The sequence below is a fragment of the Nyctereutes procyonoides genome, unplaced genomic scaffold (assembly GCF_905146905.1).
Source record: "Nyctereutes procyonoides isolate TBG_1078 unplaced genomic scaffold, NYPRO_anot_genome, whole genome shotgun sequence".
Taxonomy (NCBI): Eukaryota; Metazoa; Chordata; class Mammalia; order Carnivora; family Canidae; genus Nyctereutes; species Nyctereutes procyonoides.
The window spans coordinates 2,941,335-3,189,442 of NW_026575121.1; the positions used below are offsets into that span (position 1 = coordinate 2,941,335).

The 248,108-nt window shown below is 39.0% G+C and overlaps 4 protein-coding genes across 15 annotated transcripts; 3 read left to right on the forward strand and 1 right to left on the reverse strand.

The window, feature by feature from the left end:
- Positions 1-17,172: 17,172 nt before the first annotated feature.
- Positions 17,173-26,756, forward strand: LOC129516325 (collagen alpha-1(I) chain-like). Its single transcript, XM_055335653.1, has 6 exons — positions 17,173-17,354; positions 17,581-17,812; positions 20,739-20,963; positions 23,455-25,264; positions 25,451-25,741; positions 26,038-26,756. The coding sequence occupies exons 1-6, from the start codon at positions 17,173-17,175 to the stop codon at positions 26,754-26,756; spliced, it is 3,459 nt and encodes a 1,152-aa protein (XP_055191628.1).
- RCBTB2 (RCC1 and BTB domain containing protein 2) lies at positions 17,917-65,957 on the forward strand. Of its 11 annotated transcripts, XM_055335803.1 has the most exons (15): positions 26,494-27,389; positions 37,306-37,404; positions 40,011-40,108; positions 40,454-40,518; positions 46,211-46,366; positions 46,599-46,749; positions 48,970-49,136; positions 49,694-49,852; positions 49,992-50,099; positions 51,377-51,519; positions 57,336-57,526; positions 58,061-58,187; positions 58,851-58,990; positions 61,590-61,720; positions 63,141-65,957. In XM_055335803.1, the coding sequence occupies exons 4-15, from the start codon at positions 40,477-40,479 to the stop codon at positions 63,279-63,281; spliced, it is 1,656 nt and encodes a 551-aa protein (XP_055191778.1). In that variant the 5' UTR covers positions 26,494-27,389; positions 37,306-37,404; positions 40,011-40,108; positions 40,454-40,476; the 3' UTR covers positions 63,282-65,957. The 11 variants fall into 11 exon arrangements, with proteins under 11 accessions (XP_055191775.1, XP_055191783.1, XP_055191774.1 ...); XM_055335800.1 differs by lacking the exons at positions 26,494-27,389; positions 40,011-40,108 and adding an exon at positions 17,917-17,937; XM_055335799.1 differs by lacking the exons at positions 26,494-27,389; positions 40,011-40,108 and adding an exon at positions 25,446-25,578.
- A 2,510-nt stretch (positions 65,958-68,467) lies between these two features.
- RB1 (RB transcriptional corepressor 1) lies at positions 68,468-208,713 on the reverse strand. 2 transcript variants are annotated; one of them, XM_055335859.1, is made up of 27 exons: positions 208,562-208,713; positions 205,717-205,843; positions 178,691-178,806; positions 175,133-175,252; positions 170,173-170,211; positions 169,137-169,204; positions 164,209-164,319; positions 161,674-161,816; positions 159,427-159,504; positions 156,880-156,989; positions 155,883-155,960; positions 152,715-152,802; positions 148,188-148,304; positions 146,905-146,961; positions 146,783-146,814; positions 146,624-146,700; positions 145,317-145,513; positions 93,055-93,173; positions 88,877-89,022; positions 86,941-87,086; positions 81,341-81,445; positions 80,755-80,868; positions 80,492-80,655; positions 76,032-76,062; positions 73,395-73,537; positions 72,312-72,361; positions 68,468-70,367 (listed from the first exon to the last, which is right to left on the reverse strand). In XM_055335859.1, exons 1-27 carry the CDS (start codon positions 208,711-208,713, stop codon positions 70,294-70,296), a joined length of 2,802 nt encoding a protein of 933 aa, XP_055191834.1. In that variant the 3' UTR covers positions 68,468-70,293. The 2 variants fall into 2 exon arrangements, with proteins under 2 accessions (XP_055191834.1, XP_055191835.1); XM_055335860.1 differs by lacking the exons at positions 161,674-161,816; positions 169,137-169,204; positions 170,173-170,211; ... (2 more) ...; positions 205,717-205,843; positions 208,562-208,713 and having other exon boundaries at positions 164,209-164,285.
- On the forward strand, positions 116,804-118,760 carry LPAR6 (lysophosphatidic acid receptor 6). Its single transcript, XM_055335861.1, has 2 exons — positions 116,804-116,968; positions 117,134-118,760. The coding sequence occupies exon 2, from the start codon at positions 117,433-117,435 to the stop codon at positions 118,468-118,470; it is 1,038 nt and encodes a 345-aa protein (XP_055191836.1). The 5' UTR covers positions 116,804-116,968; positions 117,134-117,432; the 3' UTR covers positions 118,471-118,760.
- Positions 208,714-248,108: the final 39,395 nt, after the last annotated feature.

The following is a 248,108-nucleotide window of genomic DNA, read 5'->3' on the forward strand; positions in this document are numbered from 1 at the left end:
AAAAAGGCAATACCGACATGGCCCTGGGTTGTTCCATTAAACCATTGATTTAAATTATTTTGGGACATTTGGACAAGACAAAATACATCTGTTAACTACGTTGCATCCTTATTAAGGTTGTGGTGCTAAGTATCACACACGATCTCCTAGAAGGAAGTTTGCAGGACAGAGCTACGAGCAAAGAGCATATGTGTCCAGGGCTTAAACGATGATTTCTGAGAACACATTTAGCCGTTCGGTGCACGACAGTTCGGTGAGGGACTCAGAAGAAGAGAACCAAGCTTAACGTTTTCTGATTTCATTGAAGAACAGATAGCAGTTTGGCCAACAGAGAATGCAATCAAGTATTGCTGGGAATACAATCTTTTCTGCCCGTTGCTCTTGGTTTCGGCAATCCTAGTTTTTTTTTTTTTTTGAGATGTATGTTTATATGTAATTAATGTATAAACATGCATTATATGTAATGTATGTTTATATATAAGATTGTACTAGTCCAAGGCGTGCAACGTGATTTGATGTATATGTATCTTGCAAAATTATAACCACCCTAGGTTCAGTGAACATCAGCCACCTCACATAGTTATAAATACTCTTTCCTATGATGAGAACTTTTAAGATCTACTCTCGCAGCAACTCTCAAATATGCACAGTACAGAGTTGTTAACTATGTAGTCCCCACACATGACATTCCCAGGATTCATCTTAGAACCCAAAGTTTATACCTTTTTACCATCTTTACCCAATTTCCCACCTGTATCCCCAGCTTCTGGTAACCACCAGTCTGGTCTCTGTATCTTTGAATTTGGTGTCACTAGAATCCACCTATTAGTGAGCTCATACGGTATTTATCTTTCTCTGACTTATTTCACTTAGCGTAATGCCCTCAAGATCTATCTGTGTTGTTGTAAATAGCAGAATTTCCTCCTTTTATGGCTGGATGAGAGTCTATTTGTGTGTGTGTGTGTGTGTGTGTGTGTGTGTGTACACACCATATTTTATCTCTTCATCTGTCGATGGATTAAGGTTGTTTCCATGTCTCAGCTATTGTAAATAATGCTGCAAGGAGCAAGGGGTGCACCAGGTATCTTTCCAAGGTACTAATTTCATTTCCTTTAGATAAATGCCCAGAAGTGGAATTGCTGGATCATATGTTAGTTATGATTTTTTGAGGAACCTCCGTACTTTTCTGTAGTGGCTGCATCAGCCTACATTCCCATCAACAGGGCACAAGGGTTCCATTTTCTCCACATTCTTGCCAATACTTGGTATTTCTTGTCTTTTGGGTAATCGCCATTCTAACAGCTGTGAAAATGATTTTTCATTATAGTTTTGACTTGCATTTCCATCATTAGTGATGCTCAGCACCTTTTAATGGACCTATTGGCCATTTGGATGTCTTTGGAAAAATATATATTCAGCTTCTCTGCCCATTTTTCAATTGAATTGCTTGGGTTTTTGTTGTTGTTGTTGTTTTTTGTTTTGCTATTAAATTGGATTAGCTGGTTTCAGCAATCCTGAGTTGAGATACCACTGAGTAGGAGGTTTAATGGGAAGAATTTAAGGCAAAGAGACCATTGTGTTTAACAGGCCTGTCATTCTAGATAGAAATGGAAAGTGGCACTTCCTAATATCAAAGCTACACTAGAGGATAGAAATAGTGGTCAAGGGCCCTCATCTGCATCTTCCATTAAGCTAATTATCATTAAGTTCCTTTTCCCATTACTCTAGGTAACAAACCATTTAAAAATTTGTTCTCCCATACTTTTTCCAAGTTTGGCACATAGTAAAACCTTAATTTGTCATGCTCTAAGTTTGGCACGAATTACCTAGTTGGAGAAATTGTCTCAAGTCTGAGTCTGCAGCTTGGGGCCACGAGGTTGACTACACGATGGAACAGAAACCCACACGCAGAACCTCCCAGGTTGTCCAAATGTGAAGCCACGCTCCTTGTGAACAACTGCTTCTGTGGCTCAGATCTCATCCTCACTGCCTCATACTGAATCTGCCTTGTGTGCATTTTCTCTTTCTCTTCCTCTGAGGTCAGTGGTACTTCCTGTAGATAAGGTACTAAATATCTCAAGTCTGAGTACATCACTTTTTCTCTTAAGCAACATTAGGGAGGAAGACACTGGTCGACATAAATTCTATTTGCTTTAGATTTGTTGTCTGATTTATCAGCAGCACCAGGATTACAGATTTGCTTTCAACAGCAGATTTGTGTGTACAAATTTATGTGTATAGACCTGCTGGAAAATCCATTTCAATGAGCACTCACTAAACACCTTCCTTAAGCTCACTATTCTGACAAGCACTGCAGAAAATATGGTCTTTTCAAGTCGTGTGATTGTAATTTAGATGTGTTTTCTGTAAGTTTCTCAGGTTGTTTTGTGTCTCTCAGTCACTTACTTCCTTTTTCCAAAACATTGCAGCAATAAACGATGCAATCACTGCTTAATTTTTTTATGCACTTCAGTCTTTGGCTTAAGAGCTTGTAAATTTACCAATTCAGATGCCAATCTGTTATGGATCTGTGTTATATAATAAAAATAAACCAGAAAATAGGGATATCAATAATTACCAATATTTAATTGACAAGTGCCAACCTTGTCCTGACTTTATATATTTTAAGAACTAAGTATCACTGTAAACAGTGGAGTCATAAAAATTCCTGAGCATTTTGGGTTGGAAGTCTTAAAGGAAGGAAGCAGCCTGGGTTATCAGCACTAATCTTCCAAAAAATCAAGGTGCTCAGAGAAGAGCCAAAATTGTAATGAGCTTGAAGCAAATTATCAAATTAATCCTGGTTGATGCAACTGTCCTAACTTTTGAAGCCACCTGTCTCCATTTGAAGATGTCAACATCAAAAGTGGAACAGCATTTACTGAGTGCCCACAATGCCGCAGGCGGTGAAGAGAACACCAAAATGAAAGAGCCTCATTCCAGTGATCTTATAATTATAGGAGAAGTAATGGGTAGGGTATTTTAAGGCATAAATAAATAGAAATAACGAGATAATCTTGAGCAAGAAGAAATTTTAGGATGAGCTCAGGAAAATAACTCCTATCAAATTTCTCAGTATAATCACTAGAGCCATTACACTATATCACGTTGTTGGGGCTATTAGTATTAATAATAGTCATCATCATTTATTATGAGTGTAGCATAGAGAACAATTCTGCAGTGGTAGGAAGATGGAACAGATAGACTTGAAGAGATTGGTCTTTTTAGTTGTGGGATGCCATGCATAATGTGAACTCTAAGAACAGGAGGTCTTACGCACTTCATTATCAAATAAAGTACTGCCGGACCACATCCAAGGCAAGTGTCTTCTTTACAGCTCTGCTCCTTTAATTAAAGAAGATGATGCTTAATATGACTGACTCAGTTGCAAAAACACTAGAACCAAGAATGATCTGTTGACTGTTTGTTTGTTGGGAATATGTTTATTCATCCTCCTATTTTCTGTCCTCTTGCTCTTCTTGTCCTCTTCCTCTAGTTCTCTTGAAGAACTACTCTACAAAATACAGTTTATCTTATAATTGTGTCCAATAAATAAGGCAAAGAATAAGGAATGAAAGGAACTCTAGTAGAAAAGTCAAAGACATTTAGATTATCTAGTCAGGAACTTTTTAATGGAGTTTTTTTTTTTACACCTACTTCTACCCAGTTCCTCCAAGGGTAACACTTTGTATCCATCTTACTCATATTTCCCCAGCTTTTGTACATATTTGTGAGTATTTAGATCTACGCAATTTTACCACATACATAGGTTCACATACCCATCAGCACCGTCAGCATATAGAATGTTCCACTACCACAGGATCTCTCTTGTTGCCCTTTTAAAACAACATTCCTTCCCCCCCCATTCTTAACTCTGGGCAACAATTACTCTGTTTTCCATTTCTAAAGTTTTGTCATTTGAAAAATATTTCATAGATAAAGGTGTCATACAGCATGTAACCTTTTAAAATTGGCTCCTGTCTCCTAGCATAATTCCCAGCATATTCATCAACATTATTATGTATGTCAATAATTGATCCTTTTTCGTTGCTAAGGAGTATTCCATGGTCTATATGAGTCACGGTTTACTTAATCATTTACCTGATGAAGGGCATTTAGGCTATTTCCAGCTTTTAACTATTACAGAACACTGCTATGAACATTTTGCAGGTTTTCACTTCATTTTCTCAAGAGTGTGATGATAATTGTGCTAGGTACCCTTCTAAGAAAATGTCACTGCTTTCAAAGCAGCTGTACCATTTTACAGACCCACCAACAATGTAGGAGTGATTCAAATTCTCTTCATCCTTGCCAGTGCCTGGTTTTGTCCTCATTTTTTATTTTAGTCATTCTGATTGGTGTTCAGTGATATCTCATCATGGTCTTTACTTAAATTTCCCAAATGGCAAATGATGATGAACATCTTCTCCTATACTTACTTGCCAACTGCATGACCTCTTCAGTAATATGTTTCTTCACAACTTTTGTCCATTTTTGTTTGTCTGTTTTTTAGTCTTGAGAATTCTATGATATAACTTGTAGTTTTTTAGAGATGCTCTTTACCAAGCTGGGGTTATTCCCCTTTATTCCTAATTTGCTGAGAGCCAGGTTTTTTGTTGCTATTGTTGTTTTATTTTGTTTATAATTGGTGTTGGATTTTCTCAAATGATTTTTCTGTAATGAATTGATTTCACACATTTTTTTTTCTTTAACCTATTGATATGTCACCGATAGATATGTTCAACATTTTGAACCAAACTGTGTTTCCTGGAATAAGTCCCAGTTGGTCATGATGTATAATTCCTTTATGCACTATTGGATTTCAGTTTGCTTACATTTTGTTAAGGATTTTCATGTTTGGGTTTATGAGCAATGTTGGCCTATAATTTTTTTTTCTTTCTTTCTTTTTAAATTACTGTCTTGATCAAGCCTTATTGTCAGGTAATACTGGTCTCATAAAATGAATTGGAGAGTATTTCCACTAATGTTTTCTGGAAGGAACTATATGAAATTGGAGTCAGTTCTTCTTTAGATGTTTTGTTGGAATTCTCCTGTAAAAACATCTGGGCCATGTGGCTTTTTCACATGGTCTTTCCATGTGGCTTTCCAACAGGATAGCCAGACTCTTTACAAGTAAACTTCAGGGCTCCTGAGAGTATAAAAGTAGAAGCTATCAGACCTTTTTAAAATCTTAGATTGTCATCTAACATAGCATCGTCTCTGCCATATTCGGTTGGTTAAAGATAAGCCCAGACTCAAGGGATGGGTACTGCAAAAGAGCATAAATATCAAGAAGTATAGTTCAATCAAACAGATTATCACAATTAACTTCAGAGTTTATTAGGTCAATTATGTGTGCTAAAAATTTAAGGTGATCAATGGAAGAATTAGAATTAAATGTCGAAGGACCCAGAAACCTCAGTAAATCCAATATTAGAGAAAAGTGATAGTAATAAGGGAGTACAAAAGCAAAGCAAGGAATACAAAAAAAAATTAGCAGAAATACAACCAAATATGTCAGTACTTACAATACATGCAAATGATTTAAACTAGTTTATTTTTTTAATATTTATTTATTTATTTATTTAATTTATTTTTATGAGATGGGGGGAGCCCATGAGCAGTGGGAGAGGGAGAGAGAGGGTCTCCTCAAACAGACTCCCCACTAAGCATAGAGCCCAGTGCAGGCTCAGTCCCAGGATCCTGAGATCATGACCTGAGGCAAAATCAAGAGTCAGATGCTCAATGGACTAAGCCACCCAGGTACCCGTGAACTAGCTTCAGACAAGAGCTTCACTGAGAAGATGTTTAAAATCCAGTTCTATGTTTTTGTCAAATCATAAGGACACAGAAAGGTGGAAAGTAAGAGGAATGACAGACACACCAAGCAAATACTAAGCAAAGCAAAGGAGAGGTAGCTACAGCAACATTGGACAAAAGAGACCTTGAGTCAAACTTTAGTTTTTTGGTTTTTTTTTTAAAGGTGGTGAGTAAAGGGTTTCCTTTTTTTTTTTTTTAATTTTATTTATTTAGTCATGAGAGACACACAGAGAGAGGCAGAGACACAGGCAGAGGGAGAAGCAGGCTCCCTATGGGAGCCCGATGCAGGACTCGATCCTGGGACCCAAGGTCACAGCCTGAGCTGCAGGTAGACGTTCAACTGCTGAGCCACCCAGGTGTCCCCAAACTTTAGTTTTAATGACAAAGAGGATTGGTACTTAATGATAGAAAGAAATAATTTATCATAAGAGATTACAATCTTGACTCTGTACACAATGAACAAGATAGCCTTAAACGCATATCTTTTTAGAAGGAAAATTTAATAAAATATCAGAATAGGTGAACGAGAAGACAAAAGAAAAAATTAGAAAATGTGAACAATAATATTGAAAGGCTTAATATAAGTGTATATGAGAAACTTCCCCCAACAATTACAGTTTGGAACACAGAGAATTTAGAAAAACCAAACACTCAGGCCACAGAGGAAGTCTTAAAAAGTACAAATGCTCAATAGCTTATAGACCCATGTTGACCACAAAGCAATAAAATTAGAAACCAAAACTTAAAGGTAGCCTGAAAAGACTCATAATTAAATTTAAGATGTATTTAGACCTGAATGATGTTATTGCATTTTAAAACCTGTGAGATATAACTAATGATACTTAAGGAAAAATAATAGTCTTAAATGTCTACATTTTTTAAAAAGATTGAAAATAAATGAGCTAAGTGTTAAATCAAAAGTTAGAAAAACAACAACAGAGTAAACCCCTCTAAGTTAGAACTATGTAAAGACTAGTAAGGTCTAAACAAACCTCTGGCAAAATTGATCAAGAAAAAAAGAAGGCACAAAGAAACTGTATTAAAAATGAAAGAACTACTGCAAAGATTTTTAAAACTTAATCATATTTTAAAAAATTTAGATCAAATAGAGAGTTTTTTGGTTAAATGTAAGCCATCTAAATTGACCCAAGAAGAAATAAAAAAGTGGAGTAGGGCAGCCTGGGTGGCCCAGCGGTTTAGTGCTGCCTTCAGCCCAGGGCATGATCCTGGAGACCCAGGGTCGAGTCCCTCGTCAGGCTCCCTGCATGGAGCCTGCTTCTCCCTCTGCCTGCGTCTCTGCCTCTTTCTCTCTGTGTCTCTAATAAACAAATAAAATCTTAAAAAAAAAAGTGGAGTAGATCTATACTCAGAAATAATATTTTTAAATATTCAACAATTTGATATAGGACATGCAACAGTAAAACCAAAGGACAACTAATAAGTCCAAACAGACAATTGCTGAAAATAACTGATACAGACTTACCGTGAATACTAAATTACTATCAATCCCATTCATATCTGTTGAAGAAATTAAATCAATAAATCAAAAATTTATATGCCAAGAAAGTCTCATGTCCAGAAGATCTTACAAACAAGTTTTACCAGCACTTTAAGAAGCAAGTAACTCTTTTCTAATACAAAATGTTTCAGATAATAGAAGAATCATTTCCCAAATCAGAAATAGGCAAGAAGGTATTAAAAGGAAGATTTTGTGTAAGCTTAGTTATGAATATGAATGCAAATATCCCAAGTAAAATATTAGCAAACTGAATTCAGCAATGTGTATAAAAAAATTATCATGACTAGGGGCTATCCCAGGAATATAAGAATGGTTTAAGTCACGAAATCCTACTAATGTAATTTGCCACATTAATACATTTTTTAAATATATATTTTTTAATTTTTATTTATTTATGATAGTCACACAGAGAGAGAGAGAGAGGCAGAGACACAGGCAGAGGGAGAAGCAGGCTCCACGCACCGGGAGCCCGACGTGGGACTCGATCCCGGGTCTCCAGGATCGCGCCCTGGGCCAAAGGCAGGCGCTAAACCGCTGCACCACCCAGGGATCCCTAATACATTTTTTAAAAGATGTGATAATCGCATTATATGCTCCCTAGAATTAAATAAAATTCAACATTTATTAACAATTTTTAACTAATCCAAAGAACACTTTAGAAATTAGGATGAGGGGAAAAAAAGAAATTAGGATGAGAAGGGAACTTTCTTCAATGATAAAAGGTACAACTGATAAAATGTACTACAAATATCATACCTGATGGTGAAATATTAGAGCATTTTGTTTCAAGTCAGAAACAAGACAGGATGTTACCATTACTATTTCCATTCAATTTAGTTCTAGAGGCCTGAGCCAGAGATAGAAATGAGAAAGATAAATGAAATGCAAGGGAAAAAATAATTTCCAGAGATTTGGGTTGTCTACACAGAATATCCAAGAGAATCTACAAAGAGTTTAGAAAGGAAATGTGTTACCTGAGCAATATTAAAAGTTCAATGGTGTCCTCGTACACTAGCAACAGCCAATTAGAATGTAATTAGAAACCAATATTCTATTTACAAAAGCAACCTAAGAATACAACTAACAAGAAATATATGAAAGATATTTATGAAAACATTATAAAGTATTAAATAGTAACACTTAAGAAGGCCTAACTAAATGGGGAACTAAATGGGGATTCTCATGGTTGGGAAGATTCACGATGACACAGATGTCAGTTCTACCCCAAATAATCTACAAATTCAATAGAAATCCAAACAAATTTTCAAGAGACTATGACTTGGGATTTGACAAGCTGAGCCTAAAGTTCAAGTACATAGGCAAGGGCCAAGAATAGCTAAGAAAATTTTGAAAGAAAAAAATATAGGAAAGGAAAAAAATACATAAAAAGATACCTTTCCAGATAGCAATACTTATTATAAAACTAAATAAAGTAAAACAATGTGACATTGGCAAAGGGACAGAAAAACAGACCAACTAACCAGGAAGAAAAGGTCCAGAAAAAGAGCTTAAAAGTGTGGAAATCTGGTACATCACAGAAGTGGCATTACAACTCAGTGTAATAAGATGTCTATTCAATAAACAATGTAGGGATGTTATGTTACCATATGGAGGGAAAAGTTTAGACCTTCATCTTGTACCATATGCAAGCTCAACTCCAGTGGATTAAAGGCTCAAATGTGAAGAGCAAAACTTCAAGACTTGAAGGAGATAATGTAGAAGAATGTCTTCATGACCCCGAGGTAGAATGAATTCCTATATGTGATTCAAAAAGCACAAATCACAAAGGAAATGTAATTAGTGTTTTCAAATTTAAAATCTCTGTTAAACAAAAGATCTTGAAAGATAGGCCAGAGATTTGGAGAACATACATGATGGATTTGGATTATTTGAAGAATTTCTAGAAATCAAGATAAAAAAGTCAAATAACTGGGAGTGATATAAAGAGTAAATTCAAAGAAATAAAGACCTCACTGGCCACTTAATATAAATATAATATATATATATATATATATATATATATATATATATATATAATATAACTACAAACTGGTTGGTAATCAAGGAAATATCTTTTCGGGTCCATCAGACTGGCAAGATTGGTGATGATGCCAAATGGTCAGAATGAGGAAATTCTCATACAATGCTGGTAAGAGAAAATTGATGCAAATACTTTGAGAAGTAATTTTGCATTATCTGATAAAACAGAAGTTGGGCATACTCTAAGACCTAGCAATTCTACTTTTCTGTAGATAGCCTAGAGAAGCTTTTGCACTTGTATTTGAGGAGATATATAATTGGATTTTCATTATATCATTGCTTGCAGTAATGAAATATTAAAAATAATTTAAATGTTCATTAATTGGGAAATAGATAATTGTGGTATTTGGTTGAACCATATGAAATTGCTGCTATTCAACCATTTCAATATGGGTCAATCTAATAAATGCATAGAAGTGAATATTATATAGGAGCTAAAATGAATGAACTAGATCAAAATGTCTCACCATGGATAGATCTCAAAAAATATTGAGGGAAAAATCCATGCTGTAATATATATGGTATGATCACAAGCACACTCAGGCAAAAATCAACATCTTTAACATAGAGTATCTACAAATAATAGCAACTAGAAGGGTTTTAAAAATTAAGAAGTTTTTGATGATGACAGAAGAACTTGTTGAGGACTATATGCTTTTATACTTATATTGAAAGTGAAAGCCCCTCTACAGAAAACCACAGTGATATTAGAAACAGAGAATGAGCCCTGGCTAGCCAAAAATTACAAATGTCCATTGTACTATTTTAGTCCTCTACTTTTATTTCTTACTTACTGGTGATCTGTCACTGATTATTAATCCAAAGAGAAGAGAGTAAATACTTGTATGCAGAAGACCAGTAAATCTCCAGAGCTAGGGAAAAGAAAAATAGATTAACTGAAATTTTTATTCCAACATTCTCCATTTTTTAGCAATTTCTATGCATATCATATCAATACTAAACTTGTTTTAAGTGAAGATTAAGATTGGCAAATTCATCTCTATTATTCCCTTTCTTTGTTCATGTGGTTAAGGATCTATACATGAAATTTTAAAAGTTGTGCTCTAGTTCTTAGTGATGTGAAGGGAAAATGCAAGAGTGCCATAAATGTGAATGAATTTTTCTTCGTATCTAAAATCCATTATTTGTTCCTCATGATTTATATGTAATTTATATATATTTATACACCTATCTATCTATCTATATATCAAAGATCTAAATTTTGTACCACAGAGTTCAAGGCCTTCTTGATATCATCTCAATAAAGTTGGCGATTTCTCTTTTAGTATCAGCTAAAATAGGTTCAGCTACCATGTGCAGAGGATTCATAAGACAGAGGCTGGTATGGCAACTCTACAATTATCAGAGACCCAGGCTCTTTCTAACTTGTTGCTCTGCCATCTTCAACATGTGACTTCAACCTGTGGCCCAATTACTCCAGATCTTGTGATCACATCTGCATGCTGGCTAACAAGAAGGAGGAAAAGTTGAGGAGAAGGCATATACCCCATCTCTAAGGACACTGTCAGGACACCTATCACCTTATGCTTACATCTCATTGTCTAGCACTTAGCTATATGCCACACATAGCTCCAAGGAAAGCTGGTAAATATAGTTTTATTCTAGGTGGCTAGAACCCATCTAAATTTGAGGGCTTTTATTACTGAGGGAAAAAAGCTGATTTTATAGGGGCAATCAGTAGCTTTTGCCATACCATCTTCATCCTTTCTTCTTCTCCTCTAATTGAGGTAATACTAATTTGATTCCAGAAATAATCCTGGGTCATGATTACTCTTGGGCAGAACCACTGTGTAATAAAAGACTTCATGCATCGATGCACTGATGTAATAACCCTTTCTTGGATGATCTACTCCATTTCTTCCTTGTATATAGCTGAGTTGGTAAACTGATCAAAGCTTGGCTTAAGGAATGACCCAAACATCTGGTGTCTTTCTCTTCATTTCCAAATGTTGGAGCACTTTCAGTTTTCATGGCAGCAACTGGCTGTGGCTTGCTTTGGGCATACATGGAGTGTGAATCCTGCCTTAAGAATTATAGGAAGTCATGCCTTAAGAAATACAGTTTGAGACCAGCTAATATGGAAAATAAAACTGACAAATGGTTTTAGTATTAAAGAAAAAAGTACTTGGAATAGAAATCAGAACTCCAAGAAAATACTGAAGTGATAAAAGATGGTAGCTAGATTGTTCTACGTAACAGAAGGAACCCAGAAGAGCTGGACATTGTGAGGTAAAGAATTAGAAGGGAATGACCTCGATTAGGATTGGAGAGACAAAAAATCCCTATGGCTGTTTGCTGGCTGTGTGCTGTGGGTATATCTTGTCAGCCTCCTCTTTTTTTCTCTTCTATGAAATATTTAGAAAACCACATTGTTCACAAGGGTTTGTATGGGCGGATTCATGATGGGCCTCAAGGATGAGACAATGATAGGTGGCAGTTTGGATTCACTTCCAAGTCCAGAAATCCAAGACAAGCTAAATCAAGGAAGAGAGAGAGAGGCAGAAAGACTGAAGGAGAAAGTAAGTAACTAGGAAGTCCAGGGATGAATTTGGGTTTAGGCACAATAAGTACTTATTTCTCATTTCCTTCTCTTCACTGCCCCCTCATCTCTATCTCTTTTTTTATTTACATGTCTGCCTCTGCTTTCTTCTGTCTGTTGGTCTCTTTTCCTTTCTGCTAAAGACAGGCTTCCTCCATGCACCTAGGGAAGACATTTATGGACAGCACCAGATTCACATTTTCCTAGCACAGCAACCCCCAGCAGAAAAGCAATCGGCTCTTCACATTTGAGTATCAATCGAAAGGAAAACTATTTTTCTGCTGAATTGTGTGTCCATTCGTATATCAACCAGTATACCAAGCATATAATGGACCATGAGTGGGTCACATGACAACACAGCCACAGAGTAATGGGCAGTGTGTGATAGTGGGATAGTCACATCCAGACCACGTGGAATTGGGAAAGCATTCCCCAAGAGAAATGGAGTGCTGTGACCAAACGTGTTGTGCAGGCAAAAATGAAAAAAAAAAAAAAAAAAAGAAAGAAAGAAAAGAAAAGCTCCAATCTGCTATACTATATCAGGTTTTCTATCTTTAAGATTTCTAGTTGCATATTAATTGAAACCACCACTGCAGGACCAAACAATTCACACACTCCAATCACTGCCAAAGTGTTGAATGCATGGCCTGGAGAGATAGAAATTAACTAGCAAGAAGGTCTAAGAATATCACTTCTGAGTCAGAAGAAAATTATGGCAAGAACTGAGTGTAGCCTGATAGCTTTTATGCCAGTTCATAACAGAATAGGTTTCTAGATTTCTAGAAATAAGATTAATATGTCAACATTTGTTCATATTTAATGAACTATCAAAATTCAGTCTGCAATACAAAAAAGAGGTTCCAATGTGTGATCCCATCAACAATACATAAAAGTGCCTGTTCCCCCCATCTCAGTATTGGTTATTAGGGGATTGCAAATTAACCACAATGAGCTACTAGCACATATCTATTAGAATGTCTAAAACTTAAAAGAGTGACCATATTGAGTTTTGGAGAGGATGTGGGTAAAATAACATTCTCGTATATTGCTCTTGGGAATGTTAAATGGTTCAGCTATTCTGGAAAAGATTTTAACAATTCTTATTCCTACCATGTGATCCAGCCATTCCATGCCTAGGAATTTACTTAAGGGAAGAAGAAAACTATATCTATACTAAAACTTATACATACATGTTCACAGCAGTTTTATTTGTAAGAGCCCCAAACTAGAAACAATCCATTAACAGGTACATAGATAAACAATTTATGTTGTATCTATGCAACAGAATACTAATGAGCAATAAAAAGGAATGAACTATTGATACATGCAGTAAAATGGATGAATCTCAAAATCATTATGCTAAATGAAAGAAGCCAGATTTATTTTTTTTTAATTTTTTTTATTTATTTATGATAGGCACACAGTGAGAGAGAGAGAGAGAGAGAGAGAGAGAGAGAGGCAGAGACACAGGCAGAGGGAGAAGCAGGCTCCATGCACCGGGAGCCCGACGTGGGATTCGATCCCGGGTCCCCAGGATCGCGCCCTGGGCCAAAGGCAGGCGCCAAACCGCTGCGCCACCCAGGGATCCCAAGAAGCCAGATTTAAAAAAAAAAAAAAAAAGAGTACATGCTATATAATATCACTTAAATTAACACCTAGAAGATAAAAATAAACAGGAAGTAGGAAGTTTTTTGGAGAAAGTAGGAAGTAGGTAGTTTTTTGGAGAAAGGTTAAAGTGAGAGATAGGGGTGGTGAGATTGTGGATAGGCATGAGGAAACCTTTGGGGGTAACACATGTTCATTATCTTGATCATGGTGAAAGTTGCCAGAGTTTATAAATATGTCAACATTTAGCAAATTGTACACTTTAAATATGTGCAGTTTATTGTTTGTCAAGTATACCTCTGTAAAGCTGTACATATACATATAAACACATGTATACCTACATATCATACATACATATGTATAATATTATACCTCAATAAAGCTGTAAATACAGCAATTGGTAGATTGATAGATTGAATGTTTATCATGTGCTAGGCACTGTTCTGGATGTTGAAAATTCAGTAATGTCAATAGAAGACCCTGCCTTCATGGAGCCTTCCTTCTAGCAGAAAGACATTACCCACCTGCCCCCCCCCCAAAAAAAGTAAATAACTATATAAATAATAAAGAAATGGGCCACCTATTATTTTCCTTTATGGCCTTTCTCATCCAATGAAGAACAACATAAATGAAAATGGCAAAATTCAGTGTAGCAATAAGATATTCACATTTTTCATATCAGAAACACACTGCTATTTTAATTGTTAAGGTACTCAAGGAAAAACTATAACCAAAGGTTAAGTACTCCTTCCCTCAAAAAAAATCTAGTTGTCTAAACTTACTTCTAAATTCCTTCTGGGCTAAAGAGGACATGAGAATTGAAAGCCTACACTTCAGAAATGATGAAAATGAGAACATCCTGTGGGTTGTAGTCAAAATAACACTCAGAAGAGAACTCTTAGCCTTAAGCACACATGGTTAGGAGACAAATGATCTAAGCATTGACCCAAGAAGCTAGAACAACACAGATTCAAGGAAAGCTGAAGGAGCAGATCAATAAGAATAAAAGCGGAAAATAATAAAACAGGAAGAAAAGCAGAATTAGTCATCAGTACCAAAAGTTGATTATTTGAAAAGAGCAATAAAACAGACAAACCTATGAGAAGTCTAATAAAAAGTTGAGAGAGAAACAGGGAGAGAGAAAACTTGGTAGATCTTGGATTCAGACACGCCTCGACTTGAAACCCTGCTCATCTTGAGCAAGTTACTTGACCTCTTTAAGCTTAAGTTTCTCATTCACAAAATGAGGACAGTGACACGGTGCTTATTTCATGGGGTTGCTGTGAAAAGTAAATTAGGTCATCTCTAAGGGCTTAGCCCAGTGCCTTGCACATGATGTGCATACGGTAAATACTATGATTATGATGAATTGTGCCTGGTGCCTGCACATTGCCAGTGCTCAATAAACGCTCATTTCTTTTCTCCTTGTTGCCATAGTTCCACATGTCAAATCATTTTCTGTTGTTCATGTCTTACCACTAACATTTCTTTTTTTTTTTAAGATTATTTATTATTCATGAGACACGAGAGAGAGGCAGACACAGGCAGAGGGAGAAGCAGGCTCCCTGCGGGGAGCACAATGTGAGACTCCATCCCAGGACCCCGGGATCATGATCTGAGCCAAAGGCAGACGCTCAACCCCTGAGCCCCCCGGGCGTCCCTCACTAACTTATTTCTAAAGTCAAATCAGCTCAGGGCAAATGAGATGTGCTAAGACAGTAGCTTGGGGGACAATGCTGAAAACATCAATGTTTGTCTGAAAATAATTTGGATGCAAGGTTCCACACTCTTTGTGTGAACAGTAGAGAAATTCACAGCTCAGAGGTGTTGGCTTTCTGGCATTGTTGCCAAAACACAATTCCCCATTCCGGGATGTATGCAGTCAGGGATCCCCTGTATCCTCCAAGGAGGGCTGGGAAGCGCGTCCCTCGTGTCAGAATAATCAATCATCAAGTCCCAAGCCCTAAAGACAAAAAAGGGAATCGGTGAGCTTCCTGAGGATTGTCTCTTTGGGGGAGGGATCTCTCTGAGCTTTTAGGGAGATGAGGGAGACACACGTGAACCATGAGCTAGTTTGAGTGGCCCCAGATGGAAAGGGAGTTGAGGCCGTGGGAACCAGGAAGACTGGTTAAACTAGGCCCGGGACATTCTGATGCATGAAATAGGAGGTCGTCCTTAGTCACAGATGGAGATCACGAGAGGTAGAAGGGTTGGAAACAGGGTTTGTGGAGAGACAAAAAGGACACTGAATCACAGAGCTGAGCCAGAGAAGAGCTGCTGTCGAATCCTAACCATAGAGAAGTCCCAAAGAAAGCCCTGTCAAATCCTGTGGAAAGAGATTGCAAAAAGAAGTGAAGTGAGGTAAGGGACGAGTATAAGAGAACACAGAAGACAGCCACAGTCAGGCAGCACCTTGTCCCATCTTCTGGCTTCCTGATGGTGTCCGTCCTGCCTATCTTGCAGCCCTGTTATAAACCATTGACTAATAATTGATTCCTAATTTGCCGAAAGTCCCATTCTTTAGTTTTCCTTCTATACGCTGCTTGGGAAGTCCTCTGGGAGTGGGACTGATAGCCACTTGGGTGGTGATGTTGGGACAGGGGTTCCACACACAGTCCATACGCCAGGCTAGGTGGTTCTAGGGAAGACGGTCAGAACTATTCTACAGCCCTTTCTCCTAATTTTAATTTTAGGAACCCTGAAAGGTAGCCGTACCTCAACTTACTACACAGGAAATTATTTCAATGTACAGAAAGAGTTAGAAATTTCATTTTGGGGCAGCCCTGGTGGCTCAGCAGTTCAGTGCCGCCTTCGGCCCTGGGCCTGATCCTGGAGACCCGGGATCGAGTGCCACATCGGGCTCCCTGCATGGAGCCTGCTTCTCTCTCTGCCTGTGTCTCTGCCTCTCTCTGTGTGTCTCTCATGAATAAATAAATAAAATCTTTAAAAAAAAATTCATTTTGTTCCTCATTTCACTGTGATATGCATGACATCGTCAGCTCAGACTACACTACTGAGTTTTAGAAACATTATACCAAGCCTTGCAAAATGAGACTGTGAATTGGTTTCCAAGTCTTCTCTGGTGACTTGGGGCTGAGACACGAAACCCTGGCTAGCAACTAGCACACGGATAGGAATCTCGGAGGGGGGCAGGGTTAAATAGACACCAGTTCTAAATAGCAGAATCTCAACAAAATTTCTCTTATACTTTCTCACTGACCCATGCTTTGTATTTTCACTGGTGGGCACAGCATTCTTGACCCAGAGCAGATCTATGATCCTGATTCTTGAACGGCTTGGCAGGGAGACAGGCCCAGCCTTTCCCTCAAGGTTGCAGATATGCTACAATATTTTCTCAGACCAACATTGGTTCAGGTTGGAGGGGCAACACGAGTTTTGAGTTCCTGTTGTTGCCGAAACGTCAGAGGCACGTTTGTCTGACCTTTGACCAGGCTTCAAGACCGTCTGTCCCCTCCAAGGCAACTTGAGTGAAGAGCCGTTACCCAAGAAGGCTGCAAACGACCAGGTCCACTGCAGAAGTTATAATACTCCCAGCTGAGGGTGTGAGGACTATCACCTCACTGAAGACTCTGAGGTCAGAATAGGGAGAAAATATCAAGGCTATGATATGGCTTTGGGATTGACAGCCAACTCTATCTACACTGGGGTCAAGGCCACATCCCCACCTGTAGTGGGAGCTAAGTGCTACTGTCAATCATCAGGAGATGATGGATCTATCAGAGCACACAACAAACCCGCAGATGACTTGGCACAGAGTTTCACCATTTCCATGCTGGCTGCCAGGAAGGAGTAAGCTCTTCCTCCTTCAGAGCTCTGAGCCCAGGGTGGGTAGAAGAAACCTTGCTCTCAGTTTCCCATATCCTAGCTGAGATACAGTGAACCTTGCTGAAGACTCCACTGATGTTAAGAGAGGACGAGAGGCTACTTACAGTACTTGCTTGCTCCCTCCTTTCTTCCCTCCTCTCCATCCCAAAATCACTGCTCAAATTCAAGCTTGCATTTTCTCTCCTCTCAGCTCCTGCAGCCACTTCTCCATTTGTTTCCCTACATCCTTCTGTCCCCCTCATGCCATCCTGGTGACTGTGACTGTTCTCTTTAAAATTCATCAATGTCCTCAAGGAATGGCCTTTCTAGACTCATCTCCAACCTTATCTCGTGGCATGTCTTCAGGGCATTTCCGCACGGTAGATGATGAGGTCCAGGAGAGCAAGATTATCTCCTTTGTTGAAGTTGCTCTGGCAACCAGGGTAACACGGGGTGTGCAGCATGTGAGCCTAGAGAGCTGTTGGTTCTATTTCCTTTAATTGCTGTTGTGGTTGGCATAGCTCTGGCTTCCTGTGCTGATGCGCTGACGGAGCCAGCCACATAAAAGGTAAGTAACAATAGGAAAAAAGGCCCTTTTCCACTTTTACTCTGGAGGCCTAGATTTTTTAAAAAATATCTTTTTGGTTTTAAGAATATGCAGTTTCTTGGGAGAATTAAATGTACCAAAGAAATTGGAACTTCTTAAGTGTAGGCTAAAGGGAGACTCATTATTATTTACACTACTAAGTGAAAATTGTGCCAATGGTATTTTCTTGGTGACTGGAAAAGGTCTCTAATAAGACTTGTGCTTTTCTGAAAGTTTTTTCTTCAACAGGATGATTATGTCCCACTGGGCTAGACAGTATTGTTAATTATAACAATAAGATCCACGAAGGAAAAAAATTGCAAAAATGTTCAGATCAGGAAATGCTTAAAATGTTTCCAAAAAATGTTTATCAGGAAATGTTATTCCAGAATCAAAACATTTCCTGCCTTACAATTACACTATGGAGAAAAATCATGTGATGTGATGCCAGTTATTCTTATAAAAAAGAATTTTTGTGATGGGGTATATTTTTTTTACAAGAATTCACTGTAAGTAACATGAATGAAGTGAGAATTGCCCAGAATCATACTTTCCAAAAAGTTTATTATTTACATAAAAATGTATGAGCCTTATACCTTATAGAAAAATACAACAAAAAAAGTGGAAATTCACCAGTCTCTCATCAGTCAGAGATGAACACTCTTAATACTTCAATGAACTTAATTCCAGGCAGGTCTTGGTGTAAATACATGCATTTGTGTTCAATCGTATGTGAATAATTTTAATGATATGTATATCAGCAATATAGAATAGATACCGTTCTCTATCAGTAAGTCTAGATCTGAAATATTAATATTCATAATCGTGCCTATGTATCTCATGTATCCACTGAGACGTTCCAAGCTTGAGTAGCAGCTCTCCAAACATCAAGTCCTCCTGTGGTATATGAAAAAGCTGGGGCCAGAGGGATGGGAGAGAAAAAGGGGGGTACTTGAGTAGGTAGAGGGATCTGTCTTGGAAGTTATTTTCCTCATATGTGTCTACAGTCAGGACCAGTTATAAGCCCACCCTAGACACTGCCAAATGAGAACGAATTGATAAGATAGGGTCAGTCACGCTGGGATTTCTTCTCTGTGACTGATTGCACTACTTCCTAAACAAAAACAGGGTTCTGTGAGCAAGACAAAGGAGATGAAACACAAGAAGCAAGTTTAAATCCATGAATTCACAATGATACCAACATTTGGTTACTGTTGGAGCAGGCTGGTGAAACAACTCATTATTTTGAAAACTGGCAAGTTAAAAGAGAGTCATGTTTGTCCTGTATCACTGGGAAATCAAGTCATTGAGGAAAGTATTGCTCCTCTATAGACGTACGTATTCCAGCTAATAAATGAAGAAGATATGATAAGAGTTAGGATTTCACCATTACTGAATGGTGAACATGGACTGAATTACATTAGTATCTACTTCAGCAGCCCAAACTCAGTACGGTGTGGATATGGGCATTGAGTTTCAACAAATACTGACACCGCAGAAACAATCTAACATTCCATCCCTCCTGATGGAAGGATACAACACCATCTAAGAAGTCATCTTGCCAAAAAAGTAAAAAATAAAACCCGAATATAATCAAGGTTCTCAATTACTAATTTATGGGAAATATATGGGAACTGCCTTCTGGAAATTCCAGATTTTGGAAGATCTAGAGGACAAAGAACCTGGTGTCTCCAAAGGAAACAAAAGGTGCTGGAGAGTTAAAAGAAACTTGAAAGACACATCAACCAATTGCAATGTGTATACTTTGAATTCCAAGTCACTCAAACTGATAAACAAACCAACCCATAAATGGTACTTGCAAGGTAATTAAAAAGCTGAACTCTGAAAAGGATCCTTCGTGATCAAGGACTTAGTGCTGGTTTTTCAAAGTATCGTAATAGTATTTTGGGTGTTTTTTAAAAAGAGGCTCCTTATCTTTAGGAAACATCCACTGAAATATTTACAGATGAAATGATAAGATGCTCCAAAATAATATGGTGGTGGAGAGAAGTACTGATAAGACAAATATGGCTGTGAATTGCTAATAGATGAAGCTGAATCACTGTTTTTGTATATGTTTGAAATTTTCCCTAAATAAAAAAAGTACAAAGATAAAGGAAAAGAGGAAGAAAGAGAAAGAAAGAGAGGGTAGCCTTTAGGTGGACTATCAACAGTATTTGCCATCCTTTAACCAGTTGGTTATAGTATATATAAGTTTGCTTTCTGTTTTTCCCAATTATAAAAATGCTATACACCTTTCTGCGTTTATCTTTTCATATGAATAAATTCCTAAAGCTGGGATTATTGAGTCAAAGGACAAATTTAAAACCTCTCACTAGTTGTGTGACCCTAGGCAAGTTAGTTAAGTCTCTACTATTTCATCTGTAAAACAGGGCCGAAGTTAAGTCGCAGTTTATCGTAGGGACTAACTTAAGATAATGTGCTACGAAGAGGACAACTCAAGAAAGCACTCAAGGAATTATTGCGAGTTTCCTCCTCTGCCATCACTGTCCCCTCCACATATCCTTTGTGCTGCTTGTTGAGCAGCTCACAATCCTCAAGCACATCATATTCTTTCCAATGCTTCCTTTCCCTAGCATCCCCACTCCTAATGTCTGTTCTCTTAGCTAACTCGTGCACATCCTTAAAACTTAATGCCAAAGTCTTTTTCCTTTGGGAAGCCTTTCTCGTCCTCCTCCTGGGAGTCTGTTGTTCTCTCATTATTGCCACAATAACATGTACATGTATCTTATCATCTTCATTGCTTTATATCCTGGTACCAGGCTGGGATACAGCTTGCCATATGCCACGGTGAAGAGGAAGTGTCTGGAAACCACAATATGAACGATCTGTCTCTAAAGCACGCAGAGCTGGGCAGTGCTGCTGCTGTGCCTTCTGCACCAGAGCGGCCTGGGCACACTCGCTCCCATACAACTGGGAGTAGCCAGGACCCCAAGGAGGGTCTCCTGTCCCCACTGAGGAGAGGCAAAGAAGGAGGATGCCACATGGTATCTACGGCATTACAGTATAACACTCCATCTTCCCCGCCCCCATGGGCTTCAAAGAGGGGCTAATACTCCTACAAGGTTGCCCTTAGACGGAGTCAGAAAGTCTTTTTTTTTTTTTTTTTTTTTTATAGTAACCTTGCTGTATTTCTCAGCTATGGACCTGCAGGAATCTAGGTTCTGATAGTAAGGACATTATCTGGAATATTTTTTTTGGAATATTTTAAAAGAAATGATAAATGATGAAATAATAGACCAAAAGAAACACACACACACACACACACACACACACAAATATCTGTCTGGTATAGAGGCTATCACTTCTGTCCCCACCAAGGAATGTGTTGTGTTTAATGGTCTCCTTCCCCCTCTCCCTTCCTCTCCCCCTTTTCTCTGGAACAGCTCCCCTCATTCAGACTCCTGGCCCCCAAACAGTCTTTTTCAACCTTCAGCCTCTGGCCCGTTAGTTTTCCCACAGTTTGGTCAGCTGATTCAATCCAAGGCTTTGCTTTATCTTAGTGTTTGCAGCACATTATTATCTTAAACACAGTGAGGGAAGGTGGGGGCAGGTGCATCGGACCTCCCTATACTATTTTTGTGACTTCATGTGAATCTATAATTATTGTAAAGTAAAAGGTTAAAAAAGAATTTCTTCCTCTTAGAAATTCTATGAGAAATGCTTGCACCTTCTCATCTTGTGCAAGGCGTTGTTGTTACCATTCATTTGATGGATAATGAGATCTTGGTGTTTGTCCTATGAGTGAGATGATGCATTGGAAAAAGCACTGAAACTATGAATCCGAAGATTTGAGACAAATTACTTCATGATCTGGGCATCTATAAAATGAGGATTTACATTTAATCCCGCAGCTTTAGAATAATACAAAGAAACATTATAGAAGTCACCAACTCTGTTCTGGTCATTCTTGCTATAATCACATCTTAAGTTCTCCATTAGCAACATGTTTCATGGTAGAACCAGGAGAAAGTCTATGCTATAAAATGTCTTATTATTTCTTATCATTTAGGAATAATCTTAGGACCTTTAAAAAGTCCTAAGAACTTCAGGACTTTTAAAAATTATTTTATTTTTAAAGCCACTGCAATCTTAGAATACTAAGTTGTAAAGGAGCATCATACCTGCAGGGGAAGAATTATTGTACAGGTTGATTTGTAAATTATGCATTACATTCTGTATGAACGTTGTTTTCTATAATTTTGCTCTCTAAACAATGACTCAAAGTTCTTAAAATGCCTTACGTACAAGATAGTCGGGATAAAGGAAAGAGGTGACAGGAGAACTTGAGTGTTTGAATTAGAAAATTCCTGTTTAATGAACCAGCTCCAAACTTGTTTAATGATGAGTTTTAGCTTTGGTGGTGATCAAAGGAAAAAACCTTTTCCTAAACAGAAAGATAACTCAGTGGATTTTTTTTTTTTTTTTTAAATTAAGTGCAGACTCCGCGTTCTGCAGCTTTGCCACAAGGAGAGGAAGCCTGAGAGAGCTAACAGGGTATAAGAAAAGGTGACTTAGAGCCTTTTGGGATTAGGTTTCAAGGACTCTTAAGGGGTCGACTTACCCACGCAGTCAAGCCCAGGAGAACCCGCACCAACAACCCAAAATGAGAGTAAACCTTGGAGTAAGGCTCATGTTTAGGTCTCAGTGAAGTATGGAAGCAAATTTGAGGAACTTAAGGGCATGTCGTCAATGTAATTTGATTCTACAAACATTTATAGGGATTTTATGGCACACAGAAATCAGGCATGATCTGTGCTCTCAAGAGTCTCACAATCTAGTGAGATCTAGAAATCACCAATAGTAAAAGGAAGGTAGGTTTCGTGATCACTCCACGGGTTCTTACTGCTTTCCTTAGTCCCTCCACCTTCTCCCTGAGATACACACTGTGAAAGGAGTTCCTCGGAATCAGCCTTTTCAAATAAAAAACGCAAGCTGTTCTTTCAATTACGGTCACGTTGTTACCTTTTATACTAAGAGGCCAAAAGCGTAACTGATGGTTTCAGGGGAAAAGCTGGTTTTAGGCAATGCCATGCACGTAAGATTCCTGCCCTGCTGGTGACTTATAGACTCAAGTAAATGCAAGCCTCCTCCTGGGTTTTAACCGACTATCCTGTGGCCACAGATGTGCCCGCCGACTACAGTAGCTGCAATAAAAACAGCGAGACACTCTGGAAGGATGTTTCCCCAGTGAATGACAAAGGCCAGACCAAATACAACCGAAGCGCTCACTGTGGGGTGACATCTCAGTCTATCCGTCTGTGCTTTCTGGTCAATCATTTAAACCCTTGAACCTGTGTCCTCCTTTAAAAAAAAAAAAAAAAAAAAACCAACGTAAAAGCATTCAGCTAACCGCACAGGACGTTAGCAGCAGTAGCTGTGGAGCATTTTACCCAAACCCAACTCAGGTGAACGAGAGTGTAGTAAAGGGGGAGAAATTTCCACATATTTTAAGGCTCTGGTGCATTCTGCTAAAAGCTTCGGAGGCCAGCAGCAGCGCAGGGTAACACAGGCACTGCCGAGTTAGTACAGGGTAGTGTGGTCGGCCCAGAAGCCCTTGCCCCAGGGCAACTCCGGGCACCCCTCCAGACAGGTCACGCGTCCTGTCATCATGTCAACATTCCGCAGTTATCAGAAGGGGCCAGGGCTGGGGCCCCACAGCAGGGGGTGAGGAGCAGGGGAGAAAACAGGGAGGATCCCCAGGGACAGAGCGGGGAGGACTCCCGGGACGGAGCAGGGAGGACCCCTAGGGAGGGAGCGGGGAGGCCCCCGGGGATGGAGAAGGGAGGATCTCCAGACACGGAGCCGGGAGGACCTCCAGGGACACAGCGGGGAGGACCTCGGAGGACGGAGCGGGGAGGACCCCGGGGATGGAGTGGGGAGGATCTCGGGGACGGAGCGGGGAGGACCTCGGGGGACGGAGCGGGGAGGACCCCAGGGACGGAGCGGGGAGGACCCCAGGGACGGAGCGGGGAGGACCTCGGGGGACGGAGCGGGGAGGACCCCGGGGACGGAGCGGGGAGGACCTCGGGGGACGGAGCGGGGAGGACCCCGGAGGACGAAGCGGGGAGGACCTTGGAGAACGAAGCGGGGAGGACCCCGGAGGACGAAGCGGGGAGGACCCCGGAGGACGAAGCGGGGAGGACCCCGGGGGACGGAGCGGGGAGGACCCCAGGGACGGAGCGGGGAGGATCTCGGGGACGGAGTGGGGAGGATCCTGGGGGACGGAGCGGGGAGGATCTCGGGGACGGAGCGGGGAGGACCTCGGGGACGGAGCGGGGAGGACCTCGAGGACGGAGCGGGGAGGACCTCGGAGGACGGAGCAGGGAGGATCCTGGGGGACGGAGCAGGGAGGATCCTGGGGGACGGAGCGGGGAGGACCTCGGAGGACGGAGCAGGGAGGATCCCGGGGGACGGAGCAGGGAGGATCCTGGGGGACGGAGCGGGGAGGACCTCGGGGACGGAGCGGGGAGGACTCGGAGGACGAAGCGGGGAGGACCTCGGGGACGGAGCGGGGAGGACCCCGGGGGACGGAGCGGGGAGGACTCGGAGGACGAAGCGGGGAGGACCACGGAGGACGAAGCGGGGAGGACCTCGGGGGACGGAGCGGGGAGGACCTCGGGGGACGGAGTGGGGAGGATCCTGGGGGATGGAGCGGGGAGGACCTCGGGGACGGAGCGGGGAGGACCCCGGGGGACGGAGTGGGGAGGATCCTGGGGAACGGAGCGGGGAGGACCTCGGGGACGGAGCGGGGAGGACTCGGAGGACGAAGCGGGGAGGACCACGGAGGACGAAGCGGGGAGGACCTCGGGGGACGGAGCGGGGAGGACCTCGAGGACGGAGCGGGGAGGACCCCGGGGGACGGAGTGGGGAGGATCCTGGGGGACGGAGCGGGGAGGACCTCGAGGACGGAGCGGGGAGGACCACGGAGGACGAAGCGGGGAGGACCTCGGGGGACGGAGCGGGGAGGACTCGGAGGACGAAGCGGGGAGGACCTCGGGGACGAAGCGGGGAGGACTCGGAGGACGGAGCGGGGAGGACCCCGGGGGACGGAGCGGGGAGGACTCGGAGGACGGAGCGGGGAGGACCTCGAGGACGGAGCGGGGAGGACCACGGAGGACGAAGCGGGGAGGACCCCGGGGGACGGAGCGGGGAGGACCTCGGGGACGGAGCGGGGAGGACCTCGGGGACGGAGCGGGGACCGGGCCGCAGGACAGGATGCCCACGCGCGCCTCAACCTCCCGGGCCGGGCACCTCCAAAGCGCCAAGCCCGCGGGGCCGCCGCGCGGTGGGAGCGGGGCCCAGGGCGGGGGCGGCCGGGGCGGGCGGGGAGCTGCGCGGGAGGCGGCTGCGAGCAGGGCGGGGGCGGGGGCGGGGGCGGGGGCGGCGAGGGGGAGGGGCGAGGCGCCGTGCCGCCCCCTCCCCGGCGCGCCCGCCGCCCCTGCCCGCCCCTGCCCGCCCCTGCCCGCCCCAGCCCCGCACCGGAGCGCGAGCCGCCGAGACCGGGCCCTCGGGGGAGGCGCAGGCGGTGGCCGCGCGGGCCCCGGCGGAGCAGGAAGGGCGGCGGAGCAGGCGGGCGGCCGCGGCTCGGGCTGCGCGGAGGTAGGCGACCCGGCGGCGGCGGCGGTCCGCAGGGGGCGCGGCGCTGGGAGCGGGCGGGCCCCGGTGCCCCCTCCCCCGGCCCGGGGCGCGGCGCCCGCGGACGAGCCGCCCCCGCCCTGCGCCCCCGCCCGGGCCCGGGGCCGAGGCCGAGGCGTCGCCGCGCGTGCGCAGAGCCGCGGGCGGGGGCGGGGAGGGGCGGGGAGGGGCGGGGGCGGGAAGCGGCGGGGGGCGGGGCGCGGGCGCTGAGCCCCTCCCCCGGCCGCGGGCCCGGCGGCGCTGCGCGTGCGCGGAAGGTGCGCGGGCCTCGGGGGTCGCCCGCCCCGCCCCCGGCCTGCGCCCGCGTGGGGCGCCTCCCGCGTTGGTCTCTGCCCCCGCGGCGTGGGGGCCCGGAAAGCGTTTCCCGCAGCCCCGGGTCCGACCCCCCGACCCCCGACCCCCGACCCCGACCGGGGTCCGCAGAGGAGGGACGGCCCCGCTCGCCGGGCCGGGCGGGGCGGGGCGGGGCGGAGCTGCCGCGCGGGTGCGAGGAGGCGCCCCGAGCCGCGCCCGAAGCCGGAAGGTCCTGCCCTGCTCGGCCCCGGGAAGCGGAGGCCTCCGGACGCTGCAAACTTTGCAAGCGCGCCGCGCGGCCGCGGCTGGAAGGCGAGTTCGCCGCGGACTTGTTGTTTCCGTGCTCGGGGGAGTCGCACCCCGGGGCGGAGCGGAGCGCGGCCGGGACAGTCCCGGGGCCGCCGGGGCCGCTCGGCGCGCGGTGCAGGCGGCAGGGGTCGCGCGCGGCCGGGGGGCGACGCGCCTCGCGGGCGCCCATCCCACCGCCCCTGTGCACGGCTCTCGGTGCTCCCGCCTTTGCACCTCCCCGGACCCGGCCCGGTTCTAGGAGCCTCCCGCCTTTGCATCTACCCAGACCCGACCCGGTTCTAGGAGCCTCTGGGCTTTGCACCTCCCAGGACGCGGCCCGGTTCTGGGAGCCTCCGGGCTTTGCACCTCCCAGGACCCGGCCCGGTTCTAGGAGCCTCTCGGCTTTGCACCTCCCAGGACCTGGCCCGGTTCTAGGAGCCTCCCGCCTTTGCATCTACCCAGACCCGGCCCGGTTCTCGGTGCTCCCGGCTTTGCACTTCCCCGGCCCGGTCCTAGGAGCCTCTGGGCTTTGCACCTCCCAGGACCCGGCCCGGTCCTAGGAGCCTCTGGGCTTTGCACCTCCCAGGACCCGGCCCGGTCCTAGGAGCCTCTGGGCTTTGCACCTCCCCGGACCCGGCCCGGTTCTAGGAGCCTCTGGGCTTTGCACCTCCCCGGACCCGGCCCGGTCCTAGGAGCCTCTGGGCTTTGCACCTCCCCGGACCCGGCCCGGTTCTAGGAGCCTCTGGGCTTTGCACCTCCCCGGACCCGGCCCGGTCCTAGTTGCCTCTGGGCTTTGCACCTTCCCGGACCCGGCCCGGTTCTAGGAGTCTCTGCGCTTTGCATCTACCCAGACCCGGCCCGGTTCTAGGAGTCTCTGCGCTTTGCATCTACCCAGACCCGGCCCGGTTCTAGGAGTCTCTGCGCTTTGCATCTACCCAGACCCGGCCCGGTTCTAGGAGTCTCTGCGCTTTGCATCTACCCAGACCCGGCCCGGTTCTAGGAGCCTCCGGGCTTTGCACCTCCCCGGACCTGGCCCCGGCCCTAGCCTGGCCTCGCCCCCTCCTGCTCCTTGGGCCTCCTGAGGCTGCTTGGAGCGGTTTTTGACCACGTCACTACCGTGCCTGGTCCTCTTACACGATGTGCTGATGCAGGCATTTGGGGGCTGGAGTACGGGAGGAGCCCGAGTACTCCAGGTAAGAGGTAATCTATTGCCCGGGGCATTAGGCCGTGTGCGTGGATACGTCAGTGGATCCATACCTACAGGTTACTCAGTAGCAGGTAAAGGCAAATGTGTATCCTACATTCTTGCGTACCCCAGTTCCACCAGGCCGGCCTCATTGGGCTTACTGGGCTTATTACCACGTGGGCCTCCACCCTAGGGCGAGGCAATTGTTCTGAGCCTTGCTATTGTTTTTTTCCACGCTCAAAGCCCATTTTCCCCCTCCACCCAAATATGTATGGCACCTGTCTTAATTCAAGGCCCAGAACAATTGCCATCACTGCAGAGAGGTGACTCAGTCATTTAAAACAGCCACTGCTCTCCTTCCGACCTCTTCCCCAGTTTGTTCCCTTTGGCTTGATAGCACTTGTCACTGTCCCATGGTATGTATTCGTGCGGTAGGCTCTGTCTCCCCCATACTCAGAGCACAGGAGACATTTGTTAACTGCATAAATGAAGCTGAAATCTGCCCGCAGATACAGTTTGTACTGAATTCTCAATGTGGATCCGTTTATTCATTCAACCGATACTGAGTGACTGCTTTGCATCAGGTCCTGCCCAGGTATTTAAGATCTGTCAGTGAGGGCAGCCCGGGTGGCTCAGTGGTTTAGTGCTGCCTTCAGCCCAGGGCCTGATCCTGGAGACCAGGGATCAAGTCCCATGTCAGGCTCCCTGCATGGGGCCTGCTTCTTTCTCTCTCTGCCTCTCTCTCCCTCTCTCTGTGTTTCTCTCATGAATAAATAAAATCTTTAAAAATAAAAGAAAGATATGTCAGTGACAAGAGAAACAAAGATCCCTCCCTCTGGAGCTTACATTCTAGAAAAGAATGATTGACAGTAAACGTGTGTGGTTACTTATTTAGAAAATTATAAGTGCTATGAAAAATGAAAAAGATGAGCAAAAAAAAAAAAAGGCCTGAGGGTACAGGTGTGGGTTGCAATTTTATACAGCATGGTTATGGTGGATGTGAAGGATAAACTGAAGGCGATGGTCAAGACAGAGAACTAGTTTTTCGAAGTATCTTTCTGGGATAAAATGCTCCTTGCCGTCCTTCACTATAAATTGGATGGGGGCCCGCAGCATGACCCTTGTGACAAATAAAACCCAGTTTTATAGTATGTAAGTAAAAGATGTTTTTTTTCCAAAGTGAGTTCAAATCATTCAGAATTGTCCAGTTTAACTGAGCACAGCATATGAAGAGACTGGGCTCTTGCGTGGAGGAGTCTAGCCAAACGGACACTGCAGATGTGCTGAGAAAAAGTGTATGATTTTCTGCACTTTGCAATTGCCCTTAATGTCTCTCTGTGATTGACTAGAGAAGTTGTTTTCTAAGTGTGGGCAGTTGCCTTTCTTTTTTTTTTTTTTTTTAATTTTTGTTTATTTATGATAGTCACAGAGAGAGAGAGAGAGGCAGAGACACAGGCAGAGGGAGAAGCAGGCTCCATGCACCGGGAGCCCGACGTGGGACTCTATCCCGGATCTCCAGGATCGCGCCCTGGGCCAAAGGCAGGCGCCAAACCGCTGTGCCACCCAGGGATCCCAGCAGTTGCCTTTCTTGATTTGAAATTATGTTAAGGTTCACCTGGTATGATGTCATGTGATAAGGTATTAAATTATTGCCCTTAGAGATTTTCGAGTGAACCAGACAAGACTTCCAGAAAGCGGCTGGATAGTGAGGACCAGTTTTAGAAAGTAAAGTATGTTTTCTTTTGGGCCCTTTACTTAAGTAGATTACAAACAATATGTTTAAATATCAAAAATGATTAATCTGGAACTATACATGTGGGGTACCTGTGGGGTTTGTCTAAGCCTTTAGGAGTTTGTCTGTATTTAATGTTGGCTTTATCACTTGTTAAAGTGAAATTAAAATGTCCCTAAGATACCACTACTTTTGAAGTTTACTGGAATTGAATTAGTATGAATCTAAATTTGGCCAGACAAGAGAGGTTTGAGACCAGGGGTGGATTTATCAGGGTTGCAGAATGACATCAAAGACTCCTGTTTTGGGCTGAAAATAGAGGACTTCATGAGGATATTTACTTCAAAGGAGCAGCTAGTTCGCCTCTGTGAAAGGGATATTTATAGTGTTCTTCAGTGGAAGGCAGATACCCTTCTCACTTTCATTGTCTAGAAGGAATACGTCTCTAGTTCCCATGGTGATCCCATCTTAGTGTGAGAATCTTTCGGAAATTTAAGGCTTAATAGTTTTTTTCAGCATTTATCTGACACTAGAGTGTGTGCCTTAAGTGTCTTGCTAATCTGACCTTAGCTAACATCTATTGTGTAGATTCTCCGTGGAAGACATTTTGAGCTAACAAGTAGCAGTGGGTGACAGATAATAAGTAAATCATAAATAACGATATTATAGTATATCCTGTATTGCCTTGAATGTATATGACACTGAACAAAACAAATCCCGAATGCAAACAAGCCAAGTCTAAGAAAGCCTACGATGCTGAAGGAATGTTTATGTTGTGGGTTAAAGATCTTTCAGCTAGGATTCTATTTCATAGGCATGTTAGGATTTTTTTTTTTAATTGTACTAGATCTATAAGGACCTAAATTTCAAATGGATTTACAAGTGTCTCCAGTACTAACTCATTTTAGCTAGTTGAACAACATAGAAACATTCATATTGTTTATGTTTTAAATATTGTTCGTATTTGCAAAAAGGCACTTTTGCTGTATGTGGTTGAAAAGGCTCTGATGAGCTCAGTAATCTTTTCAGACTACATACAGTTTTGCTTAGAACTGAAGATCTGCCTCATTTCTAGGTGAAATTTGGAAACCTTTTTAAAAACATAATTAAAATAGCAGTGTTGTTTCTGTGTCCTAAGTCAGTTTGATTCTTATCATGAGCCTGACAATACCTTTTCTTTTGAGGTTGTACCTTAGTTTTAGTTGTGCGTTTCAGTTTTTCAGTTTTGACCATCCTGTTTATAATTGTCCCACATTGGTTAGCAGCTGTGTAGGGATTTTAATGGTATTTGTGGTAGGCTTATGACCTCTCATTCAAAGTAGAGGTAAATTATAGCTGTCATCCTTTTTTTGCAGGTGATAATTGGGATCATGTTTTCTTCTATTTTTCTCATTCATAACTTACAGAGGACATACCATTCTGTGGTTCAGTTAGCATATGATTGGGAACCATCATTACTGCATTGACATTTACTTGGTCTGGAGCTCATTAATACACGGGTGCTGTAAACTGTGTGCTGGCATCCTAAAAGACGTTAGTTTTCTTTAATGTCCTATTTCTTTGTTAATAAAAACATCACCAACTGTGTGGCCCAGATGGGAGAATTTGTTTAAAGCATTGTGTTCTATATTGCAAGAAAACTTTTTTTTGTATATTATATTTTTCAAGCATAGCTTTAGCGTTGATCTCATATTATTAAGTGGGATTAAAAATATATATATGTATACAGCATTGGGTTTTCGTTGCAGAAATTACTATTTTTTTTTCACTTTTTCTTCAGGGATTACTTCTAAAGAATGGATATTAGCATTTAGAAGCTCCTAGTTACTTGCCAAATATCAGTTTCCATGGAAAATGCTTTGCTCTCATAGATACAATGTGTCTAGTTTATTAGTTTTTAGTAAAAACTAACAAGTGCTGTTGTGTTGGGGTAATGTTGACGCAAGCACCTGGGAGGTGGATATCCTTTTGCTCCGTGTTATTTTGTTTTTTCTTTTATGCAAATTTGCTTTCAGCTTAGTACCTACTGCAGGCACCAAATTAACATTTGTTGAATAAATTAGGCAAATGAAGGTATGTCCTCTAATCAGCTTAACTCTTTATTTGGGTCAGACGTATTACCAAGTAATATGACACATTGTCCTACTAGCAAACATGGTGATTAACATTGATTACCAACACTAATATGTAGAGGCCGCTTACTATATACTTTGTGTAGGGAACTGAATTATTTGACCTGTTCTTTGGGAGGATTAAGAATTGCTGTGTTTTTCATGTTCACTTATCAAAAGACTGTCTTCTTATCCACCACTCTCCAGCTGCGTAGCTATTAAGAATGTAGGGAAAACTCTCAAAATATAATCTGTAAGAATAAGGAGTTCTCTGTTCCAAACAGGGATAACTTGGAAATAAGTTGTTGAACTGTACAAGTTTAAGAAAACAGATATAATAGGAAATGTTGGGGGGGGGGTGGTCCAAGGTGTTGGTGTAGGAAGATCCTGAACTCCTCTCCTTCCACAGACATACCAAATCTACAGCTGCATATGGAAAAACTCCTTCTGAAAAAGACCTGAGAACTAGCTGAATAGCTGCTTCACACAAAACAGTAAAAGGGCCGCTATGGGCGGTCTCACCGAAAACCCCACTGCCAGAGTAACAACCCACAGCTGGGAAAAATCTCACAAATCTGGAGCTTCCTTAATGAATGAAGGGTTTGTACCCCACATCAAGCACCCCTGGGACCTGCAGTGAAGGATGAGCTCCCCAAACAACTAGCTTAGAAAACCAATGGCTCTCACATCCAGGAGACTGAAAATGAAAAGGCTGTAGAGAACAGATATTTCTCTTAAAGGGTTTGCATGTAAACTCACTTGCCCTGGGAACCGGCACAAAAGCAGCAGTTTGAAGAGCACCTAGACTATGTGTGAAGATTTATTTTCTAACCTTAAAGCATCTGCTGGATGCCACAGGCAGGGGACTGTTGGGACTGTCTCTGTGGACAGGGGTGCTGGTGGGTGCCATTTTTGCATTGTTCCTCTACCTTGATACGATGGGTAGGCATGCTTGTGTTGCTGAGTTCCACAGGACTGTAATGAGTGGAGAGACAGTTCTTGGTAGGCTGTCACCCCCAGGGCACTGTACAGACAACGGGCTGGAACACACCCCCAGTCTACTTGTGAAATAAGTCTATTCACTTGTCCTGGCGCTTCAGCCCAAGGGGCAGACTTCAAGTCTACCACACATCTAGAGGCTACAGAGGTGCTCTCGGGGGACATAGGCTGGAGGATACCATCTTTTTGTCTTCCCTCAGCCTCACTACAGTTTGCCAGGACCCCCCAGAAAGGAGCTTACACACTGGTCTGAAGCCCCAGTTTTTGCAGCTGTCACCAGGGAACACTGCCGATTGCCTGGTCTGAAGGTCAACACGGTGTATGCTTGTGGTCTCAAAGTAATGGTCAATAAGATGTTCACCAATCTTGAGAGAAGGACGAATGAATACAGTGAGAGTTGCAACAAAGAGAATATGTAAGAAAGTACCAACTGAAGTTACAGAGTTGAAAAATATAATAACTGAACTGAAAAATATACTAGGGGGGGTTTAACAACAGACTAGATGAAGCAGAAGAAATGACTAGTGGCCAAGAAGACAGGGCAGTAGAACTTACTCAAACACAGCAAGAATCTCTCAACAAAGTAGGTATGGAGGGAGTGTATATCAACATAATAAAGGCCATATATGACAAGCCCGCAGCTTATGTTGTACTAAATGGTGAAAAGTGAAAGCTTTTTCTTTAAGATTAGGTACAAGGATGCCCATTTTTATTCAACATAGTGTTAGAAGTCCTAGAACAATTAGGCAAGAAAAAGAAGCAAAAAGCATCCAAATTGGAAAGGAAGATGTAAGCCTTTCATTATTTGTGACATGGTTTTATATATAGAAAACCCTAAAGACACCACCAAAAAACTTTTTTTTAGAACTGTTTTTTTTTTAATTCAGTAAAGAATAAATAAATTAATTCAGTGAAGTTGCAGGGTATAAAATCAACCTACAGGGGTCCCTGGGTGGCGCAGCAGTTTGGTGCCTGGCTTTGGCCCAGGGCGTGATCCTGGAGACCCGGGATAGAATCCCACGTCGGGCTCCCGGTGCATGGAGCCTGCTTCTCCCTCTGCCTATGTCTCTGCCTCTCTCTCTCTCTCTCTCTCTCTCTCTCTGACTATCATAAATAAATAAAAATTAAAAAAAATAAAAATCAGCCTACAAAATCTGTTGCATTTCTATACACTAACAACAAACTATGAGAAAGAGAAATTAAAAAGATCTCACTTAAAATTGCATCAAAAATAATAAAATACTTAGGAATAAATTTAAGCAAGGAGGTGAAAGACTTATATGCTGAAAACTCTAAGATTGATGGAAGAAATCAAAGAAGATGCAAGTAAATGCAAAGATATCCCATGTTCATGGACTGAAAGAATTAATATTGCTAAAAAGTTCCTCTTACCCAAAGCCATGTATAGATTCAGTGCAATTCCCATCAAAGTCCCAATGTCATTTTTCACAGAAGTAGACAAAATAATCCTAAAATTTGTATGGAACCACAAAAGACTCTGGATAGCCAAAGCCATCTTGAGAAAGAAGGACAAAGCTGGAAGTATGATGCGTCCTGATTTCGGACTATATTATGAAGCCGCAGTAATCAAAACAGTATGATATTGGTATGAGAACAGGCACCTAGATCAATGGAAGAGACTAGAGAGCCCAGAAATAAACCTATGCATATATGTTCAATGAATTTACAACACAGGATGCAAGAGTATACAATGGGGGTGAGGACAGCCTCTTCAATAAATGGTGCTGGGAAAACTGGACAGCTACATGCAAAAGAATGAAACTAGATTACTTATCTTACACAACACAAAAATGAACTCAAAATGGATTAAAAACTGGAATGTAAGGCTTGAAACCGTAAAACTAGATGGAAACATAGGCTGTAAGCCTCTTGACATTAGTCTTGGCACTGCTTTTCGGATCTGATTTCTAAAAGCAAAAATAAACACGTGTGGCTACATCCAAAGAAAAAGCTTATGCACCGCAAAGGAAACCATCACCAAAATGAAAAGGCAGTCTACAGAATGGGAGAAAATATTTGCAAATCCTGTATCTCATGAGTTAGCATTCAAAAAATACAAAGAACTCCCTCAACTCAATAACATAATCCAATTAAAAATAGGCAGAGGATCTGAATAGATATTTTTCCAAGTACAGATGGCCAACAGGCACAGGAAGAGATGCTCAGCATCACAAATCAGGGAAATGCAAGTCAAAACCACAGTGAAATGCCCCATCACACCTGTTTGAATGGCTATTATCAGTATGCCAAGAAATAACAGGTGTTGGCAAAGTTGTGAAGAAAAGGGAACCCTTATGCATTATTGGTGGGAATGTCAACTGGTGCAGCCACTATGGACAACAAAGGTTTCTAAAAAAATTAAAATCACATATGCTCCAGTAATTCCATCTCTGGGTATTTACTGAAAGGAAATAAAAACAGTAATTTGAAAAGATATATTCACCCCCATGCTCGTTGCAGCATTATTTACAATAGCCATCATATAGAAACAACCAAAGTGTCCGCAGACGGATGAATGGATAAAGAAGGTGTACACACACACACACACACACACACACACACACACACACACAATGGGATATTACTCAGCCATAAAAAAGAATGTGATCTTTCCATTTGTGACAGCATGGATGGACTATAATAAGGGAAATAAACCAGAGAGGCAACTACTGTACAATTTCACTTATATGTGGAATCTAAGAAACAAAATGAAAGTCATGGGTATGGAGAACAGAGTGGAGGTTGCCAAGGGTAAGGGCGGTGGGGGAAGGATGAAATGGGTAAAGGGGCATGGGAGGTACAGACTTCAAGGTATGAAACGAATAGGTCAAGGAGACGTGGTGTGCTGCATGCTGACTATAGTCCATAATATTGTAGGTGCCGTATTCGAATGTTGGCAGCAGAGTAGATCTTGAACGTTCTGATCATAAGACAGAAAGAAAAAATTTCTTGTAACTTTTTATGGTGATAGGTGGTGACTAGATTTATTGTGTAGATCATTTCACAGTGTATACAGATTTGGAATCATTACATTGTACACCTGAAACTAATGTTGCGTGTGAGTTATATTTCAATAAGGGTAAAAAGAAAATAACAGAAATATTACCAGCATAGAACCAGTGTGACTCTGAAAACCAAATCAGATTTTGTCGCTTTTCAAAACCTCACCTCAGAACATTACACCACATAGACCTAGATAGATTTTGTTCTAGGTGTACTCAGCTCACTTCATTTTCTTCAAGTCTTTCCTTGAAGATCATATACCTAGGGAGGCTCTCTGGCCACCCTGTTTAAAATCGAAAACCTTTAACATCAACCTTCAGGACTCTTACTCCTCCTTATCCGGCTCCATTTTCATTTTTGTGTCACCATCACTTTCCAATATGCTATATAATGTATCTATTATATAATACGATTGTTGGCTTCCCACATTGGAATGAAAGTTGCACAAAAAGCAAAAAGAGAAAAACAAATGTCATACAAAAAAATCACCTTGGTTGTATATTTGCTTTTGAAAATTCCTCTTGCAAAAACTTGAAACATTGGCCCCGTGAGTATACAATTTAGATTCACTAAAGGCAGTCTTAAGACACTTTTTGATAAGAATTATTGGTTATGTGCCTGAGCCAAATTGTAAGTCTGAAAACACATGTGAGGGGGAAAAAAAACCAAGTAAATTAACACATAGTAAGTATTGAATGGAATGATCTTAAGCTGAGACACCATCACTGTGAAGATCTCCATACAGACGCCAGCCTCTGCTCTGGGTCTATAAGAAATATTGCCCTCCTGTCTTGACGGGATGAGCACTGGGTGATATACTATATGTTGCAAGTTGAACTCCAATTTAAAAAAATAAAAATAAATAAAATTTTTTAAAAAAATATTGCCCTCCTGTGCAGAAAAGGAGGAAATCTATAAGCAGTTTTATTTTTAAAATTTCTGCCTTTTTCAAGTTTCTAGTTAAATTCTAGTTAGTTATTATACATGGTAATATTAGTTTCAGGTGTAGAATTTAGGGATTCAGCACTTACACAGAACACCCAGTGCTCATCACAGTGCCTTCCTTAATACCCATCCCCTAATTCGCCCCATCCCACCGCCCACCTCCCCTCCAGCAGCCCTCAGTCTGGTCTCTATAGTTAAGAGTCTGTTTTCTGGTTTGCCTCTCCCTCCCCCCGCCCCCGCCGCCCTTATGTTCATCTGCTTCGTTTCTTCAAATCCATTGTGAGTGAATCATATGGTATTTGTTTTTCTCTGACTGATTTTGCTTAGCATAATACTCTAGCTCCATCCATATGGTTGCAAATGGCAAGATTTCATCCTTTTTATGGCTAAGTAATATTCCGTTGCATATATATACCTCCTCTTCTTTATCCATTCATCAGTCGATGGACATCTGGGCTCTCTACATAGTTGGGCTATTGATGACAATGCTGCCATAATCATTGGGGTGCACGTTTCCCTTCGAATCAGTATTTTTATATCCTTCGGGTAAATACCTAGTAGTTATATATGTTGAAAATACCTACTCCCATTCCGTGGCAGGTTTTCCTTTGTTCATCTTTCAGTATGTGTATTTTTGAAGTTTTGTGTAGTAAATTTCTCTAGGCTTTTCTTTGCAGTTTATGCTACTGTGTCTTATTTAAGCAATCGTTCCCTGCCCTGAGGTCACAAAGATGTTTTTTGTGCTTTCTTCCAAAAGTTTGAAAGTTTTGCTTTTTTCACATTCCAGATGGCTTCCCTTGCGTTTTCTGTGTTGACACGAATTAAAGTGTTCTTAGTAGTATGTGGGGGTTTTTTTTTTCATGTGTTTCAGCGTCCAAATTGTTGAAGTATGGTCTCCAAACTTACAAAGTATAATATCTAAAGGTTATATTTTACATTAACTTTTTAATAATGGAGCATCCCTACTGCTGACTTTTTAATTTATAAAACTAATACAATTTTTGAACCATATACTTCTCAGATAAATAATGGCTTGTTAAAATTGCAAGATGGTATATTCTTTTCCTTCTCTCTTATTCTCTTAATAGAATTTATGTGTTTATGTTTTTCAGTCACATTGACTTTATCCTAGAAGACAACTTTACAAGGATCTAGAAGGAACAGAATTAAAGATGACTGAATACGGGGCTCCAGAAATTTAAGACAATCAGGTATAAAAATTTTTGGATGGAACATTCCCAACCAGTCAGTATAAAATAAAACTGGAACGTTCACAGGAGAACTTAAATACAGGGGAGGGTCTAGAAGAGAAGTTTTGAAATCAAATACTGTGGCTCTAACCTTGACTGGTTGGTGACGGTTGGTCGTTTTTGAAACGTGGCAATGTTTGTATCTGTTTCTTTTGGCCACTGTAAAGTTTAATGAGATAATATAAGGCACTTAATCGGTGGTACAGAGTAGCTGTTTATATTAACTGTTACTGTTGCTATTGTTATTTAAAATTCATGGATGTGGTATTCTGTATGTATATTGTGGATTTTTAGGAAATATATATTGATATACCACTATAACATTGATATTAATAATAGCCTGGTCAGGGGCGCCTGGGTGGCTCAGTCACTTAAGTATATAACTCCTGATTTTGGCTCTGGTCATGATCTCAGGGCTGTGAGATCATGAAAAAAAAAAAAAAGCAAATTACCAAAAGAGAATATATAAAATATGCTATTTTTGTATAAGGAGGAATTGGGAAATAAAATTACAGACATGTATCTGCTTATTTTTGCAAAAAGAAATAGGAAGAATAAACCAGAAACCAATAGAATTGGTTACCTACAATGGTAGAGGAATGGGGTGGGAAACAACAAGCCAGGATTACTGTTCCAGGATCGTAGTGTATTAGCAGGATTTCTCTTCTCCTGGCAACAAAAGTGGCCTATGGTACAATAAAGGGCAGCCACATCTCTTCTTTGGTCCCCTTTCCTCCAGTTTCCTTTTTTTTCTTGCCTTTGACTTCCCTTCCTCTACTTTTTTTCCTTTTTCCTTGTCCCCTCTTTTTTATTTTTTTTTTAATTTTTTTTTTTTATTTATTTATGACAGTCACAGAGAGAGAGAGAGGCAGAGACACAGGCAGAGGGAGAAGCAGGCTCCATGCACTGGGAGCCTGATGTGGGATTCGATCCCGGGTCTCCAGGATCGCGCCCTGGGCCAAAGACCGGCGCTAAACCACTGCGCCACCCAGGAATCCCCCCCTCTTTTTATTTTTTATTCTAGTAAATGTGGGATAGATATGGGCAATGTCATTCCAGTTAGGATGAAATTTAAAAAAAAAAAAAAAAGGAATCCTCAATGCCAGCAGTCTCCAATATGCAAAAAGCTGTATTCAAAAAGTGCTTTCAGCCAAATACATAATATTGTGTTCTTCTCTGAGCCATGTCCTACGGTGGTTATAACCACGAACGAGCCATGGTTGCCTCTCTTAAAGAGCTTGCAAATTAACGGAGAAGACCAATCATGTAGGAATAACCGTCACATGAAATTATCTTTCCATATTGGCAACTAGATCAAGTTTTATAAATTGATAAGTGAGGAAAGCCTAAGTGCTTCTTTTAAAAACAAGTATATCTTTTGCAAATATTAGAAGTAATGATTCGTGGGGCGCCCGGGTGGCTCAGTCAGTTAATTATCCGACTCTTGATTTTGGCTCAGGTCATGATCTCATGGTGGTGAGATAGAGCCCTAGGTTGCTCTCTGCGCTCTGTGTGGAGTCTGCTCTGAGATCCTATCCCTTTCCCTATACCCCTCCCCCTGCTCACACTCAAAAAATAAATAAATAAATAAATAAATAATAAATAAATAAATAAATAAATAAATAGATTTTTAAAAATGATTATCAATCGCCATAGCTTGAGCTATAATTATTCTGAATATGTGACTATTCCTTATATTCTGAGACACCTTTTTATAGCCAAGGAAACAAAATTTTACTAATATTCTCAAGGGCATATAAAGCATGGATCAGGAACACTGTTAAGACTTGATTTTATTTTGATTATTGTTTTTATCTGTCTTTTATAAGGTTCTAATTGCTTGTAGATAATATCAGATAAAAATGTCCTGACGTTAGCCCTTGAAATGTAGTGTATTTGAGTAAATAGAACCCAAACTAATAAATCAGAAATACCAACATTTTTTTTATTGTTTCACCTTTCTTTTTGTATTTTTTAAAATTAATTAATTAATTGTTACTTTTTTAAATTTATTTTTTATTGGTGTTCAATTTGCCAACATATAGAATAACACCCAGTGCTCATCCCATCAAGTGCCCCCCTCAGTGCCCGTGACCCAGTCACCCCCACCTCCCCTTCCACCCTCCTAGTTCGTTTCCCAGAGTTAGGAGTCTCTCATGTTCTTTCTCCCTAAATACCAACATTATTAAATAGAATTTTGTTCAATTGCTTTTGGGGGAGAGAAAGAATATTTATTTATATTTATTTTTGGTGATGAGATGGTTCACTGTGTAATGATTGAACCACAGTCCAGACCTGCCCTGCAAGAAATATTAAAGGGGATCCTTTGAGCAAAAAGAGAGCCCATGTTGCATGTCTTTTGAAAGAGCTGCTTCTACTGTTACTTCTATGTGGTAGAAAGTAGTCATTGTGGAAATGGTTAATTAAGGCAAGAACATTGAATACTGTTGCTTCATACTTGATGGCTACTGTTGCAGATTTTTTATTACAGTTTATGATAAACAAAGCCATAGTCATTCTTCATCCTTTCATTTTTTCATTCATTCCTCCTTCCCCTGTTCCCCCAGCTTAGCAAATCATATACTCTTCAGTGGAGCTGAGAACTGATAAGTCTGCTCTGCACGGTGATTTGGAGCTTTCCAATCCCAGGGAAAACTTGACTAAGGTCTAAAATTTATTTTTTCTTATCTATAGTAGGTCAACTGTAAAATGAAAATTTTCTACTTATTTCCTTATAGATTTAAGAATCTTCATTTATCCTGGGATTACTTTTCCAGACCTCTGCAGGAGGTTTCCCATAAGAGACCATAGGATAGTCCCAGAACAGTTAAAAACACCTTTCGGGTTTTATAGCTATTAACTCTCATGCCTAAACCTTAATTCCCTATCTTCCCTTCACCATATTGGAGTTTAGCTTATTTTCTCTGTTAATTGGAAGTAAAATAATTTTAATCTGCCTAGTATCATTTGACCTATGGGATCCTGATTTTACCACATACTTTTTCCTTAGGGACTGCACAGGACTGAGTCCATATGGAAGAAGAGCTTCCCCTTTCCTACAGAGAAAGTGGCAAGGTTAGAAAAAAAAGATCATGTCTTTGGAACATGTATTTTCTGTTGCATGAAGCATGTATCAAGCATCTACTGGTCACGCAATAGGAAGATCAGCGAGATAGTATCTATCTTTGAGGGGCTCACAGTGTAGTGACCCACATGCAAACAGATAATTATTGTGGGTGTGTAGAATGCTAAAGGGGCCTGCAGAAAACCGTATTATCTGAGGGGTAGAGCAGGGTTCCCACAGATGGCGAGGTTGGCGCTGGACGAGGGGAGTACAGACCATCCCTACTGTCACAGATAACACTGTCCTGCTAGAGGTCTGAGCTGAACATCTACTTCATTCCCAGAGAATGAACAAAATTATAAAATACCTAGTCTCAGATGACATGTTCTTAATTCATCATAAAATATTCTTTATTCCTTTTCCATCACAGCTCAACATGACAGTCAACCAGCTTAAGTCCAATGTGTCCAAGTGATGTCAAAAGCTTCGCATCTTTCAGCATGCACATGGATTTCCAACTTGTGTTAATTTTATTAAATTGATACCATATCTGTTCTTCACTATTAACAGCTTAATATTAACTGCCACTCTTAATTTTCATTTTTCTGTTTTCTGCTGTTCTTAAAATATGGTTAAAACACTGTAAAAGATGTAAATAATTATATAATCAAAATACCACAAAATATGTAAATAATTATACAAAGCCAGCAGAGTGCATAAAGATGGCAAAACTTCTGAAACCAAACCATAGTGTTACCATGTGCTGACCCCTGACGTGTTCATTTGTGAAAATACAAAATACAAAAATAGCTTACTTTTGTAAGACTATATGGAACTTGAGAATCTTACAAAATGTTCATAGAAAAATTCCAGATTTTTCCCAGGAATAACAGACTGTGTAAAATAAAAAAAAATAGATTAACAGAATTAGGAATGAAGTGACTGTTACATATAAAGTGCTGCATAGCCAAGAAGTCCTGAAAGGCAAGCTGTTGGTTGTTTGTTTTTTTTTAAATAGTTTTTTTTGGTAAGCCATGCCCAACAGGTAATTTTGGTTTTGTTTCTATATGGTGTATTTTAAGTTTAATTGTGACAACATAGTTGTCTAGAGTTAAGTGAAGTATCTGCACAATCTGTCCGATTGTGCTTCTGGCTGGAGAAGCAGAGTTATATAGGTAGCACGTACTCCAAGGAGTAATAAAATGTATCTTGGTCTCTAATTTTATGGAGCTGTGTTTCCTTAACTATATTTTCCTTGAGCTAATATTAAAATATCACCACTTTGCATTTCCCGAACAGGGGCCAGTGAAAGATGAGGCTGTGGGGCTGGATGCAGAGCAAAAGTAAAGGAAAGCTGGCCAGGGAATAGTTATTGCCGGTAGTAGTATTATGTGCAGGGCTACCTGGGCCAAATTAAGGTTGAATTCTAGGGACATGATCTTGATGACTCATCGTGTATACGGTCAAGCTCTCATTCCCTGGAAGTGCTTTTTCCCCATACAGATTTTTCTGTTGCCTGACCTTGGCTCCTGCTAAGCCAGTCCCTTACTTAACAGTTGGGCACGAAGTTGATTGGGCGCCTTCTGCAGAGGTGGCTGCTGTCATGCAGGGTGACTGCGTCTCTTGCAGGGTGCTGTATGTGAATCCTGCTTCCTACAGTCTTATTATGTATACGGAGGATACATACACGTTCCATACAGGCAGGTTTACGGTGTGCACAGCGTGTACAGCTATATACACCTATGAGGGTGTTGTAGAGAGCAATGTATTTTTCTTCTGAGAACAAAGATGCTACAATTCCTTGAGACTAATATTAAATACCTCAGAAAAGCATAAATGTGTGCCTTTCATAAATTAAGTCATAAGTTCCCCCCCATGAAATAACTCCCCCACAAGACTTTGGAAAATGCATTTTTGATAACTGACCTCCAGGAGCCAGCCTTCTGACAGATGTTTAAAAGCAGTGTATTCACACCCCCATTGTACTCCGGTTATATTGTTAGGTATTTGTTTTCTATTAAATTGTGAGCTCCTTGAAGGAGTGATGATCTTTCATTTTTATATCTTTTTTTTTTTTAAGATTTTATTTATTTATTCATGAGAGACGGAGAGAGAGGCAGAGACACAGGCAGAGGAAGAAGCAGGCTCTCTGCAGGAGCCTGATGTGGGACTTGATCCCCAACCCTGGGATCAGGCCCTGAGTCAAAGGCAGATGCTTAACCACTAAGCCACCCAGGCGTCCCGATTTTTATATCTTTAATATCTGGCACTCGGGACATGTTCAGTGATACTGTCACACCTGATGTTCTGTGGACCTGTGGCATCCTTTAACAAATGTATGACTGCAGGCGATGCTACAACACAGACACACACACACCACACACACACACACACTCTAGAAGCCCGGCGGTTATAGAGTCACGGGGTGGGTACTAGAGGTTTTGTACAAGTGAGCCAGGAAGAAAGTTCAGAACCAATAATTTGTAGCCAGGTGTTTATTAGGAGCTTGTTGGATTTACAACCAGATTCTAGGCATCAAAGAAACCACTTGAGTTTTGTAGCAGGGCAGGTTGAAATCCCAAAAAACCTGCCTGACAGGAAAAAATGAGGTAGGGATGCGTATTTTCTCTTTGTATATTGCCGTCTGCTCTGTTCGTGGAAGGTAACCCACAGTGGGTCTTGGTGCCTGTTCATTAAGGACTGCGTGCCAACAGCCAAAGCCCTGCAGCTGTAGGCCCGATCTGCCAGCGATAGAACTTTTTATGTGAGCTTTTTTCTCTGCAGCATGTGGTGTGTGGAAAGCAGTCTTTGGAAGCAGGTGATCTTGGAGGATTGCTTAGTCTTTCTGTGCCTCAGTTTCCCTATATTTAAAATGAGGCTAGCAGTCTCTGTGCCCTATAGTGTGAAGTTTAGAAATAATATATGAGTGCTTTTAATTAGCACACTAGCTCATCTATAAATATTTGATGCCACATCCCAAACATTGTTCTTTTTGAAATTTATAGACTATATATTCTTTTTGAAATATATAGACTATATATAGACTATATATCTATATCTATATAGAATATATAGAATAGGAAAAAATAATTAAAATGAAGACCCTCAGAGAAAATAAGATGCCTTCATGATGTAAGGAGGTACGTAATTTACCTAAATATTAGCCTAAAAGCTAAAAACAAGAGTCTGTCCTTAGCTCTGCAGTGGCCTTGGGTGCGGCCCAAAGATAACGGACGACTTCCCTCCCCAGACAGGGTCCTAGAACTTGAGTGGCACGGTGAGGGACGGTGGCTGGCTCTGGCGTCGGGGCCGTCATCCTGGTTCAGGCGCTGCCGTGGCCTCAGGATGATGCTGTTAGCCCTTACAGGCTGCTTACCCTCTGTGTTCGTTTCCTGGGACCGCCTTGATGAAGTACCGCAAACTGGGTGGCTTAACGCAATAGAAATGGATTCTTTGGCAGTTCTGGAGACTAGAGGTCTGAAACTAAGGTGTCAGCAGGGCCATACTCTCTGAAGGCTCTAGGGAAGAAGCCGTCCTTTCCTCTTCCCAGCTTCTGGTGGCTTCTGTCTGTCATTGGTGTTCCTGGACCTGCAGGCGGATTGCTTCAGCCTCTGCCTCCATGATCACATGGGCTTCTTCGCATGGTGTGGTATTAATTTTATGTGTCACCTTGAGTAGGCCACTGGTGCCCAGATGAGACATTGCTCCTGGGTGTGTCTGTGAGGGTGTCACCAGACGAGAAGAGCCTTTGAATTGGTGAACTCCGTAAACGGTTTGCCCTCCACAGGGTGGGTGGGCATCATCGAAGCTCTTAACAAAAGGTGGTGGAAGGAGGAATTCATCCCTTTTTTCCTATTTCACTGGTTGATCTGGGTTTTCGCTTCATCTTTTCCTGCCCTCAGGCTGGGATGTGCATCACTGTCTCCCCTGGTTCTCAGGCCTTTGGACTCATTACACTGTGCTTCCAGCTCTCCTGGGTCTCCAGCTTGCAGATGCAGATCATGGGACTTCTGAGTCTCCGTAATCTTATGAGCCAAGTCATCATAATACACACACACACACACACACACACGTATACTCAGCTGACTCCTAAGTCCCTTCCAGGCCTGCAGAGAGTGAGTCGCTAGTCCCGTCAGCTTTGTACCAGAACTCTTCCCTGGTAAGGTTGACTTAATAGCGGTTGGGAAGGACAGGCCTCCCGAGATCCCCTGCTCCTTGAAATGAAGCAGAAGCATGGCGATTAGGAGAGAGGGCCAGACGTGCCACTTGAAAACCTGTTGGCTGCTTCTGCATCTTCCTGTTATCCCCAAATTTCTGAAAGCTAGAGAGCACACACCTAACAATGTGTGCTGCCAGGGGAGCAAATAAATGAAAGCTCTTCTTCCGAATAGCTTTATGGTGTCCACATTGCGTGCTCTAACGAGAACTCGGGTGCTGTGATCTTAACGTTTGCTGCTGTGGGTTTAATTGTGTTTCCCCCCAACCCCAATTGATATGTTGAGATCCTAAACCCCCAAAGGTGGTGGGGTTAGAAGGTGGGGACTTTGGGAAGTGATGAAGTCACGGGAACCCTCGAGAGTGGGATTAGTGCTTTATAAAAGGGCCTCCGGAGAGATCGCTAGCCCCTCCTGCCCCGTGAGGACACAGAAGACAAGGGCTGTGAAGCAGGAAGGGGCCCCTCATCAGAACATGAGCATTTCGGTGCTTTGCTCTTGGACTTCGAGTCTACGGAAGTGCGAGAAGCCAATTCTTGCTGTTTATAAGCCTCCCGGGCCGTGCCGTGACAGCAGCGCAAATACACGAGGACACCCCGGTACCTCAGACGGTGACCTTATTTGGAAATGGGGTCACTGCAGATGTGGGGGGTTAGGATGGGGTTATTCCGGCGAGCCCTAATCCAGGATGACTCGCGTCCTTCTGGAGAGGGGCGGCCTGGACCCAGAGGCGGACTTGCCTAGAGCGGAGCCGATGTGAAGACACAGGGAGGAGGTGGCCTCACAAGGCAGGGAGAGGGGCCTGGATCCTTCCCTCACAGCCCTCAGGAAGAACCAGACTAGCGTAGACCTTGATCTTGAGCTTCTAGCCTCCAGAACTGTGAGAAAATAGATGGCTTTGGTGTAAACCGCCCAGCCTGTGGCCCTTCGCGGTGGCGGCCCTCGGCGACAAATACGCACTTTCTGAGCCCGAGTGAGGGGGATGCGGCCAAGCCACCAGCCGCCCAACCGGTGGTCAGAATGGGCTCCGGGACCGGTGTCTTGGCGTCACCGTCAGCGTCGTTCTTTTCCAAGGACGCATTTCGTCAGGCCCCGGGCCGCTGCTGAAGTCACAGTGCGCCCCCCCCCCCCCCCCCCCCCCGCCCTCAGGTTTTCCGGCCTTTCCAGCCAGCCCAGCGTCCAGAGCTACGCTTAAGACCAGCCAGGCCGGAAGGGTCAGGGGTCAGCCGTGGGTGACTCCCGAGGCCCCGAGAAGATTGGCTCTGGCTCTGGCTCCGGCTCGCTGTGAGAGCAGGACAGGCGTGGCTTGCGGAGGCCGTTCCGAGCTCGGGGGCCCCTCACGAGTTCCCTCCTTGAACCGGCGCTGGCCTCCACGGAAGTACAAGGGGAAGAAAAAAGAAAGTATTGTTTAATTAATAGTCTTAACGTGTGTGTGTGTGTGTGTGTTTCGACTTTTATTTGTGTCTATATTTATTTATTTCCTTTTCAGCCAGTACAGGCTACTCTGTCGTCTTTGAAGATGTTAGATGTGGGAAAGTGGCCAATTTTCTCCCTTTGTTCCGAGGAGGAGCTGCAGTTAATTCGTCAGGCCTGTGTCTTCGGCAGCGCCGGCAACGAAGTCTTATATACCACAGTCAGCGATGAGGTAGAGGTCCACGGAGACGTTCAGCCCCTCACAGGAATGGATTTGCCAAGTTGAAGGTCTTGGGTGGGGCGGGGGTGGGAGGAACGAAGGAATTACGGTTGTAAGAAAAAACGCATGGAGAGTAGATTCTTATTATATCTTGTTAAACAGTGAAGCAGTAATCATGGGCTCTTCAGAAATACAAGTGCTCGAACTAACAGTGGTTTTTGTTTTTGTTTTTGTTTCCCCATAGATTTTTGTGCTTGGCACAAACTGCTGTGGCTGTTTGGGATTAGGTGACGTCCAGAGTACCATTGAACCTCGGAGACTGGATGCTTTAAGTGGCAAGAAAATAGCCTGCCTCAGCTATGGGAGTGGCCCCCATATTGTCCTTGCGACCACAGGTAACCTAGGAGCACATGTAGAATTGGAGCCACTGCCTTGTTAGAAGCAGGATTTAGGATCACCCCTTAAACCGAGAACGTACTTTTTGATTGGGCAGGAGTTTCCGGCTCTGCCCTGTGAACTTGACTCTTGTCCGTGCTTTAAACACCATGAAATATGAACATATTTGAATATGAGAGTAAGATAATATAGCAGATGGAATCCAGCAAGCATTGGCACTTTGGATGTGAGAATGACAGTGCTGTAAGCCCAGTGAACCCCTTTTGTTTATGCTTTTAGAAAGTTTAATTATTTTGCATTAAAATGCTGAACTCACTCTGGACTTTTTGAGCTTGGGATCCCTGATCTATGAACTAATGAAGTCCAAGATGCCCTCTAACTCCTAGCACTGGGATTCTTGTCATGAACGTGACTGATGGCTATATTTGATATTAGTAGGATAGAGAATTAAATACTCTCATGGCTATTTTATGAATTCACACTAATAAGACATTTTAATTAAATCATACCGTAGAGGTTTTTTTTTTTTAAGCTGGGTATTCATTTTATTAGTATTCTTTGAACTGAAAATAAAGTTTATAAACATTCTTTTGATTACTTATTTCACATAAATTTTAGGGAATTTTGGTTGCCAGGAATAGGCTGGATTTTTTTGGACCATTTTCTTTGGCGGAAATTGTACATAAAGTATTTAAATTTTTTTTTTCATAGAGGCATCAAAGCGCAGACAAGGCAGAGGCAAATTATTGGATCATATTTACGAGAAAGTGTGAAGTAAGGTTAAAGGGAACTTAAAGCTACTTTTGCCTTCAGGGCATCTGCCTCTCCACTTAAATGGGGTTGTGGTTTGATATACTCCTGAGGTAGAAGGGATCGTGCATCAGAAATTTAACATGTTATGCTAGGTCCACGAAGGGCTATAATGTAGGGCAAGGATGGGCCGGCTCCTCCATCTCGAAGGCACTGAACAGAAAAATCCTTGGCTGTGAGTTAAGCAGGAAGGAAAAGAGAAAGAAAAGGAAGAGAACCTGTCCCTGAAGGGTTGTACTCATGCATTTGTATCCCAGTTCACATCAGACTGGGTGGGCCAAGAAATCCCAAGCATTGGATCTATCAAAGAAGTACCTTTAAGGGCCTTCATGGCATGACAGAGGTTAATGCGGATGTTTTTTCGAAGAAGGCATCTTCACTTCATCGTAGGCCTGAGGAAATACATTGCCATTGAAAAATGAGTTTTCAGTGGCAGTTAGTAGCATATAGTCAAAGATAACCAGGGACACAGGGAAACAAGGCACCATGAATGGAGAACCAAGCAGAAAAGGACAGCAAAAACTGACTACGAAGTATCAGATATTAGAACGATCAGATACCAGTTATAAGAGAGCTGTATTTATTGTGTTTGAAAAAATACCAGATGATGAGCTTGAAGCTATATCCTGCAGAAATGAGAAGATTTGAAAAAAAAAAAAAATAAACAATATAATCATCAAAATGAAAAGCTCAGTGGGCAAGTTTTATAGCAGTTTGGACACATCAAAAGAAAATAAACTAGAAGATTAGAAGAAATTAGCTATCTGGAATGTAGCACAAAGAGATAATATAGTAGAAAACACAGACAAAAGGAGTATATACTATATGATTCCATTTATTGAAAGTTCAAGAATAGGAAAAACTGAATTCTCTTATTCAGGATTATATATGGTGAGCTTTTTGAGTGATCATCCAGTTATATTTCTTGATCTGAGTGGTAGTACATGAGTGTGTGCTTTGTCGTTATTTCTAGAACAGCATATATTCTATGAACTTTTCTGTATGTGTATTATACTACATAATAATAACAAAGATTTAAAAAATTAACTTGATGATCACTTTATAGATAAGAAACTAGCTCCAGAGAAGGTAAATGATCTTACAGTCTTTGGACTTTCAATCTGATATTTCTTCCTGTTACTCTTGGTAACATTTCTCAGCTGTTTATTAAAAACTTATCTCCCAGTTATCATAATTTCATCCATTTCAATTCACCTTGTTGCTTTGAGACAGAATATAGTTTGTATTTCCAAATGTGTTCTTTTATGGAATGAGTTTGGTGGAATAGGGAAGTGGATTAGTTTTTGCACATACATTTTTAGTTTTCATTCATGAAGGTGTGCAAATATATATGTTCATATAATAAAGTAGAAGTTTTGAAAGCTGGTTGTATTTCTTTTTATTTTCAGAAGGAGAAGTCTTTACCTGGGGTCATAATGCTTATAGCCAGCTGGGCAATGGGACAACTAATCATGGTTTAGTGCCCTGTCATATTTCTACTAATTTGTCAAACAAACAAGTCACTGAAGTTGCCTGTGGGTCTTACCATTCTTTGGTGCTAACATCTGATGGAGAGGTGAGAATAGTTAGCATAAATCTCATTGATTTTTTTTTCAATAAGGTTACATAGATTCTTATAGCAGTCTTAGAAATATGATCATTTGATTTAAATAACCATTTTCCTCAAGTTCAATCTTATTCTTGTTGGCAATTCATAGTCATGGTGGTTATATCATGAAGTGTACCTTTATGTAGTAGGGATTTCTATTAAATTCCTAGCAAAATTTAAAAGGCTGTATTTTCCTTCTATATGGCTGTACTCGAGGGTTTTATTTGCTAAAAGAAAAAAATTCAAAATGCTGGAAAATATGGCTAAGGTATCTATAAGTAGATATTTTAATAATATGTGATATTTGAGAATAATTATTGCTATTTGTGTAGATAATACCAATAACCTAATTTTATAACATACTGCATTTTGTAAGAATGAATTTCATAAAAACTTCTCTGCCTGTGGTGTGAGAATTGATGGATATCAGGCACTTTGAGAGCAAAGATGAGGCACTATGAGTACATATTTGCGTCCACCTGAGACACTTTATAAACGAGTGTGTTTCATTTTTCGATTCCCAGGTATTTGCTTGGGGCTATAATAACTCCGGACAGGTAGGATCTGGATCAACAGCCAATCAGCCGATCCCTCGAAGAGTCACAGGCTGCTTACAAAATAAAGTTGTTGTGAACATAGCATGTGGGCAGATGTGTTCAATGGCAGTGGTGAATACTGGGGAGGTAAGAAAGTTGTGTGCTATGTTGTTTTAAAAAACCCATTTGCCTTGCTGGTGTCCTACTGACGCGGCACGTTTCTCTCCAGCAGAGAGCTTGCTTGCTTATGTTTTCCTTGGACATTGAGTCTCTGGTTTTCTCTCAGGTCTATGTCTGGGGTTACAATGGAAATGGGCAGCTTGGACTCGGCAGTAGCGGCAACCAGCCAACTCCCTGTAGAATAGCAGCTCTGCAAGGCATTCGCATCCAGCGGGTATGTCCACAATTGGTTTCCGTGTGCCTGCTTTTAAGTCTTTAGGGGCAAAGATACACAGTTTTCTTGGCAGATGAATGGTTTAGCTGCTTGATGTTTTCTTCATTGAAGTGAAGGCTAAAGCTCTGTTTCCCATGAATTAATTTGTAGATGTTCATCAGGAATTTATGTTTCTAGGCCATTCTCATATGTAGCTGTTGGAATGTAAATTGTCACAATCTTTTCCAAGGAAACTTTGGTAGTGTATATATCAAGAGCCTCAAAAATACTCATAACCTTTGTTCTGTAATTTTATTCCTAGGTATTAGCCTAAGGAACCAAAATGAAAGACACTTACAGAATTAGTGGAGAAGATATAGCAAAAAAGAAAGAAAGAGAGAGAGAGAGAGAGAGAGAGAGAGAGAGAAAGAAAGAAAGAAAGAAAGAAAGAAAGAAAGAAGAAAGAAAAAAGTTAACTTCAATAAATAAATCATAGATGTAGGATAATTTAATCAAATAATGTTAATGATTAAATAAATTATACTAAATCTGTATGAATGGAAATGATGTTTACAAAGGGTTTTGAAGGATATGGAAATAGTGCTATGTGATGTCAAGTAAAAATAAAGATACAGACAGTGCAGACATGGTACATATCCATGTATCTATATATGAGTAGAAAAATAATCCAGATCTTGAGATTAGTTTCATATTTATACTTTTCTACATTTTTTCCACATTGAACATGTTTTAGTTTTACAGAAAAGGAAACAAATTCTTAAAAAGTAAATGAATCCCTGGGTGGCTCAGCGGTTTGGCAACTGCCTTGGCCTAGGGTATGATCCTGGAGACCCAGGATCGAGTCCCACATCAGGCTTCCTGCATGGAGCCTGCTTCTCCTCTGTGTCTCTGTCTCTGTCTCTGTCTCTGTCTCTCTCTCTCTCTCTCTCTCTCTGTGTGTGTGTGTGTCTCATGAATAAATAAATATATTTTTTTTTAAAAAAGTAAAAGCGTATTTCATATTCAGTCCACACCCTTGGTCTCTGTGAACATAATGAATGCCATATTTAAAGCTGAACAAACCAGATGCATGTCACTAAAGGACTCGTGTTGATCTTACTGCAGTTTTGGCCACACACAGGCTAAACCAGTTCTAGACAAAACTGGTTACCTTGATGTTTTGCCTCTCTGAGCGGGCTGCCACTGTTTGGGGTTTTTTTTTTTGCATCTTTGGTTCTTAAACTACCTTGTGAAAGCATATTTGCGGGCCTAAGTGGATTTGGGTTTTCTTTTTCTAGGTTGCCTGTGGCTATGCACACACATTAGTTTTAACAGATGAAGGCCAAGTGTATGCTTGGGGTGCAAATTCTTATGGTCAGTTGGGCACTGGCAATAAAAGTAACCAGTCCTATCCTGCGCCTGTCGTCGTGGAAAAGGACAGGTAATTTGTGCATTTTCAAAATAACTTGCATGTTCTTTAGTTTATTAAAACCACGTAGACATGATACAGAATTGTGGGCAACTTACTGCTAATGTTAGAATATTCTTTCATGAGTGCATTCATCCCTTTTTAAAATTGGCTTTTGGGCGCACCTGAGTGGCTCGGTTGGCTGAGCAGCTGACTCATGTTTTCTGTTCAGGTCATGATCTCAGGGTTGTGGGTTCAGGCCCCTCATTGGGCTTTGTGCTCAGTGGGGAGTCTGCATGGGGATTGTCTCTTCTTCTGCGCCTCCCCCCACTCATGCTCTCTCTTTCTCTCTCTAAATAAATCTTTTAAAAATAAATTAAATAAAATCGGCTTTTGAGCTGTTGGGGAGTTTGTATGTTACATATTCCCCTTTCACTTACCCATATTTCAGCTACTCTGCACTAACGGCAAGGACGAAACCTCCAGCGGCTATCCTACTGTGTTCTCCTCCATCACAAATTACCTTCTCCTCCTTCTCATCGTTTTCTGTTTTATATTCTTAAGAGAAAGTTGTTAACGCTTGAGGTCAATCTTCTCTGCTTAGGAAAACGAAAGCACCTCAAATGAGGTATAAAGCTGTTCACTCAGCTACTTATAAAATGTAGTTGAAAGGATAGGACACTCTCATTATTTTAGTTCCCAAGCTATGAGGAAATGTGAAATGGTTAGAAAATTAAGACTTCCGCTTTGCCTACTTGTCTGCAAGGTTGTGTTAAGTAATTAGCATATGCAGAATTTCCCCCCAGAGTATCCCACAATTTTTTTAAAAGCCTTTTGAGTGTCTCAGACATGGCATTATCACTGCCTTTTCATTCTACGTGTTTTGACACAGTGCTATTGAACAAAAGCATTTCATTAGTGTTTCTGTTAAACTAGGGTTGTAATCACTGTGGGAATTAATACGGCTATTTTCATTTTTATTGTGCATATTAATTTTTGTTACATCTGATTTTTAAAGTAAATATATGGACACGTAGATTATCTTACATTTGTATGCAGTTCTTTTACATTTTCCTGTTGGAGTATTTAACAATGAAAGTGAAGAACCAGATTGTCATTCTCAACCCCCTTGATTTTCATTGGAGCATTATAAGCAGGCTAATTTTAACATATGTCAAATAGGTTTAAAAAAAGACCTGTTTCTGGTTTATTTCCCCCAAAATCTTAGGATAAGACCCTGGACCTCTCAAGGATTGGGAAGGAGGAGAGGGACTGGAGGTCAGGAGCCGGTGAGTGTGTGCTGGAGGCACACAGCCGTGCTCTTTGTATTTCCCTTAGACATAGTCCCAATTCCGAGCTACTCAGTGAAAAGAGAAGGGACAGTCTTGAGACTTTGAACAATCCCACAGATGCCTCAGTTGAGCAAAGCCAGTCGGCAGGGACATTTAGTATTTAGATACACGACAAAGAAGAGTTAAAGGATCAAATAAAGGTGCCGTGGAAATAAAAACAATATATTTATGTGGCACTTAACCGTTTTTATGGTGCTGCCATACTTCACGTACTTTTTAACTCATTTGCCAAGTCCACCGCGCTCCGTTCACCAGCAGCCTGCCCCACGTTTGCACCCTGGTCCCCGAGCGTCCCAGAGCGAGTCACGCAGAGCCAGGGGGCAGCATGGTGGAAGAGGCAGGAGAGGCAGAGAAGCTGGCATGGGAGTTACGTGAGTGCCAGCGCCTTACCTGGTACTTGAGAGTATTGCTTTTTTTGTCTATTGTAAAAACTCCATTTAAAAAAAAAAGCGTTTTAACTATTTTGAAATTTTGAATTATAACTGTAAAAAAAAGTGGAAATAGCCACACACTTGCCTGCTCACTGTTGTCCACATAGTCACCATTTTGGCTACGACTATTGTGGATGAATGTTTTGAACGAGATCCTCCTGCTTTTCTGTTTTCCGTGCCTGAATTTGCTGTGGTAATCCCTGTTTGCAGGCCCCGCATCACACGAGCATTGCAAGGGAGGAATTTGTAAGTCTGCTGGGACTTGTTTTGCACGTACCCACCCCTTCTCAGCAACTGAAACGTGCAGATATGTTAGGACTTATGTCTCAAGAACTCCCTTCTGAGTCTTGGGGCCCATTTCGGGGAAGTTGAACTACTTAGAAACAAAAGGATTGGATTTAGGGTGGGGTGGATCGTCAGGTCCTGGTTACCTGGTCACAGAACTGGAAGGTGAAAATCTGTCTACACTGGATCCTTTGCTTAAATGACAACCCAGAGGAAACCTTTTAAGATTTTTCCCACAGAGGTCCGCTTCTGATGAAGACTGCTAATAACATTTGTTAGCAATTTATGTTCACATAAAAGTAATTTTAATGACTAAAGCGATTCTCTTCTCTCTAATCCAGTCGTTCCCAATCTTTCTGAAGTCTCAATACTTTGATTTACCAGCATTTGTCTTTGTTCCTGAAGTTTCATAAAAGCATATTTTGAAGTTAAATTGAGTTAAAACTCACTTTGCCTTGCGTTTCCGTGAATTTTGTGACACCTTGTGATAATTGCAATGACGTTGGCCTCTTACAAAGCCAGGCTTGGGAATGACTGCTCTGGACCTTTTATGATCATCCTTTGTCCCTCACTCTTCTTCTCGCTCACAAATCACCTTTTTTCTCTCCTCCTCGTTTTCTGTTTTACATTGTTCCTCAGTCTCTGCGTTTTCATTTCTAGTACCACGGCCATTAAGCTGTGGTCCTTGGGGATCATTCCGTGGAGGGGACACAAAATTCCTTCATCATGAACGTGTAGTACCTTCTCTTCATTACGCATGGCTGCAAAATAAAATGTGAGATATGCCAGACACCCTGACAAGTGGAGGTGAGCTCAGTCCACAGTCACCGTCTGTTATATATTAGACTGGAGAGTCTGAGCTTCCGAATTGGCTTCTTGGTACGAATCTGATTTAAGAACAGATGACCTTAGGCAACCACGGGATGCCTTGGCAGTTGGTTGGGTCCCACGCTCAGCCTGAAGGCTCCCTCTAAACTGTCTCCACTCTTGTTCCTGTAGCGGCTGCTGCCGTCAGCCCAGCCCGTGCCCCACCCTTGACTTCCCTCCCGTGCAGCTGCTGGGTGTTCAGGTAAACGTCCCCTGGCTCAGGGAGGCCACGCTCCAGCGCCTTCCACACCGGAGCCCTTTGCCACGTCTGTTCCACCCTTTCTCCACGAAGCAGCATTCCTGCCTCCTGTAAGGGCAGAGGCTATGCTCCCTTTTCCGTGGAGGCTGGTAAAGATATCCCAGAAGCCAATGTCGGAATTAAAGCATTTTGGTTTTCTGATGTTGGGTGGAAGGACGCTGTTTCGTTCCCACCCGTTACATTTTTCATAGAACATTATCAGGGAAAAGAGGTGATTTTAAGCGGTCTCCCAGAGCTCCTGCCACCGCTGGTAAACACTTGAGTCTCCGGAGGAAGCTGGCTGTGAATGTGCGCTGTGCTGGGGAGCTGGTTTCGTTGACCCTTCACCACAAGGCCGTGAAACGATTGCTATCTTGTCTTCTCTTCCCTCGCCTTTTTTTTTTTTTTTTTTTTAAGAATAAAATGGATGATAAGAGTTTAGGTAACTCGGCCCCCACAGGCTGCCCTCTGACCCCCAGCCCGTGCCCTGGCCACTGCAGCAAGGTGTACAAAATGAGATAGGTGGCTGCTCTCACATTTGATGTAACGTGTGAGGGTAGATGGTAAGAGTAGATGCCCTTTCTTTGAATGAATATATTTATTCTATTTCCTTCCCCTTTTTTCTTTATTTGTTGAAAAGAGAAGCCAAATAGGATTGGCCATCTTCCTGGTGTGGGCATGGAAGGTTCATTTGTAAAGTCCACGGCTGAGGTTCGGGGCCAGTCGTGGACTTAACTGTGCAGCCAGGAAAGGTCTCAGTGTCCGAATCGATCATTGGAAATGTCCAGGCTCTGTATGAGGGAGGCTTTGCTGCCGAGAACACTTAGCAGGAATCCTGTCAAGAAAGCTCTGCTCCTGGCTGCTATTTGTACACCAGACACCGTGCGTGGTGTATTTGATCACTTCTCAGGTCCTTGCCTTGCATGTGATGAAAATGAGGCTTTGAGAGGCTCAGGGACATTCCCACGGTCACCTGGCCTCATGGTAGAGCTCGGACGCGCCCCTGGGCCCGCTGGACTCCAGCGTCTAGGCTCTTCACCCTGGCACGCTGTGGCCTCTTTTCTAGTTAGTTCTCCTGTTGTCCAGAAAGCAGCCCTTGAATAAATCAGTGAAATTACTTGGGCCACTTGTAAAATCCGTGCGCTGCGCTGCAGCCTTCTGACGCAAGCCACCAGAGCGGTCTCCAGCCTGTGTGATGCCCGTTTTCCCTCCTTGGCTGGGAGGCATCCGGTTAGACATCCAGGGACGTCTCCATCCTCCCACGGCTAGCCGGTCACGGGGTCTTACCCACCCCTCAGTTGCTCTGGGTTGTTGAGTGTTTCCCAGCTAGTCCATAAAATGACCTTTTAGTTGCTTAGTCAGACACCATGTTGGGGAGAGAAACACACTTGGGGAGGAATAAGCCAGTGATTCGGGCTGCCAGGAACCTGCAGCCCCGCTGGGTAGGTACGACCCAGGCCGTGCTTCCGGGGCTCAGGTGAACCAGAGGCCTCCTACTTCGGGGCTGTTTGAGCTGGGCCTTGAAAGATGGGCAGGATTTCTAAGGCAGAAAGGAAAGAGCATTCTCGAACAAGCTGCCTGAACTGTGAGTAAGAATATTGAGGGGCAGCGAGTACCTCTGTGTGTTGGCGCCCGGAGGACGGAGGCGAGTGTGGTTCGAAAGGGGGCTGGATACAGACAGAGGCGAGTTGTGTTAGGGCCTCGTGCCACGTGCCTCAATCCTATCTTGTGGGAAGCCACTGCTGGCCCGAAGGCACCGATGGGGAGCCTGGGGTCTTCAGCCCTTGTGCAGCCGATTCAGAGGAGAGAGAGAGTCTGAGGCAGGGACACCGAGCAGGCTGTCCCTTGGTGCACGTACGTGGTGTGACTGACCTGGGGTGGAGGCGGATGGCAGGAGTCCGAGCAGCTGTCACCTGTCAGTGGCTATTCTGAGCAGGAAGCGGGAGGAAGTCCCAGCAGAGTCGGAAGCTCTGCACCTCCGGCCCGAGGGTGCGGGCACCCTGGGCACTGGGGCAAAGGCAGGATGCTGACCTGCCTCGGGGGAAAGCAGTTTACCCTCTTCTCTGAATCTGCGTGGCGGCGTAGGCTCGGAGCAGAGTAACTAGTTCCAAATCACCAAAACCAGAGTTTTCCATTAGGAAGGAAGCCGAGAACTAGGTCCCTGGCAAAATCAGGGGGCTCGAACGTGTGTCAGTTTTGGGAACCTGCGCCCCTAGGCCCCGGAAGGTAGGAGGGGGGCCCACGGCGAGTTCTGGCTGACGCTAAAATTGGTGAAATTTTGATGAAAATATTTCTTGATACTGGGTCAAGACCTGGGTTAAGTAAGTAGCCTGAGTCCTTTTTTTAAATCTATTTAAGTCCTTTTTTAAGAAAAAAAAAATTAGACCACCGTTGGGTTAATCTGTTTGTTTGGGTCTCCATTCCCTTGGGAGGGTTCTTGCATCTTGCCATGGAGGCTACAGAAGCAGCCAGAAGTGCCCCCAAGCCCGTCTTCCTGAGCTGCACCGCCGAGGGACAGCTGGCCTGGAAACAAGTGTTCGGTGCCTGGAAATGGAGGCCACTAAGCCTCCTCCTGTTCTGTTTTGTTTTGAAAGCAGATAAAGCTAAGGGACGGAGGAGTCAGCTTGTCTCTTCTCCCGTTTGCCGTGTTCACCTGCTGTTTGTCTGTGGACTTAGGATCGTGGAGATCGCGGCCTGCCACTCGGCGCACACGTCGGCGGCCAAGACCCAGGGCGGGCACGTGTACATGTGGGGCCAGTGCCGGGGCCAGTCGGTGGTCCTGCCTCACCTCACCCACTTCTCCTGCACCGACGACGTGTTCGCCTGCTTCGCCACGCCTGCCGTCTCGTGGCGCCTCCTGTCCGTGGGTGAGCGGTGCTTCATCCCCTCGGGGGACTGCCCGGAACTGGGGAGATGACTCTGGTGCTTTTAGGGTGCTAGTAACGACTTTTTCGGGCGCAGCGTCGCACTCAGTTCTCTCTCGTGGGCTCCTGTGGAAGGAAACTACTTTGATGGATTAATTTTTCTTGGAAGTATCAGAAACCAACATCACGTACTAAATTCAAGGCAGTTTTAGTTGACTGCTTTTAATTTCCCTGGGAAAGTGTACCTTTGTCCGTAGCCGGCTTACTTACTGAAACATGCAAACATTTCACGGAGTGGAGCAGTTTGGGACTTTTTAGTTGTTTTGCCAGATTTACAAGCAGATGTGGGTGAGGCTCTTATCCTTCATTGATGGTAGAGCGGTGAAAATCCGTATTTTGGGGTGGGGGTGGGGAGCGTTGCCCTGTTGGTCACTTATCTTGGGTACTTTCGAGAGTGTCACCAGAGCAGTGTGAGAGGCTGCCTGCAGTTTTGCTCCATCCACCTTGACCCTAGAAACTTTGCTGTTCCTCCCGTAGAACCCGACGACCACCTTACAGTGGCCGAGTCTCTCAAGAGGGAATTTGACAACCCCAACACGGCGGACCTGAAATTCCTGGTGGATGGGAAGTACATTTACGCGCATAAAGTGCTGCTCAAAATTAGGTAAGGAATCCTTTCTTTTGAGAATTGAAGTAAGTACCTTTATTAGGTCCCAGGCGGCCTAGGCCCGTCAGTAGTTAGGGAAGAAGGGAGGCGGGTTTCGCCCTAGGAGCGGACAGCCCAGCCTGGGGATCAGGTGTCCGTGCGGGGAGCACCCGGGAGGGCTGGCGGGGTTGTGTCCTTGTGTTTGGACGTGAATACCTGCAGGCAACACTGTCTCAAAGGTCTCTGTGTGCTCTGGTGAATTCCATGAATTGTGCATCCCATAAATTCTAATTAATATTCCTTATAGTTATTCAACCGCATTGTTTTTTTTTTTTTTTTAAGATTATATTTATTTATTCCTGAGAGACACAGAGAGGGAGGCAGAGACCACGGCCGAGGGAGAGGCCCGAGGCGGGACCCGATCCCGGGACCCGGGGCCACGCCCTGGGCCGCGGGCAGACGCTCAGCCGCTGAGCCCCGCAGACAAGCGCCCCGTTTTCACGAGGTCACGGTCACGCCCCGTGCCCGGGCTGCCCCACCCCACCGTTACCCCGTAAAGACCCTTGCTCCAAGGACCGGGTGTCCTGAGGTCGGGGCGGCCAACCCCTGGCAGGAGGGGTGGGGGGGCAGGGCCGCAGGTGGGGGGCCCCGGGCGAGGCCTCGCGCTTCTGTGCCCTGCAGGTGTGAGCACTTCCGCTCCTCCCTGGAGGACCACGAGGACGACACGGTGGAGATGAGCGAGTTCTCGTACCCGGTCTACCGCGCCTTCCTCGAGTTCCTGTACACCGTCCGCGTCAGCCTGCCCCCTGAGGAGGCCGTAGGTGGGGGCCGGGGCTCCGCGGGGCTCCTGCGCCCCAGCAGCGGGGGGAGGGGGGAGGGGGAGAGGGCGGGAGCGGGGGGCCTCGGGAGCAGGGGTGCCGGGTGCCGAGCGCTGGAGAGGGCTGGGAGCAGAGGTGCCGGGTGCTGAGCATGGGGGGGTCGGGAGCAAGGGGGGCCCGTGGGAGCGGGGGGGGGGGGGCGGGTGCCGAGTGGGGGGCCCCGGGAGCGGAGGTCCGGGTGCCAAGCGGGGTGCCGGGTGCCGAGCGGGGGTGCCCCGGAAGCGGGTGCCAGGTGCTGAGTGGGGGGGGGCCAGGAGCGGGGGCACCCCGGGAGCAGGGGGCGGCCCGAGAGCGGGGGTCTGGCTGCCCCTGGGGCGTGTGCGGTGCGCAGGGAGTCCACGCCCGTGGCATGACCCGCGGGGCCTCCCGGCTCAGGTCCGGGAAGAGGCGCGAGCGGACGTCGCTCTCGGGTGCCACCAGGGTCACGTGGTGGGGGGGGGACCAAAGGCGGAGCTCTGCCCTCGAGTTTGGAAGTGACCCCAGGGCGCCTCGTGGGCGGAGCAGCCTTCAGTTTGCGTGGGGGCCGCGTGAGGCCGCGTCCTGCCGCCGCCGAGCCCTCCTTCCCGCAGTCGTGGGCCGTCGGGCACGTGCGCCCCGGAGCCGGGTGAGCTGGGTCCTTGGGGCGAGGAGCCCGCAGCGCGATGCTGGGGCGCAGGCAGCGGTTGCCTGTTGGGGAGCGCCCGCGGCTCCAGGGAGGCCGCACCAGCCGCGCCCACAGCGCGGCCCCCCGGCCCCCCTTCCCCTCCGCAGTGCCGTGTCCTGGGTTACCTGGAGCCACTCTGACCAGAGCTGGGGCCCCACTGCGGGGCAGCTCGTGTGTCTGTCAGACCCGCCGGGATGGTCCAGGTGCAAGGTGGCTGTGCCCTGGGTCAGGGCCGTGTAGCTGGAGCTGTCGCCGTCGCTCCCGACAGCTGGTAACCAGAGAGCTGCGGGGATTTGCTCCGGGGGGCACACGTGTGAGCCAGAGAGGGAAGGCTCCCGGCTTTCGGGTGCTCGCCCCAGGAGCTGGGTTAATGGAGGGATCATTCGTTAAGCTGAGGACGACGACGGGAAGGGACAGGGTTTGCCCTAGAGTTTGAGTCCGTCTTAGACTCCGTGTGGCAATTTTTCTGTAGCCCCCCCCCCCCGGAGTATTTGCAGGGCCCTGGGTGAGAATCCAAATAAAGGCCCTTGTACATTTGTCTAAAAATGCAAAGTTCTATGTTAAGCTAACAGATTGCAGATAAAATAGGTTCAATCCTCACTTTGAAAAATAGACCTTCGTTGAGAACTGCACCGCCAGGCTTGAGTTTTAGTTGCAGTTTAGAATTTTAGGGCTGTCCAGAGCTGCTTTCCGGAGCGCACAGAGGGACAGACCCCAGGCGTCCAGCTGTGGCCTGCACTGGGGGGTGTACAAGCCCCCCCATCCTGGGCCGCACCTGCGGCTGGGCATCTGTGCGTTGGCGGCCTGGTCTGGAGGGGAGGGAACGTCCACCTGAGGGGCCTCCGGGCCAGTTAGGGGATTCCAGAGCCCCGGGTGCCCCAAGTGTGGTCTAGGAGCGGGTGCGTGGCTCCTGGGCCGCTGTGGTGAGGACTGCACCTGGAGGGGTGCAGGTCCGGGCTGTGTTGAGCAGGGGCTCAGGGCCGGGGCTTCCCTGAGGGCGGCACCTGTGGGTGTGCACTGATGTGATCGAGAAGCTGGGGGGCGGGGGGGGGGCGGTATGGATAGGAATTTGGGAGTTTCCAAGAACTGGCCAGAAACAACGGAGCCGTCACAGCTCCCAGATTAAGAAAGATTGCGGTTCCTCCGTTGGGCCGCGGGCCGGTCTTCTCTGATTTTAACGGTATTGGTCCCGTTCCCGTGGACACCGGTTTCCCGCCCAGACCCCCCTCCCCCCCTTAGTAGCAGAGAGACGGGGAAAACAGTTGCCGTTGTACGACGGGTGAAGTCGCGGCTCCCGGTGCTTCGCGTGGACCCGTGACCTGAGGTCGGCGCAGCCGGGCGGGGGGGGGGGTGGACCTAGCGAGTGTCGGTCCCCGCGTCCAGGCTCTCTGGCGCTAGGCCTCATCAGCCAGCCCTTGCGTCTGGGCCGCGGTGGCCGCGGGGTGCGGGAGGGGTGAGGGGTGCGGGAGGGGCGGGGGGGGGGTGCGGGAGGGGCGGGGGGGTGCGGAGCGTGCTCCCAGGGCTGCAGGGAGGGTGCGGAGCGTGCTCCTGGGGCCTCAGGGGGGTGCGGAGCGTGCTCCCAGGACTGCAGGGGGGTGTGCGGAGCGTCCTCCCAGGGCTGCGGGGAGGGTGCGGAGCGTGCTCCTGGGGCCTCAGGGGGGTGCGGAGCGTGCTCCCAGGGCTGCAGGGGGGGGGTGCGGAGCGTGCTCCCAGGGCTGCAGGGAGGGTGCGGAGCGTGCTCCTGGGGCCTCAGGGGGGTGCGGAGCGTGCTCCCAGGACTGCAGGGGGGGTGCGGAGCGTGCTCCCAGGGCTGCGGGGGCCTGGCAGGCCTCCCCTCGCCTTCCGGCCGAGCCCCTGCCTCCCGGCGCCCCCGGCCTGAGCGGCGCCGTCCTCCCGCAGGCCTGCTGGACCTGGCGACCTTCTACCGCGAGAGCCGCCTGAAGAGGCTGTGCCAGCAGACGATCAAGCAGGGCATCTGCGAGGAGAACGCCATCGCCCTGCTGTCGGCCGCCGTGAAGTACGACGCCCAGGTCCGCAGCCCGCGGGGGGGGGGGGGGCGGGGGTCGGGGTCCGGGGAGGGGGTAGGCGCGACGGGGGCTCCAGGGCGCCGGCCAGGGGACGGGACTGGCGGACGCGCTTCCAGGGAGGGGAATGCACGTGCGTCCGCCCAGGGCCGCGCCCGACGATCGGGAAGGGAACGCGGGAAGGTGGAGGCGGGAAGCGGCTGCCCCGGCGCCCCCCGGCGTCCCCCGGCGTCCCCCGGCGCCACGCGGGGCCCCGAGGGAGCAGAACGGAGCGCGAGCAGCCGGACGGAAAGGCCCGGACCGAAGGACAAACGGGTCATGGAGAAGAGCCACTCGTCGTGAGCCCGGTAGCCGCCCGCTGCGCGTAGCACGCGCCTACGTCTAAGAGTGAGAAGCTGAACGTAAAGAGACTCGAGTCCGCGACCTACACGTTGGAGGAAAGGCCGTCCCGGCCGCCCGCCCGTGCGGGGTCGCGGTGGTGTCGGCGCGTGCGAGAGGAGGCGCGCGCCGGCGGGGAGCAGGCCTGGGGGCGGGGACTTCCTTGCAGGGACGCCCCCTCCTGCGGTCGGAAACAGGGACCTGGTGGTGGCGGGAACAGGCTTCTGACTCTTGAAGAGAACTTGGGGAGCTCGGAGTATGAGGAAGGAGGAGACTCGCCCGCCAGAGAACGCGGGCGCTTCCGCCCCCACCGCGCCTTCTGCTTCCCCTGCGTCGCGGGAGGCAGGTCGGCCGCACCCTCGGGTCTTTTCGCCGCTGACGCCTGGAGGAAGCGAAGCCGCCCTGGGATCCGGACGGCGGACGGCGGACGGCGAGCGGCGCGCCGGGCCTCGGCCGCCGCCCTGCGGGCACCTCCACGTGCGGCCGCTCCCTGCCGCGGCGCCTGCCGGGAGCCGTGAGGGGCCGGGGCCTCGGGCCGGCGTGGCGGGCGGCGGGCGGCGGGCGGCGGGCGGGCTGCTTCTCGGCCCCCACTATGGATTCCGTGTCGGGTTGCCGGGCCCTCGCTGTTCTAGAAGCAGCTGCCCGCCGACGCGCGCACGTGGGTGGGCGCGGAGCCCCACGCGGAGCGCCCAGGGCAGTGCCTCACCCCCACAGCCCCACACGGGTCACCCGCGGGCAGTGCCTCACACGCACACACACGCACACACACGCACACACGCACGCACGCACACACACACACGCACACACACGCACACACGCACACACGCACGCACGCACACACACACACGCACACACACGCACACACGCACGCACGCACACACGCACACACACGCACGCACACGCACGCACACACACGCACGCACACGCGCCTGCCCCCCCCCCCAGGCCGCGGGTCGGGGGCTGCGCGGGCGCTCACGCGCCGTCTCCCCGCGTGTCAGGCGGGTGCGGGCGCCGCGGTCACACGTGGTCCGTGTCGTTGTCGTCCTAGGACCTAGAGGAGTTCTGCTTCCGCTTCTGCATAAACCACCTGACCGTGGTGACGCAGACGCCGGGCTTCGCGGAGATGGACCACGACCTTCTCAAGAACTTCATCAGCAGAGCCAGCCGGGTGGGCGCCTTCAAGAACTGAGCCGCGGGCGCCGCCGCGACCGCGTCCTCCCCCGAGACGCCCGAGACGCCCGAGACGCCGGAGCCGGACGCCGCGCTGCCCCCCCCCCCGCCCCCGGCCCCCCAGCTGGCTCCAGGCGGGGACGGCCGAGCCCCAAGGACCCACCTTACCGTCGCCCTTACGTTGTCGCCGGGGCGGCGGGATCGCGCAGCGGCGCTGACCCCGCGGCCCCCCGGCCCCCCGGCCCCGCCGGCCCTCACGGCGGCCTCCCCAGGCCTCCCCTGGCCGAGGCGGGGCAGCGTGGGGCGCGGCAGGTCGGCGACAGCGGGCGGCCCGGCCGTCCGGCGCGCTGCTGCGGGTCCTCCACGGGCCGTGTGCGGGCGGCCTTGGGGCCGGAAACCCGGGCCTGACGCTCCACTATCCCACAGTAAAGCGCTTGTTTGCGGACCGCAGGACGGACGCGAGCCGCCTCAGAAATCCCTGAGCAGCCGCAAAGGTCCATGGACCTCAGCGGCTCGTCCGTCCCGTCGATGCACCTGACGGCGGCCGTCTGGGAGGCAGCGCCCCGACCCGCAGGGCGCACCCTGGGCCCCGCCGTCTAGCCGAGTCGCGGTCCGTGTCCTTGCCCGCGGCTGCTCCTGACCGCGAGGCCCCGCGCGGCCCGGACCCCCCCCCCCCGCCCCCGCGGGATCCTAGCGGGCCTCCTGCGCCACCCGCCACTGCCCTCGGGCCCGCGGCCCACTCGGGACTGGACGGCGGCGCCCGCGGGCGGGGGTCCGGACAGGGGCTGGCGCGGCTGGTTCCGCCCTCCTCCCCCTCCTCCTCCCTCCTCCTCCCCTGCACTGCTGGCTCCGCCCTCTCCCCCCTCCTCCTCCTTCTTCCCTGCGCAGCTGGCTCCGCCCTCCTCCTCCTCCTCCCCTGTGCTGCTGGCTCCTCCCTCCCCTCCTCCTCCTCCCCCTCCCTCCTCCTACCCCCTCCTCCTCCTCCTTCATCCCTGCGCATTTGGCTCCGCCCTCCTCCTCCTCCCCTGCGCACTCCACCTCCTCCTCCTCCCCTGTGCTGCTGGCTCCTCCCTCCTCCTCCTCCTCCTCCTCCTCCTCCCCTGCGCTGCAGGCTCCATTCTCCTCCTCCTCCCCTGCACTGCTGGCTCCATCCTCCTCCTCCCCTGCATGGCTGGCTCCGCCCTCCTCCTCCTCCCCTGCGTGGCTGGCTCCATCCTCCCCCTCCTCCTCCTCCCCTGTGCTGCTGGCTCCTCCCTCCTCCTCCAACTCCTCCTCCTCCCCTGCGCTGCAGGCTCCATCCTCCCCCTCCTCCTCCTCCCCTGCGCTGCTGGCTCCGCCCTCCTCCCCTCCCTCCTCCTCCCCTGCACTGCTGCTCCGCCCTCCTCCCCTCCCCTCCTCCCTGCACTGCTGGCTCCTCCCTCCTCCCCAGGCTGCCTGGCGCTCACCGGCGCCTTCACCACCTCGTGACGTCTCCCCCAACCACCTCTTCCTTTCCTGCCCGTTTCTGCCCGGCTCTTGAGAAGCTTCTAGGTGCCTCTTTGTTCCGCGACATCCTCTCCTGTCGGAACACTGGAAGGAACCGGGGGAAACGGCCTGCCCGTCGCTGAACTGCGCCCGGGGCGGGGGGGGGGGGAGCCCCGCTGCCAGAGGACGGGTGTTAGGGGTTGGGTGGATTGTTTTCCATTTCCTCAGCTCCGCTAGTGCGGTTTGCGCTGCTGCGGCTCGCTCGGTGCATCTGGCCCGCAGCAGCACCTGTGCAACTCCCGCCGGATCCAGGACGTTTAAAAAGCTCCCCAGGGAACTGCGCCGTTTGGCCGAGTAGGGGAGTCGCGCCGTGACCCTCAAGGCCTGGGCGTCCCGGGGTGGGGGTGGGGGCGCCCCTGAAGAGAACCGCTCGCACCCTCCTGGGGAGGGGTCACAGCCCTAGCAGCGTTTGTAGAGTCCCAGCACCCAAACCGTGCAGTTTGTCACGGTTCCCGCTTCCTTAGCCCGGGCCGGGGACCCGCCTCTGAGTAACGCCCTGGCAGGGCCTTGAAGGCCGAGCCGAGGACACGGGGTCACCTTCCCCAAGTGCCCCCCCTCACAAGCCTGTCCGCAGCCGGCGTGGCTGTGCCGCCCTGACGCCGCCCTGGGGGGGGGGAGGGGGCCGCGCCCCTGGCCGGCCTGGGGACGAGCGTCCCCGCTGACCTGGAGGGAGAGAAGGCCTCGGTCCGCTGCAGGGTCGCGATGCTAGAGCACCGGCCCCCACGTCCCTAACTTGGAGCTGCGAGGATGAGACCCCGCACCTGTTAGTTCTGAGTCTTCGCCACGACGCAAAGACAGGAGCCACACCCGTTCTGTCTCCCTAATTCCGGTGAAATCACGTACTTTCTGCTGAGGAAATAAGCGATGTTGGTCTGTGGGATCAACTGACCTTTCACGCTCACCACCTCACCGGTCCATGCCCGTGCGGAGACTCTCCTAAAATAACGCGGAAAAAGGTTTCCAAGAGTATCCAGACTCATGTTAAAAGAGGTTTTCAGGGATCCCTGGGTGGCTCAGTGGTTGAGCATCTCTTTGGCTCGGGTCGTGACCCCGGGGTCCCGGGATCGAGCCCTCCATCGGGCTCCTCGCAGGGAGCCTGCTTCTCCTCGGCCTGTGTCTCTGCCTCTCTCTTTATCATGAATAAATAAATAAAATCTTTTTTAAAAATGCACCCAAAAATATAAAGGTTGTTTTCACTGCGCTGGGACATGACACAGCATAACCAGGTTACATTTCTAGGTAAGGCGCTCACTGGTGCTGGAAACTTGGTATTCCTACAGGCAGGGCTTCCTGCTGTCCTGCAGAATACACGTGTCCAAAGGAACATTCTCCCGGATGAAGCCTTACTGACGCCGTGCACACTAGCCCACAAGTGAGGGACGACAATCTGCTTTGACGGGCAGGTCTCCCTGAAGTCACCCAGATAGTGGCAGAGCCAGTCCGTGGGGTCTCCCTCCCCACCACGCGCACCTGAGAACTGTAAGGAGAAGAACGCGAATAAAGGAACCTGAACAGTCCTTCTGACTGTAAGAGCTTTGGCCACCGGAATACGGAGTCTCTGGAAGTGGCCACTGTCACGCAGACTGACCTCCTCCAGCGTCCCCAGGGCTGCTCGGTTCTGCCCCAAGGTCCCCATCCCACATGCACGCCGACCGCTGACGTCTGCCTTCCGCTTGTCCTGCTCCCAGCCCTTTGCCTTGCCTCCTTTAGGGACGAATACGCTGCTGTCTGGGGGGACGATCTCACTTTCCACCCTGTTGCTGGGCGGCCGTTACTACCGAAGTTCAAGGTAATCCCTTACCTGAAACCCTCGGTGCCAGATGCACCTCACACTTTTTCTGGGGTTTAGCACACACGGCAGGCACGTATACCACAGGGTACGTAATACCTGAGTGGGGCCTCGGTTCGATCCCCAAAACCAACGTATTAATATTTTTGTAGGGAAACAATATTCCTACTAAATGGGATACAGGCTGTAAATAGCGCTACGTCAGTTTAGATCCACTCTTGATGCCACGTGACCTTTGTCACCAAACACACAGACCACTTGGGGTTTTGAGCCTTTGGGATTTCAGAATCGCAGGTAAGAGACTGTGGACCTGTGAGATACGTGTATGTGTATCTCCCGTATTTCTGTATGCACACGTACAGGATGCTTGGGAGGAAAAGCCTTTATTTTATTTGAGGAAAAACCTTTATTTTTTTATTGTTATTTTTTTGAGGAAAAGCCTTTAACACAGACTCTGCATTAGATGAAGGGAGGCTCTTGCTTCTCACGCTCCGGACGCCCTGTGGCTCCCGCGGCCCCCGCGGCCCCCGGCCCGTCGGGCTCTTCTGCTCTGCCCGCCGCCCCCCTCCATGGCTTGCCCTGCTTCCTTGCCTCCTTCCAGGCTTGGCTCCGAGACCCCCGGGAGCCCCTCCTGACCCCGGCGCACCTCCCGGGTCCTCGCCGCGTCCCCTCGCCGGACGCCCTGTGGGCTCCTGGTTTCCTCCTGGCTCTCCTCCCTACGCAGCAAGCTCCGCAGAGATGGGGACCTTGGCCTCATCCAACCCCTGCTGCACCCCGACTTAGAACCGCGCCCGGGAGTGGGAGGCGCTCAGTACAGGGCAAATGAAAAGAGGAAGAGAATATGATTTTTGTCTCCATATACTTGGGAAAACACGCAAAGTCCACTCTGGTTTTGAAAACCGCCTCCTCCAGGCGCCAGAGCCGTGAGAGCAGCCAACTGAGCGCCCACCCGGGGAGGGAGGCTGGCAGAGGCCCGCCCTCCGCTCCTGAAGGAGAGCAGCGCCCGGGAAGGCCGTCGGCGGGCGGTCAAGGCAGGCCTCTGAGCGGATGGGCCCCGGGTCGGGAAGGAACCAGCCAGGCAAAATTCCAGAAGAGCTCTCCAGACAGAAGGCGAAAGAGCAAGAGTGAGAGCGGAGGGGGGCCAGGCTGGCAGGAGGGAGAGAGGGCAGTGGGCTGAGGCCCAGGGGGCAGGGGCAAGGAGCTGGCAGGGAAGGCGAGGCGCCCCACACCCACACCCACACTCCAGGAGCAGTGGGGATCGATTTCTGTTTTGAAGGAATCACTGTTGCTTTTATGTTGAAAGGCGGGGAGGAAAGGGAGGGATCACGGAGGCCAGTGAGGAGTCTAAACAGTGCTCTCAAGAAAAGCGGATAAATGGCTCTGAGGAGTTTGGCTCGACCAGTAAGTGTTTAGTAAAATGGGGAAAGACTGGGGTAGAAACAAGGTGCTTGGCCTGACTTTGGTTTCTATTTTGTGAATTCAGGGAGTGGGGGAAGGGAGTGAGAGTCAAGAGTTCTACTGGCTCTGAGGGCTTGGACCTCCATGAGGGAGGTCAGGATGGGGAAATCAATTTGGGGATCATCAGCATATGAAGCCAATTAAAGGCTATTAAGAATGGATGAGACGGGCCCCTGGGTGGCTCTTGGTTAGATGTCTGCCTTCGGCTCAGGTCGGGATCCCGGGGTCCTGGGATGGAGCCCCCACATCGGGCTCCCCGCTCAGTGGGGAGCCTGCATCTCCCTCTCCCTCTGCCTACAGCTCCCTCTGCTTGTGTGCTCTCTGTGTCAAATAAATAAAATCTTCAAAATAATAACAACGGATGAGACACCAGGAGAGAACTTGGATACAGAAGAGAACATTAGTACACTTGATACAAAGAATACATCAGACCATTAAGACTCTTAACAACTAATTTATTTTAAAATAGACAAACTATTAATTGTAGAAAATAGTAACATAGCAATTTTAAATGTACAGTTTTAACCAATACAAAAAGCAATAAAGCATTATCTGAAGATAATGATTTAAGAAATCTTAATACACAATCTCTGAAGTTCCTAAAATTCTGGCACTAACTCTAATGTGAACTCTTATTAGCAAAAGATCCAGAAATATGGTAGCCCTTGACCTAAAAGCTAACTGATTTGTATGATATTCATGCAGAAATTAATGAGGAAATGGGAGAAAGCTTCCTAGTGCCTTTGTTATCAAGATAACTGCCAAAAATAAGTTTGAAACTTAACTGAGCACAAAATAAAATTTCATTTTCTAACAAATAAGACCAGATTTCTTTTTAAAAAGAACTCTGAGTTTAGACAAAGTGATTTTCCTAAAAGCTAGCGGATGCTACCTTAAATATCACCTATTTTAAATTATACCATCTCTAAATAAGTTAATCACACAAGATAGTTTAAATACACCTTTAGGTGTGGGGGGGGGGAAGCGCCTCTTTTTCTAAAACAGCTGTTTTCACTTGAGGCTTTTGCAAAAAATCAGAAACATGAGTGCCTAACCCAAAGACCTTTGACTACTTGCAATTTTGGAATAGAAACGATGTGGCTTTGAATATGCCAGTGTTAGACCATACTGACTTTAAAAAAAAAAAAAAAAAAAAGAAGACAATTGCCAGTTCCAGAGATACATGGAAGACATGTACAATTCCAGAGAAAACACATCCCTTCCCAAATTTAGGAGAGCAGAATAATTGCTGAGATGCAATTACACAAACCTCGAAGAGCAAAATTAAGGCTCCGGTAGTTAACAGTCTGTTTGTGGAGTAAAGTTATTTTATATCTTGATTCTTCAGGACCCAGAAATATTAGAAAGTGCACTTGGAATATACTGTCTGAGGGTCCTCTACAGCGCAGCTCTAACTGAACACCTGATTTTCCAGGTACTAGATGGGTACTTCATGGATTCAGTGATCTGAATGGCATAAAAGCCAAGAGTACTATTTTAAAGCATGAGTTGGATGGAGAAAAGGATCAATAAATTCCTACAAGTCCTGAGGTATGAAATCTGTATCAGTAGTATGACAACATCATTTGTTTACACTTTTTCTGCTTGTGTTTAAAAACTAAAATTTATAAAACAAGCAACACAGTACATCAGATTCCGTTAGTAAACTAAAATCTAATGTGTAAAAATTAGTGATTTTTTTTTTCTAGTTTCTAATATCTGTTTTAGCAGAGAAGTTCAGGATCATTTGGGCGAAGGGGGAGTAGTCAGCCAAATTGCATTTGGAAGGCAGGACACATATTCTAAGGGCGTTCATGTTAAATTAAAAAATATATAAATATAAATTAATAAAAATAATAGCAAACATCACATATATGCCACAAGAAAAGACAAAGTACTCAAATAGGCCTGGGTTGTTCGGACTGCCATCCCGGGGCGTCCTCCCCGTGTGTAGAGCAGAGCAATTATACTTTGGAAATGGAAACATTCACTACAACTTTTTAAATGGCGGTATTTACACAAGATTCTCAATCTTGTGCAATAACAACGTGTATTCTACTTACTACAACATGGCAAGTGGCTTAGGAATCCCCTGCACGCACACCACACGCAAGCCCCTGGGCACACTTGACATCCGTCAGAAGAGCCGAAGACAGGTACTCAGCGTGGCCGTAAACAGAGCTGGGAGAGTCGCACGGTGTGATCTGTGCGAGACCATGAGGCCAGAGGCGGACGCGGTGCCCACACAGGTCCGGGACCCTCACTTCTCTTCCCTGTTTGAGGTATCCATGCTATCATTCAGTTTTTGCTTCTGCATTCGCGTTCGGGTGGATGCTGGAAAGAGGATGAAGAGAGGTTAGTAGCACTGATGGCGCTAGGTGCGGTGCGTAAGGGCTGCCATACACGTTACGCTCGTGCCAAGTCCATGGAGCTCAGGGCCTGCCAAAGCAGTGGCTTCCAGATTTTTTAGCGTGCGATTTTTTTCCCCAAGCATGTACCACCTAATTATGCATGTATAAAGTATACCAGGTATGCTTGTGTAGAAATAATGAAACATGGTCAGCCCAAACAAAAGACGGCCTCGGACCCTCCGAGGTGTGCCCAGCTCTGCAGAGCGGGCTGCGGACATCAGGAGGCTGGGTCTGGCTCGGTGGCCGAGCAGAAGGCTGGGCTGGCCCAGAACGACCCACTGGCCTGGATCCGCTCTTCACAAAGCAAGCAATCTTCCCTGGTGCTTGGGGACGCAGCTCATTTCATTTCAACACGAACGTTTTAAAAGCACGGTGTTAATCACAACACAGACAAACCCAGAGAACTTCCTTAAACTTATTTAAAGATCCTTAACTCCGTTTTAGTGGTGGGCAGAAGCTCTTCATTTCAAAGAAGCACCAAGTCACACTTGGAAGAGAAGGAAAATACTAAGTGTGCACCCCCCCGGCCCACCCCCGCCCCGCGCCAGCTCGCCCGTGTGATGGTCTTTTCGGTGTGACGGTCTTTTTGGATTGCTAAGAATTCTCTGAGGAAACCTGAAGAGCTCCTAGCCTGGCATCGGGAACTCACCAGCACGCTGAGCGTGCCACTGCAGAGTATGGGATGACGCAACTGAACTCTTCTCTAAGAAAATAGACATATTTTTTACAGCTTTCTGCTCCTTTGGAAATGCTTATTTGTGAGCTTCAAGTGCTTCCAAATGTCTTCAGGGCATCATTTTGGTCATAAGCTTTGTGTCTATTTTCACGTACTGAGTGGAAATGCCAGAACTAATTTAAAATAAAGGGAGTCTATCAGCCAAGGTAAAATCCGAAACAGAGATTCGTTTATAACCAAGGAATTTAAGCTCTTGGTATATTGAGTTTTAACTGTTCTCTTCAAAAGAACATACCTAGAAAGATAGAGTTTTTTAAAAAATCAAAGCATTCTTTTAAAGACTTTATATTTATATTTACAGGCACATGTTAGAGAAGCCCCCTTTTAAAAGTCACATGTCAACTGATATGTCGTCCTAGGCCCTAGAAATCATAGTTTTAATACTTATTATCTCCGAAACATCGGTCTTCTTTCCCAGTCCCAGCCATTCTTCCCGTCAGTGGGTCGGGAAGTGTCGCCCGCACTACCACAGCTCCTTCCTTAGGGAAAACCCGGCCAGAACGTGTCTTCTTCATGTACTTTCCATCTATTAGACTTGGGTCGACCTTGTACGGTCTCGGAGGAGCTTAACATCTGCCTTAACATTCCAAACTTATGTCACTCTGCATAACGTGGAAAATGACCTGGTGCTCTTTGTCAAAATTCTGATTTCCAGTAATGGAAAACTTTTGTTTGCCACGGTTTTAGAAACCGCAAATTAGAGAAGTTCAATAATGGAATAGAAATTATTCTTCAGATAAGGGTGACGATGTTCCTATATGCTAATTTTGTAAGACGTTTCCCAATCTCCAAGGAGTTCCTCTTGCAGAGCTCTTACGGGTTCCTCATTACAGTTTTGCTCTCCTGAGGTATTTCTAACCACAGCCGTTCACGCTGAAGATGTGGTTTCACTTCTTGGTATTCCTGCACTAAAGATTTTAGAAAGGGCAAACATCTTTATTTCGCATCATACATTTAACCCACAAAGGTCTATGGGTAAACAGTACATTCTTGATTGGATTACATTTTAAGTGCATAAGCAAGAGTGCTAATTTAGGGAATTACATGTACTTATTCCTTTAAAACATGAAAAGGCTTTTTGCAATATAAACAATGGTTTCATTTCCATAGGGTGAAATGATAAGTACTTACTCATTTCTGCCAGTTTCTGTTGAAATTTAGACTCCCCTGGGAGATGTTTACTGCAGATTTAAGAAAGGGAAAATATTTCGTATGTATATGTATAAATGGAAAACTCAAATTTTCAGTAACTGGTGGTTTTAACGACTTATACTCTTAGTTTAGTGAGTAACTTTTTACTTTCAAAAGTTTATAGACCATCTAAAATATAAACCATCACAAATTTATAATCTTTTGTATTTTGTCAGTGATTCTAACAAAGTTAATATTTTTCAAGAGTAAGCATTTGAAAATCTTAGGTTAATCATAACAAAATTTTATCAATGGCTTTGTGAAAAAGATTATTGAAAGATCAGATTGTTAATATCTGATATATTCAATGAACTTCAGTAGATAATATATAATTTATATGTTTTTAACTTTGGGATTCATTCTATTTTTTGAGCAATCTTCACAATTTCCAAGTAAAATTGGTATAAAAGGGTGAGCGAAGCTGGCACTCTGGGTTCGCCACATGACTGGCTCAGCTAATGAAAAATGATGGGGGAACAGAGGACAAAGCGCAAGCCCGGGGCGGCACACTGACAAGTCCCTGAACCAGGCAGAGGGACCTTCCTCTACGGACTCAACCGCCTCCATGTTCACACTTTGCTCAGGGCAGAAGGCAATCTTAGCCCGACCCCCAGGATCCCGCTGAGTCTAATGGATAAAAACTCCTCTAGAAATTTCCTTTATCTCTAAACCCTCAAAATATGTGTTGGCGATCATCGCCAAGACCAAGGCCCATGATACACATCTGAAGGGTCTCGTGCCTCGGGTTTTATTAGGTGGTTGGTAATCAGCGACATTTTCCCAACAAGAGCCCCTCCCAACTCCCAGGTATATAATCAGCCTCCCCTCCCAGGCCTGGGGCAGCCGCACTTCCTGCCCATGGGTCCTGCCCACGGGTCCTGTCCCCAGGCTTTAATGAAACCACCATTTTGCACCAAAGATGTCTCAAGAATTCTTCCTTGGTCATCGGCTCCGGACCTCACCCCACCAAACCTCACCTAGGTTCCAAAACTACGTCAAAAAATATTCTACAGCTGTTCCTACCTTCCATCTGCTTCATCTGATCCTTCGATATCAAAGCGTAGTTTCTTCAATGGTTTAGGAGGGTTGCTGCCTTCAGCACTTCTTTTGAGCACACGGTCGCTGTTACACACCATCTGATTTATTTTCTGGAACTTCTCAGAAGTCTACAAATTACAGAATTCTTTATTTGAAATCACTGAATGCCAGCAACCTTTTAATTTTAGTTAGCAACCTTTTAAAATTATTAGTTTGAGGGGTATCAAAAATCAGGCAGAGGTATTATCTGCATTTTAATTGCTTTATTAAGCAAATGAGATGAAAAAATCTTAGAATCAGTGTAACTACACCTAACTCTGCCCCAATTAAATATTCCCCAGACTCTCCCTATGAGGCTCCTCCACTTCCTCCAACAACTCTAATACTCTGAAAACCCTGGTTTCTTGTTTTTGGAACTCACCTACACACAAAACCAGGGCTGCTTCTCAGAAGCATGTAAAGTTGGATTGGCTTTCTGGAACATTGTAGGTTTTGTTTTTTTTTTGTGGGCATAATCAGAGAGATTATCACAAGAATCTAATAGGAAGTGAAATGTCTAGGCAGTAATAATTTTGTTCTCACTTTGGATATTATGTTGACAAGTCATATGGTTTATACATATACATATATACATATATATATAAAGATTATTTATTTATTTATTCATGAGAGACAGAGGGAAAGAGAGAGAGAGAGGCCAAGACACAGGCGGAGGGAGAAGTAGGCTTCACGCAGGGAGCCCGACGTGGGACTTGATCCCGGGTCTCTAGGATCATGCCTCGGACTGAAGGCGGCACTAAACCGCTGAGCCACATGGGCTGCCCTAGTTTATATATTTTAAACCATTACTGATATAGTATTCATTTAAATGCTAATTCAAAGTTTTTTAAATAAAAAATCAAATATCAAAAGACTTCGAGTCCATTCACACTATTAATAGAGATGACCTGAGATCTGTACCTCTTGAGGGAGAACCTCGTCACAGCAGAGTAAAGAAAGCTCTCATAATAAACACCAAAGAGGACATAATACCTTATTTTATCTAAGGGACAAACACATGGAAAAATGCTATTTCTTACTTGTCTACTTTAGAACTAGAGTGAGGGGATAACTTCAGGGATGTGTATGAACATGTTCATCTGAACTAAAAAATGAAGCCAGATTGTCAGTAGAAATTAAGCCTGGGGATCCCTGGGTGGCGCAGCGGTTTGGCGCCTGCCTTTGGCCCAGGGCGCGATCCTGGAGACCCGGGATCGAGTCCCACGTCGGGCTCCTGGTGCATGGAGCCTGCTTCTCCCTCTGCCTGTGTCTCTGCCTCTCTCTCTCTCATTCTATGTGACTATCATAAATAAATAAAAATTAAAAAAAAAAAAAGAAATTAAGCCTGATTTGACTGACTGATTAAGCAGGGATATTTAGCTTTGCTAATTAAGCTTTTTCTAAAATTAAATGATGTAATAATCATCTTTTTAAAAAAATACTTTATTTATTTATTTATTTATTTTAGAGAGAGAATGTGTGTGCTCGTGAGCAGAGGGAGGGGCCAAGAAGAGGGAAAGAGAAAAATCTCAAGCAGACTCCACGCTGAGTGCGGAGCCTGATGGAGGGCTTGATCTCAAAACCCTGCGATCAGGACCTGAGCGGAAATCCAGGGTCAAACGCTCAACTGACTGAGCTACCCACGTGCCCCTAAATGACATAACTTTCTAAAAATTAAATAACAGGTTTTGATAAAAAATACATTTAGAGCACATAAATAATATGAAATTAAATCCTGTGTAGGTAGTAAGTTTATAAAATTTTTCATTATCAGCTTTAAAATATGTAAGTTCATATGATATTTTCTCAATTCTTTTAGAGGTTATAGCAAGCAGAAAAGTTTGAGGACCACTACTCTATAGGTTTCCCAGATCCAACCCTACTTACATGGTCCCACATCTCCTTTGTGAAGCCTGATTCCTGCAGCCTATCTTGAGCTAAATGTCACAGGATTTACTATTTGTACATACATTTCAACACTCAGTCTTCAGTGTACAAACTATTATCCCTCTCTGGCTATATTGGGGCAGTGAGGTAGGCAGACTCTAGAATGGCTCTCGCTAATCCTCACCTCCTAGGTTTTACACTCGTATAATCTTCCCTTCCCTGAATGTGTGGGCTGGATCTAGTGTCACCTTGCTTCTGACAAAAATATGATAAAAGTGATGGAATATCACTTCCAATATTAGTTATAAAAAAGACGGTGACTTCTCTTTTGCTCTATACCTCTCTCTTCCCCTATTTCTCTTCTTGCTCTGAGGGAAGCAAGAGGCCATGTTGTGAATAATGAGTGTCCCCATGTAGAGGCTCTCAAGTGACAAGGAACTGATGGCTTGGGGAAAAAAAATGTAATGTATTATATAATCTCAAAGGATGTTTAGAAAACCACCTTGAAATTCACCAATTATAATTTGAAATCAAATCTGATTTGAAAATAAGTCTTCTCTGTCTTCTAAATTTTATGCAACACGCCTTGCTGAGATGTTTGAATAATAGCATTTGTCAATTCAAATTACAGAAATCTGCAATTTCTTTTATAGTTACGGTGCATGTCCTTGTATTTCATAAAATAAAAATACTCACCCCAAATGATTCACCAATTGATACTAAGATCCTGTCAAAATAAAACACAAATTAGTAATGAAGATCATATATAACTGTGCAGAGATGAACATACATCATTCTGAGGTACTGGAAATACCAAGTCAAAGGTCTGCTCTACCCTAGTGCCAATCAAATCATACACTGAGCTGGTCTCTTAAGAGTTTTAAAGAACTACACGTCTGAGAGAACATACATTGCCACTGTCCACATTTAAGGAAGCTAAAGGAAAATTTTAACTTTACTCATACTTAATTCTTCATAAATCAATGGGTAAATTATCAGTTAAAATTTCACATTTCCTCATTAAAAATTCACATAACAATTGGCAAAAACTTACAGTATTAATAATCAGAACTCTAAATTAAGATCTCTATTGATATATGGTATAAGTAAAGTCTACTTAGCATATATCCTAGAAGTGGAAATGTATTAGTCTGCTTGTACTTGTTTGATCCATATAATTTATATTCTTTTGTTTTTATCTGAGTGCAGCTGACACACAGTATTACCTTAGTTTCAGGTGTACAACATAGTGATTCGACAAGCTTATACGTTACGCTGTGCTCGCCACGTACGCAGCTACCACCTGCTACCGTACATCCCTAGTACAGCATCGCTATTATCACTGCTATCACTACCCATTATGCTGTACCTTTTATTGCCATGACTTATTCGTTCTATAACGGGAAGCCTCTATTTCCGGCTCCCCTTCACCATAGTGTCCATCCTCCCCCCCCCCCCCCCCGCCCGGCAACCATCAGTTCGTTCTTTGCATTTATAGGTCTGATTCTGATTTATTTGATTTGATTTTATTTATTTTAGATTTCACTTATGAGTGACATCCTATGTTATTTTTCTCTAACTTATTTCACTCAGCATTACATCCTCCAGGTCTATCCATATTGTCTCAAATGGCATGATCTCATACTTTTTAATGCCTGCATAATATTTCCTTGTGCGTATGTCCCTTGCACCTCTGGAATAAATCCCACCTGCTTGCAGTGAATGATATTTTTGATATATTGTTGAATGCAGTTTGCTAATATCTTGTCGAGGATCACGTTCATCAGGGATACTGGCCTGTAGTTTTTTCTTTTTTTCTTTTTTTTTTTTTTTTTTTGTGGGGTCTTTGGTTTTGGTATCAGGGTAATGCTGGCCTTATAAATGCATTTGGAAGCTTTCCTTCCTCTTCTGTTTTTTGGGATACTTTAAGGACAATAGATATTAATTCTTTAAACGTCTGGTAGAATTCAGCTGCAAATGCATCTGGTCTGGACGTTTAGTTTTTGGTAGTCATTTGCATGCTGATTCAATTTCACTACTAGAAATCGAAATTGATCTATTCAGATTTTCTATTTCTTTCTGATTCAGTTTTGGAAAATTCTGTTTCTAGGAATTTATCCATTTCTTCTAGGTTGTCCAATTTGTCAGTACACAATTTTTTTGTAGTAGTTTCATATTTTTTTTCAAGATTTTATTTACTTATTCATGAGAGACACACAGAGAGGCAGAAACAGTCAGTTGTTACTTCTCTTCCCTTTCTGATTTTTATTTATTTGGGTTCTTTCTTTTCTTGACAAGATAGCTAAGGGATAATCAATTTTGTTTATCTTTTCAAAGAACGAGTTCTTGGTTTCATTAAATTTTTTTTCTTTCTTTTTTTTTAGTCTCTATGTTATTTATTTCTGCTCTGATTTTTAATTTTAATTTCCTTTCTTCTACTCAACTTGGGCTTTGTCTATTTTTCTTTTTCTGGTTCCTATCTATAGGTGTAAGGTTATATTGTTTATTTGGGCTTTTTCTTGTTTCTTGAGATGGGCCTGTATTGGTATATATTTCACTCTTAGAAAGGCTTTCACTGCATCCCAAAGGTTTTGGACCATTTTGTTTTCATTTCTCTCCATGAATTTTTTGTTTCTGATTGCTCTGCTGGCCCATTGGTTGTTTAGTATCAGGTTATTTAATCTCCACATGCTTGTATTTTTTTTACAGGTTTTTTTTTAAAAGATTTTGTTTATTCATGAGAGAGAGAGAGAGAGAGAGACAGAGAGACAGAGAGACAGAGAGACAGACAGGCAGAGGGAGAAGCAGGCTCTGTGCAGGAAGCCTGACCTGGGACTCGATTCTGGGTCTCCAGGATCATGCCCTGGCTGAAGGTGGTGCTAAACCACTGAGCCACCCGGGCCGCCCCTTTTCTACAGTTTTTTTTCTTGTGATTTATTTCTAGTTTCGTACTGCTGTGATAAAAAAAAAAATGCATGGTATGATTTCAATCTTAAATTTACTGAAACTTGTTTTGTGGTCTCATGATCCTTTCTGGAGAATGTCCCATGTGCACTTGAGAATACTGTGTATACTGTTGTTTTTGGAGTGAATGTGCTAATATATCTGTTATATTCATCTGTTCCAAAGTGTCATTCAAAGACACTGTTTCCTTATTGATTTCCCGCCCGAATGATCTATCATTGATATAAGTAGGGTGTTAGAGTCCCTGACTATTATTATATTGCTACCAGTCTCTTTATGTCCATTAATAATGTGCCTTATGTATTCAGGTGCTCTAGATATTCACAAGTGTTAAGTCCTCTTGTTGGATTGCTCCTTTTATCATTATGTAATGCCCTTCTTTGTCTCTAGTTACAGTCCTTTTAAGTCTATTTTGTCTGATATAATAAGTGTTGCTACCCCGGCTTTTTTTTCTTTTCTTCCACTTGCATGGTAAGTGTTTTTCCATCCTTTACTTTCAGTCTGTGTCTTTACATCTAAGGTGAGTCTCCTGTAGGCAGCATATAGAAAGGTTTTGTATTTTTATCCATTTCACCACCACCCTCTATCTTTTGACTGGAGCATTTAGGCCATTTACATTTAAAATTATTATTGATAGGTACTTAATCCCATTTTATTCCTTGTTTTCAGGTTGTTTTTGTAGTTCTTCTCTGCTCCTTTCCTCTTTTCTCTTTTTTTTTTTTTTTTTTTGTGATTGATGAGTTTCTGTAGAGCTATGTTCGGCTTTCTCTATTTTTTGTGTATATATCGTAAGTTTTGAGTTTGTGGTTGCCATGAGTGAACCATATAATTTGTTTTTAATAATAAAGTTGAAAAACAGCAGTAGCCTGACATAACAAAGATATGTTCACATGCACATGGAACTAGTAGATGTTTTATTGTACTCCAATTCCTTGGTACGTGGCCATCATTCTATATACATATTTAATTAAGCAGAATAACCTAAATATGCTGGATAGAGTGTTAAGATGCTCTCTTAATGCCTGACCAATGATTTGTCAAGATTTTGAGAATGTGGCTTTTTCGCTGAAGAATCTCAACCCAGAAGTGATTTCACTAAGTTCAGCAAATAGCCATCATCATAAGCATAGTATGGATCAATTATCATTACCTAAGTACACATTTTCATGTGGACTGTGTAAATATGCCTTGTATAGCATCTTAACCAACTTACAATGTAAGCTGTAGATACCATGCACAGATACTATAAGAATACCAAATAAAGGATGGAATGGGGATGCACAAGAGGATTTATATCACTTGCCAATTATTTTCTACTTTGTCTCTTCCTGTGGTTTCAAATTTTTATCATGAGTGTGCATTACCTATATAATTAAACACGCCACACAAATGTTTTCTAAAAGGCTAATATATCTCCTTCTCCTTGTTTTTCTTGCCCATTAAGTACAACTCTATGAGCTGACAATTTGGGGAAATGAGACTACATTAACTGTGCTAGCTAATTTGCCTATCACTGTACAAATAAAGTCAGTTTCAAACAGTGTATGATACCATATAATAAGTCAATGGAAGCACTTCAAAGCCACAAATTGCTTGTGGTTGGATGTGGAAGATAATATAATGATTTGTAGTTGCACAAAACCTTTCATCTATGAGTTTAAAACAGTTTCACACTCATCATCTCCCTAATCCACAGCACCCTTCCGAAGTAGACAGGACACCTGCCCCAGGTAATCTAAGGAAGCAGCAGGCAAAATTAAGGATGGACTCCTAAAGACTTAATTTACAGTCATCTACATTTAATCAGTCATCTACATTTTTATAGCAAAGCAAGATGAACAGGTTCAGAGAGTTTACAGGACATTCAGTAAAACTACAGAATAAAAATTCTTAACCAAAACTAATCTACTTTGCTTAGCAGACTGGCTACTTAGAAAAATATGAAAGTGACTTTACACTTATTACAAAAGTTGTTCTTTGTTCACAGAACAAGAAACCCAAGCAACCAGGAAAGTTGAGGACTAAATCTGCAAGCCCATTTAAATAAAAAGATTGTCTTTCTTTCCTTGCCAAATTCCTTTCATGTCATTTAATGTTAAATAAGCAAATATTTTAAGTGAAGAAAGCTTTATATTTTTGTGCTTGGATCAAAATAATCCCCCCTTGATCTTCCCTAAAGAGAAAACACAAACCTTGATCTTGGAGTCATTTTTGTTGGTGTTGGCACACCTTCTGAAATTTTATATGGATTCTTCAGGGGTGATATGTAGATGTTCCCTCCAGGAATCCGCAAAGGTGAACTAGAAAACTTGTAAGGGCTTCGAGGAATGTGAGGTATTGGTGACAAGGTAGGGGGCTGAGGCAAAAATAAAAAGTAGATTTTAAAAAAATATTTTAGTAAGATCCATTACTTTATAATTAGATTTTTCCCAATCAAAGGATACTTCCAACGTACCCTGGTAGAAGCGTACTGTAAAATATTTGTTTTCAGTCTCTGCATGAAGACCGAATTATAGAATACTATAATGGAATCATACTCCTCTTCTCTGATCAAAACACGTTTGAATGTCTGAGGAAGAAGAATAAAAATACCTGTTAAGTGAATTGGGAAATTTATCTCTTTAGATTTTCTTTTTCAATAGTTCATAATATTTTTTAGCAGTAGGAATCACATACTGTACAGGAAAAAATAATCTGAAAAAGCCTTCTCAGGTTTGGAATATAGCTGTTTTACCAGAAGAGAAATGTCACAGATTTTTTTAATGTAATATTATTACATGTAAAAGTTTATTACAAATATCCTGTCTGTTGCAGGGATATAGTATTCCTTATTAACTTTATAATATGAATGTGGATACTAAAGTGCCTTAACTTTCCAATTCTATTTTAGTTACAAATAATTAACCAGTAACATAAAGGTAAAAAATTGATATGTGAATTTATATAACAAGGTCAGAATGTATATCTAATTAATGACTTACGTTATCCATATTACAGATATGGATATAACCAAAAAAATCTTACCATGAAAGGTTACCTACCTCCTGAACAGCATGAGGAAGATCCTTATATGCTGTTACAATGATTTTGAATTTAAGGTCTATATTCTTCACTTTGCATATGCCATACATGGAACACATCATAATCTAGTAAATCAATATAGTACACAAATATCAGAATTTTGTTACCTAGTTGTGCTCTAAAAAGTACTGTTCTCTTTCTTTTAGTTTCAAAAAATGGACATTTAGGTTCCTACAGGATTATCTTTTCCTATCCTGAGCTGAGTCTGAAACTTGATGTGAAATGTTTAGCCTAAATTATGCTTAAAGAACAAAATGCAAATAATCAAATCTTGATTATTAGAACTGATCAGGGTTTGTAAATAACCCTAATTTTGACTCCTGTTCTTTAGATTTTTTTCCCAGAAAAAGCTTTCAACTTTCCCAGAAAAGTTGAAAATGGAATCTGTTAACCATGTAACTAGCACTTAAAAAAAAAAAAAAAAGAAAGAAAAGCCAGTTGTTATCAAAGGTTCAAACTATCAGATAAAATACTGATGGTGGTAAGGAGTTTGGAAGGGGGCAGGAGAGAGTCTTCGTATTGTAGGTAATATTCTTGATTTGGATGCAGGTTATACAGATGAACTCAGCTGAATTTGCATTAAGATATATTCTTACGACATGGATGTTTCTATATGCATTACATTTCAATAGAAAGGATATTTTTAATGTAAAAATAAGATTTGAAAGAATTCCTTACAAATTAAAAAAAACTTCCATTTTTATGAATTTTATTGTCAAATTTAAGTACTCCTATCTCTGCAAATTCTTGCTCATATCTACTATTACCAAGAATACCTACACATCATCCCTTGTTCAGTATCCCACTAATCCCAATTCTACTATTCTTCCTATTCAGAATGCCATCCAATCCTTCTTTGCTACATCACATTTTTCTCCTACTTCGATTCTTTTCCTAAGTTACCTCTCAGCAAAAAATCTTGATTTCAGATACTAATCTCTTTAGAAATCCTTAGCACTACTGTCTTACTATATTGTAGAAAAGTACAAAGCAATTGAGTGCCTACTTTAAAAAATCCAACATACTAGAATTTATACAATCAAATATACTCTTGTAAAATACACTATATTCTTGTAAAATATACAAATACACTCATATAAAATATACATATACCCTAATATACTAATCCACCATTTGCTGAAAATATCATTCTTATTGGGAATATTATTACTGACCTTACAGAAATAAAGGGATTATAAGGGAAGATTATGAACAATTACATACCAACAAAATAGATATTTAAGATGGAATGGAAAAATTTAAGAAAAGACACAAATCACTAAAACTTACTAAAGAAGAAACTGAAAATATTGAACTGAGCTTGAATTAATAATCAAAAACTATCTGCAAACAAAAGCCCCACCCAAGATGGCTTCACTGGTGAATTCTATCAAACATTTAGAAAAGAACCAATACCAATTCTTCATAAACTCTTCTGAAATTAGAAGAGGAGAGAACACTTCTCAACTAATTCTGTGAGGACAGTAGTACTCTAATATCAGAACCAGACATCAAAGGAAAATTACCATTATCTCTTATGATTATAGAGGTAAACCTCTTTAATAAAAACAAGCTGAATACAGTAGCACATCAAATGTATTATATACTGTGGCCAAGTGGGATTTATTCCAGAAATGCAAGGTTGGTTTAACATCTGAAAATCAATTAATGTAATATACCATGTATCAATACAATAAAAGGGGAAAAACCCCAACAATTATCTCAATAGATACAGAAAAAGCATTTGACAAAATGCAATACACTTTTGCAATAAAAACAACTAGAAATAGATGGGAACTTCCTCTACTTAATAAAGGGCATATAAAAAAAATAAAGGGCATATAATAAAAACTCCACAGCCAACAATACATTTAATGGTGAAAGATGGAATGCACTTCCCCTAACATCAGGCACAAGATAAAGCTGCCCTCCTCTCACTACTTTCATTCAACATTGTATTGGAGGTTCTATGTCAGAACAATTTGACAAGTAAATGAAGTAACAGTCAAGGAAGAAATAAAGCTATCTCTATTTGAAGATAATATGAGCTTATATATTAAAAATCTTAGGAATCCACTAAAAACTATTAGAACTGATCAAAACTAGGCAAAACTGCAGGGTAACAAGATTAATATATGAAAATTAATTGTATTTCTATACACTTGTAATGAATAATGCAAACAGGAAGTTAAAGAAATAATTCCATTTACAATAGTGTTAAAAGGAATAAATGAGGCATATGAATTTAATATAACAAGTTCAAAACTGTACTCTGAAAATCTCAAAACATAACTGAAAAAAATTAAAGAACACCTAAATAAAGGGAAAGACATCATATCACATGTTCATGGACTGGAATACTTAATACTGTTAAGATGACAGAGCTCCTCAAATTGATCTATGATTCAGTACAATCTCTATCAAAATCCCAGTTGGTGGGCAGCCCAGGTGGCTCAGCGGTTTAGCACCACCTTCAGTCCAGGCTGTGATCCTGGAGACCGGGGATCAAGTCCCACGTGGGGCTCCCTGCATGGAGCCTGCTTCTCCCTCTGCCTGTGTCTCTGCCTCTCTCTCTGTGTGTGTCTCTCATGAATAAAAATAACAAAATCTTAAAAAAAAAAAGAAGCTTTAAAAAAAAAAATCCCAGTTGGCTTCTTGGCTGAAAATTAACAAGTTGATCCTAAAATTCATATGGAAATGCAAACTTCAGAAGAGTACAACAAATCTTGAAAAAGAAGAGAAAATTCGTCCCTATTTCTTTTTTTAAAAAAAAATAGATCGATTTATTTGTTATTTTAGGGAGAGAGAGAGAGCACACATGCATGTGCACAAGAGCCTGTGTGCAGGGCGGGGGACAGAGACTCTCAAGCAGACTCCTACTGAGCGTGGAGCCCCACACGGGGCTCTATCTCATGACCCTGAGATCATGACCTGTGCTGAAATCAAGAGTCAGATGCCTAACTAACTGAATCACCCAGGCACCCCCACATTTACCTATTTCAAAACTATTACTAAGCTACAGTAATCAAGACAGTATTGTACGGGCATAAGAGGAGACATAAAGATCAAGGGAGTACAATTAAGAGAACAGAAATGAACTTTTACACATATACAGTTAGTTGATTTTTGACAACTGTCAATAGAGAAAGAAAAGACTGTTTTTAAGAAATGGTGCTGGAACAAGTAGTACTCACATACAAAAGAGTGAAGTTAGACCCCTATCTCAAACCATTCATAAAAATTAACTCAAGATGAATCAAAATGTAAATATAAGAGCTAAAAGTATAAAACCCTTGGAGGAAAACAAAGCTAAATCTGCATGATCTCTGACTTAGCAATGGTTTCTTAGATATGATATCAAAAGTACGAGCAACAAAAGAAAAAATAAACATGATCAAAATTAAAAACTTTTGTGCCTCAAAGGACACCACCAAGAAAGTGAAAAGACAACTCAGAGAACTGGAGAAAATATCTGCAAATCATATGAAATAAGGGATCTTTATATGGACTACATAAAGAACTCTCATAATTCAATAATAGGCAACTCAATTAAAAAATATTACAAATGATCTGAGTACATATTTCTCAGAAAAAGATATACGAATGGCCAAAAGGACATGAAAATCATCCTCAACATCATTAACCATCAGGGAAATGCAAATCAAAACCATAAAGAGATACCACTCTATACGTACTAGGATCATTATAATCAAAAAAGCATGGGGATCCCGGGGTGGCTCAGCAGTTGAGCATCTGCCTTTGGCTCAGGGCATGATCCTGGGGTCCTGGGATCGAGTCCCGCATCAGGCTCCCTGCGTGGAGCCTGCTCCCTCTCTGCTTATGTCTCTGCCTCTCCCTGTTTCTCTCATGAAAAAATAAAATCTTAAAAAAAAAAAAAAAGCAAATAAAGGGTTGATGAGGATGTGGAAAAACTGGAAACTCATACACTGCTGTTAGGAATATAGAATGAGGGACGCCTGGGTGGCTCAGCAGTTGAGCGTCTGCCTTCAGTTCAGGGAATGATCCCAGGATCCGGGATCGAGTTCTGGACCAGGCTCCCTGAGAGGAGCCTGCTTCTCCCTCTGCCTGTGTCTCTGCCTCTTTCTCTCTGTTTCTCTCATGAATAAATAAATAAATCTTTAAAAAAAAAAGGGCGGGGGGGGGCAGCCCGGGTGGCTCAGCGGTTTAGTACCACCTTTGGCCCAGGGCATGATCCTGGAGACCCGAGATCGAGTCCCACGTCAGGCTCCCTGCATGGAACCTGCTTCTCCCTCTGCCTGTGTCTCTCAGGAATAAATAAATAAAATCTTTTTTTTTTTTTTTTTTAAAAGGACTATAGAATAGTGTGGATATATTGGAAAAAATCTGGCCAGTCCCTCCAAGGTTAAACACAGAATTATTACATGACCTGGCAATTCTACTTCTAGGTATATATCCAAGAGATTTAGAAACATATATTGACACAAATATTCATAGCAAGATTATTTACAATAGTCAGAAAGTAAAAGACACCAAATGATGAACAGATAATTATGATGTGGTGTATTCACACAATGGAATGTGATTTGGCAATAATAAGAATGAAGTACTGATACAAGCTAGAAGACAGAAGAACAATGAAAACATTACACTGAGTAAAAGAAACCAGATGCAAAAGACAACAGATTATAGGATTCCATTTATATTAACATGTCTCAAATAGGCAAATCTATAAACATAGAAAGATCCGTGTTGCCTGGGTCTGGAGGGAGTGGGGGAACATGAAGTGAGTGCTGAAAGGTATGGCATTGCTTCTTGGCACAATAAAAATGTTTTAAAAATGATTTTGGTGGGACCCCTGGGTGGCGCAGCGGTTTGGCGCCTGCCTTTGGCCCAGGGCGCGATCCTGGAGACCCGGGATCGAATCCCATATCGGGCGCCCGGTGCATGGAGCCTGCTTCTCCCTCTGCCTGTGTCTCTGCCTCTCTCTCTCTCTCTGTGACTATCATAAAATAAAAAAAAATAAAATAAAATAAAATAAATAAAAAAAATGATTTTGGTGATGGCTGCACACCTCTATGGATATACCAAAAATCACTCGACTGTACACTTTATATGGGTAATTTGTATGGTATATGAATTTTATCTCAATAAGCTGCTATAAAAAAACATTATTCTGCCTACAGAGAAGAAAAAGGAAGATATGAGAGATCATTCTCTGTAAATTAAGACATTCATCTGTCAGTTCATTCATTCATTCATTCATTAGGCACTGTTTTAGATTAACTTGTTAAGTCTCATGCTTTTTCCATACTAACATGAAATTTAGTTTACCCCAAGACAGAAAAATCCTCACCAGTTTCTTCAATGATTTCTGTAAAGATCTTTTATGACATTAAAAAGTTATTGAAATACTCCCAAGCTCTAGAGCTCTAAGGATTATAACAAAATTATTAAAGGTAGCCAACAAATGGATATATATTAAGTCTGCTAAATTGATCTAGCTTATTTGAATCTAATCTTTTAAGAAATCAGTACACAGTTAACAAACAAGTAGAAGAGAAGTGCATTATTTTCTTACCTGATCCAAATGCCTGTCTCTCATGAGTTCATACTCATTTTGCAGTGTGTGCTGAAAAAGGGTCCAGATGATGTGTTCTAGTTCTGGGTGGTCAGATAGAAGGCGTGCACACAGCGTATTTAGTCGAAGATAAGCTAGTCGGTACACTGCAGAGATAAGGGGAATGAGTCATGTTTATTATTCATTTTGAATTTCAAGGGTATTTTTCAAAACATTAAATTGCTGTAAGCACAATGCTGTTAAACAGCATTTTCCCCCCAAGTTTATTTAAAGCCCAGTTAGTAAACATACAGTGTAGTGTGGGTTTCAGGTGTAGAATTAATGATTCATCACTTCTATGTAACACCCAGTGCTCATCCCAAGTGCCCTCCTTAATCCCCATCACCTATTTCACACCTATTTCACCCATTCTCCCATCCATCTCCCCTCTGGTACCCAGAGGGGTAGTTTGTTCTCTACAGGTAAGAATCTGTTTCTCAGTTTTCCCTTTTTTCTTGCCCTATGTTCATCTGTTTTATTTCTTCAATTCCATATATGAGTGAGATCATATGGTATTTGACTCTGACTGACTTATTTCACTTGGCATTATACGCTCTAGCTCCAACCACATCATTGCAAATGGCAAGATTTCATTCACTTTTATGGTTGAGTAATATTCCATTGCGTATATATGCCACATCTTTCTTACCCATTTATCAGTCTGTTTCCAGAGTTTGGCTTTTGTAAATAATGCTGCTATAAACACTGGGGTGCGAGTATCTCTTCGAATTACTATTTTTGTATCCGTGGGGTAAATACATAGTAGTGCAAATGCTGGATTGTAGGGTGGTTTTATTATTAACTTTTTGAGGAACCTCCATATTCTCCAGAGTGACTGCACTAGTTTGCATTCCCACCAGTAATAAACAGCATTTTAACAGGAACCTCACTTCTACCACTATTTTTTTTTCTACCACTATTTTCCTAATGTATAAATAATTCCTACTCTTAGGACAGAGCTAGGTATGTAGAAGGCAAAATAATACTTGAATACTAACGTAAGATTTATTTAGAAAGTCTATAAAAAATACTACTGGAATATAGGTTTGGATAAAAGGAATCCACAAAATTTAATTTTCCCCCCAACTACTTTAAATATAATGACTCTTGTTTTAAATGTACCTTTCAAAGATGTGCATAAAGTAATCAGGATTTTTTAGTTAATTGTCTCGGTGGTTCTCACTTCAGTGTGCATCAGACTAGTCTTGGAAGGCTTGTTAAAATAAAAAAATTTTTTTTTTCATTTCATCCTAGAGCTTCTGATTGAGTAGCTTGAAGATGGGGCCTAAACAAAGATTTTTCTTCCTACAACTTTCCAAGTAGAAAGTGGATTCTGCAGGATGGGGACCACACTCCAGAAACACTGCTCATAAAACTCTGTATATTTCTGACTCAAATAAAATCAGAAAAAAGATTTATCACAGAGGAATCTGGCCTTTCATGTTCCTTCAGAGAGCTTCAGTGGGTGTGCACATCCATATACAGCAGACTATTAAATAACATGGGTTTTTTCTGATAAATACAGGTTAGTACTAGTACTTTCCTTATGATTTTTAAAAAATTTTTTATTTATTTATCCGAGAGAGAATGAGAGAGAGAGAGTGTTACAAAAGCAGCAACAGCAACAATAACAACATCTAACACTTTGAGTGCTATGTGCCAGGTACTGTTTGAAGCATTTTATGTATTAATTTATTTAAACTCAAAAACCTTATGAGGGAGATTATTACAAAACATATTATTATTATCATTTCCACTTTACAGATGAAAAAATTGAGGCAGGGAGGTATTAAGTGACTTTGCCAAGGTCACACCTAGTAAGCAGAAGAGTCATGATTTGAATTTAGTCACAGCCGGGTTCCAGAGTCCTTCTTTTTGAAAGAAATCATCTACTAACCTTTTTTGTAAAAAAGTGAAAGGGAGGTAGATTTCAATGGCTTCTGAGTCTGGAAGGCTGAGGTTGCTTGTGCCTCTGTGTTTACAGTAGAATTTACACGTATAGTTGATCCTTTTTTCTTTGGGGATCTTACAGGAGAAAGATACCTAGACATATTCAAAGGAAAAGTCTTCATTTAACATTCTCGAAGAGTCTCTCTGTCCCTATCTGCGTCTCTGTTTCTCTCTCACACTCACACACACAGAACTGTACACATACATCTGAACATATCTATTTAATCTTATTCTGTACCAAATTCCTTCTTTCAGCAAGCTATTTTTTTAAACTCTTGTTTAAATTCTAGTTAGTTAACATACAGTGCAGTATTGATTTCAGGAGTAGAATTCTTTTATTTTTTATTTTTAATTTTTTTTAAATTTTTTATTGGAGTTCAATTTGCCAACATATAGCATAACACCCAGTGCTCATCCCGCCAAGTGCCTCCCTCAGTGCCCGTCACCTCGTCACCCCAACCCCCCACCCACCTCCCTTTCCACCACCCCTTGTTCGTTTCTGAGTTAGGTGTCTCTCATGTTCTGTCTCCCTTTGATATTTCCCACTCATTTTCTCCCCTATCCCTTTTATTCCCTTTCACTAATTTTTATATTCCCCAAATGAATGAGACCATATTATGTTTGTCCTTCTCCGATTGACTTATTTCACTCAGCATCAAACCCTCCAGTTTCAGAAGTAGAATCCAATGATTTATCACACACAACCCCTAGTGCTCATCATATCAAGAGCCCTCCTTAATACCCACCACACATCTAAGTCCATCCCCCACCCATCTCCCTCTGTCAACCCTCAGCCCTCAGTTTGTTCTCTATCTTTAAGAGTCTCTTATAGTGTTTCCCTCTTTTTTTTTCCCCTTCCCCCATGTTTACCTGTTTTGTTTCTTAATTCCACATATGAGAGAAATCATATGGTACTTGTTTTTCTGACTTATTTCGCTTAGCATAATATACTTTAGCTCCATTCACCTTGTTGCAAATGACAAAATGTTTTTCTTTTCAATGGCTAAGTAATATTCCATTATACACATGCACACGCACACACACACACACACGCACCACATTTTCTTTATACATTCATCAGTTGACGCATTTGGACTCTCTCCATAATTTGGCTGTTGTTGATAATGCTGTTATAAAAATCAGGGTCATGTGCCCCTTCAAAGCTGTATTTTTGTATCCTTTGGGTAAATACCTAGTAGTGTAATTGCTAGATCCTAGGGTAGTTCTATTTTTTACTTTCTGAGGAACCTCCATATCTTTTAATAGAGTATCTGTACCAGTTCCAGCAAGCTATTTAAACACAGGCTGGAAAAGATACAGCCTAATAGGAAAGCTAAGCTTGTCATTATCATTTCTACCTATTTTAATAAATAGCTTTTTCTGAGAGTTACTGCTTTATTGAAAAAAAGCTGCATATGCATATATATTCAATTTTAATAATTATAGTGAGTTTGAGATCATAACTCCAGGTCAAAAGAATAAGTTATTGATTCCAAAATGGTGTTGTCATGTTTCTGATTCTCCTCTTTAAAAAAATGTTTCATTTTGGTTCATATAGATGATAAAACCTAAGTTACACAAACACCACCTAAATTACCTACTACAGAATTGTTTACGATACTTCAGATAACATTACCAAGGAAGATTTACACCTGTATACTAAATACGTTAGGCATAAATCAATCTAGAGATATTAGTAAGTATTCTCTCAATTTCTGACATTATACCACTCTTATATTGCCTTTTATAGGATAATCAAGATCTATATTCTAATTTTGTCTTAGTGGCTAAGAAATAATTCTGAGCAAGAAAGAGGATTTGTACTTTAGATAGATGTTTCTACTATGTGTAGTGTGTCACCTAGTACATTAGGAAAAGGGAATCACCATCCTAATCTTAGTCTACTTCCAATCTTGGATTTCCCTTCAATTCATTAATTCACAATATTGTAGACAAACTTAACTTGGATAGGAGTTGGTCGCCCTGGAGTTCTAGATGCAAATATTCAACTACCTATAGAACATCACTACTTGAATCTCAAATTTAAGAAAGCCAAAGGGGAGCTCCTTGATTTCTTCCCTGTTTTTCCCATCTCAATAAATGGCTCCATATTACATCTAGTTTCTTAAATCTAAAACCTAGGAGTTATTTTTAATTTCTCCCTTTTCTCAATTCCTTAAACCCAATGCAAAACCAAGTCTTATTAAATCTTCCTCTAAAATACATCCTAGGGACGCCTGGGGGGCTCAGTGGTTGAGTGTCTGCCTTTGGCTCAGGTCATGCATGACCCCAGAGTCCAGGGATTGAGTCCCACATCGGGCTCCCTGCAGGGAGCCTGCTTCTCTCTCTCTCCGCTTATGTCTTTGCCTCTCTCTGTCTCTCATGGATAAATAAATAAAATCTTAAAAAATAATAATAAAACACATCTTAGATCTTTCCATTTCTTTCTATCTCTCTGACATATCTTAGACCAAGTCTCACTTAGTCCACTGAAACTGTCTCCAAACTGGTCTTCCTACTTCTTCCCTGTCCTTCTCCAAACCTACCTGGACTTCAAATAACAGTCAGAAAATGGCCCTTTTAAAAATACAAATTATACCAAGCTGCACCCCTAATACTTTCCTATTACCCTTCTAAAATTCAACCCCTTCTTATGGCCCATGGGAACCTACAAGGTCTGGCCTCAGTTTGCCTCTTGTCTTATACCTCCAACCTCCTCTTGTTCATTTTACTCCAGCCACACTGGGATTTCTTTCTGTTCACTGGAGAAGCTAAATTTGATCTGTCTTAGGGCCACTGCACTTGCTGTTTGCTGTACCTGGAATGTACATGATGCAGATTTGTGCTTAGCCAGCATCCACTTGTCCTTGAGATCTCAGGTCAAATACCACTTTTCATAAAAAGCTTCCTTAAATGTTCCTACACTCTCAGTTTCTCTCACACCACTTTATTTCCATTATAGTACTTAGTATACTCAATTTTTTAAAAGTAATCACCACTCCCAACATGGGGCTTGAACTCATAACCCCAAGATCAAGAGCAGCATGCTCTACTCACTGAGCCAGCCAGGTGCCCCAAATTTAGTATACTCTAAAAACACATCATGTATTAGTTTATTTCCCCTATAATGTAAGTACTATGAGTGGAAGAACCTAGTCCATCTTATTTACCTTTTATTCCCCATGCCTATAAAATGTCCTGGCACTTAGACAACTGCTTAAATTAAAGAAAAAGATAAGGCTTGACTTATTTATATTTGTATGTAATCTAGTAAACAAATGTTATGGGAAGGCAGAGGCACCATATGTTAGAAATACCTTGGATACAAGTTAGCATGGAAAGGACATCTTTGGAAAATAGTCCCTGAACTAATCACAGAACACTATACTGTCAATTCCTAGACAGAACTAAATAGAAACAGTATTAGGCACATTTCTGTGAAAGGCAGAGTAGATAGACTGTTTAAGAGCATAAGCTTTGGGGCAGATTGCTTGGGTTTGATTTCTACTGACTTTTATTTCTCTAATTCCTATTTTACAGATAACTGAGGCTGATAGCAGTATCTACTACCTTATGGAGCTGTTATGAAGATTAAACGGGGAAAAGAAAATCTCGAGTACTTAGGCAGCTGTCCAGCACATAGTGAACCCTCAGTAAATATTAGCTATTTGCTTTCTTCTTCCATCATCATCATGATCATCATCATGTATTCATCAACTGATTTAGTCTCATATCTCACCCTAATCCCTATCCTATACCTCACCCCTGAAAGTGTTTCCTGCTTTCCTGGTGTTACACTTTGGGATTTATGCCATTTCTGACTCTTGGAACACACTTTGTGTCTCCTTCCTTCTCTCCAGAAATTCTATTTTCTAATTTTTAGGCCTAACTAAATTGCCATCTCTACCATGAAAACTATTCTCATTACATCAACCCTGAGTGATCTCAGTAGCACTCTGTACCACTATATATGATCTTTGAGTCATGTATCTTACATTCCTGCTTCTTCAAAGCAAGAACGTCTTATTCAAAATTCTATACCCTACAGTTTCAATATAGTATCTTGCATTATACCATGCTCAAAACCTATTTGCAGACTGACTGAATAGCATATGTTCTACTTACATATCTGCTGCAGTGTGATTACTCTGGAGAGGAAGGTTGAGAGTACAAGCAGATTCAAGGTGATCAGCTGGTCCTTCTCGGTCTTTTGCTTGTTTAATCAGATCAAATAAAGGTGAATCCTATATAAACAAGATGACATTAAAACCACATTGGTAGGTATGATTTCCCCATGTACTCATTAAAATCATATTGTCTGACATGGTGAGCACTACCAATTTAGTCACAATTGACAGCAGGGATTTAGAATCAGAGATCTTTCTTTCTACTTTGAAAAAACGGATTGCCAATTTTTGTTTTATATACATGAAATCGAAGAGATGTGCTTTGCATGCAATATTTAAGGAGGTATTCACTTGTACGTGCATTGACCCTCCTATGAAATCTGCCCTTTGGATACTGAACACCAAATTGATAATGAAAGTCAGTTAACTTAAGATACACAGGCAAAACAGAATGATATGTCACTTTGATGGTTTGCTTAGACCCGAGAAGTAAAGCACTTTCACAGTTTACAAAGGTAATTCAAATGTATTATCTCATGTAATCCTCAAAATAAGTCTGTGGATTAAGTATTATCATTATTCATTTTATGGATCAGAAAACTTGGCTATTTTAGTAAATTGTGACTGAATACTATATTATGCAGTAAAATTATTTTCAGAGTGTAAGATAATAATAATAATGTGAGGTTTATAAATATAGAAATCAAAACTCTTTTAAGCTTTTAAAAAAATAATGAATAGAATAGCTTCCTACAAGTATTAGAATATGACATATTAAAAACATTTTATTAATTTAGCTATTATTTTTCATCTTATCCAAAGGATTTACTGAAAAAGAAATCTATATTAACATCTGTTATTAACAATAATAATTACCAATTAGTAAATGCTTACTGCATGTACACATTTACCCTATGCTGTCGGTATACTATTCCCACTTGAGAGAGAGAGAAAATGAGGCTAACAAAAGGATTTGAACTTAGGCAGCCGGGCTCCAGAGTCTGAGCTCTTATAAAAAGAGAGCAGCAATAAAACAAGTGCATGAATTAACTTTACCGAGGCTAATCCTGTATTACACACTATTTAATAAAGTGAAGAGTTCCTGATAATCATTCTTCAAGCAGAAAACAACACAGTCATACTTACTTAATCAGAGAGGACTATCTACCACTACTACAATATTTGCTTAACCTAATTACACAATTTACCAAACAGTGAGAGCTTATATAAATTATTAGTTTCCTTTCCAGAGTAACTGTTTGATATAATAAATACCAAAACAATACAATGATGAACAATGAATCAAATTTTGACAATGCTGAACAATTTATATTATAACCAGTTTGAACAATGGTAGTTAGCATTGTTTTTGAAAAACACGCTTGTTAAATATTAGAAATTATGCAAAAGAGGCCCAAAATTTGAACTAGATTTTCATTAAAAGTGATCATTTACAGCAATTTTTTAAAAGTCTCTTAAAACAGCAATCCCTTTGTTACACTGTAGACTAAAAGCAAATATTTTAAGAACTTGAAAACCTTAAATGTTATATCAGTTATATACAACTTTACATATACAAATATTTCAAACAACTGTGTACCCTAAAATGTATTTTTTAAAGTGTTTTCTAAATTGATATCTTCATCAACTTTTTAAAAAACAATGAGAAGTATATATATCAACTTGGGTAGATCCTATTTTCTTTAATTCAAAATAAGCTATTTTGTGGTATTGGGTATTATTTAAAGTCTTTCTTAAGTCATATTAAAAATGTCATATTTTGTATTTGTCGCATTAATTTTAAAATATTGTTTTAAGAAAGTAACTCCTAACTCAAAATTAGCCAAGAATTCTAAACCTGGGTCAGGGTTTACCTGAAGATGTTTGACATATCTGCTCTGGATAGGCAGCTCTAAGTGCAAAGGCAAAATTTATGCAATTAAACTAAGAGAGCTGATTTTCTAAATTAAATATTACAGGAGTCAAAAGTCCTCTCCCATCAGTACTAGCTTCAATGGCCACAGCAAGTATATCCAATGTGAGCTTCCTCTGTTTTAACAATCATGATAAAATCATGTGGAAGAGTCATTATTTGTATCATTTACCCTAAAGGCTGTAGGAGTTACTGTTCCTAATCCAAAGAAGAGATCTTATTCTAACTGAAAGCATAAGAAAACCTATAATGAATATTTGCAAAATGAATAAAAATTCATACAGCAGAGTTCATATTATAAAGGGAACTAATAAAGTATGAGAAATGGACATTCAAAGAGGAATAGGGCATGAAAGCTTGTAAAAGGAAACCAGCATGTCTGAACATGATGAAAATCAAGAGTATTTTGTCACACTTGGAAGGAGTAGAGGATTATGACAGAAAAGGAAAGGACAAGATGGGTGGATAAGAGTTCAAAGGTGAAGAATAAACATGCTTGCCATGCTGAAGTGAGGAATCACCAAATTACCGATGATAATGCTGATGAGAATTTGTAAAAAAAAAGTGAAAGAATGAAAACATATATCCTATGATTAAATAATCACAATAAAAGTCACCTTTCTCAAATAATTCCTGTTTTAACCAGGGCCTCTCTACCAGAGAATCAAAACCACCAGATTTTTACCTTTGAGATTCTAACTAGTATCCTTTACTTACCTACATACATTATTCCATGACAGCAAATACTGCAGCAGGTTTAACCTATTCATAGCACCCAGGTTTTGTGTCAAAAATTATTTCATGACTAGACATTGAATTGTTTTCAAGAAGATGAAACAAACTTAGAAACTTAAGCTTACATCAGTGAGGGATTTCACTGGCCTGGGCTTTGCTGCTTCTACCTTTAGGTGGACATACTCCTGTGGTTCTCCAAATTTCATAATTCTTCAAGTTTCCAATCTGAAGCTGAACTAGTTCTGAGTCAGCAGGAAAAGGTTAATTGGCTTGGGCTTAGGCTCCTTGCAATCAGTGTTTGTTGATATGCACATTTACTATTTCTGTACCTGTTCTGGCTTTGGAAACCCCTTGGCCATTCTTGTCCTAGGGCCTTAAAATAAGGGTTAGCCAAATATGGGCACAACAATAACTTGACATGTAAATGTAAAGGTAATATGAGGTTCTACTGGCACAGCTTAGTTTCAGCACATCAGTATAGCCATGCCAACTTAATGTTTGTACTTAATTAAATCTACAAAGTAACTATGAGATAGTAGAACTGTTAAATTATTACACTAAAATCTGTGCATTCAAATAAGCACTGTTAAATTGTGTGGTATTTTTTAAGTATAATAAGAGTTCATAATCTCTAATGATTAATTTCAGGTCTATACCATCAGTAGCCTAGGTCATCCCTAGAATGACTCTATACTTTATAAGGTTCATTCCTACTTTTTTGATATAGCTTCCAACTTGCTGGAAAGCAGCCTATGTCAGAGTCTCCAAGGGAGCTTTATTAAACACAGAGATTTCTCCTCAACCCCTAAAATTCTGATAATGCCAAGAAGGAGGAACATCTACATTTTAGGAAAGTTCCTCAGCAGAGTCTAATTCTAATGCAATCCCACCATTCTAGCTTCCTCCCACCGGATCCCTGCCATGTCTCCTTTATATTTATCTCTCCTCTGCCCATCCCCTCAAGAACTAACTTTAGTTTTCTAATCTTGATATAAATTTCTAAAAACTCTAAAATAGCATACAACTCAATTTCTTGCCTTCTTAGGTTTCAAAAGACATCCTTTCCACCATTCCCTAAATTCTATCTCCTAGAATACTAATAACCCAGGTAAATTTGAGAACAGATATAAAAGTACAGTCTCTGTTGTGAAACTCAGAAATTCCTTAAATCCTAGTATAGTCCAATCACTGACAAAAACTTCTGGTTCTCATTTTACCAACATGTGGGCTAAAGTGATGACAGGGTAAGACGGAATATTAGAAACATTACATTAACTTTAGGAGAACTAATTTTTAATGCCAGACCCACAGCAAATATTTGGTGTTGTCTAGTGAGGATACCACACTGTCAGGTATATTAACAACTGTGATCTTTCTTTCTACTATGTCTTACCTTGATAACTATAATTAATGATTCAAAGCCATTACCACATACTTCATAATAATATTTTACTTCCTTCACTACCAAAATTCTGTCTTCTTGATTCTCTCAATTTAAGAATACTCATTGAGCATCTACTACCGTATGCCAAGTTCTATGCGAAATATTTTACAAACATTTTAATCTCATATAATCCTCATAGTACATCTATAAAATACATACTGTTATTATCCCCAATTTATAGATAACCTGAAACATGGATATTAAGAAATCTGCCCCATGTCATATGGCTAATGAATGGTGGAACAGGGAACTAAACTCAAGTCTGTTTTAAGAGCATGTGCTGTTAGCTCCTATACTATGATGTAAATCATGTTCGTTTATTCACTTTCTCTTCATTCTTTGTGCCTACTCTCATGCTTCTAGCTGTGTTGCCATGGTGGTGTTTCCCCCTACGATTAGCTCTATTCCCCACAATTCCATCTACCATTGATTTGCTCATCCTACAAATACTCACATTCCATGACAGGCACTACAGCGACTAAGAAGAATGTAATATTAATGGTGGTATCTAACCCAAAGGGTTGTTGTGAAAATTAAATAAACTACATAAAGGGTTTGATACAGTACATGGCACAAAATAAACACTCAGTAATTCTGCACTCCAAGAGTTTATAGATTTGCTGAATGCCAGGCATAGCACCAAGCACTTTATTTATATTATTTATTCCCCCAACAAACTCTAGGAAGAAGGCACTATTTTTTTTATGTCATTTTACAACTGAAGAAAAGTAGGCTAAGATTAAGTTGCCCAAAGGCACAATTAGTAAGTAGTGGATCCAGGATTTGGCCCCAAGCTTTTTCATTCCAATGCCCTTGTTTTTAATCCTTATGCTACAGTCTCTAATGAAGGAAATAAATAAGTAAATAAAAAACAGTAATGTAGACCAGTAAGTCCCATAATCAAAGGATACACATGGTATATGCTGGAAATCAAGAGAAGAACATCAAATCTAGATTAGGTACATTAGGGGGAAACATCTGGAAGAAGGTTAAGCCTGACTTGTGTTCTAAAGGTAAAAGTTATTTCAAGTAGAAAGCAGAATAGATGGTTCAGAAACAAGAGAAAATATGGCTCTAGAGAAACTTCCTGTAGCTCCCATAGAGTGAGGAAAATAATACTCCCTCACAGGGTTTGGTTGTTATAACAATTAAATGAGATAATAAGTATAAAGTACTCAGAATGGCACCAGAGACATAAATGCTTAAGACCGAGATGATTCACTCCAAAAAGCTAAAACACAGATTTTATAGCAAGGAAACAGCAGGGGATTAAACTAATTAAAGAATTTTAAGCAGGTGACTAACAGGGTCCAGATGGGACTTTTAGACAGTTCTAAAATAAAATCCCAGTGCCGAGCACATAATGGATACTCAAATATTTCTGGGTGAAATTAAAATACAGCAAATCACCAAGAAGAAATGCTTTCTAATTGACATTAAATATCAGCTCTGGCATGCCGCTAGCAAGATCACCCCAATAATCCTTACCACTGGGTTATTTATACCCTTGTGAAGACCCCTCCTACACTGTACCAGGTTAGTCTGTCTGGTCAATGGCATATGGCACAAGTGATGGCATGTCACTTCTGAGTTAGCTTATAAAAAACCTACAGTTTTAGGCTCCTGGAAGTCCCATGGAAAGAGGTCCACACGGCAACAAAGGGAGCCTCTGGCTAACAACCAGTGAAGAAGTAATGAAGCCTGCCAACAACCATGTGAGTGAACTTGGAAGCAGATTCTGCAAGCCTTAACCTGACTGCATCCTTAGTTGACAACCTGAGGGTCTCTCCTGAGAGAATAGGAGCCAAAACCACACAGCTGAGCCACTCCCAGATTTCTGACCTTCAGAAACTGTGAGATAACAAACTTTAGTTATTTTAAGTTGCCACATCTTGGAGTAATTTCTTACACAGCAAACAGATAACTGATACAGCAACTGATTGTTTTAAAAGACTATAAAGAAAACAGTTAGTGAAATACTTAACTTATGAAAATTAGGTGCTTATATGGGTAGCACTGTATCCATGACTCAGAGAGCAGTTTTTCTCCTGGACTCAGGCAAGCTGTCTCATGTCATTATTTATCTACTTAAATGAACTGTCAGTTAATACTTCACTCTGCTTTGCCACTTAATCTTGGGAAAGAAACCAGACTCTACCAGCAAGATTAGTATAAATCCCAGTGAATAAATAATACACGTAGAAAAAATAGAAGCTACAAGTCTACTCTACATGATATTTCATAATTAACATACATTTTCTAAGCAAGCATGAACTTCTCCTGAGAGTCAAAGACTTAATGGCTATCAAGTCAAGGTGTTCCTAAAAGAGATTATGATTATCCAAGTAAGCACAAGGTCTCTCGTTCTTGTAAAAAAATTAATAATAGGAGTGAAAGACGGGAATTGCTATTGTTTTCTGAGTATTTTAAGGAATATTATTGGAGCCACATTACAGGAAATGTTTTTGTACTATCCTAAGCCAAATCATTGTAAGATCATTTTACCCTGCAAAAGGAAACTCAAATATAAAATGGATAATCTAGGGAAGGCCTTGACTTTTCTAACAGATCTTTCCCATTTTACTTTACTTTTTTTTTTAATATTGATATTCCTCAGGATATTCTTGCTAATACATATACTCATTGAGCCACTATCATGGCTTTAATTATAGCTAAATTACTCCCAAATCTACATTTCTAACTAAAGGTACTTGTTCAAGTTCCAGATCAAGTATTTACAACTAGATATCTCAGACCTCTACATGGATATGTGGCAAAAATGCCAAATACTCACATGTTCAAACATTAACATGAACTCATTACTCTCATCACCAATCAGCTATGACTCCTTCAATAAATATCCTCTTTGGTTAACTGTGTTATCAACTACCTAACCACTGACAGTACAAATCTTGGCATTATCCTCAGTTTTACCCAGGATTCTAATCCTTAGAGATTCATGCTTTTACCGTTAATATATTTTTATATTTGAAACCAGTGTCTTGAATAGCACAGAGCTGGGTCTTTCCTTTTTACCTACTTTGATAATCTTTGCCCTTTAATTGGGGTGCTGAGACCATTTATATTTAATGCAATTACTGATAATGGTTAAATACTACATTTATTTGTTCCATCATCATCTTTGTTCCCTTCTTGATAAAGGTGCAAGAGCAAATCAATCGAAAAAGGATAGATTTTACAACAAATATTGCTAGAAAAACTGAATATCCATAAGCCAAAATAAAAAAACCCTGACTTAAATCTCAAAACTTGTACAAACAAAACTAAAAACGGGGCTTCTGGCTAGCTCAGTTGGTGGAGCATGTGACTCTTGATCTCAGGGTTTTAAGTTCAAGTCCGATGTTGGGTATAGAGATCACTTAAAAAATAAAATATTTTAAAAAGATTTTTAAAAATTTAACTAAAATGGATCATGCGCTTAAATATAAAATGTAAAGCTATACAACTTAAAAAAGGCATAGGGGAAAAAAATCTTTGGGATCCTAGACCTGGACCCCACAAGCATGATCCATAAAAGAAAAACTGATAAACTGGATTTCATCACAATTTAACGCTTTGGCTATGAGAAAGACCATTAGAAGAGGTGCAAAAAGAAGCTACAGAGTAAAGAAAAAAAAAAGCAGCTACAGAGTAGGAGAAATTATTTGCAAGCCATATCTCCCATAAAGGACTAGTATCAAACATATAAAGAACTTGTAAAACTCAATGGTAGTAAAACAAACAATCCAATTAGAAAATGGGCAAAGATATGAGGAAACATTTCACCAAAGAGGAAATACAGATCACAAATAAACACAGAAAAAGATATTCAATATCATGAGCCATCATCCTAATGGGAAATGTAAACTATAATCTCAATGAGCTAATCCCTACACTGTCAGGTGGCTATAATAAAAAAATAGTGACAAAATCAAATGATGACAAGGACATAAAGAAACTGGAACCCCCCATATATTGCTGGTGGGAACTCAAAATGGTACAACTACTCTAGAAAATACTAATTAAACAAAACACACAATACCCAAACAATTCTGCAACTGTACTCTTTGGGTATTTATCCCAAAGTAATGAAAACTCAAGTTCATATAAAACCTGTGCACAAAGTTCACAGCAGCTTTACTTGTGATACTTAGAAACTGAAATGAGATATTCTTTTATTTTTCTTCAAGATTTTATTTATTCATTTGAGAGAAGGAGTGAGGGGCTGAATGAGAGAGAAAGCACAAGCTAGGGGAAGAGCAGAGGGAAAGGGAGAAGCAGATTCCCCACTAAACAGGGAGCCCTACTTGGGGATCGATCCCAGGCCCTGGGATCATGACCTGATGACCTGAGCCAAAGGCAAACACTTAACCAACTGAGCCACCCAGGTGACCTGGAATCAGATATTTTATAATACAAGTACAGTTAAAGAAATTGTAGTACATTCATAGTATGAAATACTAGTCAGCAATAAAAAGGTATGAACTAGTGATACATGCAATATCTTAAAAGTATCTCTAGAAAATTAGGCTAAGTGAAAAAAAGATAATCCTAAAAAGATAATCCTATTTGACTCCATTTATGTTATATTTCAAAGTAACAAAATTTTAGAAACAGAAGGCAGATTAATAGTGACCAGGTGTCAAGGACAGGCATGAGAGACTGGAGTGATGTGGGTTTAGTTCCTTGTATGATACAACTGTTCAGTGTCTTAACTGTAGTGGGGGATATATGAACCTACACACATTGTCCCCAGGTCAGGGTGCCAGGTGTCTCTTAGTTGGGGCTGGGAGGATGGAAGGTGGAATCTCTTTACTGGTGTCCTGCTACAGTCCAGCTGCTCTAAAGCAAGGAAGGAAAGTCTTAGCACAGGTGCCTATTGCGGCTGTGTCCTTTCTGCTGATTCTATTTGCTGCTCTAAGACTCCTGGTGGGGAAAGGGAATCTTAGGAGACTTGAGCTTATGGTAACAACAGCACCTGAAGCAAAAGGGTTAATACTATTTCAGACAGTGCTAACAGAGTAATAATAATAATGCAATAAAAGTATAATAATCTATTTTTTAAAATCTCCCTTTTTATTATTAAGATTGAATTCTAAAACAGATTCACTAGAGAACTAAACCTTTAAAGCTTCAATTTATAGTATGACCAAATGCAAAGTATTATTATTAAAAAGATTATTCTTCTAATTGTCAATATTTTAAAAACATATTTTCAGGTCATCTTTAAATAAATACGGAGGTAACAGATAAAAGTTTTAAGATATGCTCCTTCTCAAGAAGAAACTAATTCAAAGGTGATGAATGAAACAAATCTGAATAAACCAAACTATCCACTTCTCTAGTTAAGCTGAAAACTTTCTCAAAGCTATCAGTGTTTTGTAATGCAGAGAATAGCTACTATAAGGAAAAAACTGCATTTTCATTAATAGTAAAACAGTTTTATCAGATAAGAATTAAGCATTGTGTCTCTGACTCATAATTTTAAATGGTTTACTTTACATAAAGTCTGTCTTTGGTAGCATACTTATTTAAGGCTCATTTGGTGGCAGAAATCCTCAGACCAAAAATTTTTGCCAGATTCATCTGCAGCAGATACATTACTTTGAGGAAGCCCCTGAAAAGCCTTCACTGTATTAGAGAGCAAGGAAGCAGAATCTCAACTCTCTCCTCCGGACAGTATATACCTTAGATAAGAATTTTATTGCTTCTGACCAACAACTGTTTTTAAATTTACAAAGCAGTAAATATAAAATGACTTTACATATTTTAAAACATCGAAGTTTTAAAACTTAAGGTTTTCTTATTTGTGAATTAACCTACTAAGTGTACTTTTATATACTTATTCACGAGAGACACAGAGAGAGAGAGAGGCAGAGACACAGGCAGAGGGAGAAGCAGGCTCCCTGCGGGGAGCCCGATGTGGGACTCAATCCCAGGACTCCAGGATCACGCCCCGGGCTGAAGGCAGGCACTAAACCACTGAGCCACCCAGCGTTATAAACAGAAAAGCACACATACATTTTTTTAAAAGATCAAAGTCTAAAAAGTCACATTTCAGATATGTCATAGTGGAAGATACCAAGGCTTTAGTAGTCTACATGCATGTTCATGTCAGAAATTAGTTTATTTTTCATATTGTTTAAAATGGATGGTGGCTAAAGTCATTTTTGAGAACTTTATGGTAAAACATATTTTAAAAGATACAGTAGAAACTATTCTTTTTTTTTAATTTTTTATTTATTTATGATAGTCATGAGAGAGAGAGAGAGAGAGAGAGAGAGAGGCAGAGACACAGGCAGAGGGAGAAGCAGGCTCCATGCACCAGGAGCCCGACGTGGGATTTGATCCTGGGTCTCCAGGATCGCGCCCTGGGCCAAAGGCAGGCGCTAAACCACTGCGCCACCCAGGGATCCCGAAACTATTCTTATCAAGTAGAAAATGTTGTTACCTAATAGGACAGAAGAAGCAAAAGCAGTGTTCCCTTCTACATCTTAAAGATACGGTTCCCTGATTACAGCTATGGAAGTATAACAGCAAAGACTTAAGTTAAACCTACATCTTGGAGCACCTGGCTGGCTCAGTCAGTGGAGCATGCGACTCTTGATCTCAGGGTTAGCAGTTCAAGTCCCACTTCAGGTGTAGAGATTACTTTAAAAATAAAATCTTTAAAAAAGCCAAATAAACCTAGAGCCTAAGGTTCACTGATGGAATGGATGAAGAGAATGGGCTGTATGCAGAATATTATTCAGATATAAAAAAAGAAGAAAATCTTGCCATTTGGAACAGTATGGATAGACCTTAGGGCATTATGCTATGTGAAGTAAGTCAGAGAAAATGAATACAGTACAATCTCACTCACATGTGGAATTTAAAAGAATCTAAACACTGAGCTCATAGATACAAAGAACAGACATGAATGCCAGAGAGGCGGGGCGCTGGGAAAAATGGGTAAAGGGGCCAAGGTATAAAATTCTATTATAAAATAAATAAATCATGGGCAAGTAATGTACATGGTGGCTACAGTTAATCATATTGTATTGTATATTTGAAAGTTGCTAAGATAGTAAATCTTAAAACTTCTCATCACAAGAAAAATTTTGTAATTATGTACGGTGATGAATGTTAACTATACTTCTATGGTAATCATTTCACAATATATACAAATATTGAATCATTATGTTGTCCACCTAAAACTAATATAATGTTATATGTCAATTATATCTACTCCCTTTATCCCGTTATGGAATTTCAAATTCTTTCCACAAGCTTCACTGCTAATTCTTTTGGTTCTTCATCTCCACAAAGAACTTAAAGATAGAAGCTAGACACAAAAGGTCACATATTGTGACCCTGTAATGATTTGCAATGATTCCCATACAAGAGACAGATATAAAATCTACACAACATGGGTGCATTTCAAAAACATGCTCCATGAAAGAAAAAAGACACAAAAGCGCCCATGTGGTGGAATGGAGTGGAAAGAGGTACTCAGCAAACCTGCTGGGATGAGGACGTTTCATGTCGTACTCAGGATGGCAGTAACCTGGATGTATAAATTCATCCAAAGACACTGAACTGTAATATTTTTTTAAATATTTTTTTATTTATCCATTAATGAGAGAGAGAGAGAAAGAGAGAGAGAGAGAGAGAGAGTGAGAGAGAGAGAGAGGCAGGGACACAGGCAGAGGGAGAAGCAGGCTCCACACCAGGAGCCTGATGTGCGACTCGATCCCGGGTCTCCAGGATCACGCCCTGGGCCAAAGGCAGCACTAAACCGCTGAGCCACCAGGGCTGCCCTGAACTGTAATATTATATCACCTACACCACACACACACTAAAACAATCGTGTGACAGGATGGAGGTGTCAGCTAATGCCATGGCAGTAATCATTTCATAATATATAGATGTATCAAATCAATACACTGCATACCTTACACTTGCACAATGTTGTGTGACAACTATAATCTCATTAAAGGTGGAGAAAAAAAATTTTAAATTATATCTGAGTAAAAATATACATATAATGGGAAAAAAAGAGAATGAAATCTTGCCACTTGCAATGACATAGATGGAGCTAGAGAGTATTACGCTAAAGTGAAATAAGTCAGAGAAAGACAAATCCATCTGATTTCATTCATATGAGGAATTTAAGAGAAAAAAAAGGAGCATAAGAGAAAATAGAGTGAGAGAGACAAGCCAAGAAACAGACTCTTATGACAGACATGACAGTTACAAGAGGGGAGGTGGGTGAGGGGTGAGTTAGATAGGTAATGTTAAGGAGGACACATGTAATAAGCACTAAGTAATGTATGGAAGTGTTGAATCACTATGCCGTACACCTGAAAGTAATATCACACTGTATGTTAACTAACGAATTTAAATAAAACAGTATTTTTTTAAAACCTAGAAAATGATGGGCAGCTGATTTATTATGGTAGTAGAGTTATGATACCTTTTTTCCTAATTTTTTTTCTACTTCTCTTATTATTATTAAGAACCTTAATAATATCTCTCCTACATTATAAACAATAAACTTTTTCTTAGGAAAAATTATTGAAAAACCAACCTCATGGAATGATGTCATATGTGCCCAGAAAGTGGTGGAGTTATGTCAGAGAAAAGTGAAATTACAGTTCCAAAAATGAAAAGGGCTAGGTAATAGTACTGTCAGAACACAAGAAAAAGGAAAGAGTTGGCTGCTTGAAGGACTGACACAGTGACAAGTATTTAAGGGTAGATCCAAAATTAGGATACCATGCGATGATGGAGAAAAGACAATTGTAACATATAAGTACCTTTAAAATCCCAGATGCTCATTCAAGCACATGTAGGACAGACAAGGAAGTCAACTGATGTAGGCTGTCAGATGTCACTGCTACTGGGGAAACTGAGCCCAGGAAAAAAATTCAGTCCCGAGTAAATAGGTAAATAGGGTGCTAGCCAAAGCGTCAAAGAGTAAAAGACGAACGTGATAACTGCACAGGGAGGCAGAAGTTAGGATGGGATTTGACTTGAAATGGAATTATTGACCTGGGGCTCCTTTTAATGAAAGACAGGTATTTTTCTAGAAGTATTTAGTTTCAAAAACACTGTTGAGTAGCCAAAACCAAACCAACACAAAAAAAATTCCAGTTTATAAGGTGTCATGCAAAACAAAAATTGTAAATAGACACAGGGAATTTTATCAAATTGAAATGCTGTTTGGAAATTACCAATTGCCATGAAAATTTTGGGTACATGAATCTGATGAGTAAAGTTATGGAAGATGAGGTTGGAAACACAAATCGGGGGAGGGTGTTTTTAAAGATTTTCAGTTAAAGGTTAGTCCCTGGGACATACATGATTGATTCCTTCACTTCTGTTCAGATGTTCCCATATCAGCAAGCCCTACCTAGAACACTTTCCCTCTCCTCCTAAAAGTATTTGTCATCAGAGACCTTACCACCATATGACCGATTATGTAACTACTTATTGATTGCCCGTCTTCCCCAAATAAAATATAAGTTCAGGAATTTTTTTCCCTGCTATACATCCCCAGCAACTGGAAGAGGCCCTGGCACACAGCTGGCGCTCAGGAAATATTTTCTATTGAATAAACAAATATCAGCAGATCCAAGATCAAAGATAACATAAGAAGGAAAAAATTTTAAATGTGTCTATCCTATTTCCCTATCTATAGGGAAATAACCAGGCCAATAACCCAACAACTGTTTTTGGTCTGGCTGAAGTGATCTACTTTCAACTAAAAACAACAACAAAAAGCTGGGCTTTAAAAGGGGCCCTTTCTACATCAGTTCTTCCGGTCTTTTGTTTCTAATGTTTCTGAGGCAGCACTGGTGACATCTGGTATTGATAGGAAACCCTCAAGTTTTCCAAGAATGTGAAATCAGTTGATTAAAATAATCACACCAGCAAACCAATAAAAGAAGTGATCATGGAAATTTTGCTCTGGGAATGGGTTACCAGTGGTTTAGAATCTTGCTGATTAATTCTTCTATATACCTTGAGTAACAGTATCTGTTAAAAGAGCCTGTCTCTTTGAGTTCTAGTTAAGAGCAAAACATCTGCATGAAGGCTTAAATAAGTTTTTGCCATTAAGTGTATTTGCAGTAGTGTTCACAGAACTAATCTTAAAAAATTGTCATTTGTAAAGGAAAAAGAAAGAAGGAATCTAACTTATGTATACTCATTTTTATTTTGAAGGCCAAAACTTTAAAAAATTAAAGATATTAATTTGGGTATCAAAAACTGCAAATCACTTTTAAGTTAAGTGAAAAAATATTTGTTTTTAGATCCTTTTCACATCTTTAAAAATGATTGATTTTCATTAGTTTTATTCCTTTTTTTTTATCATTAAGTAAACTCTATGCCCAACATGGAGTGTGAACTCACCACCCTAAGACAGAGTCAGAGAATGCTCTACAGAATGACCCAGATGCATTAGCTTTATTCTTATATGAAGTGCAATATGATAAACTGATATCTTCTTTCTACTCCACGTATTCTAGCAACAAAATTAAATTATTAGGTCAAATGTATCTTTTTCTTTAAAACTGTAGACTTCATATAAAACTTAGTCTTTACTACTCTGCTATTTTTAAGTACACTCAATTTTCCCCCGAAATTTTAAGTAGTAGTTTTTTTAAATGGAGTCATTTTTTACATTTAAATTCTTGATCTAGTTGGCATTTATTTTGGTATAAAAAGTAAAGGTCCAGGGGAGCCTGGGTGACTCAGCTGATTAAGCATCTGACTTCAAGCTCAGGTCATGACCTCAGGGTCCTGGGACAGAGTGGAGCACCCTGATGAGTGAGGAGTCTGCTGCTTCTGCTCTCTCTGCCTCTCTCCCTACTTGTGCTCTCTCTCAAATAAATAAAACCAAAAAAAAAAAAAAAAGTTCAAGTCCACTTCTTTCTCTTTAAAAAAAAAAAAGACCCATTAAGCATTTGCTGAACCACCCATATTTTTCTCTACTGATTTGAACAGCTAATATTGTATTTCCCCAGGTTCATAGTCTATTTATGGGCTCAAATCCACTCATAACTAAAGAAATACAAATTAAATGAAATATAACTTTTCGCCTATTAATTTGGGAAAGGTTTTAAAGGCTCATAATAAACTGGTTTAGAGGAGGGAATGAGAAAATAGGTATTACTGATAGGGATATGAATGGGAAAGAAAGACAAAATTTTTGGAAGTAAAATCACTAGGTTACACTATACATGTATATTACACTATATGTAATACAGAGTATATACACACCACATATATATAATATATAATATTACAGCATAATATACACACACCATTTTGTTCAGGACATTCACTGAAAATCTACTGGGACTTTTAGTGGAATAGTAATAAACTTACAGATTTGTCCCAGTAAAACTGCATGTCAGATATTCAGGTATTCTTCTATAGCTTTCATTAAAGCTTTGGGTCTTTTGTTTTCATCTAGATCCTATTCTTTCCATATTACATTTATTCTTAAGTTTTTCATACTATTTTCTGTTCTAAGTGGAATCTTTTTTCCACTATGTTTTCCAGTTGATTACTGATGATGCAGAAATTGTCTTATTTAAGGAGAGATACCAGTTAATCAAAACAACAAAAAACAAGGAATCATTTTTAAATGATATGTAATTTAAAATATTTTACTTGAATTTTCAAAAATATAGAATGTATATTCATGTAAAAATTCTCTTTAGGTAGGGTCAAGGTTCTTTTTTTTTTTTTTTAAGGTTCTTTTTTAAGTAGAGTGCCAAGTTGTTTTTCTCCTATGAACCACATCAACAACGTGTGTCTATGATTTTCACTATGTATAGAGTAAGAACATAAAGTCTCTTGCAAAGCAATCTGAGAATTAGAGAATCAATCTTTCTAGTTTCTTATGGCATCCCCTATGAACCTTTACATATATACACGTGTGACTCAATGATGTATTTTCAGCAACTTGCCTCAGAGTCACTCCAAAGCACCAAACTTGGTTTCCCTAAAGCACAATTTCATTATTGGGAATAAAAGAACTCAGATGTATCAAAGAGCAGCTTTCTGGCCACAAGCAGTTAGTTTTTCAGGAGCATCCTAAAAGAGCAATCTTTCCCTATCGCCACACTCCAGTAATGGATAAAGTCAACAAATGCTTATTGAAATAAACTGAAGAGTACCTGGATTTCTGATAATAAACACTGCTGGAAAATGTTAAATTTACTATTCATAGGAAACCCTTCTTCTAATTATTTGAAAGAAATAAATATTTCCTATTTATATAAAATTTGGTACATACCTTTATCCAATTCCAACCTGTTTTTAAAAAAATCAATATAAAGCTAAAAGTGAAAGATGGTTGCACTATGATCTTAATATACTCTAAAAGGTTAAGCTAAATTTGTCATAATTTTAGACTATACTGTTTCCCAAAAAAGTCTACATAGCTTACACATATAAAAACAAAGTTCGGGCAGCCCGGGTGGCTCAACGGTTTAGCGCCACCTTCAGCCCAGGGCATGACCCCAGAGACCCGGGATTGAGTCCTACGTCGGGCTCCCTGCATGGGGCCTGCTTCTTCCTCTGCCTGTGTCTCTGCCTCTCTCTCTCTCTGTGTGTCTCTTATGAATAAATAAATAAAAATCTTTAAAAAAAAAAAAAGTTCTTCTCTGTTTAACATTCACCTCAACTATGAACCAAGGTTCCTATTTTGTGTAAGAAAAAATAAGGTTGGAATCCATCTGTTACAGCAGGAAAACATGACTAAACATCAAGGAACTAGACTACTAGTTCCAGTTCCTCATACACTCACTGAATTACATTCTGTAACTTAACAAAATACAAGGAACTGGGTTGGGTACTTATTGGTGAGGACCTGGTTTCTTGTTATGGTTCATCATTTTCCGTCATTTAATCACTTATATAAATTCTAGACAAACTACAACTTCACTGAATTTCAGTGTCTTGGAGACAGTAATATATGTTCTTTGTATCATTCAAAATTAGTATGAAGATTAAATTAGAAATGTAAGGTCTGAAAAAGATTCTAAAGATCTACTTCAATATTCTGCTTTTACAAATATATAATAGAGAAGTTAAATTATTTGCTTAATGTCACATTATTTTTTAGTATCTGGGATTACAAATCTAGGTCTCTTAACACCTACATTGGTTTTTTTACACTATATCTTCCTGCTTCTAAAGTAGTAAAAGACTTTTTGAAAACCACAACCAACCTATAACCTTCCTTGACTGGATTTTATGACCAAATTAAGCCCTTATGCCCCAAAGCATATAGTGCATGTGATGAATTAACTTCTTTTCTAGAAATTTAGAGTGGAACTAATTATGTAGCATTCTTGAGAAAACTGAGAAAATTGTCTTTCAAATCATTTTATGTGTTTTTGGTTGCAAAAGACAACATGATTATACTAATGGTACTATACTAAGACATTATTAACTGGCATGGCTCCAGCCTTCAAGACTTAAAATATGAAACTCTTATTCAACTTTAAAAGCTTGCCTTCTTTAAACATTACCTTCTCTGAAAGCCCTTTAACTGACTTTGTTGACTTTCATCTCCATTCTGTATAATCATCTATTGTTACATTCTGTATTGCAATTATTTGTCATTTAATCTTAACCGAATTGCATGAATATGACTTAAAAGGAAGACAGACTAAGTACTACGGAGGTATAGAAAAAAACTGATGAAATTGAGAGGTCTCCATAAAAAATGTGATAAATTTTAAAAGGCAAAGATGAAGGAGTAGGGAGTAGGCAGGGATAGGAAAAAAGGAAGAAAGGACAACTTATGTGTTGGCAGTGATAAATATATTTACTCAAGTTTTAAGTCTTAAACCACAACATTCCTAGTCCTCTTAATTTCCTTTACCCTCTTTGCTTAAACCTGCTTCAACCACCATTCCCTTTTACTTTGCTATAAATAATCATTCATCACCCTTTAAATCTTTCTTCTTCCACCCAACACTACAAGCTGGTTCAACCCTTTCAACTTGGGTAGGTGACTCATACTCTAGTAAAGAGTAACAAAAAGTGCCAAGTGTTTGCAATACTGATGGAAAGGTAAACCACTTTCAAATTATATCAACAAAAGTTAAATATGAAACTTATTTAATCAAAAATCTTTTTATATAAAATATAGTCTGGGGACACCTGGGTGGCACAGCGGCTGGGCATCTGCCTCTGGCTTGGGGCATGATCCTGGAATCCCAGGATTGAGTCCCACATTGGGGTCCCTGAATGGAGCCTACTTCTCCCTCTGCCTGTGTCTCTGCCTCTCTCTCTCTTCTCTCATGAATAAATAAATTAAATAAAAATAAAATTCATTTAAAAAATGTAGTCTATTGGCATAAATTACAAATGATCATTTCTCAAATTGAAAGTTTTGTTCATGTCTGAATTTAAATAAAAAATGTATCCTAATAGGCTTCAGAAGAATCTTTAGAAGATTCTAAAATGAAAAAACTGACTTTTTTAGTAAGTATAAATTTGAGATGGAAGAGAACATTCAAGAGTCACATCTCATTACAACAAATATTTGCTGCATTCAAAACAAGCTGAGTATTTTTCTTAACATTTAAAATTTTACTGTTCCACACTTTATTTTTTTTCCATACTTTTTCAAAAATTTAAACAACTTTATTTCAGTTTAAGTTTCACACTTTCCCACTCAATTGTTTTACAAATCTCATATTCCTGATGTTACTTTAGGTACAACTCCAATTATGGCCATCAAAATCTTTAATGAGAAATTACTTCAGAGTTTTAATTTTATAGTATAAACAAGGCATCCTATTTGTGCTTTGGAAAAAAAATCTTTTACTTATTTATTTTAAAATATTTATTTATTTTAGAGAGAGAGTGAGCAAGTGCAGAGACAGAGGGAGAGAGAGAGAATCTCAAGCCGACTACCCACTGAAAGTGGAGCCTGAGGCAGAGCCCAATCTCAGGACTCTGAGATCATGACCTGAGCTGAAATCAAGCGTCGGAGGCTCTAGTGACTAAGCCACTACACGCCCCAGAAAAATCTTTTGAAGAAGAATGCTACAGAAATACAAAGTATGTCTGTCTCTCATGAATAAATAAAATCTTAAAAAAAAAAAACATGAAGTAAAGTCTTTTTTCAATGTTAGATCTTTATAGTATAACAAACTGTTAATAAAATTCTCCTTATGAGACTCTTGGCTTAAGCCAAGACTATTTCTTGTATATATTTCTTATATAATCTGTTTTCAAAATTAGGAATCCTTAAACATAAAAAATGAAAAGTGATTTCTACTTTGTTATACCTGAGAACGAAAGAAAAAAAATCTAGCAGCTTAAACTAGATTCAAAATATTAAAATATTAAAAGAATCAAAGTATTAAAAGAATCAGAATCAGATATCGAAGCTGGAAGGGACCTCTTAGCAGTCCAACCCCTCAATGAGAACCAAGGAGCCAGAATTTTAGGAAGGTCAAATGACTGCATAACATGCTTCTCTTAATTCTTTGCCTGTGCTCTTTACACAACACTTCCACGCTTCCTTGTATCAAAATGAAAACTACAGACTTACATTTTATTGCCTACATACACAATTGTGTACATCATTCATAAGGAACCTGCACTAGCAACTAATAGTCTTTTTCCGTCTAGTCTATCCACAGAGAAAAACTTTCAAAGTATTTTAGAGATTTCCAGATATTTCAGAGAAGTAGACTACAAGACTTGCTAATCCCTCACTTCTTCAGATCCATGGTCTCTTACCCGTTTTTAGTCACAGAATCTCATCAAAACCATGGACCCTGTCCTCAGAGGAATGAATAAAACAGGAGCTTCAGAGATGTCAAGGTCTTCAGGCAGAGATCCTTTGCACAGACTATCAAACTTGCCTCAACAATAACAAAATCGCCACATTTATTTGGACTATATTAATAATCTACCAATCTACGTTTCTCAGGACCATCATCTGACCTTGGGTACTCAACTGACGGCCACCGAGAAGTGGCATATGTTCCGCCACTAGAAAACAACTTCCTGTGGTCACTTAATGGTTCAAGTGTAAAGATTCACAATGTATTGCTGAGATAAAGAAAAGTTTCTCCCTTGATACTCTGGAATGTTTTCTTTCATTAAATGAAAGCAACAACCCATCAGGTTTTCCTTTTCTGCCTTGTATCAAATGCAGCAGCTTCCCTTAGTCCGGATTTTTCTAACATCATTATTTCACATATTGCTCCCCTTCCCACCCTTCTCTCTTCCCTCTAGCACTTGGCTTTTATTCTTTTACTAATGTGTTATGAATTTGTGTTTTAAGATTTCTTTTGCCTTTTGCAAACTTTTACTGTGTTCAAAATGAATAATTTTTAGAATAATGAAAATGATTAATGTATAGAATTTCTCTCACATTTCTTACATTTAAACTTTTTAACTGTTCTATACTTTTTAAACTTCTAAATTTAGGTATCATTTACATAAAATAAAATGCTAATATCTTAAATGCTTAACTCCATCAGTTATGACAATTTTTTTTAAAACATTTCATCTATTCATTTGAGAGAGAGAGCACAAACGAGCAGAAGTGGGTGATGGAGGGAGGGGCAGAGGGAGAGGGAGAAGCAGATTCCCCACTGAGCAGGAAGTCCAACATGGGGCTGGATCCCAGAACCCTGGGATCATGACATGAGCTGAAGACAAACGCTTAACCGACTAAGCCACCCAGGTGCCCCAGTTACGACAGTTTTAAAATTATTGTCTGCTTTATATTCTTTTTGGAAGCATGAAGGCTATAAATGAACAAAATAGTTGATTCATTCTTGAGTCGATCTGTGACAGGTTGGCAGGGGTAAAATGGAAAAGGGTGGGATTAGAAATAAGAAGACAAGATAAGGCATTATAACAATCATACAGGTAAGAGTGACAGGGTTAGTCCAGAAAGGTAGCAGTGAGAATTAAAAGGGGGCAAGATAAAAATGATATTGCTATCAAGGCTGGAAAATACTATGAAAATGAAGAGAAAATGAAGACTGAGGAGCACACTTTATACATTAAGGATTTATTTATTCATTCAACAAACTACTATTTTGAATCAGGCATAAAAAAGTCAGATTTCTTGCCTCAATATCATAGCTGCAGCTATGTAGAAATTTAGTCAAGAACTCAGAATCCTTAACCTTCTAATAGTTAACAGAATATTCTCAATATGATAAAAAATGAATTACATAACTAAATACTATTATTGTAGTGAATAAAGGATCCAGTTTACAGGCTGGCTGGCTATTTACCTGGTTTCTTGATAAAATTAAAATTTGAAAAGTGACGACTTGCATAATGAGATTTACTAAATTTCAAATCGGTGGTACATGTTATTTCACACACACACCCTCTCCCCGGAAAACCCCATTCAAGAAAAAAGTTGATTCACAAACTTAACTTTCAGATCGCGTATTAGAGTAATAGTTTGGTCTGAGGCTATCAAATACAAAGCACCTATTAAATATACTCTAATCCCTATACTTATTTAACTCTCTTTGTAAACAGTTACTATATATTTCTCAAATCTTAACCTAGGAATTTTCAAGGTATCTAATTTCACTTTGGTTTCTTCATTACAAGTCAAATTAAATACCTTGAAAAATCTAGCATTAAACGATCTTCTTTGAAGCAGATGGCCCCTCTACTATTGTTCTTTCCCTCAGCAGAAACCCCTTTCAACAAAAGTAGTTTAATGTTATGATTCATTCATTAGCAAACATGAGAGTATCTACTAAGGGTCAAACACTGTGTAAGAATTAGAAATATAAACACATACTAATTAATATACTACTACTAACAAAAAGCTTAATTCAACAGTGATCTATAAGCACCAATAACTCAAACATGAAAATCTAGAAATGAACAGTTAAGTGAATGAATAACAACATCAATATGCCGAAGAATAGTCCGACGTAGGATATGCTCTTAACACTTGGTTTGAGACAATGCCATATTCAAAATGAAAGCAGAAGTAAACAAGGTCAGGACATATGACTGCTTATTTTATTATTTAATGATGACTAAACAGACTGATGTAATAGATTACTAAGAAACTATACTAAAAATTTTTTCTCCAATAAGAATACAAGCTTATTAACTACTCCTTATTTCATTACTCTTCACCTGCCTTCTAATACAAACACACATTCTACCTCTTTTCCATACCAGTGCAATACACAAAGAATTCAGCCCTTTAATGTTTAAGTTTATTGATTATAAATAATACTCATTTTTGGTGTCATTTGATTATAAATTTCTCAGTCAAAACAATAAAAAAAGAATACAATTCAGGCATTCATCAATGAATAACAAAAGTTGTTAAACTTAATTCTATAATTAAAAAGGTATAAAATCAGCATAAAACATATTACTCTTAAGTTAGTTATGTAGGAAGGAAAAACAAATCACTCTTAAATGCTCTAAACTTTCCTAATTGATACTTCAAAAGACAGAGTTTTGGCCCAAACTGAAGCAAACTAGCAACCGTAAACCATAACTGGGTCTAGCCTTTTCTGAAAAATGGTAATTCAGAACAAGAAAAACATGTATGTGTCCAGAGGTTGTGGTATCTTCAATCTCAAGAAAGTAACACCCATATTCAATTACCCCCATCCTGCACATATTTTATTCTCCCAAGTTCTTTGGACTTAAAAAAAAAAAAAAAAAAGAGTATCCCTTAAATATAAATATATTGCGAAATTACTCATAGAAGACAAAATGTGAACCATATATAGTTAATATTATATTAAGATGGGTAAGAGGCAGGCTGGGGGTAATGAACATAAAATTATGAAGTTAAAATTTAGCCAAGTAGTATAACTTTGATTCTCCAAAACGGATTTTAATCAATTTAGGGGGAAAGAAACATTTGTTTAAAAAGATGCAATTTAGTTCTGTGTGTAAATAATTAATAGCACACCAAACGTGAACATTATTGAATTTCTATGGTGAAAGTGAGTAATTTAAAAATTGGAAGTGCTCTAAAATATTAACTCAATTTTATAGGAAACAGGAAAGAATGTTAGAAAATTGCTTATCAAAAACTGAAGGGATGCAGGATTGGAGCCATTCACAATCATACCAATTAAATCTTGAGGAGCAATTATGGCAAACAGAAGCCAAAGATGCAAAATTACCACTGGTCAGTCAAGTCTATTTTACGCCTAAAGCTTCTTCTTTTCATAAGTCATTAAACAGTTTTTTTTAAAAAAATGCTATATAAAGATTCCACAATTTCCATTTATAAATACACTCTCAGCTACATTTTATTTCTTAAAAAGTCATATTCCAAACACAAAAGCAATCAAGTAAGAGAAAAACAGGCTTAATACTGATTTCTTACTGCCAAATAGAAAGAAATAAAAGAAAGGAAAGGTGGTCAACATCCCAGAAGGCATTTCTGCATAAAAAGAGTTAAAGGACAGAGGCTCAGCTGAATAGCCAGTGACCATTTGCAAGCCTCCTAGGTATATTCCCAGCAGACACATTATCAGATTAAAGGCACAGTAAACAAACGGGGCTGAAACCTTTCTTTGTCCAAGCCCAGCCTCTTCTTCCTGTGATGTCATACTACAAATCTAGCAAGCCTTTCTTTTCTACTTCAGAGAAAGCCCATCTCACAATACATCTGGCAACGGAGGAAAAGGCTTCAAGCCAGCAAGAGCTAACACGCCTAGGAATTTATTTCAGAAACTTTGAAAGACTCTTCTGCTTACCACCATCTGGAATCCACTGCAGGAATACCAAAAAGAAAAACTCCATTTAAAAGAAGAAGTAAGTGAGACCAAACTGGGAATGTTTAAGTCTCTGAAACTGCACTGAAAGCAAAAAAAAAAAAAAAAAAGGATTGCTACCTTTGGCTTAAATAATCTGGAGCGTAAAGAGACTTTTTATTCCCAACTCAGAACCCAGCTTTTCTTTACATTTATAATCCAACAGGTTGGCTTCACGGACTATATTTTTCAAAAGTTGTTCGACGGTTACCTAGACCCTGGATTCACGGATATTCTGGAGATTAGAAGAAAAGATTTGCCTGTCGAAGGACCAAGTGGAAACTCTGCCAACAACGAATTTCATGTTTCTTACCAAGATCTCAAAGAAAAAGGAAGTATTTCTAAAATCGCCCAAAGATACAAAGAACCTGCAAATACTCCGGAGGTTATAAAGCCGGCACAATCGGAATACCAAAGGCTGCAGCTGCCCCAAGGACTCCGGTACAGTAGAGCGGCCGTGCCTGTATGATGGTAAGCAGTAACGGCTCCAGCTGCTCCTATGACGACTCCTTTAAGTACACTTTGTACGGGTGCATGTTTAGTATGGTGTTTGTGCTTGGGTTAATATCCAACTGTGTTGCCATATACATTTTCATCTGCACCCTCAAAGTGCGAAACGAAACCACAACGTACATGATTAACTTGGCAATGTCAGACTTGCTTTTTGTTTTTACTTTACCCTTCAGGATTTTTTACTTTGCAACACAGAATTGGCCATTCGGAGATCCACTTTGTAAAATCTCAGTGATGCTCTTTTATACCAACATGTACGGAAGCATTCTGTTCTTAACCTGTATAAGTGTGGATAGGTTTCTGGCAATTGTCCACCCGTTTAAGTCAAAGACTCTGAGAACAAAACGAAATGCAAAACTCGTATGCATTGCTGTGTGGCTAACTGTGATAGGAGGAAGTGCGCCCGCAGTTTTTTTTCAGTCCACCCACATTCAGGAGAACAATTCCACAGCAGCCTGCTTTGAAAAATTTCCAGAAGCCACATGGAAAACATATCTCTCAAGGATTGTAATTTTCATTGAAATAGTGGGATTTTTTATTCCTCTAATTTTAAACGTAACTTGTTCGAGTATGGTGCTAAGAACTTTAAATAAACCTGTTACATTAAGTAGAAGCAAAATAAACAAAACTAAAGTTTTAAAAATGATTTTTGTACATTTGGCCATATTCTGCTTCTGTTTTGTGCCTTACAATATCAATCTTATTTTATATTCTCTGATGAGAACACAAACACTTGTTAATTGCTCAGCAGTGGCAGCAGTAAGGACAATGTACCCAATCACTCTTTGCATTGCTGTTTCAAACTGTTGCTTTGACCCTATAATTTACTACTTCACGTCGGACACAATTCAGAATTCAATAAAGATGAAAAACTGGTCTGCTAAAAGAAGTGACTTCAGATTCTCTGAAGTTCAGAGTACAGAGAACTTCATTCAACATAGTCTGCAGACCTTAAAATGTAAGATATCTGACAATGAATCTACAATATAAGCTGCCTGAAATAAAACCACTGGGACTTCACTGGGAACCTCTAAGTTCCTTCAACTGTGAACAGTTTTTTCTTGGACAACTATTTCTCCACCTCTGAAAGAAACACGTGGACATTTTAAAGTTATAGTATAAAAAATTGTATTTGATGTGTTAGGCATTAAAATGTATTCTATGCTTGTATACATACCATTTTATTTTTCTGAGCCATTTTGACTTGTACCTTCCTCTTCATAAAAAATCCCTAAAAGACTTGTTCAAAGCTTTAAACTATGATTTAAATCATGTTGCGACCATGTGTACTGTTTTTTAATTTCTTAGCAATTTTAAACTAAATGATTTATAACACTTTAAGTATTTAATATTTTTATTCAACATATATCTAATTTCTATTTCAACCTGAATTGAAACTGCTAATCATGTTTCTTGAGCTATAACGTAAATGAGGAAGGAGAATAATTTTAAATAACAAGTGTTTTGGAGTGTTTTTTGAAAAAACATCTAAAAATGTCTTCTGTAAATAACACAGTAACAGTATTTGGGGATCTCGAGCAGTTACACTTACAGATAATATTTAGGCTTTTGTCTTTGTAAGCAATTCTTAAGAATCATATGCTATATACCTATGTATACTTTAAAATTATTATTTTGATACATTTTCTGCATATAACAGCACTCAACTTCAAAATAATCTATGCCACCAAAATTGAGAGGGAAGAAACTAACAAAATGCTGTTTTGCTAGGTACATTAAAAAAAAAAAAATACTACTTGGACATACATTTTTTTTTATTTTTTTTTTTTAATTTTTATTTATTTATGATAGTCACAGAGAGAGAGAGAGGCAGAGACACAGGCAGAGGGAGAAGCAGGCTCCATGCACCGGGAGCCCGATGTGGGATTCGATCCTGGGTCTCCAGGATCGCGCCCTGGGCCAAAGGCAGGCGCCAAACCACTGCGCCACCCAGGGATCCCTTGGACATACATTTTAAAGATAGATTTTGTCACAATAAGTAACTTGTATATGTATTTTAAATCAGAAATACCACATATAGTGAAATACAAGACTTGGCGCTTAGAAAGTGATCAATAAATATATTACTTCCCTTCTCTCTTTTGACCATTTAAAGTCAAATACTGAACAGCAGAAAATATTATTTTCCAGGAGGCAAAATGTTAATGTCTGTCAAAATAATTTATGAAGTAAAAATATAGTTCCTTATGTAAAAAGCAGCAAAATTACAGGGCCAAAAAAGCTCAGAACAACTACATTCTCATTTTCTTAAACACAGAAAAGGTATTGATTTAAGCTATAATTTAGTAGAAATTAAGTACCAACTACACTAAAACTTTTCATTTTCCAGCATATATATACTTTCAAGTTCAAGCAGTTCTCCAAAGTTAACTGAAAAAGAATGCTTTTTGAGAAAAATGACATAGGATTAAATTTAGCATTCAATATATTTGATTATTACAATCTAATTTTTCAAGTCCTGAGCACAACTTTTGGCATATACTCTTATGATTTAAATTTGATTTTTGCTGTTCTCTGGGTCTGGGCTATACTGATTTCAGACAAATCACAGTCATTTACTACATAAGCAATCCATTTCCAATAAAAATAACTAGGGGGTTTTCTTTAAGTAGCTATGGTATCCTTTAGATAAACCAAAAGCAAAATAAATATCCTTAATGTCTTCAACTTCAACTGGCCCCTTCAGTATACCTTTATTTGATACTACTCTCTAGAAAATAAATATACCTAGCAGTCTTGAAAAGCAACTAACAATGCTGTGGAAAAAAAGGGGCTGGGAGTTTATAACAGATTTCTCAGAACTTTCCTTGGCTTAAAGATCTGTGAGCAAGATCTTAAAGCGTGGCTATTACTTTAAAATACAAGCAAAACAGTCATTAGATATTTGTTATTACTGGAGACATTTTTGTTGCCCTCTCGTCAACAGAAAGATGAATCAAAAGTTTTGTAAGATTTTTCACAATGTGATACCTAACAAATACTACTTTTCTAGAGCTTCAAATCCTGGGTAAAGCATAACTACATGGACAGAAAGTGTACTAAAGTTATTTTCCTTTGTTAGCATTGTACGTTATAGTAAATTACATACTTTAGAGTTTTCTTTCTTCTTTCCCCAGAAGACCTGTATGACTAGACTTAAGAATTTTACTTTTTATTACTTTAAAGTGACAGTACCAACCCCTGCCTCCCAAAAATCCATGCCAACTGTTTTTAACATCTTTGTAAAAGAGTAGATGGTTTATTCTGTTCCACATTAATGCCCTTCAAAGGAACAGAAGATGAGAACATTTTTTTAGGTGTGGAAAACAGCTCCCCAGGATCTTAATGATTGGTTCTAAACTCAGAAATGACATTTTCTGAGAAAAAAAAAAACAACTAAATGACTAATTTACCAAAAGAATATGAAAATCATGTACTGTACATAAAACATGTACAAAACTTTAAAGAAACTGAAAACATTGCTTCAAGAAGTTTTAACTTTATATTGTACATTCAAAATACTGAAAGTAAATTTGAGGTATGAATCTTATAGATATTGATATTTAAAGATTAGTCACTTAGTTGAGGAATACAAAATATAAAATGGATTTTCAGCAAACTTCTCATCCCCAACTGAGAAACATCATATCTAAAGCAATTGCTTTTTGGTTCTGTGATTTTGGGCCCCTAATGAATGAACCACATACCTGATCTTTTGTAATATAGTAAGTTACTACTATTGCCTAGCAGAATCCTTACCACCTCCCAACACCCAGACATTTTAGTACTTACAGATCAATCCACCCCCAGATGCAAATAAGGGCTCTTAAGATCTTAAGATGTAACTTGGTGCTCTTGTGAATAAATACATAGAAAATTTCATAAACAGTGCTTAGTGGCCGCTTGGGTGGCTCAGTGGGTGCCTGGCTTCAGCTCAGGTCATGATCCTGGGGTCCTGGGATGGAGCCCCCCCCCCCTCGCATAGAGCTCCCTGCTCAGTGGGGAGTCTGATTCTCCCTCAACCCTTCCCCAAGCTTATGCGCTCTTTCTCAAAAAAAAAAAAAAAAAAAAAAAAAAAAACAGTGCTTACTACTAGATTAATCTTAGCATAATCCTAAGGTAAGATGTTTTTAAAAAGCGCTTTTGGGCTGATCTGGAAATCAAATTATCCATTTATGACATGATTTCCAAGAAATTAATTCTAAATTAAAAGGAACTAATGGACAAACTTAAGCACACAAAATATCTTTAAATAGACCAGAGTATTTAATGGTTGACAATATTACTTAATTAGCAACATTTTCCAGAGATCAACATATACACTCTCCTAAAATCACTAATTCTTCATTACCTATTTAATCTTTCTTCAACTTTTTTACCTGGTATCTGCTACCCATCTTCTGACAGTCAATTTTACAAAAATACAAAGAATGATCAATTAAACAGGGCAACAGATCAAGATAATAAAACAGTATGAAATGAACTCCAGACCAACTTCTCTAGTAAGTCTTTCCCATTCCTCCTGCTCTCAAAAAATATTTAGTCCAATAAATCCTTAAAAGAATACAAAATTATCCTCATCACACTGTGGTTAAAGTGCTAAAAGCAGTGACATAAACAGAATCCAAGTCACAGGACCCCAGAAGCAGAGATAATTCATGAACTTAATAATCACTTTTCAAACTTCAATCTTACTTTACTCATGTACAGTCAACCCATCAAGTGATTTTTGGAAATAATTAAAATTTAAGTAAAACGTAAGAATGAGAAACAAGTGTGTTTCTTTACTTAAAGCCAAGTTATAGTTAAAGCCACAGGGTGAGTATGCTGAGTTCTATTAACCTTCCCATCAAAATGACTTCTGGTAAATACACAATTTAAAACTGAAAGAGCCTATAGGTCTTCTTAACTGAAGATTTAAATAAACAAGTAACTTGCATAAGGTCATATAACAAGTTAAGGTAGAGCCGGGATAAGAACTTGAGGTTGTTTGTTTTTGACTCATCTCTTTTTTTAAATTATGGTAGCACATGCAAAGACCCTTGAACGTGGAATGAGAATGTCGTACACCGAAAGAACTAAAAGCCAAAGTGGCTGGAGACACAGGGCTGAGACGTTACACGTACTCATAGGCCATAATAAGACCATGTTAAGATCTGAAGAGATGTGGAAAACACTGAAGGATTTCCAGTTAGGAGAGACAAGATCAGATTTGCATTTCAAAAAGATTCCTCTGATTACAGGGTAGAGAGGCATTTGTCTTCATCAAAAAGAAAACAATCCTAATAAGAAATATATTTATTCAATTAAACTTAAAGAGCTGTTCTGATCCTTTATGTTCTCTCTCATTCAAATGGCCTTTCTTTTTTGAAATGATGCTGATGAAAGATGGAAGATATATTTTAATGTCATCACTTTGTAAACTTAAACCACTTCTCCCTTGTGGAGAAATTGGTACATTCATACACTGCTGATGGGAGCAGAAAATGGTATGATCCTCAAGGACAGGAATCTGGCAATCTCTCTCTCTCTCTCTCTCACACACACACACACACACACACACACACACAGACGCACACACATTCACTCTTTGAGCCAGAATTCTCATTTCTAGTTGTTTGCTTGGAAGACATAATTTTACTAATGTAAAAACATACATACAAGGTACAGCACTATTTGAAACTGTAACTATTGGAAACTACCTAGAAGTCCATGCAGAGGAGACTGGTTGAATACACTGCGGCACATATACAATGTAGTGGCATGAAGCCATGACAAAGAATGAGAAAGAGCTCTATGAACTGATATGGAGAGATTTCCATAAGTGAAAAAAGTAGTGTAAGAGAATACGTTTGGTATGCTGTCTCTGGTATAACAAAAAGCAAAATAAAAAGGCAAATGTATATTTGCTTATTTTTACCAAAAGAAACGTAAGAAAGATAAACCAAAAAGCAAGGAATAGGAGTGAGGAACAGCACAGAGAGGATACTGAAGGTTATGACACTTATCTGAGCGTGAGGCTTTGGGGAGCACGTTAATGTTGTACACCAGAATCAGAAACCCTTTTCTTTAAGGGTCAAAGAGTGAGTATCTTAGGCCTGTTACAACTTCTCAACTCTGCCTTACAGCACAAGAGCAACCACAGACAATACATAAGCGAGTGGGTGTGTCTGTGTTCCAATAAAACTTTACATAATCAGGTGGGTGGTCTGTGGCTGTATGTGCCACTTCTTGGTCCACAGTCAACAAACTAAAGCCAACAAGAATGAGAAAGAAAAAAAAAAAACAACCTAGAACTACATCCATATTAGTACATAACACATAAGAGCTCTCAATCATCTGGTGAATGAATGACCCTTGGAGTTCTATTAAAAGATGGACATGAGTCTAGTGGGAGGGGGGGCTTTATCTCATGACCCAGTCAATAAAACTCACTCTGCCCCTCTTCTCTGATAAAAATCCTTTTCATCTTCCAAGGGCCAGTTCAACTTGTAAACAAAATCTTTGATAATGCTACTATCTGTACCTTTTTTTTTTTTTACTGTTTTTTATTTTAAAGATTTTATTTATTCATGAGAGACACACACAGAGAGAGGCAGAGACTTAGGCAGAGGGAGAAGCAGGCTCAGTGAGGGGAGCCTGAGGCAGGACTCAATTCCTGAATTCCAGGATCACACCCTAAGCGGAAGACAGATGCTCAACCGCTGAGCCACCCAGGCGTCGGTCCCTTTTTAGTTATCTTTTTTATCTTCCTGACACATCAAGATCCTTGAGGAAAGGGATTATGTTCTGTACCTCTTTGTATTTTTTATAGTGTCTAACATAGGTTGAACTAGAGGGGGCAGGGATTGGAAGGAAAGGGCTTAGAGTTAAGAACAAGTTAAATATGATTCACCCATCAGACCAAATATTAATTATTTTCCTTGCGACTATTTTTATTTTAATTCCAGTATCATTAACATACAGTGTTCTAACAGTTTCAGGTATACAATGCAGTGATTTGAAGCTTTTTAAAAAAGATTTATCAGAGAGAGACAGTGAGAGTGAACAGGGAGAGAGAGAGAGAATGTTCAAGTGACTCCCGGCTGAGTGTTGAGCCCCATGCAACACTTGATCCCAAAACCAAGAGATTATGACCTGAGCCAAAATCAAGAGCTGGCCACTTAACTGACTGAGCCACCAGGTGTCCCTGAAGATTAATTTTTAATAACCAATACGTATTTGCTTATACACTACTCACTCTGGGTATTTATCAATGTAGTTGCAATAAATGTCCTATTTTTACACACAAAAATGTAAAGAAAATAAAGACTGCCTCTTTTATCATCAAACCTATGTATGGTTCTCCTCATTCTTCAAAAGCCCAAGGAAAGGAAGCAAATTTTCCTTTGTCAATACTACTCTGACACAAGAATTCAACTCTTGCAGTTATTACCTAAACTTGCTTTACTGAACTCCCACCTTTAGATGAGGTTATAGAGTTGTTAAAGGAAACCACTGCATTCAAGACACTCTTTATGCAACTATGGATTTCTCTTTTGGAGCAACTATTTTCTAGGCCTGTTGTATCCTAGAATTTTTCCCACTTTTTTCTCTCTGCAATCCTGTTTCACTCTTTCTTAGATACCATAATTTCTCTTTCTTGGATTTCTTTTTTACTTTGCTAAACCAAATTCTCTAATAATTTTATTTCAAAAAGAATAGTTAAGAGATAAACCTTCTGAGTCCTTACATGTCTGAGAATTCTTTTCATTTTACCCTCCTGTTTGACATGTAAGCTAGATAGAGAATTCTAAGTTATCAGACATCCACTACTGCTGCTAAGAACTTTGACGTTGATCTGGATCTTATTCCACTGTAAATAACTTCCTTTTTTCTTGCTGGAAATTTTATAATTTTCTTATTACCTTTTGAATTCTGAATTTTTCATCAATATGTATCCACATTCATTTATCCTGCTTGGACCTATGAACCTTTTCCAATGGAAGTCTCTGAAAAAAAAAAAGGTTCTGAAAAAAAAAATTTTTTAATCTTGTATTTCTTTGGGGGATGGATATTAAACTGAGGTTATCCAAAAAATGCCAAAATTAGGGCAATATAAGCTTGCAACAAAGTGGTTTGATGCATTTTCTTCTTAAGCAGAAGTACTTTTCCTGTCCCATTTTTTTATTCAAATGTTATAGAAGTCTATAGATTTACCTTATTTATAGATTTACCTCATTTTCTGTCTGCTTTTCTTACACACCAAGCAGGAAGCTATATGTACTGTGTGAGTGTGTGTGTGTGTGTGTGTGTGTGTGTGTGTGTGTGTGTGTACAACAGTTGGGGTGGGCCCAGGCATGTATCTTATAGTTTGTGCACTGCGTAAAAGCACAGGGCTTCAGCATAAATTCTGCATACCACACCAAGGGAAGCTGTATCCGGAGGGGCATCTTTTCTAATTCATTAGTACAGAGGAATGCGCATTTTCCTGATTCCTATAGGACTGAGGTGGGGGACTGGCTGAAATACTTCATGGACCGGTGTTCTCAAAATGTAGCAACCAGACCAGAAACATCAGCATTGCATGGAAACCTGTTAGAAATATAAATTCTTGGACCCTACCCTAGAAACTTTGGGGTTGCGCCCAGCAATCTGTAACCTGTGTTTTAACAAGCCCTCCAGGTGGTTTGATGCATGCTCAAGTTCAAGAGCTACCGGCAGACAGCAGTTTAAAAATCTCTCCTGATTACTGCCTTACTCTCTATATCTGCTACTTTGAGCTTAGAGACTGACTCCCACTTTCACCAGAGCCCTTCCCTGTGTGTATGGAGAGCTGTGGTTTTCTCTACTTTGTTGTATCCTTCAATATAGTCCTCATTTACTTTTTATCCTCAAAGCTGAATCAACCCCTCAACTTCCCTCCATAATTTTTCTCCTTTATAGTCTCAGTATTGCAGGATTTCACTCCCTCGTGTGTTTATTTTTCTTTTCTGTACCTTCTAGAGAGGTTTTGAGGAAGGAAAGGAGGTAAAGGTGTGTGGTTAGCTTGCTACTTTGAACCAGAAATATTCCCATTTTTCAAAAGCAATTGCACAATGTAAATTACACAAGAAAATGTTATACTACTTAAACTCTTTTACTGCTGCTGAAAAATAATATGCAAAGGGCTTTTTCATCAAAACAACGTGAACCTTTTATTATGAATAAAATAACTTTTCTTTAAAAAATGATAATCTCTTAAACTATTTAATCATTGTTAGCTCATATTTTAACAGGTCATAAAAACCTATGAATCAATTTATTACAATTCTTTACTTTAAAATAACTTTTATTTAATTACATGAATGTAAAATATTCACACTAGACTAAATTTAGGCTTTCTAGGGGAAAGGATTTTATGAATAGTACTTGATAAAAAAGAAACAGTTTATTTAAATAAAAATGAGTATTAAAACAGCACTAGAAATTATACCTTTTGGGTCATATATCACATTTGTGATTTTTGCTGATGGCCAAAATAACTGGATTCAAAACTGTTGGGTAAAAATTGCTATATTTTGTGTTGTGGTCTTACAAGACTTATTTAGATTGAAACACAAATAATTTTGATATAAAGAGAAGGGAAAATAGGGACATGTATAAAAAACAGGAAGGGACAATTACAAATAGTTTGTCTGTAAAAGATCATAGAAAAAGTGGTTGTTGTTCCCACAGAAATAATTAAAAAGGTCAGGTATATCATTTTTGAATTATCATGGCAATCTCTATCCACCCAAGCCATTTATTCTTCCCTTGAAACTGGACTGTGGAAAGTTCATTTTCAGAAGACCTTGTTTCAATATGTGAGTTAGATCCTGGTTTAAGAGTCCATAGTACTGAAAGTGTCCAGTATGCCTGATTACAAAGATAATGCAAATGTTTGTATTTTTAAGAACAAGTTTATATTTCTAAGAGTTCAGTACTGGATTAGGGAATCCTATGTTCATTTTTGTTTAGGATTCATGTATTGGTAAAACAGGAATCATTTTACTTTTCCATCTTTCTCATTTTTACTGCTTAAAATAAAAAACCAAAATGACAAGATTTTAGTTATAAAAGTTAGTGTTACTTAATATGCAAATAAAAAATTTAATTATCTTAAAACATAGAAAGAATAAATCTAATAATCAGATATTAATAAAAACAAACAAGTTTTTATTAATTTATTAAAGATAAAAATGACCAAATATTCTCTAAAATGAACTCTAAAAATGAACTTAAATAAAAAATAGCAAGACAGATTTCTGTTAGTCTTTAAAGAATTTTTAAAGAGTATAATCGAATCTTAAGGAAAAATTATGTTATATTTTAACAGAGGCAAGAAACACTGAAACTTAAGCAAGAAGAACAAAAGGTTTTTTTGAAAGAGAAATAAATCCAGCTGTTTCCTATTCTACATTTTCTTATCAGCTCTAAATCAACACTTACAGGAAGACATCTTAGATACTTTAGATATTTGGCTATTTCTGCCAATAGTAGAAAATATGAAGAACCAATCAGTAAAATAATAAAATCACACACCCAAGGGGCCTCTGACATGCATTTTGAAACAGACTAGGTTGGGACAGTTCAGAGTTTTAAGAATATGACATAAATATTTGGGAAAGATAAATATCAAAAAGTTGGTTTTATTTTATTATGAAAAGAATTTGAACTTATTAAATGACTTAGGAACAACTGCTCTAGAGTTTCTAAAATTTTACTAAACTCATTAGTAATAGCCTTATTTTGCTAGAGGAATTTAGAAATTATATTGATTAAAATAAGTATCTCGGGGCACCCATCAGTTAAGTATCATCTGCCTTCAGTTCAGGTCATGATCCTGGGGTCCTGGGATTGAGCCCTGCATGGGGCTCCCTGCTCGGTGGGGAGCATGCTTCTCCCTCTCCTTCTGCTACTCCCCCCACTTGTGCTGTCAAATAATAAATGAAATCTTTAAACATTTTTTTCTTAAAATAGATATTTCATAAAATACCTCTACTTTTTGTTTCTTTCACATCTAGATTCCTGAACTGTTCCTCACTATTACAGTCAGGCCATAACTACAAACAAGTTCAGAGACTGAAATTCTAAGATTATGTTCAAGCAAATTCCTAACATCATGACCTTGCAGAAGACCCTCTGAACAAGAGTACAAATGCTTCCATTTCCACAAGTTAATAAGCAAAGAGGATCTTTCTGAGTTATTCTTCTACAATTGCTATCTCCCTTCTTGTTTGCACTTGAATAATGAACTAACACTGCCCTCAGGTAATTACTGACATGATTCATACCTAAAGCAATATAACAAATTCCAACTGTGATATTACAGTGAACACTGCCCACATTTAACAATGCTGGAGTTCAGTTACACCTTTTTTCCCCTGAATTTTTCCATTTTGAAAAGGCAATGGGGGAGGGGAGTGCCTCAGGAGAAAAGTTCTACATGCTTCCAGAAAGTGAGGATAAACAGATCCAATACTGTTTAACTGTATTCTCAGTTCTCTGTTCTTAAGAAATCATGCATAGTAGAAGAAAGGGAATGAAGGGAACTAACAATTGTTCTATTTTTAAAATGTACCATTCTCAGGGCGCCTGGGTGGCTCAGTTGGTTAAGAGTCTGCCTTTGGCTCAGGTCATGATCCCTGGGTTCTGAGCCCTGCGTGGACTCCCTGCTCAGCAGGGAGCCTGCTTCTCCCTCTCCCTCTGCCCCTCCCTCCAATCACCCTGCTTGTGGGTTGCGTGCTCTCTCTTAAGTAAATAAATCTTTAAAAATAAAATGCACCATTTTCATAAGTGTTCATTTATTCCTCACAGTAACTCTGAAGATAAATACTATTAGCCTCATTTTACAGACAAGGAAACCTGATGCAGAGACATGATGGGTTCATAATCACACCAAAGCAAGTTACATAGTAAGTTACACAAGCTTTTCTTATCTGTAAAATAGGGATAGCCTTATTTACCTTCTGTGAAAATTATTGAGATCTGGTTGTTCCAAAGCCCAGATTCCTCTTGTTGCAGCACAGTGACACAGACACACACACACAAACACAGATAAAGCAAGAATAAAGAAACGAATCACAACACTGCATATATCCAACAGTAAACTATTATACACCATGAGGCAGCACAGAGGTTAAGAACACTGTCTCTAGAACCACAGACAGCCCGAGTTAAAATTCTGGCTCTGCCATCAACTTAGTTTTGTGGACCTGCAGCATAACAAATTCTACCTGCAGTATAACAACAAACACACGGTGCACATTTAATAATGCTGGAGTTCAGTTATACCTTATAAGGAAAAGGTTCTCAATTGCTCTGTGCCTGGGTTTCTTCACCTGTGAATTGGTGAAAATGACAGCATCTATTTCACAAAGTAAAGGAACTAACACCTTTCAGTACTTCTAACAGTGCCTGTAACAGCACACATATACAAGTATTAACTATTATGATTTCTACACTGAAATGTTATCTGTGTAAGTGAGGATCATTTTGATGGAGGTCTGTATGATGATCAGGAAAGATTCCAAAGAATTAAGCCAGTGATGAGCTTTTTAAAAGCACTGCCTAAAGCTAGTTTCTTTGAGCTGCACCTGGGGGACATTTCTGAGTTGCTGATTTTTTTTTTTTAATGTCCCTAGATTTCTTTAGTCCCTTGTGCCAATTCATGAGCAAGGAAAACGTATATAATATGGATGTTAAGAGAGTTGAGAAAGGAAGACATGAATGGACAAGTCTCCTCCACAGTAATGCTACCAATTACTCATGTATGTCGGAGTGTTCTAAAGATTAAAGAAGGAGGCAAATGCATAGAGAAAAGAATAGAATAGTCAAACATGGGATACAAGACTAGAAGGCACTTGAGTGAAGGTTTAGATAAGGGAAAGGTTTTATGTTTAAAACCATAAATAGATCTGGATCAAGAACTCAAGGCTCACACCAGCATTTAGTACAGGAGTACACACACACTTCATACACACACCCTTGTATTAATTTATAATAGTCACACCTCAGTTACCTAGGGTTTTCCATTTATTGTTTTTTAACATATGAGAAACCATATAAAAAAACATTTTAATGTCTCATTGATTCTCAACAATTATGAAGAAATGGAATTAATTTACTAAATTGAGCTTATATTCTTAGATCTTTTTAAATAATCATCTATTCATATTTCAGTGGATATTCATATAAATTTACTAACCTTATTTTTGTTTGTGCTTTTTCTGAATATCTGTATTTTTAAATTTTTCCCTAAAATAGTCCACTAGCAGGAAACAAGGATACTATCAAAAGTTTTATTCTACAATATTGCCTTTCTTTACTTTCCCTTTTCAGGCTCTACCTTTTTTCATTCTTATAGAAGACTTTAGGCATACTGGGATCGCTTATTAACTCCTGAGAGAAAACTCAGTTCTAACATTTCAGTCTATGAAAATAGACCTAGTGTTATAATTCATTTTTATCTCTAATATCCTTGAGTTGTTGCTCCAAATACCTAATTTCATCAACCATACATTAATATGAATTCTAAAAATATATTATATTAAAATCTCATTTCTGAGAGTTGTGTGAAACAAACACATATGCACACTAGTACTTTCTTTTAAAATGAAACTTGGTCTTTTTTATAAAGTCTTTTTTTAATCTTTTCTTCCTAAAGGATTCAGTAGACCAATAATGACAGTGCACTGCACAAAGGAACTGGTCCACAAATCCTACCTCCCCCCCTTCCTATAATGAACTAGCTTCTGGGCAAAACACTTAACTTTGTTACTCAAGGTAAAAAATATATATATAATTTTCTCACTTAAACTATTTATACTGTTGCCTTTTATAATGTCTCATATCCCTGACTACATGTTATAGTGGTAATAAAAACAGTGTGAATCAACAGAAATAATGCAGCACAATGAGAGGAGCACTTTACTAGATGAACATGGAATTTAGAATCAAACCAATCTGGAGGTTCAAATGCCAAGTGGGTGATCTTAGACAAATTACTTAACTTTCCTAAGCCTGTTTCCACTTTTATAAAATGAAAATACTTTTAACAACTTCAAAGGATTTGTGAGAATTAAATTTGACAAGTATTTTTGGTATACACACACACTTCATTTTTAATTAGTGCATAAAATTAAATGGTACATTTACTTTCGTAGAGTATTTCATTCACTAATAGAACTAGCTTTCCATTTCTAACAAGATTAAAAACTCTTACTTAAAAAAAAAATCTCTAACTTTAAGACTAAATTAGTCTACAATTGCTCATCTACAATTGCTGAAGCTGGGCCATAATTTCCCCCACTGTGTCTAATTTCAGGTTTTCCTACTTCTGTGTCTTTCCACATTTCTACATTTGTTGCAAGTCTTTTCCCACCTACATATAATTACTCATCTGATCCTCGTGGCTTATCTTATTTCATAATATACTACAGTAATTTATTTTTCCACTAGGTGCCAATCTCCTTTAAGGTGACTATTTTCCATGTCATTATATATCTCACAAAGATAAGTACAAGTCCTTTAAAATATCTGATGAACAGAATACCAGGTGTAGCCCAAAAAGAACTGGGGAAAACTGAGCTAAAGGAGAACAGGGAAATGAGACCTCTGTGTAACCTTTTTATAAAGAATCTTTCTTCAATATTTTATAAATTGTGAAGCAATCTAAAGGAATATGGATCTACATTCAGTATTGGCGAATAATTCTTAACATTTAAATCATTTTGTAGAAACATAAAATATTTGAATTAGGAGAACCCAAATCTTTTGGTCTATCTCAGTTTACAAAGCAAGAAACTAAGACAAAAATACTAACTAGCACATGAAAGAGTCATGACCTAAAACCAGGTCTTCTAATTCCATATCCCACTTTAGGCAGCTGTATCTGTCACTGGATAAATGCGGTTTGCTCCACAGATCAAAGAACTCTCTAGCTATAGTGAGTGAGGAATAGTGAAGGGAGGCGGGGAAGGGCCAGATTCCACAACCAGAGAAAAGAGGTTAAACTTTTCTGAATGGCAACAGGGAGCTACTGTAGGTTTTTAAACAGCAGCACGGCATGAATAAGCATTTAGAAATATTAACTGGGCACCAAAGCTTAAATGGAGAATAGGAGCAAAGCTGGGAGATCAAACAGGAGCCTAAATGTAAACGAAAATAAAACTTTTAAAACAATATAATTAATCTAAGAGACATGTGTGTGTGTATGTATATATATATATATATATATATATATATTTTAATTATAAGACTCTGTATCTAACCATAGAGAAAAAGAAGGAAAGAATACTCAGTATTTAAGCCTGGATCACTTGAAAAGTAATGTAAAAATATAGATATTGGTAAGCAAAGCTGTATTTAGAACAAAAATAATAATTTCAGTTTTGATTAATAAAACCAATTTTCCTTAATCTTAAGAAGCTACTAGTCATTTATGGGAATTAAGGGCAAGAAATTAGGAACACATTGGGTCAGAGTGAGAAAGGTTAAAGCCTTAGTTATACTTTCAGAAAGAATCAGACTTTTAAAATTCTAAAAAAAAAAAAAAAAAAAAAAAAAAAGATTTTCTCTTGCTGGCAAAAAAAATAAATAAAGATAAAATAAATATATGGTTATTTTAAATAACTCATGAAGAGCTTTTAAAATTACCCAACATAGGAGATCCCTGGGTGGCTCAGCAGTTTAGCATCTGCCTTTGGCCCAGGGTGACCCCAGGATCCTGGGATGGAGTCCCACATTGGGCTCCCTTAGTGGAGCCTGCTTCTCCCTCTGCCTGTGTCTCTGCCTCTCTTTCTCTCTCTCCTCTCTGTGTCTCTCAAGAATAAATAAATAAAATCTTAGGAAAAATAAAATTATCCAACATAAAATATTTTCCATTATAAGAGCATGATTACTGTATAAATACAATATATGGCATTATATTATTTCATCATCCTTACTCATAATCTCAGAAAAGTGTTTTACACGACTGACTTAATCGTTATCTTACAGTTCTCTCATCTTCCTGAGACAAAGCTCTCAGTAAAATGTAACTTAAAACAAAACAAAAAAAAAAAAAACAATGTCTAATGTAGATACTAAAACCTTTGTGTAAAGTGCACCAGAGGTTAATGACCTACCATACAAATATAGAACAGATATCCTTTTTGGCTTTTTCAGAGCCACAGGCTTTTCTGCCTTTTGTGTTCACTTCCTGTCAAGTTTGGCATTTCAAAAGAACACTGAAGAACCTTAAAAAGTTTGTCATCAAATTGAGACTCTAAAAAAATATAAGCTATTCATTGTAACTGTGCTGCTATGTAAAACAGGCCTTCATTTAAAATTCGGAAAACTAATAAAAGAGAAATTTTTACATCTTTTCTATGTAAAAGTGGTTTGGCCAAATACACAAGTAACTGAAGGAAGAAATCTGCAAATGTTTGGGGACTACAGGAAGTATTAAGACAGAATCCATTTTAACGAGTCAGCTTTATTCAGCAACAAATTAAAGGATATTCAATTTTCTTGTGACATATTAAAATTAAAACAATAGTTAATAACTACTACTTCTATGATCTCCATATAGTAAGTACTCCTCTGAAACAGTATTATTCAGAATATATGATGCATTTAATACAGGAAAATAGAAATATTTAGGGTATCCTAAATTGTCCTTAAATATACATATTTACAAAAATGTTATGAGTAAATACTATGTATAACTCTTTCAGCTATGATGATGAAAGAACAAATAGGATTTGTCTTAAACAACTAAAAAAATTGAACAACATAAATCAAACAATAGATTTCTGCATTGAACAACAAGTAGAAAAGGACAGTAATACCCGAGAGAAAGAAAACAAATGGTAAAGCCCAACCACTGCCTCAGTTTACTGCATGGAGAGAGCTGCCAGGCTACAAGGCAAAGAGAATAAATTTAAATAAAACCCAAAGTCTGTCTCCCTGGCAGAAAAAACAGAGTTCAGAATTCAAGGAAGCCAAGGTAGCTAAAATTAGTTGGATAGGACATCAGAGAGGAAAGAGTTACACAGAAAGGAAAGAGTTGCAAAGAGAGAGCTTCAGGGACCTGCAGATGGTTAAGCTCAAGTCTACCGGAGCATAGAAACTACCCAGAGTCAAGGAAAAAAACCACTGGAAAGGCAGAATCATTCCAGAAGCTGACACTGGGCCAAGAAGAGTTCTGATTTCCACCAGGCAGAGTGGAAAAAGCTTTTACTGCATGGGACATCAGGTAGCCTACTCAGAAGGGTGTTGTAGATTAGGCACAGATTAAAGACTGTTCTGGCTTTATCTAAAAACAACAACAAAAGCCTTGAAAAGGATCAAATTATTTCCAAGAAACTAAACTGTGTACCAAAACACAATTGAAGCATACTGAAAAGAATATGAAAATATCTAAGACTCCAAAGGTAAAGCTCACAATGTCTGGCACCTGGTAAAAAAATTACAAAGCAAGAACAGCAACATCCATAATAGCAAAACTATAGAAAGAACCCAGATATCCATCAACTAATGAATGGATAAAGGAGATGTGGTATATATATATATACACACACACACATACATACACACAAAAGGATACTACTCAGCCATCAAAAAAAAAATCAAAATCTTGCCATTTGCAACAACATGGATGGAACTAGAGGATATTTTGCTAAGCGAAATAAGTCAATTAGAGAAAGACAATTATCATATGATCTCACATCGTATGTGGAATTTAAGAAACAAAACTGGACCATAGGGGAAGAGAGGAAAAAATAAAATAAGACAAAATCAAAGAGGGAGACAAACCATAAGAGATTCTTAATCATAGGAAAAAACTGAGGATCACTGGAAGGGAGGGGAATGAGGGGATGGGGCAACCGGATGATAGATGACATTAAGGAGGGCTCATGATGGAATGAATGCTGGGTATATAAGACTGATGAATCACTGAACTCTACCTTTAATAATACATTATATGTTAATGAATAGAATTTAAATTTAAAAATTATAAAGCAGATCAAGAAAGGCAGAAAAATATTAAAAAGGAGAAGTACCAGTCAATATAAACAGACCTAAGAAGACAGACATGTTAGAATTCATAGACAAGAACTTTAAAAGTTATTATAACTATATTCCATATGTTCAAGAAGGTAAAGTCTAAACATATCTTTTTACCCGCACATGTTAATGAGAGATATAGAAGACATAAAAAAGATCCAAATAAAACTTCAAGGTGATAAATATAGTGTCTAAGATTAAAAATGCAGTAGGTGCAAACAAGAGCAGATTAGACATTTCAGAGGAAAAAAATTAATGAACTTGAAGACATAGCTATAGAAACTATCTAAAATGAAACAAAGAAAAACACCTGGGGAAAAGAACAAAAACAGAGCATCAATGAGCTGTGGGACAACCAAGTCACCTAATACATTCATGATTGGAATCCCTGAAGGGAGGGGGTGGGAGGAGTCAACTAAACTATTTTAAGAAAATAATAGACAAAAATTTCCAAATTTGATGAAACCTATGAAGTCCACAAATCCAGAACTTTAGGAAAGTGAAACATGAAGAAAACTAAACCGAAGCACATATGGCTTACTTTAAGAAACAAGAAAAAGCTCATACAATCTAACCTTACACACCCAAAGGAACTAGAAAAGAACAAAGTCCCAGACAAATCAGAGCAGAAATAAATGACATAGAGACAAAGAAAGAAAAGAAAAAAAAGAAAAGAAAAAAAAGAAAAGATCAGCGAAACCAAAAACTGGTTCTTTTAAAAGATAAAAAAAATTGATAAACCTTTAGCCAGACCCATCAAGAAAAACAGAAAAGACCCAAATAAAATCAGAAATGTAAGAAAAGTATCAACCAATGCCATATAAATACAAAGGCTTGTAAAAGACTACTACAAAAACTTAGAAGCCAACACACTAGGCAACTTAGAAGAAATGGTTAAATTCCTAGAAGAAATATGAAATCTGAGATCAATTACTAGTAATGAAACAGAATCAATAATCAAAAAACTACCAAAAAATAAAAGTCCAAGACAAGAGACATTCACAGATGAATTCCACCAAACATTTAAAGAAGAGTTAATGCCTATTCTTCTCAAACTATTCCAAAAAACAGAAGAGGAATGAAAGCTTACAAACACATTCTACTAGACTGGCACTTCCCTGATACCAAAACCAGACAAAGACACTACAGAAAAAGAAAACTATAGGCCAATATCCGTGATGAACACAGTTGAAAATCCTAAACAAAATATTAGCAAACCATATTCAACAATACATCAAAAGGATTATGCACCACAAATCAAGTGAGATTTATTCCACAGACGTAAAAGCAGTTCAACACTGATACAATCAACATGATATACCATATTAACACAAAAAAGGATAAAAAATCCTATGATCATCTAGATATACGCAGAAAAAGCATTTGACAAAATTCAACATTCATTAATGGATAAAAACTCTCAACAAAGTGGGTTGAGAGTAACAGATCTCAATAAAAGATAAAAATGAAAAACTCGGAGATAACAGCATAACCCAACTGTGAAAAGCAGAGCTTTTCCTCTACTATCAGGAACAAGACAGGAATATACACTCTCACCAGTTCTATGCAACGTAGTACTGGAAGTCCTATCTGTAACAATCAGATAAGAAAAAGAAATGAGACATCCATATTGGTAAAGAAGAAGCTAAACTGTCACTACGTGCAATGACATGATCCTATACATACAAAAAAACCTAAAGACTCTACTAAAAGACTAGCAGAATAAATGAATTCAGTAAAGTGCAGGATACAAAATTAATACCAAGAAATTGGATGCATTTCCATACACTGATTAAAAAGCGGCAGAGAGAGAAATTAAGAAAACAAGTCCATTTACAATTGGAACAAAAAGAATATACCAATAAAGCTTGGTATAAAATTAGCCAAGGAGATGAAAGATCTGTACCTGAAAACTACAAAACATTCATGCTGCCTATAAGAAACCTACTTTAAGTATAAAGACACAAATAGGTTAAAAATAAAAGAAAGGGAAAATATATGCCAAAGCATTAGTAATGAAAAGAAAGCTGGAGTGGTTTTACTAATATCAGACCAAGCAGTTGTCTGCTTCAGAGGTCCAGAACCTCTTCAAGCATCGAAGCCTTTGGTCCCTCGTCCACATTCCTCCTCTCTACCTCCTGTCCTGAGGGACTTCGTCTCTCACTCAGCCTCTTGGTCCCTCGACCTCCTCATTTCCAATGGTCTTCATTTCCATTCCCAATCACTCACGTGCTCCCAAGCTTATTTCTCAGAATACAGTAAACTATCCAAAATGCTCTAGCTCTGGAATATAAAGTTGAGTTCTCTTATTCTCTATTAAATTTCATTAAAAGCTGCTTTTTCTTAAACCTCTACTTTGTCCTCCTATGCCCGCTATGCAACTGAAACTACAAACCTTATCATTTTAATCACTCTGACCAACTTCCTCACCTTATTTGCCAAATTATCACTACTGCATCTGTGTAGGCAAAGCCCAAGATCCTGAGTCAATCTAGCTGTTCATTTTTTTCTAATCTTCCATCTGGCTGTTAGATGATGCTGGAAAGAATAATGCCACCACAAAGAGCGGGTGGCACTACAAATTTAAAACTTCTACCTTCAAAATTTCTTCCAGTGCTGCTAGATAATCCTCTTGTCTTTCATCACTCCGTTCTATTATTCTCCTTAGCAACAATTCCAAATTGTGTCCACTATCCTCAAACTTCTGATTATGCCACTTTGCACTCTCTACTCCACCCCATCAATCCATCCTCAGCAAATTACCTCAGCTCTATTTTATTAAAAATAAATAAAGGCCATTAGATGGAAAGCTCTTCATTTTCTGCCATGGCTCCCACATACAACCTTACTTGCAACTGCTTCCATTCTTTCCATTTTGCCACAAAATACTTCCCTTCCCACCTTGCCTCTCCTCAAACAAGAGATAAGATCTATTCAAGGGGGCTCCTTGAATCTAGACAGGCCCTGTGACTGCTCTCACCAACAGAATATAGCTTCCAGCTACAGTCCTTTCAGAAGCTTTCTGGGATCCAGCTGTTATATAAGCAGCATGACTATCCTAAAACCAAATCCCTCTCTCTCTAAAAAGGAAAAAAAAAAAAAAAAGAAGAAGCACCATGGATACAGTAAATCTTACCCCTGACACCACACAGTCAAGGATGAACTGCCCAGTCAAGCTCTTCCCAAATCTCTGACCCACAGAATGAGCAAAATAAAATGGTTGTTTTAAGCCACTAATGTGTCATCCTGCAACACAGAACACTCCTAATGGCTCTTTTCCATCCATATTTAATCCTACCTTTCCCATGTTACAAAATCATCTTCCCGCCACCTCACATCCTTGACAGCTGTATCTTTATTTCCCTTCACAGACAAGACTCTAGGAAAAGCTACCCATAATCACTGTCTCCACTTTATTCCTCATCCACATCTTGTCCAAATTCCATTGCAATCTACTCCTGCCTCCACCACTTCTATGAATAGTCCTTGCTACCATCAGCAGTGGCTTCCTTGTTGCTCAAATGAATACTTTTCAGTTCTCAGTGGCTGCTCCTACCGCATCTTAAACAGCAAGCATTCACTCAGACCTTATAATGCTTTCTCTTTATGACATCACTTCTGATTTTCCTATCTCTCTGGCAGTTCTATTTCAATCTCTTTTGTAGGTTTCTCATTTCTGTAGCTCTTAAATGTCAGAGCACCTCATGATTCTATCTTTAGCCACCTTCTCTTCTTATACAGGAGCCCCCCTTGAAGGCAGTTTTGCTTTCTGTGGTTTCAGTTACCCATACTCAACTGCAGTATAGAAGCAGATGATACTTCTGCTGTATCATCAGAAGGTCAGTAGCAGCCTAACGCTGTGTCATTCACCTCATTGCATTTCATCATATAGGTACTTTGTCGTCTCACATCATTACAAGAAGGGTAACTATAGTACAATAAAATAATTTGCAGAGAGAGAGACCACATTCACATAACTTTTATTATAGGATATAGTTATGATTTTTCTATTTCATTAGTAGTTATTGTTATTAATCTCTTACAGTGCCTAATTTATAAATTAAACTTTATCACAGGTATGTATAGGAAAAACAGTACATAAGGGGTTCAATACTATTCGTGGTTTCAGGCATCCACTGGGGGTCTTGAAACACATCCACCACAGAGAAGATGGAACTACTGTATTGCATTTTCCCCTTACGTGGTCTTATCCATTCCCCAAACTTTAGTTACTTGGTAAAAAACATAGAGATTAACCGTTTCAGAGCCAGATAAACCAGGGTTCAAACCACAGCTCTGTCATTTAGTTTCTGTGGTTTGGACAAGTTATTGAAGTTCTTTCTAAGCACTGATTTCCTCATCTAGAATACTACCTCAAAAATTATTATAAAAATTAAATGATATTAAAATAAGTACTCACCACAATGCATGCCATGAAATAAACTGTCAATAAGGGTGGTAATGTTTATTACTATATAGGTGCCAGCAGCTTCCAGGTTCATATTCCTAGCCTATATTTCTTTCCTTAGCTCCAGACACACATATCCAACTGCCACTGGACATCTCTACTTGAATGACCTACAATCACCCCAAACTTAACATAATCAAATGAAATTCATCTTTCCAAGCAAATTTCATCTGATCCCATGTATCTTAAAGAATGACACTACCTACATATCATGATTAGTTGACTCCTCTCTATCCTTCACTTCCACTTATTAACTACATTAGTAATTGCCAAATGCAGAATATGCCAGATACTACTGAGTACTTTATTACATTAACTCAATGACATGAGAGATGCACATGTAATAAAATATAAAGTTTATATTAATGTTAAGTAGTATAAACAAACATTAAGGCTGTAAAGGAGGAAGAAAGACTACAGACTAGAATGGTCATGAAAAACAAAGTAGAAGTAGAACTGAAACTCTGATAAATAAAAACGGCAGGGAAAAGTATTTTAAGTGGGACCTATGAAGTGAACAAAGACTTAGGGACAAGCAAAAAACAAATATGATTGTGTGAGTTATAGTGAAAGACGACTGAATGGAGAAGAGAACACAAGGCAGGCATTCTTAAACATTATGGACTCGTAACTTTTTCCACATTCTTTTTGTTGTTGTTGTTTTTTGTTTTTCCTTTTTACACATTCTTAAAATTATTTAGGGCCCAAAGTTTTCATTCATCTGAGTTATATCTAACAATATTTATTGTGTTAGTAATTTTTAAGTAAAATTAACTTTAATTTAAATTAAAACAAAATTTCTAAGGGTGTAATAAGCAAAATAAACCAATTATATGTTAGCATAATATTTTTCAAAACAAAAAAGAATTAGAACACTGGCACTGTTTTATAATCTCATAAATCTCTCTAATGTCTGGCTTAAAACAAAGACCTGAATTCCCATATCTGTCTCTATTTTTACTCTGTTGCAATAACAACAAAATATTGGTAGCTTATATAAGAAAATCTAGCCTCACAATATGTAGTTGGAAAAAGGAGTATTTCAATAGAGTTTTCAGGTAATAATGGATTTTTTTTTTTTACACTACTCTAAAACTTGGCAAGTTATAGTTCCTTAAAGGTTAGGTGCAATGTGGAATTGGGAACAATATTAATGAACACAAATAAACTTTTCATATTCTGAGACCTTAAAATCTGTTGGTCTTTCTTGAGCTTTATTTTTTATAGTATGAATATTTTTTAAAATTTTATTTGGGTCTACCTTAAATTTTGAATAAATTTCTTACATGACTTTATAACATGATGAATTGGTCTTTTGGAAATACTGATTCACTAAAATTATGGAGATCTTACAAACATAGACAAATCTCTATACTGTATCAAAAAGTCACATTTATTAATATACCACTGATCTCATCAGAAGTCTGAAGTACTGGGAAGCTGTCATGCTTACAGTGCATACAAGCTTAACCAAATTCTAATTTTCCCTTGTAAACTCAAAATTTGCTACTAATTTGCAAATTTGCAATAAACACCTGCAATGTTTATTGTCAGTTGTTTTCAACAACATGTGCTTGAGAATGGAGATTCAAGAAAATTAATACGTCTTACTGGTTCATCAATGGCATTCTTAAATGGAACTGATATGTTCTATATTTTATTTTAATGGGGAGTTTTTGGTGGTGAAGAATACAATGGCGACTAGCCAGCTTGATGCTACTGCTCTGATACCTGCAAAGGTGCTAACACTTACATCATCAGTATAAATGTCAACAGAGTAAAAAAGAGAAGTAACATTTTTTTTTAGAAGTAACATCTCAATAGCAATATAAAAATACTTTTTACCTTACAGATTCCCTAAAATGGTTGTGGGGACACCAGGGAGTCTAAGACCACACTCTGAACTGCTGACAGAAGAAAGCGGGAGGAGAGAAAGCTCCCAAAAGAGAGCCTTGGGACATCAACTAGTTGACCTCAAGTCCCATTCTAAAAACCTGATTCCTCTGACCCTCTTCATATGTCGGGTAATTTTAGAATTGTATCTTAGACATCATAAATGTTAAGTTGTAAAGATTCTGGATTCTGTTGTTTTCCTCAAATAAACATTGGATTCTGTTATTTTTTTCCTCAACTAAGCATTGTTTTTAAGCAGGCAATTATTTTCGCTGAACCTGAACTGTTTTTATTTGGGCAGTAACTCCTGGCTCAGGTCGGATCTTCCATTAGGTTGCTGCTAATCCACTACACTGCACTAACTCAGGTCTCACACAGAGAAGTGGGTAAGCAGATCAGTCCACTCTCTTCAGCAGCTGGCCAGAAAGCCTGCAGTTTCCTTCTCACTGGCCCCCTCTCCCCATCCTATTACACGTCCTCGCCTAGGGCACCTCGCTCCAGGCTAAAAGCTTCCTGCCCAGGTTCAGAGCTTCTCCTCTCTCCGGAAGAGTGTGTCCTACTTCTCTGTCCAGAGATTTCGGGCAGTTGCTTTCCAAATTATGCAGAGGTTCTATAGCTGTCTTTGTTGAGGGGAATCATACGGTAGAGTCTCCCTCCACCATTATCAGAGGCACAGGTCCCTCACAGAAGGTTTATGTTTGAGTTAGCATGATGAGATTTGCATTTTCAAAAAGACTCCTCCGGTTCCTGCCACAGAAATTGTCTTACAGCAGTTAGAAATGTGGGGAGATCAATAGGAGAGTCTACACTATCCACACAAAGAGACCGTTTAAAAAATAAAGTACCTGGTGTACCTTGGTTTATAAAGATTTTATTGAGAAAAATCTGAAGAATTTTGAATATACTAAAAATAAGATATCCAAATCTCACTTCATTATCTGCTGCCATTATAAACCGCTTAACAGATTTAAGAAGACTAAACATCTGGAAGTCATTTAATCTAACCTTGAGGTATAGTTTGCTCTAAATCACCTTAAATTCCCTTAAATTTCTGACAGAACAAGATTTCACCAGGTTTTCCAATATATTGTTTAGCATTTTATACTTATATATTGCCCATTAATCTCTCTGGGGTCAAAACAAAGAAAGGCGTGCTTTTCCCGTTAAGTTATTCTGTTCTTGATTTATTATTTCTTAAGATGGAACCCTTCCCCGTGCAACCATTAAAAACATGATGATGTTCTTTCTTTTATTAAATTATTGAGAAGAAAAAGTAAGTAGTACCTCACTTGATGTTTCCCTAGGTAAACAATACTGTTTGAATCTACAGATTAATGAAAAATTCTTATTGTGATACAGAATCAAAATACTCTCATTCTTGACCTGGGTGCTGGTAACATGGGTGTGTTCAATTTGTGAAAAATTAATCAAACTATAAACTTGTAATACATACTTTTCTGTATATATGCCACATTTTGATTTTAAAAAAAATTCTATGAAAGCTCAAATGTATCTATGGTATGTACCTTCACTAAAATGTCAATTATTGGGATGCCTGGGTAGCTCAGCGGTTTAGCGCCGCCTTCGGCCCAGGACATGACCCTGGAGTCCTGGGATCGAGTCCCACATCAGGCCTTCTACATGGGGCCTGCTTCTCCTGGGGGATTAAATCTGCCTGTGTCTCAGACTCTCTCTGTGTGTCTCTCATGAATAAATAAAAAATCTTAAAAAAAATGTCAATTATTCTCATAGGAAGAATTCACAGTATTCTATTTGTATTGTATGGCATCTTCACAGTTACCCTATTCCTTTAATGATTAAAAAAGTAAAAAAACTTTTTTAAAAGTCCAAACATTAAAAATATATGACCATAAAAATAACCTATAATTTTATCCCCTACAGATACCAACCACATTTAGAATTTAAGTTTAGAGGCTTATGACTTCCACATCTTATTAATAAATTATACACTTCTCCAGACTTTGGGAATGACATTTTTTATCCAAAAATTCTCAAAAAATAAAGGGATAGTATTTAGAATCCTAGAACACCACTAATTGAACTAAACATGCTCGAACACAGGCAACTTTATAAACAGTAAATTTCTACCATTTCCTCCACAATTTTCAGAGTCCATGTCTTTTCTGTATTTTCACAATGTCTACCCCAATGCAACCCATGCGGCAGATGTGTATTGAGGGAAAAGAAAAGAAAAACAATTCTCTAAAAGAAATGAAAACTGTCACTTTCATATGATACAGTTATGTCTTGATTTCAATCTCTAGAAGGAGAGGGAACACCAGCCTCTGAAAAGTACTTCTTATTTATTATATTTATTTATCTATTGATTCATTTTTGTCATTTAATCCCCCAGAAATCCCCTAGATTCCTCCTAGCCACTCCTTTTCTTATAAAGTAGAAGCTTGTGTATAATAAGAGTTACTAAATTCAATTATAGCAATGCAATGGCTTTCTATCGACTTCCTCTTCTTCTCTCCTATTTTATCTACTCTGTCCATACAGCAGTGCAAGAAAACACTAAGAAATAAGTTATCTTTTAGTCATTAAGTTTTTAAAACATCAAAAAATTAAAAACTAAGGGTTACGTGTACAGATTAGAATTCTAGTGTAACTAAAATCCTAAATGTTTTCACTGTCACTTCTACATGAAAAGTTATATGCTTAGCATGCAACACAGTTTCAAAAGAAACCAACTCTATATTAATCTGCAAATCTTATGAGTCACAAAGTATTACCCAACCATGCAGATTTAAAGAGCATAAGACAGAACTTCAAATAAGTATTTTACTATTACTCCACAGCAAATGCCATCTTTACGAACAAAAGCCTTATCAATAGCTTATATGCTATAGACAGAATACCTAGAGAATATGATTTGTGCTCTTATAATGCTATAAATAATAATTATAATTGAACAATAGTGTAGATTTTTAGACTACTTTTAATGATAGAACAAAAAAAATACAAATAAATTGAACCAGAAAATTATACTTTGTTAAATCATCTAAATAGTATAATCTCAGTTTTTACCATTTTGTTTGAATTCAACAGCATTTACATTTTCAAACACAACACCTCTATTTTAAATATAGAGCTCAAATACTTTAAGGAATTCTTGTTTTAAAGTGCCATGTTTTAAGTAAAGCTATTCCTAAATAAATCATTGTATCAGATGGTCTGGGGAGCCCAAATGAAAGAAAACTCCATTTAATATTCTACTTGGGCTATACACTGAAATTACAATATTCATTAAATTGCATATTTGCTGTTGAGGTAAATTTTAACAAATACCTCTCACTAACAGATAACTGTTATCTGTTGCATATCTGTTGCATATTCATATCTTTAATTATTTTAATTTATTTTAGATAAATTATTATTTATCTTTATTTTAGTTACTTACAGAGAGCCATGCAAGTGATTCCATGATTCGATGTTCACATCGTTCTAAATGTTTTATCATTTCTCTGGTCAAGTTGGCTTCTGCTTTGATAAAACTTTCAATCACTTTGTAAAAATCAAAGGCTTTTAAATTAAGTACATTCAGAATCCATGGGAAGGACAAATCTGTTCCAGTATCAAGATTCTGAGATGTACTTCCTAAAAATGAAAGAAAAAATGTAACTTAGGTATGAAATGTTAAGCCTCGAATTACGTATTTTTATGTTGGAAGGTTTTATCAAACAAAAATTTTAAAGCTAAAACAGCAGAAAAGCTAAACAAAAATTTTTATTTAGAGCAGATTTTTCTTTAATTTTGTTTTTTAAATTTATATTAAGTAGTCTCCATGCCCACCATGGACTTGAACTCATAACCATGAGATGGGAAGTTGTGTGCTCTACTAACTGAGCCAGTCAGGCACCCCAGGAGCAGAATTCTTTCCATAGACTCATAAGAAATAGTCTTCTAAATTTTGAGCATATTGCACATATGTTTTTCCTAAATAGAGGGCTCATGCTTATATCAAATTTTCAAAAGTTTAAATACTCTAAATTTATATCAGGAACAGGTTTAATATCTAAAGATCAATGCATTAGCATATCCACTTTAACATCTCATTAATCCCTGAGGTGGGAAGGGAAGGATTCTTTAAGATTTTGCTAATCTGTTTAGAAAATGGTAACTATTATAAATGTGCATTTTTGGTTATTAATGAGGATTCATAGCTTTCCATATATCTCTTTTATTATATATTGGTATCCTTAGGTAAATTTTCTTTTGTTTTTGCAAACAAAATTCTTAATATTTGCAACATTTGCCAAACAATACATGTCTAAAATTGTTTTCAAAAAACACCATGAGTGGCCTCTGTTCTGTATATCTGGTGGACTCTAGCTCTAACCTTTGGTTTCATGACCATAGAATCTATAGCAGATATACATTTCCATACAGATAAATGCTACTTGTTAGTACTCCTTTGAAAATTTACAATCTCCTTTCTTGGAAGAGATTTCCATAGGCACATTTCCTGGACTCAGCATAGCCCAGAATAAGAGCCTAGTGAAGTACTATTTCCAAGATTACCTGAAATAATGCAGATAATAACCCATTTAAATGATTTATGTGACCACTTACATTCTTCAGTATATACTGATCTAACATACACATATTGTCTTAACTCCACTCCTCCCCAAAAAACTCCACACATTAGATAAGTTTTTTTAACTTTAAGTTGAACTAAAATGTTTTTTTTACTAAAATTTAACTTACTGCTATATGTAGCCATTACAACCTCAAGAGCGCATGCCAACAAAGACATATGAAAGATGTCGTCATTCAGGAGTTTGCTAAAGGAAAAGAAAAGAATGATTTTGAAACATTTACTTTTATAAAAAGAAGGAACTATTTTACTACAACTAAAGAATTTACCTAAAATTTTGAATGGATAATCGTTCTTCTTCCTAAAACGGATAAGAAAAAAAAAAAGTTTACCTGATGCCTTTTTTGTGACAGCATTGAATTTTTTTTCTATTATGTTCTTTTTAACTTACTGATTTAAGCATGGATTCCATTACTCGATAATACAATCGGACTCCAAGTTTGTATCGCTACAAAGGAAAAAAATTAGATTCCACTAATTTAGAAAACCATAATTATTAATTTTTAAGAAGGCTTCTCCTGAAATACATTTCTGATACTTCTTAGGAATATGAACACTAAGAGATCACAAGAGCTACCTTGTCTAAAACTCAAGACTTCCATGTAATATAGTGGTTAACATTCCCAATAAATTATCAAGAAGGAAAGTCCAGTTCTTGGTTTTCCTTAATTTCACTTCGGTCTACATCATTCAGCAGATACACACACATACGCACACACACACACACACACAGAGGATATGTTATACGTCTGGTACTATTTTACCCATTTTACATACTAATGTAATACTTTGTGGCCTAGGACATGTATTTTCAGGATAACTCTCCCAAGACTGAGAATAGCCTGTCCATAAAACTGGCAAAGGCAAAAATCAGACCCAACTGATCTTATCAGCAAAAAGTTTTAACCAAATAAATAATTCTCATTAGTTCAAAGAATAACTAAATTTTAGATACATACAAACCATATTCCTTCATTCAAATCATAAGCATAAATTTCATATACAACCAAAAAAGACTTTAAAATATTTAAAACATATTATCAAAATCAGAATATAACTTCACTACACCGAAATAAAGTATCTAGATTAGTTTTTCAACACGTTTTTATATGTTACCTAATTCCACACAACAAAGCAGAGCAAATTTAGAAATTGAATCTCAGAGAAGTTAAATGACAGCTCATAAATGGTAGAACCAGATATAAACCCAAGGTTCTGATTCAGAGCCCATACTTTTATCCAATATATTAGTTTTAGACTTTGTGAAATAATAACAGTAATAATAAAACTAATTTCATTCAATAGTATCCCTGAAATAGCATGCACATGATCCCATTCATGTAAGTATATGCATCATATTCATATATGTAGAAGCCAAAGAATATATACCAAAAATTTAATAGCATCAAAGATTTTAATTTTTTTGTACTGATATTTTTTTAATTTCTACATTTTTTTCTAAAACTGCCTACATGTTTACTTTTGGTTTCTGTAATGGTGTAAGGGGCATTTTTTTTTAAATAAAGTTTTCCATAAACAGCAGCATACACAGGCAGCCAAGATACAGAATCTACCAATCTAGGACAAATACTATTATAATATTTTTTTACAATTTGGAAAGATATTTCATTCTAAATTATTTATCAAATAGTGATCAAACTGAACTCAAGTTACCTGTGATCCAATTTCCATACATCCCTGTCCCACAGCTTTAGCAAATTTCTCTTTAAAGATGTATCCAACATCCTTCACTCTTTTCAGGATACTTTCCTTTGGATTCACTGTGCAGTTCTTTAAAGAGGAAAAACATAAATCAATGTTGAGGATATCGTTTAATCAGAATTAACATTTTCTGTCCTATAAGATATAACTTTACACTTTCAATTATACTGTGGAAACACCTCCACAAAAACTAGGTAAAAACAACTACTGAAAATAAGAGGAACATAAAGAATTCCATTTTAGGATGTTAGTGACTAAAAAATATTAAAGTACAAAAAAATCCCTTTTATCTAAATTTTCTGCTGCTAACTTAAAGAACAGATTTGTTAGCCCTTCCACCCATCAAAAAGAGCCTCATAGACATTACAAACTGATACCATGGAAATACAAAGGATTGTAAGTGACTACTATGAACAACTATACACCAACAAACTGGAAAACCTAAAAGAAAAGGATACATTCTTAGGAGCATACTATCTACCAAATCTGAACCATGAAGAAATGGAAAAAATGAATAGATTGATGACTAGTAAGGAGACTGAGTGAATACTCAAAAATATCCCAAGAAACAAAAGTCAAGATCCAGACAGCTTCACTGATGAATTTACTAAACATTTAAAAAAATTAATACCAAAACTCAAACTCCTCCAAAAAATAGAAGAGGAGGGAGCACACTTCAACATAATAAAGGCTAAATAAGATAAGCCCACAGCTAACATTGTACTCAACAGTGAAAAGCTGACAGGTTTTCCTTTAAAATCAGAAACAAGACAAAGATGCCCACTTTCCCCACTTTTATTCAACATAGTATTAAAAGTCCTAGCCAAAGCAATTTGGCAAGAAAACTAAGAGACATCCGAATTGGAAAGGAAGAAGTAAAACTATGTCTACTAACTTATCACATATTATACATAGAAAACCCTAAAGACTCCATCAAAAAAACTGTTAGAATAAACAAATTCAGTAAAGTTGCAGGATACAAAATCAATATACAGAAATCAGGTGAGTTTCTATGCATAAATAATGAATTAACAGAAAGAGAAAATAAGAAAGCAATCCTATTTATAATCGCATCTAAAAGAATAAAATACCTAGGAATAAATTTAAGCAAGGAGGTGAAAAACCTATACATGGAAACCTATAAGACATTGATTGAAGACATTGAAGAAGACAGAAATAAATGCAAAGATATCCCATGCTCATGGATTGGAAGGATTAATATTGTTAAAATGTCCATACTACCCAAAGCAATCTACAGATTCAATGCAATCCCTATCAAAATTCTAATGGCTTTTACACAGAAATAAAACAAACAATCCAAAAATTTGTATGCAACAAAAGATTCCCAATAGCCAAAGCAATCTTGAGAAAGGACAAAGCTGGAGGCATCATACTGCCTGATTTCAAACTATATTACAAAGCTACAGTAATGAAAACAGTATGGTACTGGCACAAAACAGACACACAGATTGGTGGAACAGAACAGAGAACCCAAAAATAAACTCATGTATATAGTCAATAAATTTGTGACAAAGAAGGCAAGAACATACAATGGGGAAAGGACAGTCTTTTCAGTAAACAGCCCTGGATAAAGTAGATAGCCACATGAAAAAGAATAAAACTTGACCACGATCTTACACAATACACAAAACATTACCCAAAGTGGATTAAAGACACTGAAACCATAAAACTCCTAGAAAAAAACAAAAGAGATAAGCTCCTTGCCATCAGTCTTAAAGATCTGATTTTCTGAATCTGACACCAAAAGTAAAAGCAACAAAAGCAAAAATAAACAACTGGGACTACATCAAAATAAAGAAGATTCTGCACAGTGACAAAAACCATCAACAATACAAAAAGGAACTACTAAAATGTTGTATGTCAATTATACTGCAACAACAACAAAAAAACCCTAAAAGTGAAACAATTATAATACCACTACTAAAATAAAAAGAATCTCATATTCTCGAGTATAAATTATTTTCAATTAAAAGTTATATTGGGATGTACATTATCCTAAAATACAAATAATAAAGATAAAACTAAGATTTGAGTTTGGTAGCATTTCCTAATTTCAAACTGTGCTTTCAAAAAGTTAAGAATTATTAAATCATTTAGCTACCTCTTCAGAAACACATGATAGAGAAATGCTTACAAAAGAAGTTTCAATACATGAATCATATGGGGTGGGGCTATATGGTAATAACTAAAATATATCACAAGATTACTAAAACGCATATTATGATATATTAAAATACTCCGTAATTGATACTATAATCTATTAAATAAATTAAAAACCTGATTCTCTTCAGCTACAACCAAAGGTTGACTTTATTTTTATAATATTTAGAGATCAAATACCTTCAAAATACTATTAACTTTGCAAAACTAAGAATAATTTTCTTTGAAATCTGAACACTGTCATTCAAAAACTTCACATCCTATAAAATCAATAATCCTATCTTCCTAAAAGAAAACAGCACATGTATCATAGAAACAGTAACAAAGAAACACTCCCTTTCATAAGGTCATTGTTACCAAAACATCCATTTAAATATCTAGAGCTTCTAAGATTTTACTTACAAAAAATAAAGACAGCATTAATTAAGGAAAAAAAAAAAAAACCTGAACTAATAAAAAAGGAAACTCAAAGAAAAACTAACTGATCTCCAAGACATGCCCACTCTTGAGAGAAAGCAATCTGCGTCTACGTGAAAGTCTACGTGAAACTTCAGTTAAGCTGTTAAACTTCATTTAATGTTAAACTTTACATTAAGCTCCAGAGAATGCCTTCGAGGCAGAATTTCCTGCCAAACTAAAGTACTTCAAAATAAAAAAGAGCTCCTATATCCTCAAAATGTTGTAGGAAATATTCAAAGTTTATTTGAGAAGAGAGATTATGGGGGTAGTGTTAGGGGTAGGGAGAGAGGGGGCAGGGGCGGGGTGGGTGGTGGGAAATAAACCATAAGAGACTCTTAGGGTATTAAAGAGGGCACTTGTTGTGAAGAGCACTGGGTGTCGGATGTAAGTGATGAGTCACTAAATTCTACTCCTGAAACCAATATTGCACTGTATGTTAACTAACTAGAATTTAGTTGAAATCAAAACAAAACAAAATAAAACAAAAAGGGAGAGAGAGAGAAGAGAAGAGAGAGATTATCATTCTTACAACTTCTATCATTTTCCCTTCTAAAAGTTCTAAGTTACTGAGTAGCCATGTTTGGAAAATATTCTTGTGCTCCAGATAATACATAAATAGAAGGAACTTCATGCAATTTGGACAAACAAAATCAGTTCTGAGCCAACATAATTATGAATACGATGACAGAAATTACTTTGCTAATTCCTGGGGGGCATATAAACAAGAAGAACAGAACATGACAAAACCATAGGCAGGTTATGATATTAAATAAAATGTTAACTACACAGTTATTGGAATAAGCCAAATTTTAGTAATTCTCCTGGCCTTATCCAATTTCCATGGATAAAGATTTCATGAGTCCTAACTCTCATTTGAATTTAAATAAGGAGTGAAGAAGCAAGCAAGCAACACAGATGCTACTTTTATCTTTTCTCTCTCCCTTTTTTGTACAGCAGGGGCCCTTCAGAAACCAACCACTCAGGTCTACAGAAATAGCAAATTGCAATGCACACAAGTCCAGGCAAGAAATGTAAATAAAAATGGGCTGAATATAAGAAAGACTGTAGAGATGTGACAAATGTTAAATCCTAATATCACATTCAAAGAAATGATCTTAAAAGCAGAGAGAAAAGATACAAAACAAACCAACAGTTAGATTCACAGATTTCTTTTTTTTTTTTTTTTTTAAATTTATGATAGTCACAGAGAGAGAGAGAGAGAGGCAGAGACACAGGCAGAGGGAGAAGCAGGCTCCATGCACTGGGAGCCCGACGTGGGATTCGATCCCAGGTCTCCAGGATCGCGCCCTGGGCCAAAGGCAGGCGCCAAACCGCTGCGCCACCCAGGGATCCCGATTCACAGATTTCTTAAATAGCAACAAGGAGAACCAAGAACTGTAAAGTATCTACAAATATGTAAGAGAAAGAATCTAGAACTGAGATTCAGCTAACCTATCTTATAAAAAACAAGAGTAATACTTTAAGACAAAAAACCCCACAAAACAAAAACCTTATAAGTTCACTCCAAACTAATCCTCACTAGAGGAATTATTAAAGTATGTAACTGAAGAAAGAAAATGAAATCAGAAATGAGGTCTAAGATGCAAGAAAAAATGATGAGCAAGGCAAAAAGCAAACAAGAAAAAAAATCTAAAAATAACACTACCAAAATAAAACAATACTACCAATGATTAATCTGGAGGGTTCAAAAAAGCAAGAAGTAAGATGATAGACAAGGACATGTCCATTGGGAGATTTTTTTAAATCTCAGTATTTTAACTTTACTTTAACATTTCTTTGTCAAGATAACACAATAACAATGTTTCACTTATGGCTTACATTAAAATAGGAAATCAGATTTTCTGATGGTTGATCACTTGCTGCATTTAAGATCATCATTAATTGTTGGATAGTATTCATTACGGTCCTAGAGAAAAAAAAAAGAGGAAGAAATATTAAACAGTGAAGGAAAACAAATAAACAAAATGTTTCTATTTCAAAGTTAAATGAATCTTTCAATCTCACTATTTCCTAATTATCTTTAAGAAGTTCTCTGAAATAAGACTTTACAAAACCCTTCATTTACTGTTGCTTACAAGGAATTTCATTTTATTTAAAGAACATGTTCCATAATCACTAAGTTTCTGATTAAGGAACGGACACATTTATTTACTAATAAAACTACTTTAATAAAACATTAATTGGCCAAATTAATATTTTAAGAAGAAAACATATAAACTAGTATCAAAATGATAATTTTAAGAAAAGATTACTACAATTAAATATTAAAGTTTTTCAAATAAAGACAGTAGGATATACCATAATTCAAATGAAGAAGCATGTGACTTTAACAGAGGTCTTCAGATGAAAGCATAATTTTAGAAGTCATCACTGTTAAAGCATAAAATCGGGTCAGTCCTTTAAGATTTATTTAATTCTGTAATTATGTGTGTGTGTGTGTGCGTGTGTGTTGTAGAGTGAATTATAACGTTCCAATTTTGGAGTAGCAGTACATTGCCACAGCAGGTACTGTTTATTGATGCAAAGAACTATAGAATGTTTATGGCTGAAAGATTCTTGAAATATTGTTTACCAAACATGTTCAGTGAGCATTTTCTTTTTCTTTTTTGTGACTTCAGTAAAAGTTAGAACTGATGTCATTTGCTCAGTCTGAAAAAAGAACTTGTCTTTAAGTTTTTAACTTCTTTTGGTGAAAGTTTCCATTTAGGAAAAAAGATGACAAATATCCCTGATATTTTGGTATCTTTCTTATTATTAAACCAAACTATTATATCTCTCTCAACCGATATTTATACGTTCTCACCTTTCAAATATGATTGCTTCGATAACTTGTACGTCTCCTAATCCACTTAAGCCACAATGACTAAAGCCACAAATAACTGCTGACACCAAAAGATCTTTCTCACTTGTTCTGATACTTGATTTCCTCGAAGCATGTGACACTCAAACACCTGCACTTTCCTGGAAATTCCCTCCCTCGGTCTTTTTGGCTTCATTCTCTGGGCACCCCTCCCCCTCATTCTCCCTAACTTCTCTCTAGCACATAAATGCTAACACTCTTTAGGGCTCAGCCCTTAGGCAGCCATTCTTGCTACTATACTTTTACTTCAGGCAAACTCATGTATTTTTATGGTTTTAACTTTCCCCAATTATTCTCAAATCTGTAAAATCTTTGTCCTACTACTTAGTACTTCTTCATGGCCCATAATGCCTCACAAATAATATTCTAAATATGAATTCATCAAATATTTATCAAACCTATTCTTGTTCCCGGTTCAGATCTTCAGCATTTCTCAACTGAATCACTACAATAGAGCATTCCAAGGATTCTAACTATGTATATGGTAGTAGGGTCTAGGCATGTATAGTTTGGAAAAAAACCACCTCCTTAGGTTACTCTAATTTGCACCCTTGGTTGGTTAAGAACTATTGTGACAGACTGACAGGTCTATTTCTCACCATGTCCTCCTCAGTCCATCCCCTCACAAACTACTACCACATAAACTTTCAAAAATCAACTCTAATTTTATCCTTACTCCAATTTAACACCTGTGTATGGCAAAAGGCCAAATCGTGCACAAGCTAAAGTCCAAACCTATCAGCATGGCATGTAAGTCCCCTTCAGGATCTAGTATTCACCTCCACTCCTGTCATTTCATCTTGCCATTGAGTGAGTTAGTACAGAGCTGCTAATCATTCCCCAGACACATCATTGTTTTATATTTCCATGCCTTTGCACATGCTATTCCTACTCCCTAAAATGCCAATCTCCTGTGTCTGTTTCAAAATTCAGTTCAATAAAGTCCTTCCTATGCCATCTCATTAGTTTGTTAAAAGTTTATTACTCTACTTTACACTTACACAGAATTGTATCTTTATGTCTGCATAATCACTTGAAAAATATTACTGATTGCCTACTATGAACCATGTATTACCCTAGGTACTATTAAATGTTGAACAAAAAAGTCATGGTCCACATGGTATCAACCTTAAAGGCTATTATGGGTACTGGCAAAAACAGGCAAACACACAAATTAATTTTTAATTACAAATTATGATATACACTATGAAGGACTAGAACAGTGTACTATGAGAAAGAAGGATAAAGAAAAATACCTCAGAGAGAAATCTTTTAAAAAGGAATATTTGTGCTGAACCTAAAGGAAGAGTAGTTGTTGGTGATAACAGAAACAAAAAAAAAGAAGGAAGAGTTTCAAGAAGAGGGAAAAGCAAGTGTGAAGGTCCTCAAGTACAAAAGAAGAGCTTCGAGCATTCAGGAAACTGGTCAGTACATAATGAGCAGGGAAACAAGATGAGGTCAGAGAGGCAACAGTAGCTCAGTCATATAAGGTCTTGTAGGCACTGTGAACCAGTGTGTATTTCAAATGCAACAGGAAGCAGTCAAAAGTTTTAAAAGCAGGGTGAACATGATCTGACCTACATTTCTAGAAAATTATTCTGGGGCTCTATGGAGAATATATTTGGTGGTGGGGAGAGGGGAACAGTGAGGAGAGTAGATGTAGCAAGATCAGTTAGTAGGCTACTGCAAGAAATCCAAAACAAAGAGAAAGAGATTCTGGACAAATGTGGTGAAGAGTGCAAATGGAGGACAGGAGATGGACTAGAGGTATTTTAAAGGTAGATTCAATAAGACTTTATAAATGTGGAAAGTGAGGAAAAGGACATTAAAAGGGTTCCAATCCTTCTACGTTGCATGCAGAGCAAAGAGTGATGTATCTTTTCTTTTTTTATTGACTGAGATGGAGCACATTCCCATTCTAGGTTATATTCCTTAAGTACAGACAGAACTAGGTTTAACAATCATATCCTCAGCAACTAGTAAAATACCTGTCAGACAAAGAGCACTCAATATATATTTGTTCCATGTACATACAAATATATAACAGAACAAATGAACAAACCCAAAGTACTATAAGGCATTGAATAAATAATTATAATGAAAATCAAAAGTAAGAAAATTCATACCTAACTGGAGTCTGTGGAAGAATCACATTTACCTCTTCATCAGAGTTACTTTTTCGTGGTGTTCTCTGCATTTCAAAACTATATAATGATAAGCAAAGTCATTCAGATTGAAAATGCACAATCTGAGCCAAAAGAGCAGTATATTTTACTTGTTGCCTCATACCATCATACAAAATCTTAAGTCAATTACACAGGTGATAGGAAAACAGATGATTCAAAAGCTGCTTAAATAAATAAAACTTTACACTTTTCACCACTGTTTTTAAAATGGGTTTCTTCCACTAGGTTTATGAAAAACAGGTGCACCAATCATTAACAAATTTTTAAAAATGAAAGTTAGGTGCTATCTCTAGATGTTAGATGGCATTACAAACCAAACTGTTCAGTATTTAGAAATATCAAAGCTTGAGGTGTTCAATCATTATGCCTTCTAAAAACTTTACTTTGACTTAAATAATAACATTTTAAAAACATTTTGTGTTTAACCAACAAATTATATATATTTTCAGTTACAAATTAAAGGATTTTATGGTAAAGACATAAAATTAAACATACTTATAATCATTTGATTTTTTTGTAATTAATCTCAATCATTCCTACTTTATAATTCTACATAATTCAAGAGAATACACTTTCAAATTAACATTTAAAAAAAAAAGAACCAAGTAAATAATAGTTTAAAAAAAAAAAGCGTGGGGCCAAAGAAAGAGACTACCACTTAAGTAAATTACTGCAACAATTTTCTTTTAGTGCATGTTTTAAAATTATATTCAGCTTAATAATAAAAAAAAGTTGCTATAGAGAACAATTCAGAGAAATTTTCTATTAGTACATTATATGCTTAGAATACTGTTTACCTTATTATTAGCTTTACAGAAAGGCATGTGAAGTAACTTATTATAAATGAAATTTAAAGATGATGAAGTTAAACAAAAACCTATGTAATCTATCTATATTAAAATGAACCTATCGCCAGGGGAAAAAAAAGAAAAAGTACCTGTCTGTAGGATCAATCTGAAGAGTTTTATCATGATCCAGAAATAATCTTGCATCAAAATCCTTGTTTTTAAGGTAAATCTCTTCATATTGTCTAGACAGACTTTCCACCTCAAAAAAAAAACAAACTGATGATTAATTAATCTTTTCGTATCATTACATTTCTCAATCCACAGAAGTACAGATGTAAAGAAATCTTTGTACATACTTCCTTTTATAATATACATAGTTCACAAGCAATAAAAGTAAAGCATATCTAAGTGACATTAAAACTTTCCTATTTTTTAACTCCAATTTTAAACAGATTTTATGCATGCACATCATTCATTAGAATTTTATGTAGACAATGACCACCAATAACACAAAACAGTACTGAGATAGACTCTCAGTAAGACAAAAATAGGTGATATTATAACCACTTAATTGTCAAGATCCTCCAAACATCCTACACATCCCTCACTGTTAATCCTCCACTATGCTTATCAATCTAAAAATATTTTTGTTTTTTATTTTTTTAAGATTATTTATTTATTAATACAGAGACAAGAGACACAGAGAGAGAGAGAGAGAGAGAGAGAGACAGAGACACAGGCAGAGGGAGAAGCAGGCACCATGCAGAGAGCCTGACATGGGACTTGATCCAGGGTCTCCAGGATCACGCCCCAGGCTGCAGGCGGCGCTAAACCGCTGCGCCACCGGGCTGCCCTAAAAATATTTTTCAGAAGTAACAAATCCTCTTGATTATATATTCCGCTTACCTTTTCTAAATCCTTTGATGCACTCTAACTTCCTTTAGTTAAGTATCTTGGGCAAGAGTATTAGCCCAATTAACACATTTGCACAATGTATTCCTAATCTCAGATACTTCATTTGCTAGAATCTGTAATTCTATCACAAGTTCTGATTCATAATTTTCTAATCATAATTTAAAAACGAATGCCCAGTGGACAACTATATTTGGCAGACTTCTGCTATGACTTTTAAAGTCTGAGTGTTTCTAACCTTAGAGAACTCAAATTGTATTTCAAAACGAGTGGCAGGAAGAAATCTAGTTAAATGTAAATTTTTTGTCTATTTAAGATTTTTAGGTAGAACAGTCATTCATGTTGATTAAGTTTAATCATTGTTCCTGCCTGATCTTAGTGAGGCACTAATTATCAATCACTTATTTGACTGGCAGCTATTAATGCTATATGAAAAGTGCTAGCATAAATGTAAAGTTTATCTTAAAATTTCTAATAAAACTAATCCACTCTAAAAGAAGAAAAATTACAATGAGTGTCCAAGATTCTTTACAGTTGTGAACAGTCTATTTTTTTTTTTGGTACATAAGTTGATAAGAAAACTCCATAATACACTTGGCCTCTTTTCTTGTCTCTTGTCTATCTTACCAGTCTTCTGCCCTGTATCCCAATCTTAGTGAATTAGTTGGAGTTCACAGAAGAAACCACACTATCACATATCAGTGTCCCTTTGAATCTATTAATTTCTACTACTGGAAATGTCATTTCTCATAAAGCTACTCAGCTGAGAAATTACACCTCCAAAGTTTTCCACAAAACTGATCTGCCCCACTTTGGATTAGATGGCCTCCTCTGAGATATCACAGCGATTTGTTCATACTTCTATCAAACTCGTGCAGACTCCTGTAGTGTCCCATTTCTGTGTCTTTCTCCCACTACCACCTTAACGACAGTGACTGAGTTAAATCTCTTATGAATAATATCTAGCACAATGCCTGGCATATATTAAGCACTCAATAAATAACTGTTGGATGAATAAGTTTATTAATTCAAGGACTAGTCACCAAATCGGGTCACAGAATCAGCAGACTAACCGACTTCGTGTCTTTTGGTCTTGGTAACTAATGCCAGGTGCTTCTAAAACAGTGGTTTATCCCTGAGTACTTGTTCTTCATCATTTATCTAAGCATCTCCACATACTTCATCTTACCACAAAAAGTTCTCAGTTGTTCTGTTCTCATTGAAGAGCAAGACATTTGAGGCAAAATGTGAAAAGAGACAGATGGATGGCACACCACTAAGGTAAAACATTTCTGCAATATAATCATAGCTATTTCAAGAGAATTTATCTTTAAGTAGTTTAAAATATTCAAAAGGGATGCTCCACAATACAGTAATGCCAATCATGTTGAGGGCATCAATCCATGGATCCTATGCTTAAGGATGTGTACCAAACTAGAAACAAATTTGTGCATATTTTGTTATACTTAACTATAATGGCTTTCAGAAATTCAAAAACCTACACTTAGATTTTTGAAAAATTTCAGTAGAAATCAATACCTAGTGCAAATTACAAATGGTGCTTATTTATATACCCGAATATATATATATATATATATATATATATATATATATATATTCAAAAAGTTTTTCTATTACTTATATAAAGTTAGTTCACCAAAATTCTACTTAGGTTTCTTTTCTTGAGAAAAAAAAAATTAATAAAAAATAATTTTAAGAAATTAGCTACTTCTCCCTCCCAAAACACATTAACTTTTTACTAATTAAGTTTTCTTTCAGATTACCTCTGGAAGTCCATTAGAAGCTACAATTCCAAGAGAATTCATAAAAGGTATGAAATTTTTGAAATAAACATTTTTCACCTGAAAAAGATAAAGTTACAACATAGCCATTAAAATAAAAAACTTAATCTGTCATTATTAACACTAAAATGAAAGTGTTAACTGACTACTGATCAATGACATACATTGAACCTAATGATGCTTGTTTATAATTCAATTATTTACTTTTTAATTATGTGAGGCAGATTTCAAGTCTTAGAATGGGAGTAGAGAATTGTTAATGAAATAGGATTTATAAGAAGAAAATCCATTGAAACCAACTTCAATATTCTATATTTAAAAGATGATGAAAAGATGGCTTGAAAAAATTAAGCAACTTGACCAAAGTTATACAGCTAGGAATGGGCAGAGCTAGAATTAAAACCCAATTTATCATCACAGGCAAGACTCTTCTCTTCTTTAGACTGTTTCCGATTTCTTCCTAAAGCATATTTTTAGGCCACTTCACACTCATCATCTGATAGCTAGCTTAGGAAATAGCAAGTCAATTATTTTAGCATAAATTCAGGAGAATAACCTGTTTCACCAGAAAATAATTTCACACACATAAAGAATACCCAGTAACTCAATTCAAAATCAAATAACAATATTTTGTAGACTGATGCAGTTTCATACAAAAGCACCCTACATTTATTTAACATGGATAATGAAGGCTGTAATCAGGAAACCTGAGTCACGTTCCTGGCTAAAAATTGCTATACTGGCAATGTGTTACAAAATTGTGTGTGTGTCTGTTACAAAATTTTAAACCACTTATTTTCACTTCCTTTTACAAATTTGAGGTCTACATTTATTAAGGTGGAAATAATATCAGTTTATATCTTCCACTTCATAAATACATTGCAAGAATTAGACTTCTGTAATACTTACTAATTTTGTTTTCTGATTAACTCCCATTTAACTTGAGTATTTACAAAGTGGGTAGTTCTACTTAACCATTTAGTGTTAACTAACCAATAATTATATAGCCATAAATGTAACTAACCAATAGTTATATAACTAAAAATGCTATATCTAAATAATCAAGTGTCAATTAATATCAAATACTACCAAAGTTTTTAATCAGCTGTACTTTAAAAATCATTCCTATATTCTAAATTACAAAAAGTTATTTAAAATGAAAAAATTTTAAATGGCTTATGCCTGATTTTAGAAATGAAATTTAATAAGTAGTTTTGAAAGCCAGAGGATTAATAACCAGGAATTAGAAAACTGCATTTATATATATTCATTATCTTGAGGGAGTTAGCAATAGACTGGATTAAAAAAAATATTTCAACTACATTTTTCAGTTTATTAGCAAAGATTGTCATTCTAGAAAAGTAAAAAAGTAAATATAGAAGTATAAAGCTGATAAATCTATAACCATAGGTGTATAGCTATACCTTTATTAAAATAAACAAAAGGCACAGTGCTAACATTAAGACAGCCCGATAAACCATTCCAATACTTCTTAAACTAGATTTTGAGATCATACTCCATTCCTTCCCAGAGTTGACAGAAAAATTTCAAAGATGCGACATCTCATACAACTATCTGGTGGAAGTGAACTGTGGGCAATATAACAACCTAGGAGAGAAACAGCATAGCAGACGGAAAGGAACAACTGGTAGCAGGTTTCCCAAAGTCTAGCCCTGTTAGTAATTAGCTATTCAGTCTCTAGAAGCTCATTCATTGACTCATTACTACAAGGAGGCGGAGTACATGATTCCTAGGATTCCTTCCAATTCCAACACTCCAGATTCTACGAGCAAGATAAGCGATTCCAGGGTGTTCATGTGTATTTTCTACCAGCCTTTAACATCTACTGTAGTATTTGGAAAGGGCGTGTAGGCTGAACAGAAATTTAACGTTGATATTACTTATCACTAAACCAAAACACCAGGGTTTTCTTAGCAGGGTATTTTAAAACATTAGGAATCATCAGTAACCACAGAGGAATCAAAGAACAAATTCATTTGAAAACTACTGCCATAATGATGTATCTTTCAGTGATTCCTGAGTAAGGGAGCTACCTCTCTTTAAAATCAAAGTAAGTGAATATGAAAAATAAATTTTTTCTAAATATTTTGCTGCAAAAGAATTGGCACTAATTACAAAAGCAAGCTTGTCATGAAAGAAGTATATACTGATAGGAAGAACTTACATCTAAATCTACTTCATTTTAAAGAAATCATGAAGTTAAATTACCTCATCTATATTACATTCATGTTCTTTACAGAGAACTTCAATAATTCTTGTATCATTTTCTAGTTGTTTTGCTATCCGTGCACTCCTGTTCTGACCTCGCCTTGGTGTTCGAGGTGAACCATTAAAAGGTATTACAGCTGTTTCTGTAAAAATGGTAAATTAGATAAGAACAATTGTACATTCCACTGTATAAAATAATGAAGTATTCTAACTTGGGAGATCAGAAATAATCTTAGTAACATTCTGCTACTTTTATTTATTAGGCTTCATTAAAAGGCTAACAGTTTCATCTATTTATTGAATATCTATTTTAAGTTATGTACTGATAATAGTTTTTGGCATCCCTATTCTCTTCTACCCCCAACTAGTCCAAAAAAGAAACTATAAAATATTTAAAGCCTGATAGGCAAATATGGAGAAGGCAAGGGAAACAGCCAACTTAAAAACTAATTCTAAATGTATCCTATACTCAGTCTGTAAAGAGGAAAAAAATATTTTCTATCTTGAAGAGTCTTAAAAAGAATAAGTATTTATGGACTCAACTGCTAGACATAGTATAAAAATAAATAATTTTTTTAAGTTTGAGCAAATACCATAATAAATAATGTTTTTTTAAAAGTATGTAAATATTATAATATAATAAAGGGTGATTTAAAAAAATCTCCTGTATTACTTTGAGCATTCCCAGTTCAAACTGAAAGTGAATCCAGCTATTAAAGAGGTAACAGATCACTAGATATGAAAATCATTAACTGCCTCCAGGCCTGACCAACAATTTACAGGAAATTGAGAGAATACAGCAACACACTAACCTATATAAAAGGATGCAATCAGAAAAAATTAAACCACAAGAAACTCCACAGAATAAACTATCTAATTATTTAATAAATAAATTATAAGGAAAAAAAGAGAAAGATGAATGGAGAAGGAAGTTTTTTAAAAGTCTCCAAAGTATATCAACCAATCATAAGGTAAAGATCTTATTTAGATTCTGATTTAGCCAACCTATAAAAAAGTTTTAAAATCACTTTTATAAGACAATTGAAAATCTGGACACTAACTAGGTATATGGTGGTACTAGGTTAGGAAACAGTATTAAGTGATTTTTAGGTGTGATAATGGTAGTTATTATGCTTTTTAAAAAGACTATGTTTTTGAAGTACATACTAAAATTTATAAGGATGAAATGGTAGGCAAACATGTGCTTCAAAATAATATAGTTAATGCAACTGGACAGCAGATGGGGCTACAGACTGACCAAAGTTATATGCTGAAGGTGGTAATTAAGTACATGGGGGTTATTATACTATTGTCTACTCTTATATTCACTTGAAATTCTTCATAATAAAAAGTTAATTAGAAGTTTACCTTATTCAATTTATCACCTCATCCTGGTTTCTCTTTAAGACAGCACTTAGAAAATTAAAATGTACTTTCAAATAATCCGAAAGAACAAAGCCTGTCAACCTAAAATAATATCTGACATCAACTTACTAAATTTGTAACAATGAAAAAAAAAGTGAGGGAAAAAATATCATCTTGCAGACTCAGAAATTTTTAAAATATATTTGTTTTCTATTTTTTTTTCTCCTGTTTTGTATGTGGTTTCTGCTACTGACCTTTTCCTGTCAAACCATATTCAACACATTTTCAAAATTCTGCTCCAGACTTCATTTTTTCATGAGGTTATTGTTCAAGAAGATTAATTAGGCTTCAGCTTTTCAGGCATTTCCAAAAACACTGAGACTTCATGTTTTGAATTGTCCTCTATTATTTTTAGTATTATTAATACTTTAATCATTTTAGGACCAACGGATCAGTTCAGCTTTACTTAAGTTTACATTTCTCTGTAGTATAAGTGATTTTGAAATTCTACTGTTGATGCCACCAAAAGAAACAATGCCATTTTAAGAGGAATATACTCATCTTTCCTTAATGCTATCTATTCCAGCAACAGTTGTTTTTTTTATTTATGTTTCAGTTTTTTTAGTAACAGTTACTTTCATTTAAAAACACTTCCCACCTCATGATCCATTAAGGTAGATCAATTACAATTCATATGCAAAAAAAAATTTAGTCACATAATAATCGTAGCATCCAATAACACGAATTAGGTAATCTCCTCCTGCAGAATGAACTACTCTTTCTCATGAAGTTTCACTCCTATCTCTGTCTTACCTCTTACTGAGAATATCCTACCACAACTTCCCCTAACACCCAAATGCTATCTACTCTTCAACACTCATTTCAAATCCACCTTTTTTATATGATCTTCCTTGGTCTTCACCAGCTAAAAATCTTCCACACTTCCTGAACTCTCATAGTATTAATGTACTTTGGCCCAGACTACTTACTGATGACTACCTTGTTTTATCTCTACTATTATATCTTATACTACTTGAGGGCAGAGTCCATGTTTGATTTCTTTTTTATCATCCATTCAGCTCTAGAAGTATGTTTTGGTTCTAGTCAACATTAAAAAAACAATTGTTGGGTGATGATGTAGGAGATGCATAAATTATGTACAATACTTACTGTATGGTTCTTTAAGCAATGCAGGAGGTGAGAGTTTAATAAAATAGTCAAGGACACAGAGCATTAACTGAAATGAGATGACGAGATCATCCTCCATTTGTAACACTTCCCCTGAAAATAAAATAGGTTTATAATGTAAAGTAACAGATTAGAGATTGAGATTGAGATGTTTAAATAAGGGAGAATTGTGAGCATGGGAATATGCACATATTGATTTGTTCCAGAATCGCTAGAGGCATGTTAAAGAACTTAAATTTTTTTTTTGTTTTGCAAGAACTCAGATTTGAAATATATAAAAATACACATATAAATATATGAACTTATGAAATTATAAATGAAGCGTAAATCTACTATGAGAATTTTACATCTAGCTATTATTATTATTATTATTATTATTATTATTCATGCCCTATGTCTACATTCATTTTGGTTTTTGCTTTTTATTTTTATTTTTTCTTTTTAAGATTTTATTTATTTATTCATGAGAGACACAGAGAGAGGCAGAGACACAGGCAGAGGGAGAAGCAGGTTTCATGCAGGGAGCCCGATGTGGGACCCGATTCCAGGACCCAAAGGTTACGACCTGAGCCGAAGGCAGATGTTCAATCACTGAGTCACCCAGGCATCCCAGTTTTTGCTTTATTTTTTTTTAATTTTTATTTTTTTAAATATTTTATTTTATTTTTATTTATTCATGAGAGACAGAGAGAGAGAAAGAGGCAGAGACACAGGCAGAGGGAGAAGCAGGCTCCATGCAGGGAACCCAACGTGGGACTCGATCCCGGGACTTCAGGATCACGCCCTGGGCTGAAGGCAGACGCTCAACCACTGAACTACCCAGGGATCCCCAGTCTTTGCTTTTTTTTAAACTTATTTCCAGTTTTGGTAAGAGCTATGGAATTTATTATTTCTAAAAATAATTTTTTTAAAGATTTTATTTATTTATTCATGAGAGACAGAGAGAGAGAGAGGCAGAGGCACAGGCAGAGGGAGAAGCAGGCTCCATGCAGGGAGCCCAACCTGGGACTTGATCCCGGGTCTCCAGGATCACGTCGGGGGCTGAAAGCAGACGCTCAACCACTGAGCCACCTAGGCTGCCCCTGAAAATAATTTTGAAGTATGATACATGGTAAGCTTTAGTTCTATTTATTTATGAAACTTCATATTTTTTATTTTAACCCCTTCCAAGATGTTACAATAACCAAAGCCATAATGAGCTAACAACCGAAAAACAAAATTAGCATATAACTGAAGTCATCTATAAAGTAATTATTTTGCACAAAATCCTATAAAGTTAATACAATAAATACCCAACTAGAAAGCGTAAGGAAATAACTGCCTATAATACTTGAGGAAAAGAAAAAAAAAAAAACCTGAGGAAAAAAATAGGGCAGGTATACAAATCATGATCAAATACAGTGATGATATATTTGCTTGTTGCTCTATGCTGTGTAGTATTTTTATTGTTTTGTGTGTAATATATTTTTTTAAAGATTTATTTATTTATTCATTCAGAGACAGAGAGAGAGAGAGAGAGAGAGAGGCAGAGACACAGGCAGAGGGAGAAGCGGGCTCCATGCAGGGAGCCCGATGCAGGACTCGATCCCGGGTCTCCAGGATCACGCCCTGGACTGCAGGTGGTGCTAAACTGCTGCACCACCAGGGCTGCCCCTGTGTAATATTTTTAAAAGAAGTTTAATTTGGCTCACTATTTTCTTGGTATCTGATTACTAGACCATTAATAATCCAAACAAATACTGAAAGTATAGAAACAATGTGAGAAAACAGATAACCCTGCATCAGGTAGGTTTTTTATTTTTTTTTTATTTTTTTTTAAAGATTTTATTTATTTATTCATATGAAAGACACAGAGAGAGAGGCAGAGGGAGAAGCAGGCTCCATGCAGGGAGCCCGATGTGGGACTCGATCCCTGGTCTCCAGGATCACGGCCTGAGCCAAAGGCAGGCGCCAAACCGCTGAGCCACCCAGGGATCCCCTCAGGTAGGTTTTTTAGATCCATATGTATACTGCAAACATGTTTGTAATAGACTTAGAAATTATTAAGAAATACCACAGAGGTAAAGAATGATAAAGGACTTGGAGTTAAAAATAGTAGGGTAAAGTCATATCAAAGAATTGTCCTCCAATACCCAATTAAATAAAATGAAAAAATGTACTAAGTGACAGTAACAACATCAAATTTGAGAGCTATTGATTCAGAGTATCTTCACCTTCTCTTCTAACTTGGAGGGAGTAGAAATTGCTAATGATAGAATAAGGTAAAGCAGAAGAAATAAAGGAAAGCTAACTTTCAGACAAACACAGAGATTCTAGTGTGCAATGCTGAACTGGGGACCAATCCAAATCCCAACACAATCCCACTATGGAAACAGGATGTAATTATCACTAGAAGTGTTCTATTTTAGAGTTCGTTTTAACAAAAATCTTAGAACGACAGACTCATATCATTCCAGATGAATTCTCCACTTTCTCTCTCAACCTCTGACTAAAAGTATAATAAAAAGCCTGTACATGCAGGGGTGCCTGGGTCGCTCAGTCAGTTAAGCATCTGCCTTCAGCTCAGGTCATGATTCTGGGATCCTGGGATCGAGCCCCCCCTCCCTCGGGCTCCCTGTTCAGTGGGGAGTCTGCTTCTCCCTCTCCCTCCCCTCTGCTTGTGCTGTCAAATAAATATAATCTTAAAAAAAAAAAAAAGCTGTACTCATTTTGTATCTCTTTAGAAAACACAATCAGCCAAAGATAAAAATGCAAAGTGAGTGAAAAGAGATTTATTCACACTACATCAGAGAAAACAGAACATCACACACCAACCACAGCAGAGAAAGTAGAACATCAGGTCAGGGCTGCCCACATAACATGGGGGAGGGAGTAACATGGGGAGAAGGGAGTAGGCGAGAAGCACAGCGATTATGCAAACATACTACAGAAAAGAAAAAGAAAAGAAAATATAGAGTCACAACATACAAAAGGAAAAAGACAGAGAGAGAACTTAATCTAGAAGATAATCTATCAGAAGAAAATGCCCTAGGACTCCTTGCACTAAGAAATAAAAAACGAACTGTATAAAAACAACAAAAAGCTAAGGAAAAACTGAGAACCAAATAACACCATTAAAATATAGTTTAGCTCAAAACAGAAGAAAGGCTTGAGACAGAAACAGTTCATAAATAAGAAAAAGACCAAAGAACAGAATAATAAGAGAAAAGAAAGTAAATATGGAGGACAAAAACAATCCAACATAAGATAGTTAAGTTCCTGAAACATAACAGAATAATACCTAACTGAATAGAACAATATTTTAGGGCAGCCCGGGTGGCTCAGCAGTTTAGCGTGGACCTCAGCCCACAGCCTGACCCTGGAGACCCGGGATCGAATCCCACGTCGGGGGGCTCCCTGCATGGAGCCTACTTCTCCCTCGGCCTGTGTCTCTGCCTCTCTCTCTCTCTCTCTCTCTCTCTCTCTCTGTGTGTGTGTGTGTGTCTCATGAATAAATAAATAAATAATTTTTTTTAAAAAAGAACAATATTTTAAAATGTAGTGTGTTAAGAGGTTTTTGAAATAAAGAGCAGAACCGCAGTTTAAACAGAGGTACCGTGTTAGAAGAAAAACTAATATGGAATAATAAAATCAAGAGCTATTCTAGTTAAGGTACTGAGCCTCAAATTTAAAAAAAAAAATCAAGTACTCGGAAAGTGAGTGAGGTGGAAAATTAAAGCTAGTCTCCTATTTCTCAACAGCAATGTTCAATGCCATAAAACAGTGTCCTGAGGAAAACTAGTATGACACAAGAATAGCATAGACAGCCTAGTGGTCCTTCAAGTATAAAGACTACAGACATGATTCATAAACATGACAAATACAGGGAATATAGGGCCCAAAACCTTTTTTTGGAAAATTCCTTCTTGGTAAAAACCAGCCAGCTAAAGATGAATCAAAATAAAGAACTCAGAAATGGAGAAGTTATAATAGAGGAGTGGTGATAAGCTTAGAATCCAATGATATACAGAAGTGAGACTAAACAGGTAATTATAATTATAGAATGGAATATAAATGTCATTATCATTGGTAATGTAATGATAATAAGCAAATCTGAAAGTGGGGGATGGAGACGTAACAGGAAGAGCGGTAATACTGTTCTAACATTCTTTTTCTTCAAAGCAGATTAATATAAATTGCTTTATGTCAAAACATAAATACAATAAAGATTCTAACCTTAATTTTTTAGTAATGCTTTTTCATAATCTTAGAAAAATATTCTAGGAAATAATACTGTTTAAGTGACAAAACACTGATCTAAATTTAAGTAATTCCCCCCATTTCGAATATAAATAATAGTGAAAGGGAATATAAGGGAAGGGAGAAGAAATGTGTGGGGAAATATCAGAAAGGGACACAGAACATAAAGACTCCTAACTCTGAGAAACGAACTAGGGGTGGTAGAAGGGGAGGGGGGAGGTGAATGGGTGACGGGCACTGAGGGGGGCACTGGACCGGCTGAGCACTGGGTGTTATTTTGTATGCTGGTAAATTGAACACCAATAAAAAATTAATTTATTAAAAAAAAATTCCCCCCATTTCTCTTATTTTTTTTCTGTAAAGTTTGAGTAAAATTATATAAAATAATTTATTATTTGAATTATGTATCATGAATATGTATCATTTTAATAAGAGTAACTTTTTTTAAAAAGGAAGAATAAAAGGATATTAAAAGCAGAAATAAAATTAGAAATTTCCAAAGCTGCTTACAGTGCCAGAATTACAAGAACTTATTAATAGGTAACAAGCCACTCAGAGGTTTGGGGGGTGTGGGGGAGTAACATTAAACTGAATAACAAATTTTGAATCTAGTCCAAAAGAATTTTTATTACATTTGAAACATTAACATGTAACAAACATAGTGACTTTACCTTTAGCTAGTAAAAATGTGATCCAAGAAACTTTTAGCACCAACACAGAGTTTATTTCAGTAGATATCCTAGTAAACAAATAGAAAGGAGAAAAAAAATTATTCTGACAGTTTCCAACCATCTTTTTTCCTTTTTTTACATTATAGGCCTAAGTTGATTGCATAAGAAAATATAACCCATTTTAAATGCACAACTTCCACATTAACTCAAGTTGTCTCAATTTAGTGTTTCTACCAAGATATTTATATTTAGCCCATAAAGTAGCATATATTTTATAAAGGAAATATTTAATATTTATATTCTAATCTAAAAAGATGCACAGGAAGTGGTATACTATGATATACTTGGTTTCTAATTAATACTTTTCTGCTCTTTTCTAATTAAAATCAACACTTAAGCAGAAAAATACAGGTTTGGGTGACTCTAGTTTACCAATTTAACACTATGCCTTGATAACCTGTTGGTATTAACATCTTGAATAGATTAATATAATTAATAAACATATAATTTCCCTTTGTATCTATCATCTTCAATACTACTAGTTCAGTGAGGCAGAAAATCTCATATACTACATTCTGTTTCCAAAGAAAATCTCTAGAGCTTTTACATGGGTATTCTGTTGGAGTATATATCATACATTTAAAAAAATAATTTGGAAATTTTAATATACACTTTCACATTTAGTCACACAAACTATGCTCTCAGTCTTAATAAAGTTAATAAAGTGCCAATAACAAACACTAAAAAAAAGGTTAAGTCAGTGAATTTGCATGTTTCCCAGAACTGGTGATATGTTGCACTGAATCAACTTCCACCCTATTAGTTCTCCTTGTAGTAAAGGGCAGATATTTCATATCATTTTCTTTGTGAGAAAATAAGTAATATGCATAGGGTTTAAATCTACAACCTTAATTTATGAAGTAGCATGCTATAATCAATCAAACTAACCCTGGCATTATCAACATGTTTGTGATTTTTCCAGAAAAATCTTTTAAGAAACCAAAAAGATAAAAATAACATGTTCTGAACTACTTACAAACTGCTGGGTTGTGTCAAATATATAAGTTCACATGTCCTAAAAGGAAGAAATAATTATATTAACATTATGGCTTTTTTAAAAGTTACTTTTAAATTCTTTTCATAATTTAGGGATCAATTTTATCATGCTTTATTCATCTTATTTCAAGAAATCTACATTTTAGGAGCATCTGGGTGGCTCAGTCAGTTAAACGTCCAACTCGTGGTTTTGGCTCAGGTCCTGATCTCAGGGTTGATGGATGGAGCCCTGCATCGGGTTCCAAGCTCAGCGGCGAGTCTGCTTGGGATTCTCTCCCTCTTCCTCTGCCCCTCCCCCTACTCATGCACACACTCTCTCTAAAATAAATAAATCTTTTTTAAAAAGTATACATTTTAAAGACCAAAAAAGTATAGCACTATTTAAAAAGTTAAGGTAGCTTTTTTCCAATACATGACATTTCACATATCATTGTAATATCTAATTACAAAAGGACTGGATTCCATATGTGCATTTGTAACTCAGAATACATTTTGTAGTTAAATCTTCATCTAGTGAGAATCCCAGAACAGGTCATAAAAGCTTATTTAACTATTAGCCTTAATAAAATAACTCAGTTTAAAAGTATTATAAAGCCTTTGTTTAGGACAATGGCATAGTAAGAATCTCCATAGATCTGCTCCCCAGTGTAATAACTATAATTGGTTGAAATTACTTAAAAAAATCATTTAAAGTCTCTAGAAATTCTCCTAAGGGCATAAAGCAAAAAAGGAAACATTTCTTCAAGAAAATCTACTAACTCTTGGCAAGAACAAAAATAGTCTGTGAAATTCAAAGCAAAACTCACTTCCTCCGCCCTTCCAGTTCAGCATAATGAAGCTCTACCTTGGGCAGGTGCAGCTAAGACACAGGACTCCCTCTCTCCCCAGCTATCAGCCTAGGACTATCACTCTGGGAAAGGAAAGTAATGAGCATTTCTATTTACTTCCAGCTTTGTGTTGCAGAAAGCCTATACCAGGCTAGAGGGCTCCCTTCCTCCACTTAGCCCCCACTCATAGGGCAAAAGTTCTATTACAGGCACAGCAGATCAAAAATACTGAGGCCTTGACTTCTCTTACCCCAATTAGTTCACAAGACAGAGGTTTCAGACATGAAAGGCAATTTGCAAAGACCAAGGACTATTACCTCTTCTCAGTAACACTCTTAAAGCAAAAGTGACATTCCAAGAGAAGAGGACACTGTTCCCATTCTGATCTCCTGAGCAGTGACACAGAAAAGTTACCCAGGGGAGAGGCAAGTCTTAAACACCCCCCCCCCTTTCTTTTTTAAATTCAAAAGACATCAAGAATGTGGAAGTGAGGGAGAGTAAGGAAGAAGAGAGGAGAGTTGAGCACGGAGCCCAACATGGGGCCCAATCCTAGGACCTCGAGATCATGACCTAAGCCAAAGTCAGACACTTAACCAACTGAGCCACCAGGCACCCCAAGAAAAAAAGAGTTCTAAGCTCTCTCCAAGGGAATTAACTTCATTTAGAACACAGTGTGGGGACTTTCAAGTCTAAGTGCTAAGGAAAACAATGGAAATTTTGGTGATGAGCAAGTTAAGAGGAGGCTAGTAGTTCTATGAAAGCAACAAGCTAAATTCTAGACCACTTAGGAGAGAACCAGAGGAAGACACAGCTAAGGAGAGCTCTCCTGGAAAAAGAACAAGCCTTAAGGCTGATGTCAAAGAGTATTCTTGCAAAGGAAGCCAAACTTAATTGGATCAGACTGTGAAGCAATTTGAGATGTAGGATATTGTCAAAAACAGCAAAACAATCAGTCAGCAATTAGTGGAAGGTAACAGCTAGGTATTAACATGAGATCAGGAGAAAAGACTGTCAAAGAGAACCCCTTGAAAATGACTCACCCCAAAGCGGCTGCCACATGCCCAATGGCTACACTGAAGAGCACTATCACAGGCTACACACTATGGGACAAATAGACTTCACTAAAATAATACAGCAAGGCCACTATAAACAAACAACCACAACAGAAAGCCCCAAGAGAAAGGAGAACCAGTACCTAGACTTACTATAGTGTTTTCAAAAATGTTTTTAAAAATAAATGAAATATGCAAAGTTGGAAAGTATGAGGGAAAAAAACAGGCAAAAGAAACTGCATTCAAGAGAGCCCAGGTGCCAGACATAACAAAGACTTCAAAGGAGCTATTGTTAATATATCCAAAGAATTAAAAGTAACCATGCTTAAGGAAGAAAGATATTCTGACATTGTTTCATCCAATAGAGAATATCAATAAAGAAAAATTATTTCAAAAGACCCAAATGGAAATTTGAGTTGAAAAGTACAGTAACCAAAATGAAAAATTCCCTAGATGAGCTCAACAGTAGATCTGAGCTGGCATAAGAAAGAAACACCAAATTTGAGGTTAGGTCAAAAGAGATTATGTTGTCTGAAAAACAGAGGCGGAGGGGAGAAGAAAAATGAAGAGGTTCAGAGAAATGTGCGATGCCAAAAAAATACATCAACACATGTGTAATGTGAGTACCAGAAAGACAGCTGGGATGGGGGAAGTGTTGGGGGGCAGAAAGAGCAGGAAAAATATTTATTTTTTTTAAAGATTCTATCCATTCATTCATTTGACAGAGAATATGAGAGAGAGAGAGAGAGAAGTGCACAAGCAGATGGAGTGGCAGAGTGAGAAGCAGGCTCCCACTGAGCAGAGAGCCTGATGCTGCCTTGATCCTAGAACCCCACAAGTGACCTGACTTGAAGGCAGCCGCTGACCGAGTCACGCAGGCACCCCTAGAAAAAATATTTAAAGAAATAGCTGAAAACATCCCAAATCTGATGAAAAACATTAATCAACACATCTAAAAAATATAAACTTCAAGTAGGATGAATGTAAAGAAATCCACAGCCAGATATAACACAGTAAAATTGTTTAAAAATAAAGAGAAAATCAGGAAAGTAGCAAAAGAAAAATGATAGAGAATGTATAAAGGAACCCAATAACATTAACTGATAATTATAGATTTTGAGGGATTAATTTTTGCAGAACAGATTTTTCTCAAATATTGGCTTACAGAAGGTTTTGCTTATTATACTAGTAACATATCCTCTTTAGAAATGTAAGTTACTCATACAAAATCTTGATTAACATTTTGCTACTTCTTTCCCAGTTACTTCATTCAATACATCAGAGTCAATACATTGCTTCATTCAATACATAAGACTTCCTTCTGTAGTTTTAATCACATTATATCCTGCTTTATTTATTTAACATTAGAAGTATTTTTCTCATTTTGTTTTTTTCTCATCAAATTTTATATTTAAAATTAGAAGCATTTCCCCATATTGTTATTACTCCTCATCAAATTTTATTTTATATTTATAATACTTAGTGTTTAGAGCGTATTTGTATCTTACTCTTTATTTTGGTCATGCATAAATAGGTTGTTTCTAGTTTTTCGTTGGTTTAAATAATATTGTGATAAAAATCTCTAAAGCTCTTCTTTATTTAAGATAACATTCTTAGGACAAGCTCCAAGATATGAGTTAAAAGGCATAAACAACTTTAAAGGACAGAAAAGCATATAGGAAAATCCTAGTTAGGTTAAAAAAAAAAAAGAAAAAATTACATATGCCATATAATTAACATAAAACAATCTCCAAAAGAAAAATATTCTAAATATGAAAACTGGTTACCTCCAATATCAAAATTTAGGGTGATTCATATTTTATTTATGCTCTTCTGTTTTCTAAGTACTTTATAATTAGTCTACATTCCTTGTACAAATTAATTTTTATTATAATAAAAAAAATCCTCTTTTTTCTGTGCAAAGAGATTTTACTCCACCCAAGAAAAGGCAAAAGAAAATAATGATGGCCAACGTGACTTTATTACAATTTAAAACAGGGAGCAAGAAAAATTTCTTCAAATGCCCTAGGCCAATCTTGATTTTTCTCTCCACTTTTCTTATCCTCTAGCATATCTCTAAAGTGTTAGTGACATGTCAATCAGAAAGAAGGAAAAGGAAAATAGAGACATCCTTCTGAGAAGATGCTTCTTTCCAGCTCTATCTCCATACACATTCTCCCTAGAATATTTAAGGACTTGCCTCTTCTTCCCCCTCCCTTTACAACTATTTGTTTAGCTAAAATATTAACTTTCATATATTCTCACCAAAGTGAAATGAGCCCCCAAATGAACATAGTAATAGGCACATGTCAGATTTGGCATTGTACCAGTGGCAATGACGACGTGGCTGGAAAATGTATTAAAAAACAACTCAAGTTTATCTGAATTTCATCTTTCTCCCAGTTAAACAGTAATGAAAAGTCTCCTAAACCACCAATGAGAATACAAACTATAGCTTGGTAGTATAGGTCACGTACACCTTCTACTGCCAGTATGTTTTTCTCTTTCTAAATTAAATAACACCTTTAGGAAGAAGTTTAAATTTAGGTCACTCCTCCACTGAGAATTGGAAGTCTTGGCAAAGAAGATTAAAGTCTTTGTTAAAACAGATGAGAAATATGAAAGGATAGTATAACAGTTTTAGAGGAAACATTCAGAATGTGTACTACTGGATAAAAAAGAATGCTAAGAACCAATTAAAAAAATTAGTAACAAAGGGAATAAATCTAAGGGGTTATACCGAATAACTTTACTAAATACAGTTCTCAGAATCTAATCATCAACAGTAACATGAAAAACTGGGTTACAGTCCTAATAAAATTTTAACTATACCTTTCTTTTTTTTTCTTTTTTTTAATTTTTTTTATTTATTTATTTATGATAGTCACAGAGAGAGAGAGAGAGAGAGAGAGAGAGAGAGGCAGAGACATAGGCAGAGGGAGAAGCAGGCTCCATGCACCGGGAGCCCGACATGGGATTCGATCCCGGGTCTCCAGGATCGCGCCCTGGGCCAAAGGCGGGCGCCAAACCGCTGCGCCACCCAGGGATCCCTTAACTATACCTTTCTAATTTGCTGTAGAGTGCACACAATACATCGTACTTCTTCAATAGTCTTGACATAGCATTATCAACTTTGGTACTGGTATCAATTTCTTTCAGTAAATCAAAGAATCTGTAGACACTACAAAGAAAGGAATAGAAAAAAGTGAATCTGTAATTGAAAAAATCATTTTATTTCACTTTCAAAGCATAGTCATTTCAACTCAAAAGTTTATTCACTCTACACCAAATCACGACCCTATCCTTTGGAAGGAACTACTTTTTGCATTTTACTAGTTTGAAGAGTAAAAATCAACTAGCTTCAACCTATACCCCTATATCTTTATACCTACTACACCTACAACAATCTATACAAAAAAAAAGTTGTTATGATAGGCATACATATTTATTTCTACACCTACATGTTTTGAAAATCTTAAGTTCACATCCATTTATCCAATTCCAAAATAAAACCACATGGTTTATTCTAGTGTTTCCCTTTCCATATTTATAACTCTTCTTTGACAGTGAGAAAGCTGCGATCCATTTATCTTTATTTACTCACTTAGTCAATTCCTCTGCATATAACTACCTTCTGTCTCCAAAGCTACCGACTCTCCCACATGGGTACTGTCCTCTCCTGCTCAGACTGACTCTCCATCCTAGACTGCCCTCACCATTCCACATGGAAATCTTCCTCACCGTAGTAGGGTTCTGACTCCCCAGCCCAGACTGCACTCACTTCACATGTGGTCTCGCTGCCCACACACTTTGGTCTCTGACACTGCATACCAAGCAGGCCATATCAGGCCCCTCACCCTCAAGCACATCCATATTAATCCCTTTCTCATCCCACTTGGGCTCTAACATTCTTCTCTGGACTCCATACTTTCCCCTACCATAGATGCACATACCTACTTTCTTCACCCATCAATGGTTTTATGACTGAATTGTTGGGGAAGGGAAAAGAGAAACTGATTAAAATTTTTAGGTTCTTTAAATAATGGCTTTAAATCATTCTTTATTGTTTTCTATAAAAAATTAATCTATTTGAAATATTAATACATTTTCCACTAATGAAAAATAGGGCACTAAAGATAGCAATCATCAGCTTCATCTCACACATTCATTTCTAATCAAGTTTGTCTAAGGAATTATACCAAAGCAGCTAAATGAATGCAAGGGTAGTCAGTCACCAGGCCCACCCATATGCCCTCTAGCAACTAATGAGTTATAGGCTTCGTTCTAAAAAATGAGCTGGACCACTCAGACATTTATCTCGAGAACTGCAAAAATAAAAACTTCAGCTAATCAGTAGAGAACAAAGGACCCAAAAAGGTCATTAAAGTACTTGTGACACATAGGGGACTGGGGCAGCCATAACAAACTACATGAACAGCAAATAAAGAAGTAGAAATGATACGGAGTGGATGATCACGATGCTGCTCACAAGAGAAAAGAGAATGGAGTAAATGTGTAAGTACCTTCAAAAAAATTAATCAACCCCAGAATAGCATGTATTCACGAAGCACTCTCAGTTCCAGTTTTTATGACATATATGGCAATATCTATGGAGCATCATGGAAACTGATCTGTTACTACAAAGCCTCTTTTTTCTAGGGGTAACTTAAGTGAGTCTCTCTTCTTTCTCAGCCCTCCTCTGAAGGAAAGAAGAGAAGAGGTGAGGCTCCAGAGAGGAAAAGTGAGCATAAAAAGCTATAATTAAGACACATAGATCTAAAATAATTACTTACTCCAAAGCAATGCTCCATGGACTGATAGAGTTTGTTATCTGTCCACAATTAAATAAGTACAGATATTGAGAGTAAACATATAAAAACTTTTAAGGCAATTAACACTAATTTTATGCCTGCTGAATATAATAATAGTCTGGTCCTGTGGTTAGTATAATTTTTTCCATTTTTCTAGTAATTAATTTATATTGTATATTTTTTAAATGTCAGTCCATGACATATTGGAAAAAAGTGCTTTGCCAAAGCACAGGTAAGCAGCAGTGGTCTAGATACCATTCCTGGATAGTTGTTGGAACAAAGAGATGCCCTAAGAAAAAGTTGTAACAAATCTATATTTATTGTAGGGAGATTATTTATGACATGCCCAATTATAAAAGGTTGCTCCATTCAGGAAAAAAGTTCAGGAAAAGCTGTGCCAGGAAAATTCTTCCATCTTAGAGATAAAAGATGTGATAGCCTTTCTGCCATATTTATTTAGTGGCCTATAAACAGCTACATAACACTATACTACAGCCCTCTGTTTAATTTTCTCTTCCCCTTTGGAACCCAGCACAATATCACAGAGCCTAACAACTATTTAGGTTGTTTTTTGTTTTCCTTTTTTTTTTTTTTTTTTTTTTTGCATGGGAAAGGCATGAACACAGGTCTACAGAAGGAAAGAGATCAGGATCTCATCAGTACCTATGGTTAAGTTACAAGCACTGACTCTAGGAACCACTTACCTTTCTACTCACTGTAGGTTACTTAATTCTCATAATCCTATAAAATAGCTAACAATTTTCATTTCATAGATGAGGAAAATGAAACTTAAAGCTGAGTAATCTGCTCTAGGTCACACGGCTTGTAAAACAAAAGAGACCCATTAAACTGACACATCCATATCCTTTTCTATCCTCTAGGCCACTGAAACATCTACTGCATGAATGTATAAATTAATGTAGAAATTTACTTATATAGATTATTTTTCAGCTATATAGAAACTATTTTGATTTAGTGATTTTATGAATAAAGTAAAACTGAAATCTCTGAGAGTAAACCAATTCTAATTCAATAGATTAAAATATGAACATACATGGTCTTTTTTTCCCACATTTAGAAGTAGTAAAAAAAAAGGGTTACTGAAAAATCCAGCAATCTATCTCATTTAAATAAAATATTACTTCTATTTAATTCTAGACTATTTTATCCAAGAAGAAACATACACTACTACCTTTCTGGTAGAGTTATTTACTATTACATTTTCTAAATACGCTGCAAATGAAATGTCTGGAAATCCTAAAAAGCTGCTTCCAAGATAAAGTTCAGGAATTAATGAAAACAAATTAGTAAATTCTTATAAATATAAGGCTTATAAGCTCAATAACAAACAATTATTGGAGCAATTATGGAAATTCAGCTGAATATACAGTCTTAAAAAGTATATAATTATGCATGTATTCTATTAAGCAATGTTAAACATTAATAAATGTTAACTAAATTCCTTTAAGATAGACTCATACTACTTTACAAAAATTATAATCTAATAAGCCTACTTTACAAACCCTTGCTCTTTTTGTCTACTTTATCAACAGCTACAATTGAAAAGTTCTAGAAAGTGAGAGACCTGAAAAAATTTCCCAGGACACAAACTGTTACATTCTTGAGAAACTGTAACATAAATACACATTCACTAAGGCTCCATTAGAGAACATTTCACTGGCTAATCTAAGTCCTTTAAAAGTTTTATTTAATTTTAGTATTTCTCACTAGATCTCTCAAGTGTATTAAGAGGAAAGTTCAGAAATATTTTTGATGGCAGGGGCCTATATTGATATAAGAAATTTTACCTGATTTCTATGGTTTTTTGTAGCTCGGTAAAAGTGAATGGCATCTCATCTAGGTCAACTGCTGCAATAAAGATACAGATTCCCCATAGCTCCTTTTTCCTTTGAATATAACCTTCCTGGGTACAAAAAAAAAAATTAAATATTTAATTAATCATTCACACACTGGATATCATATTAAAATTGCATTACATGATAATTCTTATTCAATATACACTTGTTTTTATTTTTTTTTAATTTTATTTTTATTTTATGATAGTCACAGAGAGAGAGAGAGGCAGAGACACAGGCAGAGTGAGAAGCAGGCTCCATGCACCGGGAGCCCAATATGGGATTCAATCCCGGGTCTCCAGGATCGCGCCCTGGGCCAAAGGCAGGCGCCAAACCACTGCGCCACCCAGGGATCCCTACACTTGTTTTTAAATCTTTATGATGGCATATACTTTAGAACATTTAATTTTACACTAATAAAAAAAACACTAATTTTATATTGTAAGGCAAAACAAATTACTAAAAAGATTGAAAAGTTAAATTGCAACTTACTGTGAAAAATTTAGGGGTCAGTCAATTCTTTGAAGTAAATATTTTCATTTTTAAATAATCCAATGTCATCCTAGCCAACTTAAAAGATTTTCAAGTCCATAACATAAACTGTTTTTAAAAAAAACAAGGGGGCAGCCCTGGTGGCGCAGCGGTTTAACACCGCCTGCAGCCCGGGGCGTGATCCTGGAGACCCGGGATCGAGTCCCACATCGGGCTCCCTGCATGGGGCCTGCTTCTCCCTTGGCCTGGGTCTCTGCCTCTCTCTCTCTCTCTCTCTCTCTCTCTCTCTCTCTTGCTCTGTGTCTCTCATGAATAAAAAAATAAATAAAATCTTTAAAAAATAAAAATAAAAAAACAAGGCTACTTTCTTACATGATTATCCTCCTTTTGCTTTGATTCACTCATTTTTTAAAAAGACTTATTCATTTAGAGAGAACATGCACATGAGCAGGGGAAGGGAAGAGGGAGAGAGAGATTCCTCAAGCAGCCTCCCAGCTGAGCACAGAGCCTGACAGGGCTTAATCCTAGGATCCTGAGATCATAACTTTTGAGCAAAATCAAGAGTAGGACACTTAACTTACTGAGCCACCCACCCAAGTGCTCTTGATTCATTCATTTTTTTAATCAATCTATGGACTCAAGTATTTGTGAAATTCATATCCCTCAGTGCAATAATTACCTTCTTTGTGAAATGAAAATAATACATATCTCACTTGGTAAATGAGATTATACATATAAGGCCCTAAGCATAATGCCTGGCATATAATTAGTACTTGATGAGTGATGGCTATGATTATTATTAGAATACTCTTTCATTATCATTATAATACCTCTTCCCCTAAAAATATGTATTACTTTCTATATATGTAAGTTTTGTAGATAAAATTTGATTCCATTAAATTGAAAACAAAAGAAATACAAAATTATCTGATATTCTATTACAAAATTGGAACTATTTGGTTACTCTTAATTGGAGGTTACATACAATAGAGCTGAAAAGTATGTGATGCAAATTTACATTGTTTTGAAATTTCAATTATATATAAGGTTTAAGAAAAGAATTATTCTGGGGCTTCTGGGAGGTTCAATTAAGCAGCCAACTCTTGGTTTCAGTTCAGGTCATGATCTCAGGGTCCTGGAATCAAGCCCTGTGCCTGGCTCTGAGTGCAGCAGGATTGTCTCTCTCCCTCTCCCTCTGCTCTCCTCCCCCACTAGCTCACAGTCTCTCTCTCTCTAAAATAAATATATAAATTTTTAAAAAATTTATTCTAGATTATCAAATTTTACTGATAAAAAAAGTTTATCATTATCCAACTCTAAACTTTTCCTTAATTTTAGCTACTTGGAAAATATTTTTAAGTTCTTATTTTAATTCCAGTATAGCTAACATACAAAGTTATATTTATATTACTTTCAAGTATACAATATAGAGATTCAAAACTTCCATACATCACCCTGTGTTCATCACAAGTACACTCCTTAATCTACATCACCTATTTCTCCCCCTCCCTCTACTCTCCACGTCTTTGGCAACCATCAGTTTGTTCTCTATAGTTAAGAGTCTGTTTCTTGGTTGTCTCTCTTTTTTTCTTTGCCTGTTTGTTTTGTTTCTTAAATTCCACAATACGCAGAAATCTGTTGCATTTCTCTACAAATCTTTTTTAAGACTTACAACTATACACTCACTAAAATGATTTAATTAAAAAGAGTGACAATATCAAACGTTAATGAGGATGTAGAGCAAGAAATAATCAAAAGCTGCTGGTGAAAGTGTAAAATGTGGTACAAACAGTATGAAAAACAAGATTGGCATCTTACGCAGTTAAGTATATACTTTTTGTAACACTTAGCAATACCACTCCCAGATATTTATACCCAAGAGAAATGGAAACTTCGTACATGAATCTTAACAGCAGGTTCAATCATAAAAACCAAAACCTAGAAAAAACCCAATATCCAAAATCAAGTAAACAGATAAACTGTGGTATATCCATATAATGGAACATTATTAACAATAAAAAAGAAAAGTACTAATAAACACAACATAGATATATCTCAAAATTATTACATGAAGAAAAAGAAGCCAGAGAAAACAGGGTACATCCTATAATACTGTTTCGTTTTCTACAAAATTCTTAAAAAGGCAAAATTAATCTTTAATGGCATAAAGTAGATCAGTGGCTGCCTATAAACAGGAATGGAGGTGTTTGGGGAATGATTACAAAGGAGAAGGAGCAAACTTTCTGGAGTAATAAAAATTTTATGTCTTACTTACTGGTAGTCATTACATGGTTAAATGCATTTGTCAAAACTTATTGAACTATTCACTCAAAACTGGGTGACTTTAGTGTCTGTAAATTATGCTTCAATACATTTGATTCTTGAAACCATATTACATAATGTACTACTTCTGAAAATGAACAAAGTATACATTGCTTGACTGTTACAATGACTAGTAAATATATTTTAATAAAATGAATACCAACTTTTGTATATGTGTTTAATATGGTCAATTTTTCAGAAACTACTAAGATGCAAAAAGTTGTCATAATAAGTTACCCCACACTACATTACTTCTTAAATTTTGTGCTTATGTTTTTGGCTTGCTTCTTTGCTCTGAAGCAGCTACATGCTCTCAATACGTCTACTTTCAGCCATTGCAGTATTTTTTTAACTGTTTAAAAAGTTGCGAAATTAAGTAAGTAAAGTTGTTAAAATGGAGAACATTGCTTATTTTTTAAAAACAATAGATTTTACTAGGACATAGCCAACACACGATTCAACACAAGCTCATGTGAAATGATAAAATGCCTAAATGAAATGTTGTATAAATTCTGATTTTTAAGGATCTAAGGATCTTTAGAACTTTTCTATGAGCAAAATGTATGACCTTTATTTCAGATGACTTATAAAGCTTGCTGTTGTTGCTGTTGTTGTTCTAGCTGCATTCCAATTAACTCGTTTTGGATAAAGTATTTTTTCTTCTTGATACAAATTTATCTATGGAAGAAAAATAAATGTTCCTTCTAAACTTCAGACTATTAAATATTTCCCTGGGCCAAAGGCAAGCGCTCAACCACTGGGCCACCCAGGGATCCCCCCAGAATAGGATTTTGTAGTTGATTCTAATCTTTCTGGGTTTGTAAATTTTTTGCATTTAGCAAATCTTGGTAGCATCCAGGTATAGACAGATAAGTGTTTTACAAAAATTTTCACCTGGTCTGGGACTTGTATTTTCATTTTCTCAAACAATATTATTTCAAAAAGTGTAAGTTATTCATTTTAATGAGCTCAATTTATTATTTTTTTATGGATCATGCTTTCAGTGCTATTATCTTTGAAATCTCTGACTAATCAAAGGTCAAAGATTTCCTATGTCATCTCCTACAAGTTTAGGTCTCTAATTCAAGTTAACTTTTATAAGTGGTACAAGGTAGGGATTAAAGTTAATTTTTTATATATGGATAACCAGTTGCTCCAACATCACTTTATGAGAGGAATATCCTTCCTACTCTGGTTTACCTTCAAACCTCTTTATACAAAGACTGATGAGCATATATGTGTGGACCCCATTTCCGGATTCTCTGATCTGTTCTACTGACCTGCTTATCTTTCTTTCCACCAAGGCTGTATACAATCTCTTGATTTTTTTTTAAAGATTTTATTTATTCATGAGACAGAGAGAGAAAGAGAGAGGCAGAGACCCAGGCAGAGGGAGAAGAGGCTCCATGCAAGGAGCCCGACGTGGGACTCGATCCAGGGTCTCCAGGATCACACCCTGGGCTGAAGGCAGTGCTAAACCGCTGAGCCACTGGGGCTGCCCTACAATCTCTTGATTAATGTAGTTTTATATATTTTGTTCTCTTTTAGTTTGGTTCAAGATTTTTCCATCTGAAAAGGTCACCTGACTCACCTTTCATTGTGCAGATTAAGAAATTAAAGACTAGAGCTGGGACTTGTGCAACCCAGTCAATGCCACAGACCTAAAACCCAAGTTTCCTGACACTCAGTTTAGTATTGCTCGATTTCTTTGAGAGTATTTTCTTATTAGATTTCTACATTAATGTTCTTAACATTTTCATTACTGAAATCCTTAATCTCAGCACTGCACCTGGGTTCTGTATTCTTAACTATTTTTTATTATATATTCTTGATTTCTATTTTATTGAGAAGGTTAAAGAATCATAATACCTAAAGCCTCAACATTCTTTTCCACATTAAATACTTTCTAATTCCATATCTCCAGTCTCCTTCAAAATGTCTCTGCATCTTCATCTCTAAATTCCTCTTCTCTTCTGATTTTTACAAATGGATACTCTCCTCCAATCTCAAATGAACAACTCTAATGCCTTCCTACCTCCTACTTTTGATCGCACTGGCTCTCATCTCCTTTAAGACCTCACTTATCCATCACTCCCTCTATCTTTTATAATTTATCTAACAGTTTTGCTTCCAAAAGCTTCTTTCCCTTTGGTTACTTAAATAAGCCCGTTATCACCTTAGAACAAAAAAATAACCCATCTATCACTGGACCTTATCAAGTTACTGTCCTCTTTCCACATATAAACCTCTCACTTTCTCACTATTCACACACACAGTTACCACACACACTCGCACAGGACACGCATAGTACATCCACTGAACACATACTTTAGCCTCTGCTGAGGTTATTCTCTAAGTCTTCAAAGACCTCTGTCTTTCCAAACTAAATAGTCTTTGTTAGGTTTCTTCCACAAAGACCTCTATGTAACCTCTGATACTGCTGCAATGAAACTTTTTCCCTTAGCTTTTAAAACATTCTAACATCCTCATTCTCCTTTTTTCTCTCAGAATTTTTTCAGTATTTCCTAACTCCAAAGACTTTTTTCCACCACATTCTATTTTTCTCAGCAATCTCATTTACTTCCATAGCAACCCCTATGACTTCCATACAAATGATTAGTGATCTTACTTTGCCTTCCAGCCCTGACTGCTTTCTCAAGATCCACCGCTTATTTTTCAATGGTAATTTACAACCTAAAATCTGTAACCAATGTGTTTTCTTGAAAATTTAGTTGAGAATTATGAAAAGAGCTTAGAACAAGATCTTAAAAAATGGTTAAAACAGAGAAGAACTCTTACCCAGTCAAAAGAATTACCAAAAAGAAATACTAAAACATGAAGAGAATAAATGGGCAAGGACAAGAAGTCTGCAAAAGAAAAAGTGGCACTTTCCAACAATCATATTTTGAAATGACTGAACCTCAAAATAGTAACAACTGAAAGACATTTTGATAATATCCATCAAGATTCTTAAGAGTTGGGGATCCCTGGGTGGCTCAGTGCTTTAGCGCCTGCCTTTGGCCCAGGGTGCGATCCTGGAGTCCCGGGATCGAGTCCCATGTCGGGCTCCCGGCATGGAGCCTGCTTCTCCCTCTGTCTGTATCTCTGCCTCTCTCTCTCTCTCTCTCTCTGTGTGTGTGTGTCTATCATGAATAAATAAATAAATAAATCTTTTAAAAAAAAAGATTCTTAAGAGTTCAGTTTTAATCTAAGAATTTATCCAACGAAAATACCTGGAGAACTGAATCAAGATTTAGTGTAACACAACACAGGAGTCAAGGGAAACAAGTAAAACTTAACTACTGAGACTTCATAAAGATAAAACATAGCACACAGCACTGGAAACAATCAACAAAACTAAAAGGAAGCCTCTGGAATAAGAGAAGACATTTGCAAATGACAAACATATCTGATGAAGAGTTAGTGCCCATAATCTATAAAGAACTTATCAAACTCAACGCCCATAAAATAAATAATCCAGTTGAAGAATGGACAGAAAACATGTGACTACTTTCCAAAGAAGACATCCAGATGGCTTACAGACACACAAAAAGATGTTCAACATCACTCATCATCAGGGAAAATACAAACCAAAGCTACAATGAGATACACACCTGTCAGGACGGCTAAAATCAACAACACAACGAACAACAGGTGTTGGCAAAGACGCAGAGAAAGAGGAACTCTCTTGCAATGTTTGTGGGAATATAAACTGGTGCACAGCCACTGTGAAAAACAGCATGGAAGTTCCTCAAAAAATAAAAAATGTAACTACCCTATGAGCCAGTAATTGCACTACTAGGTATTTACCCAAAAGACACAAAAATACAGATTCCAAGGGGTATACACACCCTGATGGCAGCATAGCCAAACTATGGTGAAAGCCCAAATGTCCATCAACTGATGAATGAATAAAGAAACAAAGAAGATGTGGTATATACACACACACACGAATATTATTCAGCCATCAATGAAATTTGCCACTTACAACAACATAGAGCTAGAGTGTATTTGCTAAGCAAAATAAGTCAGAGAAAGACAAACACCACATGATCTCACTCATATGTCGAATTTAATAAAGAAAACAGATGAACAAGGAGGGGGAAGTAGAGAGGGAAACAAACCATAAGAGACTCTTAATAACAATAGAAAACTGAGGGTTGATGGAGGGAGGTGGGTGGGAGATGAGCTAGATGGGTGATGGGTATTAAAGAGGGTACATGGTGTTGTATGTTAAGTAATGAATCAATAAATTCTACTCCCGAAAGCAATAGTGCACTGTATGTTAAATAACTAAAATATAAATAAAAACCAGAAAAAGATTTAGTGTAATAGAGGTTTAAAAATTATTTATAAGGGCAGCCCCAGTGGCTCAGCGGTTTGGTGTGGCCTTCAGTCCGGGGCCTGATCCTGGAGACCCGGGATTGAGTCCAACGTCAGGGTCCCTGCATGGAGTCTGCTTCTCCCTCTGCCTGTGTCTCTGCCTCTCTCTCTCTCTCTCTCTCTCTCTCTCTCTCTCTCTCTCTCTCTGTCTCTCATGAATTAATAAATAAAATAAAATAAATAAAATCTTTAAAAAAATTATTTATAATAGCAAAAAGAATGGGGAAAACCTAAACATCTTAAAATAGGATATTTAAATGAGTTACGATGGACCTATATTACACAATGATACAAAACCCTTAATGCATTTTAAAGATTATAAGGACGTGGGAAAATATCAAAGATATGTTAAGAGAAAAAAAAAGACACCAAAACACAAAATTCTGAGTATATTTTAACTCAATTTTGTGAAAACTTTTAAAAAGGAAAAGCAAAAATATATCAAAATGTTAATTATTATCTCTATATGTCAGGATTACAAATGGTTTTCATTTTCTTTATTAATCCTAGATACATTTTCTAAATTGCCTATAATTATAACAGGAAAAGTCAATCAACTAAAAAGCACATTAATACAAAGCAATAAAGGGAAAAATCAGGAATAATGAGAAAGATCTTAAAGATACTAAAACCTTAATCACATATATTATAGTTTAAATCAAAATCTACAATCAGTACTTGAAGAAGCTACCTAGTAAGGTAGCATTTAGTTTCACTCACTTGAATACCCTAATGATAACCCCCAGTTGAGGACATTACTTGCTACCTTAAAATGCACTAACTTACAAAAGAGCTCCACCATGTGGTAACACAAATCATCTTGGAGGCATCAGAAAAATCTTACTATTCATGTTATCATAACTTAGCATGAATTTAAATTCAATTTTAAAAGTTAAAAATACTAGCCATGACCAAGATGAAAATAAACCACAAGAAATATGCTTTCAGGGCACCTGGGTGGCTCAGTTGGTTAAGCATCTAACTTTGGCTCAGGTCGTGATATCAGGGTCCTGAGATCAGGAGGGTCAGGCTCCACACTCAGTGGGGAGTTGCTTCTTCCTCTCCCTCTGCCCCCCTTCCTACTTGTGCGCACGCACACATGTACGCTGTCTATCTCAAATAAATAAGAATCTTAAAAAATATATGCTTTCTAACTCAGGGTCAAAAGGACACATGCTTACTCTTGACTCACAGGATTGTAAAGAGTGATTAGTAGTAAGATTACAAAGTAAATATATTACAGAAATATATTAGAGGAATAGAGGGGATAAGTTGTTTTTATCTTCTACTCTTGGATTTCCTCCTCACCAAGGTTATATGTGGGAACCAAAGGGATAACAGACTAAAATGTCAGAAAATCCCGCTTCCCTCACTTGTGTAATATTGGCTGACAGTAGTTAAAGTACATTCTTTGGTGTACTCAGAAACAGTAAAAGTCAAGAGTGGCATAACCAAGAAGAGGAATGCGAAAACTACCTTTACTTGTACTCAATCATATTTTTGATACAACCCACAGGAGTAAACAACAGGCAAATCAGCCATACAGTTACACAATGGCCTTGTGAGGAGAAAGCGGACTCTACTACCAGAAAAATAAGTACCTAGCAAGTTCAGATTTACCTGGCCCACTGCCCATGAGATGAGACTCCCTCCCTTAAGAACCTCTACAGAGCTCAGTGGATAAGAGTATCTGAACACTTAATGGAACTGTGATTTACGTATTTATCCATTTCTTAAATAGTCCATAAACATCTGGAGTGCAAAACAATTATACCTAATTCACTGCTGTACCCCCAAGAACTCAGTAACTAACTTAGCACTAACTTGGTGTTAAATGCGTATTTTTTTAAAAAAGCAGTATTAATAGCCATACTCCAATATAAAACAATAGCTTTTTTGTCTTCATCTCTTTTTTTCCTTTAGTATACTCAAAAAAACAAGCAGCAATTCAATTAGGTAAGACAACTGGTTCTACTATAGTTTCTTCAACTTCCATTCACACATTGATAACTAATGAGTATTAGCAAGAGTAATGCATGGAAAGAAATAATACTACAAACTTATTTTCTAAACAGGTGATACATAACTGAAGTGGAACTTAGTTTCTGGTCAAGCTCTCTGCTTTGTTTATTGAATCAAAGGCCCAAAGATGATCCACCCAAGAAGATACAACCACATAAGAAAGAAAACTGCCACCAAACTCAAACAGCCACTAATTAACTGGCTTTTCTGTAAAAATCTATGAAACTGGTATCTACCACTCTTAGAAACAAGGTTGAAAAACACTGAGGAGACAGGTCATTCCTACAACTCAGATTGAATTTTATCTATAGATAAAAGGTATATTTCAAAGTTTGCATGCCAATTCCTTCTACCAATATTACAGATATTAATTGAAAAAAAGGGAAACATCAATAATGAATAAATGAGTTGACATTAAAATAAAAGAATCCCAATTTGGAAGGGAACTGAAAGAGATCATCAAAGTCCTGTGGTCTGGGAATTTCTAGGGTTCCAAGTCATAAATGATAATCTTTGGCAAATTTTCCAATATTTAAAAAAACTTAAGAAAACCCATATATTTACTTTCAATAAAGCCTCAGTTAATAAAATAGCCATCCAGTTACATAATGCCCTTGTGAGGAGGGCCCTTGGTAGAATGGGCATTTGTCACTTTTGTTAGAATTCAATGCAGCATAGTAATACAATTCACCATTATGTTGATAAAAAGCAATGACTGCCAGCTTTTATGTCTTGAATAAAACCAGGAAAAATAAACTTAATAAAAAAAGTTTGGTAGGCTTTCTGAAACAGAGGGGAAGCTAAGAATGAATATTTGGTAGTTTTGAATGCAATATAATTCTGATTCAACTACTCTTAAAAAACAGTATATGATGAGAAAATCAAGGCATATATAAAAAAGAGAAATTAAAACAGGAATAGGATTAAGAATGTTTGATAAAATAATTCACTTCAAAACTCTCCTAAATACCTAGGTCATATAGAAATTTGGTTGTCAAAAAAAAAAAAAAAAGAAATTTGGTTGTCTGTTTATAGTTTAATACAGAACAAATAGAAAAAACTACCAATCTGAACATCAGTAATTATGAATATTATGGCTTTAAAATCATGATACATATAAATAAAGAAAAATACAAATTCACTGACACATTATTTAACCATTTATTTCCATTTTAGTATATGTGCTGCCAAAGTGAGCACTTAACCATTTATTTCAAAGCAACACCTGATAACCTAGCACACTTGGAAGACCATAACAATCTCAACGGTCATTTCAATCCTATGGAAGATTATTTTATGTTGCTGGTATCTATTCCTAACAGGTGGAATGAAATTCAGATCTGGTTCTCTGTTTGGGGGGGGGGTAATTTTTTTTTAAGATTTATTTATTCATTTGAAAGAGCGAGCACCCAAGTGGGAGGAGCTGAGGGAGAGGGGGAGAGAATCTGAAGCAGACTCTGAGCTGAGTGCAGAGCCCCAAGCAGGGCGTGATCTTGCAACCGAGATTACCACCCCAGTCAAAACCAAGAGTCAGTGGCTTAACTGACTGTGCCACCCAGGCACCCTGTGTTTTGGGGGTAACTTTCTAAAAGTAAATACATTACGGTTGGTTTTCAGTAATTTGTATCCCAAAATATACTAGAAAGGATTTTTTCTTAAAGCTTAACAAAATTATATGTAATAAAAATAAGGAAAAAAATCCAAAATATATGGCTAAGGAACTTGGACATTTTGGGAAGTGTAAATCTTAAATCTGGACATTATTCTCTAATCCATTTAATTGATTCAATAAATATTTATTAAATGCCTACTAAGCAATAAGAATTTTAACTGCATCAGTAAATAAAATAAGCATTCTTATTTCCTGGAGCTAACATTTTAGGGGGAGGAGAAAGACAATAAATAAAAATCAGTATAAATAAGTAAATTATACATTATGTTATAAAAAGTGAATAGAAAATTTCAGGGAGAAGTGTGGGCAGATTACAGTATTAAACAGGATAGTAGATCTCATTAGAAGAGTGAGATTTGGGAACCCTGGGTGGCGCAGCGGTTTGGCGCCTGCCTTTGGCCCAGGGCGCGATCCTGGAGACCCGGGATCGAATCCCATGTCGGGCTCCCGGTGCATGGAGCCTGCTTCTCCCTCTGCCTGTGTCTCTGCCTCTCTCTCTCTCTCTGTGACTATCGTAAATAAATAAATAAAAAAAAAAAAAAAACCTTTAAAAATAAAAAAAAAAAAAAAAAAAAAAAGAAGAGTGAGATTTAGCAAAGACTTTTATTCTATGAACAAAGATATAATCTATTAAATTTTGACCCAGTGGTTCCACTTCTACAGTCTACACTAGAGAAATCTTACTTATGCATTAAATGTAAATATGAGGATATTCACTGCAGTGGTTTGTAGTATCAAATATTAAAAATTAAACTAAATCTTTACCAACAGGGAGTACATAAGTAAATTCTATGTCCATACGATGGAAAATACTTCCACCAAAAATGTCAAGCTAAATACAGAGAGTGAGGTGCTTTTCAACATACACTGCTACATGACAAAAGCAAAGTACAAAACAATGCAAAAACCAGAAACTGTTATTAGTTGCTTCTGGAGGGGAAAAGTATGTAGCTGAGGGATAGGAATGAGAGAAACTTTTCACTGTTTAACTTTTTTTTTTTAAGATTTTATTTATTTATTCATGAGAGACACAGAGAGAGAGAGAGAGAGAGAGAGGCAGAGACACAGGCAGAGGGAGAAGCAGGCTCCCTGTAGGGAGCCTGATGTGGGATTCGATCCCAGACCCCAGGGTCACAGCCTGAGCTAAAGGCAAGCACTAAACCGCTGAGCCACCCAGGGATCCCCATCACTGTTTAACTTTTATTTCTCTTGACTCACAAACAATATGAATCTATTTCCTATTCCTATAATAATAAATAGTAATTATTTATTTATACTTCTAAAACAATTCATAAGACCCCAATTAGGTAAAATAAAAATCCTTATGTGTATGTGGTGAGGTGGGAGGAGGAAGGAGTAGAGGTACAGAATGAATAAAAACTTATTGTTATTTCTAGAGTGGTAGAAATAGAAGGCAATGGATATTCATGCTTATTACTATAAAATGTGATTTCTTGAAGTTTATTTGACTTTTGAATACATACATTTTCTCTGATATTTTTTTTTTTATTTATTTATTCATAGAGACCGAGAGGGGGGGCGGGGCAGAGACACAGGCAGAGGGAGAAGCAGGCTCTATTCAGGGACCCCGACATGGGACTCGATCCCAGGTCTCCAGGATCACACCCCGGACCGAAGGCAGCGCTAAACCGCTGAGCCACTGGGGCTGCCCTCTCTGAAAGTTTAAAAGCAAAATATACAAATGATGATTAAAAAATAAAAGGAAAGGGACGCCTGGGTGGCTCAGCCGTTGAGCGTCTACCTTTGGCTCAGCGCGTGATCCTGGAGTCCCAGGATCAAGTCCCACATCAGGCTCCTTGCATGGAACTTGCTTCTCCTCCTTCTGCCTGTGACTCTGCCTCTCTTTCTGTGTCTCTCACGAATAAATAAAATCTTTAAAAAATAAAAAATAGGGGATCCCTGGATGACTCAGGGGTTTAGTGCCTGCCTTCGGCCCAGGGCATAGACATAGTCCTGGAGTCCCAGGATCAAGTCCCACATCAGGCTCCCTGCACGGAGCCTGCTTCTCCCTCTGCCTGTGTCTCCGCGCTTCTCTCTCTCTCTCTCTCTCTCTGTGTGTGTGTGTGTGTGTGTCTCTCTCATGAATAAATAAATATTTAAAAATAAAAAAATTAAAATTAAAAAATAAAAAATAAAAGGAAAAATGTTAGTATCTGAAAAACTACATGCTATATAATGCGGATGTTAGCATCCAAAGTAGTAAATAATCAGAAGATTCATAGTGACCACAAAATTAAATAAATTAATTCTCAGACGAGCCTAGCTGCTCTTCATTCTGAGATGAAGGTAAAATTCCTTGCATCAGTCCGCAGGAAGAAGAAAATACACTGCAGTAAACAGTACTGGCCAACAGTGAAAACTTTTATGAAGGAAAAGAAATTTAAAAGCAGGTAGCCCAATTATATGTTATAATAATAATTATACTATATATAATCATATATTAGACCTATCTGAGTATTTCATGATGAAAGTTCATGACGAACTTTAATAATGGTATCTGATAATACATATCAAGTATAAAGAATTAAGTGGTAGAAAAGATAGGAAACAGAGTTTAAAAAAAAAAAAAGAAAGAAAGAGTTTAGGAAAGAGAACAGAAAAGTAGAGAAAAATCAATGAAACCAAAAACTTTTTTAAGAGATCACCAAAAGAGAGAAACTTTTAGTTAGACTGACCAAGACAAAAGAAAGAAAGCTTAAATTACCAAAATTATGAATGAAATAAGGACATGAAGACCAGCCTTACTGAAGTAAAAAGAATTATAACATGAATGCTTATTAACAACTGCATGCCAACAAACTAGGTAACAGATGAAATGGACAAATTCTATAGCAAGAGACTGAGTATCTCTTAGAACCTCCCACAGAGAAAAGTCTAGGCCCAGATGGCTTCACTGGTGAATTCTACTAAACATTTAAAAAGGAATTAATATCAATTCATCAAATTCCTCAAAAAAAAGTCTTAGGAGGGGAAATTTCCCAACTCATTCTGTGAGAGGCCAATATTACCCTGATACTAAAATCAAAGACATTACAAGGAAAGAAAACAGAGATAAAATCTCTTATGAGTATATGCCAAAAATCCTCAACAAAATACTAGCAAACTAAATTCACAAAAATATAAAAAAGATTATACACCATGTTCAAGTAAGACTTATCCTAGAAATGCAATCCTGGTTTAAGATCTGAAAATCAATTAATGTACTATCAACAAGAGGGGGAAAAAAGAACATCATTATATTAAGAGGCACAGAAAATCATTTGGCAAAATCCAAAATCATCTGATAAAACATTTAATGCAAGAGGAAGAAAAGGGAACTTCCTCAACTGATGAAAGGCATCCAAAAAAAGATCAGGAAAGACAATAATGCCCCCTCTTGCTATTCTATTCACCAAGGTATTGATTCTAGCCAGGGCAGTTAGGGAAGAAAAAGAAATAAAAAGTATTAAGAAAAGAAAGAAGTGATCTCTATCTGCAGACAATGTGATCTTATATATAGAAAAGCCTAAGGAACACACTAAAAAACTATTTAAACCAATAAATTCAGCAAGGTTGCAGGGTACAAAATCAACACACAAAAATAAACTATTTCTATATAACAGCAATGAATAAACTAAATATGAAATTGAGAAAACAATTCCATTTATAAGAGCATTGACAAGAATAAAATACTTAGGAATAGGGCGCCTGGGTGGTTCAGTTGGTTAAGCATCTGCCTTCGGCTCAGGTTATGATCCCAGGGCCCTGGGATGGATGGAGTTCTACATCGGACTGGCTCCCTGTTCACCAGGGAGTCTACTTCTCCCACTGCCCTTCTTCCCTGCTTGTATGCGCTCTCTCTCAAATAAATAAATATTTTTTTAAAATACTCAGGAATAATGTTTTTAAGTGTAAGACTTACACTGTAAAACTCAAAAATTTTGTTGAAAGAAATTTAAAAAGATCTAGGGGTGCCTGGGTGGCTCAGTCCGTTAAGTGTCTGGGTCTTGGTTTTGGTTCAGAGACTGAGCCCCATGTAGGGCTCCACACCCAGCAGAGAGTTTGCTTCCCCTCTCCTGTACCTCCCCCCACTAGCACCTGAGTTCTCTCTCTCCCTCTAAAAGCAAATAAATAAATGAACCACTAGGATAGTATTAAATACTCACTAGGGAGAAAGAGAAGATAATAAAATACAACATTCTACATACAGAGAAACAAATCTGGATAGTAGCAGACTTCTCTTTGGAAACAGTGTAAGCTAGAACATAGTGTAGGACTTGGGGGAAAAGCCTAGCTACAATTTTCTAACAATAAAAATATCCTTTAAAAACTGAGGCAAGGGGATCCCTGGGTGGCGCAGCGGTTTAGCGCCTGCCTTTGGCCCAGGGCGCGATCCTGGAGACCCGGGATCGAATCCCACATCGGGCTCCCGGTGCATGGAGCCTGCTTCTCCCTCTGCCTGTGTCTCTGCCTCTCTCTCTCTCATTCTATGTGACTATCATAAATAAATAAAAATTTAAAAAAAAAAACTGAGGCAAAATAAATACTTTTTCAGTTGTACAAATGCTCACAGAAATCATCATCAGACCTGCACTATAGAAAATGTTAAGGAAAATCCTTCAAGCAGAAGGAAACTGATGCCAGATGGAAATCTGGACCTTATAAAAGAATGAAGAGCACTGGAAATGATAGCTACATGACTAATATAAAGATTTTTTTAATTATTATTTAGATTTCTTTAAAAAATAATTGTCTAGAGCAAAAATAGTTAACAACATATTATGGGCTTTATATCACATGTACAAGTAAAACATGACAATAGGACAAAGGCTATGAGGGAAAAATGAAAGTACAGTGACACAGTTTTTATATTGTACATTCAGTAATATAATATCATTTGAAAATAAGACTCTGAAAAGTTTCAAACATATGCTATAATATAAACCCTGAAATAATGACTAAAATAACACAAGAGTGTTATTTATCTCAGGGTTGTTAATTGACCCACAGTAATGGTACTGTGCTCTGCACTGGGCTTGGAGCCTGCTTAAGATATTCTCTCCCTCCTCTCTCTGCACCTCATATCTCTCTAGAAAGAAAAGAAAAAAAAAAGAAAAAAGAAAAGAAAATCTGTATAAAATTTGCCTCCCCTCAAATTTTAACGACTAATAGCCTACTGTTGACCAGACATAACATACACAGTTGATAAACACATATTTTGTATGTTACATGTATTATATACTCTATTCTTACAATAAAGTATGCTAGAAAAATGAAAATGCTACTAAGAAAATTGTAAGGAACAGAAAATACATTTACAGTCTATACTGTAGTGACTGAAAAAAAAAATCCATGTATAGTGGACCCACCCACTTCAAACCCATGTTGCGCAAGGGTCAACTGAATAAAGATACAAAAAGATTAAAAGTAAAAGGATTTTTTAAAAAGGTAAATGATATAAATACTCATCTAAAGAAAGCTTAAGTGTCTAAACTAATATTAGGAAAAGATTTCAGAACAAAAAACATGAGGTATAAAGAGGATCATTTCATCATGCATTATATTAATAATATGACACATACCATGTAATTACAATAGCGAAGTTTATTAAAATAATACTAAGGGGGACACCTGGGTGGCTCAGTAGTTAAGCATCTGCCTTTGGCTCAGGGCGTGATCCCAGGGTCCCACATCAGGCTCCTCACAGGGAGCCTACTTCTCCCACTGCCTGTATCTCTGCCTCTCTCTGTGTCTCTCATGAATAAGTAAATAAAATCTTTAAAAATAATAATAAGCTATGATAAAGTATAATAATAAAATAACACTTTAAACAACTTTACAGCAATTCAACAAGCTAATAGGCACATTCCTTGAAAAACACACACTGCCCAAGCTCACTAAAAAAGTCAGAAAACTAGGGATCCCTGGGTGGCGCAGCGGTTTGGCGCCTGCCTTTGGCCCAGGGCGTGATCCTGGAGACCCGGGATCGAGTCCCACGTCGGGCTCCCGGTGCATGGAGCCTGCTTCTCCCTCTGCCTGTGTCTTTGCCTCTCTCTCTCTCTCTCTCTCTCTCTATCATAAATAAATAAAAATTAAAAAAAAAAAAAAAAGTCAGAAAACTAAAAAAAAAAAAAGTCAGAAAACTGAATTCCACATATCTATTAAAGAAATTGAATTTGTAGTTAAAAACTTTCCTACAAAAAACACCCCATGAGGCCCATATGGCTTTAACAAACATTTCAAAGAAATAATACTAACTTTACACAAACTCTACAAAAAAAAAAAAAATAAAGAGAACTATATATTTCCCAATTCATTCTATAAGGCCAGCATTATTCTGTTATAAAATCTTACAAAAATTGTAGGAAAAAAAAAAAAAGACTAGGAAAAAACCCCATAACCAAAAAGAGGAAACTACAGACCTACTACCCCTCATGAATCTAGATGCAAAAACTCTTACCAAACGTTTAAGTCCAACAATATATGAAAGGGATACTGTATCATGATCAAGTGGAATTTATGCAGGAAAGTTGCTTTAACAATCAATATTACTCACCACATCAACGGTCTAAAAAAAGAAAAATATAATCACAATAGATGCAGAGGAAGCATTTCACAAATTCCAACATTTATTTCTGATACAATAAAAAAAAATCTCTGCAAACTGGAAATAGAATAGATTCCTCAATCTGATAAAGGACATCTAAGAAAAATCTACTCCTAACATTATACTTAATGGTAAAAGACAGAATCTTTTCTCCCTAAGAGCAGAAATTCTTACCACTTCTATTCGACATCATATTGAAATCTTAGCCACTGAAACAGGCAAGGGAAAAAAAGTAAAAGGTTATAAAGGAAGAAATAAAGCTGTCATTATTCACATAAGACATAACTGTTATATGGGAAACCTATGGAAACTCAAAATGGGCAGAAAACATAAAAGACAACACACTGATGATAAATGGCAAACAAGCACATTTAGAAGACCTTCAGCAACTATGGACTTAGGGTGATAATAATGTGTCAGAGTAGCTTCATCGACTACAACAAATGTAGCACTCTTATGGGGATGTTGATAATGGAAAAGGTTAATTAAGCATGTGTGGGGGCAGAGGGATATATGAGAAATCTCTGTACCTTCTGCTCAATTTTGCTGTGAACCTAAAACTATTCAAAAAAAGAAGTCTTTTAAAAATATTCTGTATCATTAGCTATCAGAAAAATGTACATTAAAACCACAAAGAGATATTACTACATCCCAAGAAGAATGGCTAATATAAAAAATAGTACCACCACCAAATGTTGGCAAAGAAGCAGGGAAACTGAATCACCCGTATGTTGATGGTAGGAATATAAAATGGTACAGAGACTCAGGAACAAAGTTTGACAGCTCTTACATAATTAAACATATATGCCCATATCATATGACCAGTAATTGTACTCGCCCAGAAAAATGAAAACTGATATCTACACAAAAACCTATACACAAATGTTCACAGCAGCTGTATTCGTAACAGCTAAAACCTACCGCCAAGGCAGACGTCTTTCAAGGGGTGAATGTTTAAACTGTGGTCCAGTCATGAATACTACTGAGTAACAACAAATCGCAGTGGGCTGACTTGTGCCCCCTGCCCAACTCCTGAACACTCATATGTTCAAGTCCTAACCCTAAGTACCCAAGAATGTGACTGTTTTTGAAGACAGGGCCCCACAGAGGTACAGTAAATTAAAATGAGGACATGTGGCAAGCCCTAATCCAACTTGATTAGTCTTCTTATAAGAATAGGAAATGTGGACACAAAAACCACACCCGGAGTGTGTGCACATAGGAAAACCATTCCAGAATGCAAGGAGAAGGCAGCTGTCTGTAAACCAGAGAGGTCTCAGAAGAAACTAAGCCTGCTGACATCGTAACTTAGACTTGAAGTCTCCAGAAACATGACAAAAATCTATTTCTGTTGTTTAGGCCACCCAGTCTGTAGTATTTTATTATGGCAGCCCTATCAAACTAAAATATTTAATATATAACTTCAATGATTCTCCAGGGAATTATGCTGACTTAAAAAAGCCAATCCTAAAGGTTAAGTACTGTATGATCCCACTTATATAACGTTCTTGAAATTACAAAATATGTCACATTATTACTGAGTACAGATCTTATTAAATATCTGTGTACAGCTAAACTGGTCTACTGGTATTGTCGACATAATATTTGGAAAGATGATTACTATCACTGGTCATCTTTGGAGGATCTTATAAAACAAATATGTTAATTTTAAAACTAGTCAATAAAAGCAAAGCATAAAGCACTTATCCTTACTTGCCTGAATGAACCGTGCTTTAGAATAAGAACAGTTAACAGAGAAAAATTTCTCTTTGCAGAATTACAACTAACAACTGGAAGAGAAATAATAAAGTCATCAGATTACCATTTAGCAACCCCTATGGATCCAGTCAACGGTCATCCAAAATCGCTTATAACAAAAAAAAGAGACCTAACAAGATATATGCCTCCCAATGGGCATTCACAAAAATATTTCGTAAGTATTTCTTCCAGAAAATATCAAACCAGGATCTGATTAGGCCTAAAGGCCTGTATTTCCAGGAAATATAGGGAATTAGACAAATATGGTAAACAATGAAGGAGATGTAACCTGCAAAATACCCACTGTAGGAAATTCTACAGGATAAACCACTTTCTTCAACAAATAAATTTTAAGAAAAGAAATGGATGAGGGAAAGAAGTAGAAGGTAAAATCTATAGATTAAGAGATTTAAGACACAAGTCAACCAATCACAATATATGAACCTTATTTGAATCCCGATTAGAACATGTGAAAAAGGGACGCCTGGATGGCTCAGTGGTTAAGCTCTGCTTTCGTCTCAGGGTGTGATCCTGGAGACCCTGGATCGAGTCCCACATCGGGCTCCCTGTATGGAACCTGCTTCTCCCTCTGCCTGTGTCTCTGCCTCTCTCTCTCTCTCTGTCTCTAATGAATAAATAAATAAAATCTTTTTTAAAATGTGAAAAAAATTATGAAATAATTGAAAATTTTTGAGCATTGGATAGTTGACAATAAAAAATTGTCACTTGGGGGCACTTGAGTGGCTCAGTCAGTTTAGAATCTGACTCTTGATTTTGGCACAGGTCCTGATCTCAGGGGTCATGAGATAGAGCCCTGCAGCAGGCTCCGCACTGAGCATGGAACCTGCTTAAGATTTTTTTTCTTTTCTTTTCTTTTCCTTTTTCCTCTCTCTCTCTCTCTCTCTCTCTCTCTCTCTCTCTCTCTCTCCCCCTGCCTCTCTGTCTCTCAAGAATAAATAAGGTTATTAAAAAGAACCTTTTGCAAAGAAGTTATCTGCAAAAGAAGGACTTCAACCCTGCATGAAGAACCCTTCAGGAAGAGGTTTCACATCCCTAGTACGGTGTAATTTACACGGAATGCCTAGTGTTACTCTAGTTCCAAACTATTCCTTTCAACTATCGTTCTAAATATAATGACCCACATCAGGAGGGAAAAAAATCTTTTATCAAGAGCAATATATTTCAAAGCTCTTGAATATATACACACACAAAACCCTAAGAGGTTGACATTCAGACATCATTTCTGCTTTACAGATGAGCAACCTGAGACTCAGAGAAATAACCAACTTACCTAAAATCCTATAGCTACAATGCAACTACTATCCTGCCTCTAGATCCAAGGCCTTTTCCATTCTACTATGCAGTCATTTAAGATGCAGAAACAAAATCGAAATTCTAACAACTGATTCACTGTAAGTCACAACTTGAACGGCACTCCTGGACAATTTCTTCATGGAAAATCCCTTATTTATATGCTATATGCAGTATGAACACAATCTAATCTAATGACAACAATCACATATTATACACACCTATCAAATGTTTATACAAAAAGGAAAAAAATACTTTTCTAGACAAAATACCACAAATCTTCCTTAAATTTTAGCCAAAGTACCACATCAGTATCATTACACATGCATTTATAAATTCAACTATTTTCAAGGTTGTTTTGGTTATTTGGGGTATTTTGTGGTTCCATACAAATTTAAGGACTGTTCTAAGCTCTGTGAAAAATGCTGTTGGTATTTTTATAAGAATTGCATTAAAAATAAAAAAGAATTGCATTAAATGTGTAGACTGCTTTGGGTAAGTATAGACATTTTAACAATGTATGTTCTTCCAACCATGAGACTGGATGTCTTTTCATTTCTTGGGGTCATCTTCAATTTCTTTCATCAGTGTTTTTTATAGTTTTTAGAACACAGGACTTCATCTCTTTGATTAGGTTTACTCTCAGGTATTTTACTGTTTTTGGTGCAACTGTAAATGGAACTGATTCCTTAATTTATTTCTGTTGTTTCATTATTGCTGTATAGAAATGCAACAGATTTGTTTGTTGATTTTGTACCCTGAGACCTTACTGAATCTGTGTATTAATTCTAACAGTTTTTTGGCAATCTTTTGGGTTTTCTATACAAAGTATCATGTCATCTGCAAAAAGTGAAAGTTTTACTTCTTCCTTGCTAATTTAGATGCTTTTTATTTCTTTTTGTTGTCTGACTTCTGTGACTAGGACTTCCAGTACTATGTTAAATAATTGTAGAGGAAAATCTCTGTTTTTTCCCCACTGAGGATGATATCAGCTACGGGTTTTTCATATATGGCCTATATTATGTCGAGGTTATGTTCTAACCTTAATTTGTTGAGGATTTTTATCTATGAATGGATGCTGTACTTCGTAAAATTTTTTTCTGCATCTATTGAAATGATCATATGATTCTTATCCTGTATTAAGAAGCAAAGCTGATGAAAAAAAAAAAAAAGCAAAGCTGGAGGCATAACAATTCCAGATTTTAAGTTATATTACCAAGCCGTACTGATCAAAACAGTACCAGCACAGTATGGTACCAGCACAAAAACACACAGATCAAGGAACAGAATATCCAGAAATGAACCCACAACTATACAGTCAACTATAGAGTCAATTAATCTTCAACAAAGGAGGAAAGAATATCCAATGAGAAAAAGTCTCTTTAACAAATGGCCTTGGGAAAACTGGACCACTTTCTTACACTAAACACAAAAATCAATTCAAAATGGATTAGAGACCTAAATGTGACACCTGAAACCATAAAATCCTAGAAGAGAACACAGTGATCTCTTTGACACTGGCCATAGCAACTTCTTTCTGGATATGCCTCCCAAGGCAATGGAAACAAAAGCAAAAATAAACTATTGAGACTTGATCAAAATAGAGAGTTTCTACACAGCAAAGGAAGCAACCAATAAAACTAAAAGACAACCTACAGAATGGGAGAAGGTATTTGCAAATGACATACTGGATAAAGAGTTAGTATCCAAAACATATGAAGAACTTACAAAACTCAACACCCCAGAAAACGAGTAACCAAATTAAAAAATGGGCTGAAGACTTGAATAGACATCTTTCCAAAGAAGGCATACAGATGGCCAACAGACATATGAAAAGATGCTCAGGGCAGCCCTGGTGGTGCAGCGGTTTAATGCCGCCGGCGGACCAGGGCGTGATCCTGGAGACCCTGGATCGAGTCCCACATCGGGCTCTCTCTGTATGATGCCTGCTTCTCCTCTGCCTGTGTCTCTGCCTCCCTCTCTCTCTCTCTCTCTCTCTATGAATAAATAAATAAAATCTTTAAAAAAAAAGAAAAGATGCTCAACATCATTCATCATCAAGGAAATACATATCAAAACTACAGTAAGATAATCACCTCACATCTGTTAGAATGGCTAAGATCAACAACACAAGAAACAACAGGTGTTGGCAAGGATGTGGAGAAAGGGGAACCCTATCATACTGTTGGTGGAAATGCCAACTGGTACATCTACTCTGGAAATCAGTATGGAGGTTCCTTAAAAAGTTAAAAACAGAACTACCCTATGATCCAGTAATTGTACTACTAGGTATTTACCCAAAGAATACAAAAATATAGCACCATTATCTATAATAATCAAATTATGGAAATACCCCAAGTGTCCACTGACTGATGAACAGATAAAGATGATGTAGTATACATACTATAGAATATTATTCAGTCATAAAAAAGAATGAAATCTTGCCATTTGCAATGACATGGATGGAGCTACAGAGTATTATGCTATGCGAAATAAGAGAAAGACAAATGCCATATAATGTTAAGCATTGTGGAATTTAAGGGGAAAAAAATGATCATTGAGAAAAAAAAGAGAGAGGCAAACCAAGAAACATAGTCTTAACTATAGAGAACAAACTGATGGTTGCCAGAGGCGTGGTAGGTGGGGGGCGGGGGGGAGAAGTGATGGGGATTAAGGAGTGCACTTGCTGTGATGAGCACTGGGTGATGTATGGAAGTGTTGAATCACTAAATTGTACACCCAAAACTAATATTACATTGTATATTAACTAACCAGAATTTAAATAACTTTTAAAAATTCAAGTATTTTAACTGATTCTTAAGTTGTCTTAAAAATTATACTAATATAAAATTTTCTGGGGTAATTCTTAAGTCGAATTATTCTGGCTGCATAATCTAATATAGGCATTCATTTACACTAATAAGTGCTTTATGTGCGTGACATCATTTAATCCACACAGTTAACTCCAAGATCCAGAAATTAGTCCTTTTTACAAATAACAAAACTGAAGCTTGGAGATTTTTAGGTAACTTGTTCAAGATCGTGGAGGTAGTAAATAGTAGAACTGAGACTTGAGTCAGTCTGATGACAAATCCTTGCTCTTAATCCACCCTCTATTCCAATAAACATCATCTACTTTCAGTTGCCAGAAAGATTCCCTTAGTTATTATTTTCCTCTTCTTGTTTCAAAGACAGCCAACTGCTATCTGAAATAGCTGGAATGGAACAGGTGCATCAGAAACAGGTTCATTTTGTCGTAACATTCAGTTCTCTGCACGCACTGGCACATTCTCCCTTAGAAATTATTGTATGAAGAGGATAAATCCTCAGGCCAACCCTCAAAAACTCAACTATCACTTAAAAGAATATTTCCAGGGAAACCTCTGGAAACTGTAACAGAACAATACCACCTCCTCTTCTGTCATACACCCCTGCAAAAAATAGGTACCAAATATCCCAAAGATAACATGAAATTCCTTCCTTGTCTTCCTCCAGCATACAACCAAGAATGATTTCGTATCTCCTAGTCCCATCACGACCTTCATTAGGAAATGAGATTTAAACTGTCCCAGCTCCCATGGAAGGCAGGGACAAAGCCAGGATAGAAGAATAGGATACCCAAGTTGTAACATGTATTCATACTTATAATCAGGTCTGAAGCCTAAAAGGACCTCTATAGTGAAAACTCTTACTGTTATAGTTCAGTACAAAAACAGTTTTGTGTGAACTGGCCTGGAAACCTAACTACTATGTCGTACTTACAAAGAGATTGGGAACATAACCCACTCCTAAATTGGAAACTACCGATATTCACCGATACTCTCTATAATCTGCTACTCCTTCCCAACTTTCTGAAAACTAAAAGCCTAGCATCTGCGAGCAAGAGGTGAAGAAGCGATGACTCCCTATAACTGCATATGCACCAGAAAAAAAACCCTTTGTACATAAAGTATCCAAATCAGTGGAAGTACACACTAGATGCTTTGGTAAGATAATACCAAAGTCATTCACCCAAGATACTTTAGTATTCCTCCTTTTTTAGTAAGGAGTTCCAGATTACGTTCAGGTCTTTGAAACTGGATTCATTTTCTCTTTTTTCATTACCAGATAATAATGCACTAAATGCTTATGTCCCCCAAAATCCAAACGCATAAAGCCTAATGCCCAATGTAAACGTATTAGGAGTTGTAGCTTTTGGGAAGTCATCAAGTCATGAGGGCTATGCCCTCATGAATGGGCCAGTGTCCTTATAAAAGAAGCCTGAGAAAGCTCCCACTCCTTCCGACTTGTGAAGCCAGTGACAAGGCGCTGTCCACGAAGCAGGAAGCGGGGCCTCACACAGACACAGAATCGGCCACACCACCACCTCGGGCTCCCCAGCCTCCTGAACTGTAAGAAATAAACTTCTATTGTTTATAAGCTACCCATTCTGCAGTATTTTGCTAAAACAGCCCAAATGGACTAAGATACCAGAATTTTTTAACAGTTTTAAATATTTTTATGGAAATGTACATTAACATATTTTGCTGTGTTAATAAAAAAAAGACACATACATTAATACAACGCTGTAAGAAAGTAAATTCATGGGTGCCTGGGTGGCTCAGTTGGTTAAGTGTCTGCCTTCTGCTCAGGTCCTAATTCCAGGGTCCAGGGATCGATACCCTTATTGGACTCCCTGCTCAGCTATCTCTCTCTCTCTAATAAGTAAATGAAATTAAAAAAAAAAAAAAAGTAAATTCATTTAAAGTGTCTGAAATGCAATTTAACAATAATTACCAAAAGATTTATAAATGTTCATAGCTGCTGACTCAGTAATTCAACTTGTAAAAATGTATTCTAATAATCAGATTCATTCATTAATTTAACGAACCACTGAGGACTTACTTTGTGCCAGGCATTCTTGTGAGTAAAGATATTCATCACATCATTTTATAGTGCCAAAAAGTCATGGGGAAAAAATATCTAATAATATTATAAGAGTTAGGAAATTAAAAAACATCTAATATATAAAACATTATACATTAGAAACTATATTATCAAATACCCAAAAATATTTAATAACACAGTAAAATGCTCATGATATCGAGAAAAAAAATTATTTTCCTTTTTTAAAGATTTTATTTATTTGACAAAGAGAGAGAGAGAGAGAGAGCACAAGCAGGAGGAGTGGCAGGCAGCAGGAGAGGGAGAAGCAGGTTCCCCATGGAGCAAGAGCCCCAAACAGGGCTCAATTCCAGGACCCCGGGGATCATGACCTGAACCAAAGGCAGATGCTTAACCAAATAAGTCATCTAGGTACCCCAAGAAAAAAATTTTAAAATAAGATATAAAACTATTATATGTAACTATATATACCTATATGTATGATTCCAAATGTTTTATTTTTTTTTAAACTTATTTATTCATGAGAGACACACAGAGAGAGGGAGGCAGAGACACAGGCAGAGGGAGAAGCAGGCTCCACGCAGGGAGCCCGACGTGGGACTCGATCCCGGGACTCCAGGATCACGCCCTGGGCCAAAGGCAGACGCTAAACTGCTGAGCCACCCAGGGATCCCCCAAATCTGTGTTTTAAATGACCAAGTCAAGAACCTTGGTCAAGTTACTTAATCTCATTCTATTTCAGTATCTTTTTCTATAAAATCAAGATTTTACATTTTACATATGAAATAAAGATTTTTTTGTCATACCCTCAATGGATTGTTGAGGGAGTTATTTTTTAAATGCATGGAATATTCCCCCAGTACATATAAAGCAATAATTATTGAGTCATATTACATATACATATATATACTTATGCAAAAAAAATGGAATATATCAAATGCTATCAAAGACTGTAAATTCTAACAAAACTAATTCTAAAACAATCAAATTTTGAACACTACATATTATAAGATATTAAAAATTATAAGGTATGGCTTTGTTTTTAAAAAATTTTTGTATCTGAGTGAAGTATGTATGCATATGATATCTAAGATTTGCTTTAAAGTACTTTGGGGGAAAAATACTTTGGGGGGGTTACGTGGGGATATTTTTAATACTATCAGAGTTATTTACCTCTGGGTAACAAAATTATTACTAGCTTTTCTTTTCTTTATATTTTTCTATTTTCCAAGTTATCTATAGTAATTCAAAATCATTTTTTAATTGAGAAAATTGGGGGGGCACTTGAGTGGCTCAGTCAGTTGAGCATTTGACTCTTGGTTTTGGCTCAGGTCATATCTCAGGGTCCTCAGATCGAGCCCTACATGGGGCTCTGTGCTCAGCAGAGAATCTCCTTGAGATTCTCTGCCTTCCTTTCCCTCTACCCCTCCCCATGTTCAGGCTCTCTCTCTGTTTACCAAATACATAAAATCTTTTCAAAAAAATAATGAGAAAGTTTTCTTCAAAAAATGTTAAAGAAATCCTTACCAATACTCCATCCACAGATGAAACTTTCTCCCAAGTTAACCAAGCTCTTTCTCTGACATGATCTGGTATCTTTAATTTCTGACATAATGCAGTAAAATCGGGTTCTTCGGTTTCTTCAAACACAAGCCTACCAGATAAAAACAGACATATAATGGGGATATATTTAGAAATCAAACTAAAAGTAAACATTTGCTTCAATGGTTTGCATATAACAAACAGCATTATTCTGAAAAAAGGCATTACTAAGTACTTTAAAATCTTATTTATCTTTGAAAAAAATTACAGGATTTAAATGTCTATTTTTTTCATAGTCCTTCCAACAAATATGCAACACAGTGAAAGATGTTTGTTGGCCTGAATCACATTCACACCAGAACAGCAAAATAGCTTTGGAAAAGTAAGTAAGTATGATAGCTGACGCTGTATGGGAAAAGCGGGATGACAATAAGAGCAAAAAGAAGAAAGCCCATTTATGATATTGCAGAATCAATTTAGTATCAGCAATTTTGCTAAAATGCAGTCTACACTTATCAACGTCTCATATAATCTCTCTACCTATAAGCATTTCTCACGTAATGAGAAACTTAACATGAATTACTGCTATTCTCATTTCAGCCTTTTCTCTTCGATCTTCCTTACCCAAGATAGGTAGTCAATAGTTTCTTGTTGGCTAGCTCCCTTTCATTTTCTTAATGTCTATTTGACACCTAATAATAGTATAAGGAATAGCTAATAATTTTTGAGTATTTACTCTGAGCCTGTGTGAATAAAGTATCTTCAATGTATAGTTTCAGTGGAATCCACACATGGGCCTACTAGATAAGCACTCTTATCCTTGTTTTACAGACAAGTACCAAATAAGAAGTTAAAGGACTCACTTGAGGTCATGGCCAGTAAGTGGGAAACCCAAGTTTAACTCCATGATCCATGCCCTTGACCACTACGCCAGACTGGTAACCCTCCTTCAGAGCATAATTAACTTTGATCATGTCAACAAGGAGGGTGCACTCCTGCTCCTAGTGAAGGTTTCCCTTCCAACATTCCCACTTAGGCCAGATATAATGCAACAGAGAGAAGATCTCAGCTTCAAGGTACAGACAGATTCCATCGCTGAAAATGCAGGTGGAGTGGGCCTTGAATCCATCCCTAAGCAGGACGCTAGGCTTTGGATTGCCAGGCACTAGTTTCACCCTTGCTAAGCAGCTAGTCTACACGGTTCAACTGCCCGTACTAGCAAAACCTTTGGGGGGGGGGGTTTATGGTTAATCAAGAGTGGAGTGTATCCTGTATGGTTTTTACTTACAGGAAAATTTTTGATAGCTCCATCATTTAAAAGTAAACAATGCAATGTTGGGGTGGGGAAGAAAGGCCTTCTTTTCCCAGGTGGGGGCCCTAATTTGAATATTTGTGGTTACCCTACAATAATCCAGAGGACGCTTCCAAAGCTCCATGGCAAACATGGAACTCTTTATAGAGTAGATTCACTGCTTTTTCCAAATGAAAACGTTCAAGTACTGGATACAACAGAGCTTAATCAGAAATTAAATTTGCTTCCAGAACAGCTTGACTTTTTTCCCCCCAATTAGCGAGTGTGATTTTTAACTGACCCGTAAGACAACCCATTTCAACATATGTATTTTTAATAGCCTTTCACAGGCCATCCCAGAAGCCCATTCCAATCGTTCACAATCTGTCTGAACCCTGTCAGTGTCCAGCAAGTTCAAAGAATAGGGCTTAGTAATGGACTAGAAAAGGCGAGAAAGCGGTGAGGAACAGAAAGCAATCCCATTCTCAAAAAAAAAAAAAAAAAAAAAAAAAACATGACAGGTACTCTCAAAGTGGTGGAACGAGGACTGGCAAAAATAATGGCAATCATAGTCTTTCAGTCTTAGGTTCTTAACCATAAAGTACCACGATCGTGAAAAATAGGATGCTGCAACAGAATAAGTCCTCCCTGTCATGTTCTACTGCATTATCACAGTAGTTGCCTAAATTTAGAGACCACTTGGTGGTGCTGGTGCTGGTGCGGGTGGTGGTGGTGGTGGTGCTGGTGGTGGTGCTGGTGGTGGTGTGGGTGGTGCTGGTGGTGCTGCTGGTGGTGTGAGTGGTGGTGGTGCTGGTGTGGGTGGTGGTGCTGGTGGTGGTGGTGTGGGTGGTGGTGCTGGTGGTGGTGGTGGTGCTGGTGCTGGTGTGGGTGGCGGTGGTGCTGGTGGTGCTGGTGGCGGTGTGAGTGGTGCTGGTGCTGGTGTGGGTGGTGGTGCTGGTGGTGGTGCTGGTGGTGGTGCTGATGGTGCTGGTGGTGGTGTGGGTGGTGCTGGTGGTGCCGGTGGTGGTGCGGGTGGTGGTGCTGGTGGTGCTGCTGGGGGGGGGGGGCAAAAAAAAAAAGAAAAAGGGAAGAAGAGTGCTGTGACTCGGCAGGCAGCTCACGAACTCTGTAGCTCAAGCGAAACAAAACAAGAGCAGGCGCGAGGATGTGTCCGGGCTCGAAGGCAAAATGGAAGAAGCGCTGCAAAGCGCCGAAGACGGATACCGGGGCTAGCGCGGCGGGGGCGGCGGGGCCGGCGGGGGCGGCGGGGGCGGCGGGGGCGGCGGGGGCAGGAGGGCGCTCGCCGGGACGCGTCGCGGGGCTTGCCGGGTGCCGAGGCCCGGAGCCGCGTCGCCGCCGCCGTGTCCGCGGGAGCCCGCCCGTCCCCCGCCGCGTCGGCCGCCGGCTCCGGGTCCGCGGGCGCGGCGGCGGCGGCACCTGTCACCGGGCGCGGGCGCCCGACCCCCCCCGCCCGACACCTGTCAAGCCGGCGCCCGGCCCCCGCGGACAGCGCGCCCGCCCCCGCCGCTCTCGGCTCACCCGGGCAGAGGCGGGTCGTCGGGGCCGCTGTCCTGCGCCGGGTCCTCCTCGGGCGGCGGCGGGGCTTCGGCGGCTTCGGCGGCGGCTTCGGCGGCGGCGGCGGCGGCGGCGGCGGCGGCGGCGGCGGCCCTCCGGGGGGCCTTGGGCGGCATGGCTGCCCGCGGGCGGCGGGGCGGGGCGGGGCGGGGCGGGGCGGGGGGCGCGGCGCGGCGCGGCGGGGCGGGGCGGGGCGGGGGGCGCACCTCGGGGCCGCCCCGCTGCGCGCAGGCCGGGGGAGCGGCGCCCGGCGGAGCCCACGAGCCCTCCTCCGCCGCCCACCGAGCGCCCGGACAGCCGCGCGAAAACGTCACTTCCGCCCGCGGCGTCACGTCCGCGAGCTCCGGGGCCGCCGGCGTCGGGACGGACGGGGCGCTCCGGGGGCGCGGGCGGCGGCGGCGCCGTATCTAGCGAGCGCACCCCGGGGGCACGCCCCGCCGCGCCCCCCCCCCGCCCCGCGACGCCCCGCCGCGCGCCCCGCCCCCAACGCCCCGCCGCGCCCCCTCCCCTCCCCGCCCCTCCCCGCCCCTCCCCGCCGCCCCCCTCCGCGCTGCGGCCCCGTCTCCCCCTCTCCCCCTCTCCCCCTCTCCCCGTCCCCGTCCGCTGCCCCGCCCCGCCCCGCCCCGCCCCCGCTCCCGCCCAATCCGCCCCGCGGGATCCGCCAAAACAAAAACAAACGTCTGCGGAGCCCCCCGGGCCGCGAACGTGGGCGACCGCCGGGAGACGGGACGCGCGGGGGCAAGCACGGCCGGGACCTGCGTGCGCAGACGGGCGGGGGGCGGGGGGCGGGGGGCGCAGAGCAGGTGAGGACCTGGCCGCCGCCCCGCCCCCGCGTTCGAGCCTCGCCTTCTCCCCGGGTGTCCCTCGGGAGTAAAGGAGCCGCCGTCTTTCTTTTAAGTCAGCGCTGTACTTGCTGTTTCATCTACTTATTCATGACAGACACACACAGAGAGAGAGAGAGAGAGGGGGGGGGGGGCAGGCGCCACGCGGGGGCCCGACGCGGGACTCGAACCCGGGACCCTGGTCCGCCGCGGAGCCACCGGGCTGCCCGGTAAACGACGTTTTAGAAATCGCGCGCGCGCGCACGGAACCCGGAGGGGCCGGCAAACTGCAAGGGGCATTTTCAGAGAAAAAGCGGCGGCTGAATGAATGCACGCCCGGCCCGCCCCGCCCCGCCCCGCCCCGCCCCGCCGCGGGACGAGCGCCCACTGTGTGCCCGGCGCGTGCTGGGCCTCGGCCAATCATCGCCAGCCTCAGGACTACCCTTGGCGATCGGGGCTTTGGTTTTCCCCAGATGGGTGGATCTGCCCTGCGTTACGGAGCGGTTGGGGGGGTCAGAGGATTTGAGAATGATAGATAGATGATAGATAGATAGATAGATAGATAGATAGATAGATAGATAGATAGATAGATAGATAGATAGATAAGATCCTTATACACACGATTCAGGAACAATCGGGTCAAAGTCTTAAATCCCCCCACACGGCTTTCTGCTGCACAACCAAAGAAACATTAGAAATTCTGCAGAGTCTTGAGTGAAGTGAGTCAATCAGAGAAGGACAAACAGTGTATGTTCTCATTCATTTGGGGAATATGAATGATAGTGAAGGGGAATATAAGGGAAGGGAGAAGAAATGGGTGGGAGATATCGGAAAGGGAGACAGAACATAAAGACTCCTGACTCTGGGAAATGAACTAGGGGTGGTGGAGGGGGAGGAGGGCGGGGGTGGGGGTGAATGGGTGACGGGCACGGAGGGGGGCACTTGACGGGATGAGCACTGGGGGTTGTTCTGTATGTTGGCAAATTGAACACCAATAAAAATTAATTTATTGAATAAAATTAAAAGAAAGAAAGAAAAAAAAGAAAGAAATCCTGCCGATTCTTAAAAGAAGCCTTTCCTCATCTTTCCCCAACAGTGAAACCAGTCTTTGCAAAAAGTTGCCCACGTCCCAGTGGTCAGTTCAAGGACTTCTTTCTGGTCTTCTCTCTACTTGGCCTTTCTTGCAGTTAACACAGCTAAACCACTTCCTCTTGGGTAAAGCTTCGCTAGTCTTCCACAAATCCAGGGTCCCCCTTTCCCCTCCCCCCCTCCCTTCTGTTCCTTTGTAAACTCCTCCCCTGGTTCTACTTTTCCTTGTCTTCAGTGCAGGTCCCCGAGAGCAGCATGACCCCAAGTGTGCTCCTTGGGCGCACGCTGCGCAGTTGGCGGATACCCACAAGGAAGTAAGCACAGGGAGTGAGAGCGAGGGCTCAGCAGGCCTTAGAGCGATTTAATATTTCAGCTACATCCGAACACGTGATCGTCGAACACCTCTCAGTAAACAGAACGCGGAACAGGCCAGGTGTTCCGTAACTTGCGGGGTTGCAGGTGGCATGACTGTGTCATGTGCAGTAGGGCCACATTATAGGGAGTGAAATCCTAAGGCTAGCATCCTTACCTGTAACCCAGAAGTGAATACAAATCTGTGAAAATGTAAACATTTATTTACTTTTCTAACTTGTTATAGTTTTAGTCAGTTTAATTTTTAATCCAGCCTATTTTTTTTTTGAGATTCATAGCAAAAGTAGGGAAGTAAAGTTCGTGTCATTTGTTTTTCACCCTAGATTATCGATGGTGGTGTAAGCCTTCCTGTCCCGTTTTGTCAAGAAAAGACACGTGTCAGTAGTATGTTCGTAAGAATAGTAGCAAACCAATGACCAGAGGAGTGATTATAAAGAATTAAAGATTATTTTTACTAGTTTTACTCAGAAGTGTCATCTTCCTTCTATTGAGTTCATAGCCAAAACTCATAGTAAATACTAAAACCGTAACTGACTACTGAAGCAATAAGGCCATCATACTTCAGTAGCATTCACATATAAAATATAAAGAAACTAATTATGAGTTTGACAAAGCATTTGGAATTTTTATTTTCCATGAAAATAATCTCCACACATAGGGAATTCATGGATCCAGAATCCATTTCTTTAACTGTAGGGTACTCTAAATGTAACTATCACTTAGTAGGACAAAGTTTTGGAACTTATAATGAATTGACACTATTACTGATAAGATGAATTTTGAAAATAAAGCATTATTTGCTCCATTTCGTATGAAAATCAAAAGTGAATATCCTGAGCTTGATGAAATAGTCTTAAAACCGCTTGCATTCCATTAAATGTATCTCCGAGAGACTAATTTCTCTACAGTGAGGGTTACCGAATAAACCCTAGAAACAGTTTAGAGATACAATATCTCAGCCATGCAACCTAGCTTAGATCATTTAACAGACAAGAAACACATTCATCTGTCAAAAATGTACGACTACTGACAAATTTAAAATATTGAATACAGCGTTTAATATGGGAGATTGCTCCTTCACTCCCAACTTTGTGATTGTTGGGACTATGGAATGATAAAAAACTGACCATATATTCATAGTTCGTCATATTAATCGCCTATACACACGCTTTCAGTGAAAGTAGCTTTTGTAGTTTCTTCTTTTATGCGATGTAACTTTTTGTTCTGTGTTTTTTGAAATGTAATTTGTATCGGTTTAAAATACTAAAAAAAATGTGAGTTTGTCATTTTTTGTTTTCATTTCATTTTTCAAATTATTTAATTTTTTTTTTGTCTTGTTTTCCAGAAGTATCAATTCACGAAGTTAAAAACAAAGGAAAGGTCCTTCACAGATAGTGTGACATAACGCTGGCCTAAAAGATCCCCACCTCTCCTCTCCATTTGCTTTATTTCATTTCCATGATTCAACTCATCTCCATTCGTATATGGCTCTTAGAGTCTTTCAGGTTTCAAGAAAAACAGAGATCTACTATTTTACTTTAATTATTCAGGATTATGGATGAGTTTAAGTGAGAAAAGTGAAAGAGACAAAAAACTAAAAAATAAAAGAGTCCCTCCTGCTGCAGTCATGTGCCCTGTCATCCATCCAACAGCTGACTCCCATCTTTCCTGCCTCTGTGAACACTGCTCATCTTCCTCTCTTCATCACTTTCTCCCGCCACAATGACTCCCTCTCTGTATCACTAATTCACATTTCTCAGGAGAGAGAATAACACTGGTTCCCCTACTAAACTGGAATTTACATTAGCAGGACCAGATAACATAATTTGCGGGGCCCGGAGCAAAATGAAAATGCAAGGCCCCTTATTCACAAATTATTGAGATTTTCCGGATGGTGAGTGTGGAACATTAAACCAAGCACCGTGCCTTTCTAAATGGACTGTTATAGAACTGCATAGCTCACCTGCCCACAACGCCAGCCACATCCAGGAGAGTGCATCTATACTTGTTCTGCTAACGAGGGTGTCCCCATGCCTCGCCTGTGCCCATGACACTGAGCAATCAACTGGGCGTGATACCAAGTGGTGCTAGTTTGGTACGATTTCATTTGTATTGGTTTCCTCTCCTCCCCTGTCCACTCCCCTTTGCCTTCACTCCTATTTCTTTCAAACTGCACTCAGTCTCTACTTTCTAGAGAACCCAAGCTAAAAGACTTGTCTCCAAAGTGTCCTGGAGACACTCAGGATGGGATATTAGAGGTGGGTTAACCACTGGTCTTAGGACAATAAAGACCGAGGCGTGGTTTGTGGGTCGTTCGTGAGGCCACACAGGGGGATCATAATTACTAAGGCTTCCCACCTGTGGCCAGTCAGGATGCAGTGCACCTGAAAGTGGGACATTGGACTGTGTAGTGGCAGTGATGCCCGAGCAGCATGAGGACAATATTGTAGAGATTGGGACGGATTCTGTTACTGGAATTGCATACTTTGTATAAGAAAACGATACATCAGGGCAGTCAGCTCTCACCTTAAGGCGTATTAAGAAAGGCTTCCATTGGACATATTTTTTAAAAAAGATGAAAGAAAGAAAGAAAGAAAGAAAGAAAGAAAGAAAGAAAGAAAGAAAGAAAGAAAGAAAGAAAGAGAGGAAAGAAAGAAGAAAGAAAGAAAGAAAGAAAGAAAGAAGAAAGAAAGAAAGAAAGAAAGAAAGAAAGAAAGAAAGAAAGAAAGAAAGAGGGACACCTGGGTGGCTCAGCGGTTGAGCATCTGCCTTCAGCCCAGGGCGTGATCCTGGAGACCCGGGATCGAGTCCCACGTCAGGCTCCCTGCATGGAGCCTGCTTCTCCCTCTGCCTGTGTCTCTGCCCCTCTCTCTGTTTCTCATGAATAAATAAATAAAATATTTTTTAAAAGAAAGAAAGAAAGAAAGAAAGAAAGAAAGAAAGAAAGAAAGAAAGAAAGAAAGAAAGAAAGAGAAAGAAAGAAAGAAAGAAAGAAAGAAAGAAAGAAAGAAAGAAAGAAAGATTGTGATTTTGGTGTAAATTATTTTTGTTGCTTTTATCTTTCTCACCTATGGAGACACATCTAGAAAAATGTTGCTAAGGCCAGTGTCCAAGAGATTACTACCTATGGTTTCATCTCGGAGTTTGATGGTTTCAGGTCTTACATTTACGTTTTACTCCATTTTGAGTTTATTTTTGAGTATAGTTTAATAAAATGGTTCAGTTCAACCGTGGTTTTGTTTTTGTTTTTTGTTTTCTTGATATAGTTGTCAAACATTTAAAGGATGCAGACTTCATGGTTTCTATTATATCCGTATTCAACCAATTCTCCTGTCTGACCCTTACAAAAATGGGATCATGGCACATGACAGTGGACCACCATAAATCTAGCCAGGTGATAGCCCCAGGAGAAGCTGCCATACTACATGTGGTGTCTTTACTAGAGGAGATCAACATAGATTTGGTATTTGGTACATAGGTATTAATTGGTAAATGAGCTTTTCTTAATTTCTTAATTTCTCTGTCTTGGTGAGCACAAAGGGGCAAGTAGTAGTACTCGGTGTTTCTCATGGTGAAGGACTACTTTGTTTTTTCCAATCTGTCTTGGAGCCATCCTTTTGGAAATCACTGAATTTGACCAGCACATACCTTGCTGCACGTGGGAATTCCACATGAGTTTGACAATAACCAAAATGATCAATAGCTTGTTTAATGAGATGAGGCTTCTGATCATATACTTGGATGTCACAGCAATGTCAGATTGCTATAAAAATGTTCTAAACATAGATTTTCAATTTCAGAATTTATCTTGCGGGATGCCCGGGTGGCTCAGCAGTTAAGCATCTGCCTTCCAGCTCAGGGCGTGATCCTGAAGTCCAGGATCGAGTCCCACATCGGGCTCCCTGCATGGAGCCTGCTTCTCCCTCTGCCTGTGTCTCTGCCTCTCCCTCTCTGTCTCTCATGAATAAATAAATGAAATCTTAAAAAAAAAAAGAATTTATCTTTCAGGAACCAGTAACCAAGAGTTCACCAACCAGCAACAGTCTGTAGACTCAGCTTTGAATATTAATCTGAATGGCCCTTGTAAAACCCACGCATGCTGAAGAATGGAAGAGAGACCTCTAAGACAATCCAAGGGCTTGCCACATCAACAAATTTTTTAGGATTCCAAAATTCTAGGGATGCAGGAAGTATCACCTTTAATGTAAAGAACAACTTGTTGTACCTCTCACCTCCTGCCACTAGGAGAGAGACTCATCACTTAGTGGACCTCTTTGGATTTTGAAGGCATATACTGTCTTTGGGAATATATCCCCAACCCACTTATCAGGTGACTTAGAAAGCTTCCATTTGCAAGCAGTTACCAAAATAAGAGACATCTTTAAATCAAATCCAAGCTGCAATGCAAACCGCTCTACTGCTTGAGTTGTATAATCCAGCAGATCCGATGGTATGAGAGGTATTTGTGGTGAATAAGTGATATATAGAGTCTCCAGCGAGCCCCAATAGGAGGTATACCCCTAAGGTTCTAGAGCAGGGCAACCTTCTGCAACAGAGAGTTAGACTCTATTTGAAAAATCAGCTCTACGTGCATGGAGACAGCGTGCCTGAGCAATAGGGGTAGCCCATCATGCACTGATTATTATTCTCTAAGCGATAAAAATCTGTCCACGCCAATCCATTATACAATGGATACGGTACATTAGGGATCAAGCATGCAGGGACTAGGAAGTCATGAGTAAATGGGAACAAATGATCTAAACTCTAATATCCCCAACCTCTCTTGCGCTACTTCTCTCCCAGTTCAGTCCTTTTGGCCTGAGGGTTTTCTCTAAGAGCAATGATGTAGAAGGAAAGACCTTGGACCTAGTTTACATATGGGTCGGTACAAGATGGAATTACCAAAAAAAATGCACTGCTGGTGCCCACAGTACAGTGATGGTGGGGAATCCTCCCTTAGGAAGATTTGTGAGTAATGCACGTGTTGTTTTATCTCTTAGGAGGAAGAAGTGGCCTGAGATAGGGATGTGGATATGCAAGAATTTCTAAGCATGGCTAATTGATTCAGGACCTGGAAAAAAAATGATCGGAATATTGGGGACAGATTGGTCTGGAATACAAAATTTGAATGGATCTATAGTAGTGAGAATATCTCTGTGTCTCATATTAATTCCCAAAGAGAACATTCTCAGGCATCAGGTGAATGACATGTCTTGTGCCATCAGAGAGCGCAAAGATCCTATGAATAGAGAGGTCATGGTGGAAGTGATGAAAGTATTGCATGGGCCAGAAAATAGAGACTCCTACTAATTCGGATCCAGCTAGATCAACGGCCATTGCTGTATTCCCAGCTGGCCACTTGCAGATACTAAAACTGAGCCTTTTATCTGCCGTCACTCTTTGAGAAGACCAGTCAGCCCCTTGATGGCAGGTGGAGTGCTTTGGACCAGTTCTGCCTTGGAGGAGGCAGCGACGCATCCTTATCAAACGGGCACCTACTCTAGTCATGAATTTGCCTTCCTTGTCCTCAGTGCCTCTGCCAGCACCGATATTCAAAAAGTTATAGGAGCCCGATATATTGACGTGGTTTCTCCCACAATAATGACCCAGCCCAAAGAATATATTTTATGACAAAAGAGGGGAAACAACAAACACACGGCTATGGGCCCCTGTGGCCTTAACCACGTAATCCATCCATGTTAGCTACATCTTGTTGCGTGACAAAATACTTGAGGCAGTGCAGAGCTGGGGACTGCCCTCTAACATACGGTATACGCACTGAACCAGCGGCTAATATATAGAACTGTGTCCCCCAATTACGAGAGTATAAGGGGGCAAGAAATAGAGTGGAGGTAGGATGAACCCCTTGTAGTCGACGGATGCCGGATGCCGTTGGTGCTTTGCATAAATCTCCTTTACCTACTCGCACACTCACTCATCCCCCAGCTGCTGTGAGTATTCACGGAGGATTATCCTTAGCCAAATTGGACCTGCCTCATCTACGACAGGTACCCCCTGCCTTCTCCACTGCTGACAGACAGTGGCCAGTGGTAGACTGACAGGAGAGTACAAAAGAGTAGAGGAGAAAGAGATGAATATTATCAACTATGGCCTTAAGATTATCTTCATCAGCAGGGACTTGACTTTGTTCCATTAACCTACTTGCCTTAAGTGTTTTCAGAGACGGCGGCTGGATATCATCTTGAACAGGACTCTGTGATGAGATGAACGGATTCTTTCCCCCTGGAGGAAGAAGTGAAGGAATGATCTACTCACAAAAATTGATGCTTCTATTGTAGTATAGGGGTGAATATAATGGGAAGCACGAATGAAAGTGAGTGGTGAAAAAGGTGCATTCATCAAGCGCTATACTCAGATGCTTTTGGCTTCGCCAGCTTCAGGGCCATTAGCCACTTGTTTTGTCCCAGCCAACACTGTGACAGCCAACACCTTTGGGCAACAGACTTCACATTAGCGCAACTTGATGGTTAGCTCACCTTATAACCAAACAATATCGCATCTTGCCTTCTGTCCTGGAGTTTTCTGTTCATAAAAGACATATGAGATGCTGCAGGATCTATCGCGCCTATACACGAACAGCCCTGAAATGTGTGGATTCAATGTCCAGGAGGAAAATTTTTGACAAGAGGATCTAGCAGATAAAAATTCTCTGTCTTCTTCTCAGAAGTCTGTTCTGGGATTAGGGTCATTTATATTACCTCTTAAAGATGCTCCCATGAGACTGAGCAATTAATTGCATTCCATATTGAGTGATGGCAAGTTCATAGAAGAAGCAGTAAAGTGAATATACCTATAAAAAAATGGTCGCAGGGACACCTGGGTGGCTCAGTGATTGAGCATCTGCCTTTGGCTCAGGGCGTGATCCCGGGGTCTGGGGATCAAGTCCCACATTGGGCTTCCTGCATGCAGCCTGCTTCTCCCTCTGCCTATGCCTCTGCCTCTCTCCCTGTGTGTCTCTCATGAGTAAATAGATAAAATATTTAAAAATAAATAAATAAATAAATAAATAAATAAATAAATAAATATCGCAAAGGATGAATAACAACACAAAGATGGTTTCTCCTCATTAATTTTATTTTTACACAATAAATCTAGGTTTGTACAATTGTTACTATGTATGGCGCTTAATAATAAGAAAAAAGGATATTATTTGTAATTTAAAAATGTATACAATCACAGTTGTGAAGTCCTTACATTATACATAAAGTTGCATATCAATTCATCAGAGATGCATAGTATAATCACTATAGCAGCCAACCTCCAAAAAAATGAAAGAAGATATAACTGAAAAGCAAATATGCTAATTAAAAGGCAGTATGAGTCGGCTGGATAAAAAAAGCAAAACATAACGATATGCTATTGACAAGAGATTTACTTTAAATACAAAGACACGACTAAGTTAAAGTCATGGACATAAATATGTTAAATAACCAGTACTACGTTAAATAACAGTGGTGAGAGTGGACATCCCTGCCTTGTTCCTGACCGTAGAGGAAAAGTTCTCAGTTTTTCCCCATTGAGGAGGATATTAGCTGTGAGTTTTTTGTGTTTGGCCTTAGGTTGAGGTATATTCCCTCTAAACCTACTTTGTTGAGGATTTTTATCATGAATGGATATTGTACTTTGTCAAATGCTTTTTTTTTGCATTTTTTGAAAAGGATCATTTGGTTCTTATCCTTTCTTTGATTAATGTGGTGTATCAAGTTGACTGATTTGTGAATATTGAACCACCCTTGAAGCCCAGGAATAAATCCCACTTGGTCATGGTGAATGATTCTTTTAATGTACTGTTGGATTCAGTTTGCCGGCATTTTACTGAGAATTTTTATATCTCAGGGATGTGTTCATCGGGGATATGGACCTGTAGTTCTCTTTTTTAGTGGAGTCTTTATTTGCTTTTGGCATCAGGGTAATGCTGACCTCATAGAATGAATTTGGAAGGTTTCCCTCCATTTCCGTTTTTTGGAATAGTTTGAGAAGAATAGGTATTAACTTTTCTTTAAATGTTTGGTAGAATTCACCTGTGAAGCCATACGGCCCTGGACTTTTGCATGTTGAGAGGATTTTTTTTTATTATTGATTCAATTTCTTTGCTGGTTATTGGTCTAAGTTTTTATTTCTTCCTTGAATTGTAAAAACTCTTTATGTGTTGTATATAAAGTCCCTTATCAGATATATGATTTGCAAACATTTTTCCCATTTTATAAGTTGTCTTTCCACTCTCTTGATTGTGTTTCTTAAAGCACAAAAGTTTGATTTTTATCAAGCCCAATTAATCTATTTTTTGTTCTGTAGCTTGGTTTGTGGTGGCATAGGTAAGAAACCAATCAACGCCTAATGCAAGATCATAGTTTTATCCTGTTTTCCTCTGAGAATTTTGTAGTTTAGCTCTTACACTTAGGTCTTTGATTCATATTGAGCTAATTTTTGTATATAATGCGAGGTAGGGATCCAACTTCATTCTTCTGTATGTGGACACCAGCTGTCAACAGCACCATTTGTGGAAAAGCGTGCTTTTTCTGTATTGAATTGTCTTGGTACCCTCGTTGAAAATCAACTGAACAGAAAAATAACAGTTCATTTCAGGACTCTCAATACTGTTCCATTGATCTGTATGTTTATCCTGTGTCAGTACCACACTATCTCGATTACTGTAGTTCTATAATAAGTTTAAAGAAGGAAAGTGTGAGTGTTCCAATTTTGTTCTTTCTTTCAAGAATTCTTTGATGATTCTGAAACTTCATTTACATATGGATAATATTAGATTTACTTGTCAATCTCTGCAAAAAAAGACAGTTGAGACATTAAGGGATTGTTTTGAAATATAGGTCAATTTGGGAAATATTTCCATCTTAACTTTGCCATAGTAAGTCATATGATACATAGACATGAAATGTCTCTCCATTTAATGAGACATCTTTCTTTTCTTTTTTTTTTGACTTCTTTATTTTCTTTAAGCAATGTCTTGTAGTTTTCAAATCATAAGTATTACACTTATTTAGGTAAATTTGTTTATGAGTATTTTATTCTTTTTGGTACTATTGCAAATGGACTTGTTTTCCTTATTTTATTTTTAGATCGTTCATTGTTTTTAATGAATTTCCTAGAACTTTTTTTTTAATATACAAGATCATATCATTTTACTTCTTCCTTTCCAATCTGAATGCCTTTTATTTTATTTTCTTGCCTAACTTCCCAGGTTAGAGCCTTCCATACAATGTTGAATAGAAGTGGTGAGAACAGGGCAGCCCGGGTGGCTCAGTGGTTTAGCGCCAGCTTCGGCCGAGAGTGTGGTCCTGGAGACCCGGGATTGAGTCCCACGCCGGGCTCCCTGCATGGAACCTGCTTCTCCCTCTGCCTGTGTCTCTGCCTCTCTCTCTGTCTCTGTGTCTCTTATTAATAAATAAATAAAATATTAAAAAAAAGAAGTGGTGAGAACAAACACCATTGTCTTGTTTCTGTTCCTTAGCAGAACACATTCAGTGTTTTACCGATAAGTATAATGTTCTCTGGGGGACTTTCATAGAAGTATTTATCAGGTTGAGGAATTTTCCTTCTATTCCTAATTTGTTGAGCACTTTTGTCATGAAAGGGTAATAGATTTTAGTCAAATGCTTTTTCTGTATCTATTGAGATAACAGTGTGATAACAGTGTGGTCGTTGTCCTCTATGCTAGTGTGACACAGCATATTATATCAATGAATTTTTAACTGATTTAAAGTTCTATCTTACTAATTTTTTTCATTGATTTTTTTTCTTGATCAGTCCAAGAAGAGCTTTATTGCCTCCATTGTTCTTTTATAAGAACAAAATTTTGGTTACGCTGATTTTTCCTGAATTAATTGGTTGATTCATTTTCTATTTTATTGATTTTCCCTAAATTTATTGTTTCCTTTTAAAAACTTCCTTGGATTAATTTACTCTTATTTATTTCCTTTTGCTTTGTAAGGTGGAACTTCAGTAAATTTTTTTTAATATTTTATTTATTTATTTATTTATTTATTTATTTATTTATTTATTTGACACAGAGAAAGAGAGAGCACAAATGAGGAGCGGCAGGCAGAGGGAGCAGGAGAAACAGGCTCCCTGCCGAGCAGAGAGCCTGATGTGGGGCTCTATCCCAGGATCCTGGGATCATGACCTGAGCTGAAGGCAAAATGCTTAACCAACTAAGCCACTTAGGGCACCCTAAATAATTTATTTTAAGCTGTAAGCATGTTAGACTACAAATTCCATTCTAGGCACTGATTCAGTTCTGTATCTCACAAATATGGGATGGTTTAATATGTATTTTTATTAACATTCAGCTCAAAATATTTTATTTCCCTTGTTATTTCTCCTTTGGGTCATGGTTTATTTTTAAATGTACTATTTACTCGTTTTACCAATTACTAATAGAGGAATATTCTTACCAGAACAGCACTAAACATCACAGAAAAATCGGTGAATCAGACTTCATCTAAGTTAAAATTATCTGCTCATCAAAGGACACTGCTAAGAAAAAACCTAGGCAATACGTAGACAGAGAGAAAATATTTGTAATGCATATATCTATCGAAAGATCTTTATCCAAAATACATAAGGAACTCCTTCAACTCAATAATAAAAAGACAAACAAACAACACAATCTTTTAAATGGGCAAAGTACAAGGAAAAGGCATCCCCTGAAAGAAGATATATGATTGGCCAATAAGCCCATAGAGAAATATTTAGCATCGTTAGACATTAGAGAAGTACAAATTAAAACCACAATGGGAGTAAAAGGTACAGCATAGGGAAGTAGCCAATGATATTGTAAAGGGTTGTAGGTGACAGATGGTAGTTACTTTTGTAGTGAGCATGGTGTAACACACAAACTTGTCAAATCATATGTTGTATGCCTTAAACTAACTGAACACTGCGTGCCAACTATACTCACAAAATAAAATAAAAATAAATCACGGTGGCATATTCTACAACAACTGGAATGGCTAAAATTAAATAAATGGCAACACCGAATGTTGGCAAAGATGTGAAGCAACCATTCATTACGGTAGGAGTGTGTGGTGTACATACTCTTACACTGGCCCCTTTAATCCCCACCTTCTGGTATTCATTCCCTGTGTGATCCCTCCCCTTGAGTGTGAGTGTGACTTACATTAAAATACGACAAAGGTAATGGGATGTATATGATTAAATATATTTGATTACATGATTACATTTTATGAGATTGTTGCATTCACCTTGCTGGATGGGATCTCTTGCTCCTTCACTGGCTTTGAGGAAGCAACTGCCCATGTTAAAGAACCCCACATGGTAGGGAACTGTTGGCAGCCTCTCTAGCAGCTGAGGGCGGCCACCAGCTCCCAGCCAGCAAGAAATTGAAGTCCTCGATCACACAACACAAGGAAGTGAATTCTGCCAAAAACCACATGAGTCTGGAATCATGTCCTTCCCCATTTAAAGCAGGAGAACCCAGTTTGGGTCAACACTCAATCACAGCCTTGCAAAGGATTGTCTAAGCTATGCCCAGCCTCCTGATCCAAACTGGGAGAAAACAAACGTATATTGCTTTTTGCTGTTAAATTTGTGGTAATATTGTCATGCAGCGGTAGATAACTAACACAGATTATAAAATGTTACAACCTCTTTGGGAAATGGTTTGACGTTTTCTTATGACATTAAACACGCTCCAACTACATGACCCAGAAACTCCACCCTCGAGAGAAACAGAAGTCCACAAAAAGGACATAAACAAGAATATTCACAACAACTTCATTCAAAACAGCCCCAAAAAATCAGAAAAAAAAGCAAATTTTTATCAATATAAAAGTAGATCAAGAAAGTGTGGTATATTAATACAATACAATGAATACTACTCAGCAATAAAATAAACTTTTGATAGACACAAAACATGAACAAATCTCAAAAACATTATGTTAAACTAAAGATGCCCAGACACAAAAGAGTACAAACTGTATGATCCCATTTGATGAAGTCCTAGGACAAGACAACTTAATCTATGGTAAAGAAATTGAACCATTGGTTGCCTCTGGGAATTAAGGGCAGGCACTTATTTGGAAAAGGCATGAGATCATTTTCTATAGTGATGAACATGTTCTCTGTCTGATGAGATGTGGCTTACATCTGTCAAAACATTCGTCAAAACACCTAACTATGCACGTAAGATCTGTGCTTATCGCTACATGTAAATTATATTTTGATTTTAAAAAAAATTAAAAGAAAAAAATTAAAAGACAAGAGAAATACTTCCTTGGCAAAGGATAGCAGCATATGTCTCAAGCAAAATTACCCCGAGATTCTTGCAAAGATGATGAGAAAAGCATAAAACATCTGTCATGTATCATCTGTTACAAGTTTCCAGAGGAAAAGGCACCTTCTGCATGGTTCTCTCTCAGTTGATCTTTATGCCTGGAGCTTCATTGACTCAATCCACCAAAAGAAGACCATGCCACTCAATGAATCCTGTGAACTCGATAGCCCATATTTAATCAATGAGTAGTTATAAAATGACCAAAACCAAACACAACTGCTAAAATAACTTTATCATCCTTATCATGCAGCTACTTCAAACAGGATTTGATTTTCACCAATTGTCTGACATTTTATTTAATTGGAAACAATATTTTTTGTGGTGCTTTGCCGGGCAATGTAGGGAGATTAAATTATCGAAAAACCTATGAGTTCGAAACCATCGAGGACATCAAAAACAAGAAAAGTCTGAGAAACTGTTACAGTCTAAGGAGCCTAAGGAGAAATAACAACTAAGTGAAATTTTGATTCCTGGACGGGATCTTGGAACAGAAAGGACGTTAGGTTAAAAACTATGGAAATCTGAATCAAGTATGGATCCCATTAATCATAATTTGTGAATACTGGTGCATCGGTTGTAACTAATATTCTCTACTAATGTAAGATGTTGGTAGTGGATATTGTGTGCAGAGGTAAAGAGGATATATAGGAACTCTGTACTATTTTCTCAATTTTTCTGTTAAATATAAACCTGCTCTCAAAATAGGTCTATTTTTTTAAAAGAGACCTATGAGAGCAAGCTGAATGTACATGGTAGGATCTGGGAAACCTACTAACAACTAAGAGAGGACAGATTTAAAACATGAGTGGTAAGACAAGGGGCAACACCCTAGGAACAGACTAGGTGGTTTTCAATCTGTCTCTGCTACTTACTGCCTCTACAAAGCTCCTCTCCTCCAAATCGTTGGCGCAAATGGAATCCACGTCAACCAGTCTCTCTTCTGGCAGCTGCTATTATTTCTATTTTCACTCCCTGCCAATCTGGACATGGGACAGCTATAATTTCCCCCATAGAAATCATTGGCAAAAAACGTTGATGAGAAATGTGGTTGCTTTTGATGACTTTGTGGGGAAAATGGAAAAGGCATATATGTTGAACACAGCAAACAATTTTAAAATCCCCTTTAAATTGGAGATTTATAAGGATATTTTTGGGACAATGGGGAAATTTAAATATGCACTAAATGTTAGATATTGTATTCTAGCAAGCTTAAGTTCCTGAGTGGGACAATTGCACCCTGGTTATATAGGAGCAATGGCCTTGTTCTCAGGAAACACATACTGAAGCACTTAGTGGTGAAGCTGCATGATGTCTACCAACAACTTTCATATGGTTCAGAAAAAAAAAAAATATATATATATATACACACACACACATTTCTCTCTGTATCAACTTTCTTATCTGCCTATCTATATACAAAATGTCAATACACATGTTAATAAAAGTGCACTCTCTGTCCCTCTGTATACATTTATATGTACACATAAGGGATACACCAGTGTTTAATGTACGATTCTTATAACTTTTCTGAAGTTTTGGTATTTTTCAAAATAAACATTTGTGGGAATCCCCCTTAACGTATCTGTTCTTTGACGTCCACCCTTGGCTCGCCAGTACCAGAGATCTCTCTTGAATCCTCCTCCTCTAATACTGCTTCCCCTTTGATGGCTCTGGAGTGTGCCACAAGATTTCTCTTTCTCTCCCACTTCTAATATATTTCTTCTCTATTTATACTAAGCATTTACCTCTTCTTGGCTTCTACCCCCAAATTCACAGACGTAAACCCATCAAAATTCTCAGTGAAACTCAGAGGGCTCTAGCTGATTGCACTTACACTCCCGAGAAGATAGCCTAGTGACCACGTGCAACCAGCCTGTGTTTTTGAGATACCGTCCCCACCCCAGGTAGCATAACAAAATATTCCTACCAAACACTACTTCAAACAAATTCTGGGGAATAGAATTTTCATCTCATTTCACAACTAAAGGATTCCAACACTATACTAAATCAGAAAGATTGCTGCTATTTCAGACTTTTCTGCATGTCATCTGAAGCTAGATTTAAAACCTACTTCCCAACGCCCACCTTTCAAAGGGTAACAACAAAGATTTTCACAGCGACGTGCAAAACTTCCAGAGATGTCAGAAAAAAAAAAGAACGACTGGTTGAACTAATAATATCCGGGGTCTTTCATGGACAATAACTAAGAAGGATTTCTAGCAGTTGAAAGATTAACGATTGGTTCCTTAAGCCTCAATTACTGTGATTTCCCTTTCTCTGTTTCTTTCTTTAAAAAAACTGAAGTGTGGTTGACACACAATGTGGCGTTAGTTTCAGGTGGACAACATGGTGATTGGACAAGTGTGAACATTTGCTGTGCTCACCACAAGTGTAGTTACCATGTCACCATGCAACGCTTTTACAATCTCATAGACTATATTCCCTGTACCTTTTATCCCCGTGACTTCTTTATTCCATAACTGGACGCCTGTATCTCGTACTCTCCTTCACCCATTTTGTTCATCTGCCTCATCCTCCTCCCAATTTCTATTAATTCCTTATATTGAAGGCATGAGAAGTGATTGTCCTGTTCTGGAACTACAAGTACAGGGCAGTGTACCTTATGTTAATTCTAAGTAGATCTCGAGGGTAAATAAGCAAGAGATTCTACAGCTAAGCATAAGTAAACAGAGTTTGATGTTGGAGTGACTAAAACGTCCAGCCAGGATATCTGGGCTTGTCTTTGATGCCCATATAACAACTTTCCTTCTTTTTCTCTTCTGGACCACTTTAGTCCACTGAAGCCTGGTGTCCTCGTGTCAAACTGTTTGTTCAAAGACCCCGGAAATACACCCTTCATCCCATATGCCTTCTCCATGTGTGTTCTCTCTTCCCATTGTCTCCTCCACCACAAAATGGTGCCCTACATGGTGCAGTGTTTTTGTTTTTGTTTTTGTTTTTTGCCACTTACAAATCTCTTTCATGTGCACTGACTCAATCATGAGTGCACTGAGAGTCCCTTTTACAGTTGAAGAAACCAAAGCTCAAATAGGTCAAGGTATCCTCCAAAGTCACACGTATATTAAATGGCAAAGCCAGAAACTAAACTTGGGTGGTGATATTAAGCCTCGCTTTGTTTTTTCCACACCTCAGGTAACATTACAATTTCAGTGGTCTAGGTTAAAGTATCCTGAGTGATTATGCTGGGAAAAGAGAAAAGCCCATGAATTCAGAATGAATATCATAACAAGAACAGGAAGATGTTGGATATTCGTTTGCCTTTTTTTCTCTCTTTCTTTTTGTCTTCATTCTCTCCTCCTTTTCCTCCCATTAGAAAGAGAACCCTTACACAACGACCCTCCTACCTCCTCTCTTCTCCCGCCAAACACCCTATGTTCTCCTGCTAGTTCAAAACTAGGTGAAGGGATGCTATGAATCAAAGAACATTTGGTTCTCCTAACAATATGTGAATTCAGGAAATTAGCATTTCAAAAGAGGTTTGTATTTTGGTTTCACATTCAGTTCACCAACCCAGCTATATAAGAAACAGTAAGTTTATTTTCCTCCAACTTATTTTCTTTTTAGAGCCCCTGCCCTTTCAGTGGTAAAACATATATTTAGTTAATATATACCAAAGGGACCCATTTAATTCTGGGGGTGCTTGTGGAGTGTTAAAGCACTGGAAGATGTGGTGTCTGGTCCTTGACTGTTCTCATCTTGGCTTTCATTTAGACACTCACCATCCTGCTTCATATTTGTTTACTGGACATACAGGTGACTGTTGCACCATCCCCTTGATCCTATTAAAAGGGCCCCAACAGGTTTGACAACTACCATTTTAACTTCTATACAGACTCTGAGGTACATAAAAATCCATCCCACTGCCAGCCCGAGTCTTAGAAACTGGGGTGCACTCAGGCCATAGAACCATGTCTGCTCCCAGGCCACATTGTGACACATGGGACTCTGAAAGCTGTCCCAGGGGGTCATACCTGCCACACAGCCCTTTAGTCTCTGAGATCTTGGGTTTCCTTGAAATTTTATCTAAGAGCACATCTGGATTGGCACCCGGGTGGCTCAGTGGGTTAAGCATCTGCCTTCAGCTTAGGTCATGATCTCAGGATCCTGGAATAGAGCCCTACGTCTGGATTCCTCACTCAGCAGAAAGCCTGCTTCTCCCTCTCCCTCTGCCACTTCCCTTACTTGTCCTCTCTGTCTCAAATAAAAAAATAAAATCTTTAAAAAGGGGGACGGGGGACACCTAGGTGGCTCAATGGTTGAATGTCTGCCTTCGGCTCAGGGCGTCATCCTGGAGTCCCGGGATGGAGTCCCACATTGGGCTTCCTGCATGGAACCTGTGTCTCCCTCTGCCTGTGTCTCTGCCTCTCTCTGTGTCTGCCTCTCTCTGTCTTTCATGAATAAATAAATAACATCTTTTTTAAAAATAATAAATATAAAATAATTTGTTTTTTAATTAAAAGAACACATCTAGATTGTTTCTCCCCTCGGTTCCCACAATCTTACCTGGTGCTTCTGTTAGTTTGTTCCTCCTCAGTGCAGCAAGATCAGTGCCCTCTTCAGTGATCCACTAGGATAGGTTCTCCTCTTGTCCATTTGCCATCTGGACTTGCCCTTTCCTCTCAACCCAGAGAATCTTTAGTCTGAAATCAGGAAGCTTTTCTCTGATTCATATTACCTTCTTCTACATGATTGCTTCCGCTCTAAGTCCTCCTCACAGGGTTTATGAAATTCAGGGAGATAATTTAAAAAGCGTTAATCAGATACAAGTTAAAGTTGGCCATAATAGAATGTTTAAACCACAAGGACTTTTTAATCCAAAGCAGTTTGTGAAAATAACTTTCCATTAAAATGATAATTTCTGAATATATATTCTTTCTGGCTATGAACAGTAACTTACTTTCACAGGTATCATGGCTTTTATTTCAACCAGCTAGAGAACGGCTTTATCTCTTTGCCTACAGTCTTCATTTTCCTTTGTCATAGGACATGAAATATAATTACAGAATGTATAATTTTGTAATAACTTCTTCTAAGGATTAGTTCATTTTCTTTTCCTTTTCAATTTAACTTCCCTTTCTGAAAACAATTGGGAGAAATGTGTTAAGCACTTGCTATGCACCAATATGGGTTGGGGAGAGTATAATGCAGAAGGCCCATAAACTCTCTCCTCAAGCTTATGATCTTTTTATTTTTTAAGAGATTTTATTGATTTCTTTCAGAAAGAGTGCATAAGTGCACAAGCAGGGGGCAGAAGGAGTCGAGGGAGACGGAGAAGCATGCTCCCTGCTGAGGAAGGGAGCCTGATGCTGCTGATTCCAGGACCCTGGGGTCATGACCCTGGCCCAAGGAAGATGCTAAACCGACTGAGCCACCCAGGCGGCCGCTTACCATCTTTTTAGAAAACAAAATCTAGACATAAGTGGAAAGTTCAATGGCCAGAAAAGAGTTTGAGTAAAAAAATGTGCTGTGTAAGATAATAATTCCAAGTGGTATGAAATTTTTCCTAAGATCTCTAGGAAATGAGACTTTTGAGCAATTTGTGAATCTTAAAGAAGGATCATGTAATTTTCTGACTAGTATTATTTTTTTTAACAGAACAAAGCTAACTAACATCTCACTGAATAAAGAAGGTGGAAAATTTTTTTTGTAGAATTCAAGAAATAAGTTCTAAACCCACCTTTGCCAGCTAGATGTTGTGTGAAAGTTGTTTATGCATATATGCATGCCTGTGCGTGTGTGTGTGCGTGTGTGTGTGTGTGTGTGTGTGTGTGTATTCCCCACACTTGTCTGGTGAGTATTTTAGGTGAGGCAAAGGGGAGAAGAGAGAGACTGAGGGAGAAGAACCTGGAGGAAAATCCAGGTGCTCACTCCTACAGCTGTCATATAGAATATCTTCATGTCACACAGAAGGAAAAAATTCTTAGCTATCCCACATGTGACGGAACTACTGAGAGTGCGTGAAGTTACTGAACTACACCTGTACTCACCGGCTGGTGGAGCCTATGATAGTAACATTCCATGTTTATTTTCATTAATTTATTCATTTAGTAAATATTCATCAGGCCCCTACCATGTGGGTACTCAGGATCTGGGAGAAACCTTTATAGATACAGAGTCTGCCTTCATGAAGCTCATAAAATGATGAGGAGAGGAAAACATTAAAGATTACTCAGACTTACAATTACAAGCTAGGAAGGAATGGGATGTAGAGCTGTAAAGGGAGTAACGGGGGAGTACATCTGCTCTGGGGTGTCCAGGACAGCTTCCCTGAGGAAGTGACATTTGAACTGAGCTTGGAAAGATGAGTGGGAATTAATAAGTGAAGAGTCAAAGAGAACAGCAGGTGGAAAAGCTCAAGGCAGGAAGGAGCATGGCATTTGAGGAACTGAAAGAAAATTGGAGCATGGCATAGGAGGAAGGGGGCATGGAGAGACTGGCAAGGGGAAGGACATACAGGTGAGGCAGGAAAGAGCTTTATTATTTTATTTTTTTTTTTTTCACAGAAAGAGAGAGAGAAAGAGGCAGAGACACAGGCAGAGGGAGAAGCAGGTTCCATGCAGGGAGCCCAACGTGGGACTCGATCCTGGGACTCCAGGATCACACCCTGGGCGGAAGGCGGCGCTAAATGGCTGAGCCACCCGGGCTGCCCGGAAAGGGCTTTAAATAAAGGAAAGACACAATGAGATTTCCTGACCCCCATGTGGAGAACTGAAAAGAGGAAAACATGGACAGGAGAGGCCCACCTGGGAGGCCATTGCATTTTTGCCTGATGTGATAAGAACATCCTCATGTTCTCTCATCTGGACTTCCAAGGTATGGAATATGGATCTCACCAGGATAAAGCTCTTCAGGAGACACCCCACCCCCCACCAGGTCAGTCCTTCTACTCACTAGCAGGCAGTCTTTCAGGACAACCAAATGGCACACCCAAATCTCTGATGAACTACGTGGAATGTGAGAATTCTCTTATGGATTGTAGGGAATGCCGTGCTTAAGATCAAATGGCTAGAAATTAGCCCAGGACCCCTGCAAGTGGAGCTGAGACCATTTGATAGAGACAGAGCTGGGCCTCCTCTGGGAAATAGTGTTGGGCTGTACAACTCGCTCCTGGGTGTCAGGTTTAGGGCTAGAATCCTTGGAGATGGAGGGGTAGTCTTGAACACTTGAGATCCCTAAATGAAGGAAACTTGAAATGATAGCAAACTTTCACTCTAGCTAGTTTCATTAAGTTGGGGGAGCTATTGCCATTGCTGTGGATGAGGTCCACGAATTAGTCATATCGTAAAGTTTGCACCAACCACTGTTAGGGTGCAGATGAAAGTCATAGAATCTGGTGAATGGAACTGTGGACTATTTATCCATTCTGGTGGATCACTGAACTCCTGAAAATTCCAAATAAAGTGCTCCATCAGGGGCTGTAGTTATGTTCATAGGGAGCCAACAATCTTCCTTTCACTCCAACAGAAGATTGATTGTATATGAGGCTTTGCCCACAGCTGCAGGAATACAGGGCCACCTGTTAGCTAAATTAAGGAATCTGAGAGAATCCAACTGCTCGGGACTTTCCATAGGGTTTTAGCTGTTAGTAGATCGGCCAGGAAGCCTTGTGTCAAAACTATGGAGCCTGAGGACAAGTCTTTCCTTTGTGCCAAAGAGATTTTCCAGCATGTAGGGTACCTAGATATGTGATTAAGGTTCCAGGAGAAACCTAGGAGTTGGCAAATAACCTAAGTTTTAGCAAGAAGCAGGAGCTCACAGCATGGAAAGCAGGTATTATACACAGAAGCAAGTGGCAAGTGCAGTCTGTTGTCCAAGAAGAGTAGAGACAAGTACTACAGAACGTGCTGAGCAAAGGGTCAATAATTAACACAAAACTATTTCAATTCTCCATAGTCTATCCTCTAGATTCAGATGAATTAACCACTTTAAAACCAGGTGTTTTGAAAAATAAAGGAGATCTACTTAGGGTTCTTTCGAGGTTCTTTAGTATCCCCTACTATGTGGTAGGTTTGAATCAGCTTGTATATTTATGTATTTAAATGGCCTTTCTACCCCTTAGGTCAATGCTAAATTTTAAGAATCTCTGTAATTGCTTTTTTTTTTTTTTTTTTTTTTGGCAAATGTCTAGCCTGCAAAATTTTAGTTAGATTGTAACTAGTAGTAGAGGGAGATAAAGGACCTTTAAATTTTCCCTTCCACAAAAACCATAAATTGATTTGTAGTTATAGGACTCCTGATTCAACAATTGTCTGGCAAATAGTATAAATGGGTATATGCATAATAGTAAGAAACATCAATTGATTGTATATTTCTATGTTCGATTTTAAGATTATACATCTGTTATTTAAAATAAATCTTAGTAGCATTAAAGTAATAGCACATGCTCTATTATTTTTTAATTTGATAAAAGTTACCCAATTTTTCCTGAGTCTTCAAAGTTATATGACAGTGGTTCTCAAAGTCTAGTCCTGGACCAGCAGCATCAGCACTACTTGGGAATTATTAGAAATGAAAAATCTCAGGCCCCACACCAGACCTATTGAATCAGAATCTCTGGTGGTCCGTGTTTTAACCAGTTTTCCAGGATGATAAATCTAAATAGAATAAATGCAAAGAGACCTGCACGTCCAGACACATCAAAATGCTGAAAGCCAAAAACAGAGAAAATCTTGAAGGCAGCAAGAAAAAATGACTCCTCACATTCAAGAGAATCTCAATAAGATTAATGGTTGAAAGCCAGAGGGTAGTAGATGACATATTCAAAGTGCTGAAAGAAAAAAATGTGAACCTAGGATTTTATATCCAGCAAAATTATCTTTCAAATATGGAGATGAATTAATGACTATTCTAGATAAATAAAAACAGAGAGAATTCCTTGCTGAACAGATCACCATACAAAAAATACTAACGAATGTCTTCAGACTGAAAGCAAGTGACAACAGACAGTAATAAAATTCACACAGAAAAACAGAGACGCCTAGGTGGCTCAGTAGTTGAGTGTCTGCCTTCGGCCCACGGTGTGATCTTGGGGTTCTGGGATCGAGTTCCACATCGGGCTCCCTGCGAGGAGCCTGTTTCTCCCTCTGCTTGTATCTCTGCCTCTCTCTCTCTCTCTCTCTCTCTCTCTCTCTGTGTGTGTGTGTCTCTCGTGAATAAATGAAATCTTTAAAAAATTAAATAAAATTCACACAGGAAAACAAAAAGCACCAGTAAACATAATTATCTCTTTTCCCTTTCTCTCTTAACTGAGTTAAAAGTAATTTCATAAAACATCAGGTGTATTCATATATTATTGAGTCTATAACATATAAAAATATACACTTGACAGCAACATCACAGAGGAGGTGGGTAAAAGCAAAGCTGTATGGGAGTTAAGAAATGACAACAGCTGGAATTGAATCCACAAGAACAAATGAAAAGAACCAGAAACAGTAAATGAGAGTTACTCTAAAAGACATAAAACTATACAAAGTAATGATTATAACAACGTACCATTGAATTTATAACATGCATAATAAATATTTAATAATAATAGCACAAATGGGAGAACAAATCAAATTTTATAGGAGTAATGTCTTATATCTTTATATGTTTTATAGAACTAGAATTAAGCTAGCGTATATTTGGGGTTTTTTTTTTAAGATTTTATTTATTTATTTACTCATGAAAGAGAGAGAGAGGCAGAGACACAGGCAGAGGGAGAAGTAGGCTCCATGCAGGGAGCCTGATACAGAACTCGATCCCGGGACTCCAGGTTCACATCCTGGGCCAAAAGCAGTGCTAAACTGCTGAGCCACACAGGGATCCCCCGCTAGCGTATATATGAAGTAGATTCTAGCAAGATATATAAACACTAGAGCTACTATTGAGAAAATAACTCAAAAAAGACAGTGAAAAAAATGAAGGGAATTAAAGCGTTAACACTAGAAAATATACATTAAATGCAAAAGAAAGCAGTAAAAGAGGAACAGAAGAAGAAAAAAGACATGAGACATATGGAAAACGAAAATAAAATGGCAGCTGTAAATCCAACTATATTGATAATGATACTAAATGTGAATAGATTAAACTACGCTAGTCAAGGGCTGAGACTATCAGATCAGATAAAAATCAATATTCAACTATACTCTGTCCACAAGACACTTTCAATTCAAGATACAAATAGGGTGAAAGTAAAAGGATGGAAAAAGATTTATCATACAAACAATAACCACAGGAAAGCTGGAGTGGTAATATTAGTATCAGACAAAAGAGACTTTAAGGGCTCCCAGGGTGGTTCAGTCCCTTAAGCATCTGCCTTCAGCTCAGATCATGATCCCAGGGTCCCAGGATGGAGCCCTGAGATGGAGCCTGCTCCTCCCTCTGCCCTTCACACCCCCCTTATGCTCTCTCTCTCTCTCTCAAATAAATAAATGAAATCTTTTTTAAAAGAGAGAGAGAGGGCAGCCCGGGTAGCTCAGCCGTTTAGCGCCACCTTCAGCCCAGGGCCTCATCCTGGAGACCTGGGATCGAGTCCCACGTCGGGCTCCCTGCATGGAGCCTGCTTCTCCCTCTGATTGTATCTGTGCCTCTCTCTCTCTCTCTCTCTCTCTCTGTATCTCTCATGAATAAATAAATAAAATCTTTAAAGAGAGAGAGAGAGAGAGAGACTTTAGCCAAAATCATTTACTATTAATAAAAAGGACAATTTTGTAATGATAAAAGGGTCATCAATCTATTAGGAAGATTTAGTAATTATAAACCTGTATGCTCTTAATAGCAGAGCCCCAAAATTCATGAAGCAAAAACTGACAGAATTATAGGGAGAAATGGTCAATTCAACAATAATAGTTGGGTTCTTCCAACTATTCCCCATTATACCCCACTTTCAGTATAAATAAAACAACTAGATAGAGGTTCAGCATGGAAATACAGACTTGGAGAATGCTATAAACCAACTAGTTCTACAGACATCTATAGAACACTCCACCCCAACAACAGAATACATACTCTTCTCAGCAACACGGAACATTCTTCAGAAAGAATCATACTCAGGGCCATAATACAAACTCATTAAATTTAGAATGATTGAAATCACGTAAACTGTGTTCTCCAACCACGATGGAATGAAAATAGAAATCAGTACAGAAAGAAATTGAAGATGTTAAAATTAAACAACAGCCATCAAAGAAGAAAAAAATCACACACATATATATAAAACCACAAAGAAGAAATCATAAGAAAAACAAGAAAACACCTTAAAATGAATGAAAATGAAACCACATCATACGAGAATTTGAGGGATGCAGGAAAAGCTGTGATTAGAGGGAAATGCATAGTTTTAAATGCCCATATTTTAAAAAGAAGAAGAAAAATCTGAAACCAAAAATCTGAATTTCCACCTTCAGATATCGGAAAAAAGAGAGCAAATGAAACCTAAGCATGCATGAGCCACAAGGGAAAATCAAAGCCACATTAAGATACCACTAAGCTGGCTATAATCAAAAAAATATAACAAATGTTAGGGAGGACGTGGAGAAATGGGAACCCTGTGCAATGCTGGTGAAACATAAAATGGTACAGCTGCTCTGGATGACAGTCTGGCAATTCCCCAGAAAGTTAAACATAGGTACCCTATGGCCCAGAAATTCAACTTCTAGGGATATATCCTAGGGAAATGAGGACATGTGTTTATGCAAAACCTTATACACAAATGCTCATAGAAGCATTATTTATAAAAGGCAAAAGTGGAACAACCCAAATGTCCATGATGAATAAATACATAAAATCTGGTAAAAACCACAATGGAATCTTACTGAGCCATAAAAAGGAATGAAGTATGGATAGGTACAACATGGATGAACTTTGAAAACATCATGCTAAATAAAAGAAGCCGAACACAAAACAACACATATTATAGGATTCCACTTATGTAAAATATACAGTTTAGGCAAATCCATAGAGACGGAGAGTAGATGAGTGTTTAGCAGAGCTAGGAGGGCGGTCGGGAGAAAATGAGAACTCATTGCTAATGGGTACAAGGTTTCTTTCTGGCATAATGAAAATGTCCTAAAATCGATTGTTTTGCTACAATGGTCACGCAACTGTGAATATGCTAAAAACTGCTGAATTTTATGATGTGTGTGAATTGTATAGTATATGAATTATATCTCAACAAAGCTGTTACTTAAAAGTTAGACAAGTTTAGCAATTTAATTGTACATTCCTAACAAGATATACCTCAAGGACAAGGGAACTAAGAAAATATTTTGTAAACTGTTTTCAATAATTATATTGTTGATAGTCGTGTTGCTATCGTCATGCTGAGGTGTGTGTGCTTTGTGACAATAAGGTACGGGAGAAAGGACTACAGATGTAAGATCAGTTATATTAAATAAAACTCCTGTATTGGCAGTATCAAAATGAATTGATGTTTTATCATCTTTTATTTTACATTGATATATATACATGTTTATGAATATATACATATATATATAATGTAAAATGGTATGCCCATAAGAAAAATGGTGTGGTAGTTCCTTAAAAAAAAAAAGGAAAACAAAAATACAATTATTATATGATTCAGTAATTCCACCTATGGGTATACATCCAGAAGAACTGAAAGCAGGTATCAAAAATATTTGTACATCCACGTTCATAGAAGCATTAAACAACAACCGAGAGGTGTAAGTAACCCAAGGATCCAATAAAATGAGTAGATAACCAAAATGTGGTATATACTTCCAACAGAATATTATTCAGACCTTAGGAAGGAATGAAATCCTGACACATACTATGTGGATCAACTTACCACGGATAAACTTTGAGAACATAACACTGAGCGCAATAAGCCAGTCACAAAAGGATATACACAGTATGATTGCACTGATATGAGGTACCCAGGGTGACTAAATTCACGGGGTAATCAGATTCACGGAAACGTAGGTAAAATGATAATTGCTAAGGGGCAAAGGAATGGGGGCATGGGGAATTGTTTAGCCGACTTAAATTTTCAGTTTTGCAAAATACAAAGAGTTCTGGAGATGGACGGCAGTGAAGATTGCACCACAGTGTGAAGGTACTTAACACTTCTGAACTATACGTGCAAAGATGGTTAAGACAGTAAACTTTATATTATGTGTATTTTACCACAATTAAATTTTAAAAATTTCTTTAGTTTAAAAAAAGATGTAATAAACAGCCTGTTGCAGTGTATGGATACTGGTTCACACTGATTCAAACATACCAACTTAAAAATAAGAGAACAAAAACATTTATGAGACACCAGGAAATTCGAACCGTAACTGTGTGTTTGATGAAATAATATTTTGTGTCCATTTTTCAGATATGATATGGCTGTGTGGTTGTCTTTAAAAAAAAAGAGTCCATGTCTTTTAGAGATAAAATACTAAAATACTTGTGGATAAAATAATTTAATGTCTGGAATTTGCTTTAATATGATCAGGGCTGGGGAGTAGATAGGGACAAATGAGACTGGTCATCAGTTGAATTTAATTGATGGGTCCATCAGAGCTCCTTTTCCTCCACGATTTCTTTGGCTTGAATGTGGTGTCTGATATTATTCTTTACTAGTGGCTATGCATTTAGGAAGGATACTACATTTATGCCAATTTATTCTCAGCCCACAATGTCTTGCTTGTTTTCGACCTTGTCTAGCAAATCTGTTCCCTTCTGTCAAGTATCAGGGAACTAAATAGTTCCCCACATTCCAATTGCTTAGAAGCCAGAATAAATAGCCATATACCACATGGCACCATCCGTCCCCATATGCAGTCCAGAAATATCATCAGAAAATGGATGACTAATGCACATGTCTGTCTGCTAAAGGATATCCTGTAAGCCACAAAGTGTTAAAAACCTGGGGACTGATTATTGCCCTACAAACAGGACAGCCCTGGAGACACTGAGACTGATTTTTAGGTTAAATTTATCCGTGAAGGAAACAGAGAGGCAATGTTTATACAAAATGGTAGGAAACTGGATACTAAACACATCATCTAGCTGCTTCAAACCATTGTCCCAAGGGCTTATTATTCAGTGAACAATGAGCTCTTTCCTGCCATTTATTTCTAACTTTTATGTGTGCATTTTTAAGTTAGTACGGTGAGAGATTTTGCTTCATAGTTCCTAACGAGTTTCACATATTTGTACTTTTCTATATGCAGTATCTACGGTTAAAAAAAAAAAACAAACCTGATCAGTAATATTATAAACAAGCTTATTATTCTTCTACCTTTATTTTGGAATTAAACTACTCAGTGGTCTGAAAGACACGTTTATTTAAACTTTTCCTGCAGAGGATTAAAGGAATTCTAGAAAATACGATCATAGCCTTATTTCAAATATGTCTTCTCTCCCTGCCTGAAGTCCCTCTTCGTATCATAGCCCTTAGGTTTCACAATAGTAGGAAACCATTCTTGGCCCATATTTTATGACTGTGGGATGTGCTTCTGAGTCTGGTAAAATCAGTACCCACCCTCAGTGTAGTGAAAAGATTGTTTAAATATTTCCTTCTGCTCATATAGGGAAAATTTCTCAAAACCGTTTAAACTCACATGATGGCAATATATAACTGAAGGTCAAAGATACCGAGTTCAACTCATGCCCTGATATCAAAGTAGTTGAGTTAGCTGAGGAAAGGCACTGAATTCATTAGGCCTTTGGACTTTTCATTACATATTGAGAATGTTCCAGAGATGGTCTTTAAAACACCTGCCAGTTCTAAAATTCTGTGCTTCTTTGAATTAACTCATCAAAAAAAGAACCGATATGACACAGGATTTACAGATAACCCAAAACCCTAGCTCCTCCATCACAGATTTTTAAAGATTTTATTTATTTATTCTTGACAGACACAGAGAGAGAGAGAGGCAGAGACACAGGCAGAGGGAGAAGCAGGCTCCCTAGAGGGAGCCCAACTCAGGACTCGATCCCAGAACCCCGGGATCACGACCCGAGCCGAAGGCAGATGCTCAGCCCCTGAGCCACCCAGGCTACCCCGTCCTTCAGAGACTTTTGTCCTCTTCTTTATTCCTTTATCTACCTGAAATTAAAGACTCTAACTGCCAGCACCAGTTAAACAGTAAAAGATAAACAGTAAAGATGAAGTAGAACATGCAAAACTACTTTTTAATCTCTGGAAAATGAAGAACTTTCCATACATTATATGCCTAAATGAGTTTCTTTTACTATCAGATAAAGTCTCTCAAACTTTTAAGCAACTACGGAGTTTTTTCATCAAGTACGTTCTTAATCGATTAGATAGAACAGTCCTATTTGATCACAAAATTCAGGAAGAAAACCAAGGTTACGGTTTCGGATTTGAAATCAAAAGACTTCAAGACTCTTTGGGCTCAAAGTTGAAGACTCCAAGAAGTAAGAATCTCAATTTCCTCTTTCATGAAATGGGAAGATAATACCTCTCTGATAAGGTCATTGTAAAGATAAACAAAAACTAATGTAAAAGAAACTGCTACATAGCAGATGCTCAGATGGCCCCCTTTCTCTTTCCTTCCCTTCTTTCTAGTATCAGAAAAATACAACAGGCACCCCAAAATATTCGTTAACTAAACAACTTCCTTGATGGCATTTTAAAAGACAGTTTAAGTCCAATAGGGGAAAGGAGAAAGTTTCAAAATTAATCAACCGAAACAAGAAACCAGGAAAGACATATACAAAATGTAAACAGTAGTCTTCTTTAGAAGGTAGGAATATTTTTGCTTTTTATTTTCGTCTTGGTTGCTCGCTGTATTTTTTAATTTTTCTACAGTGAATGTTATATTCATAATTAAGAATTTTCAGTAAAACTATATGAATCTAGCTGACCTCATTCATCAAGCTTAATGTCACTTTCTATGAATGCGATGCAATAGGAAGGTTAAAGCACATCCAATGAGTACTGTTGCCAAATCAATCAATCATCAATCAATCAATCACCTAAATTGAATTCCTCCTCCAGTTTACAAAAAATACAGGGGATACAGGAAACATTTTAAATGACATCATGGAAACTCAATCAGAAAAATCCAAAATTTGGGAAATTCTACAAGACACATGACCCAACTTTTCAGTTAATGGTAGAAGGATAGAGATGAACTCATAAATTAAACTCATAAAATAGATTTAAGGGAGGCACCTGGGTGGCTCAAGCAGTTGAGCGTCTGCCTTGGGCTCAGGTCATGATCCCGGGGTTCTGGGATCGAGTCCCACATCGGGCTCGCAGCAGAGAGCCTGCTTCTCCCTCCGTTTCTCTGCCCCTCTCTCTGTGTCCCTCGTGAATAAATAAATAAAATCTTAAAATAAAATAAAGTAGACTTAAGGGATATAGCAACCAAATGCAAAGTGTGTATGTTGCTTGAATCCTAATTCAAACAAACCAACTATATAAACAGCCATTCTGAGCCAACTGAGGAAGTCTAAACATAGATTCAGAGGTCTAGGTAATAAAGGAATTAATTAATTAGGCAATAAAAGGAAATAATGTTAATTCTGCTGAGGATGAGGATAACAGTATTTTATTTTTTTAAAAGGACACATGAATTGCATGAATTAAGGGTGAAATGATAGGTTTGAGAGCTGCTTTAAAATACTCCAGCAGAAATAAAAATAAAATTCCAGAGATCTGGGATTTTTAACAGTCATTCTAGGAAGGCCATGGCTTCTAAGGTATAATTCACAGAAAGTGACCTTACATTTTTTGTCTGAGGATTGGTTATGAGAAACAGATAAACAGAATATACCCACCTTGTCTTAGACTGTTTTAAATGAAAGGTACTGACAAGAGTCATCTGTGATCAACTAGAGCTGGCTCTCCTTATCCTTGACCAAACCCCTTCTACCTAAGGTTGATCTAAACCAAACTTCTTTATTTTATTTTTATGTTTTAATTTATTTAAATTCAAGTCTTAACATGTAGTTTAATATTAGTTTCAGAGGTAGAGTTCAGTGATTCATCAGTTGTGTATAATGCCCAGTGCTCATGACACCTCATGCCCTCCTTAATGCCCATCACCCAGTTACCCCAAACCCCTTCCCTTCCAACAACCCTCAGTTTGTTTCCTATGATTAAGAGTCTCTTATGGTTTGTCTCCCTCTCTGATTTTGTCTTGTTTTGTTTTTCCCTCTCTTCCCCTATGCTCCTTCTGTTTTGTTTCTTAAGTTTCACATATGAGTAAAATTATATGATAATGTTCTTTCACTGATTGACTTATTTCACTTAGCATAATATGTTCTAGCTCCATCCACGTTTGTTGCAAATGACAAGATTTCATTTTTTATGGCTGAGTAATATCCCATATACCACATCTTTTTTGTCCATTCATCTATCGATGGACATCTGGGCTCTCTCCATAATTTGGCTATTGTTGATAATGCTGCTACAAACATTGGGGTACAGGTGCCCCTTTGGATAATGACATCTGTATCTTTGGGGTAAATACCTAGTAGTGCAATTGCTGGATCATAGGGTAGCTCTAGTTTTAACTTTTTGAGGAACCTCCACACTGCTTTCCAAAATGGCTCTATCAGCTTACATTCCCACCAACAGTGCAAGAGGGTTCCCCTTTCTCTGCATCCTTGCCAACATCTGTCATTCCGAGTGGTTAATTTTAGCCATTCTGACCAGTGTGAGGTGGTGTCTCATTGTGGCTTTGATACATATTTCTCTGATGCTGAGTGATGTGGAGCATTTTTTCATGTGTCTGTTGGCCATGTCTGTCTTCTTTGGAGAAATGTCTGTTCATGTCTTCTGCCCATTTCTTGATTGGATTATTTGTTCTTTGTGTGTTGAGTTTAATAAGTTCTTTATAGGTTTTGGATACTAAACCCTTTATCTGATAAAACATTGGCAAATATCCTCTCCCATTCTGTAGGTTGTTTTTTGGTTTTATCAACTATTTATTTTGCTGCACAAATGCTTTTTATCTTGATGCAGTCCCAATAGCTCATTTTTGCCTTTGTCTCCCTTGCTTTTGCAGTCGTATCTAGCCAGAAGCTGCTGTGGCAAGGTCAAAGAGGTTGCTGCCTTGTTCTCCTCCAGGGTTTTGATGGATTCCTGTCTCACATTCAGGTCTTTCATCCATTTTGAGTCTATTTCTGCGTATGATGTAAGAAAGTGGTCCAGTTTCATTCTTCGGCATGTGGCCATCCAATTTTCCCAACACCATCTGTTGAAGAGACTTTTTTCCATTGGCCATTCTTTCTGGCTTTGTTGAAGATGAGTTGAGGGTCCATTTCTGGGTTCTCTATTCTGTTCCATTGATCTATGTGTCTGTTTTTGTGCCAGTACCACACGTCTTGATGATCACAGCTTTGTAATAGAGCTTGAAGTCTGGCATTGTGATGCCCCCCCCCCCCTTTGGTTTCCTTTTTTCAACATTCCTTTAACTATTCAGGGTCTTTTCTGGTTCCATACAAATTTTAGGATTATTTGTTCCAGCTCTGTAAAAGATGTTGATGGTACTTTCATAGGTATTGCTTTGAATGTATAGATCTCTCTAGGTAGCATAGACATTTTCACAATATTTATTCTTCCAATCCATGAGCATGCAATGTTTTCATTTCTTTGTATCTTCCTCAATTTCTTTCATAAGTATTCTATAATTTTCAGCGTATAGATCCTTGGCCTCTTTGGTTAGGTTTATTCCTAGGTATTTTATGATTTTTGGTGCAATCATAAATGGATTGATTCCTTAATTTCTCTTTCTTCAGTCTCATTGTTCGTATATAGAAATGCCACTGATTTCTGTGCATTGATTTTATATCCTGCCACATTGCTGAATTCCTGTATGATTTCTAGCAATTTTGGAGTGGAGTCTTTGGGGTTTTCCATGTGGAGTATCATGTCATATGTGAAGAGTAAAAGTCTGACTTCTTTGCCAATTCAGATGCATTCTATTTCTTGTTGTTGTCTGATTGCTGAGGCTGGGACTTCTAGTACTATGTTGAACAACAGTGGTGGGAGTGGACATCCCTGTCGTTTTCCTGATCTTAGGGGGAAAGGTCTGTTTTTCTCTGTTGAGAATGCTATTCACTGTGGGCTTTTCAGAGATGACTTTTATGGAATTGAAGTATGTTCCTTCTATCCCTACACTGTGAGGTGTTTTAATCATGAAAGGATACTGTACTTTATCAAATGCTTTTTCTGCATTGAGATCATATAGTTCTTGTCCTTTCTTTTATTAGTTTATCACATTGATTGATGTGCAAATGCTGAACTACCCTTGCATCCCAGGAATAAATCCACTTGGTTGTGAATAATCCTTTTAATGTACTGTTGGATCCTACTGGCTAGTATCTTGGTTAGAATTTTTCATCCATGCTCATCAGGGATATTGGTCTGCTATTTGCCTTTGTGGTGGGGTCTTTGGTTTGGGGATCCAGGTAATGCTGGCCTCATAGAAAAAGTTTGGGAGTTTTCCTTCCATTTCTATTTTCTTTTACAGCTTCAGAATAGGTATTAATTCTTTAAATGTTAGGTAGAATTCCCCTGCGAAGCCATCTAGCCCTGGACTCTTTGTTGAAAGATTTTGGATTACTGCTTCAATTCTCTTGCTGGTTAGGGGTCTGTTTAGGCTTTCTGTTTCTTCCTGTTTCAGTTTTGGTAGTTTATAGGTTTCTAGGAATGCATCCATTTCGTTCAGATTGCCTAATTTATTGGCTCATATGTTCTTATAATTGTTTGTATTTCTTTGGTGTTGTGATGTCTTCTCTTCCAATTCATGATTTTACTAATTTGGGTCCTTTTCTCTTTTTGATAAATCTGGCTAGGGGTTTATCAATTTTATTTATTCTTTCAAAGAACCAGCTCCTAGTTCATTGATCTATTCTACTGTTCTTTTGGTTTCTACTTTAATCATTATTTTTTTAATCGTTATTAATTCTCTTCTCTTGCTGGGTTTAGGCTTTATTTGTTGTTCCTTCTCCAGCTCTTTTAGGTGTAAAGTTAGGTTGTATATTTGAGACCTTTGTTTTTGAGAAAGGGTGGTATTGCTATATACATCCCTTTTGAACCACCTTTACTGCATCCCAGAGGTTTTGTACAGTTGTGTTTTCATTTTCATTTGCTTATGTTAATTTTTTAAATGCTTCCTTAATTTCCTGGTTGACCCATTTGTTTTTTAATCTCCAATATTTAAGCTCCTTCTAAATAGTCTCTTGTGATTGAGTTCAAAACATTGTGATCTGAAAATACACAGGGAATGATCCCAATATATTGGTGCTCATTGAGACTGGATTTGTGACCCAGTATGTGGTCTATTCTGTAGGATGTTCCATGTGCACTCAAGAAGAATGTGTATTCTATTGCTTTAGGATGGAATGCTCTGTATATATCAGTGAAGGCCATCTGGTCCGGTGTGTCATTCAAAGCCTTTGCTTCCTTGTTGAACTTCTGCTTAAATGATCTGTCCGTTGCTATGAGTGGGGTATTAAAGTCCCCCACTATTATTGTATTATTATCAATGTGTTCCTTTAATTTTGTTATTAGTTGGTTGATAGAATTGGCTGCTCCCAAGTTAGAAGCATAAATAATTGTTGTTAAATCTTCTTTAGTAGACTCTTAAAAGTATGATAGTGTCCCTCTTGATCCCTTACTAGTCTTTGGCTTAAAATCTTATTTGTCTAATATAAGGATTGCTACCTCAGCTTTCTTTTGAGGTCTATTCGCATGATAAATGGTTCTCCGCCCCCTCACTTTCAATCTGGAGGAGTCTTTGGGTCTAAAATGAGTCTCTTGTAGACAGCATATGGATGGGTTTTGCATTTTTTTCCAATCTGATACGTTGTGTCTTTTGATTGGGGCATTTAGCCCATTTATATTCAGAGTAGCTATTTGAAGACATGAATTTAGTACCATTGTATTACCTGTAAAGTCGCTGTTTCTGTAGATTTTCTGTTTCTTCCTGGTCTATGTTACTTTTGGGCTCTCTCTTCACTTAAAGGATCCTCTTTAATATTTCTCGGAGGGCTGGTTTAGTGGTCACAAATTCTTTTAGTTTGTTTGTCCTGGAAGCTTTTTCTCTCTCCTACTTTGAATGATGGCCTTGCTCAATAAAGTCTTCCTGGACACTTGCATAATTCTCTTATTTGGCACCTTGAACATATCATGCCAGTCCTTTCTGGCTTGCCAGGTCTCTATGGATAGGTCTGCTGCCAGTCTTTTGTTTCTACCCTTGTAGGTTATGGACCTCTTGTGAGCTGCTTTCAGGACTTTCTCTGTCTCTGAAGTTTGCAAGCTTCACTGTTATATATCAAGGCGTTGACCTATTTTTGATTTTGAGAGGGGCTCTCTGGCCCCCTGCACTTGAATACCTCTTTCATTCCCCAGACCAGGGAAGTTCTCAGTTATAATTTGCTCAAATATACCTCCTGCCCCTCTCTTTCCTCTTTCTCTGGGACCCTAGTTATTCTAATATCATTTGCTTTATGGTATTGCTCATCTCTCAAATCCTCTCAACTACGATCAGTAGTTGTTTCTTTTCCTGTTTCTTTATTCTCCATAATTTTATCCTCTATATCACCAATTCTCTCTTCTGCCTCATTTATCCTAGCAATATGTCTCCATTTTTTTAATTGCATCTCATTAATAGCCTTTTTTTTTATTAATAGCCTTATTTTGATCTGATTAGATTTTAGTTCTTTTATTTCTCCAGAAAGGGATTCTCTAGTGTCTTCTATGCTTTTGTCAAGCCCAGCTAGTACAGGCTATGAAGATTTGAATTCCAGGGACCAGGGGATCCCTGGGTGGCTCAGCCGTTTAGCACCTGTCTTCAGCCCGGGGCATGATCCTGGAGTCCCGGGATGGAGTCCCACATTGGGCTCCCTGCATGGAGCCTGTTTCTCCCTATGCCCGTGTCTCTGCCTCTCTCTCTCTCTCATGAATAAATAAAATCTTAAAAAAAAAAAAAAAAAAGAATTCCAGGGACCAGACAAACCAGGGTCCCCTACTCTTCCACCATCTTTCTCTCTACCTTTAGAGAGAAGCTGACTTTCCCACAGAATGTCCACAGAAATGCCAAGCTAGGAGTTACCTAATACAAAGATGAATCAACAGCCAAATGAAGAGATGTGTAGAGCCTGGTCTGGGGAAAGGGTGCAGAGTTTCCATGCCCCCTCCAGGGAAGCCACTGTCCCCACTCCTCCACGTTTACAAACTAAGGAGCTCCTAAGCCTAGTCCTAAACCAAACTTCTTTAATTTAGTCATGCACAGGAACCACCTGAATTTTTGACTTTGCAGATTGTTTCTATGTATATATGTCTTCTTTAAAAGCTGATTATTATGTTTCCCATAGTTACTATTTCTGACCACAATTTGGTGTGGAATGCCTTTGTTCTTGGAATAGCCATAGTAGCCATCTTCCTGACCATGGTCTTCGAGTGTTTGTGGAGGATGATGCAAGATTCACAACCCTCCCAGGCACAAGTCCCACTCTCCACTATAAACCAAGCTGACATACTGATACTCAGTTCGATATTGTTAGTATCGAATATTCTCTCAATATTTGCAAAACAAATTTTAGTTGTTTCCATATTACAAAAAGAGATGATCTTATAAAAGTTTTATTAGTCAACATCCTTTCTTCTACAGTAAGCACTGAGACAAGAGTCAAGCTTATTTATTATTCTCCTTTCAACCAATACACTTGGGCAGACAGAAATCACAAACTCCTTTAGGGTGGAGCTTAATGCTGTAACCTGCACATATGGGCACTCATTGATTATTTTTTTTTCTTTTTTCTTTTTTTTTATTTATGATAGTCACACACAGAGAGAGAGAGAGGCAGAGACACAGGCAGAGGGAGAAGCAGGCTCCACGCACCGGGGGCCCGACGTGGGATTCGATCCCGGGTCTCCAGGATCGCGCTGGGCCAAAGGCAGGCGCCAAACCGCTGTGCCACCCAGGGATCCCTCATTGAATATTTTTTATTGACCACCAGGGAGTTCGATTTTCTGGATCATCCAATAGAAAATATTTACTATGGAAACAATGTTGATTTTTTGAAAGAATAGATAGATCACAATTAGGATTACATATTTGAGGTATCTGATATTCTAAACGCTTGATAAAATTATTTCTATTTCAAGTCTCTGTACCATTCACATGATCCAGACCCCAAAACATGCAGATTTTCAACAAGCAGGACCTAACTCAGAATGTTATTTCCAAGAGGTCTTTACTTGTGAATCAATCTGAATTTCAATCCAGTCTTTGCCATCTTTTATTCTCCAGTGTGATTCAGCATTAGCACATTCAAGGGATTCCTATAGCAGAGGGAATTTGAACCTCAGATACTAAAATAATAGATTTTTCTTTCTACTCCAGTCACTGAAGACATAACTCCCAGGTCTCTTTAATATGGGGGGGGGGGGGGGGGAACTAGTACCAAACCTGAGGTGCATGCAACTTGCATTCCGTGGCAATTCCAACCCCTAAATAAGATTCTGAAACTAAAAGCAAAAAGCAAAAAGGGAAGTTTGGTTTGGTTTGACATTAGCAGCCCCTGAAATGTATACAATATGCCAATTTTTTAGGAGACTACCTAAAGCCATGTTAAATACATTGAACAAAATTAACTCAGTAAATATCTACTAAGTAGTATGTGTCAGGTGCTATTCTATTAACAAAAAGTCTGGGAACTTATGTTTTACTTGGAGAGACAGACAAAAACAAATACAGAAATTAAATATGTAATAGGTCAGATGATGATAAGCACCATGAAGAAAATAAGGCATTGTGGTAGGTTATGGCCAGGAGGGTGCAGAAGTGGGCATATTGCAAGTCTTAGACCCTACCGCAGTGCAGGCACAGATAATGGAAGATTGTCAAAGCCACAAGGACACTGGGCTCCAAGACCTTGTTGTTCAGGGTCACTGTGTGGCAGAATAAGAGATCACAGGTGGTTTCTGGTTGTTGAATGGCTACAAGGGAGTGAAGGGACAAGACAGAGACCATAGTTTTATCCTTCTCTACCCTAGTGGACATCTCACTTCACGTGGGGACTGTGGAGACCATCAAACCCCAGAGAGGCCTCCATGAGAAAACAAGGGAGTCTATGAGAAAGTGTCCCCAGTCACTTTGTTATTCTTTGCATTGAGTAGTAGCTGTTTCAGGAACTTTGAGCCAAGTTCTAATCATTTCAGCCCATCCTCAAACTTGAAAAGTCTTCAAGCTCTGGCTTAGGTGGGCCTAAGAATACAATACAGATAGCTTTGGGGGTGAAAGTGGGACTCATATTACAAAGGTGATCAGGGAAGACCTATAGAATAAAGTGACAGTGAGCACAGACAAGAACAGAGTAAGGCAGTGTGCCTTGAGATATATGTGGGGGCTATAGGGAGCGGGATTACTGACCGAGATACAAGTGCAATGCCCAAGACAGGATTGTTCTTGGTCAGTACAAAGCAAAGTAAGGCAGCTGTGTGACTGGAGAGCAGAGAAGGGCCAGATGGTCAGAGAAGATGTGAGGAAAGGTTCCGAGAGGCTATAGGACTTATGGCCTTACTGATCATTTTAAGAACTTTGGTTTTTAGGGGATCCCTGGGTGGCTCAGCAGCTTGGTGCCTGCCTTCAGCTCAGGGCGTGATCCTGAAGACCCAGGATCGAGTCCCACGTCGGGCTCCCTGCATGGAGCCTGCTTCTCCCTTTGCCTATGTCTCTGCCTCTGTGTGTGTGTCTCATGAATAAATAAATAAAATCTTTAAAAAAAAAAAAAAAAGAACTTTGGTTTTTATTCCAAATAGGAATGTTGGATTTTGAGCAGGGTGACCTGATGGGACGGAGATTGAGAAAGGATCCCACCCCAGCTATTTAGAATAAACTCTAGGTGCCAAAGATGGGAGTAGGAAGACCACTTAGGAGGTTCTGGCACCAATCCG

What these genes read in the sequence shown, in the direction of transcription:
- LOC129516325 (XM_055335653.1), top strand. Translation starts at nt 17,173, where the DNA reads ATGGCTTTGGGATTGACAGCCAACTCTATCTACACTGGGGTCAAGGCC. An exon ending in ATGCTGGCTGCCAGGAAGGA is followed by an intron (nt 17,355 to 17,580) that starts GTAAGCTCTTCC and finishes CTCTCCTCTCAG; the next exon opens with CTCCTGCAGCCACTTCTCCA. An exon ending in GCCCGCGGGGCCGCCGCGCG is followed by an intron (nt 25,265 to 25,450) that starts GTGGGAGCGGGG and finishes TGCCCGCCCCAG; the next exon opens with CCCCGCACCGGAGCGCGAGC.
- RB1 (XM_055335859.1), bottom strand. Translation starts at nt 208,713, where the DNA reads ATGCCGCCCAAGGCCCCCCGGAGGGCCGCCGCCGCCGCCGCCGCCGCC. An exon ending in TGTAATGGCTACATATAGCA is followed by an intron (nt 145,514 to 146,623) that starts GTAAGTTAAATT and finishes TTTCATTTTTAG; the next exon opens with GAAGTACATCTCAGAATCTT. An exon ending in AATCACTTGCATGGCTCTCT is followed by an intron (nt 93,174 to 145,316) that starts GTAAGTAACTAA and finishes TTGTTTATATAG; the next exon opens with GATTCACCTTTATTTGATCT.
- LPAR6 (XM_055335861.1), top strand. Translation starts at nt 117,433, where the DNA reads ATGATGGTAAGCAGTAACGGCTCCAGCTGCTCCTATGACGACTCCTTT.
- RCBTB2 (XM_055335800.1), top strand. Translation starts at nt 40,477, where the DNA reads ATGGAAGAAGAGCTTCCCCTTTCCTACAGAGAAAGTGGCAAG. An exon ending in CCTACAGAGAAAGTGGCAAG is followed by an intron (nt 40,519 to 46,210) that starts GTTAGAAAAAAA and finishes TTTCCTTTTCAG; the next exon opens with CCAGTACAGGCTACTCTGTC. An exon ending in TATTGTCCTTGCGACCACAG is followed by an intron (nt 46,750 to 48,969) that starts GTAACCTAGGAG and finishes TTTTATTTTCAG; the next exon opens with AAGGAGAAGTCTTTACCTGG.